The sequence below is a fragment of the Carassius carassius genome, chromosome 30 (assembly GCF_963082965.1).
Source record: "Carassius carassius chromosome 30, fCarCar2.1, whole genome shotgun sequence".
In the NCBI taxonomy this organism is placed as follows: domain Eukaryota; kingdom Metazoa; phylum Chordata; class Actinopteri; order Cypriniformes; family Cyprinidae; genus Carassius; species Carassius carassius.
Window position 1 is genome coordinate 5,276,269 of NC_081784.1, and position 275,000 is coordinate 5,551,268.

The window sequence follows — 275,000 nt, forward strand, 5'->3', positions numbered from 1 at the left end:
GATAGATAGATAGATAGATAGATAGATAGATAGATAGATAGATAGATAGAAATAAGGAGTAATTTTGATTAAGGTGCATTGCAAAGTGACATGATTGGGAGCTTACAGCATACTGTGCTTTAGTTTGGATGCTTGTCAAGGAAAATTCCCAGTTACCTCCACTTCTGTCAGCCTCAAAGTAAGGGTCCTAATGGAGTCTCCAGAGATTTTGTGCCTCTGGTTGCAAAAGTAATCATCTACAGCAGACTGTGGACAGCTGCTTGTGTGAAGGTCTGAATGTAGGTGTGAGGTTAGCCCATATGTTTGAGTGTGTGTCTATTGAAGAGTCTGATTTTAGAGGTAATGTACTGTATGTGTGATGCGGGTAGGTGGAAGACAGTGTTATAAGAGTGTTTATTATCAGCCCATCAACTTTAGCTTTACATCAGAAGTTCACAGGCGCTTTGTTCCATCTGTGCTTCAGTCATCAGGTTCTCAGAAAGAGCAAAACTCCAGCATGGATACCCATGGTCTTACTAACAAAGCCCTTGATATACACTGCAGAGTACAATAAATCTGAGGACCAGCACTTAGCAAAAAACTCTAGAAAGCAGCAGTTTGGCATATCTGTAACATCAGCTATGCCAATACTGCATTCCATTTGAACTCGGTAAGCTGTAATCTCCAGCTTAATATAAATGTGATACAACAAGTCAGACTTCCAACTTGTGCATTTCTGCATAGTTAAAACACATTAAGTGTTTTTTGTTTGTTTGTTTGTTTTTTGATATACTGGCCACAAAATGAGATGCAGTTTGAACCATTTCAGTGCCTCATTATACTGATAGCGGACATCTACCTGCGGAAATCGAGAACAGCTTACCAGTTAACACATGAAAGAAGTCAATGCTGCCGAATATCAAAATGAATAATCATCTCATTTGTTCAATTCAAATACAGACATTACTGTTAAGTTTTAAGCAACTATTTAAAGATAGAATCTTACTCCCAAGGCTTTGTTAGAACTGATTTAAAATATTTATCAGGGAGGATATTCTTATCATCTTCAGCAAGAAACTCATTACCTCTGATCCAAAGCCTACAGCAGTGAGGTGCCTTGCTGTCCACTGCCTACGTAAAAGACAGCTACATTTTAAGATTTATATTGCTATGCAACAACAATTACTGCACACACAATTTATTTATATAGAGTTTAGTGTTAACATGTTGCTAAGCTGAAGCTGCAATTATTTACATTTATGCATTTGGCAGATGCTTTTATCCAAAGTGACTTACATTCAAGGTGCTTTTTTTATCACTTTTATCTTTCCGTGGGAATCAAACCCATGACTTTGATGTTGCTAGCGTCCTGCGCTACTCTTTAAGCTACAGAAAGGTAATAAATAAGAATAGAGATTGATCAAAGCACAAATATTGATTAAAAATAGCATTTCTGTTTATTGTTTAATGACAGCCAAGGTTATACATCATTCAGAATTGAATTCCTGATTCCTGAATTTGAATTAGGTAAACAGAATTGCATTTCAAACTGGATTGTAAGGAAGTACAATAAAAACTAATTAGACAAGCAAGAAAGTCTTGTGGAAGAGTTTTGAAAAAAAGATTTAAAAAATCCTTAAATTTTGAACCAAGATAGACAGAAAAACAAATGAACAAACAACAGAATATATTATAGGAAACGACAACAATTATTGCACAGTTGATTACAGTGGCTACTGTGACAAGTGGGGCGGGGCCAAGGGATGTGGGAACACGAGCGAGGCCGGTGGAGTGATTGGGAAATCCGCGACACCTGCGACCCACCACCGGTCTCGAGTCCCACAGAGGAGATGGAAGGATATAAAACTGGAGCGACGACAGTGAAGGACGAGAGAGGACCAGGCCTGGGCTTTATTTTATGTTTTGGTTTCATTTTGTGCGCATCAGTCGTCCGTCAGGGGCTGATGCGCTGTTTTGTGTTTATTTTGTGATTATTAATGTTTCATTTTGATTGTCCGCCGGTTCCCGCCTCTTTCTTCCCGATGATTATGGAGTTTTTGTTATTATAGTTACTTTCAAAATAAAAATGCATAGCATATGCTTTAGTTCTGAATGAATCAGAAGCATATTTATAATCCCATTTCTCAGGATTCTCTGTTGTCTTGGATGAATGTGTTTTCTGAGCTCAGCGCAATTCATTCTTGGATTACTTTATTCAAGAAAGAGGGATGTAATTCTACTCAATAATTTGGCCAAAATTAGATATATAAAACAGTAATATTGCATAATTTTTCTGCCTTCTGTTAGGAGCAGTCTTTGCGTTCAAAGCACTGATGGCTTCAAATGCTGTCTATGTTCATTAGGTGTTGGAACAGAGCTAGAGAGTATAAAGATGTACAGATTTTGTGCAATTTTGATAAACAAGTACATATTTGATTTTGAAAAGACCAAGTAAATACCTTCCAAGATGTACTGCGTTTGAGACAGATAGCAAACTTTACTCCACCAATCATTACAATCATTGTGGAAATGAACTCTGTTATATTTGCATATAGTGTGAGAATAGAATTTAAATCCATTTTACCAGAGACATTTATGTAGCCAAGTATAATTTGAATGTGCATGTTAAATAGAATAGCGGTTTGATCGATCAAGATGCAAAAGATGTAAATAACCACATAAGCAGATATAAACACAGATGAAACAGACATTGTTGCTTTATTCTTTGGGTCTCTGCAGTGGAGTGGGTTTGTGATGAAGAGCTGTGATCAGTAGAAGCTGATTGAGCTGCGCTGGGTGTCTGAATTTGTTTTTCCATCACAGATCTACTATTTCTTGTATCCTTTCAGCATGTCCCCCTTGTAATAAAAGGCCTTGGGTTCAATTTGAACTGCTTTATCTACTTTCTTCTATTAATGTGTCAAACGTTAGCTTGTTTTAATATACCTGCATTGTATGTGTGTGTTGTAATATTTGCATATGTAATGTGCCAAATCAGTGATTCAGATATCAGTGCTTCGATTGATGGTTCTATACTGCATGTGGTCTGAATTAATCCAATCCTCCAAGTCTGCTTTAGAGAATATGCACAGATGATGCGACAGACTGCCATTGAGAGTCACCTGTATGGTTTTTACAGTAGCACTCCAAAATGAGAAGAAAAGGCTTGTCAAGTTTCATTTTAGAAACCAGCTTATCAACATTCATCAAAAGAGTTTTACTTTTTAATATTCTGTGTCGTCGTTTTTCAACCTTTCCTATTCCTGTCAGTATGAGTCATTCTCACAGACATGCAGTTTTCTGTCTGTATTGTGATGTTACACAAGTAAGCTCCTGCTCGTACACAAAAACCAAGGTGCATTTTGGGTTATTTTACTCCATTTAGGATGTTAAACCATATATCTTCCTCGGTGGTGGCTGCACCATTAGAACTCTGTGCAAAATCTGAGCTTTGCAGTCATGTTTGGGATCTCCTCTGTGTGTAATGGCTGAACGTGACAGCTTGACTTCACTGAGCCTCAGAAAAACCACAGCATGCCTCCAGTATCTTGAGCATTAAAAATGCATTACGTCCTGCGATTTCATGTTTCACTCATAACAAAAGTATGGCAGTTTTTATTACTAAATAAAAGCAGCAGACTAAAGGGTAGGATATATGAATTTTGCAAAAGATGCTGTCAGTGCTGTTTCTCAGCCTACAGAAAAAAAAACAGATGAACACACACATAAATAAATAAATGACTGACTTGACGAATGAATGAATGAATACACACACACACACAAAATAATTAAATAAATAATTGAAATAATTAAACTTCAACTAAAACTAAAATGAAAACAGAAAATATGAAAACAAAACTAAATTAAAATATTAAGAAAAACTATAATAGTATGTCAGTGATATCACTGAAGTGTGTATACATAAATAGAGAGAGACAGTGAGATACAGAGAGAGTAAAGAGTTTAGAGAGTTTCTGTTTTTATATTAAATTTTATTACTGTTAAAAAAAATAATAATTTAAACATCCCCCAACCACAATGCATGTAAGGAAATGTCTGACTAGTGAGGCACTGAAAGATTGCTTTGAGATCACTGACTGGGAAGTTTTTTGTGGATCACGTGGGGAAGATATTGATAATATGATTCATTGTGTTACATGATGCATTTTTGCATGAAGAACACTGTGCCTACAAAGATGGTTCAGTGTTTCCCCAATAATAAACCCTGGGTGACTTCTGAGCTCAAGACCCTGTTAAATAAAAGGAAGAGACTTTTCAGATTGGAGAATAAAAAAGAGCTGAGAATGGTGGAAAATCAACTCAGATGGGAGATAAGGAAAGAAAAAGTCAGATATAAAGAAAGGGTGGAAGAGCATTTTCAACATAATGATATAGGGAAGTCTGGAGAGGATTGAGGACAATATCTGGCCATGATCAAGATAGTGGAAGGGGTGTCATTTCTGGTCCCGTGGAAGACTTCCTGTGTTGTTTCAGTTCCAAAAATTGTAAACCACAAGGAGCCTATTTAGACCTGTAGTAGGGCTGCATGATCCATCGCATTTTTACCATCATTTTTTGTGTATGTTTTGCACAGCTTGTCAGTGAACTCTGTGTAGTAAATGCTGCTCAATGTGAAAGTGCCCAGGTGATAGTGATTTACCGCTGATTACAGAACCGGCATCATTGACAAGATGCGCATTAAATATTGCATGCAAATTATCGTGCAGCCCTAACCTGTAGCTTTAACTTCTCACCTTATTAAGACTATGGAAAAGATCATTCTGAATGGTCTGTGATCCCTAGTAGGCTCAGAGCTTGATCCCTTGCAATTCAGTCAGGCATCGGGGTGGATGATGCTATTATCTACCTATTGCATATATCCTGTTTATAGCTGGGGGATGCATGGAGGGTCATCTGGTTGCATGGATCATCAATTACCACACGGATAGACCACAGTATGTGAGGTTACAGAACTGTTTGTCTGATATGGAGGTCTGCAGTACGGGGGCCCTCCAGGGGACAGTGCTTTCTCTGTTTCTTTTCACACTGTATACTTCTGACTTCAGATAAAACACAAGCAGCTGTCACCTGCAGAAGTTTTCAGATGATACTCCTGTAGTTGGATGTAAACCAGAAGATGACGATCAGGAATATCGGAGTGGGGTGTTTTGGGGTCATTGCTAATTTTGTCAACTGGTGTGTGTATCAACTCTTTATATTAATGCCAGAAAGACAAAGGTGATGTTGATAGACTTTCGTAGGAAGGCATCAAGGATTACATCGGTGCCCATTCAAGGTCTGGATACTGATAAAAAATAAATAAATAAATATTTACTGCTAATTATCAAGCCATCATTTCACATTATCTTTTAGTTTGACTTATAGTACTAAAACAACTAAAACTGAAATAAAAATGAATAGCTATATATCAAATTGTTAGGCTTCACCACACAGTGTTTGTTTTGGTGATGCTGTTACCTTGGTTGTTTGCAGAAGCTAAACTTGAGAATATAATTATTTTGTTTTAAGCAACTGAATCCATCATGCAAATGATTGTGTATTTCAGCACTTTGGAAATCCATGATGGGTTGACAGCGTGAAAATGTAGCATTTCACGGAACATGGATGGCTCCCGTGTGCTAACAGGTACACAACAGCACCGTATTTACCTTAATAGGGATATTACACACAGCTCTATTCTCCGTCAGGTTTATGCACTCTCATCTCGCAGAGCAGATCCTGGCTCGTGTATCTGGAACAGGAGTGTGGTCCTCTCTCAGATTTGATTAAAAAGGCAGAATGGTTCTCTTGAGAGAAGCAGAGATGGGTGCCTTTATTCCACATCATCTTGACCCTTCCTCAGCTCTGCTCCTGCATATGTGCATATTCCTGCTTGTTTGTTGCTGTAAAGTTCCAGTGCTGTGGGATTCCTATACAGCTGTGTTCTAAATGACCCACAAGGCTTTGCTCTTGTTACTCTCTGAAATATCCAATTCATTACAACTGACACAACACTTTACCCAGTGCCTGGGAAGAAGAAACTGCTCATGAGAATCACTCAAATTCACATACAATTTTGTATTGTTTCAGAAAATAAATTAATAAATAAATAAATAATGCATGGTTTTTTTTTTGCTTTCAAATGTAACTCTCTAGGGTTTGAGGGGGTTTTTGGGCCCTGGAGTTAAAACTGAAAGTCGGTTAAATAAAAATTTCAATTGTATACGAAGCAACTAATTAAAAAAAAATGATTTCAAATGCATTTTATATTATTAGTACCTCTTTGCTTTCTAAAAAGTAATATACCATTTAAAATATTTTTTTGAAGATTATTGGACTATCTTTTACAAGCAAATACTATTTCCATCTTTCTACCTAAAACTTTCCCCTTTTAATTAGATGCGTTACTTGCTGCTTCTTTGAAATAATTTATGATATTCAGTGAACATTTATTTATTTATTATTGAAGTTAAACTGCATTGAGCTAAATTATGATTTATTGTATTGTTTTCTGTAGATCTGCTTCATAGCTGAATCAAATTTTTGTGTAATTGATGAATTTTGCAACATCCAAAATTTTATTAAACTAAATTAAATCAACATTTAATTGACTTGAGCTGAATAACAAGACTATTGCCTTTGGCTGAGTTGCTTATAGCTGAATTGAACTTGTTTCATAATTGATTAACTCTACACAGTTAATGTACTAAACTGAATAATGACACTGCTGTCTTTTTAGATTTGCTTTACAGCAGACTTTGATTTAATGTTTTTTCTTTTGTCTTTTTTTTACTGTAAAGTTGCTTTGAAACTATCTGTATTCTATATAGCACTGAACAAATAATGGTGACTTGACTTGATATATCCATTCTATTATGTTCTTTTGGCTTCTATTTGAGGAGGAATTCAACATACTACTTTCATGCTGGAGATGATAAAAAAGTACCAAAGGTCCAGTGAGTCAGATCATTCTAGATACAGCTCTCTTTTGGCTCAAATATGTCTAGTCTCATTGAATATATTGAATGCCTTTTCTACTCTGCAAAATCACCCTCATATCTTGTGCAAACATAATCAGTCAAATCTCTAAACCGATTTGGGGTTTCACCTGCGTCATCTCTGAGTGGCTGAGATGTGCACACTTCCTCTGATGACCCTGGGCTAATTTCATAGGCTGGCAAGTCGCGACAAAACACGTGTCCTCATTTCCACACCTCCACAGATGTGTCGTTTATGAACAGTAATGTGATGCTCAATGAAAGCCACGGTGGGACGAAGCATCTGCGCTGCTCACTAGCTTCACAGGACTTGAAGGAGATGTCTGCAACGCTCACTATTAATGAGACTTTGTTTGTAAATGCTTCATTCCCGCTAATTATTAGTACACACTCAGTGCTGCTTCTCTCTGGAGTGCTACTGAACTAGATAATGACTCTGTTTTGCTTTATGGCTTCCCAAAGCTACTTGTTAGATTAATAAGAATTCAAATTCAACAGCAACCTCTGAGAGATCTAGCAGAGGTCATGGGCAACATGAGGAAGATTCTGGAAATGAATGTGATATTCCATAGCTGATTGCAGAATTTGAATCTGCTTGTTTAACAAATAGAATCTAAATGTGCTCATTAGAGAATTCATACAGTGAGCGCGGGGTTTGCAGTGGAGCTGTGCTGATACAATAGTTCTGAGCAGGCGCACAGATTTATTTTCACAATGATTAATTTATACTCTGTGTGTTGCTATACACATGACAGTACAGCTAGTTTATTGATGAAAATAAGAAATGCCCGCTGTCATGTTTATAGTTGTACTTTTCCAGCCATGCTCTGTCAGTATCTGTTCCAAAACTTAGTGAGCTGCCTCCCTGCCTTCTGTCTACATAGACGACTTCATTCACTGGCAAAGATTCAGAGTAACAAAGCAACCAGAAGTTATTCATTTTCAATTATTGCTGACGATTTGAGGTAACATACAACAGCGAGTTTGAGAAACTTTATGCGAATGTGCAGAATGTGGCGGCTAGTAAGAGGAATGCAGTGAAGATTACGTGATTTAGATTACGTGGCTGAAAAGTCTGTTACATTTTTAGTAGATGGAACTCATTTTATTCATAGTTTTATTGAATATATTGAATATATTTAAAGTATATTTGTGATCTGCATTCCTCACATTCCTCACATTTTATATATATATATATATATAACATATACATATATAATATATTTTTATATTTAAAAATTGTGCCAGCCCATTGTCTAGAACAGTCAATGAGACTGTTGATTGAGTATGATTGAGTTCAAATCATATATGTCCAAAGCGTCCTGTTGAGAGCCTGCCACTGAGATGAATGGGAACTCTAAGGGGTTGTTCACACAGAAAATGTTTTTCCATTCCACTTTGCTACTTTTCCATTGTTTTTCTATGTAAACACATGCTAGATGGACACGTCTTACATCTTTTTCACCGTCTTACGCTTGACACGGTGTTCTAAAAACACAGTGCTGAAGTTAACAGAAAAAACTTCTTACATTTTTAAAAGCAAAAATGCATTCTTTGTGAATGGCCCCAAACAGATTATGTTGCTTTCTCCACAAGTTATAGACCTCCTTGTAGAAGGCAGGCATCTCACTAGGTTTTTGGATCAATGCTAGTGTGTTTATGGCTGAATCATATTGCAAAATGTGACTGACCATGATGAACTGCTAGGCCTGATGCCTGAATTTTATTCACTCTATAAGACACAGAATGTGATTCTATTGAGTTACTCATTCATGCCCAGAGGACTTCTGTGTTCTGCTCTGACCTCTTACGTGATGCCTTACGGCCTAAGAAAGAAGAATTATGCAGCTTTCTCTCTCTGTTCTAACCCTGTTGTATATCTAAATTTGCCCCCTAGGGGGATGTAGCAGCGTGATTAAACTTGGCTCAGCCAAAGCTAAGCACAGAGCAAGAACTCTCCCTAACACTATCATTAGTAATGTTGATGTGTGTTAACCAGGCGGGAAGGAAGTCGACCGGAAGTTGAAGTCGGCCGCGTGCCGCCATCTTGTAGCAGAACTTCACTTGCGTTAGCATCCCATTGACTCCCAATCATTTTGGCATCACTTTGACAGTGAATAACTTTACATCTGAGGCGTTTAAAGACTCCATTTGTCCATTATTTATTTCTAAAGATACGCGACAATGTATAAAGGGCTCCATTACCTTCTATGTTACATTATGGCCCCGTAGAAACAGTTTTTTTAAAAATAGGCTAACAATTGCGTCATAACCACTCGACTCTCTGTCGCACAGTAGAGAAATTACCGTACAGAGGAGAAACTCGCAGGCAATCGGGGAGACGTCAAGAGAGAAGCCCATAGATACAAGCCCTGGCGTTACATTTTAAAATACTAACACTATACAAAATAATTAATCAGAATACTTACTCCTGCTCACTCACGCCAAAGAACTCCCCGCTCAAGCTCGCCGTCTCTGCAAGATTAACGATGCCAGTTTGCACGCACAGCTACTAGAAGATTTACATCTGTCAGACAGGTTGCTGACGTCATCAAGCTTAGTTTGAGTCTGCACGTCAGAAACGGAAGTGCTAAAAATCGCTAAAAATGGGCTTCACTTGTCTCAATTGAGTTCCAATGGGGTCGCTGTGTCCATTTCTTTTACTGTCTATGGTGTTAACTCTAGAGCTTATAATGATAATCTCATATGGCTAATGTAAAGATACTGGTCACATGAAAAAAGTTAGTATTTTTTATTTCAAATTTAATCTTTCTTATTTATGACCTGAGGGAAAAGAGAACATTTTTATTGGTTGATTAAAGCCTTCTGAGTGGCATCTATATGTTGCAAAGCCATGTTGCTGCAGCTATAAATACCTAACTTGCTTATTTCTTTGAATTATGACTGGGTGTTTATTTGATAAAAAAAAATCCAGTAAAAGCAGCTATATTATATTATATACCATTTAAAATTATTTTCAATTTAATATAATTTTTAATTTTTAATATATTTTTAAAATGTTACTTATTCCTGTGATGCAAAGTAGAATTTTAGCATCATTACCCCAGTCTCCAATGTCACATGAACTTTCAGAAATCATTCTTATATGCTGATTTGGTGCTGATTTGGATCAATGATAAAAACAGTTTTGCTGCTTAATATTTCTGTAAAAATATTTATTCGAAATAGAAATTATAAATGTTTTTACTGCTTTTATTTTTTATCAATGTATTGCATCCTTTCACATATACATGTAAGAATTTTTTTTATTAGTTGTAAATAAAACAAAGATAATTTGAGTATGTTTTACTAAATAAATCTTAAAAATGTCATGTTTGATTTAATAATTAAATGTGTTACTTGCCGTTTCCTTTTAGTTATTTTTTCTTTTTTTTAGTTATTACTAGTAATTGCTTAGTGAAAATAGTGTCTCCACCATTTTCTTTACAGTGTATGTATATACAGTACAGTATACACTAATATGTTCATTTCTGGCGGTTTGTAGTGGTTCCAGCCCTGTTTTGTACTCCCACAATTGTGCAACAGTGGTACACTCTTGTCAATGCCATAAATATCAGATGAATGGACTTGGATTGATATGAAATGTCCTGAATGTCTCTGCTGCTAGCATCAGGGTTTTAAAAGATGTGTGGATGTACTGCATGCTAGCACAGATTTTGTTCTGCTTCTATATTGAGAACATTAGATCCTGAGCTTGCTGAGGCATGAGTGAGCAGCTGCAGTGTGTTTCCTGCTTGTGCGGGGGGTTTATTTTTGAGAGCAGGGCACCAATTTGCTTCATCTTACATTTCCCAAATAATCTGATTGAGGGAGAACAAGATCACTCAGAACAAGATTTTCATTTTTACGTTGTTTGCTGGCTTCAGGACATATGTAGTTTAGAACCAATTGTTTTGATCTATTTCCTTCGTCTGTTTCCAAGCTACCTGCTCATTTAGAAAGGGGTCTCATTAAAGCTGCAGCGCAGAGCCCGCTTGCAGACTGATAGCGTGGACTGCATTAGTTTGGTTACAGTGAGTATAAAAACACTTTATTTGCAGGTGAGTCTCTGTCTCAGACCGAAGAACTGCTCCAACATCCACATCTAACTTAAGTAATTGATCTGCCATGACTACAAATGACTACGTTGACCTTGAAGAGGTTTCTATCTCATACTCACACACACTCTGCTATCTGTTCTCTCTCTCACACACGTATTTTGTATTTTCAGGCCTCTGCTCAGTTCATTTAGTGATTGCCACATGGATCTCCTGGGGCTGCCTGTTGATCTACTGTGCACAGGGTGTGGATGTGCACTGTGAATTGTAGATGGTTGTAGAGAGCCTCGTGGTATGAGTAAACCACAAACAGTTACAGTATGGTAGCTATATGGATTTAAACTCAATCAAAATCATCCCCATCCGATCCTGTGTAATCCACTTAGAGAGACCTGATCCTACAGAAACTATGCAGAAACAGCTAATTGTAAAGAAGTATTCTGGGTTCAGTTCTGTTGATTATCACACAAAAAAGTATGACTCTTTAAAAAAAAAGTGTGACTGTGGTTATTAACTTATATTTCATATATATTCATATTTTTGAGTGATTTAAAAGCAGAAATGTTCATAATCTTAAAATTTCTATATTTGAATTGCATATAAAATTTCCATTCATTTGCATTCCAGTTTTAATGTGATTCATATTTGTCAAACACACATAAAAGACGAAACGTAAGAAACGGGTAAGATATTTGTGTAGGCTAATAGACTATTACAAATCATATGAATGTGCTTTAAATCGTAATAAACAATGTTTATATTTTCATCAATCACCAGAATAAATGCTTTTTGTAAATGATTATTTAAATAACATAAACTTACAATAGTTAATAATAAACTATTCAATGTTTTTTTGAGTGCAGAAATTTTACTTGTTTCATATACAGTATTTAAGACTTTGTTTGATATGTTAAAACTGAGTAATCCAAATGAATGCTAATTTTATATGCAATTTAGTTGCATAAATCTTAAATCTAGGCCTTAATTGTTTTTAAATGTATTGTTTGAGTCGTAAAGTTATTAAAATCATAACTATTCAGTTGTTTAAAGGTTTATACCACTACATTGTAAAACTGCATATTGTGATACATAGAAAATGATAGCACATTAAGTTCATGTTAGAATGCATATTGTTCATATATTAAGGCTATACTATTGGAACAGTGAGAATTTTAATGTTTATAAACTGGTCTTTTTGCTTCCATTATACAGTGCTTCACTGTAAACCTGGTTTTACTTATTTTTTTTAACAAAATGTGGGACAGGTGCAAATATTTTTTTGTGGTTTGTCAATATAATGTGACAAATGCTGTCCTTGTGGGATGTGGATCCTCTGTGTAAGTACATTTCTGCAGTGGTGGGCTGCATTCAGGTGGTGTGATGTTACAGGGGTTTTGTACGTGAGTACTGGTCCGCAGCCTCTCAGGTTACTCTGAGCTGCGTTTAAGATGTTTACTGGTTATGTTACTAGAGTAGAGCACAGCCAGCCAGTGTTTGCACGTCTCTCTGTCTCTCTCTGTCACCACCCACATTAATTTCTAAACAGGTGAAAGAAAAGACTCTTTCAGACGGTTCAGTTGCAGTGTCACAACCTGAGGCTGCATCATGTTTATGAGAAACATTTAATTTACAACTCAGTGCATTCACAGCATGCATTGTCTTATTTTGTATGCCTGAAACTGCCTGTGTGTACTTTTTATCAGCCTGAATGGATGAATCTCCATTTTAATGAGAACTTTAATGAGAAATTTACTTTAATTAAAAACATACATGGATATTATGAGTTTATTTATTTAATCGTTACATACTAATATGCATAATTACTTTTCTGTTTTAAAATTATATATGTAGCATATGTATGCATTTGAATAAAAATCTAATTACAATAAATACTAAGATGGTATATAATTATGGAAAATTTATTTATTGTATTGATTTGTTTATAAACAATGATTGCAACAAAAATAACATGATTTATAAAAAAAAATACACTCAAATAAATAAATAAATAACATGAAGTACAATTACTTTGAAATACAAATATTTTAATATGACCTGGACCTTTTTTTTTTTTTTTTTGATATCATTCAAGATTATATGAACCTGCTGGACACACATCAAGATTTACCTGCCTTCACCTTTACCAACCAGTCAAATGAGATTATTGCCTCATGAGCGAGAGAGAGAGAGAGAGAGAGAGAGAAAGAGAGAGAGAGAGGGAAGGAGGCAGAGAAGGTTGAAGGAGGGTTGTTTGAGGTGGGCTGTCATGGATCTGTCATGCTAATTTAACCGTTACTCGAGGACTATCAAACACCGTCCTGAAACTGACCTGCTCTTGGACTTTACGCGCTTAAAAAGAATCAGTAAGAAGTTAAATCACCGGGGCTCCGTCCTCGACAGAGAAAAAGACACGAATAGAGACCGATGCGGGATTCGCTGCGTGGGTCTGTCCGGTGACACTCTGCTTGGATTTTAAACCGACATGGTTGGTTAACGTTTGAGTGATACGGAGACCGTCCGGTAAATTCCTGACAGGAGGAATGAATGATTTCACGCGTAGCGCGCGTGAGTGAAAACGCTCGCGTAACTGTTGCTGTGAACAACCGTCTGCAGGAACATGAGGAGAGGAAATAACTGAAATAAACTGAGTGAGTAAGCAGTATTATGTTGGTTGGTTTGAAGAATTAATAATATGCTATTATGGTCTAAGAGCGTGTTTGAGTGTCATTAGTTGATCTTTGTTTCTCTTGAGCTCATCAAAGTCCAATTCAAACGGATTAGACGAAAGAGAGATATCTGTTAAATTAAGCAATAGCAGCGTTTAAAAAGATTCAACGGAGACCAGATTTATCTTATAATATATCACTCATCACCACTCAAAGATCTGTTTCTGTAGTTCCTTGAATTCATTTGGGAGGATGAAAGGAACACGATCGATTATTTTCTCGGTTAAGTTTTTTTTTATTTATTCAAGTCATGTCTTGTAAAATGAAGTCAAATGCGACGCGACATGATATTAATTTTTAGGATATTTGAGAGGTTTACTAGGCTATCTGATGGATTAAACTTTCCCGTTTCATACACTCCCTTCAGCCACATCATTTAACACATTTATTTCAATTTTCTCATTGCAAAGACAGCACAGAAGCTGCATCTGTAGTGGTTCACTGAGTGTTATAAAGGTCATAAACGATACTATATGAGCATTTGTGTGTGTGTACAAACCACTGCAGGTGTGCTGAAAGGCCCCACAACTCCTGCCACCATCATTTATTTGCTAAAAGCATGCATAATGTGTTCATTTTCACAATTTTTGATGCATTTAGGTTTATTTTTTTACCCATTATAGGCAATTTCTTGTTAACTGAATGATCAGCCAGTCACAGTGACATGGACATTGCCTCCTCTTATGTCATTTTTCACTTGTATTTCTCCCTATATCCATTTGTTCATTTTTAGTAGCTGGGCTTTTCCACATTATTGACTTTATTACATTCATGTTTTCCAGAATTTATCCATTAAAAGGACTGAATAATGAGTCAGTGATGTGCTGTTGGTCTAATGAATAGATCAGTGAGACAGGCGCTCAGTTGACATCTGCGTTCAGCTGATACCATTGATATAGAGAGAAAGAGTCCATGTGTCTGTGTGTGTTAGGAGAAGGACCGGCGTGATCTCATGAGTTACTATCCATATCTCAGTTTAAAGTTCTTCTTTACTTAGAGATGATGTGGTCACCCTGTGCTTTATTAAGAGATCAAGATAATTAGGGAGCTTTGAGATCAGTCAAAATATGTTTGTATTATGTTTGGCTCTTGTAATGACAAAATGCTGTGACATTGTTTCCCCTCAGGCTTGTTATGGGAAATGTATCTCTCATTCACATCTGCCAGGTGATGAGACAATTAAAGCAGGATTTTACTTTTTAACAGTAAGTTGTTTGGTATATTGTTGTTTCGATGATATTTAAATCATGTCATCCAAATACTCGATTTATTCTTACTGTTCAAAAGTTTGGGGTCAATATATTTTAAGTATCACATGCTCACCAAGCCTGCATTTATTTAATAAAAAGTAGAAATAGTAATATTGTGAAATATTATTATTACAATCTTAAATAACTATTTTTTTTATTAAAATCTATTTTAGATAATTTATTCCTGTGATGGCAAAGCTGAATTATAAGCAGTCATTAGTTCAGTCTCTATTATCAGACGCTCACAAAAAAAAAAAAAGAATATGCTGATTTGGTGCTGGATCTACATTCAGGGGGCGGAGTTGGATCTAAGTCCAGGGGGCGGAGTTGGATCTACGTTCAGGGGCGGAGTTGGATCTAAGTCCAGGGGGCGGAGTTGGATCTAAGTCCAGGGGGCGGAGTTGAATCTACGTTCAGGGGGCGGAGTTGGATCTCGTCCCACTGCATTTAGATTGGACATATGGCAGATTAACATCAGAAATATTCACGTCATACTTACTATTGTTTCCGCATTGAGTCGTAAGTAAAGTTATTCTTTTGACGGAAAAATAAACTTGCTAAGAACATTTTTCTTTAAATAACACTTTAAATGCTTAGTTACAAACACTGTAGTCGGGCGCACATAATTATGGGCAAGTACCAAATATTTTAATATTTTCATTTGGATGAACGTTTGTATTAATTTCAAAAACATTATAACTACCCAAATAAAAAATAGAATCATACATTTCACAATGCCTGAAATGCCCGTAGTTTCTTGTTACAAGTAAGAATAAAAACAAGTGTGTTTTTTGATTGGCTAAATCTTACCCTCTCAGTAGTCCACTTTGACTTCAAATTAATAAGAAGGCACATCTGCTTTTATTGGAATGGTATTAAATCAAGTGTCTACTACATATTTTCTAATCAAATAGAAAATAGGTGTGCTTTCTTGTACTGATCATAAACATTAAAACTAAATACTTCACTTTAAATACTTTGTCCAATTCTCAGAATAAATTAGTTGTGTATTAGCATGAATAATGCTGGGATATTGCCTTTTTATTATTACTTAAAAAGCACATATTAATGTTTTATTCTTCAAAACCTTATTTTAAATACTTAATCCTAACCGATTCTTAAACTACGTATTACTAAGCAATAATTAGGAGTACATTGTTGAAAAATAGTCAATAGTGAGAATTGGGGCCTAATCTAAAGTGTGAACAGAATAATTTATATAGTTACTTGAAAGAATTAAAAGAAACATTTCATGTCTATCTTTGTATAATTAACTTGTTGTTAATTAAGGTTGATATAGGATTTAGAAAGTAATTAGTAATAAGAAATTGAGTACTTTTTGGACAGAGTCATTTGTACAGTTACCTACACTAATATAATTAGTAACTAGTAATTAATTACTTTTTTTTTTTTAGAATAAGCTAACCCAACACTGGATGAGAATTAAAATTTCTAAAATGTACAATTGCTAGTGACTCAGACATTATACCACAAGAATCCCATGCTCCTTGAGACAACCATTCATGTAGTTCACTAGGTCCTTCTTGAGTCTTGAGGCTTCCCTATAACACAGTAAATGGTGTCAGAAATAAAACGAAGATAGTTAAAACTTTGGAAAGACAGCATGCTTTTGCAAATCTGGTTCTCACCTTTTATGGCTAATGCACTTTAAAATTAAGGTCAGCAGGCACTCACGAATGGACTTTCCTTATATAGTAACTGTGTTTGGCAATAACAACAGTGAAAATGTGCATGTAATCTACACTGCAAGTTGCACTTGACAATTAGGAATTCTGAAAATGAAAACAAAAATATATATATAATAATAAATAATATAATAAAGGGATAATATTTTATTAACATTGGCATAAGTTGTGGTACTGCAGGCATGATAGAACTGGTTAAATAAATTCAAAAAACAAATTAATGCATTATTTGGATTATGACATTTATTGATAAGAAAATTCTGTGTAGGACTTATGACAAAGGCTAATGAAAGATGCATGTTAAAAGAGGTCAACAATACGTCATTGTATTGTTCAAATCTTACAATACTATGAGGCTTAAATTAAACAAATTAGGCTAATGACTGAGCAACTGTTAACGTCAGTAAAATAATATTAAGAATGCCAAAAAAAAAAGAAAAAAGTAAAAAATGCCAACCTAACTTCATGCTGTACTGCCAAGGATAAGTGGTTGCAGACATGGCCACCACATGAAGTTCCATGGTGGGTTTGAACACAGGCAATGGTAATTAGAGCAACAGCATGACATCTCTGAAGGACAATATTCTCACGTCGCAACACTGTTCTGTGCATCTATGGTCAACATTAAATGTATTTCAAATGTTATTTCTTGCCAAGTTAGCATAGCCTGGCTAGCGTGTAAACTACCTTGCCAACAACAGTCCACATGTACAGTCGTGGCCAAAAGTTTTGAGAATTACATAAATATTGGAAATTGGAAAAGTTGCTGCTTAAGTTTTTATAATAGCAATTTGCATATACTCCATAATGTTATGAAGAGTGATCAGATGAATTGCATAGTCCTTCTTTGCCATGAAAATTAACTTAATCCCAAAAAAACCTTTCCACTGCATTTCATTGCTGTCATTAAAGGACCTGCTGAGATCATTTCAGTAATCGTCTTGTTAACTCAGATGAGAATGTTGACAAGCACAAGGCTGGAGATCATTATGTCAGGCTGATTGGGTTAGAATGGCAGACTTGACATGGTAAAAGGAGGGTGATGCTTGAAATCATTGTTCTTCCATTGTTAACCATGGTGACCTGCAAAGAAACGCGTGCAGCCATCATTGCATTGCATAAAAATGGCTTCACAGGCAAGGATATTGTGGCTACTAAGATTGCACCTAAATCAACAATTTATAGGATCATCAAGAACTTCAAGGAAAGAGGTTAAATTCTTGTAAAGAAGGCTTCAGGGTCTCCAAGAAAGTCCAGCAAGCGCCAGGATCTTCTCCTAAAGAGGATTCAGCTGCGGGATCGGAGTGCCACCAGTGCAGAGCTTGCTCAGGAATGGCAGCAGGCAGGTGTGAGCGCATCTGCACGCACAGTGAGGCGAAGACTTTTGGAAGATGGCCTGGTGTCAAGAAGGGCAGCAAAGAAGCCACTTCTCTCCAAAAAAAACATCAGGGACAGATTGATCTTCTGCAGAAAGTATAGTGAATGGACTGCTGAGGACTGGGGCAAAGTCATTTTCTCCGATGAAGCCCCTTTCCGATTGTTTGGGGCATCTGGAAAAAGGCTTGTCCGGAGAAGAAAAGGTGAGCGCTACCATCAGTCCTGTGTCATGCCAACAGTAAAGCATCCTGACACCATTCATGTGTGGGGTTGCTTCTCATCCAAGGGAGTGGGCTCACTCACAATTCTGCTCAAAAACACAGCCATGAATTAGGGATGTTGCGGTGACGGATTTTTTCCACCGGTTAATCGACGTGTAAAAAAACCGGTAATCCCGGTGTCACCGGGGTTGCGTGTCGGGGCTTTCGGGTGGCCGAAAATGCGGTCGTGCAGACGTGCACACATCTCAATTTACTTTCACTTTAATTAGCGGCAATTCAGTAGCATTTGTTTGAATTAATCATGGGTTAATTTATTTTATTCTTAATAAAAATACACAAAACAATAAGACACTCGCTTGTATTACACACATCTTTATTGCAAAATGAATAATAACTTAACACACCATGCAAAAACTAAACAAAAGCACTTATGAAACACCTTTAAAGTGCATTTATTAACAAAACGAACCACTGCACACATCGTGCAAGTATCAAACAAGACTCGGTAAATAATTATAAATATTCGTTAAATAAAGTGCCTGCCTTTTTCAGCAAAAAAAAACAAAAAAACACCGCACAACCATCGAATATGAAACGAACGAACATCAAAACCCGAATAATCACTGGACACTTAAGTGCAAAAAAAAACTAATATAAAAATTAAACTCACGTTAAGCTGTAAAAAAAAGAGGTAGGCATATTAACTGCATACACCGTACAAAAAAATTATTTATAGGCTAATGAGAAACAATAAACGAAAAACCTTCATTTTAAATTGTAACAGTTCGCTTTGGAACCAGATCTTCCGCCATCCTTTGCCAGTTAGCTCGCCTCACTCTCCTCAAATGATAAATGAAATCGGACACCTGCTGCTTTACTGCGGCGCTCGTTCCGCTTACGCTAAATTACGAAGGCACGTAGTCACTAACTGAATTAAGTGCTTTATTACTATAGGCTAAAACTTCAACACAATGGGGACGGTACCGGTGGTCAAGTGCTATGACCGGTAGGTGGGTTAAATACCGTGTATCACCGGTAACACCGACTATCGCAACAAGCCTACCATGAATAAAGAATGGTACCAAAACACCCTCCAACAGCAACTTCTTCCAACAATCCAACAACAGTTTGGTGAAGAACAATGCATTTTCCAGCAGGATGGAGCACCGTGCCATAAGGCAAAAGTGATAACTAAGTGGCTCGGGGACCAGAATGTTGAAATTTTGGGTCCATGGCCTGGAAACTCCCCAGATCTTAATCCCATTGAGAACTTGTGGTCAATCCTCAAGAGGCGGGTGGTCAAACAAAAACCCACTAATTCTGACAAACTCCAAGAAGTGATTATGAAAGAATGGGTTGCTATCAGTCAGGATTTGGCTCAGAAGTTGATTGAGAGCATGCCCAGTCGAATTGCAGAGGTCCTGAAAAAGAAGGGCCAACACTGCAAATACTGACTCTTTGCATAAATGTCATGTAATTGTCGATAAAAGCCTTTGAAAGGTATGAAGTGCTTGTAATTATATTTCAGTACATCACAGAAACAACTGAAACAAAGATCTAAAAGCAGTTTAGCAGCAAACCTTTTGAAAATTAATATTTATGTATTTCTCAAAACTTTTGGCCACGACTGTAGCATTACATGTGCGCGCTAGCTGTTATCTAGTTAACTGTTAGTACTTTTAAAGTTAACGCTACTTAAACATGTCTTGGCGCTATCAAATAGTATGTACACCGTCAAAACTTTGACATATATTTAACTGTGATCATTACTTACAGACATACACTACATAATGAATCTATCTCAACTAATATTAATCTAGACTTACATTGATAAGAGCAAATGTTGGTGATTACGGGCTGCAAGCCTGCAACTTCACGAACATGTAACGTTATGCAGCTTCTTCTTCTTCTTCTTTGTTTTGTTTAATGGCGGGTGGCAACCAGCATTATGGTGCATTACCGCCACCTACTATGTTGGAGTGTGGGCCAGAGTTTTCCTTCCCTTGAGTAAAAAATAAATACAGCTAATAATAGTAATAATACTAAAAATATTTCCTGCCCCTAAATTCTATTTACCAATCCAGTTTCTCTCAAATAACAGAATAACTTCCCTACTTCAATATCAAAAACATTTTTTAAACTTAATTCTTCCTGATCAAACTTTCTACTTTCCTCCCTTAATACTTCCCGCTCTCGATAGAATTTTTGACAGTGAAGAATTACATGCTCGACTGACTCCTCTATTTGGCTGTGATCACACTCCTGAAGGGTGCTTATTTATTAAGTGCAAGGTTTCATTAAGCCTAGTATGTCCTACCCTTAGCCTTGTCAAAATGTTCTTCTCTTTATTGTTTCTTCTGGTTATCCTTCCTGTACCCACATTTTGCTGTAATATATAGAGATGTCGCCCTGTGTTTCCTGTATCCCAACTGTTCTGCCACTCCTTAATGATGTATGCAGCTTCTTCCGGTAGAACACGGTTTATAAAGTGAGAGGAGTTGGATCTGGGTCCAACCTCGCCCCCTGGATTTTGTGTTCTGCAGTGAGGACCTTCTCATTATTATCAGTGTGGAATACAGTTGTGCTGCTTAATATTTTTGTGGAAACCATGATACTTACACAATTTTCTTGATGAAAAGAAAGCTAAAAACAAACATGTAACAATGTTAAAAAATGTTTGTCAATTTGATTAATTAAATGCATTCTTGCCAATAAATAAGTACTAATTTCTTTAAAAAAAAAGAAAACAACAAAAACTATATTGAAAATGTATCTTTATTTACTCATTGTCATATGACATCAGTTAGTAAACAGACTAATCTAAGTTGCGTGAACCTAAAGTATACGGTTCCTGATTAATTTAAAATCTGAACAAAAAATGACGCCTTATGATTCAGTTCTCAAACTTGAGAAGTGTATTGAAGATATTTTTATTTTTTTCTCATTAGAAAAGTTCTACATTAATGAGGAGGATATTGACAAGTGTGGTTTTGATATTTTAGGGTTTATGCACTCTTTTGGATGTTTTTCTAAGTGTGTTGCTTGACTCAGTTATTCATTGCTGAGATGATAAACTGATGAGCTTATGCTTCTCATTGAGATGCTTTGCCCAGTATTTTGGTTTAGTTGAGTTATATATGGATGTATTTATTTTAACGTGTTCCACTTTACAGAGATACATAAACATGTTTAAGTTTGAAGGGAACATTGTTTTCATTTTAACCAGTTTTCTAAAAGTTTCTGTGGTTTGTGAAACTGTCTCAAGAGGTCTGTTGCTCAGCACACTGTAAGTATTATGAGCATCAAACTGCTGTAAGCACTTATGACCAGTGAAGCGCAGCAAATTGGAGCCATACAGTGACATGATTTAAAGGGCCTTAAGGCAATTACATGGAGGTCAGAGTCATGAGACATACACCTGACCTATTTGCCTTGTGTCTGAGTTGATCTCTGACCAATTAATGCTTATAATACAGCTTCAGACGTCTTTGAACTGACCAGAAGTCTTATGACTTACTAAGTGGGGAGAAGAGGATGATGAAGGTTGTGTTGCAATTGGAATAGTGAGGATTTCATTATGTGCCTCAAGGTTGTTTGAATGGTTTCAGTATCAGACTGTGTGGTATCTGGATTTAGGCATGACTGTATTCATATGCACTGTGGACACCTTAGAGAACACATTTCAGCATTAGCCGTGGGTAGTGATGCCTGAAATGATTTCCATTCACACAGCCATGCAAACGGAGATGGAAGGAGAGAAAAGCTGCCAGGCAGACAGAAGTAGAGATAATGAGAGAGAGAGAGAGAGAGAGAGAGAGAGAGAGAGAGAACAGCTGGAGAGAGACCAAGATGGACAGATGCACTAGAAGTAAGCATCTTGGGACAGAGAGAGATATTTTAAGGAATACTTAAGCCAAAAATTAAACTTCTGTCTTAATTTACTCAGGCTTATGTTGTTACAGATTCCTATGGCTTTATTTCTTCCAGGGAACACAAAAGATGGATTGTACTGGTTTCTGTTTTCCATTCCATTAGTGCCCATGGGTACAGATGCTTTCAAGCTTCAAAAAAGAAGCAAATGCACCATAGGAATATCATAAAAGAGGTCCATACTAAATAAATTGGTAATAATTGACATAATGAAAGTGCATACAACTTTTATTTTCAACCATCGTTTCCACTAAACATCACTGCAATTCTACAGAACCCAGAACATATGACATATGGAAGCTAAAATAGAAATTGTGTCCATAAGTTAGGTAAGAATTGACCATTTATTAATTTGTGGCCATGTTTATAAGAGAGGTCATACATTATTATTATTTTTTTTTCCAGATCTCTATATTATGTTTCTGGAGTTTAGCTTATAACCCCATAAACTTTAATAAAGCTTTTGCATCACAAAAGTTCACATATTTGTAAAAAATGATCATTTTTCCATTTTTATTTTCACACTTTGTAACAAACAAATAATTTCAAGGGATGTTACATCTCTCAGAAACACAAGAGAGGTAACGGCAGAAGTCTTCTGAACACATATGATATCAACATGAGCTGTTGAACTTGAGAATTAGATTCTGGTTTGTGATTGAATCAACAACCAGTAATTCAGTGAAAAGTCTTGAATCTATGACTGAAACGATTCCTCGAGTAACTCGATTACAAAAAATGATCGAGGCAAATTCCTCTGCCTCGAAGCCTCTTTTAATTTATTTTAAATCTCACATCAGGTTCTTTTCGCAATTATTTTTTTTAATGTGACACAACGCGTTTACGTCACCCACAAAGTGGAAGGAGACACAAGCGCTGCATCCGAGTCAGCAGTGTTTTGATTTGAGGGCGCGTGCAAACATAAAGAGAACGTCGTGGCGTGTGTCCATTGCAAGATAGAGCTGGCATACCACAACTAGGGCCCTATGATTTCCGCGATGCAGAAAACGTGGAGGGAATCGCGGAATCCAGTCATAAAAACGGATTTTACAGTTTAACGCGGAATGACACGGAATTTGCCAAATTTTGAATGAATTAATCAAAAATAGGTCATTGCACTTACATCAAATCACGATATGGACTAATATCTGTAAATATTAAGCTGGAACAGTCTATTTAAATATGAATCCTGCATGTTCTGTATGTCTCTGTTAATGAATGGAGCAGAAGCTCGTTTTCCTTTATTTACACACACTGAAGCGCGTGTGACGCTCGCGGTAATTTCAGCATCTGCTGTCTCACTAAATAAGACGTGAACACATGAACAACATCTCCAGAACTGCTCTGAGAGTCACGTCATGAGCATTTGACCGTTTGATTTGAGTAAAACTAGCGTCACATAACATACACAGAACTGTAAAGGTACGTCAACCCGTCAAAATAAACGTCCTGTATTACTATTGTTCAGCGGAATGTACATAGCCTACTACTAAAAAAAAAAAAAACATTATTTTTTTTAAGGTTTAATTATTTCTTCCATGTTTTATTTTTAATAGTAAAGCCCCTTTGTTTACCAAAAAGTCAAGTTTGCTTAATTTTCAATAATTAAAAGATAAATTAAAATTAATGTTTTGTGTGTTTAATGTTTAATGTACATCTCAGAAAATGCTTTATTTAAAACCCCAACTGAATGGCACTTAAATGCACTTAATTCATCTGTCAACTTTATTGTCATTGTTCACAGTACAAGTACTGACAGAGAAACAATGGGTAATAATTAAATGTTTATTTTTGATGTATGCATTGCATTCTTTGCATTTAAAAAGTAACTTTTTTAAATGCAAAACTTAATTGTTCATTTTAAGAGACCCAGGAGTCTTATTTTCTCTTGCATAATTAATATTGCACTTTAATTAAGCAAAATACTAAAATATTCGATAGCTACAGCCCTACAGAAGACTACAGAGAACTGTTCGGACTGCTGAAAGGATTATTGGTGCTCCCCTGCCCACCCTCCAAGAACTGTACACATCCAGAGTGAGGAAAAGGACTCAGAAAATCACTCTGGATCCCTCACATCCAAGTCACCCCATCTTTGAACTTTTGCCATCTGGCCGGCGCCTCAGAGCCGCAAATACAAGAACAGCAAGGCACAAGAATAGTTTCTTCCCCCAGGCAATCTACCTAAAGAACAGTTAAATGTTTCCCACTTAAACTTATGCTTATGCCAAAATGTGCAATATCCTTATATTTATTTGTTACCCCCTCCATCCTAGAACATTCCTGCATCTCACTCAATCCTATTCCATTATCATTTATAGCACAATTGTTTATACACTTATTTATTTGCCAATTTGTAATTCTCCTGTAAAGTAGGAATTTTTTTTTTTTTTTTTTTTTTGTCTGTGTTGTTGTCTCTGTTTACTGGAAGCTTATGTCACTAAAACAAATTCCTTGTATGCGCAAGCATACTTGGCAATAAAGCTCTTTCTGATTCTGATTCTGATTCTGATTCTTCTACTTGAATCAAAATAATTATTAATAAATGGTACAATACATCTATTTCTATTTCTCTCAAACTGATTTGGTGCTCAAGAAATGTTTCTCTCAAACATCTAGCTCTTTCATTTCTCTCATGTGCCAAGGACAGCTAGGGCACATTTTCTAGTAAATATTGACTTAAAGTTTGTTTTACATAGTTATAGTGTTACATTTTGCGTTTGGAGATAATTTGATCCAAAGCAACTTACCGTACATTCCATTCAAGGTACACGATTTTTGATGTTCCTGGGAATTTGTTCTGACCTCAGAGTAGATACACTCAAATTATTTGTACTTTATTATTTGACTATGTTTTACAAGAAAAAAACTATTTCAGTCTTTTTACTTAAAAAACTCAATTGATACATTGTTTTACTTGTTGGTTCTTTCTAATTATTTGAATACATCCTACATCTACTCTTTGAGCTACATGAAGGCAGGTATGGTTTAAGACTCTTGGAATGAAGTACATGAATCATATGGACAACTTTCATGATGCTTTTATGGTGCTTTTATACCCTTTTTGAAGCTTAAAAGCCTCAGTTGTCCTTCCTTTATGTCTTTATGCACCAAAGACTAGAATATCATATGAGTTTGTACAGCACAAGAGTGATTAAATAATGAGCTATTACTTTAAAAGAAGCTGAATAGGAAAGTAGAGGGTACTGTAGGTGTTAGACATTCAGGGTTGTTTTACAGTGTGTTGGCTGCAGCACTAACTGTATGACTATAACTCCAATGATATTCTCCTCTCTTCCGTGTACATGGTCTCTGATGTGTGAAGGCCAGGCTGGATTTCTACTGCATGCATCTTTACCTCAGTCAGCCTCTCGCAGCTGTCTGATTCATCTCTAATCAGCTTCTGCCAACTGGGAGTCCCCCAGGATGACAGCAGCAGGGGAGACCGTGAAAGCCAGAGGTTTAGAGCTCAGACAGAAAGGGAGCGGTCGGAGAGGTCACAAATCCAGCCTTCGGCCCATAAAAGGGTGCTAATGTATTTGGTTGAGATGCTATAGTTTGCACTGCCAGACAGGGATTCAAAGAGCTATTTAGAAGAGAACTGAAGAGTTTGGAGGAACAAGATGAGCGTATAAGGATGTAGAAATTAGTGCTGCTGCAGAGAATGGTTGAGAGCAGACGTGAGGTCTGAGGGGGTGAGAGTGAGATTCAGACTGCTGATGTTTGGGCAGATGGGATTTTTATTTATTTAGTTATTTTTAAATAAAAAAGCACTGAGATTACGCCTTTTTTCGAACTGAATACAGATTTTTCTTTACAATTTATATTACCAGCATAACAACTTGAGCAATTTTTATGAATTTCAGAATTTACTCAGAATTTTACCCTTTTCATTTAATTACTGCATATACTTCTTCATTTCGCATAACATTTCTTTGTTTTAAAACCTAAACTTCCTGCTTATTTATAGGATAAAAAAAAATGCATGTGGTCCCAGACTTTTGGACCCCATTTTTTATGACTACATCAGTATTAGGTACTCATATGGAAAATGTACACACATTATTACCAGATTTTTTTTTTTTTTAATTGCATTTGAATAGAAAATAGCAGTTGCATAAGTATTTATTCATGAAACACAAGTAGAACATATTACATAAATTGTATGTAAAACAGCTGGGCCATTGAATAGAATATGACAATTTACATACATATTTGCAAGTCCATTTCTATGTAAATTTTTCAGAGATGTAGAAAATGTTATGAAACTTTTGAATATTGAATATGAATCATAGAATACTGAGAAAATGTAGAATATGTTAATCAGTTAGCCTACCGTTTATTTAGATAACGATACTTATGTGCATGAATACCTATGTCTTTTAATGCATATGTTTGTATTTTGTAAAAAGATCTAGTTTATCAATTAACATACTTTTCAGCATTCAGTGATATACATAGGTTCTTGTCTCGGTTTCTAGAAAACTGTGTTAAATGTCATGCCTTTTTTTTTTTTTTTTTGGTATTTTCTCATCCTCATGGTATTCCAAACCTGTATGACTTCCTTTCTTTTATGCAACGCTAAAGAAGATACTTTGAAAATGTCTCCTTTTTGTCCATACAGTGAAAGTCCAATGAAGTTTGTATAGTACAGATTTGAAACTACATGAGGGTGAGAAAATGCTGACAGAGCTGTCTTTTTTTTGTGATCTATCCCTTTAAGTATCTTTACGAACAACACAGGACCATGCTTAGAAACCAAGACCATGCTTAGATTCACTTTTCAACCAGCTCACCAACATAGCCAGCCTGGATCAGGTGAAGAATGCATGCTTCTGCTTTCAGCCATTGCAATGGTGGTTGCTCAGTTTGAAAAAGTGTACTGTGTGTGTGTGAGTGAGAAGACGAATGTCTGAGTGAGAAGATGATGTTTTTAGAAGCCTTTCAGAAGAGATGTTCTTGTGCAAGCTAACAGTCCATCTGAAGGGTCAAACATTCAAACTCTGTCAGATGTGCCAATTGCAATCACTGTTTTTCTAATGAGACAAGATGCACCATGGTGGCTTTTTTTTTTTACTATGGCAGCTCTTGCGTTTGAGAGGTTTTCTCTGTAGTGCCAGATATTCTTATTCTAGTAGAGCATCATTTCAGTTTCGTCGTGAAATGCCATGGTGTAGATAAGCAGATTTTAAGCTTTCTGTCAGCTGTCTCCATACTGCCAGCTTTTTGTGTCCCATAGCTGAAGAAAGTTGCTTGGTGATGCCTACATCATTACTTTAGCAGTCAATGTATCCGATTCGATCACTTTCATATGACAGTCAGTGCAGATTAAAATATTTCAGTCTGGTTTGAATGCAGTGTGAACAGAAAATAATATTTATTTGTTGAAGGGATAGTTAACATCAAATATGATTAATCTGTAATTATTAACTCACCCTTATGTTGTTCCAAACCTGTATGATATATATATATATATATATATATATATATATATATATATATATTTTTTTTTTTTTAAATATATTTTTATATATATATATATATATATATATATATATATATATATATATATATTTTTTTTTTTTTTTTTAATATATTTATATATATATTTATATATATATATTTATATATATATATATATATATATATATATATATATTCTAATGAGACAAATATATATATATATATATATATATATATATATATATATATATATATATATTTATTTTTTTATTTTTATTTATTATTTTCTTTGGAACAAACAAAATAAATGCTGAATATCTGCTGAAGCTTTGTGATGAACAGAGCAGAATAATCTCCTTTGTAGCTCTTGGTCACATATGGTGCGCTTTTGATGTCATAGCGTTTGGTTATGAACCAATGTTGTCGACAGCCTGTTCCTTTGATTGTAGTTTTAAGTGTTTATTGAGGGTGCTTTCACACTTGGTTCACTTGCCTGGTCCGCACCCGTGTTCGATTGCATACATACAGCTTTCTGTTTGCAGCGCGTCAGGCCATCCTTAAAAATATTTTGGTTTGCAGTAACAGTAATTTTTTTTTAAAAAAAGGGTCGGTAGGTCGGTCTATATTTTTTTTTCAAGTTTCAATGTAAAAAAAAAAAAGTAAATTTTTGTGATGGTGATGACGTCGGTATGAATTTAAACAAATTAGCATATCGTGACGTCACTGACTGGGTCTTCAACTCGTGCCTTCGGGCGCATCATTGCAAACCTAATTTTGATGCAGGCTATATAGACCACAAATAAATTGAAATCTTTGTCAAAAACATGTTTATTGCATGAATTTCAGGTGAGAAAAAAAATGAGGTACTGTTTTACTTGCATCCAACGCCAATGCAACCTACAAATGAGAGAATGTTTACTTTGCTTTCTTTGGTTGTCACTTTTGTGAAAAAAATCCTGTTTGATTTGAGTGACGAGTGTTCATTGAATAGATTGTAAAATCGATTTTGCATGTCTAAAGTTTTATACGGCAAATAACACCAAATATAGGTAAATCCACGGACAACAAGCAGGAGGAATGTAAATTTTCAATTTATTGGTAAAGACCAATATTTCTGATGATTTATTGGCGTGAAGTTACGTGCAAAATGACAAACAGGAGTGCAACATTTTCGAAAAACAATAAGCAGAGTGGACTGCCATAATGCAAAACATTTACTGCAGGCTTCAACATTTACATTTACTGCAGGCTTCAACAAAAAAATCGCATAGGCGATTTTCTTAGGTTATCAAAAAAAATATTTTTTCGAATATTCGTCGAATTTAAAATAAAAATCCACATTCGAATGCGCATATGAATTTTAGGTGTGCATTAAGGAAGCTGCCTTATGGGCCGGTACGTGTTCAATTCCATCTGGCCGCGCGCACAGCTGTGTCTACACAACTTTCAAAGGCGGACGAGCTCGACATGCAGTATCTGCTTTCTCATCTTTCTCCTCGTGTACGCGCACGAGATGCGATGACAATATATGTGTCATTGCATTATAAGGTTATGTTAGCCTATCCAGTTGAAGCCACTTAAAAAAAAAAAACCAATGTGGAGAAGATCTTGTTTACATCAAAACTGAAACCAAGCAGTTCACACAGAACGCATATTTCGCGCATCTCATGTTTTTAAATGAAAAAATGTATCCTGTGTGACTGGTTTCCGCCCTTTTTATTTATTTAACAATGCATGCATACATGATGCTGTTTTGTTTATAGTTCTTTAAGCAACTTAATTAATAATAATTGGTTCATAAACATCATTTTAAATATTATGTTTTTTTCACAGTCATGTATTCTAATGCTTTGAATAAACATGCAGTAATGTTTTGCTCGATGCGCTATCTTGAGCCTCAGAAGAGAAGCAAAAAGCTTTTCTTCACCCTAACTGAAATTATGCATTTAAAATTCCAATACAATTCGAATTTTGATCATATTTAAGTAAAAAAAAATTTCAGCTATTTTGACAGCCCTAGGCGATTCAAAATTGAATGAGACTGAATACCGGCTGAATTCACATTTCTGTTGTAAAAAGAGAAACATTGTGCAGAAGTACAACCCGAATTCCGGAAAAGTTGGGACGTTTTTTAAATTTTAATAAAATGAAAACTAAAGGAATTTCAAATCACATGAGCCAATATTTTATTCACAATAGAACATAGATAACGTAGCAAATGTTTAAACTGAGAAATTTTACACTTTTATCCACTTAATTAGCTCATTTAAAATTTAATGCCTGCTACAGGTCTCAAAAAAGTTGGCACGGGGGCAACAAATGGCTAAAAAAGCAAGCAGTTTTGAAAAGATTCAGCTGGGAGAACATCTAGTGATTAATTAAGTTAATTGATATCAGGTCTGTAACATGATTAGCTATAAAAGCTTTGTCTTAGAGAAGCAGAGTCTCTCAGAAGTAAAGATGGGCAGAGGCTCTCCAATCTGTGAAAGACTGCGTAAAAAAATTGTGGAAAACTTTAAAAACAATGTTCCTCAACGTCAAATTGCAAAGGCTTTGCAAATCTCATCATCTACAGTGCATAACATCATCAAAAGATTCAGAGAAACTGGAGAAATCTCTGTGCGTAAGGGACAAGGCCGGAGACCTTTATTGGATGCCCGTGGTCTTCGGGCTCTCAGACGACACTGCATCACTCATCGGCATGATTGTGTCAATGACATTACTAAATGGGCCCAGGAATACTTTCAGAAACCACTGTCGGTAAACACAATCCGCCGTGCCATCAGCAGATGCCAACTAAAGCTCTATCATGCAAAAAGGAAGCCATATGTGAACATGGTCCAGAAGCGCCGTCGTGTCCTGTGGGCCAAGGCTCATTTAAAATGGACTATTTCAAAGTGGAATAGTGTTTTATGGTCAGACGAGTCCAAATTTGACATTCTTGTTGGAAATCACGGACGCCGTGTCCTCCGGGCTAAAGAGGAGGGAGACCTTCCAGCATGTTATCAGCGTTCAGTTCAAAAGCCAGCATCTCTGATGGTATGGGGGTGCATAAGTGCATACGGTATGGGCAGCTTGCATGTTTTGGAAGGCTCTGTGAATGCTGAAAGGTATATAAAGGTTTTAGAGCAACATATGCTTCCCTCCAAACAACGTCTATTTCAGGGAAGGCCTTGTTTATTTCAGCAGGACAATGCAAAACCACATACTGCAGCTATAACAACAGCATGGCTTCGTCGTAGAAGAGTCCGGGTGCTAACCTGGCCTGCCTGCAGTCCAGATCTTTCACCTATAGAGAACATTTGGCGCATCATTAAACGAAAAATACGTCAAAGACGACCATGAACTCTTCAGCAGCTGGAAATCTATATAAGGCAAGAATGGGACCAAATTCCAACAGCAAAACTCCAGCAACTCATAGCCTCAATGCCCAGACGTCTTTAAACTGTTTTGAAAAGAAAAGGAGATGCTACACCATGGTAAACATGCCCCGTCCCAACTATTTTGAGACCTGTAGCAGAAATCAAAATTGAAATGAGCTCATTTTGTGCATAAAATTGTAAACTTTCTCAGTTTAAACATTTGCTATGTTATCTATGTTCTATTGTGAATAAAATATTGGCTCATGTGATTTGAAAGTCTTTTAGTTTTCATTTTATTAAAATTTAAAAAACGTCCCAACTTTTCCGGAATTCGGGTTGTATTATTTGCTGTTATGCGTGTTTGTCCGAAGCTGCTGTGTGACGCCTGTTCAAAAAAAAAAAAAAAACCTGGACGCACTCCGAGAGAAGGTCGTTAAAATCATATTCTTATTTTCGTTTTCGAAACTTGGGTTGGTTGATTCGTGCTTGATTCGTGCAATAGATTTTCGAACATAAAGTGACAGTCGACACGGTTACGGTTTTAGACTAGAGAGGAGAAGGGATGGGAAAAGATCTGGGCACAGTTTTTCCAGAACTTTGTGCCAAGTTTAAGCGGTGTCGAGCTGTTTTAATGAATTTTTTTAGATTTATTATGGTGCCCGAACCCGTATGACTTTGAACAGTGACCACGAACATTTAGTTTACTGCAGCCGCAGCCACCATTACCAAGCGCGAGCCGTTGACTCTGACAGTGAGTGAGAGTATGAGACGAAGCGAACGCACAGGCCACAGTGTGACATCCGTTAACCAATAGTGTAAACACAGATGACGTCAAGGGTTTTTTTATTTTTATTAAAGAAGATAGCCTTCATTTGTATGTAGGCCAAGGCAATTTATATATTTACAATACTTACTTAAATATAATTAATAGTATTTTATTGCGTTTGTATTAGTTATTTGAAGAGTAAAAAAAAAATTGGTCGGTCTTAACGCAAATTTACAATCGGCAAGTCGGTCGGACTAAAAGCAAAAAAAAAAAAAAATTGAGTCGGTGCTAAATTGACAGGGTCGGTCGGCTGGGGATGGCCTCAGTCATGCTTGTCAGGAAAGTGAGTGAAATGCACACAAACACACATTTTTATCAAATAATACGTCATTAATAGCAGTTCACTTACACGATTTGGTACGATTGCATTTACATCAGCAGTGAACCATACCAGAGTTCACTTGAACCATACCCCAGACCAACCTTTTTAAGCGGACTCGAGTACGGTTTGCGGGTGCGCACCCGAGTTCAGAAGGCAGCGTTCACATCATCCAAACAAACCGAACTCTGACGTCAATCGAACCCGGGTGCACACCAAAAGTGCTAGTGTGAAAGCACCCTTAGTGTGTTGGACTATATTTTTCTGGATTTGTGATCAGATGAGTTGATGCTGCCTCGTAACGCCAGGTCATATCAGCTTAAACTGGTTTCTGAAACATGGTATCTGTTTCTTGCAGAATGAAAATCGCTGGCAGTCATAGATCCAGTCTTTTTGCTCAGACGTCTGATAAAATGTCTGGTTGATAGCCAAGAAAAAAGAGCATATTAAAGAGAACATTGATTTACTTTATATATGCAATTTATCAAACAATATAATTCATGCTGAATTTTACTCTATACTAGTCAATGTTTGTACTCCATTGCATTTGCTTTGAAGCTTTATATTTGTGTTCAAAAACTCTATGAAATAGAAATGTTTTTGAGTCATATGACCTTTGAAATTCTTCCATTGCACCTTTGATTGATCCACACCTTCTGAATGAGGTTCTGCTCTGGTTTGACCTCAGCTCTGTTCACACTCGCTTTGTATAGTGTGCTGTCCCCAGTTCTCGAACCACAGCCACCCTGTCATTTACTTAATGGTTGTCGTGTGCTATGACCTTGACTCATATTACAGATATACTGTGTGTGTGTGTGTGTATATATATATATATATATATATATATATATATATATATATATATATATATAATTTTTTTTTTCTAGTGCTGTTTCCCCTGGATTGTTTGATGTTGTGACCTGGAGTGCAAATTGCTGGAAGGAGTTCTCACCAAAGAATGTATTTTTCTAAAGATATAGATCACACAGAACAGTTGTTTTATTTTCTTCTAAGTTACTCTCAGTGTGTTTATGAAATGATGTAGGTTTCATAATAAACTATAGGAACGTTGTGTGTATAAAATTGTAATGTTATAGTACCACCTTGTTATAGACTACAAATGTCTTGTTGAGCACATATGTCTTTCTTTGGCAGAACACAAAAGAAGATATTTTGAAGTTATTTTTGACAGTTTTGGTGACCATCAACTTTCAATTTATGGACAAAAAACACTGATTCTCAAAATACTGTCTTATAGATTCCACAGGAGAAAGAAAGTCATTCAGGTTTGGAACGGCAATAATTATTTCTGGAATTAGTTTTGGGCAAACTATTACTTCAATACACAAACTACAGTAATGGTGACATTAAGCAAACATAAAATATATATATACGTATAAGCATTTATTTACGCTGAATGGGAAGGTGTAAAAGTAATTTCCATGTCATAAAGTTGAATTTAGGATAATTTTTCTGTATCTCCAAATTAGTGTTGGGCGATATGGTCATTTTTCAGATCGTCGTATCGTCAGCCCGTGAGATCGACGATACACAATATTATCGAGCATGTGTGGAGCAAGAGAGAGACTCTTTGTTCTTGTCATAGCATAACTATTGGGTGTTTTAAACCGCGCAGGTGCACGCGAGAGAGCCTATGGAGTCACCAATAATCAAAAAAAAAAATACTTTCAAACATACTGACTGATTTAACTAACGTTAAATATAAAAATACTGTATTTAAAACAGCTAGTACATACATAGTCGGATGCAACTGTCATATCGCACGTCCGCATCTGCGCAGGGAAGTTATCAGTCTAAATGTTCTGCAAAATCAGTCAACGGTGAAAATCAATAGTAGATTTAATTTAAAGTCCAACAGTTTAACACTAATATTGGGCATAAATGAAAAAATTTAAATATAAAGTATTTAAAACAGGTAAGTTGATATATTTGTAGTAAAGTTGAACTGAACTGATGCATCAGTCATACAGCGCTCCGGACCGCGCGCCTCATGACGAGTCTGACGCACCGTCACAGAAACAAGAATGAGATGCATTCTAACATAACTGTGGCATTAAACTCAGTTAGTGAGGGCTCGTTTAAAATAGTGCACATACAGTATATAGGCCGTTTAGATTACTTGTTAAAGTGCAATGAAATACCTTATATCTGCAGACGATGTACGTCTGTTTGTGGATGGAGACTTTGTAACGGCCAAAACTATGTATTTTGCATGCATCACATTATAGTGCGGTGTGCATGAAAATAATAACTAGGCGGCAGATTGAACTTATTATCCATAGTGGTTCCCACGTAGTCCTTCTACGTCATCACCACATAGTGGGTTTTATAAGTTAAGTGATCAGTCTTTAAGAAAAGTAGGGCTGCAACTAACGATTATTTTGATAATCGATTAATCTGTCGATTATTTTTACGATAAATCGATTAATCGGTTTATGTACTTATATTTTAGTTTTTTCCATTTTCCCCCCAAAGTAAATTATTAATAAAGGGTCTTTATAATTCAGCATAGATTTTTAAGAGATTTTAATAATTTTGCATTGTCATATCCTCATCACAAATATACCTGGAGTTGTTTTATTATGTGTTAGTAATCCTTTGTCGAACTCTTCTGCAATCAGAACACTGACCCATACTCTAGCAAATTTCACAAGGAGATTTCAAATAATGTTTTCACCATGGCAGTCCTTAGAGCTCCTAAAGTAGTTTAACATCCCGAACAAAGCTTATTAAGGAATCTTTCAGAACATATTTTCACGAAGAATAAGGATAAAACAGAATAAGATTGCAGTGCGTTGTATTTTATTATTTACTGGGAAACAGCTTTATAGCTTATGCTGTAAAATTGTAAACAATCCTTCGAATAAAGTGCCAATGGCATGAAACCTGAATGGAACTCACAATTTAAAGTAAAATCCATCAGAAGGTTGTCCAGAAAAAACGGACACACAAAAAACCTGCTGTGTGAAAAAGAGCAGTGAATACTTAGAAAAAAAAGTGCATTTCAAATATCTTTAAACATTTACCTCTCTCATTCAGTCATAATTAGGCTGCACGACTGAATTATGAACTGGTAAACGACAAACTGATCACATAACATGTTTGTAAAGCTTTAAATGTTAACTGTTAAAAAGCAATGTTATCAGCTTTTACGACTAAACATTTGCAAACAACATTGTACTGGAGAATCTGCACAAATAAAAGGCTTAGGGGCCGTTCACATATCGCGCCTAAAAACGCGTGGAAAACGCTAGGCGCACCGCTTTCTCCTTCTTTCCAAAACGCTCGGGCAGAAGCGCCCCTGAGGCGTCTGCCTTTGCTAAGCAACCATGACGCGCTCTCTCCTAGAAGACGCGGAAATTTCAGCAAAGGATAAATGGATTTGCAGCTCAAAAAATCGATTGCAGTAGCTCTGCTACTAAATTTATTTCAAAATGGGAATCCATATACAGCTATGATCAGCTGTTCCTTCATCTTGGCTGAGCTTTTAACGTTGTTACGGGAAAGTATGAAGCTGATTATTTAGTTCTTGTCACATGACCCGCGGTGCGCTTACCGCATTCTGAAAAGTTGAAATGTTTTTAACTCGATGCGGTGCGCACGCGCCTGGAAAAACGGGTGCGTCGCGACCGCGTCGCTTCCATTATGAGCGCGCATACTGCGCGCCTGCATTGGAAATAACGAACATGAGCGCGCAAAAGACGCGATATGTGAACGGTCCCTTAAACAGTTCAGTAGTGCAGAGTTTACAGGTTAATCTTCTTTTTTGAAGGCTCAAAATAAAGTACTCCCACATCCTGCTGAATGCTGCAGACGCAGTTCGGGAAGCACGTGACATAAAACGAGGCCAGCTATTGGCTATTCGCTACTTCTCCTGTTGTACTGGCTGAGTAAATCCTCCGGTGGCTCATTACTGCCACACTTTGGTCACCGCAGATTAGGGAAATAAGCCGCTTACGGCAAATAAATTATTTAGCAACGAATCGATGACTATATTAGTTGACAACTATTTTAATAATCGATTTTAATCGATTAAATCGATTCGTTGTTTCAGCTCTAAAGAAAAGGACTACGTGAGAACCATGCACTATGGATGATAAATTCGCTCTGCCACCTTGTTAATTATTTTGTCTTTACTTTATTTCTGACACCAAGAAAGAGTTAATCTCTCATGTATGACAAGAGCGCGTTGCCGTTTACCAGCCATTAAATGTGTGGGACACCAACTCGACGTTTTCTATCTCTTTCATTTCATCGATTTAATGAATTATTCGAATCAAAGCGGTACAACTTCACCGACTACATGCTCTAATCCTCCTGCGGGTGCGAGGTGTGTGTGTGAAATGCGGGCAGTGAAATTAAGTGAAATAGCTGGGCAGTTTAAAAGCCGAATTATAATAAGCAGCCTAATAAAAATAAAATAATAGTTATTATTACTATAATCTAATACATTAATAGGAAAATGAGCCTAATATCGTCTTGACTATCGACAGAGAATTCTGCTTATGTCGATATCTCTGACGATCGTCGATACACGATACTATCGTCTATCGGCACAACCCTACTCCAAATTTCAATCATAATGTGGCTCCATTGCCCAATGCTTGAAAGATGAAGGACTAATAATTAGCACTAATATTATCTTTGCAGGTGTTTGATTTGGTTTGAAGTCTCCTAGCAACCATATTGCAGAGGATAATGGTTGGTTTGCTATGCTAGCCTTTGTTTTTCAGGTGTGCAATTATCAACAGCAGATCGTTTATGTTTTTTTTTTAAATGTTTGTCTCTATAATTAGGTTTCATTAATATATAAAATTTCTACATCTGTGTACATTTCCTCTACCTTGTTTTATGCACACTTTAGTAACACATCTATTGATTGCCATCACAGGTGCTTTAGAACATGTCTGGGTAGTTGACATGGGTTAATCACTGGAGTCATTAGTGTTTGGACCCCTGATGTCCTCTGATTACATCTCACGTTGGGTAATGAATTGCAGTGCTGTCTTTGGGAGCATTCACTCTTTTTAGTTCACCTCAGCATTCTGTAGTCATAAAAATTAAATAGAAGATGAGGGAGAGGGTTAAAGGAATAGTTCACACAAAAATGAAAATTAGCTGAAAATGTAATCACCCTCAGGCCTTCCAAGATGTAGATGAGTTTGTTTCTTCATCAGATTTGGAGAAATGGGTAGCATTACATTACTTGCTCACCAATGGATCCTTTGCAGTGAATGGGTGCCGTCAAAATGAGTGCAAACTGCTGATAAAAACATCAAATAATCAACAAGTAATCTACAAAACTACTGTAAGTTTTAATAAATCCATCATTAAGATAATGTTTTTTGTTTAATTTTTTTTTTTTTACATTGCTTCCAGCTAAAATAGTAGAGCGAAAATAGTAGATAGAGTCCTCTATCCATAATATTGCTTTCTCCAGTGATAAAGTATACACAGATCAAGCACCGTTTACAAGTGAATACAGTCCAAAACAGTTCTAAACAAATATGTGTGTGGATTTTGATTTGACAGGACAACAAAAGAAAGACCTTTTCACTGGAGGAAGCAATATTATGGATTATGGACTTGTATTTTGGCCAGAAGCTGTGGTTTAATATTAACAATGTCTTGATGATGGACATTTTTCCTACAAACACACAGGTTTATGCTTCACTAGATGTTGATTGATGGACTGTAGTCATGTGGATTACTTGTGGATTATTATGATGTTTTCATCAACTGTTTGAGCTCTCATTCTGACAGCACCCATTCACTACAGAGGATCCAATGATAAGCAGGTGATGTGATGATACATTTCTTCAGATCTGTTCCCATGAAGAAACAAACTCGGCTACATTCTAGAGGGTGAGTAAATTTTCTGCAAATTCTCATTTTAGGCCAAACTATATCCCCCCCCCCCCCCCCCAAAAAAAAAAGAAAATACATTTTTGTCATTATTTATTCATGCTCATGCTGATATTTTTACTGTGAAATTGTAAATTGTTCTTGGGAATGACATAAGTGTTTTTTTTGACAAACTATTGCTTTAAGGCAGGAGGAAGCACAGCATTTTATTTTACCTTTACTGGGAGGTTTCAGTAACGTCTTGTCAGTGTTTGGTGTCTATGACAGGTGATTCAGTGGAAATGAGGCCTGTCAGCAAACAGTTAGCCATCATGTGATCGTTCCTTGGGTGAATGAGTGGCTTTTCAGTGAAGTTTAGTCATTTTAAATTATTTAGAAATGCAAAACAGTGTCCTAGCATGACATAGCATCAAAGTGTCTTTGATGTGGGGTTTAGCTTGACAGAACATTTTATGAATAAAAGACTGTCGGACATTGACTGTAATAGGTTTTAGCGCAAGATGTCAGCAATTTCCATTGATTTCTTATTTGCCTGTGACAGTGGAAAAAGCAGGGTGTTATTAGGCAGGTGTGCTTTGCTGATATTATAGTCCACAGTAACGGCAATGGCCTTCTTACCCTTGATTGCTTTGCTGAAACGTAGTGATGCCAATCACTTTGATCCATTACCCTTCACCACACGCAAAAAGGGTGAGTCTTTACCCTTGAGTAAAGAAAGAAATGCTCTTATAGTTTAAACACCATTCATTAGAATTGCCAGCAATGCAAAAAAACAATAAAATAAGATATTTTTGACATCTCAGATGTTTTTGCCAATAGCAGTGAGATTATTTGGAGAGCAAATGGAGTCTCCTGCTTTTCAGATTGCACTTGTAATACAAAAACCCAGTCTCCGCAGTTTAAAAACAGATCTCAATAATATCTCAAATTGTGTTTTGTTATGCCAAGATAACAATCAAAAGTCATGAGATCTCAATATGACCTTAAACATTTCCACATTTATTTTATAGCTTTGTATTCTTATTGTATACCACAGCTGTCCAATTTAATTTAATTTAATTTAATTTAATTTAATTTAATTTAATTTAATTTAATTTAATTTAATTTAATTTAATTTAATTTAATTTAATTTAATTTATGGGTTGCAGGGATGCTGGAGGCTGTCCCATTGTATCAGGCTGTTAGCTGTTTTGTATTCTTACTGTATGTGAGTAGCTGTCCAAATAGTTTTTATTTTATTTTATTATCAGGGAGGTCTTTACTGAGCATGAGCAAGTGTCATCACTCTAGCTTATTTGTAATAGGGCTGGTCCGAATACCATTTTTTGAGCATTGAAGCGGTAGTAATCAACACCTAATAGCTTCGGAGGGAACATATTCTTCTGTACAGTGTGAGTCGGAAGCAACGCACTTCATGTGGGCAGGGCTTATATGCCCCGAGAACGGACACTGGACTAGTGATACAAAACACACAAGTCTGTTAAGAACAATACTTTTAATATAGACAAATTATTATTATGCTGGGCTACTTTATGTTTTTTTTTTAATGACTGCCGTGTTTGCAAGTGTTTTCCAAGCAAATGAAGTGCATGTTTCTTATCATGTGTAAAATTACTGAATAATAGAATGGATAAAAGCAGGTTTATTTTTTTTTATACACCAACAATATACTATAGGTGTACTACTTACAGAACTATGGGGATTTTCAAACTTTATGTGCTGTTGTGGTTGACCAGTTTCAAATCGCATATTTAGCATACTAGAGCCCTGCATTTCAGCCCGGGCCGACGGGCCCCGACTTTTTAATGTCCCTCGGGCCTGGCCTTTATGCCTGTTTTAGGCTTCTCCTAATTTTTATAGCCTATTTTAGACATCAATCAATTAGTGATGAAAAAATTGCCACGCTGGTGGAAACAACATAAGACCCTGCCGTCAAGAGTGGCTCTGTTTAGTGTTCTGCCAGAAGCAGCAGAGAGCGTGCATTCTGCATTCAAATGCATGCAAAAGGCTAAAGCTTGCTGCAAAACTCCAGCAAATTGTGTCAAAGGAAATAGTAAGGAGATATTTGAATTATTTACTAATAAACTAGTGTTTGGTGAGTCCGTGTCGCAAAGAAGAAGATGACGATCCTGACTCGCAATCTCTTCTTCAAATATACTATCTTTCGCCTATCTTTCTTTCATTATTTTTTCCGGTGGATCGTCTCATTCTGTTTGTGACACTGTACGCTGCAAAACCATGCCGTTTTTTTTACCACAAAGACGCAGTTTCTTTGCGTGAGTTATTCCAATAACGGACACAAACAGTTCTGTTGCTGAAGAACTGAAACGTAAACAAAGGAATTATGATCCATATTACAACGTTATTGCTTCGTTGGACTAAACGTGCTTCATGAGATGTTGTTCAGTGGACCCTTATCTTTCTAACTAAACTGGGATTTACAGCTGTGGATGTGTTTATGACTCGTTATTACGACGGATCTGGTTATGTACTGCGTTTCCATTATTCATGTTTTTATGTGTACTGCGATCTGTCGTCGATGCTTGAGGCTTAGATCTTTATAATGATATATAGTTTGTCAAGATTAAATTTGTCCTGTTTCATTTAATCTATTTATAAACACTGACACGTGTGAGTTGAGGGGCATTGAGGACGCCGGGGTGCTGGCTAACAGGTTAAATCCCAATAGAAAAATTGCTCTTTCTGTTCAGGGTCAACAAATGATAATTAAATGACCACGTTGTCATTCTGAAATCAGTTGTGTGTGTTGTGTAACAGATCAGAGGAAATCTAGATCTACGAGAGTGGGGTTTGAGGGATAACATTCTGGATGTAAAACGTTTGCTGTCGGGGTTGGTGTTTAGGAACTTCATGTCTGCTGGATGATTTTGACAGCAGGACTTTGAATCCTTGCGGAAATCCAGCAGCTTTGTACTTTGATATCAAATGTTACTGTGAAAGATGCATAGACCCTTGATAATAAAACCCTCCCCAGCCATCTGTGGTCTTCTTAAAAAACGCAGGCTGAGAATTTGAAGAGTGTTGTTGGAATAATAGAACATTACAGGCAGCACAATAAGGATGCATTTAAGTGCTGATCAAACTTGCACCGCTCTGTGTTTCTCCAGCAGCAGGACGGGCTGCAGGTTTCAATCTGCTCTCAAGATGACAGAAGATTATTCAGTCCCTGTGTTGTTTTAAATATGTAGCTAAACAGAGTGAATGCAGTCATGAGGGCTAAGTGTAGTGTAGACCAGCTGGTTAATAGAAAAAAACACTCGCTTCATGAATGAAATGTGAATGATCCATGTCTGCTAAAGAGTGCTTGACTGGCTTTGTTCGGAATGGAATACTACGTAGAGTACTGCTTACAGTATACTTCACTGTATTCACTAATTTTGAACTACTTCTGACTATTCTTTCAAACAGTATGTGAATCACTTCATACTGCTTATGAATTGATACACAACGTTTCAGACAGTAGTTTGCTACATTGTTGTCAAATGTCCTCTCTACAATTCATGAATTTCTGACAGAAACAGGATACATTAATTTCTAAGAGAAACAGGATATTAAGTAAACAAAATATAGATTAGTATCTGATTAGTGAATGAACCAAAATGTATATATATATATATATATATATATATATATATATATATATATATATATAGAGAGAGAGAGAGAGAGAGAGAGAGAGAGAGAACAGCATCTTCACTTGTAATAGCTATAATTACTTTTTGATTTATTGAGAACCTTCAGCCTTGAAGACCAACATGTTATCTAAGGCAGCATTTATGCTGTCAACCACTTCGTATTTTGTTGTTGTTGTTTTTTTCTACAGATATCTGGCACATATTGGTTGATTTTGGCATGCAAGTAAGCAAAAACACTTATGAGATCCAATTTTATATTTGGCAGTCAATTTGGATTACTTTCAAATGTGGCTCTAAATCTGATATGCATTTCATTTCTGGTCATCTGATGTTCATTTAAACAGTCATCCGTCTGTCCTCTTAATTTGGGATTTCTGGCATCAAGTGATTAATATTAATATATTTATTTAGTTGAAATTTTGACACAGAAATTGCTAGTAAATTTACAAAGAAATAGCAATTAACACATTGAATTAAACCTGAAATTTTGAAGTACAAAAACTGAAATTATATATTTTTCTGTGTAACATACTAAAACGATCTTTGTTTTTACAACATTGAAATATACTTTGAAAAGCAACATTGAAAAATGCATTTATTCAAAGTTACTTACAATACCTTCAAGTTATACATTTTATCTGTTTGTGCATTCCCTAAATGCAGCCTAAATCATTTTAATCATTTGTTTTTTTTTTTTATTAGTATTTTTTTCTCTACTAGCTCCACTACAGCATGTCTGTTTCTCGAATGGTTTCTGTGGGTTGTAATGTGTGCCATTCCATAATAATTCCATAATGAAACAGTCACCACAGTCGTTTCCCACTGCAGCTGTCCCTCCTTTTCACAGATACACATGCAAGGCATAGAAAAGTGAAGGGAATACATATAGAGGAAAGTTTGTGATATATAGACAGATTCCAGCATGTCTTAAGGGTCCTGATAGCAGCCGGGGAAAGTGGTGTCTGTTGCCATGACTGTTAATGAGGCTTAGAAAGGACTCTGAGCTTGAGACTGTGTGTATTATACTTTGATTAAAGGATAGAGATAGGGAAGGAAAAATGCATGTTGAGAGCAAATGATGAATCATTTCTCATAGAGAAGAAAGGCAGAGAGATGTCCTCCATGTCTGAACTACCTGCTTCTGAGAGTGTGCTTTCACATATGCAAAAGCTGTTTGAGATGGGTGATTGTGTCTTGGTAGCTCTCTAGAGTTTATTCTTAAAATCTCCTATTTCACTTCATGTGCAAGCAGCAAAGCATTTTAGCAGAATCATTCCAGAAGCAACAGTGTAAGTTGGGTTTTGGTGGTGAGTCTGTTTTTCTTGCTTGATCCCAAATATTCAGAAATGTACTAAGACCATTTTGTCAACACAACCTTTTACAATATAGGCTTTTGTAAAGCAAAATAAAATTTATATATATAAATTTGTACCTAACCCTAAGTCTAAAATGTGCATATGCATTTTTTTGTGTGTATCATATTTGCTACATCAGGCTTTTATTTATGATATAGTGAGAATATGAAGCCTGTGCACAATGAGAAAAAAAAGCAGCTCAATTTTATTCAGAGGCCCAAACTGAGCAAAATTTGCCATTTGATCCTGTTGCTGATATTTATATTGCCAAAAAGTAAGATGAAATGTTTATAGCTTGTAATGTAAATCAGTGAGGTCTTTATAACAGTATAGCTGACTACTTTCAGAAAATGCATATTATTATCAGTTGTCACTCTACATCTCCCAAAAATATGTTTTAATAAGATGATATTTACAGTAAATGCTTAGTTTTATTAAAACAGTAAAAGCTAGTTTAATCATTTGACACACTTTTATGCATATCAAAACATGCATATCAAATAGGTTTTATATGGTTAATTATGATTCAATGTCAATGTAGTGTAATTTACTTTAAGACTTTATGAGCAGAGGCGACGTTACATTTTTTGTTATTTGAAAGTATTAAAAGAAAATTCCAAATGCTTTCGTTTTATCAGATCCCATACAATTTGATTAAAATTGATTGCTCAGACTGCCTTGCAGCCAACCGGGATGCCCTTGCAACCATATACAGTACATAATCATACTGTCACGGTTCGTGAATGCACCGTCTCCAGCTGTAGTCATGTTATGTCATGTTGATTGGTTCATGTGGGCGTTGCCACTGATCGCCTGATCAGCGGCAGGTGCATCTCATTCCAACCGCCTATTTAACGCCCTGTCTTTCGTCTCCTGTTTGTCAGATCGTTGTTTGAGGTCCTCGTGTTGATGTCTGTTCGTGCTCCTGTGTTCCTGTCCTTGCTCAGTTTCCTGTTTCGGTCTTCATTGGATATTCACAGTCACTCACGGATTATCACCGCCGATCACCGATCTACCATCACCGCCATCGCTACCAACGCACTCAAATCACCTACCCACCTGTCCGTGCTGCCATCGGGGTTCCTGCGTCACTCACCAGCATTCATCCATCACTACTCCTGTCAATAAACTACCTTTACTTGCATCTGCCTCCTGTCCTCCATTGTTAGCATCACACATACATCTTATGTTGGTCCCATGTGAGGACCCTTGAGGATGCAGCTGTTTCACTGGCAATGGCACCACTTATTTTTTGATCAGAAAATGCACTGACATATCTAGTTATTTTTGGTATTGCAATGAAAATCTAAAGTGTCAAGGTCAGTATGAAATATTTACACATGTAAAATTCTCTCAGTTCACCCGTCATTGGCAGAAAGTTAATTTTGGACCTTGCTTACGCTCCTCAAACCTCCACATCAAAGCAAAGAACATGAAAGACAGTGTTAGCAAGTTCTTTAGCCCTTCTTGTTGTGTATTGTCACAGTTGCTGAGCATTCTGTGGAAATGTTAAAGTGGGAACTATCATTTTCACCCATCAGGCTCCAGAGACTTGCTTGCGTTCTTTTGGGAATAGAGAATCTGACTGTGGTGTCGATGTGGTATGATGTTGTATTTAGATGACTGTGTTGACGCACATCACCGTTTGGTTTTAAAGCCATTTCAGTGGCTTATACGGCTGCCACAGGCACATCGTAGAGATTGTGAGTATGAAAACAGGTGACAGATCAAATGGAGACACTTGTTTTTTAAGTTTATCTCAACATCAACCTCTGCATGTAGGCAGCAACTGTTGAGACAGCCAGCCTCACGACAGGAGACACACACACACGCACAGATGAATGCTGTAATCCCATGTGTATATTTGTACAAAGTCTGTCCTTGCGCTTCAAACCCTTACAAAGCAAAGTAGATTAAATCTGTATTTCTGAGAATGACATCATAATGAGAATTGTTTTCCAGTGCTCAGACCCAGGGTCCAAATGGTGGATGAATTGAGAAAATATATCAGCTAGATATATAGAGTTTTTATTACAATTATATTTTATTTATTTTTTCTATACATTTTTATGCAAAAACAAATGAAAGTCAAACTTTGCCTTCATCATTTATTTTAACTACTTTTGAGATTTACTGAGACTTCAGTCGTAAAATATTTCATTATTTTTATTTATGACATTTTATTTACAAGCATTTATTTATGAGATTTTATTTCTTTTTTTAATTTTTACATTTATGAAAAAAAAACCTTTTTATCTTTAACTATGACTTTGTAAACAGTGGTAAAGTAATCATAAACCATGTCAATATTTAATATGTGAAAATGATTTTACACAAATTTTGATGGTCCCTCGATTCTGACATAATTTTCACTACAATCAATTATTTTGCTCCCATACTTTTTCTCCTAAAAGTCTCGTACTCGGAGACAACAGTCATTTAAAAAGTAACCACTGTTATTAAGAAAAAGAAAGAGAGAGAGAGAGCTTGCTTCAAGTGTGCTTTAGCTTCCACTTTCGGCACAAATGATCAGATATGGGCCTAATAGCGAACATTTGTCTAGGTTAATTTCTAGATTAATATAGTGAAAATAAATGTTTATTTAATTATTTTGTTATTAACCATAGATTTTATTTTAAGCAAGTTGTGTTGATTTGAGAAGGCGGCAAAATTGATCAAACAAATGTTTCATTGTGCTTCCAGCATCTGGCCGCTTGGTCGTTCCTTTAAAAAAAAAAAAAACATAAAATGTTCCATACATGTTTCTAAATGAATAAAGAAATGAAAATAAATATGACCACTTTGCCATTAAAAAACTAAACTGAAATATTGTAATGGTTGCAACAGCAGCTGTGTATGGGGAAGAGAGAGAAAAAAGACACAGGCTCCAGTCGGACTCGGGAAAAGAATTCTGATAAGCTGTTTGTCAAGGGCTGGGCCCGTGCTCCCCCGTTTCAACAAAAAGTTGAAGTTTTAAGTGTTCTGTAATACTTTTGTTAGGCTGTCAAGTGCTACACAGTTAACAATGATATATTGGTGTTTTGGACTAGAAATAAAACCATCTCTTTGTTTTTCTGCAGGTGGGTTGGCAGTAGGCAGTAATTGAAGATGAGGAGGCGCTGGTGGCGATCGGGCTGTCTGAGGTTGGCGATTAGCTTGCTTGTTATCATCACCCAAATTTCGGCTCAAAACACAGAGGGTGAGACTCAAAGTTCTGTCCATCATTCATTTCCTGTCACTAACACAAGAGATTTTATTTACCACTTTTGGAAAATAAACCTTGCACCTTTTTTCCAGAGCATAACTTTCGATTTCATTGCTGGAGTTGAGAAATGGGATGTTACAGCCAAGCTTTTATGCTCTGAGCAAAGTCAGGGAGATAACTGTATCTCTATCTCTGTGTGGCAGCGTCCCTGCATCTCTGCGTCTTCTCTGCACACCTTCATTACCGAAGCAGCCAGATACAGCTCTCCAAACTGAGCGTCTGATGATGTATGAATTATACCGTCATATCTGCCAAAGACAAACTGACATCCGTAATAAAAATCTCAAAACCACGAGGCTGAGTGGAAGTAGAGGCAAATAAATTGTGGCTATTGTCAGACTGTTCAGATTAGTGGTTGAGGATAACAGATTGGTGGGTGTCTAGAGTTGACATTTTCAGATATCCTTGTCTGTTCAAGCAGCGTTTATTGTTATGGATTTTTGTATGATTTGAAGAGTGCAGTGAGGATGTTATGTGCAGGGCTGGGTGGTAAAAATGAGTATAACGTGTGAAAATCTGCCATACTCTTTGTACCACAGAATATCCATGATGCAATTTCTTACAACAGTCTGAAAACTGTAGCAAACGGGGTTTCCAGTGTTGCGGGCTTCATTAATTTTAATGGGAGTTTTTTAGATTTGGCGTGTTGTCTTGTGTGTCTGGTATACACATAGCAGAACTGAATGTTGTTTGTGGTTGTCAAGCAATGTCGCATCTTGTCTCATTAATATAGATGTGTACAGCTGTGCATGATATCTATTAATTGGCTTAAGATTATTTGTGATCCACCGTATTCAAATTTCAAACTTGGTTCAAAACCTGACAATCCTAGATGAACTCAAATGAAAAATCTAATTCAAGATGGCAAAATGGAATAAAAAGACATTCAATCTGATAAAAAATCTAAAAACTTTACTCTATTCATGTGAGCTATGTATTTGTTGTGTTTCTCAAAGGGATAGTTCACCCAAAAACATTTGCTGAAAAGGTACTCACCCTCTGAGTTTGTTTCTTCGTTATAACAGATTTGGAGAAATTTACATTATATCACTTGCTCACAAATGGATTCTCTGTAGTGAATGGGTGCCGCCAGAATGAGAGTCCAAAAAGCTGATGAAATGATTGAAATGAAATTGATTCCACCAAATCAGCTTATCTTTGCAAAATGGCACAGTTACTTAAATCTTAGCTTCTTAATCAGTCAATCAAGCATCATATTATGTTAAAGTGGTCATATGATGCAATTTAAATTTCTATTTTTTTTGTTTTGTTTTAAAAGCTCTAAGTTCATAAAGAAGATCTGTAAAGTTGCAAAGACTAAAGTCTCAAATACAAAGAGATATTCTTTATAAAAGTTAAGAGTCAACCACGCCACTTTTTGTGAAGTTTTTGTTTGTCGTTTCTTCGATCACAAATGCAGACATGGTTTTATGATTAAGTGGCACAATAGGCAGCGCAATTAGTAAAAAGACAGTATAAGTCATTATAATCAGTAATTATGTCCCCACTGGATGCAACAAATGCCTCGTTTGTAATGTGTTTTATTGGTTTTGTCTCCTCTTATAATAGTAATTATTATTAAAAGATAATACTATTATTACTATTACTATTACTATTACTACTATTAATTCTACTGCTATTCTAACATATACAACTCACTAAGGATTGATGAGTAGCTGGGTTCATGAATATTAATTCATGCTGTCTGCATTCGCAATAACTGATTTGCTGAAATCAAAACATGGACGGTAATAATGAGTAACAACCAATGAGATTGCCATTTGCGCATTAGTTCTGCCCATATTCTGCTTGTTCTTAAAAGCTGAATAATTCTAAATGAGCTTTGATATTTTGACAAGAAAATAAAACAAAGAATATTGTTTATGTAGCGTATCGATTCAGTGTGGTATGTAAGTCTCTCGCTCTCTCTCTCTGCATGTTGGAGAAACACAGCGCTATCAGCAAAGCGATGCAAAGCCAGTCGTCGCCTTCATACTAGAGTTTACGGTGCATCAAAAACAGCGCTGCACATCTAATTGAGCTGAATTTAAAATAGTACAGATCGCTAGATGGAGAGTGAAACTCTGACTCTGAAATGCTCAGTCAGAGTGTTCAGAGAGTGAAAATGATCTATGCTAAACTTGTAATTACCCTCTAATACACACACTGGTGAGTAAAATTTAATATTTTATTAGCCATTGGCTGACTATAGACATTATTTAGTCAACCAGAGTAATATTTAGTCACATATGCCAGGATTTATTCGCAATGTAGAGGGTTGCATTAGGATTTTTTACTTTTAGTAGCTGATCCTGGCTAAAATATGAATCCTCCATTTAACACATTCCTTTCTCTAGCAAAAAAGTGATCTTGTCTGTATCAGAAGAGAAATATGCACAGATCAAGCACCATTTACAAGCAAAAACAGTTCTAAGTAAATATGGGTGGGGATTTTGATGTGAGAGGACAACAGGGAGGAAGCATAACAAAGGATTAATGACTCATATTTTGGCCTGAAGAGATGGTTAAAATGGCCTGAAGGTACAATAAGTGATTTCTGAGAAACACTGTTAAAAATAGTCAATACCAGTGGCGGATCCTGCCAGTTCTCTCGGGGGTGGCAAATGTTTGCTCGATTAATGAGGAAAGGTCACCCATTCAATTGATAAATTAACGGCTTGTTAAAGATGTAAAGGGAACTGAACTACTATAGTATTAATTTAAAATAAACTGACATTAGGAATCAATCTCTTATTCTCCCTATGGCCATATGTCTCTCATATCTCCTTATGTTTCTATATGCGTGTTAACAGCAGCAAATGAAGACTGACGCCAGGACGTGGTTTTTCAAAAAAACAACTTTTACTTTCGATTTCAGTTTAATAAGAAATAATTCACATAATTATTGTACTTTTAAAAAGTCACAAAAAACACTGTTTACACAACTCACTTATATTACACTGCTCATCTAAAAGAAAGTCGTGACATTTTGCCAAGTATGGTAACACATACTGGGAATTGGTGCTCTGCATTTAACCCATCCAAATGCACACACACAGCAGTGAGAAGTGAACACACACCCGGAGCAGTGGGCAGCTATAGATCCTGCGCCCGGGGAGCAACTGGGGGTTCAGTGCCTTGCTCAAGGGCACTTCAGCCATGGGTATTGAGGGTGGAAGAGAGTGCTGTTCATTCATTCCCCCCACTTACAACTCCTGCCGACACCGAGACTCAAACCGGCAACCTTCGGGTAACTAGTCCAACACTCTAATCATTAGACCACAGCTGCCCCTTATATCACATTTCTCACTTACATTACACTGCTTACTTAAATTACTCACTTATATTACACTGCTCCCTACTATCCATATGAATCTTTGCTCTTTTTCGTATTTTTTCACCTTCTCTGAGAGATGATGCATGGCGGTGACACCTGTAGTTGTCCATGCGATGTCCGTCATGCTCTCGCGATTGAACAGCTACTTCCCAGCCTATTAGCCTTTTTCTCCGCTCATACCATGTGCTCGAAAATCCTCGTTTATATTACTTCCCACCCGTTGTAGATACTTGTTTGATGTTTAAATTTCGTCTTGGTTGTCCTAATTCTTTAATTACAAATTTATCCTTATTGCTATGATGAATGAATGGTATTTCTTTCAATGACACGATAGAATTAATCTGCGCTGCGGTAACGTTCGCAGTGATGTCGATCAAGTTCAGCTGACAAAGGCATAGCTGTCCCCATCTCTGTGTTTTTTTTTTTTTTTTTTTCTTGTTGTTAAAATTCAAAATAGTTTTTCAATATTATTGGATGTCACTGTTCCCACCAGTCGTTGCACAAGTTAAAGTTACGAACGATGACGAAAGCACGTTAGGGCTAGCCCTCCCTCATTGAGAACTCATGAACTCATTGAGAGTGCATTGCAGTGCCTGCAGTTCGAAAAAAAATTATCTTTGAATGGAAGTCTATGAGAGCACTCGGGGTGATTCTCAGTCTGACAGAAATCGCCCAAAAAGGGGCGGTACTACACAGAACGTGACTCGACGCTGATTGGAATATTTAGAGGCAGCACAAACAGTCTAGAATAGTGAAAGCTAGCGTACAGCTGGTTGAATGTAAAAGAGAAAAAATCCCTCCCTTTCCTTTGGTGGTGCGTCGCCCAATCACCCTAATGGAGAAACCACCACTGGTCAATACCCAAACAAACAAACAATTGCTTACTACACCTTTAATGATGGATTTGTTTCTTACAAACCCGTAGCTTTTCACTTCATAGCACATTAATTGATGGACTGAAGGCTTGTTGATTATTTGTGGATTATTGTGATGTTTTTATCAGCTTTTTGAACTCTCATTCTGATGGCACCCATTCACTGGAGAGAATCCATTGGTTAACAAGTGATGTAATGCTACATTTCTCCAAATATGTTCCTGAAGAAATAAGCTCATCTACATCTTGGATTGCCTGAGAGTGAGTACATTTTCAGCAAATGTTATTTTTTTGGAGAGCTATTCCTTTGAGGCCCTTACATTTGATTTGTAAACAGGTTTCACCACAAGTGTCATGCACCATTTTCACCTCCTTCAAAAATGCTGGAGTTCCAAGAAAGGGCAGTTTTTCTGAGAAGCAACAATGTGGGACTTGTGCACAAAAAGCCCTGCCAATTGCTCTGATGCATCATAGAAAGGAAAAAGGATCTGTCATCTTATTATTATTTATTTTTAAATCAGTGCAACATACTAATGTTGGCAATTACATGTTGCAGACAAGATACGCCTAACAAAGGTCAGATGGAAGTAAACAAAGGATGTGAAAGCATTAAAAATAAAACAAATAAGGTAAATATAGATGAATAAAAGGAAATTATGAGGCATTCAAGATTTCCTTATAAGTCTGACAGTTTTTAACTTTTTTGATTTACTGCTTTGTGCTCTAAAACACAGCATTAGTGTGGCAAAATTATGTGTCAGCCACATTTACATTTATTCATTCATTTAGTCATTTATTTAATTTTGACGTGCTGTTTGTTTGTTTGTAGTTTATAATGTACAGTAGCTAGATAATTTTTCAAAAGGGAACTTTGATAGTTGAACTACTTGATATAATGAGTAGCTTTTATTTTTGCAAGCTACGGCATCAAAGCAGACACTTTTTAGAAGGTAGATGACTTCATAGAGATTGATAGTTCAATAGAGATTGTAACGGATCCACTTTCTTTGGCTCCTGTCCATGTCGGCTGTCTTTCAGCTGTTGTGTGCCTATATTTCTTTCTTTTTGTTTATTTGTACTTTGAACATGTCTCAGAGTATGTATGTAACATTTAAAAGTAGATAGAGAAATCTGGGTCTCCATCTAAAAAGATGAGCTGGATATCAACTCCACCTATTTCATCCTGTCACTGTAATTAAACTCTGCTGGATATCTGCTGCTAGGTGAAACATTAAAGTCAGCCTGTTGGTGCACTTTGAGAGTAGAGTCAGTCTTCTCTGTCTAATTGAGAGGTAGAAGGAAATGTTTCTCAAGTCTCATGCCATCAGAATAAAACGGCGGGCTGTTATTTAAAAAATACACGGAATGTAATTACACTGAGCTGCTCCTGGAAAGGATCTATTCAATGCTGCAAGCTGCCCGCTGTATATGGCCTACTAACACTGTATCTACACCTGATGTGTATGGTGCGTTGCAGTGTGAATAAGTCCAGTACTTTACTACTGAATGACTATTCTACCCAATTCATTTTCCCCAATCGTTAGAAACATCTAAACAAAATCTGTGAATTTTATTTGCTTTTTATTCACAGTCTGATGGCAATATCAAAGCCAACTAATAAAATTAAAATATGAATAAAAGAAAAAGTTATTTTGTTAGCCTTAAGTCCATACAGAGATTTTTTTATGCCAGTGTAACAGTAACAGTCTAACAGTAAAATTACTGAAATATTATTACAATTTAAAGTAACTTTTTCATAATTGAATTTGTTTTAAAATGTAATTTATTACTGTGATGCAAGGCAAAATATTCAGCATCATTACTCCAGTCTTCAGTCAGTGTCACATGATCCTTCAGAAATCATTCTAATATGCTGATTAGCTGTTTAGGAAACATTTTATAAATATATCTATATATATATATATATATATATATATTTATATAAATGAATGCATCCTTGCTGAAGATTAGTATAAATAAAGTACAAAAAAAACTAACACCTTAAAAAAAAAGAGCATGATGGAGGCAGACAGAACGGTTTTGAAAATGAATGACAAGTGTCAGTTTATTTGGCAGATTTTGCTATTCATTCAAGCTCAACAGAAAGAAATTCATGGTTTCTTAGTCTGTTTGATATCTTCAGTAGCTAGAGCTTTCTAATATTGTGTGCCACTACAAAACAATTGCCAGTTGAATTCAGGCAAGTCAGTTCTTTGCTCTGCCAAATAACCTAAATTCTTTCTATAGAGCTCAGATACACATAATAACTCAACAGAAGCATACAAGTCTTACAGATGTGTCGGTGTGGTTGTGCTGTAAAATAAGCAGAGTAATGGTTTTCTTGGGTGTTGGAGGTGAAATTAGTTTGGTCACATTCAGTCGCTCACTAACAAAACCCTGCATGTCCTCTTATCACCACAGTGACCAGAGAGCCCTTTTCGAGGTCCAATCTCCCATCATCTGTGAAGAGAGTGTATCAAATCAGTTTTTCCCTCCTTCTGTTTGTCTCTTGTTGTGCCCATCTCCTTCTCTCTTTTACACTTGGTGTTATATTGGTGTGGTTTTATTATTATAGTCGCTCTTATCTGTTTATCACCTACGTCTCCACTTTTGTCATTCTGCTGTACCTATCTGTCTTTGATGCTGTGTCTCAATGCACGCTAGGAGCTGGGGTTGCATCGAGCTTTGTGATCTCTGGCTCTTCATTTTTACTTTGTCTGTTGATCTATTTATTTTTTATTTCTCAGAAACATCCTCTCTCTCCCTTCAGAAGTGTTGTCTGTGATTGATTTTGTCTTCTAGCTGGAGAGTATGGTGTTATGCCAAAAAAAAATCTTATTTCATGGTACAGTGTGAGTAATTTTATATCACAAATATGGTTATTTTTTGTGAAAATTCAACAAACCATTTTTATTTTATGATAAATGATATTTTATGAAGTATTATCATAAAGATATACTCTAAGTATCAAGATACTCTTATAGTTTTTTATATTTTATATGTTATTTTCATAAAGTGTTAGTAATTTTGTTTTGTGTTTTTGTCATAATGTCTGTATAGCTCTGTAACGGATTAAACCTTCATAATCTCCTCCGTGGGACTCGAGACCGGCGGGCCGTGCAGGTGTCGCTCATTTCCCAATCACTCCACCGGCCTCGCTCCTGTTCCCACGTCTCTCGGCCTCGCCCCACTCGTCACAAGCTCTTTTTCATTTTATTTGTTTTTTTAGAACTTTAAGATACACTAATTGAAATTATGACACTCTGTCTAGCTAAACAATAGCTAAATTAATATAAATTTAAGATTTTTACTGTTTTTTAATATTTTAATTTTATTTTAGTTTTGGCTTTAGTTAAAATAATAACCATGTAACAAAGGTTAATATATTAAATAACCATAAAGTAATGCCTATATTTGGATTGTCCTGTGAATTAAATAATTTGCAAATTAAATAATACTTTAAATAATAACCAACATCATATTTTTAATAAAAAATTTTCACCAGTACTTTATTTTTAGAATTGAAGGAGGCAACACAATTTAAATGTTATTCATAACAAATAACTTAAGTTCAATTGTATAGGGTTAGTTCATCCAAAAATCACCATTTTGTCATCATTTACTTACCCTCAATTTCTTCCAGACCTGTAGGAGTTTCTATCTTATGTTGAGCGCAAATGAAATTGTTTTGAAAAATATTTGTAACCAAAGAATTGGCAGAAGCCACTGACTTCCATAATATGCAACAACAATACTATAAATGTCAGTGGCTCCCAGTTTGGTTGCCAACATTTTTCAAAATACCTTCCTTTGTGTTCAACAGAAGAAAAAACTCACAGGTTTAGAACAATTTGAGGGTGAATAAATGATGACATGTTTCTCAAGAAACATAAATAGATACATTTTGTGAGGTGCTAACACTATTCAAGTTATAGTTATGAGTTATCTATCGACTCATTTGTTTTTACTTTTATTTCTCAGGGTCTAGAAGAATTTCCCTAAAGTCACTTACAGGATTAGTTTTGGGAAGCAATCATGACATTGCATGAGATCCCCCCCAAGTTATTGAGAAGCATTGATCTGTTAGATGTATACTGATAATGGCTGGAATATCCTCTTGGTCTGATTATGGGAAGTGTTGACTGACTGTAGAAGAGTTTGCAGTCCTTGCACATCTTGGGTGATGTTTTGCTCAACTGATGTTAGAGGAGCTGCAGGTTGTGTCGCCTTTTATGCCAGTGGATGCACTTGATAACTGTTTCAGGGAAATGTTCCAATTTCCTGAGTCGGTGATAAAAGGTTTCAGCTATAAAGATTTCAGAGATGGGCTCTCAGCAGATTAGGTAGAAAGGTGTATTAGAGGACACTGGGATTCCCTGGAAAAATGACCCAAGGAAAAGGAAGTTGGACACTTTCCATGGGAAATGTGTTGTGACTATTGGACTATGGCTGCTTTTGGCCATGTAAGAAAATAAACTCCTGTAAAGTTTAACCTCACACTAGTACAAGTTTGCTTAAATTGAACTATGTCTACTTGATATTATGAACTTTAATTATGGGCAATTAAAAATATTTTTGCAAACTAAAATATACATATAATTACAGTATATATAGACTGATTATTGATTACTGATGACAGCGCTGCTCAGTGAATTTGTTGGCTGCATCTCACAAGCTGTTGTTGAAAGTAAAAATAACTTCCTTGTTTACAACCCTGTTTCAAGCTCTTTCAACATAAAAGTATTTTTTCTCTTGTCACCATCTAATGATGGAACAATGCAACTAAAATCATCATCCCAAACACAAGCACACCGTTTCTCAATAATAATAAATACTATTTTGATACATTACTATTCATATAAAATATTATTTAATAAACAACAACAACAGCCATAATAAAAGTTGTTAGGCAATTCAGTGCTCAGCTCTTTGATATAGGGCTTACATTATTGAATTTCCATAAAATATAACGTGATGACATTTTGCCCTCAACAAAAACTATTTGCTATGTAACAAATAATAGATTAATGAGACCAAAGACGGCCTGTTAGAATTACCCAAAACAAATGATATCTCATGTTTAACTACTATAGCGACATCAAAGTCAGAGACAGATTCCAGAAGATCTGGCCAAGGGGAGGCTGCTCTCATCGGGTTCATAAGCCCTGACCTGCCGCTGACGCCCTGGAGCTCACAACTATGAAAATATCGAAGCAAATTTTTAGATAAACATTATCTTTGTTAACATACCATCAATGTCAATGTTTGCTACAGACAGAGACAAGGTTCTTTAGTTTCGCTGTTATTTTGTTTGAGTGAAAAGTGCTCGGTGCTTTTGTCAAGAGATCTTACTCGAACATATGTTGGTCTCGGTTTGCTGTACATTTCCTCTGTACCGCAGCCAAATTGGATATTAAGTGCACAAGAAAAAAAAAAGAGAAAAAAAGAGTGGAGAGAAAAGAGGCTTTTATGATTCAATACTTCTCACTTTTTCCTTTGCTCTTTCTCTCTGTGCTGCCTTCTCCCTCTCTCCTACTCAATGGTTTGTCTTTGTGGATTGACTTTTGAGAGCATATTCTTCAGTTATGTGGTTGTCAGTCTGCTGTGTGTGTGTGTGTGTGTGTGTGTGTGTGTGTGTGTGTGTGTGTGTGTGTGTGTGTGTGTGTGTGTGTTTGTCTGCAGAATGTCCCTGAAGTGTCACAAATTTATAATGAGCATGAGGTCACCTCTCGTCATGACGGCTCATCCTGAAGTCTGATCTAGGTGTTGTTTGTTTATCAAGTCGTTGTGTTGGAAACAAGTTGAGATCACATTATACTCACATGCCTGCCTTTAACCTCACAATTACAGGCCATGTGAATTCAGTCCTACTTAATAATTACTTTCAAAATAAAGGTAATGCCACAATTTTCTTTGCTTTAATTTGTTTTGTTTGCTTTGCTATGTTTTTGTTTGTTTTTATTTTTTTATTTATTTTTTGTTTGTTTATTTGAGCAAGGCTGAACAATTGGAGAAAGCAGGAGTTTTAATATGGACTGATAGGGTTTTGTTTTTTTTGCGATTACTTTTAAAATAAATGTAATACCAGAAGATAAAACTTTGTTTTGTTTTGTAGTTTGGCATGGCCTGTGGCACGAGTTTACTGAACAGTTGAAGAAGGGAGTTTCAAAACTTTAGTTATAATTTATGTGGTTGAGTGTGGTGCTCCCAGTGGCAAGTGTCACCTGTACTTTATAAAAAAAATAGAAGTATAAATACAATGAAAGGCATTTGAAGTACAAGGCTAGACATCAGGCAATCAGTGGAAGCAAAAATATATTTTTCTACTTATTGTTTACAGTTGTAATAAAATTATTAGCCGTCTGTGATTTTGAAAGAGTCTAATCAAGACTTCACGTCGTCCTTATAAACTGTTTGTTCTCTGAGTTCAAAAGCACAGTTAATTAGTTAGTCTTTGTGGAAAGTGCAGACAGATACAGAAAATTTTGTTCCTCCTTCCGCAGTGGATCCTTGTCTGTTGACTCGAGATGTTTGTGATTTTGATAGTTTAATGAATGTTAGGTTGCTTCAGGACTAGGGATGGGCATGATTAATCGACGATCGATAATTGATCGTTAAGAATTTCTTCGATCACATTAATTTGTTATCGATTAATCTAATGCATTTTTTTTTTAATCTAATCCATTTTGATTTAAAAAGCGAAATAGTTAACTGCAAACATTGCGATGCCGTGTATAAGTACAACACGGCCACGACTCAAATGATGTACCTGTGCATCCCGGCAACGTCAGTTCCCTCAGAGCGGGTGTTTTCGGCTGCTGGACTGACGGTCACCAGGTTGCGGTCGTGTCTGATCCCAGATCATGTCAACATGCTTATATTTCTCAACAAAAATCCGTAGACTCGTGCAGAAGTTGTATGCTAGTTACTAAAGTTAGATATTTTTCATGATGCTTTAAGTAGCATAAATTAAGTTAGTGTAATTGTTGCAATTATAAAAATTTAATAATTAATTATATTATAAAAATATTAATGATTAATCGATAGTCGATTGTTAATTCTCCCGACGATCGACTAAGAAAATTTTATCGAATGCCCATCCCTATTCAGGACAGACACGCTTTGATTAGAGTGCTGGATTTTCTGCTCAAAGGATGCTCCCAGAAATATTTAAATCAGCATTTGAATGAAACTTTTATTAGAGTTCACCTTTAAATCATTTCTGAGCCTCAATCAACGTTTAAATTCCACATGACTTTGACGGATTTTGTGACTCATTTTTTTTTACGGTGAACTATCCCTTTTAAAGAGTTCACCTAAAAATAAAAATGTTGTCATCATTTACTCCACCTGTGTGACTTACTTGCCTCTGTTGAACACAAAAGAAGATACTTTGAAGGATGTTTATATTTGGATACTGTCAACTGTTTGTTTACCAACATATCTTCAAAATATCTCCTTTTGTGCTCAGCAGCTGAAAGAAATTCATGCAGATTAAGAACAAATTGAAGATGAGTAAATGTTGACAGAATGTATAATTTTGGGTGAACTATCCCTTTAAGAATGTGGCAGAAACATTCACTCCTTTTGCCTTAGTCACAAATATACTGTATCATTACAGTATTGCAAAAGTCCAGCTGCCGCAATTACAGTATTACCTTAATTAACAAACATGCTTGTGGTCTTCTGCAAACATAAAGATATAGATAAAACATAAAGAACATAACTCTTCATATTTTTGTGAGTTGCCATGATAGCAGTAAACATGCTGCTCAGACTCTGCTCATGTCTGGATTGGACCTGTCCAGAAGTCTCCTGCATCTAGCAGATGAGCTGCTGGCTGAGTATTTAAGCACCACATGAGAGCTCTAGATATTGACACAGAGCATCAGAAAGATGCCACAGATGACCGAACCAGATGGAGATGTTTTCTGAGACAACAGGGGAGGAGAAACTCATCAGCCACCAAACAACAACACACATTGACATTGAAATCATAAATCTTTGCTTCTGGACAGTATAGGGGTTTGTTTGATTGATTGTTTGTAGAGATGCACTGAACGATCGGCCAGATATCGGAATCGGCCGATGTTCTGCATGATCGGCCCTGTTCAGTGATCGCCGATCAGTCTCACGTCTTTCCGATTTTGAGCCGATCTGTCTACTTGCTGCTGTGAGCGCGAGCGCATGCACAGTTGGGCTGGGTAAAAAATGTAGATATCTCAATATTAATTGGTTCTCTTTATATGGAATATCGATTCTTAAATCCCAAGAATCGATTAGTCTAGCCTGTTTTCAGTTAATGGACGGAACATTGAAGGGCACTTCCCATCCAATAAATCTCAATAAGCATTGTGCTTTGGTGCTTTTAATATGAAACAAAGTCTCAGGTTTCAATTTATGTCCATTGTATTGCAGTTTTCAAACAATAAATGCCCTTTTGACGCTGTTTAATAAACCTCTGCTCTGTCCTGAGACTCTAAAATGCAGGGCAGCAGAGATTTTTTTTCTTTAAGAGGGTAACTTAAAGCATTTGGGGTGTAAAAAGCTCCTAGAGTAAAAAGAGCTTACAGAAGATTAGCTGCTGTTTGATGCTGGGTGGAAGTGCGTCTGTGCCCTAGTTGCTCTGTTGAGTTTGTGTCTATCAAAGGAGCCACAGAGCCTCTTTTCTCCTCAGCAGATGGAGACACGTGCTCTAATTGCAGCAGAAGTGGGCTAGATCTTTCAGAGTTAACTCTGTAAGGAACAGGAGTGAAGAGGTCCTGCAGAGCACTTTTTCACAAAAGAGCAAAATGAGCATTGTAATGGGATGTGGTGGTCACATTAAAGTTATCTAATGTGCTTTAGAGTTGTTTTGAGTTTTATAGTTATTTATTTAATGTTAATTATGTAACCCACAGGCATTGCACAAAAGGTACTTTATAGTGTAAAAAGCTACTTTAGGATTTTAAAATGTTTTTCACACTAAGAAAATGGTTCTTTTAAGAGCTGTTCATTAAAAGGTTCTTCAAGGAACCAAAAATGGTTCTTCTATAGCATCACTGTGAAAACTTCCTTTTGGAAACTATTTTTAAGTGTACATGGCAACCTGCTGACAATCGTTTTGGATTCCTATATGGGTTTTATATTAACAAGGTTATATTTATTATTACAAGTATTTTACAATTATTTTCTTTATTATTTTCACTTATAATGTTAATGAATGTTTATTGCACCAAAAACGTAATACATTATTTTACGACCATTTTTAGCCTTTCTGGGTTTTTTTTTTGGTGCTGTGCCTTTAAGACTTGTATGGAATTGCCTATTTGCATGTGAAATTATTAACAGAGCTCACTGATTTTTCTTAGCTGTTCTAAGGTATTTATTTATTTATTTAAATACGTAGTTTTTTCCTTTTAATGTTAATGTTAAAAAATCTGCAAGCTCTAACCTATTAACATGGGAGCCGAATTAAAAACTGACACGCCACGCAGCTGAGACGCTTGTGCCACGCATCCAGTGTGTCGCCGGCCTCAGTTAAAATGATTGAGGAATGTGGGGAGCGACAGAGCGCGTGTTCCAATGACCAACAACTCCCATGAGCCTACGCTCTTTCCCGACGTCATCAAAGTACGTCTTATGTTATTATTTTGATTGAGTGACCCCTGGTGGCCAAAAATCCCTTACTGTACGTTTAAATGTTGTGTGCACTGCTGTTACAAATCCTATAGCTCCATATGAGTGAATATATTTACATGTATTTATTTCCTAGAAGCTATTTTATAAAGGGATCCACCGAAATGAAAAATAAATCTAAACAAAATGTAAATGAAAGGAAATCTAAACATTTAATAAAGTAAATAGTTTGTAGGTCGTGCAAATTTTACAAGTTCTGAGCCTTATGGTGATTTTATTTCTTTGCCTACATTGACGCTGATGCATTAAAGAGTAGGGGCTCCCCTGTTCCAAGATGGCGGCTCTATTGACGCATTCGTTCCAATGAACTGCCGTAGCCAAGGCGACATCTAATGTATATATCTATGACACTTAACGCAGACTGTCAGGAAGGGCTTTTATGCAAAAATTGAAAGGCTCGCATGAATTTGTGACATTTACAGATAAGGATATTGTCGCATGTGTCACATTGTCACATGCCTTTAAAAATATTTACAGAAATGTTACTGAGCAATTGACGAGTAACAAATTCAGTGCAGTTTTTCCTCTCACTTTGGACTTTGAACCCTGGTGCAGCAAGCTCGTGCAGCACTGTCAGAATACATGCAATTAGTGTGTGCATTAGAAAATATAACATTCTGCAGTTTATTTACTAAAAGTAATTTTGTGATTTCAATCAGCATACAGTAGCCTAAACATCAGCCACCTCTTCTCATCAAAGACTGTCTCTCGCAGTCGGTGTTTCGTGCTATTTTCAGCCGAATAATTTTGGTTGCAGAATATTCAGTGCATCCCTCATTTTACAAGGTATATATTTTGTCAGTATGTGTGTTTCACCTGAGCAGGCAGTGCAGTGAAGCCTCATGGTTTACTGAAATAGACCAACATGATACAGAATTTCACTGTCTGCCCAAATGACTGTAATGGATTCTGCATCTGCAATTTCTCTGCTTTTCCATTAATCTTGACAACATTTACCTATATTTGACTAATAGCAAGCTTGTAACCTGTTGGGTTTTATCATGATAGATTACCATATGCAGTTTAATGCAGAACTCAATTTTTTTTGGAACCTTCCTATAATTTAAGGTCAGTGTATGGAATCACTATTCTGAGTTGAAATCAAAGTCATTCTGACTGACTTTACAAAAATAGCTTTTTTATTGAATTGAAAGCTAGTGAATTCAATCGATTCGCTGTTGACTCAAATATACACACCCCTAGTTGATCAGGATAAAAGCCTGAGGTGATCAATAAATAATGGGAAGAAAATCTCCTGCTTCTCACCTGCCAGCTGGTGCAAGTTTCATAAGAAGAGTTAGGCAACATACGGTAAAGGGGGAACCTTATCTGCTGTGTGTGTGTATATCCTCTGGCATCTCTTGCCCTCCTGACTCAGTGTGTAAGGTGATTCGCTTCAGACACTTGCAGCTAATTGATGTGTGGGTGACATCTCTGATGTGTGTGTTTTTGTGTGTGAGGCTGCTGTGTCATGGTCTGTCAGTGAAAAATTACTGCTACTGTACCAAGGTTGGTAGCATTCAGAATTGCTCTCTTTCAGTTCTTAGGGTACTTAATCGAAATGACAGGAAGATGAATTTACTGAATGGCAATTCAAAGAAACTTAATGTAGTAACAGAGACCAGAGATTTTACTAGTTTGACATTTATTTATTTATTTTTTGACAAAGTAATTAATCCATATTTTCCAATATTTTAATTTTTTAATCAGCATTTTTAAATACTGTATATTTCTATTTAAATAATTTAATATTTATTAGATATATAATGTTAAAAATGACACACATTCGAATACTGCCTTTCATGCAGTGTGTACTGTGAATGTAATGAAGCTGTATGTGAATGTAAAACAACTTGCAAAGCTGTAAAGATGAAAGTGCACGATAAATAAAGATTAAATCTTCCAAAAGAAAGAATCGAGCCTGAACAGCCCTAAACGAATCATCAATCATCACACTTCTGTTACAGCTACACGTCACGAGGTAACACATTTGCATAATGCCCGTCTATGTTCTATGATGGCCGGCCGCAAACAGCTTGGGCTGTTCGACTGGGCTAAAGATTGGGACATCTGACCAATCACAGCAGAGATTAGGCTCACGGAAAGAAGGGGTTTAGAAAGACTGAATCTTAGAATTGCTTTGCACAAAATGTTTGAGAATTGTTAGAAAAATTAGATGATATTAAATGCATATTTTGAGAAAGTGTTTTTTGACCTTGCATGCATGTAAACCTTTTGAAGGAGACTTTCAAAACAATATTAGGAACCTTAAAAATGGCATAATGGGGCACTTTAAAAATGTGGAAATGCATATTTTTTTATTTCATTTTAATTCTGGTTCCTTATTTCTGCATTCTGTTTGCTCAAATTCAAGAATTGGATTGGAATTTAAAAGGAATTCTCAGTTTAATTCTGAATGGCGATCAGCCATGTACTGTTCCTCTATCTGGCTGTCTTTCTTCTCATATGTATCTTTACTTCTCTTCTTTTCTTTTCTCTTCTCACTGCTGCTGACACTAACGTCCCTCAGACTGGCACTATGAGGGTAAGACTGCTTTCGGTCCTCTACCACATCATGAGTTGCTTCTTACTTCTCTTTCTATGACTCCACTTATTCACCCAATAAAATCATTTAACACTCCTGTATTCATCATTTAGATGTAATCTCATGCGAGTCAGATATGAGTGAAGTGTTGTGATGAAGATGGTGGCAGATTTGAGTATGACTGTATTTCTCTCTCTTTATGTTTCTGACACAGAATGTAAGTTGTCACGGACGGGTCCACCTGCCACTATCGTCACCATTGATGAGGAAAGTCCAAATGGTAAGTATCTCTGGCCTCCTCTCCCCTAATGATAAATGAGACAGCATGCTGCTTCCTGTGAGCAGTCTGCTCTGCTACTGATCGAAGTTTGGCAGGTGGCTTGTTATAACGTTCATTTAATTTTCCATGGTTTAATTCAGGATTTCCGAGCTGGGGTTCACAAAGCTCTTGGGGTTCATAGAGATTGAGATAGAAATGTCAATGTCAGATCATATGGAATGAAATGAAAATGTACACAACCATTGAAAAGTTTGGGGTCGGTAAGATTTTTTTATATGACTTAGAAAAAAGTCTCTTATGCTCACAAAGGCTGCATTTATTTGACCAACAGTACAATAAAACTGTAATGTTGTGAAATATTATGATAATTTAAAACAACTGTTTTCTATTTGAATATATTTTAAAATGTAATTTATTCCTGTGATGCAAAGAATTTTCAGCATCATTACTCCAGTCTTCAGTGTCACACAGTCAACATCTACGCATTAATTATTTCAATTTAATTGTTAAATGTTATTTTGTCAGAATACACAACTACTTTTAAATGATCTTCAATATGGAAAGATACAGGGTGAAATTACAACATCTACCAGCAGGGGCTACCTATGCTGACTTGCTCAGTTAATAAAAAGGTTAGTACAATTGATCTAATGTGACTTAAAAAGTGATTTTACAGATGTTCAGTTCAGTGTCAAACTACCTTAACATCATGCTGAAAGCTCGATAGACAGTTACCTGTTGCTTTCTAGGCTGAGAATGTGTGTACATGTGTGTGTGCGTGGAGCCACAGATGGTGTTTTTGTGTTGGAGGCACACTGGGGCCACACTGGGGCACAGTATCTGCGTGCAGGTGATGCTACACCACGTCATGTGTTTCTAAAGGAGCCACTCGCCGCTGAAGTGCTCAACCGAGCGTTTGACAACACTGTCGGTTTGTTGATGTGATAGGTGTTGGCTACTCCGTGCAAGTTTACTGTCTGTTTTCTCCTTCCTTCCCTTCTCTTCCTCTCCCTCCCTTCCCTCTTCCCACTCCGTGGGTCAAACTGTTTGTTCAACATCCGTGTGTTGACTCAGGAAAGTGCATCGAGGCAGAGATCTGCTGGGAAATGTAGTTGCCGTAACATGGAGCAGTTAAATGGATATTTTGCTCTGTCTGTTTACGTGTTTAAATAATTAGTTTGTTTTTTAGTTTTTCGCTCTAGCAGACTGTGATAAAGCAAAACAGCCAAAGGGGCCCTCTGGGCCACTTAAGGAAAGCATGAACAAGTGTATCTGTTGAGTCAGTAATACAAAAAGCAAAAGAGACAGACACATTTACCTGCATGTTATTCAGGTGATAGTAATTCTGTTTAAGTGAATATTTTATTTCAGGCCTCCTTTAGTTTGACTGAAAAAAGATGTTTGCATCAGCTATGATGTCTGGCAGTATTTATTTATGCACAAAGGCTCAACATTGTCCTTCCAATGTTTTCACTGACTCAAAAAAATGTATTTAAAGGTTGTAATTTTTTGTTTTATAGCTTTTTTAAAGTTTTAAATAACAACTTATGCTTATTATTTAATATCTAATATTTATAATTATAATTATAACATATATATATATATATATATATATATATATATATATATATATATATATACACAGTACAGACCAAAAGTTTGGAAACATTACTATTTTTAATGTTTTTGAAAGAAGTTTCTTCTGCTCATCAAGCCTGCATTTATTTGATCAAAAATACAGAAAAAATGTAATATTGTGATATATTATTACAATTTAAAATAATTGTTTTTACATTTATTATACTTTAAATTATCATTTATTTCTGTGATGCAAAGCTGAATTTTTAGGATCATTATCACATGATCCTTTAGAAATCATTCTAATATGATGATTCATTATCAAAGTTGGAAACAGTTCTGCTGCTTAATATTTTTTCAGTACATGTGATACTTTTTTAGGATACTTTGATGAATAAAAAGTAAAAAAAAAAAAAAAAAAAAAAAGAAGAAGCTATGTTTTTAAAATATAATTTTTTTTTAATAACAATATACACTGCTGGTCAGTAATTTGGGGTCAGTAATTGTTTTCTTTCTTCTTTTTAAATAAAATCAATACTTTTATTCAGCAAGGATGTGTTAAATTGATAAAAAGTGATAGTAAAGAAAATATATTATTAGAATATATATTATTAGAATTTTTTTTTATTTTGAATAAATGCAGTTCTTTTTAACCTTTTATTCATCAAATGTATTAGACAGCAGAACTGTTTCCAACACTCATAATAAATCAGAATATAAGAATGATTTCTAAATGATCATGTGATAGACTGGATGTTACATGTGACACTGAAGGCTGGAGTAATGATGCTGAAAATTCAGCTTTGCATCAGAGGAATAAATTATTTTTTTAAAGTATATTCAAATAGAAAACTATTATTTTAAGTTGTAATAATATTTCACAATATTACTGTTTTTTTCTGTATTTTTGATCAAATAAATGCAGGTTTGATGAGCAGAAGAAACTTCTTTCAAAAACATTAAAAATAGTAATGTTTCCAAACTTTTGGTCTGTACTGTATATATATATATATATACCTTACCACCCAAATTTTTTTAACAATGATGTACATGTAACATAGTGTATGTGGACATTGTGCATTTGTTTGATGGTCAGCAACAATTGTAGGCATTTACGATGGTAGGCCAGGTACCCTAGAAGAGAATTTTTAAAGCAGATACATAAAAGACCGCTGCAACAAAAAGGCCTATTGCATTTGAGATGAACATTTTGTGTTGTGGTTGAGTGAAGAGTGCCAAATAGATGTCGGTTTGGCAAAAAAGACAGCCAATTTTGTGACGACAAAACCCTGGCCAAAGCTGTGCAGTGTGCGCTGAGCATAATAGAACAGAAACACAAACTGCAGTGGTGTTGTTGTCTTGTTTTGGTAGTGGTAGCTTATTTTGGAAGGAACATGGAGCTGCTAGTAAATGACTGACTATATGGGCGAGAGGAGAAATTGCTTGTGGGAGGAAAAGGAAGAGTCAGTATGAGATTATATATACACTTGACATTTTGGATCAATTCAAATGCACTGAGGATCTCCGCAGTCTGTGTTCTTCTGTATATGAGAGATACTTAAATATATCCCGTATCAGAGACGATCCTCTTCATTAAAGCCTCTGTATGTTTGGACTGATATCAGAGCACAATTTCTGTGGTAATACATTTGGCCTGAGCTTCTGGGTGTACTTTGATCCAAGTATCATAGACGTTATATCTGGTCATCAAAAGTGACCTATTTTAAATATATCTCAAGGCATCTGAAATATTAGAGCCCATGTGACCCCAGGGTCCTTCAGAGTTCTGTGTAGCAAGGATATCAGTTCGGGCTCAGCTCTTTGGAAAATATCAGAATCGTTTTACTGGCCAGTTTAAGTTCAGATCAGGGTTTGACTATTATCAGTGCAAAAGCACATAGATAATTTCCCTTCTGCTGGGGAAACACTTAAGACACAATAAAGCATGCATATAAAAAAAAAAAAAAAAGTGAAGTGACATTCAGCCAAGTATGGTGACCCATACTCAGAATTTGTGCTCTGCATTTAACCCATCCGAAATGCACACACACAGAGCAGTGAACACACACACACAACTTCAGTATATACATAACTACTGTATACGCAGTTGACTTGAGATAGTCAGCAACCACACAGCAACATGGTAAAAACCACTAGTGAGTATTAGCAATGGATTTTAAAAATGATTGAATGTTTTGTGGCATTAGTCGGTTGTCTGAGTCTAAAATATTTTATACTGTTTCACAAAACTGCTCAAATCAGTTTGATAATATCAAAAGTAATATACTGAGAGGAGTTTAATTAAAGGGCACCTATTTTGCCCCTTTTTACAAGATGTAATGTAAATCTTATGGCTCTCCTGAATGTACCTGTGAAGTTTCAGCTCAAAATAGTGAACAGATAATTTATTATAACCAGCAATCCCAAGTTACCTCCTGTGTTCATCGTGTGTGTATCTATGTGTCGTCATCCTCCAGCTTCTCAAATCCTCTACTGCCATTTGGATCTTCACTCTGCCAAAACACAAGGGAAGGTATCACTACTCTTTCACTTGACAATAAACAACCTTACCTGTGATCTTCCGTCTCCGACCAGTCTGTACTGTAACAGCTCCAACTTCCAATCCGACTCCACAACTTTCATATTGCGGACACAATCCAAACCTCTCGTTTTCTGAGCCTGGTTTGGTTTTATGAACATCATAAAAAAAGAAAAGGAAAAAGGCTGGATGAATTTGTATCATTCTAAGATGGCTGTGTACAAACAATTCCAACACATTATTCTGTCCAAACACTCAGATTTTTTTAAGAGTGCTTTGGTATTATCAGTTCATGTTAGTTGGGTGTCTCTAGGAACTTGTCTATGCTGTTAATTAACATCATGAACCACTTTCTAATGTTGTATCAATACTTAAATGTGCATATGTATATACGAGTATGATTATTTGTTTACATATATATTTAAATTAATACATGCATCCTAAATAATTACATGCAATGTACATTTGTAATTTAAATTTAAACACGTTTTGGTTTTGACCCATGAATGAGTGGTCCATAAATAGAATCCTCTTTATAAAGCCATTTTTATATAATTTTGTGATTCCAAAAAATAATCAAACAAAACTTTCTGCTTTTATAGAGTTTACAGCAGGCAGTGTTGGGTTGGTAGTTTCTGTAGAGATAATGTGAAATCGTGATGGCACATTGTCCTGGGAGGCACTTGTGTTTAATATCAGGGTTTTGTGTGCTGTGGGACTGCAGCAAAGCCACTTTCACATATGAAACCTGTTACAGTGCCACACAATCAACTTTTTCCAGTAAACAAACCACACATATGCTATTTACACAGTGTACTGCTACTACTCACAGACCTGCACCGATAGGTGAAAACTCTCAGATGTTTTTTGCTAGAAATGTCCTTTTATTAGCTGTGTCACAACTGTTATTTTGAAAGAGCACCGAGGCAAAGTTTAGTTGGAGGGGATTCCGAAGACGATGGTAATCAAATTCAGTTGCAAATGCTAGTTAAAATCACTTACAGCACCTTTAAGCCCCAAAAATTGCAACTGAATAACTGTTCTGTTTATACGTTACTTTCAAGTGAAAGGCCAGATCTTAACATCTAGTGAACTCCACTTGTTTCAATATGTGAGAGTGGGATTTGGGTAGCAGGGTCAGTGTGTTTAAGCTTAGTATCTTAAAACATGCTCCATTTGATGAATATGTTTGTTCTGGAGCTCAGCATTAGCTCTGTCTATAAATAGTGGTGAGATGATACACTAAGTAAGTCTTGCTCATCCGTATTATTTGTTTGCATTGCATCAGCAGTGTTTGTAGTCCATATTTGCGCGTGTATGTCATCATTAATGTTAGGAAAAGCATATGGACGAAAATGAAGTGCTGGAGAGTTTATATTTTGTGGTGCTTTAAGCGTGTGTTTATTCGATTCATCTGAAATGCAGCATCTTCTAGATCTATTTTTGCTGCTCTTCTGCTGTAGTTTTTATTACGCTTCCCCACTATTCCTTTGAACAGCTATAGTGTTTGATCCCTATTATGAACACTCACCAAACTTTGCATGCATGAATATTCTGTGGCTAATTGCATTTTGTGTAATTTTGGGCTGGACTGGATGTATGGTTGCCTAGCAACTAGCGGTTAAATTAGCAATATTGAAAACATCAGCTACGTTACCACGTTTGAGCCGAAAAGTTGAAAAAAATCTCACATGAGAGATCCTTTCCTCACAGACCCAGATGCTGTTCATTTCTATATCATTTTTGGAGGAAATCTAATAGAGCTGTATCTTAATGAAGACTCTGGACAGAAACGTTCATACACTATTTTTTATTTCATCAATTTCTAATGTAGCTTTGAGTTTATAGAATAAATAATTACATATTTAAAATTTTGGGGGAAAATGTTTATTAATTTTTGCATTTTAGGACATAAAATGTGATGAGGCCATGTGTCAAACATGTATTTTACTCTTTGAAACATTGCATCATATCTTATTTTGCATGCTATTCTTTATTTCAATGGAATATGCTTGTATTCCATTCCAAACACAGCCTGAATCTGTTTCTGGCTTTATGTCTGTCTCTATCAGGGCTGCTAATGGGAATTGATAGTGAATATTCGTTCAGCTTCATCTCTGTAAACTGCAGACCTGCATTAGTATCCAAAAGCTGTTCATGTTCATGTCTGGTCATGGGGACGCTGTGTGTGTCAGATAGATATTCCATGTTGTTCACTGCTTCTTACACACTCACCAGGGGATATATGTAGTTTACTTCACTTGGCAAAATTTGTTTCAAGAATCAGTACTGGAAACTCTTAGATAGTAATATTTAATATGAAAGTTAATATGATTTAGTTGAAAGTTTTGCAGTGCCATGCAAGGCTGAGCATGTACTGTAAATGAACAATAAAGTATGTGTACAAGAAATCGTAATTGATCGTAATTATGATTTTATAGTGATTCGTTGTTGCACATTATTGCAATAATAAATATGTCTTCATAATCTTAAATCAAAATATGTTAATTTGCTCCACCTCTGAGGTGACTGTCCATAACCAATAATAAAGTCATAGATAATGTTAACCAATATGGCTATTTAGGTGTTGTTTTAAAAACAAAGTCTCATTCAGTTAATCTCCATTCATATACTTTAAGTAAATGCCCACTTTTCATGATCCAGTCGATTTCAATTGATTTTGGGGGGGTGGGGTTGGGGTGTAGCATTTACATTCATTTATGTAACATTTGTAACATTTATTTAGAAATGTTACATTGGGGAATTAAATCAAAAGGGTTTAAAAAGGCCATTCATTTGACTTGCTGTGACTTGATTTGAACACATGTCAGTTGCACATTTACATTTTATCAGTTGTTGTTGTTGCCTGGAATTCAAACCCACGACTTTGATGCTGCAAGTGCCATGCTGTACTGTTTGAGGGAAGCAGGCTCTTATGGTCTGTTTGTGTGCCATTTATTTATTAATGCTTAAATTCTCTAATTTACTAGCTAACCTCTGTGTCTTGTGCATTCAGTGGGAGTTTAAGCTCATAGTGAAGTTTTAAAGCACAACACTTTTACAGCCACTTTTTTTAAGAGACAGTCTAAATCTCTCCTGTTTCCGTGTCTGTGTGTGTTTGTGTGTCTTCAGCGGCCCCTGGCAGGTCCTGGATGAAGGCCTGATTGATATCTCTTTGCTGGCAGGACAACATCTCTCTCCTCTTGCTCTGTTGTTATTTCCGTTCCTCTTTATTCTCATTTTTTGAGAGTTTATTTCAGTAGTTCTGGACTCTTGAATCTCCTCTTTATGCTACAAAAGAACCCAATCTCACTTTAAACAAATCACATCTCAATATATAAGCGACACTGTATTTACATCTATCTGTGTAGTTTTTATTAGGTATGAACAGATTTAGAAATTTTGCCCAATGCAGGTGTTATGAATCTATTAATAACTGTTTTGTTTGTTGTTCTTTATGTTCTTTAACACTAAATGTCCAATACAGAATGCAGTGCAGTGCAGTTTTAACTAAAAACAGACACTGAAAGAGTGTAATGTAATATAAAATTGAATATATATATATATATATATATATATATATATATAGAGAGAGAGAGAGAGAGAGAGAGAGAGAGAGAGAGGCTATGTGTTTGTGTGTGTGTGTGTGTGTGTGTAAGTGGAATTGTGTAATTTGTGTGATGCAAAGTATTCCATTTAGCCACATAATAAGCATTAATGCGATTTATGATATTATCAGAATTAAATATGGGCTTTATCACACAAATGCACCTATAATAATTTAAGTAATTCTTATACTGGCTGATAACAATTTAGTCATTGATATGTAATGCATTCCTCGTTGTTGAAGACAGCAATTGTTTTTTCTAGGTCTCCTCCTCAGTGAGCAGTAGATATATTGGCTTGTGCTGTAGATCTGTACTTTCATTAAAGTGTCTCGGGTCTAACTGATTCGTCCCGTCCTCTCTAATCATCCTCGAATTAGACCTGCACAACCTCCTAAAATAAAAGTGTCTTCTGAAAACAAATGAAAAACAAGCTCCACTCACTCACACTGAGATAACTCCATCCATCTGCTGATTGAGTAGCTACTTAATGGGCTTGTAAAAATAATTCCTGTTTATGGCTGTGTTCCAGAATCTAGTGAGCAGCCTATGTAGGCATGATGGCTTCCTCAACACAAATGCTGTTGCTAAAGGTAGATGGAAGTGAAGGGGTTTCATCACTTTGAGTGTCAAAAAAGCAGATACTGGAAACACAGAATTAATACCCCTGACTCTTGATGATATATTGAGGTCTTATGAAGCAAAACAATTGGTCCAAGAACATTGACTGTACAGTACATTGACATTGTTATTACCTGTAATCTATAAAATGTTTATAACATTTTAACAAGTATTTAACAAGTAAGGAAACTGACATTACTTACATTTCCAGATCATCTTTTTTTTTTTTTAGCTCAGCGTCGATCTTCTTGGAATCTGTAGAATGACAACATTAGATTTTTTTTTTTTACCAGCTGATAAGGCAAACTGTCATTGAGACATGACCTGTTAAATTATCCATAAACTACTACTTATAATTGCAGTTGTAAAGTTATCAAGCATGGTAGAAAAGACTGGGTTTTAAATGAAATGTATTCCGTAGCGAACTAATTAGCTAACACTATGTGGAGGAGAAATTGCATTTCTTTAGTAACTAACTTAGGCTAGTATTCGGCACATACACAGAATAATCCATATAATATAAGCTTGTTTGTGTAAAACATTACTCGCAAAAGTAAAGTAGAACTTCTAATAGGACCTTGAAAAGTTATAATACAACTGGATCATTTAACTTATTAAGCTTGTCCGTTAATCTTACAAGAGACAAACAATAATTTTCTCTAAGAGACAAACACGTCTCAATGAACCCATAAGAGCAAACAGCACTTATGAAACCACAAGAGATGACTCTTTCGCCTGTTTGTTTAATGAAGATCACTGACCAAATACTGATTAATTATTAAATCATGAACCACATAATCCAAATTGGTCCAAATTGGTTGCAGACTATATAAAAGACAGTGTTGAAAGGTTTGGGATTGACATACATGCAGTCTCATATTATATCTCTTGATTAGCTAACTGTTATACCTCTCATTTGTTTCAGAGCAAAAAGTAAAGAAGGTGCTTCAACTCACCAGCAAACATTGACAGAAATTCACAAGCTGTAACTGTGCAAATAGTGCCTGCATGGTGTCAGTTCAAACAGTCAACTCATCCCAATCAACAGACTCAGTTTAAAAAATTCAATAGAATGATAAAACTAATGTCAATGGTAACTCAAAAAGTTAAGTACTATGTAGATTTATTTTTATGTTTAATGTACTTACTTTGGGTTAAAAAAAATCTGGGATAACAGTATATATAGGCATTAGACAGCAAGGCAGCTCTCTAGGTTTTGGAGCAGAGCCATCATTAACTTAATATTTCTAGGCAAACTACAGTACATCGATCTATCTGGGCTTCAGAAGGCATTGTGTTTCACTGCTTTGCTTGCACTTGTTGACCATGGCCTTCGTCACAGATGCTTACCTAAATCCATCACACCAAGTCTGTTCTGCTTTTGTGATTTTTGTCTTCTCTGTGGATGGATGGTGTGACTCTGACATTTAGCTGATAATTGGAAGCAGGATGACTTTAACCAAATCATGATGTGAAAGCCACACGGAGGCTGGCACATGAGTCCACACAGCTGTTCACGGCAGCTTGGCAGCGTTTTACACTCGTGAAAACAGCCATTAACATCTTATCCACAAATCGCCCTTTTGTGTGATTCAGAAGGTGAAATCTCATCATGTTGAGTTCAAGATGTTGATGGTTGCAGTTCTGAGGAAGAAACTCTTCCAGGAGCTCCAAGACAAAGATCTGTTCCTGCGGTCCAATTATTCATACACACATTGTGTTATGGTAATGACAGTAATTAGCCTCTCTTATTAATAGGTTAGTGTGACAGCAGGGTCAGGTTTTTTTAATGTCACATGACAGAGGATGCACAACAAAGCGCCGAGATTATTTATCGTTGTTCTTTTATGTGGGTGATTTCCCTTTAACCACTTCATTTTTATGTGTGGTACAGAATTTCAGTAATTATTTTGAACTTTCTCTAGCCTCCTGCACACAGGCGGTAAGGAACCATCACTCTTGAATGAGCCCCAGGTCCTCTAGGGGTCTGAGGAGAAGCCACCATACAACTCCCAAAAGAGCTTTACACTTCAAAATAAGATTACCCTCTCCTGATCTATTTAACTCTGGGACTTCACGGAGGAAGTCACACATCATTGTGTAACAGTGGAGGAGAAGTCTTAAAGCCCAAAGTCTGCAGCTGTGTAATGACTTGCAGAATATCTCAGAGGTCTAATGGAATGATGGATTTACGGGTTAGAGGTCAGATCATCAGATCACTCATCATGACACAAAGCAACAGTTTATTGCTCATAAGTTGCTTTTTTGAGCTCTGGAGACTTAATAAGACTCGCTGTTATGCTGTATTGAAGTATCACTGTCTCAGATATTTCTTCTAAAATTCCTTATTCTAAGATTCCTTGACAAATTGGTTTGTTCTTCTTTTGTAAGTCACTTTGGAAAAACATCTGCTAAATGAATAAATGTACATAATAAATGAAAATATATACCACTGTACTAAATGCCTAGAACTATAAAATTGATGTGAATAGATTAGCACAAATAATAAGCTTAATAAGAATGTTATGATTAATATTTAAGTTTACATTGAGATGTCTGACTTTGGTATCATATTTATTTAAATATGATAGATAGATAGATAGATAGATAGATAGATAGATAGATAGATAGATAGATAGATAGATAGATAGATAGACAATAGTTTAGATTTTAATATACATTTAAAAAAATATTTATATGTTTAAAGTTGGATACTTTTGTACATAAATCATATCACAAATTCCATAATTTTGTGCATAAATCACATCACATAAATTACTTTTAATAATAACTGTCACATGACTATATTTAGTGCTCATTGGTTGCTCTTTTCTAGTTCAGTAGTGCTAATAAGGCTGTCTGTTTTTGTTTTTTGAAGTATTAAATATAAATAGTAATATTCAATATATAGATATTGAGTTTTGGACAATCTGATCTGACAAACTTTGCATATTCTGTGATACTTTTGCTTTAGCTTAACAGTGTAAACTTATACCTAATTCTTTCTAACGTCTGATTTTTGTGTTTGTAAGAAAAAAAGAAAGTGATTTTGGTTTGTAACAACAAGAGGGTGAATAAATGAGGACACATTTTGAGAATGAGGAACTGTGTCCTTAAGCTGAAGTCTCTATGAGGTCTCCCATTTAATCTCATTGCTGTCTAGAGAAACAACATGGGAATCATTTGATCTTTTTCTTTTCTCCAGGAAGTCTTCCAGTGTCACTTGAATATAATCAATTTTTTGTGTTTTATGATGGAGAGGTATCTGATTGTTTGCAGTTGTCCTGTTTGATTGAAAGTTAAAGCCAGTTACACAACCCTGTACTGTAATGATTTTGTGACAGCAGGACTCTTCTGATGATGAACAAAGATTTTCATCAATAGGGTAACGTGATGTTCTAGGATTTTCACATCAAATTCGATTTCTCTCCCAATTCTGCTAGATTTCATATCCTTCCTGCAGTTCACACACACACAGGCTTCAGGTCTCCTTTAATAGAGCTGAGCCTCATGAGGCATCTGAACATAATACAATCACACATTAGCGCACACACACACACACACACACACACACACACACACACACACACACACACACACACACACACACACAAAACAGGAGGATGACAGCTCATTTCTGCATTCAAATAAGCATCCATTTCCTTCAGTTTAAATTGGACCTGCTTTCCCTGTCAAACAACAACTGTGTCCCGTCTCGCATTTTTCCATTTTAAAACTGATTGGCACAAACTTCTTTGGCTGGTTGACAGAAGGCACATCAATTGAGCTGGCAGAGAATAATCATTTCTGAAGTAAGTGCGACTTGTTCTTGCCCCAACAAACTTATTGGTGGGTTTTCTGGAGTCTTTTTAGGCTTAAACCAGCCTAAGCTAGTTTTTAGTCTTAGCAAGTAGTGTTGTACCTTTAATCAAAATTAAACCAATATGGATAATATGAATTATCAAATCGCAAAGGCTGTGATTAATTTAAAGGGTTCACCGGATGCCCATTTTCCACAAGTTGATATGGTTCTTTAGGGTCTTAATGAAAAGTCTGTAACATAGTTTGGTTAAAATGTCTTAATGGTAGTGTAAAAGCACCTTTTTTTTACCCTGTCACAATCAGCACTTTTCAGAGTAAAAGCCATTTTGTAGCATTTTCCTTTAAATGTTAATGAGCTCTGCTGACCCCACCTCTCTCTGTATTTTCTTTACCGCATTCATTGTGCTAATTAGCACATTATAAGAAAAGCAAATTTGCAAAGGTTAATTAAAAAAAAAACCTTATACTCACTTTTTCTGTAGGTGAAGCTGGATCACGAATGATTTGCGCGAATATAGATGCATTTAGGTAGATTCTTGTCTACTTTTGCTCTGGCATCAAAACAATGGTAGACTGATGACAGTTCACTCAGGGCTGGTCTAAGTGAAGACGCCAGTCCAGTCTGTGGTTAAACGCTACTGGCAATCAAATTATCATGGGAGGGGCCTGTTTTTGTGTCATCAAACAGACGATTTGAGAAAGGGGTAAAGATTTTAGTAACCTAAAAAAAAACTGGTTGGATATTTATCATTATAGGGTAGTTTTGTACGCACACTGCCAACACACATTTCAGTTAAAAAAACTTGTAAAAGTGCATGTAGCATCCGATGACACCTTTAAATAAGAATATGTGTTATATGTTTTAGAATGAAGCGCTGCTTTGTCTTCTTTAAAATGCTAACAGCTTGTGGTTCAGTGTTTTCAGTGTTTTAGAGTGGCTTGGTTTGAGGTAAATGCTTCTCTACACCATTTGCTTTGAGTTTGGGTTGATTGTAACATGCAAATGCGAACGCAACCTTAGGACATTCACCTACAGCTGTAAATATTAGCTTTGTATCAATTGTTTTATTATTATTATTATTATTATTAAATTCTCAATTTTTAATTCTACAGTAAAAAATATTTTGTTATTAATACTCTATAGTCATTGATAAGTAATCACCCATTTTAAGGAAATCAATCAATCAATCAATCAATCAATCAATCACACAATTAATCATATAGGTATTAAATCATAATCACTTTTTCACCTGAAAAATCATGATTACATTTTGAAGACCTTAGCACCTTAACCTTTTTTTTTTTCGTCAGACTGGGCATCCAAGTGGCCAACCATCAAAGCATCAGAGACCAGTCAGACCATCTCAAACCAAAGAGCCCACTCATAAATCTTTATGAAATTCTGATCTCTAAATATTGCTTGAGTCTCTCTTTCAATATTCTGTACAGTATAAGTATTTGAGTTTTTTCTCCTGTTCTATTATGCACCACCAAAAGATGTAAGTCCAGTCACTTAAAAATGTAATAGCACATCTCTCCACAGCAAGCCACGGGATTTGAGGTATGATTCATGCCTGTAGCATAAATGGTTATGCGTTAAAGTTTGAATAATAGTGATTTTGCCTTAGCAAACACCACTAATGATGCCGTTCGCCAGGTTGTTAAGGAATAGATGTGGAAAGTCTGCACATGTGCGACGGAGCACAAGCTCACACCTGCTTATGGGTGTGAAAAGGTTTCTGAGAAGCTGTGTTGGATTTGGTGTGTGGTGTATGTGTACGTGTACTGTCGTTTCCTCGAGTCTCCGTCGTGCCTGGCGTGAGATCCCTCTTAATAGCATTTGATTTTTTCCAGTGTGCAGACATGAATCAAAGGAGCCATTTTCCTCGGAATTTCCTTACTGTTTTATCTGTGTGTTTTTTTCCAGGACAATCCAACAGAATTAAAAATAATCCAACAGAAGCCAAATGTTAATACCAATCTATATTCCTAACCACTCAAACAGCTGATATGAGCTGGTGTGGGATGGGTTTGCTGTGACAGCAGGTTTGTTGTGACCCCTCACTCGAGGTACTGAGATGCTGTTTACACAGAGATTCTCACATCTGCCCTCACTCGTGGCTGATGTATTTTTGCTCAGCTCACATGCTAAGGGGTGGTTACACTCAGGTCATGGATTCTCTTTCAGGTAATACTGGAGTCAAACATCAAGGCCTCTGAGTCTATGTCTGACGGCATCGGATGTCTGTTATGGCTTGAGTTTCTCAGGGATCTGGGCTGTAGGCTAATTCACTTAAAGCTGAAGTGTATACTTTGTGCTCCACTAGCATCACCAAATGCAATTGCAACAAGAAAGATTGTTTCCCAAAACAGTGAAAAAGTGAAATTTCACTGGTGTTTGAATTGACTGCTAAAATGATGTTATTGTGAATATTCAAATGTTGTTATTGTGAATGCTTCTGATAATATCAGTATTATGGGCAGGTAGTTGATGCTCTGTGATGTGACATTCAGCCAAGTATGGTGACCCATACTCAGAATTCATGCTCTGCATTTAACCTATCCAAAGTGCACACACACAGAATAGTGAACTCACACACACCCGGAGCAGTGGGCAGCCATTTATGCTGCAGCACCCAGGGAGCAGTTGGGGGTTCGATGCCTTGCTCAAGGGCATCTAAGTCGTGGTATTGCCGGCCCGAGATTCAAACCCACAACCATAGGGTTACGAGTCAAACTCTCTAACCACTAGGCCACGACTTCCCCCACGTGATGTAATGCTCATTTTCTCCAAATCTGCGATGAAGAAACATCATTTAAAATATCTTTCTCATTTAAATGCTTCCATATTAGCAAGCTGCAAGACATTGAAGGATCATTAAATTAGTCTAATGTTATTCTCTTTAGGAAACTTAATGGCCAAAAAAGCACATTATATTTATAATGTTGCATAACTGTGTTACAGTATTGCATATTTCTTGAATGCACTGTATTTTTCAGCACTTTTAACAGTTAATACACCCAAACAAACAAATGTTTGCTGCAATTAGGGCAAGATCTATACATGCTGGCACTTTAAGTGGGCAAGAACTTTAAGAGTTTAATGGGATGTGAAAAGTGCTCCTTGTTGAATGTACATATGAGCTTTGAGAAAATAATCTGACCAGCTTTCTGAATTCTAGTTCTGGTTGAATTGTTTGTGCCAGGGGCCATTCTTGGATCTCAGTCTTAAAGAGACTCAAGCCCTCTACGTGAATCTAAGATTTTGGGGCTCTGAGGAATAGTCTTCTTTTCAGAATGAGAAGTCACAAGGTCAAATCTTGCTTGATGGAAAATCATTTTAATAAACAAATATAACTGACATGACGATGGCAACGTTTCAGGTTTGATTCAGTATTTAATTTGCATTTTTGCAGCATTTGTTTTACAGAAGAAGTCAGTTCTCTTACGAGAGCTCTCTCGTATTGCGTCTTAGCTAAGACGCTACGGGAAAAGTCTCTTTTCACGAAATACTGAAGCAAAAAATTATCCTTAATTTTGTATTTTTGTAAAGCGCATTTGCAGCAGTACACAGCCATAGGCGAGACGGCTCGTTCGCTCATTGGCTTGTTCTGCAGCAACTGCACAGCCTATCGAGCGCAGGCTGATGCAACATCAGACCAATGAGACCTTCTTGCCACTTCCCGCCGAAACGGGTGTGGCCCAACCTATAAAAGGAGCTCGAAAAGGCTGACTCACCTAATTTTTCATCTCTTTAGCGAAGCTCACGCATCGCTGGATCACGGAGGAAGCAAGCGCCGTCTGAGAAAGCATATCAGCAGGACGAGCCATTCTAAAGCTGCTGGCATCGCCGCCTTCCACCACCGTTCCTGCTGCGCTATCCGGCGCCCATATCCTTTATATCCTTGTATCCATTTATATCCTGTGTGTGTGTTCGCCCTGCGACGCACACTCACAAAAAGAGCTGCGTCTTTTTAAAGATGCCCTCGTGCGGCTCGTGCAGAGCCCCGCTCAGCGAAGGAGATCGTCACGTCATCTGCGTCTCCTGTCTGGGTGAGGACCATGCAGCGCTCGCGCTCGCTGACGGCGGCTGCCCTCATTGCGAGCTACTGCCTATGGTGACTCTGAGGACTCGCTTGGCATCCTTCTCGAAGCCTGCATCATCCGCTGCGCCGCAGCGAGCCTCGGCCTCGAGTGGTCTGCACCAGCGCCCCCTTCACGTTCCCGGCTGGATGGTAGCTATCTTCCGGATGAGCGTTCTTCTTCAAGCTCAAAGCACGCCCCTTTTCTTCCTGAGCTTCACGAAGAAGTGGCGAAAGCTTGGGACGCTCCATTCTCGGCGAGAATCCATTCATCTGTTTCGCCAGCATTCTCCACACTGGACGGTGCTAAGAACAGAAGCTACCTGTCACTTCCGCCGGTGGAACAGGCTATAGCAGCGCACCTTTGCCCGCCCTCTGCTGGACGGCGGACTAAGGCGGCGTTGCCATCCAAAGCCTGCCGCATGACGTCATTGCTGCTCGCACGGATATTCTCTGCTGCTGGGCAGGCTGCGTCTGCGCTACACACCATGGCTACGCTGCAGATTTTCCAGGGCAATCTCCTCCGCAAGTTGGATGAGATGGGACCTGAAGCGATCTGTCTCGCGGATCTGAGGAGTGCTTCGGATCTCTCCCTCCGCGCTACTAAGTCCGCTGCACAGGCCATGGGACGGGTTATGGCTTCCGCTACGGTGGCTGAGAGGCATTTGTGGCTGACGCTTTCTGACATCAAGGAGTCTGTGCGCGCTGCGTTCCTTGACTCGCCGCTAACTCCTGCTGGCCTCTTCGGATCATCCGTCAACGAGTTTGTGGAGAGATTCGCCGAGGACCAGAAAGCTTCGCAGGCTTTCAAGCACTTCTTGCCGAAGCGCTCCAGTTCTGCAGCTAGCCGCTCTAGAACGGCCCCACAGAGCTCTCAGTCACGCCCACCGCCTCCTGCTGCGTCATCGCGACAGCGTCAACAATGCAGCTCGGGACCCCGTTCTCGCTCTTCAAGCCGTCGCCCCACGCCGCGGGAGCCGCGGCAGAGGATTGCGGTGAAGCCAGAAGCCCCGAAAGCATCCTAGCACTGCTGGGAAAGCGCCGGTGTTCGAGTTCCGCTGCGGCCGAGCTCTCACCCAAGCGCGCCGCTGTTGCAGTTCCAAGAGTTGTGACTGCCTCAGTGTCCTCTGCAATGCGCAAGCCTGCACGAGTGCCCGCTTGCCTGCACACAAAAGCCGTTATCACAGCTACCCAGATGTTTCACGAAAAGAGTGTTTTTTCTGGTGTTCCGGCCACGGCCGATGGTGCTATAAATGTAGGGACGATGCCCACTCCTCAGTGCCCATCTCCACATGTAAGCACAGCCCTGCACACAGGGCCTGTGCCCATAAATACGACTCAAGTCGGTCGCGCACACTGCATAGTAAGCATGCCCACCCCTCAGTGCCCACAATTACTATGTCACACGCGTCATGTGGTTTCTGTAAAAACGAAACCCGTGCATGCTCGTCCGGCCACGGCCGATGGTGCTATAAATGCAGTGACGATGCCCACTCCTCAGTGCCCATCTCCACATGTAAGCACAGCCCTGCACACAGGGCTAGCGCACATAAGATCGACACAGATCGGTCAAGCGCGCCGCATAGTAAACGTGCCCACTTCCCAGTGCCCACATACACTATGTCACATACGGCGCGGGGCTTCTGTAAAAACGAGGCCCGTGCACGTACATTCTGCACTGGCAGACAGCGAGTTGAAAGTGGTAAATGTGCACACATGCAGCCCACAGTTACTCGCAGATATATCGAATCCCACGGGACCCGCTCAGCCTCCCCCCAGTCGGTTAAGCGCCGGGATGGGGTCGAGGAGGAGCGATCTGCCCGCTGTGATCAGCGCGCTCCCCGCCTCAAATGCGCAGCACACCCGAGCACCGCCGTTGCCCAGTCAACAGAGCGCGCTTCGCATCCAGCCCTTAGCCATTCATGCAGATGCATGGTCAGCGCTTCCAGGGGTTTCGGATTGGGTGCTAGGCATTATAAAGAGAGGCTACTCGCTACAGTTTTCTCGTCGCCCACCGCACTTTTCAGCGCGCGTCGAAACTACGGTCAAAACAGAAGTAGCACACATACTTCGGGCCGAAATATCAAAACTGTTGAGCAAAGGGGCTGTAGAGCCTGTGTCTCAAGCTCAAAGCGAGGGGGGGCTGTACAGCAGATACTTTCTGGTGCCCAAGAGAGGCGGGGGTCTCAGGCCCATACTGGATCTAAGACAGCTGAACAAGGCATTGATGAAACGCAGTTTCAAAATGCTTACGACTAGGAAGCTCCTCGCGCAGATTCGCAGAGGGGACTGGTTCATGTCAATAGATCTGAAGGACGCCTATTTTCAAATACAGATAGCGTCAAACCACAGGCGATATTTGAGATTCGCCTTCGAGGGCCAGGCATACCAGTTTACAGTCCTGCCGTACGGCTTGTCCCTGGCTCCTCGTACGTTTACGAGGTGCATGGATGCAGCGCTCGCTCCTCTCAGACTCAGAGGCATGCGAGTGCTGAATTATTTGGATGACTGGCTGGTTCTGGCCCGATCACGAGCGGAGCCGTGATCGATCACCTTTTTACTCGATCACCTCGAGAAGCTCGGCCTCAGTGTCAATTGGGCGAAGAGTTCGCTGAACCCCAGTCAGACGAATCTGTTTCTGGGTATAGTTCTGAACTCGTGTTCCATGACGGCGCGGCTGTCACCACAGCGCATGATGGGCATTCAGCGCGCAGCGAGTTCTTTCCGCTGCGGCGCGACCGTGTCGCTCAAACACTGTCAAAAGATGCTGGGCCTCATGGCCTCAGCATCTCCGGCTCTGCAGCTGGGCCTGCTCCGCATGCGCCCCCTGCAGTTCTGGCTGAAGGCTCGGGTGCCGCGCAGAGCGTGGGCGTCTGGCCGGCTGCATTTCAAGGTCAATCAGAGCTGTGTTGCAGCTCTGGCACCTTGGACAGCGAACGGCTGGTACCGATCAGGTGTAAGCCTGGGGACTTCCCCGAATGTGAAGATGGTGTCGACGGATGCCTCCACTTCGGGATGGGGAGCGCTGCTTGAGGGCAGACCGTCCTTTGGCCTATGGTCAGAATGGGAAAAGCTCCATCATATCAACTGTCTGGAAATGCTGGCAGTGGAGAACGCGCTGACCCCATATCAAGGATCACCACTTCGTAGTCCGTTCGGACAACATGTCTGTGGTGTCCTACAAAAATCGCCAGGGCGGTCTCGGGTCTCGAAACCTGTGCAGACTGACGGAACGCCTCCTGGTTTGGGCTCAGCGCAACGTGCGTTCGCTGAGGGCAGTGCATGTGCCTGGGCTACAGAATCTGGGTCCAGACAGGCTGTCCAGAGGCAATGTTCCTACGGGCGAATGGTCTCTACACCCGCAAACAGTCCGGCTGTTGTGGGAGAGATTTGGCAGGGCGGAGGTGGACCTCTTCGCGTCCCACGAAAACGCTCACTGCCCCGCGTTCTTTTCCAAGAACGAAAGCGCGCTGTCACGGAGATGGCCGTGCTGCCCGCTTTATGCTTTCCCTCCCGTCTCCCTCCTTCCGCAGGTGATAGAATGGGTGAGAGAAACGAGATGTTCATTACTGCTTGTAGCACCTCTTTGGAAGAACCAACCATGGATCCCAGATTTGATGCAGTTAGCAGATGTCGCCCCGTGGCCGGTACCGTTGAGGAGGGACCTCCTCTCGCAGGCCAGGGGCTCGATTTGGCACCCTCAACCGGAGTTGTGGTCCTTCCATGTGTGGGCGCTCAACGGTTACCCGCTGATCTCGCAGTGGGAGTGATAAATACCATCACTCAGGCTAGAGCTCCGTCGACACGACTTCTGTATGCCTCGAAGTGGTCGGTGTTCTCCAGCTGGTGCACAGCTCGAGGTTATTCACCCCTTAGTTGTGAGGTGACGGAGGTCCTCTCCTTCCTACAGGAGCTGTTGGATAAGAGCAGAGCCCCATCCACGCTCAAAGTTTATGTGGCGGCCATCGCGGCGTTTTCTGAAACGGCGCTCGGTCAGTCAATAGGAAGGAATGATTTAGTCATCCGGTTCCCCAGAGGAGCTAGGAGGCTGAATCCTCCCAGTCCTCCGTCAGTCCCTATGTGGGACCTCGCGGCGGTTTTGGAGGCCTTGAAGGGTCCCCCTTTTGAGCCTATCCAATCGGTTAGCCTTCAGCATTCCGTCGTTCAAGACAGTATTCTTGTTGGCTCTCGCTTCGGTGAAGCGTGTGGGTGATTTGCACGTACTCTTGTGAGCCAGTCGTGCTTGGAGTTTGGGCCCAATGACTCAAGGGTCATACTCAAACCTAGGCACGGTTATGTGCCGAAATCCCTCAACACACCGTTTCGGGCTCAGGTTATTGCCCTGTCTGCCCTGCCGGTGTCAGGGGAGGATAGAGACTCGAGTCTTCTTTGCCCTGTCAGGGTTTCACTGCCCGTTGGGCGTCAGAGCACACTCCACAAGAGGCGTCGCCTCGTCGTGGGCGTGGTCTACTGGGATCTCCTTGCAGGATATATGTATGGCGGCAGGTTGGGCCTCGCCGTCTACATTTATCAGGTTCTATAACCTGGAGGTTCCCGCCTTGCAAGCAAGGCTGCTGTCGGTATGGTCGAATCAGGGCCCTGAATTCTGAGTTCACGAGCGCTATGCGCTGCCGACTGTTATATGGGCAGTATTGCGTAAGACCCGCATTGCCACATTGGTCAGGCCTTGCCTCGGCTGTGTGATGTCATATTGCCGCATCTACGGATGCTGCTAGATATGGGACGGAGGGCTTTTTCCCTTTTCTGTCCTGGACTCTCTGTGAGTCCCTCAGGTGACTGTGCACTGTAAATCCTGGGCGTTGCTTCGGGTTTATTGGTGTGTGATCCCTGCGCGCACGGCGTTTTGCATTGGGATCCCGTAGCGTCTTAGCTAAGACGCAGTACGAGAGAGCTCTCGTAAGAGAACGTACTCGGTTACTAAACGTAACCTCGGTTCTCTCTAGAAGAGCGAACGAGTACTGTGTTCTCTGCCGTGCGTACGATTCACTCTGGTTCGCTTCGGCAATGAAATAAATCAGGTGAGTCAGGCTTTTCAAGCTCCTTTTATTGGTTGGGCCGCACCCGTTTCGGCGGGAAGTGGCAAGAAGGGCGCGAAGCACCCTTATTGGTCTGATGTTGCATCAGCCTGCGCTCGATAGGCTGTGCAATTGCCTGAGAACAAGCCAATGAGCGAACGAGCCGTCTCGCCTATGGCTGTGTACTGCTGCAAATGCGCTTTACAAAAATACAAAATTAAGGATAATTTTTTGCTTCAGTATTTCGTGAAAAGAGACTTTTCCCGTAGCGTCTTAGCTAAGACGCAGTACTCGTTCGCTCTTCTAGAGAGAACCGAGGTTACTTTTAGTAACCGAGTACGTTCATTATTTTTATGCTGTACAGGTTATGTGCTTGGAGAGACTAGTTCAACAACTTTCAGGATTTCTTATTTCTTTCTTTTTGCAAGGTGCAGCTGCCAGCCTGAACATTTATAATGAATCATAGGTGATTCCAGGCTTTATTTAATGGTGCTTTATCCCAATCTTTCATATGAGTCCCCTTAGAAATCTTAGATTAAGCTGGCTATCAGGTGAATGTTTTCTATGATAATAGCTCATAAATAATCTTATCCATTCCAGTGAAAAAGCATATTTTAGGAAAATTCATTTTATTTAAAAACATGGTTGTTATGATTGTCTGGACCTTTGTTGGGAGGGAAATGTAGAGCCTGGACCTCATGGAACATTAATTGAATACCGCTGAATGGTGGTTCATGCTCTGTTAGGACTTATTATTTTGTGTTTTTCAGAAGGGACTCAAAAGGATTTGAAAAAATTTGTAACACATTGAAGCATTAAATGAAGTGTAATTATCTTGGAGTAGAGGCGAGAACTCAGCCAACCATACATTAACACATGCTGAAATGATGACCTTCACATTCTTACATAATCAGCTTCTCATACACAGATATTTATGAGCCAAGAAAGGAAGCTAATGAATCTGTACAGAATAAGGATTTACAACTATTATTTATTCATGGGGAAATCATCATTATTATTATGTATATTTATTACTTGAACTTTTCTATTACATGAGGTGGTCAATTTCCTATCATGCACCTTGAAACATAAACTTTTCTATCTTTTTCAATCTCTTTTTGCCAGGTACCGTTCTTGTGGAAAACATGCAGATCAATGGTCGCGCTCAGGATCCAGATAGAACCATCTCCTTGACGCTGCTGGACAACTATGATTACTGGGTTATCCTTGACCCTGCACTGCAGAGACTGTATCTCAACAGCACTGGACGAGTGCTGGACCGAGACGTGAGTAAACAAACAATCTGTCAAATATAACATTTTTCTGCTGTTGTCCTTTGGCTGGCACAAATATATATATATATATATTTATATACGTGGCAGTCTGCCTGAAGCCTCTAAGATTAACAAAAGCTCTACAATAAATTCTGTCCCGACTGGAAGCAAACCATCACACGTCACGGTAATGAGATCATAGCAGCCACACAGAACTCCAACATTTTCTTAATTATTATGTTACTCTTTCCAGTAAAATATTTGAACATCCTTGAATCAAGATAAATATATATACTTATGCAAAATTGCATGAGATATTTAAGGGGACTTTGGATGCCAATTTTCAACAATTTGTTATAAATGTTCAGGGTCTTCGTGAAATGTCTGCAACATCCGTTTTACCTTGTCAAAAACAGCCCTGTTCACAGTGACCCGTTTCAGTGCATGTCTCTTGAAATGCTAATTAGCTTTGCTCACCCTGCCCCTTTCTTCTGTGGAAGAGGAAAGGCTATTTTCAAATAGTCATAAAAAATATAAAGTGTGAGACTTACTTCTTCTTGAGGAGCAGCTTTATCACAAACATTTTTTACTTTTAGCGAATACCATGTAAAAGTTAATTTTGCATGACCATGACATCAAAATGGACAATTCTTAATGGAATATTGCAGTGTTTATTATAAATTATTTATTTGTGCATATCACACGTTTTTATTTTTTTATTATTTGTTTTTTGTTCATGCACCCTCATAATCTTTAATCAAAGAATGGCTTGCAACCACATCCCTTTTCTCTGACAACATGTTTACTGCCAAGAGAATATATTTTAAATAATTAGTTTGTTTGTTTTAGTATAAATAAAAATAACAACATTTAATGTGGTTTATGATTGAAAATAATTTGCCACTAATGTAAAAAAGTTTGCTTCTCAAAAGTTTGCTTTGCAATTAAATTAGATGTATCAAGCATGCAAACAAATGGCCGCTTTTATTGTGTTCGTTTTGTGATCGCGCTAGTTACAGTGATTTATTTCTTATTAGTTTTCTGATAACTTCTCTTTTTTGGTGAAATGATGGGGTTGCATGACGTTGTTATAGAGAGGCATGTAAAGGGCGGGCTTTAGTGAAGCGCCGCGGAGCGTCCCGACAGTGGAAATGCATCGCTATTTTGGCCTCGGTGCTACAAGCCTGAGGCTATTACCCCCGCCTGGCATGTTTAAAGCACTGGCCCTATGGTGGAAAAGTGGCTACTGTGTTGATGACAGGCCTTTTATGACATTATTGGATAGTGATAAGAGTCCATACCCTCCTCGTTCTCCTCCTCTTCCTCTTTACAAGGCTTTGTGGGATTCAGAGTACTTGAGGCCAAACAGATTATTTATCCAAAAGAGATATGCAGAATTTACATTAATCTTGTTTGCATTGTGTGACGAGTGGGGCGGGACCGAGAGCCGTGGGAACGGGGAGAGGCCGGTGGAGTGATTGAGAAATGAGCGACACCTGCTCGACCCACCGGTCTCGAGTCCCACGGAGGAGATGGAAGGATATAAAACAGGGGCGACGACAGTGAAGGATGAGAGAGGACCAGGCCTGGATTTTAGTTTGTGTTTTGGTTTTGTTTGTGCGCGGCAGTCGGCCGTGAGGTGCTGCCGCGCTGTTTTGTGTTTATTTTATTATTAAAGCTTTCATTTGATTGTCCACCGGTTCCCGCCTCTTTCTTCCCGATGATTATGAAGTTTTAATGCGTTACACATTGTTACACAAGTTATGTAATCTTGTGCATTCACACATCCAGGCTGATTGCCTGTATTGTTAGTACACTTTACTAATGCTGGGTACCTTAATGTTACTGTAATGGCCATAGCTTTTGAAAATATTGCAAATTGGTAGTATTACCATATATTATATATTACGTTGATGTTATAGTTTCTTTATGTTCTATAAACCGCTGTATATGTGCTTTTTTTTCCAGCCACCCAGTTCCATCACCACCATCGTGGTTCAGATTCAGTGCACCAATGAGCTTGTGGGAACAATTATTCTGCATGAAGTACGGATAGTGGTGAGGGACAGAAATGACAACACACCTCGTTTCCAGCAGCCTCGTTACTACATATCAGTTAATGAGGTGAGGCCTGATCATTTATGCATTGCCTCTTTGCTTTCTGTCTCCGTCTCTGTCAGTTCAGTTTCATTTGAATGTGCTAATTTTCTAAATTCATTTGACATAATGTGCAGTACAAAAGAGCATTGAGGTGGGCATTATATCTGACAGTGCAATGTGACGCATGAACCAGTAAGTTAGTACAAAAACATTTGGAAAGATCAAACATTTGGGGACAGTAATTTTTTTATTACTTTTTTAATTATTATTATTAATAGTATTGTTATTATTATATTATGATTATTATTTTTAAAGAAATTAATGCTTTTATTCAGCAATGTTATTATTATGTTTAAGAGTGATACGTGTTATCATAAACAAACTCTACCAATCAAAAGTTTGGGGTCAGTAGATTTATTTATTTATTTATTTTTATAAAAATTAATACTTGTATTTAACAAGGACACATTAAATTGATCCAAAGTGACAGAAAAGACATGTTTAACATTACAAGAGATTTATTTTTCTAATAAATGCTTTTCTTTTCAACTTTCTACTCATCAAAGAATTGTGGAAGTGTCAATCTGTTTTCAAAATTGAAAATATTATTACTACTACTACTACTACTAATAATAATACAAATCTTACCAATCTTCGAAGTGTAAAATATTAAAATGAAATCAGAATTTGAATGTATTCACATAGCACTGATAAGCAATATCAAGTAGCAAATCAAGGCTCATTGCTGTTGCAAACTAATTCATACTCGTTATTAAAAAATGTCATGAGCTCTGTAAGTAAATAAGCTCAAAAGGGAAATGTATATAAAAAATTACAATGAACTGCTAGTAGTAACTAGCAGAATTAAATTTCCATCAACTTATCAGTTCGTCCTTCGAACATTTAGTGCAATTACATATCAAGTCTACAAAAGGATATTTTCGTGGCCACAGAAAATACTTTCATACAGTATTAATGCATCTGAGCATGTAGCGAGGATCAAACACTTAAGGGACATTCATTTGCAAGGCTGAATCAGAAACTCATATAATTTGTGCACAAGATTAAAACACTAACTAAAAAACAAACAAAGATACAATCACTCATACAGGGGAAAGGGCAAATGAGATTTGATGGATGATACCAACAGGAAAACCAGAGAATGAAGCTATGAAAAGAGTCAGTTGAGTAAAACCAAGTGGGAGGTGGGAAACATGGGAGAGTTTTATGACCCTTTGTGTGAGGACATGGTAATTTGCATATGGAACTCGATGAGGTGTTGATGCACAAACTACTAAAGGTTCATTGAACACTCATATATTGCATAGGTATAAACATATAATATACACTCTCAATTAGATCATCAGAAGACAAATTCATAGAGACCAAACATGGTATATGTAAGGTTACATGAAAGAGTTCTATCATAAGCATACATAAAAGGTATACAATACAAAATACACTATACTAGAACAGCAGTAATATACACAATGACCTGAAGGATATGTGTGTCCATTCAAAGTAAGGTTTTCCTATGAACTAATTAGGGAAGAGTCCATTTTTATGGGCATTATGTGTCTTTCCTAAGGGTAAATTAATTGTAAGTTGTGCTTTGCCCGCATTCCCTTGGGCAATAAAAACAGTGATATCAGCATTGGTTGCCTTTCTGAGGTGTTAGATGCATTTCACGGGAAGGGTATATAGACCCTCATAGCTGGTTTGTTAAATGAGAGATGTATTTGTTAAATATAACAGAAAAAAAAACTGGACTGATTGGTCCAGACGCTACAGTTCTTTGAATGTGTCCCAACACAACTTCCTGTTTCAACAAGAAGTACATCAACACAGGGAAGAAAACTGCACTCATTAATGAAAAGAGAGTAGGGAGTGAAGCAGACACATATGAAATCATTGTATAGTCTGTTGGCGTGCTCCATCAGTTATTCAGATCTAAAAGCATCCCTTTTTTCACCGGCTCACAACTATACTTAAAATTATGCAGGCACACATAACCTTGACCCCCTCTCTCCACAAGTTCAGATATGAGGATTATTTTTAAACTTAATGGCTTTCATTTATTTGGAATATGTTTGAATATCTTTCGAGAGTGTGCACGTGTTGGGTGTGTAAAAGGTTGGCTTCTTTATGCTTGTCAATGTCTTTCCTCTCCTTGAAGTAAAATATGCTGTTATCCTTTTCTTTCTGTTTTCCTCCTCATGTACATGCAAAATGAGAAAGTGAGGGAGAGAAAGACATTGAAGTGATGAAGTCAGGAGGGTGTGAGGAGAGGAGGAAGAGTATCAGGTGGTATTTGCATTTGGGGGTAAATGCGATCATGTGAGTTGCTTTTGATTTGGCCGTGGCTTGGTTCCTGGGTTTTCCGGGTGATTTGCAGTCCCAGAGGCAGACTGATACTGTAAGAGGTTTCACGTGTGAATTTCAATCCTCGAGATGCTGACATTCACCTCAGTATTCCAAGCAAGATGAGATTAGTAGATTGTCAGGTTGTTTTCCAAAAATTTGGTTTAAAACTATTTTAGTAAGAAATATCTTATCAGTATTTTCACTTATAAATTTGAAAGTCTGAAATATGCTTTAAATCGGCCTACACACACACACACACACACACACACATATATATATTGCTAAAACTACAAACTATTTATTGTAAAATACATTTGACAAATTAAAATAATATAAAAATATAATATAAAAAGATGTATGGGTTAAAATACAATATCCTACAATTGTTTAATGAGACCTTCTATGTAATAAGAACGGGAAATTCATTAATATAGCACAGTAGGTTAAATATATTATTAATCAATTTGCTTTCCAGAAAAAAATATCAGATGGAAATGCCACCACAGCTGTGGAAAGACCCTAACCTGTTATTTTAATATCAGTCATATGTATTTGTGTGCAGGTATATGTGCTGGTTTTGCTCTCTCTCCTTCCATTTGGATTTTAGGTTTTTGTGTTCTTCTCTTTATTTTTCGTTTTATTTGTATTTTCTTTCTTCCTTTCCTGTCCCTGTCTAGTCTGTCCACTAAAGGGTTTCAGAAGGAACACACACACACATTATCTTGGTCAGATGGGTCACGTCTGAGGCCTGTCAGAGTTGCTGTGTTGTTACACAAGCATATAGCCAGTGTCTGATGTTTGTTGCATGTGTTTTTTTAATGATATCTCTCCAGCTCACTCCTGTCGGTACCACCATCTTCACTGGGTTCTCAGGAAACAACGGAGCCACTGACATCGATGATGGACCAAACGGACAGATTGAATATGCCATTCAGTACAACCCAAATGACCTGGTACTTCATCCAATCAAACAAACCTTCTGCAGCTACACTCAAGTTCTTCATTATAATTAATGATTAAAGCAATGACTTTATGGGTGAACTTTCAAACTGTTATGTTTTATTTAAAATAGTGCAATCTTCCTCTTTTTCTCTGTCTCAGGTGTCAAACAGGACTGTGCGTGTTGCTGGGACTCTGTCTGGTAATATTGTTTTGGCAGAGAGGCTGAACTATGAGGAGAGAACTCGCTATCTAATTATAGTACAGGCCAATGTAAGATATCCTTCACTATCATGCAATGTTGTTCCTTTACACTTTAATACATTTAAGAGGAGTGGCATGTTGTTGATTACCACATATAACCTTGGAAATTGTGTTTGCAATAATGCACTTACTGTACAGCACAAAAGATTGGTGATGTGTTTTGGACAAGGCCCAATGCTGAGATAAATGTTAAATAAATAAATCAGTTTTGAAAATACAGCCATAAAGCTCAAACATTATAGATGTTCATCATGAGACTAGTGTGGGAAAATCACTTAACTAACCATGTAACACCAGGTAAATGTTCTTTGGTAAAAATGTGCTTATTTATTTATTAGTTAGTTTGTTTTTTATCTGTATTTATTTATTTGTTTAGCTACAAAGAAAAATAATTTTTAATTTTTTTGAAATTTTTTAATTGTTGTCTGTTTAAGAGCACTAGTGACTTAAGTGCATTTGTGAATGTGCATTTGAGAGTTTTGGTTTGTTTGTGAGTTCGCCTTTGAGAGTATTTGGAGTGTTTTTGAGTTTGCATTTGTGAGGTTTCGAGTTTGAATTTGTACTTGCGAGTTTACCTTTGAGAGTTGTTGAGTTCACGTGTTTGAGTTTGCATTTGAGAGTTGTTGAGTTTGCAGTTAAGGGTTTATAAGTTTGAATTGTACTTCCAAGTACACATTTGAAAGTTTTTGACTTTGAATATGTGAGTGTGACGAGTGGGGCGGGGCCGAGGGACATGGGAGCGAGGCCGGTGGAGTGATTGGAGATGAACTACACCTGTTCGACCCGCCGGTCTCGAGGCCCATGGAGGAGATGGAAGGATATAAAACTGGAGCGACAACAGTGAAGGACGAGAGAGGACCAGGCCTGGGCTTTTAGTTGTGTTTTGGTTTTTATTTGCGCGCACCAGTCGTCCGTGAGGGGCTGGTGCGCTGTTTTATGTTTATTTTGCTTTATTAAAATGTTGTTTGATTGTCCGCCGGTTCCCGCCTCCTTCTTCCCGATGATTATTAGAGTTGATATCATTACAGTGGTGCCGAAGCCCGGGAGAAGGAGGGACGCGCTGCTGAAGATCCCTCGCCGCTGTGGTGAATCCGCGGTGCCAACGAGCAGGCGAGGAGTGTGCCGCCATGGACGCTCGAGGCGGTGGGCTGGAGCGAGTTGCCGGGGACGGGCGAGCTCGCTACCGGCCGCCCACGATGTGGAGAGACGGCTGCCGTCCGTGAGGGAGCGGAGGAGTCGGCGCCGTTCGCCAGGTGGCCGGAGCCTGCTGCCATCTGCCGGAACGGGGAGGAGCAGGGAACGGGGGACTCCTGCCGGCTGCCCAAAACCGGAGGAGACGTCGCCGTCCACCGGGCGGCGGAGGAGTGTCGTGCCGTCCGCCGAGGGCCGTCCAGTGCCACCGCCAGGCACCGCGGAGGAGATCACCCAGCTGGTGGAGGGCCGAGCAGCGGTGCGTCTGGGAACCGGAATTGTTTTTTTTTTCCCTCTCTCCCCTCTCTCGTCTCTGTCGCTCCTCCTTCCATCTCCTTTTCTCTCGCCTCGTCTGTCCTACCCCCAGGTTCCCGCAGGTCCCCGTGAGCGGCCCCCCCCGGAGGGGAGGGGGGGGGGGGGAGTAGAGCGCAGTCTCGGGAGTACCCCCCGGCCTGCGAGGGGCGATGGGGGTATGTGACGAGTGGGGCGGGGCCGAGGGACATGGGAGCGAGGCCGGTGGAGTGATTGGAGATGAACTACACCTGTTCGACCCGCTGGTCTCGAGGCCCATGGAGGAGATGGAAGGATATAAAACTGGAGCGACAACAGTGAAGGACGAGAGAGGACCAGGCCTGGGCTTTTAGTTGTGTTTTGGTTTTTATTTGCGCGCACCAGTCGTCCGTGAGGGGCTGGTGCGCTGTTTTGTGTTTGTTTTGTAATTAAAGTTTCATTTTGATTGTCCGCCGGTTCCCGCCTCCTTCTTCCCGATGATTATTAGAGTTGATATCGTTACAGTGAGCTTACTGGTTTGTTACTGGTTGAGTTTTTGAATTGGCATTTGTGAGTCTATGGGATTGAAGGGTTTACACTGGAAAGTTTTTGAGTCTGCGATAATCTATAGGGAGAAGGCAGAAACACACATACACATCGACGAGACCGGACAATCAAACACTGAACTGAATGCAACTTATAAAGGGAACTTTAATGAGGATAATTACATGACACTCCTGAACATAATGACACAATAAACATGGGACGTGGAACACATGGAGGGAAAACACAACATAATGAGTCCAGGGGCATGACATTAATTGGTTTGAATTTCTATTTGTAAATTTATGATTTTGAATTTATATTTGAAACTTTATGTGTGAAAGTTTTTGTGCTTACATTTGTGGGTTTTTTTAATTTGAATTTGTACTTGCAAGATTACGTTTTGCAAGTTTTTGCATTTACGAATGTGCGTTTTAGAATATTAGAGTTTGCTTTTGATGGTTTATTGTGCATAACACATACGATCACCTACCCAGAAGTACACCTAGAAACACTGCTAAAAATAAAGCTTTCAAGGTTACTATATACACAGTTTTTGATGTTGTTAAGGTTTGTATAGACCTTAACTTGTTTACAACCCACAACATTGCTTTAAAGTCAGACCAACCTTAAAATGGTCATACACTTGTGGTAGTAATTAAAGGGTTACTGATCTGATCCCTGTAAGGAGTGAGCCATGAGCTGTGAGTCACTTTGGATAAAGATGTCTGCTAAATGACTGCTTACTCTGTAACCTTTACTGTAGATTACAAAAAATAACCTTGACTTTTTGGTCAAGCAGTCTGGGCCTGTTAGGTTGCCACTTTGCACAATGCACTTTTTAAAATTCAAGGCACCTCCCTATATCTGTCACTGAATAACAAGCATCCTGATTCACTTCCAAATGCGTCCCTCCACCCTCACATGAGCTGCATACACAACTAACTCCAAACCCGTCTAGAACAGCATCACTGTGAGGGTGTCTAGACCCCAGAGGCCGTGAACATGTATTCAGAGAGCCAAATGGCTCAAATAAATGCTCTACATCAAGGCTGCAACAGCTCTCCTTGAAGAAAATTGAATCATTTCAGGAGGTGGAAAATGAGGGGATGGATTTTGTTACCGTGTTTTCTCTTTCTCTCTGAAATCTTATTGAAGTAAAATACAGAACAGCAGAGTTGGCTTTGATATGAATGATACACATTTTATTTAGACCCTGAGTGTTGGAAATCGTTAAGTCAATTATTAAAGTTTGGAGAATTACATTACACTAAATTTTATGATTCCTACCTGTTGGTTATTTAATAATAAATAAAAAAGACAAGTTGGTTAAGTTTAAATATTAAAAAATATATAAAGTCTGTATCTATGGTAACATTTTTTTTAGGACCGGGCTCCGTATCCGGGAACTCGTCGCACGGCAACCACTACTCTAACTCTGGATGTTTCGGATGGAGATGATCTGGGTCCCATGTTCCTCCCATGTGTTCTGGTCAACAACACACAGGACTGTAACCCTATCACATACCGTCTAGCCATTCCTGAGCTCACTGACCCGGTAAGACCTTGCAGAGAACCTCAGAGGTATTTAACTGCTGAATATTCACTTGATATATTTATTTTCCAACTGGATCTCCTGCTGGGGAAGAAAAAAAAACAGGTCCAAACAGGTAGCTTACAGACTTGACCAGGGTTGATCTACTAGGTTGATATATATGGTTTCTGGCTGGTCCCAGTTGGATATTTTGAAACTAGAAACCATTTAAAACCAGATGCCACTTTAAAGTTTTACCTGGATTTTCGAGTAAGGATGTTGTCAGAGCCTGTTATTCTTCACAAGCTACAACCATGATGCCGCATGCAGCATGTGGCATAGCTAGGTATAAAGGCAGGAAGATGTCTTGACTGAAACACTTCACCTGTGACCCACTGAGCCGGACACGGTGACCTGAGGCTATGCAGTGGGCAGCCATGGATAGATGCTCTCTTCGAGAAAGACTTGCGTGTTTGAGAACAAGGTATGTGCATGAGATTGTGCCTTGAAATATAAAGAAAGCAAAAAAGAAAACTATGCACTGTGTTAATAATTCAGCCACACGCAGCAAGCCTATGGACCTTTCATTGATTGTTTGCTACCGTTCAAAAGTTTAGGGGCAGTAAGATTTTTTAATGTTTTTTAAAGGTCAAATATGACCACAAAAGTTTAATTTGTTTGATTAAAAAAGTAAAAACATTTATATTGCGAAAAATATTGTAATTTAAAATAACTTTATATAATATTTTAAAATGTATCGTGATGGCAAAGCTGAATTTTCAGTCTCACATTATCTTTCAGTAATGCTAATTTTGTACTCAAGAAACATTCATATTTTTGTGCAAACTGAGCACCATTCTTTAATTTAAAATGACAGCATTTATTCAGAATTTCTTTTTTTTGTTGACATAATAGATGTCTTTCCTGTCACTATTGATCCATTAAAAATACTAATTTAATTTAATTTAATTAATTTAACTAATTTATTTAGGAAACATAAATGCTTACCTTAAAGGGTTCATGTCACGTTGCTAATAAAGAACATTATTTTGTGTATTTGGTGTAATGAAATCTGTTTATGCGATTTAAGGTAAAAAAACAACAACATTATTTTCCACATACTTTACATTATTGTTGCTCCTCTATGCCCCAGCTTTCTGCATCGATTTTTACAAAGCTCATCGTTCTGAAAAGCGAGATATGCTCTGATTGGCCAGCTATCCAGTGCATTATGATTGTCCAAATACCTCAAGCATGTGACAGAAATGTTACAGCTCTTACCATATTGTGATGCTGTGTCCAGGTGTGACAATAAAAAATAAAAAAAAACCTTATAAAAGAGGCATCTGTTGCATCCAGTGGGGACATAATTACTGATTATAATAACTTATACTGTATTTTTACGCATTGCGTTGCATTGCTCCGCATAAACATAAAACCATGTCTGCATTTGTGATCGGAGAAATGACAAACAACAAGCGCTACTCTACACTGCTCAAAACTTGTGTTTGAATCATCATTGGGAAATTCTTTAAATATGAAAACGTACTTAGAAACTGTGAGTCAGAAGCGCCATCATTGTAGGCTATTCTCCCAGGATCAGGAAACAGTTCTCCGTAAAATGCGTTGCACACACACCGATATTTGGGTTAAATGTTGTAAATACAACTTAACCACTGATTGCTAGATGTGTCCAATGTTGGAATACCAAACAAAATAGTTTCCCTTTCACAACGAAACACATCGTCTCCAAGACATGGCTTCGGCTGCAGCTGAAATACTGCAGCGAGAATCAATGTTACACCTTGTTTCTTTGCGGAACATTTGGGCGGTGTTATGTAAATCTTCCCACACAGTGATGTATACATGTGGGGATTGTTTAAACAAGGCGTTTTAGGAGGACGTGGATGAGTCTTAACTTTTATAAAGAATATCTCTTTGGGTTTGAGACTTTAGTCTTTGCAACTTTAGGAATCTGATCCATTCACAAACAGCTTGTAACACTCCAAAGAGAAAGGAAAGCTTGAAATTGCATCATATGACCCCTTTAAACTTGTGAATTGTATAAAATAAAATGATAAATGGTGAATGGTATAAAAAACTTCACATTTAACCATGTTGCTATATAAGCATGTTTGACTGAAGAATTCAGAATTCAGAGTTTTTTAGAAAGTCCGGTAATGTTTATAATGTAACATTTTGTTATCTCATGTCTTGTTTGTGGACACTAGAAGGACATTTTGATGTCTTCACTGGATGTTGTATGGAAAAGCTCAAGTTTAAAGCTCAGTAATTGTGTCATTTTGTTGTTTGTGTTTTGTTGACCCTACACCGGTTAAATGTCAGTCCTTTCATATTTCCCATCACAATCGTTGCTCTACTGACTTGTGCTTGGCTAAATATGAGATTCATACAGCAAGAGCAGGAAGGGTAAAAACGAGGGATTTAGATGAGAAAGATGTGGCTGATGAAAGTTAGCTGGTACAGATTAAATGAGATCAGGGACATGGAAGTAGAGACAAAGCGAGATGAGACCCTCAATAAAACCACAGGGTTCACCACCCATCAAAGCCAAGATGTGAAGCTTTAATGAGATCAGACCCCAGCTGAGGTGTGTTTGGGTGGGCAGACCTTTGAGGAGATGGATCATAATGGAACCAAACCACATGGAGGAAAAAAAGAGAGAGTCCAGCACATACAGCCACGGCTGATCTTTGCTCAGGGGGGACTGCCGTAATTTATGCTAAAAAAAATTTCCACTGCAAATGCTGCACTCCCAACAGCTGCCAATTTCTGCACTGAATAAATGTGCTGCAGATTTGCTTCATTTCGAGCTGTTTCGCTTTCCTTTTTGCATTCTGCCTGCTGCAATTCAGTTTCCTGTTGTTCTCTGATTATCTTAAAAATTATAAAGGATTAGTGTCTGAGGAAATCCATTTTACATTCATTCTGTTAATCTACAGTACTCTAACAGAACAGTGGATGTGTTTGGAGTTTGTGTTTTCTACAGTAGGCCTGTATAGTACGAATAATGAATATCCACATTTTCTGTGCAAACATAAAAGAAAAAATATGAAAGCAAATATTATTCTTATTTATATTATTATTATTATTAGAATTTTATTGAATCTGTCAAAAGTTAAGTTAAATTGTATTTTAAGAAAGCAAATTAAAAAATCTTCAAATTCTCATCAAGGTTGCATTTATTCGATCAACAAATGTAAATTAAAAAGTAAAAACTAAAATATTATGAAATATTATTACAATTTAAAATAACTGTTTTGCATTTTGATATATATTAAAATGTAGTTTATTCTTGTGATGCAAAGCTGAATTTTCAGCATCATTACTCCAGTCTTCAGTGTCACATGATCCTTCAGAAATCATTCTAATATGCTGATTTGCTGCTCAAGAAAGATTTCTTATTATCAATGTGGAAAACAGTTGTGCTCCTTAAAATTTATATGGAAGCTGTGAGACTTTTTTTCCGGATTCTTTGATATTCTAAAGAACTGAACAGTATTTATTTCAAATAGAAATAAATGTCCTTCAAAGATGTCCTTAATAAGAAATTATTATTAATTAATAATTATTAAGTTCTTAAAAATAATAATAATAATCATAATAATTATACTGACTAAATATCTTTATTTTTTTTTTGTTTGTTTGTTTATTCAGCTGTGGCTTTCATTTATTCTCTTATACAGTACAAACTAAAAGTTCACATACTGCACATGGTACTGCAGGAATTTCAAGAGTAATATTTTAATAAGTTATAGTAAACACATCCTGTATCAATGCATGATGCATTCTTTTTCAGATATTATTTTAAAACAATACTGGCCCGTAGTCAGTGTGTTTGCTGTGCAGTATGCAGTAAGCATTATGCTACAGTTCCATTCCCAACATAGATTCTCTTTCATTTCCTTTGGCAGGAATAGTGGTAATTAATGAGGTCACATATTTCACAATTAGAGCTGGGATATGGTTCGAGAGTCTTTTTCCTGTCTCTAGGCACAGATTAATCGGTCTAATGCCTGCAGGAGGGGGGTATTATGGGTACTTTTAAATGTCTCAGGTGGGCAAGAATTCTGATGTACTGTGCTTACATATTTAACATTGAGCTTCTGTATTTACGCTGCCATTTTAATGAAGTCCCATCCCAAAGGAGATGCTTCTTATTATCATATCTGTTAGAGGCCGTATTTGTCTGCACAAAATGCACACTCATCTGCAGAGCACAGATTAATACAATCAAGTGTCCCAAGAGCTTTGCTTTTAGCCTCAGTGGATGCTGTTTCAAAGCTTGAGACTTAATGGAGATCTCAAAATGTTTTATTTACGTGTTAGCTTTGTCCCAACAGCTGATTAAACATCACAATAATCCACAAGCAAATACATGGGGGAATACATTTTCATCAGATTTTCGGGTTAATTATTTTATTATTTATTAATACATGAACTAAATTGAACTAATTTGACCTTATTGTGAATTGTTATAGAGACAGAAAATGATAGGATAGTTCAGATTAATTGGTCTTGAATTTGATAAAATGTTTAAATTCAGACTAGGGTGAAACCACTGATATAAAAAGATACTGAAATTACACATTAAAATCATTTAGTCAACTTTGATCTCTTGTTTGCCACATAATAATTTATTCATGTCTCCTTTTTTCCAGAGTAAACTGAACCCTCTGAATGTGAGTCCTTCCATTCGAGCCATCGACCAGGACAGAAACATCCAGCCGCCCTCAGACAGACCCGGAATCCTGTACTTCCTACTGATTGGTAGGTACTTCAATTGAAGTATTATACACAATAAGCAATATAAACAACTGCACTCTTAACTAATGTTTCCATACATTTAAAAGAGAGACTCAGTTGTTTAATAAATGTGTTAATTAGGGTTTAAAAAGAATATGCTGTTATTGTCTTTAAAACAGCAGACTGTATAAGTTCAGATAGAAAATAGGAAATTCCCTTTTTATGTATTCAATAGCTTAGTATAAATAATGGCATGAATCAGATAATAGCACAAGTTTTGTGTTTCTCTCTGTACTGCGTTTCAGGTCAGCCTGCTACATACCCAGAATTCTTCTCACTCAACAGAAGCACGGCTGAGCTGCGGCTGCTGAAGCCTGTGGACAGAGAGCTGTATCAGCGCTTCGATCTTGTCATTAAGGTCATTATATCACCATCAGGTTGTCTTCTACAGATGGCTGTGAAGATAGGAGTGGTTCATCTAATGCCCTGCTCATCACCTCCAGAAGCGTTTATATTTAAGCATCAACAAGAGTGTCATAATTTTTACAAAATTGCTGGTTGAATGTTTTTTCGACCGGACAAACACCCGGAATTAACTTCAGTATATTTCTGGAAATATTCTCTTCATATTGTAGCAGTAGTTTCACCAATAACTGTCTGTATATACAAGCTATCACTATGGTTCTGTTTAAAAACCTTGTGAGCTGTCTATTTAGGAAGCATTTTAAAGCATTGTATTCGCTTGATGCAAAGGATGCTATAAAAGGTACATAGTATATTATTTTACAAATTATTGCAAGGCAGCATTGCATTTATACTTTTGTGAAAAATTTGGTTCCGCAGTGCATTTGTGACAAACTTACAAAGAAATAAGTGCTCTATCCGTTATATATAATATATATCCTTATACATATATATATAAGTTCTGTTCAAAAGTTAGATGTTTTTTTTTTTGAGAAATTAGCAAGAATGCATTAAACTGATCAAAAGTGAGAGTAAAGGCATTTATAATGTTTCAAAATATTTATATTTCAGCATTTTAGAGTGCTGTTCTTTTAAAAATGTATAATGGTTTCCACAACAATATTAACTAGCACAATTATTTGGAACATTTCAGAAAGATCATGTGACACTCATGTGATCATGTGAAAAATCCAACACACTAATAAATTACATTTAAAAACATTTTGACATAGAAAACAGCTGTTTTGAATTTTAATAATAGTTCACATTTGTACATATTTTTGATCAAATCAATGCAGCACTGGTAAGCATGAGACTTCTTTTGAAAACATCTTTCCAACCCCAAAATTTGAAGAGTAGTGTAGTTCTGTCTAATTAAAAATATACTATTTTACCCAGTTTTTGCATGTGCTATGTATTTTATGCTTTTATCACATCATTAGTTTAGCATTGAAATCAATCAGTTATTCTGGTTCCCCATGAGCTTTGTGCAAAGAGCTCTATTTGTATATCTCACAGTGTCTGCCTATGTAGAGCGTTCCATTTCAGTTAGGATGCTGCCTTTGTAGGTGGTAGACAGCGAGGCAGCTCACTAGCTTTTGGAATAGAGCTTTGTATATATAATTACATTAAACATGCTGTATCTTTTAATTGAATTGAGCTGGAAGAGAGAGAGCAGAGGGAGAAATTGAAAAAAGGAAGCGAGCGCTGGTGTGAAATTATTCTGCTCTGTCATAGATTTGGGTAGCACAACAGTGTAACAGCAGGGGTAATTTGAATGTTTCCTCTGTGAAACGATGCATGACTGTGTTTGCTGTTGTGATTTTGTCGTTTCATAATAACAAAGAACGATATGGTATTCTCAGTGCGCTTCAAGCTTGCTGAAATTCGAGACCAAATAACAATGTTTTAAATGTGTGAAGTGGCTACTGAGTTACTGAGCTGCAGTCATTCATGGATTCTTAATGATAGATGGGCTCATAACAGAAATGAAAATATTCAAGGAGATGTATGCACTCCTCTTCAATAAACAAAGACCAATTTTGAGCCATTTTAGCTCCATGAATTTTGGATAGTATTTTAACTGCTGGACTCTAATTAGAAATGAAAATCCTTTGATGAATTAGAAATAAAAACTAATTCAAACTTTTTACTTCATTAATACAATTTCTTTACACTAAATAGCTACACTGAAAAAAATATTTCTAGAATATAGAATTTTTTTTTATTAATTGCAAAGTTATATTTTATATAAATTTACGTAAATTAATAGTTAGCCCCACTAATGAGTATCTCTCTCTCTCTCTCTCTCTATTTATATACAGGGTGGCCGCGGGTCCTTAAAAAGTCTTAAAATGTCTTAAATACAGTTTTCCTTATAAAAGGCCTTAAAAAGTCTTAAAAAGACTTAAATTCAGATTCAATAGGTCTTAAATATTTTTGGTGACTTTACGACGGGGGAAAAATCTTCAGTCGGATGGACCAAATTACTTTTTACGATCATTGGACTAGACCTTTTTTCCCGTGGTAACGTAAGGTATTGCGTCATCAGAGAGACATACCAGTATGTGGCTCAATGGCTCTCTCCAGGACGTTAGGTAGCAGGTTGAACTGAAATAGCGGCAATGGGTAAATGTAAGTTCAATAACAAATGGGTCGAGAATGAAGAATTCTCATGGTGGTTGAAGCCGGTGCCTGAAAATGTATACGAGGCAAATTGCAGCATATGTTGAAGACGTTTTAAACTAAACTAAACTGTTTTAAATTAAACTTTAATCGACAATTGACAATGGGCATCAACACGGTGGAATCGCACGCGCAGAGTAGAAAGCACTTGGAGTCTGCGAGAGCCCGCGATAAGAGTTTAATTGAAGGTTTCTGTTCCACTCTTCCGACTAGCAAAGATGTCACCACGGATGTTGAGAATTCCCAGCCAACAACGCCATCATCTGACCTATGTCTATTTTCTGGCTCTACGCCAACACTAAGAGCTGAGGTAATTTGGGTGCTGAGGACTGTAACAAGCCATCACTCGTTCATGTCAAATAGCGGGATTGAGGAGGTTTTCAAAGCTATGTTTCCAGACTCTGGGCTTGTGCAGACGTTTACGTGTGGAAAAGACAAAAGCCGATATATAGCTAAGTTTGGACTGGCGCCATATAATAAAAAAAAAAAAAAAACTTATTGCCGAGGTCAATAGATGTGGTGCTTTTGTGATCATGTTTGACGAAAGCCTGAACCAGACAACTAAAAGCAAGCAAATGGACCTGCATATTGTTTAGTTTTTGGATATTGTCTGTGAAAAACTCAATGTGTATTGTAATAAAATATTGCTGTAACAAATTTTATTTATAGTTTTTTTGTGCGTGTGTTTATATGTATATGTGTGTGTTTTCATCGCAGGTTTGGTGGTCTTAATTTCCGTACAAGCCGGTATTAAAAGGGTCTTAAAAAGTCTTAAATTTAACTTGTTTAACTCTGTAGACACCCTGATATAGATAGATATATAGATAGATAGATAGATAGATAGATAGATAGATAGATAGATAGATAGATAGATAGATAGATAGATATACAGTAGATATAAGAATTCCATGTTTTCAAATCGAAAGTGTGTCAAGCTACATTCAATTATATGACAACCTTAAAGGGTTAGTTCACCCAAAAAAAAAATTATGTCATTGATGACTTACCCTCATGTCGTTCCAAACCCGTAAGACCTCCATTCAACTGTCACAGCAGTCACGCTCACAACACAAAAGTTTTTTCGATTCTTCAACAAATTCTAACTGACCCTCTGAGGTCACATGGACTACTTTGATGATGTTTTTCTTTCCTTTCTGGACATGGACAGTATACCATACACACAGCTTCAATGGAGAGACAGAAAGCTCGCCGAATAAATTTAAAATATCTTAAACTGTGTTCCGAAGATGAACGGAGGTCTTAAGGGTTTGGAATGACATGAGGGTCATTAATGATATAATTGTAATATTTGGGTGACCTAACCCTTTAAGATAGATTTGTTTCTTATTAGAGAAATTTTCAGTTTATATTGTTTGTTTGTGAACAGGCCGAGCAGGATAACGGTCACCCTCTTCCTGCATACGCTAACCTGCAGATTGAAATTCTGGATGAGAACAATCAGGCACCATATTTCCAGCGATCCGTGTACCAGGGCTTCATTAGTGAGTCTGCCTCGGTTGGCACCACCATCTCAGGGGTCGCCAACCTCACGGCCCCGCTGGGCATCATCGCACTGGACAACGACATAGAAGAGGTGAGATGTTCTCATGAAAAGTGCCTGGACATTTTCATAATGTTGCTTCACTCCTGTCTTGGGAATGCAAAGAGACATAAATCACAGATGGTTTCAGTCTCTCCATATGCTTTATATTGTAGCTGCTGCCAGGGGCCACACCAGTAGGTACCTGAGTGATGTGTACCCTTTTATTTCTTTTCTTTTCTTTTCTTTTGTATTTAAAATATAATGGTTTTATAAATGCATTTTTCTTTCATTTGATGCTGTGTTTCCTTTTAGTACAGGAAGATTGGCCATGATATATTGAATAGTTTGTCTCTTTTTAGCCAATAGGTTTTAATTTGCCACAGCTGTAAGCCATTGTTTGTTACACTTTGTTGCTAGTTAAAATAGGTGGTAATGAGGCAGACATAGCATTTGACTTCACAAAAATTTGCATGCAAAATGAGTTAACATAATATATATATATATTTTAAAATTATATGAGTTAACATTATATTTATAGATTTCTTTCAAAAGAGATATTGTAAAATGTATATACAAATGTTACTCAGTGTTATCCTGGGTTGTACATAGTGTAAATATGCAAAACATGAATTATTTTATTTTAATGAGTTTTTATTTGTATAAAACAGTGCAATTAGAACTTGTTAGTAAAATTATACTCTTGAAAAAAATGTATATGATAAACATAACAGATTTACATAAGTGTGGTATATTATAAATGTATATTAACAAATAAATAAATAAAATATATAAAATAATTTTTAATTTTATATACATGTTTTATATTCAAATCTCTCTCTGTCTATAACTGAATTAAACATAGACTTAATAGATGAGATAAACTAATGTAGGTGGTTTGCAGACAAACAGCTTGTATTGACATATGTATGTAATATGTATGAATTACATACATATGTATGTAAATGATCATAGATATGTATGATCATTTTTAATGACGCAACAGTTCTGTCAGTTTAAAATGTGCATATACTTTAATTTTCTCTCTAGATTTATACATTATATTTTGACTTTTGAATTCTCTGGACTTTCAAAACAAGCTCTTGTATTTCTGTAGACTCTTGCATGTCAGAGTGAATGAGGTGGTCGTGTTTAAGCAACCTGACTGCATGACGTTTGTGTGGATGGTGTGTCATGCTCATAATAATAGTAGTGTAGTAATGCTGCATTTGACCTCTTATCATTGTTTGTTTGTAAAGACAAAAGATCCTCAGCTAAAGATCACTCTGAATGACTACACCTCCATCTTCTCCATCACGTCTACTGGCATCACACGTTACCTTACTCTGCTGAAACCAGTGGACCGAGAGATACAGACGAACTACACCTTAACAGTACGTGGCACACATAAACATATTGTACACATACATGTACCAGTTTGAAAACCTCCTATTGACTCTTATTGGCCCTTAAATCACTCAAAAATATTGCATTTCATCCCCAAAATCAAAAGAAAAAAGTTGTATTTATTTTGTATAAAGACCGATCTGGAGTCATCTGCATTCATGTCACCCATCAGCGTTTGCACAAGTTCTCGTGTTCGCAAACGCTGGCTGGTCAGGTTTGGTGAGGCTTTCTCCAAACTGGCCAAATACAAACGAGACAGCAATAAATAAAAGATGGTAACAAGAAATATGGCAACGATTCCTATTTCAAAGAGAGCATGTGCAGATGAGGAGTTACTTAGCTTCCTTGGTGGCGGAAAAGTAAACCGGACGCAACACAACCGCGTTGCGACAGGTTTAGACTGTCTAGTGTCTATACAGGACATTTGAACCCAGTGTCAGTACCTCACAGACCGGATGGGGATTTATCATGTCGTGTTGTGCTGCATCCGGTGTAGCATCACTGATTATAATGAGTATTTTGTCGCGCTGCGTTGCTCGCGTCCGTTAGACAGAGTGTATTTAACTTTCTTATTTAGGCTACTTTCTTGTAGCCTAAATAAGCATTATTTCTTTGATATTTATTTTAGTGTTTTGCAGGCGGCGTTCACTGACAGAAGTGCTCAAATAAACACGAACTGACAAGTTAAATAGGATGTGTTAGATGAGTGAGACAGTGCTGGGCTGATTTCTAGACGTGGATATAAATATATCCTGTATATAATATATATAAAATATATTACATGCATGCACAGTTTAAGTCAGCTTTAATCACCTTTTTTGGTAATTCCATGAATTAACTGACCACGACACTGCTTGCATATAGTTTATTTTGCAGTTTGATATGAAAGGATACGCACAAAGGAAGCGCGCACCGCCTTTGAGCACAGGACCGTCCGCGCTCGCTTAACTTGCACCTGATAATAAAGTGAGGTGGAGCGCGTGTCTGAAACGTTTCCTGTTCAGTCGTTCTGCGAGTCTTCGACTGAATAAATTCACTTCTTGTCATGAGAAAAAGTGACAGAAGCAGCAGTTGTGAGTGGGTGGCCATCCCCGCCCCTACGTAAAATAATTTGAATACTTTAAACCGGAAAAAAATTATCACCTTGGTTAACGAGCAAATTTTGACACTATATATATATATATATATATATATATATATATATATTAAAAAAAAATTTTCAAACACCGCGCCACCGGCGGTTGTTGGTCCATGACTACCGCGGTGGTCAAAATCAGCCACCGTCACAGCCCTAATTAGATTATAAAAGACAACACCTGAAAGTCAACTCAAGTGGCACAGAAGGTAAAGCATAAGACATATATTTTAACATGTTGCTCCCAGGTTCGAATCCGCCTTTTGGCGAAATTTCTTCTCCCTTTTCAAATTTCAAATCACATCAGAAAAGCATTTATTTTCAGTGAAAATTAAGTAAATAATCAAAAAGTTATTAGACTCAATAAGTTTGTTTTATAATGTACTACAATATTGAGGTGCAGATAATTGCCACTATTTGCAGTAATATATATATATATATATAAATTTTTAAAGTATAAAATGTATAAATTAGGGATACTCAAACTTACCGTTTAACCCAGTGATCCTCAGATCCTTTAGCTCTAACCCTAATCAAACACAGTTAGTTTGCTAATAAATGTTTTCATGATCATTAGAAAATCACAGGTAGGCACGGATTTTGACAGAATAATACTATCAGTTAAACAGTTTAAAAGTTATTAATTTTGCTGAATTGTCAAAGAAAAATATTCTATACATATTTTTTTTTCATTCACGGGGGCTTCAATACGTGCAACCACACATGCTACAGACATGTTTTGCTGTGGAAGCACCTGCTCCACCTTCACTTAACTGAAGTAGTAAAGGCAACACAATGGCAAAAGGCAATATGTGATAAAAAGATTAGCAGAGAGGGAATCTGTGAGTCAAAGTCTGAATGGGTTATAGCCTAGAAAGTACACAAAGAGTGCTCCCCCTTATAATCATTAAAAAGCTGTCACTCATCTCAGTTGTTCGTGATCTTACAGAGTTTTGTTATATTCAGTGAAGCTCTACACTACTTCACAATTAACTGGTATTTTCCACACAGCATCAACATGTTGATTTTTTAAATTAAATACTAGACAAATTGTGCAAGGTAGGCCTGCTATTTATTTTCGGACAGGTCAATTCAACAAACCGGTTGAAGAAAACGGTTCACCGGTTCTGATTGCCCTTGATTAAAGTCTTTATGATTATAAAATGTTCATATGATTAAAACATTAGATTTCTGAAAATTGTAATTTTATTAATTAAATGTATTACATTTTTATGTATTTTATTTTACAAATTTCTATTTCCCCCAAAGTCAGATGTAACAATTAAATTAAGACAGTTTTTTAACTATACAGTATATTTGTTTAGAACACACACTGTGATTTTTATGTACAGTTCCTGTCACTCATGTCACTTCTCTCATTGAAAATGAATGACTGGTCGCTTAAGTTCAGTTTTTTCAGTCTTCTGTCCTCTTGAGATTATTTACTGCTCTTCTAAAACACTGTGTGAGTCACAACCTGTCCTGTGGGACTCCTCTGGCATGAGGAGCATCCACTTTATTAACAACAGACAATGTTCTTAATTTAAGATGAACATCAAGTCTCACCATGACAACTATTTGCTTGTGATGAACAAAATAAAGTGATTGAAACAATGCTGTTTGTTCAGTATGTGAAGTGTCTCTTCAGGACTCTGTCCATCGATTGGTTCTATTGATCTGAGATGTAGGCTCAAGTGTCTCTGATCTTTCCAGAATCCCTCATCTCCAAGGAGCAGTTAAAAAGACAGCTGGATCACAGGAGGAATATTTGAGTGCAGTGTTTTGATCATTGTTTAATATGAGAGGTGTAGTTTGTTCAATTGACTATTGACCGCTTCAGTTGAGGGATGATGTCATCAGGGATGAAAGAAATAGGCAAGATGTATTAATAATTTAATTATGTTAATTTAATTAAGTATTTATTTAAAATTAATGTGTTATGCGTATGAGAACAATGAATATATGTGTTAGGGCTGGACCAGAATATTCAGTTCCCCTTCGAGGGAACATCGAACTGCGTCGAACGACACTTTGGGGGAAGCCCCTCAGCGTAACGCCTCTGAAGTATTAATGAAACTGGGCCAATCTTGATTGGTGTTGCGTCATGACGTAATGTGTGACGGCATATGCGGAAACTATAAAAAGGACACCGGCACAGAACAGAGACAGCTTTCTGTTCTTCAGCAAGCGCTCTCTGTCTTGTTTGTCTTATTTGGTGTTGTATTGTCTACAAGCATTATTATGTCACAAGCATTATTATGGCGAGCACAAGCAGTTTCACGAGGTGTGTGTATCCCTGCCCAGGTTATATCACGGGTGGGGACACACACCGTATGTGTGTGCATTGTTTGGGAGTGCAGCATGCGCGGGCAGCTCTCGAGGGGGCTGCTTGCGAGGATTGTGAGATTGCCAAGATTGCCAATCCGTGTGCTGAGCTCCCGCCTGGCCGTTTTCAGTGGGGATGGCCAGGCTCACTTCATGGGGCTCGCGGGGATTTTGGGGATGACTCGCCACCCCGTGTCCCCACATATGAGGAGCTGGTGGAGGTTGTCTCTCATGCAGTGGCCCGTCTTAATATCAGTTGGCCACATGAGAGGCAGGAAACGCTTATTAAAAGCAAGTTGGACGAGCGTTTCCTGCAGCACAGAGAGCAACCTCATCATCGGGGTTTACCGTTCTTTCCAGATTTACACAACGAGTTGTGTAAATCGTGGAACAAACCACATTCATCTCGCGTGTCCAACTCCCTGTGTTAAATTATAATAATATCTTGGGGGGGCGAGAGAACGGTTATGGGATGATGCCTCGGGTGGAACAGCCGCTTGCCACTTATTTAGCCCCCGAGTCGGTATCATCCCTAAAAACCCCGGTGCTGCCCACTAAACCGTGCCGTGATACATCTGCGTTAGTGGGCAGGGCTTATATGGCTGTGGGTCGGGCTGGCGCTAGTCTGCATACAATGGCAGTACTGCAGGCGTACCAGGCGGACCTTCTTAAAGATATTGATGAGGGCGAGTGTCCAACTCCGGAAATTATCGCGGAGTTGAGGAAGGCTGCAGATTTGTCTCTCCAAATCACCAAGGAAACGGCCCGGTCTATCGGCCGTTCCATGGCGGCAATGGTGGTCTCGGAGAGACACTTATGGTTAAATCTGTCAGGCATCAAGGAGAAGGACAGGGCTTTCCTCCTTGATGCCCCAATTTCGCCTTTTGGCCTGTTCAGCGACTCAGTTAATGTCGTCGTCGAAAGGTTTCAGGAGGCAAAGAAACAGTCTGCAGCCTTCAAACAATACCTCTCTCGCCACTCGAGGCCTAAGAAGCCTGCCCCAAGCAGGCAGCCACAGCCTTCCGCCAGCTCCTCCGCCTACAGACAGGCGCAAAAAGAGAGCGTCGCTTCTAGAGCCTTCAGCCGAAGCCTCAGCCTAAGTCGGGCGACCTGAGGGCCGTCCTGCAGGCGAAGAAGGCTTCAATGAAGAGGTCCTAGCCAGCCTAGGCCCTCTGCGGGCGGCCCCACCAGTGGGGGAGCGATCGAGGTCGCCTCCTCCGCGGAGCCTGCAGGAAATCGATGTCGACTTCCCGCCGTTAAGTGCGCTGCCCACAGGCTCAACGCGAAAAAGAGCGTGTTGGCACCAGGCCAGAGAACCACGTTCCTGGGAGTTGTGTGGGATTCGGTCACAATGCGGGCACAATTGTCTCCTGCACGGATCGAATCCATCCTGGCCACGGTGACCAGGATAAAGCTAGGCCAGGCCATCACTGTAAAACATTTCCAGAGAGTGTTAGGTCTCATGGCAGCAGCATCCAATCTCATTCCATTCGGTCTCCTGCACATGAGGCCCTTGCAGTGGTGGTTGAAAACCAAAGGGTTCTCCCCGAGGGGAAACCAATTTCGCATGATCAGGGTTACACGCAGATGCCTTCGTTCCCTATCTATGTGGAAGAGAGCTTGGTTTCTGTCCCAAGGTACCGTGCTGGGAGCATCATGTCGCTGGAAAGCCGTCTCGACAGACGCCTCCCTCACGGGCTAGGGCGCGGTCATGGACGGCCGCTTTACGAGAGGTCTATGGCAGGACCATCATTCCTCCTGGCATATAAACTGCCTGGAAATGTTGGCAGTGTTCCGAGCTCTGAGGACCTTCCTGCCGGATCTCGAGGGTCATCACATCCTTGTGAGGACGGACAATATGTCGGTGGTGGCCTACATAAACCATCAAGGGGGTCTGAGGTCTCGCCCTCTATGCAGACTGGCACATCAGATCCTCTTGTGTTCCCAGGGGAAATTGTTGTCTCTCAGAGCAACATAGTGTACATCCCAGGGAATCAGAATCAGGGAGCAGACATCCTGTCGAGGCAGGGGCTGAGGCCCGGGAATGGAGACTCCATCCCGAGGTGGTGGAGTCAATATGTCAGAGGTTCGGCCCAGTGGAAGTGGATCTAGTCTCGTCTCGAGAGATGACTCACTGTCAACTGTGGTTCTCCCTCACACATCCAGCCCCACTGGGGTTGGATGCCATGGTGCATCGCTCTGCTCCCGGGAGTTCTAGAGAGGGTTCGTCGCAATGTCATCAGTCTATTATTGGTAGCCCCATTCTGGCGGGCCCGAGTATAGTTCTCAGACAATATTATTACTCCTGGACGGCCCTCCATGGGAGCTTCCCATCAGTAGGGACCTGCTGACACAGGCAGAGGGCTCAATACTTCACCCTCAGCCCGAACTATGGAAACTGTGGGTCTGGCCTCTGAGGGGGCACAGTACAGAGAGACCGGCCTGTCAGCAGGAGTAGTGGAGACCATACTCAGCTCTAGAGCTCCCTCCACAAGGAAATTGTACGGCCTAAAATGGAGTGATTGGAGAGCGTGAGGTGGACCCAGTTAACTGCCCAGTGGCTTCAGTGCTGGAGTTCCTCGAAGATCGCTTCTCAGCTGGTCTTACCCCAACCACTCTCAAGGTGTACGTGGCTGCCATTTCGGCTTTCCATGCTCCTCTGAGTGATGGGCCTCTGGGGAGACATCCATTGGTCATACGTTTCCTCCGTGGGGCTTGGAGGATGAGACCTGCAGCTCGTATCAGGGTTCCCACTTAGGACCTGGCGGTGGTTCTCGGAGGGTTGGTTGAGGCCCCCTTCGAACCGCTGGAGTTGGCTGAGGCCAAGAACCTTTCCCTTAACGTGGCTTTCTTGTTGGCCATTACTTCTCTGAGGAGGGTAGGAGATCTCCAGGCGCTCTTTATATCTGATGGGTGCCTGGAGTTTGCTCCAGGCGACATCAAAGCCATCCTACTTCCTAGGCCAGGCTATTTGCCCAAGGTGCCGTCTAATGTGGCACGGCCTATGGTTCTGCAGGCTTTTCATCCTCCACCTCACGTGACGGCGGATGAGGAGAGACTTCACCTGCTCTGCTCTGTCAGAGCTCTGAAAATATATATCCAGAGGTCCTCCTCATGGCGGAAGTCAGACCAGTTGTTTGTTTGTTTCAGGTCGCCCAAGAAGGGGCTTCCTGCTTCCAAACAGACCATTAGCAACTGGATTGATGGCCTACCTGGTGCGCAATTTGCCTTCACCTCTGGCCGTGAGGGCTCATTCTACTAGAGGCATGGCGTCCTCTAGAGCCCTCCTCTTAGGGGCCCCCATCCAGGAGGTCTGCAATGCAGCAGCATGGGCCACCCCTCACACTTTTATTAGATTTTACAGCCTGGACATTCCATCGACACCTGATACCATTGTGCTCTCGTCCTAAGTGTGCCTGTGCGCAGCTTCACACTAGGACAGGCAGGGCTTGTTGTGGCATAGTGGGTACTCGTTCCCCCAAAGTGTCGTTCGACGCAGTTTTTGTTCCCCTTCTTGGGGAACAAGGGTTACATTCGTAACCCGAGGAGTTATTAGTTCAGTGGGTTGGAATTTGAATTTTTAATTTTGAGATTCAAATATTCTTTTTTTTTTTAACACCTGGGATCCCCCATGGAATGTTTCTTGTTCGCTCTTTGATATAGCAGCTTTTTAATATCGGGCCGAACAGTTCTAAGAACCATCTGGTATGGTTACAGTTTGCCTGGTATGATGCATTCGGCCCAGAATTCTCAGCACAGTTAGACGAAGAAAAAAAATGTCTGAGCCACTTTGGTTTGTTGAGGAAACTTTTGCAATTATTTATAATCGTTATCAGCATCACAGTTGAAAATGAAACCGTATCCATGCTGACTGGCCCGTATCGGCATGGAATGGAACAGTTAAGCAAAGAGAACCATTCGGCCAGAAAGTGGAAAAGCGGCTTAGGAATCGTCCATGAGTGTACGTCATGAATGTCATGAATCCATTTATCTTGAAGAGAAGACAAAAATGCAGAAGACCTCAGCTGTGTGGGAGCACTTTAAATTAAGTGAGGAAAAGAAAAAGGCAGTGTGCCAAATATGCAATTTGAAACTGGCCTAACACAACAGCACATCGAGTTTGAATTTTTTTTTCTTTAAGTGGTATGCCTAGTATATTGTTGGTGTAAAATGTAAAAAAAACAAAAAAAACAAGCTGCTTTTATCTGCCATATTAATCGGTTATTTTACACATGATAAAAATGTGCACTTATTTTCCTTGGAAAATACTTGCGAATACGGCAGTCATAAAATAAACCTACAACAGCCCAGCCTAATAATAATTTGTCTATATTTAAAGGATTGTTCATAACAGACCTGTGTGTTTTGTATAACTAGTGCTGTGTATGTTCATGGACCATGTAAGTCCTGTCTGCGTGAGGAGTGCCGCTCCGTCACACACATGCACTCTTAATGTTAAGAAGCTGACAGAGATGAGCAAGAGAGCGAGCCTTTTGTAAAGTGTGTGACTGGACTCAGATGTGTGTGTAATCAGTGAGATGCATTGTTGGAATTGTAGTCCAGGGTGATTTGTGACAGTCTGTGTGGTGCAAGAGTCAATGTAAAGCACTGGCAAATTCTGGTGGAGAACGGACAGAAGACTACAAACCAGGTTTGTTACAGAGCCCCTCCCCAAAGAGCAGCTTCCAGATGCTCCCCACAGTACAGGATCCAGGAGAGCGATGGAGCTGATACGGAACCGGGGGCGGGACGGAGGGCCAGGTCCATGAGGCAACATGGTCAGCAACATGGACCTGAAGCAGGACCAGCAGAGCAGGAAACCAGGAAGAAGCCGGAGGCACAGGCGGAGCTGAAGACCACCAGATCAGAGCAGATGACTCCGAAGACCCCCACGGCGGAGCTGAAGATCACTAGATCAGAGCAGATGAGTCTGAAGACCCCCATAGCGGAGCAGACGGAGCAGTTAGAGATGATAACCATGACCAGGATGACAGAGGAGCTGAAACAAAGAAAACTGACAGAGCGTGAATGTACACACAGATGTGTGTGTAAAAAAAGAATCACCCCCTTTAAAATAATCAAATTTTGTTACTCTGCTGCCTCAAATGAAGATGGACAACATTTTGTTTTATCCATCTGTACTCATCTGTAACATCCAAGTGAAAGATATAACACCAACATGTAAGATTAAAATAAAAAAATAAAAGAAGACTCAATGAGCTGGAAAAAGGATCACCCCCTGGGGTCAGTATTTTACTGAACCACCTTTTGCTTTAATTACAGCCTTTAGTCTTTTGGGATTTGTCTCTTTCTCTACTAACTTTGCACATCTAGACTTTGCAATATTTGCCCACTCTTCTTTGCAGAACTGCTCCAGTTCAGTTAAATTTGATGGTGAGATTTGTGGACTGCAGTCTTCAAGTCATTCCACAGATTTTCAGTGGAGTTGAACTCATTCACCATTTTTTTTCCTTCAACCACTGTGTGCTCAGTTTCGCTGTGTGCTTTGGGTCATTGCTATGTTGGAAGGTAACCCTTCTTTCCATTGACAATTTTCTGGCAGAGGGCAGCAGATTTTCCTAAAGAATTTGATGTTTTTTGTCCCATCCATTTTTTTTAGTAGATTTAGAGTTGACAAAATCTAAAAGTCCAACCAAGTTTAAAACCGGTTCAGTGGGTTCACATCACATCCTCTGTATAGACTGAAATATATATGAATTTTAATAAAAACAAAACACTTCTGCTTCCAGAAAAGTTTAAGAAGGCAGAAAGACATCGGACAAAATTAATGATTTGAATAAATGAACTGAATTGATTTAGTAATTCGGTTCACAAAGAGCATAGAAATTTTAAATACTTTATGTTTTCTAAAGCTTCTCTCTCTGTGTGTGTGTGTGTGTGTGTGTGTGTGTGTGTGTGTTTCTGTGTGTGCGTAAATAATTAGTTTGTTTTAAAAATGTATGGTACCCTGTGAACTACCTTAATTTGGATCAAGAGAATCGGGGAATGGCTTTATAGCATTACATATTTATCACATCATGACATAGGCCACTGGCTTTGGCCAATCATATTTTACAATTTTGGGATGGCCAAACAAATCATACTCACCCGGACACGCCCCTGCTCACCGTGAGATCGTGGCGATTATTGTTCTGACAATAAGCGTTAATCCACTTGAAAGGCTTAACAATAGTCTGCTTATCAGCACAAAACAGAGACCCAATTTCTTTTACAAAGAATAAAACAGGTTGAAACAAATACATGAAAGGAAACTAGCTGTAGAGTTATTAGGCCTGGAAAGAGACCAACACAATCAAATTCAACTTCCCTGCAGTGTTTTTAATGCTAAAGTTCAAAAGTCTCTTTTATTTATTCACCTCACATTGTTAAAAAAAACCTGTATGACTTTATTCTGTGTACTCTTAAAAAAGTGTTATTTCATAATGATGTCATAGAAGAACCATTTTTCATTCCCCAAAGAACCTTTCAGTTAACTGTTCTTAAAAGAACCATTTTTTCTTAGCGTGAAGAACATTTTATAATTAAAATAATCTTTTTCCACTGTAAAGCACATTTTGAGCAATGGAATCATTATATGGATGTTAAATATTCTTCACGGAATAGGTGCAAATGAAGAAGAGTGTAGAACCCAAAATAATATGTTTAGAAGAAAGTTTGAGCTGCTTACTTCCATAAACTGATGGTGACTGGGGCTCTAAAGCTCCAAAAAGTGGAAGTTTTGGGCTGAACTATTCTTTTTAAAAGTCTATTTTTAAAGTAAAGGTGGACAGTTGATCCTCTGACAGGCCAAAGTTTGAATTCCCGTCACGATTCTCCTGCCTCCCTTTAACTGACAAACACCTTTTCCTCTTCCCCTTATCCTCTGATCCTCCCTCTTTCATTCAGCAACACCAGCTAAAAATAAAAATGTAAACTTAAATCTCTTTTGTTTATTCTTGACATTAAAACTGGACACTGATGTCTCCTGCTTGTCAGTAATCTTACATGTTTCTCCTTTAAAGTTTCAAAGGAGAGCTTAAATTAAACACAAGTGAGACTTTATTGAATTTTCCAGAGCTATGAAAGAGCAACTTCCTCTGGGAGCTTCTAATACGTGGGTTTTTCTGAGCGAATGTTTTTTAGTCTTGTTTTTTGTTTATTCAATTTCTTACTTTCATTGCCTATTTAAAATCCATTAGAGCCAGACACATAGAGGGGAAACTGGGTAAAATGCTCTTTAAATGACATAAATGGGGCTGAAATTCTCTGAGTCAGACACTGAGATGTTTCTCACTCTCTGAGTTTTGTGGTGGAAGTTATTGTAAGGAAAATGGTGAGTTTTTGATCACTGAGAGATCAGATGACACTGTCTTACATGCTGTCTTGGACTTGCACTTTATTCTGTCTCTTCAATTTCTCTTTTTATTGCTGTACCATAATATCCCTTTTGATCGTGTTTGATTGAATACGTGCAGCTCTGTGACAATACTAATCTGAGCTACTCTCACATCATTTTCAAAGGCATTCTGGAACAGATGGACAGCTGAAGAGTTTATTGTAAAGCTGAATCTTACCAGGGGTGTTATAGTCAACTAAAACTAAAATCATAAAAATATAGAGATGCACAGATATAAAAATGTCTCAGCCAATAGCGATAGCACATAATTCAGAATTCTATCTGCCAATACCAGTAGTTTGGCTTTCTTAAGAAAAAATAGATAAAAAATCTCCGCCAACTAATGCTGTGAACTATACAGGGAACGCTCTCATTTGGTACATTAGAGGTTAAAATGAACAACAACACTACTAGATTCAATGCTATTTATTTTTAGATACTTAACTGCCCATAAGGTAGTTTTCATAAAAACTGTCTCAGGTTACGTATGTAACCATAGTTCCCTGAGTAGGGAACGAGACACTGTGTCCTCTATGGACGCAAATAACGCAGACACGGATGTACACATCGTCTAAACGCTTGCTAGTTGTCGCCATGATAAACAGAGAAAGATCGCCCTTACCGGTTCTTTCAGATGCACGCTTCAAACAAAACAGTGAGTGAAGATGAAGAAGATAGTGACGTGCTCTCCAGGTGCTGATTTATAGTCGCGCCGGTAGTGACTTTGGAGGCTGTCGCCGGCCAACAAGTTGGTGTTTTTTCAATGTATGCTTCAGACACGGGTCACGACGAGGTGTTCCCCCCATAGCGGCCCCTAGAGGACGCAGTTCGAAGTTCCCTCGAAAGGGAACTTGTCTTCAATACTTTTCAATACTTTTGTTTTTAAAACTTAATTCTTACTAGGGTTTCATTTAAAAAAAAAAAAAAAAAGGAATCGTGAGAAATTTCTAAGTTTCGGTTCTGAAAACAGTTCTGGTGTGACACGTGACCAAGCACTTTGTTTCAACTGACGTGCACTCCACAGACTCTTTAACTGCTGGACACATGTTTCCTACATCTGTACACGCACTCACACCTTTGATAACTGTACACGTAGTTTTGTCTGGCTGTACATGTACTGGCAGCGCACAGCACCTGCCGCCTCAAAATTACATAATATTTGTCCCATATTGTCATTAATATTAGTGATGCACCGAAATGAAAATTCTGCGCCGAAACCGAAAATTTAGGATGCACTTGGCCAAAAACCGAAACTGAAGCCGAAAATGGCTTCTTTTAAAAACTTATATATATATTGCTTGGATTTAATGGATCTGAATTGAAAAATCACAATATAATAATCAAACTTTTATTAACAGTTACATAACAAAACATAAAATATTTTTAACAATAAATATAAATAATAATTATTCTTCAAGTTTTATGTTCCATCAAATAAAATAGTTTTTTAAAAATTGTGCAAAAGAAATCCACAATTTTGGAGATTTTTGCAGAACAAATGCTACATATTGCAACTTTGGTGTCCTCTCGTATAGGGCTGTCACATTTGTGAAAAAAAAATCCTGTTCGATTTTTGAGACATAGGCAAAGTGTTCATTGAATCTTTAGTAAATTGCCTATATTTGGCGTTGATCCGTTTTTCAACACCAAATATAGGCAAATCCACCGACAACTAAACAGGCATTAGGGCGAACGTAAAGAGGGCGCTTGAGACGCGCACAAGTCAGCAATGTGGACTGCCATAACATCAATGAAAAACATTACTGAAGGCTACATTGATATTATGCACTAATAGGCTGTGTGTGTGTGTGTGTCAGAACCTGCAGTTGCTGTGTGACGCGCGTTCGCTGCGAGCGTATAGTGGCGAGCTGGATGCGCTCCGAGAGAAGGCTGTTAAAATCGATTCCCTACTTTCGTTTTCAAAACTTGTGTTGGTTGGTCCGATCGATTGTGCAGCTTTTGTGACAAGCTTTTTTTGATTGTGACAGCCCCTTGACGTGCTTAATCTTTGATAGGCAGACGTGTGATAACAGCTCGACCGTGAGTGAAACCTAAGCGCTTGCGCACGGATGGGAGGGGCGGGTGACATTCATTTTTGGTTTAGGTTTTCGGCTGTTCCCTTTCAAAAGCTACTCTCGATGCTGCGCTCAATAGCGCTAATGAGAACATTCTTTGTTCGACCGGTTGTGAAGCACGTGTGTCAAACACGCCAAGAATTGGCTTACATAACCTCGGCAGGTGACGTCACTGATAACGTGCACCTGCAGGTTATAAATAGACGTGAAACGGAAACATCCTCAGGTTTCTTTGTCTTCAGAGACCGCATTGTGTGTGTGTGTGTCACGCTGATGAAAGTATTAGTTTAAAAGAAAGTATTTTGAGAGTTATAAAAAGAAAAAAGGGAGAAAGAAAGTTCTAACTATTCTTGCTGATTCCATATGAGATGTGTGCCTCGCTCTCCATGGCCGATCTCTGAAGAGAAATCGCATGTTTATTGTTTAAAAAAAAAAAAAAGGCTGCTTTTGCGTTCTAGAGTGGCAGTTGTAAGCACCGCGGTTCACTTCCTATCCGCGCTATGCTCTTTGCTCTCACGAGGAACGAGCTGCTTCCCACTCATTAAGATCGCGCTCCGATCTGGAGGATCAGACGGTTCTCGCGCCCACCTCCGAAGCGTGCCCAAGCACTTCTTCGGATTGGGCAGAGGCTGCTGTAGCTCTAGCTTCTGTTGAAATGGACATTGAGAGTGCTCTCTCCTAGCGCTCCTCTCGCGATTATAAGGACATGAGGAGTTACTAGGTAGTGACTCGTGCAGTGACCAGATTAAAGCCTTAAAATTAGATTTTGTATATTATGATTTCAAAGGTGAGAGAGACGCTAGCTGCTATCTCTCCCCTATTGGAGCAACATCATTTAAATAAAAATATAAATAAATGATGATGAAAATGATGATGATTATGATGATGAAAAATATATATATAAAAAATATATATATATGAAAGGACAGCAATTGTTTCCTGCCAAGCCACGTACTGCAGCAGCATCTGCACTTGGATGGAACACATTTCATGCTGTGGGTCAGACTAGTACTGCCCTGCACACCATAGGTTCTGCAGGCGTATCAGGCTGATTAAAATAAATAAAGAAATAAGTCTGAGTGCCAGGAGGAGACCTTTAATATGTTTCTCACTCACTGTGCTCAAGTGTCGGGGCTGTCAAGAAATAAATAAATAAACAGTCCCGACTCGATCCAGCTCCTCTGGGGTAGGAGGTTCACAGAGAGTGTGGCGAGTTGTGCGCCCCCTCATAAGACTGGGGAGCAGCTTGTAGCACTTGGCAGCCGCAGATGGAGCTGGACTAAAGTACAGTCATTACGACCAAAGCAAGGGCCTTAAGCTGTGCCCAGGACAAAGGGTGTGTCCCCTCAGGGAGGGCCCTGGAAAATTCTATCAGAAGTATAAGGCTCCTCCATGGCACCCTTAGGGGATCACTGAACAACCTCCGCCACCACCGGTGTTTCGGGGGGCAGTGGCCTCCAGTAAAGTGATACATGCTCTGTTGCTTCCTGCCACGTTTCAGGACACCAGATATCTTAACCCCCCCCCCCCCCCCCCCCCCCACACACAACAAACAAAGTGTCACAATTAAGTGCTCTTTTTGGAGAGGCTGGCAGCGTGGAAGCTACTGCCAAATATCTCCCCATGAGTCAAACGAACTGGAGTGAAGGCTACGGGATTCAGTTTGCACATCGTCTTCTGCGTTTCAACAGCATGGTCTCCACCTCTGTGAAACCGGCACTTGCATATCTGTTGACACAGGAATCACAGACTCTGCTGGTCAAAGGGGCCATAGAATGTGTTCCCCTGCCAGACAGAGAGTCAGGCTACTACAGTCTGTATTTCTTGATTCCCAAGAAAGACGGGGGGCTGCTTCCAATCACAGATCTATGGACGTGTATTTTCATTTTGAAATATTGCCACAACTTAGGAGGTTCCTGAGGTTCGCTTTCGGGGGCAAAGCTTACCAGTCTCAGGTTCTTCCATTCGGCCTAGCTTTGTTATCCCGCACTTATACGAAATTCATGGATGCAGCTCTGGCTCCTCTACTACTCCAGGGCATCCACATTTAAAATGTATATAAACGACTGGCTGAATCTGACCCAGTCTCAAGGGCTTGCGCTTCGACATCAGCATGTCGTCCTAGCTCATCTCGAATCTCTGGGGTTGAGACTCAACGGCAAGAAAAGCGTTCTCTCTCCGGCTCAGAGGACAACGTATTTGGGTGTGGTATGGGATTTGATCATAATGCAGGCACAGCTGTCTCCTGCATGCATCAAATCCATTCTAAACACCCTAAAGAACATCAAGCTAGGCCAGAAAGTCACTGTTCATCACTTTCAGAAGGTTTTAGGTCTCATGGCAGCTGCATCCACGGTAATACCTTTGGGCCTCCTGCACATGAGACCGTTTCAGTTGTGGCTCAGAGCCAGGGGATTTCATCCAAGGGCCAATCCCCAGTGGCAATTAAGGGTTACGCGCCAGGGGCTTCGTACCCTATCTATGTGGTTCAGACCCCGGTCTCTGACTTTGGGTCCCACTCTAGGTCCGTGTTGTCATCGCAAGATGCTAATGACAGACGCTTCCCTCATGGGCTGGGGAGCGGCCTTAGTTGGCTGTCCAGCCCAAGGGATCTGGAGAGGTCATCTTCTCGAATTGGCACATCAATTGCCTCGAAATGAAGACTGTATTTCTGGCCCTGAAATACTTCCTCCAGCAGTTGAGAGGCTACCATGTCCTAGTGCGGGTGGACAACACATCTGTAGACTCTTAAATAAATCGCCAGAGCAGACTGCAGTCGCGCCGCTCGAATGAGTTAGCGCACCAGGTTCTGCTTTGGGCACAGGACAAGTTCCTGTCCCTCAGGGCGATTTACATTCCTGGGCATATGAATGTCGGAGTAGACTTGCTGTCCAGACAAGCTGTGAAACACGGGAAATGGAAACTCCACCCCTAAGTAGTCAAATCTGGGAAAGATTCAAGTAGCAGAAGTGGACCTCTGTGCTTCACAGGAGATGGCACAATGTCCCCTCTACATCTATTTGACTCATCCAGCTCCCCTGGGTCTGGACGCTATGGCCCATGCGTGGCCAAGACTGCGTCTTTACGCCTTTTCTCCGATTGCTCTGCTCCCGGGAGTCCTGGCCAAGGTCCGTCGTCAGGGGTCTCGCCTCTTACTGATAGCGTCCCGTTGGCCGACCGGAGTTTGGTTCCCAGATCTAATATCCCTCCTCGATGGCTCGCCTTGGGCGATTCCAGTCAGGAGAGATCTTCTCTCTCAGGCACAGGGGACAGTATTTCATCCCCGGCCTGAGCTCTGGAACCTTCACGTCTGGCCCCTGAGGGGACCAACCACAGATGCTGGCCTTCCAGCCACAGTAATAGAGACTATTCTAAGTGCTAGGACTCCCTCCACTAAAAGAACTTATGCCCTCATATGGAGTGTTTTTGAGGGCTGGTGCATGACACACCATGCAGACCCAGCTCACTGCCAAATTGTTTCAGTACTGGAATTTCTGCAAGAGAAATTGTCCTCAGGCACAGGCTCTAGTACTCTCAGAACCTATGTGGCCGCTATTTCGGCTTGCCACATTCTGATTGATGGGGTTTCTGTTGGAAAGCACCCTCTAGTCGCCCGCTTCATTCGTGGGGCTAAGCGGTTGAGGCCACCCACTAGAGCTACGGTCCCTTCATGGGATTTAGCCATAGTGCTCGAAGGGTTGGCTGGCCCCCCATTCTAACCATTAGAATCAGCGCCTGCCAGGCTTCTGACTCTAAAGATTGTTTTTCTTATGGGCGTTACATCTCTAAGGAGAATTCGGGATTTACAGGCTTTGTCAGTCCTGCCATCCTGTTCCGATTTTGCCCCTAGGTGAGTCAAAGCTATTTTGCATCCTCACCCTAACTATCTTCCAAAAGTTCCTTTCTCGACCATACATCCGGTCATTCTCGAAGCTTTCTGTCCTCCGCCATTCACGACACCGGAGCAGCAAAGACTTCACTTACTGTGTCCAGTACGTGCTCTTCAGACTTACGTCCACCGCACTAGCCAGTGGCATAAGTCAGAGCAACGTTTCATATGCCATGGGGGCCGCAACCGGGGGGGGGGGGGGGGGCTGCCTCCAGGCAAACAGTTTCACATTGGGTGAGGGATGTTCCTGCTCAAGTGTGTGATGCGGCAGGTTGGTCCTCTCCGCACACATTTGTCAGGTTCTATAGTTTGGATGTCCATCCTACTAATTTCCAAAGTCTTCTGACCTCCGCCATTTACAACACCGGAGCAGAAGAGACTTCACTTACTGTGTCCAGTATGTGCTCTTCAGATTTACTTCCACCGCACTAGCCAGTGGCGTAAGTCAGAGCAGCTTTTCATATGCCGTGGGGGCCGCAGTCAGGGGTGCGGCTGCCACCAGGCAAACAGTTTCACATTGGGTGAGGGTTGCTATTGCCCTAGCCTACGAGGCGCGTGGTCAAACTTCGCCTCTAGGAGTTAGTGCCCATTCAACCAGTTGGGTTGCATCTTCAATGGCTTGAGCAAGAGGTGCGCCCTTGCAGCAAGTGTGTGATGCGGCAGGTTGGTCCTTTCCGCAGACATTTGTCAGATTCTATAGTTTGGATGTCGATGCTACTCCGGGCTCCCATGCCCTTGAGTCCACATCCCAGAGTCATGTCTGAGACCTCTTCGATGTTTGTGCACACATACTACACAGCCTTGGGGGTCCAGACACTTACAGTGTGGCGGCGTTGGTATTCTCGTTCCCATTAGCGCTATTGAGCGCAGCATCGAGAGTAGCTTTTGAAAGGGAACGTCTCGGGTTACTTGACTGTAACCCTGTTCCCTGAAAAAGCGGGAACGAGATGCTGCGCCTCAATGCCACACTGTCGACGTGTCAGGACGTCTCTTCAGACAAAGGGGTAACCTGAGGATGTTTCCGTTTCACGTCTATTTATAACCTGCAGGTGCACGTTATCAGTGACGTCACCTGCCGAGGTTATGTAAGCCAATTCTTGGCGTGTTTGACACACGTGCTTCACAACCGGTCGAACAAAGAATGTTCTCATTAGCGCTATTGAGCGCAGCATCTCGTTCCCGCTTTTTCAGGGAACAGGGTTACAGTCAAGTAACCCGAGACGTTTTTTTTATTTCGGCCCGAAACCGATAATGCCATTTCGGCCAAAAATTTTCGGCGGCCGAAATTTCGGTGCACCCCTAATTAATATACATACTGACTTCAGTATGTATACTTCAACTTGAAGCACTAAAACAATAGAATGCTATTGTTATGTAAGTGTGAGGGTTAGATTATTTAGTGTACAGGTCATTTCAAGAGTGATAAACAAAGTGATAAACAAAGTGATGCATTTTAAATGCAGGTTAAAAATGTGGAAACCACTTATTGCACCACACCATCTACTGACTGCATTATTATTCGTAAAATAGGGGCTTTATGGAGTGTGTGTATACATGGTTATAAGTATAAAAGTTTATATTTCATTAATTTAGAGAAATGAACAAGTGTCTTAACCCTCGGGGGACTATTTGGCCAACCAGCTTATTCCTGTTGGTAAGCAAAACGTTATTGAAAGTGTAAAAAACATCAATTTTGAAACACATGCTGATTGATAGACTAGCATTACTCAACATTACTTACTACCTTCCAGCAACACTACATTCAGTGAAGGTAAAATAATAAAAAAACATAATAATAGTTAATTTAAATAGACCCGGAAAATTTGTATACTGTAATATATGTTGAATTTTGACATTGCCAACCTTTAAATTAAGTTTACAATAAGTAATAAACAGTGTTGAGCATTGAGTAGTTGAGTACTGTGCATTTTTCCTTACCACTATTTTTTTAATAGTTGTTTAATGATTTAAATGGAACTGGAATCAGAACCGGAACCATTAGGTGGAAACGGAACCGGAACCAGAGAATTTCTACCGATTCCCAACCTTAATTTTTACTGTAATCTAATGCTAATCCAAAACAAAAGTCCACCATATCTGTCTGCCTGTCCTAAAAATGCATTTCTTGACTATATAAGATACGCCAAGCCGCTGAAAGATCTCCAAGAATCAGCAGCCAAACACTCCTTAAGGTCAAACCCAGCAAGTGTCTAATAACAGCACAATCGAGTAGTCAGCTTGGCTAGGGCCAATGCAAGAACTCCACCTGGATACAGAACAAACCAATCTGGAGATCTCGCTGGCCTGGAGCTGTTCTCCAGTGTAATGTTTACATATGCAAAGCTCTCCTCTCCTGGTCAAGCTGAGGAACTGCTGGGCTTTGATCCACATTTACTGCCACTATTCTCTGGGGGAAAAGCTCATGGAAATGCAAGCCGAGGAACAACGGAGTAACCTACGGCTGCTAGCTCAGCACTTTGAGCGTCTTTGAAAGGAGCGCAGTGGGAGACGTTGGACAAATGTTAGCTGTGGCAATTTTAGCCGATTTGTAAGCTGTCCCATAATACTGAGAATTTGTTGTATGAAGTGCCCACATGCTGTGCTATACATCAGATACATATCAAATCAAATCTAAAGAAGAAAAGAAAAAGTCTTGGTTTGCAAGTAAAATTGTAAAAGATATATAAGAATAAAGCATGTTACTGTATAAATAATTTTATATTATAATGTCAAATGATATAATTATATTAATTATATAATATTTTTTTATATTTTAAGCATAAACTGCCTTTTGGTAAATAAATACATTTAGTAGGTTTTATGCTGAAATTAAACCAACAAGATAGGCATTAATAAATCATGAATTAAGATAAATTGTAATTTTATAATTTATAAGTAATGTCCAAATATAATTTAATTAATTAAGCATAACCTCATTTTTTTATGTTTTTATATAATGTTATACAACTACACACACACACACACATACAGTATATATATATATATATATATATATATATATATATATATATATACATTTTCTATATATTTTCTACAATATTTATACAGCAGACATATACATATATATATATATATATATATATATATATATATATATTAAGCCAATGAGTGAACTGACATTTTCAGAAAAGAAAAGATCCAAAATTAGCTGTGAAATGCTGTTGAATTTATTTATTTATTTGTTTATTTCCCCCCAAAGTTGGTGGCTTCTGATGGCGTTCAACAGAGCAGACCCGTGACGGTGGACATTCTGGTCATCGATGCGAATGACAACACTCCCACTTTCAGTCAGGTGTCCTACAGCGTGGAGATCTTCAATAATATGCTGCCCGGAGAGACTGTCCTGCAGGTGAGGACACAGCACTACAGCTCAGAAACCTTCACTTTGCTTATGAAAAGTCATGTATGAATCATTTATTCACAATGGAGTGTTTGTTGAGAACTTCAAATGTGATTTGGAGTGTGAAATGAACTCGGCACTATGTTTGTTTCATTAATAACTTAAGACTGTATGCAAATTATTTAATGTGACTGGATGGATTTTATTTATTTATTTATTTTCTGAAGAAATAAAAAATGCATTGAAAAATGAAGCAAACAGTCATTTAGCTAAATTAACATAAAGAATAGCAGGCAATAAAGCAACTTTTTAAAGAGGAACCAGATCATATGCACTGAAGCTAATGAACTGCAGTGAGTCATACTGTCTGTTTACATCTTTAACCAGACTTACTGAATCCCATTCATATGCCTAAAAATAGTTTTTCTCCCCAGGTTGCCTTGTGAATAATTTATACGTATTTTTATGTTAACTTTTCAGTAGATTTTTTCCAGTGTTGATGTATAACTAAAAATGGCAAAGTTTCTAACTTTACTGCGTGTTGTTGTGTCACAATGCTTTGAATAATGCAGCCTTTCACAGTAACAAACAGCTTTTTCAAAACAGTAGCATGGGAAAACCATTGCGAGATTCATTCAGTTTGTTTTATTTCATTCTTTGAATAAGTTTTTCACTGTGAAATAGTTTTATTTCCGCTCTCCATCAATATGTTTCAGTATTTTTTTTTTTTAAATTAGGGTAAATATGAGGTTGATTGCACTCAGATGATCAGATGACATGTCCATCTGTCGCTCTCATTCTGTCTCTTTCTTTTGCCACATTTTGTAAGTGACAAATACATCTGAGTTCATCAGTGCATTGAATTTCAGTTTAGCAACCTGTTTAGTTTGATCTGTGAACACAATGCAGATTAATCAGCAATATTTAGGTTGTGTATTTGGTCGTAAAGTGCAGTTGACACTTCTGTAAATAACCAAACTCTGTGTATAGACCAGCATTAAGCACTCAGAAGACAAATGACAACTGTTCTCATCTGAATTGTGAAAGTGGCTTATGTAGACATGGTGGGCTGACAAAAAGCAGGGCAAAATGATATAAAAGTGAACATAATGTGTGCTTTTCTTTCCCTCAGGCTATGGCATATTCACTCTCTCTCTCAGTAACGATTCTCTCAGCTTTATTTTGGTACTCTGCTCATGTTCTGCTCCGCCTGTGTTTGTCTCATTCCGACACGGCTGGGTCACGATTCAAAGGAAAATCAGTCACATAAAGGCCTGTAGTTTCTCTTGAAATAACAAGCTGCCCAGATCCTCCTGAAATGAGGTCACAGTTCACAGCTAGGTCAACTGGGCCTCTTGGATGTGTTTTATAAGCCATATTTGCTGCCCTTGAGTGTGTGCGCACGCGCGTGTGAATTTTTTCCATACGTCAGCACTCCAAGCTGCTAAAGACTCGGCGGTATGGATCAGTGCTTCTGGAGAGTTTTCTCAATAATGAGAGCTGTAGATGGAGGTGGTGCTTTCTTATTAGAAGGACTCTGAATTAATTACTCTCAGGGTGTATTTATTGCCCCAGTGCTTTTAAAGATGATAACATTCAGGGTTAAGAGTTTACATCTAAATGATGTCTTTGAACCTAATCAAAAGTTTTTTAGTCTTTGATCTGTACCTTTTGTGTTTGAGAATTTATCCTGAAAAATCATATTATGCTTCTTTTAAACCTCATTAACACTGAGAGTCTAATCTGCATTTTAATAAGAATGGAATCGTGGATTTTCTGTTATGGTTGATTTAAAGTAATGAGTGTTGAGTTTAGAGAAAGAAAAAGTTCAGCAAGTAGAACTAAGACCTCATCTGTAAATATTATGAGAAAAAATAGCATCTAAATATTATATAAAAAAAGTACTAGGCTTGTGTGCATGGTGCCGTGGTACCTCCTTGGTTTTTAAACCATGCATTATAGGAGTACCATGATGTTCAATAAAGTATACTACCAGTTAAACATTTAGATGTGTTTCATCATCCGTTCAAAATGAAAAACAATTTGTTAGAAAGACAAATGCCTGAAAAATAAATAAATAAATGGACATGATATTTTCAGTCCCATTGAAAATCATATGGCAATATATTGTAATATTTCTATATTTAATTTTAGTTATACAATTTATTTTAATATATAATTATTAATTGTAGTTAGTTTTTATAAGTTCTTATACGTTGCACAGCTTGATAAAACAATAACTGTCCATCTTCATTTCAGGCTGCAATGCAACAAAATATGATTATTGATATTTTAATATATTTAATTATATGTAATATGTATTTAATATAATATTTCATGTAATATAATATAGTTTTTAGTCATTGTTTGTAGTTTTATTTTCTAGAATTTTTTTATTGTTGTTCTAAACAATTTAATTGATTTGAAATTGCTCTTTGTGTGTACATTCTCTTTAAAATCAGTTAACACAAAGCTATTAAATACCAAAATATAGTCAAATCTGAGTACATTACCATATCACTTATTGGAAGAGCAATATCAAACTGTTGTGACACACAGATAAAGAAGATCAGTGTGAACTAGAAGAATGTGGCTTAAAATAATAATGTCTCTGTTTCTTCTGTCAGCTGACGGCTCAGGACGCTGATGCTGGTTTAAACGGCCTCATCACATACGTCATCCTGGCTGGAGATCAAGGTGATTTCATCATCAACAACCGCACAGGACGAATCACGTTAGCACCAGGGGTCACACTGAGAGTCGGTCGTTCCTACGCACTGACTGTCAGAGCGTCAGACAATGCTCCCGACCCCGAGAGGAGGTCAGATGTGACTGCATTACATCAGTTACATCTCTCAGTTTTGTCGGCTTGTATCTTTGGTCTTTTATTTTCTTTGTTACTTTGCATATAGGAGCTCCATAACTACAGTCTATATAGAGGTTCTGCCACCCAACAATCAGAGTCCACCACGATTCCCCCTACAGACATACAACCTGGAGATCAGCGAGGCCATGAGGATAGGAGCCATATTGCTGAATCTGCAGGTATACACATAGATTTTACTTGGAATGAAATATTAGCCTACTGTTTACTGCACACTAGGGCTGCACGATATTGGGAAAAAATGACATTGCGATATTTTATTTTTCTGCGATATATATTGCGATATTAAATCTAATCAAATTTTTTCTTACAAACAAAAATGGGGTGAGCACACTTACATTCTCATTTTAAATTATTTAAACATCAGAGTATTATTTAAATTAGAGTAAATTATTTGTTTATAACTTTAGGATATGGTTTGAATTGTTAACATATTAACTAACATGAACTTACCACGAGCAATACTTTTGTTACTATATTTATTATTCTTTGTTTATCTTAGTTTATAAAAACACAGCTGTTCATTTTTTGGTAATGTTACTTCACAGTGCATTAACTGTTAACAAATACTGTACAACTTTTGATTTCAACAATGAAGGCTATAGCCTAAATGTTGAAATTAACAGTGTTGTAGAAGTGCAGTTTAGTAATAGTAAATGTTAAATAATATAGTTAAATAGTTTAATAAATAGAACATTATTGTAAAGTGTTACAGATTTTTTAATACACCAATTCAGACGTCTCGTGAGTTCACTGTTGGACAGGTCAGTTGTTTAAACCATTCATTAAATTGAATCGGTTCAAAGGAATCATTAGTTCGCGAATCAGACGTTTACGGCACACGTTGTGTAATTATCTCTGCAGTTTAGGATATCGCACAAGATTTGACAACACAGAAAACATTTCAAAAGTTGATAGTTTTTTTTTTGTTTTTTTTTTGACACCATCGTGTCAATTGATTTTGATTAATATGCGTGAGGGAGAGAGAGCAAGACAGCGCTCATGTTGTTTGAAGACGGTGAAGGTGAGCTTGCGCGTGCGGCCGGGACGCTCTCGCTCTCGCTCTCTCTCTCTCTCTCTCTCTGCTCGTTCTTATATGCGCCCTGTTAAACTGAAAGGACTTAAAAACACATGCAAATGATAAACTTTCACTCTATGATGGTTAAGATTCGTCAAGGGCCGGGGAGCAGCTGGCTCGTACGGTGAATGAATAACGGCTCAACTACGACAGCCTACATCGCACATCCTGCGATGTGACTATTGTGAATTCGTACATTGTGATATCGATGCTTAAACGACACATCGTGCAGCCCTACTGCACACTGCACAGTATAAACTAACAACTACCTACTATCTAAACAATATATATGTATATATATATATTGTAATAATAAAAACCTTCCTAATCATCGGGAAGAAGGAGGCGGGAAGAAGGAGGCGGGAACCGGCGGACAATCAAAATGAAACTTTAATAATCAACATAAACACAAAATAGCCCCTCACGGACGACTGATGCGCACAAATAAAAACATAAAATAAAGCCCAGGCCTGGTCCTCTCTCGTCCTTCACTGTCGTCGCTCCAGTTTTATATCCTTCCATCCCCTCCGTGGGACTCGAGACCGGTGGGTTGAACAGGTGTCGTTCATTTCCCAATCAATCCACCGGCCTCGCTCGTTCCCACGTCCCTCGGCCCCGCCCCACTCGTCCCACACACACACATATATATATATATATATATATATATATATATATATATATATATATATATATATATATAATGTTAATATATTAAAATATGAATATGTTTTATAAATATATTTAATAAAAAATTATAAATTGTGATTTTTTTTAATCATATATTTAATATATTATATATTTTTAGCCATGCTTTCTAGTTTTTGTTTGTTTCTAGGTTTTTTTTTTAATCATTATTATTGTTTTAAATTTGATTGACTTTTCATTTTTTGTGCAATATCTATAAAATGAGTTGTAGAAATTATTATCTAGTAACCACAAATGACTGAAAAAGTCTTGAAACTTCATGGGTCAAAAGGTTTTGGAAGCCTGGTCTTAAGCCTTCGCAGTCCGATCAAATTATGAGCCAAAAAAAGATGTTGGCAGATACACTGGAAATATAAGGTCAAGCTGAATGCATTGCATTGTGGGATGCAGTATCCCATGCAGTATGACCTTTTGTATACTGCACGTTTTGATAAATGTAGTAGGTCATCTGGGTATTCTGTGCATGTGGAAAATTAGCATACTACTGAATGCCCAGGAAAGATATTGCTGAAGTAGTATGTTGTAAGCCATTCCAGCATGATGTCATGAGAAATCACATTCATTTACCATGGATTTACTGTGGTAACACTAACTGCACCATGGTATTGTGACTTAAATGTGGAATATTCATATTGAATTGTGTTATATTATTAATGTAACCATGTTTTAAAAGAGTATTTTTTTGTGATTAAGTGGTAGCATTTATGCATTTATACTAAATGTATTTAGACTAATGTTTTTTATACAAATACTTAGAATTTAATTTTAATAAAACTCAAACAGTCCGAATAATTACATTTGACCATACAAAAAAAGTTTTTTTTTAATAAATTTTTTTTTTTTTACAGATGTTACTGTTTTTGTTTTTGTTAATGAAAATACATTTACATCTGCATCCTATCACAAGTTACTACTGTCAACTCAAGCTACTGTCAAATGTGCATTTCTAAGAGACAAAAAACCATAATATTTATACTGCAAACTGTGCTGAGGATATGCATCAAAATAAGGAATACAAACCTGTTTCATAATTTGAAACAATACCACTTAATTATAATTTTGTAATTAAAATAATATATGATATTAGACAACTCAGGTGTAAAAACAGACTGAGCTGTCTAACTTTAAAAACAGCATAATCGATAACAGCAGATATCCTGGAAAATCTACCAAAGGTGTAGGGTTATACATAAATATGTGTTGTAAAATGTCACTGATTCTACATTTGTTCATTATGCCCTTCAATCAAACGTGGCATTTTCATTTAAGTGCATTGTTATCCTGCAATTGATTTTGTTACATTGATTTTATGTTTCACCAGTCAGTACTTGTCTGAACTACTAGTGTAAATGAAGTGTGAATTGGTGTATTTTCACAGGCTACAGACCGTGAGCTGGATCCGATCACCTATCAGATAGCAAGTGGTGACCCACAGCAGGTCTTCAACCTTTCACGAACGTAAGTTTTCATTAATAAATAAAATTCATCAATTAAGAATGTACAGATCCTATAAAACTACATTTCCCCTAAAAGTGTAACACACTGACTCTTGTATTACATTCAGGATATTTGAACTTTTTTGCACATTCTAACAAGCCCAACACAGAACACTGACTCATCCAATTGCGTGAGTTTAGGGATGGGAATATCTAGTACATATATAGCATATTGTTTATACAGCACATAGATTTGCATCTCTCTGCATGAGAGTCCCTCATTGGAGGCATGAAGACAAGATAAAAGCACAACCAAGCTTGCAGTGTGAAATCTTCTGTCAGTGGGAGAGATTGTGTGTGAAATTGAAAGGCTTTATTTAATTGTAACCTCATATAGTTGGTTTATTTATGACACTTAAGACTGTTGTTGGTAGTTACAATAGAGAATCCAGAGAGCAGAAGAGCAGTGCTAGTGCTGTATACATCTCTTGCCTCATTTTCATGGTCCACTTAATCTCTTCTTTTGTTTTGTCTTTTTTTGTTATCTCACCTTACCTAGTCTGTTCTCAGTTTTGTCTCTTCTCCTCATCTTGCTTTGCTGGGCCTTGCCTTGTCTAATATCATCGTTTCTGTTCTTATCTCTTTATTGTGTCTATTCTAATCAATTATCTTGTCATCATGTCACCTTGATTTGCCTCTTTATGCTTCACCGTGTCTTTATCACTTCATTTACTCTTACCTTATCTCTTCTCTTCTCTTCTCTTCTCTTCTCTTCTCTTCTCGTCTCTTCTCTTCTCTTCTCTTCTCTTCTCTTCTCTTCAAAATTCAGTAAAAGAGACAGATTATTAATATCATCAGTAATATCATTGGTAAAAAGTCAGTGAAGGTGTTTTTTTGAGGTGACTGCTGAAATAAAATACTTCTTTATTGATTTGTCGTACAACGGATTTTATTTAATTTTTTTTTCTGTTGAAGAAACAGCAAAGACTGTTGAAGAGTCATTAAAGAGGGATGTTAAAATGTAAAGACTTTGCCTTGAATGCTGAGTGGCTGGCAGAAGGTTTTGTGAAGCCGAAAGAAAAGAGAATCTCATTCACTGAAGTGTTTTATATGGCCGTTTCATAGGCTTCAGAGGACATGTTCAATATCACTTTTGTAGGGGTCATCTGAAGAGGAATATAATTGTACACACACACACTCACACACAAACGTGCAAGCAGCGCAGCAGCCTGCTTCTTGTGCTGTGTGTGACTGCAATGTTAACAGAAACTTGTCTGTCCATCTCCCCCATCTTTGGTGTGTTCTGATTTGGTTATGAAACCCAATGACTTTTGACATCACTGATGTGATTCATCTTGGAGCACCATATTAAATATATGCATAGTGTATGTTTCACCATTCACATACATTTTATGAAAAAATATTCACATAAAATCTCCCTATGTGTTTGAAGAAAAGAATCATTGAGCTTGGAAATGAAAAAGAGGAGTGAATGACAGAATTTGGGAAAAGTTTGGATAAAATGCTCATTTAATTTAGTTGACTCACTCTCCTCAACATAAAATAGACATTTATAAAGGCATAGTGAAGAAAAAACAATACTATAATATTATGTACAATTATGGTCTTTGGCAGTAGTAGGTTTATAAGAGTATGGAGCCAAAAAATTAATTTCATTCTTTCTTTTTTTTTGTCTCTCTATGTCTCTTCCCAGTTTGTCTCTGTGTACTTTTTTAAATGGCATAAAATAAAGAAAAAAAAAAATAATAATAATAATAATGAGATGAAAATATTCGGACGGAGACATAAAATTAAATAGAAAATTAAATGAACGTGTTTTGTGTCTGTTCAGTATAGGTCTTCTGCTACTAGCCAAACCTCTGGACAGAGAGACCATCGACCAGTATCGCCTCATCGTCACAGCATCTGACGGCAACCCAGGAGGGGTGAGACTGCACCCATCCCACAGTATCAGCACTGACTGATTCAAATATCTGATCTCCTCACATCCTCTTTTCATACTTTTCATATAATAGGTTTTATGCCACATATTCATGTTGCTTTAAACACACACAGTCTCTACACAAAAGCAATCGCAAACAAAGCGGAAAACTGTGTATTTCTATATAATTTGGTATTCATGAGTTTATTAGTTTTGCATAGTCATTACTGTCAAAAACTGCTCAGGGATGTTCTATAATGAGACTCAATGCACATTCTGTTTAATCACATTCACCTTTTTTAAAAGAACATTTACTTGTATTATCAACATAGCTTCTCTAATGAGAGAACAGAAAACAGAAATGCTGGAGTGCTAAATGACTGCATGAAGCTCATTTATCAAACTCAGGCTGATATCTGTAGAGCTGATGAGGAGGGAGTTTTCAAGAAAGACAGGCATGTAAAAAAGAGACAGAAGACATTTTGAGAAAGAAGGACATGCCTTAATTTTTCCCTGCGCAACATGACTGGGCAAAATGACTTTAAGCTGGTCAAACAATCCATTAAATAATATCCATTCCATATCATTGTCATGAAAAGTGCAAAGCATTTAATTAATCAATGTAATTTACCTGACCTTCACCTCTTAAAACATGATAATGATATCTAAAGAAATTTTCAGAGCAGCTCTCGTTTTTGAGATCAAACAGGCTGCAGGGGAGTTCAGCACATTTGTTTCACGCTTGTCATTCAGTCAGTTTTTAAGTGTGTGTATTTGATGGTATTGGTGCCTCCTGACTAAAACTTGTCAGTTTTTGCCGAACAACAGCTCCATCTATGAATATATAATTCATTTTCAAGAAGATTTTTTTTTTCCACCAATTTTTTTTTTTTTTTTTTGGTGAATTAATTTTTCATGCACATCCCACTGTGATCTAAACTCTACATGCTGATCTTGACTGATCATTTGAATTTATATTCATCACTGTGTGCTATTAAATTTTTAAGCCTCAGGAACTCAATTGCTTTTGATTTAATTAGATATCTGTAAATGTGTTTCTGGAATCTGGAATGGTGTCAGAAACTAAATGGTGACATTTTTTTTTTTTTCTGTAGAAGTCATTTTCAATATGAAAAAAAAGACTGACAGACAGCAGCAGGCTGAATGTCAGTGTGCACGCTGTGAAAGGTTCAGGGTTTGACAGTAAGTGCACACTGAACTCCATGGTTCAGATCTGTCAGGACTGTTCTTTTTGTAAGTTTATAGGCACAAACAAACTAACAATTCCTCCCTAAATTTTCTGCAAAGACCTTCATAATTACAGATTTATAAGGTAGCAAAATCATTTTGTTTCAAGACCAACAAGGTAATTTGCCATTCTTATATACACTGAACAAAATTATGAATGCAACACTTTTGTTTTTCCCCCACTTTTTCTATTTACACAAAAGGCCTATTCCTCTCAAATATTCTTCACAAATCTGTCTAAATCTGTTTTAGTGAGCACTTCTCCTTTGCCTAGATAATCCATGATTATTCCACAGGCGTGCCTTAGGCTGGCCACAATAAAAGGCCACTCTAAAATGTGCAGTTTTACTGTATTGGGGGGTCCGCTGGGTCCGAAAACCAGTCAGTATCTGGTGTGCTCACCATTTGCCTAACTCAGTACAACACATCTCCTTCACATAGAGTTGATCAGGTTGTTGATTGTGGCCTGTGGAATGTTAGTCCACTCCTCTTCAATGGCTGTGCAAAGTTGATGGATATTGGCAGGAACTGGAAACGCTGTCGTGTACGCAGATCCAGAGCCTCCCAAACATGCTCAATGGGTGACATGTCCTGTGAGTATGCTGGCCATGTAAGAACTGGGATGTTTTCAGCTTCCAGGAATTGTGTACAGATCCTTGCATCATGTGGCTGTGCATTATCATGATGCAACATGAGGTGATGGTGGTGCATGAATGGCACAACAATGGGCCTCAACAAAAATGCCATCAATAAAATGCACCTGTGTTCGTTGTCCATAACATACACCTGCCCATACCATAACCATACCGCCACTATGGGCCACTCGATCCATAACGTTGACATTCACAAACCGCTCACTCACACGACGCCATACACGCTGTCTGCCATATGCCCTGTACAGTGAAAACCAGGATTCATCTGTGAAGAGAGCACCTCTCCAAAGTACCAGACGCCATTGAATGTGAGCATTTGCCCAGTCAAGTCAGTTATGATGACGAACTGCAGTCAGGTCAAGACCCCGATGAGGACGATGAGCATGCTGTCAATAAACAGTGGTTCTGAGGCACTCACAAGGAATATAAGTTTAAAAGCCTTTATTTAAACATGGCTATCCATTAAAAACATGCCAACATGTTTCGGCCTCTGTGGCCTTCTTCAGGGCAAATTCTCTGAAACACCTCTGGAGACTGCTTATGGTAGAGAAATTAACATTCAGTTCATGGGAAACAGCTCTGGTGGACATTCCTGCAGTCAGCATGCCAATTGCATGCTCCCTCAAAACTTGAGACATCTGTGGCATTGTGCTGTGTGATAAAACTGCACATTTTAGAGTGGCCTTTTATTATGGCCTGCCTAAAGCACACCTGTGCAGTAATCATACTAATCAGCATCTTGATATGCCACACCTGTGAGGTGGATGGATTATCTCGGCAAAGGAGAAGTGCTCACTAACACAGATTTAGACAGATTTGTGAACAATATTTGAGAGAAATATGCCTTTTGTGTTCCGTTGATATTGAATTAATTTGCTATATTTGTAGATTTCCACGGCCACTGTCAGCATTGTCATCACGGATGTTAATGACAATGACCCCACCTTCGACCTCACTCTACCCAGGAATCTGACTGTGAGGGAGGAAGAGGCCAATGTGTTCGTGGGTCAAGTCAGGGTAAGTTCCATGACAAATTAAATAAAGTATCTTTAGGTGTGGTGTGATTTTTAGCTTCTGAGGTTACCTTGAGGTTTACTCCTGCCACCCCTTTAACTGTCATGCTGCACAGATCTTCAGATATCACTTCTATTGTTCCCTAATTAAGTCATGGTTAATTAGAGTCATTAGTCACCTTACAGTCAGTCCCTGATGACGGCTTCTGTTCCGCCCTGCCAAGCGGTTAGATTTTTAATTAGCGTGTTTTAATAATCATGCTTTGGTTGGTAAGAAAGATAATCAATGAAAGATGTGTTAAGATTTCATTCACAATGTTGTGTTGTCATTATGCAGCTTTTTACCGTTCAATTGTTGTTCTGTGATGTCTTGATCACTGAGTTTAGTGCCAATGTGATTGACAGGAGTGAGGTGACCCAACGATGTCTTCGTGCTTGAATAAAAATGTGATTGAAATCATTTAGTGCATATTGACCTCATATGACATGAGATTGTTTTCATGAAGTAACTAGTAAATAACAAAAAAATAAAATTATTGGACATTGCTCAAGACGAATCCCTCCCTATGATCTGATCTCTCTCTTTCCATCATCTTTCTTTTTATTTCATCATCCTCTCATGTTCTGTGTAGTCTGCCATGTTCACAACAAGCAGGTGCTCAACAAACTTTGAGGCATTGCTCTGAAATTCACACACAGATCCCTGTGGAGATCAAAACCACCTGGATCTTTATTCTGCTGTGCAACAACAAACAAGCATACACATAAAAACACTTACTTTACACATCACAAATGCATATCAGTGTGTTTCCACTCTACAGACACTTACAGCCATGTTGTTTGCCACAGGCTAACGTGTCCAAAAGCCTTAAGATACTGTTCACACTGAGAGCTTCAAACAAGGCTTCAATAAAACAATTAGCTTTGAAGACATTCACTCTGGGGACAATTTTCTTTTGCCAACAAACCAATGGTTTTGTTTCACACACACACACCCACACACACACACACACACACACACATATATATATATATATATTAATATCTATATATCTATCTAAATATATATCTATCTATCTATAGAGAGAGAGAGGGTTTTTTAGATTAATACAAAAATAAATAATAAATAAATGCTGTAAAAATAAATGCATTTTTAAATAAATGCTGTTCTTTGAAGTTTATATCAAAGTTTATATACATTATTACATCAAATAATTATTGAAAAACGGTTTTAACAAAAATAATAAACAGCAAAATTATATTTTGGTTTGCATCCATGAAGTCATGTTGCAAATGAATTATTCTCACTGAATCAGCTTCTCTGTAGTATGTAATGTTGTATAAGGAATGAATGAACAAAGTCATTCAACAAAAAAAAAATATTTTATTTAACTGCATTAAACTGATCAGAATTTACACATTTATACATCATTTGGAAACTGAATAAATAAGTCTATCATTTTTTATGATAGGAAAATATTTGGTCGAGATACAACTATTTGAATATCTGGAATCTGAAGGTGCCAAATAAATAAATAAATAAAAATACTGAGAAAATTACCTTTAAAGTTGTCCAAATGAAGTTCTTAGCAATGCAAATTAGTAATAAAATAGGTTTTGATATATTTACATTAGGAAATGTACAAAATATCTTCATGGAACATGATCTTTACTTAATATCCTAATGATTTTTGGCATAAAAGAATGATTTTGACCCATTTCTTTTTATGTATTTATTTATTTATTTTGGCTATTGCTAAAAATATACACCAGTGACTTAAGACTGGTTTTGTGGTTCAGGGTCAGACTCACACACACACACACACACACACACACACACACACACACACACATACACACACACACACATATGCTATATTCCACCTAATATTTTAGCATTTTGTACTTTTAAAAATGATCTAGTGAAGGTAAAAAAAAAGGTTATAAAAACAATGGTGAAATGTTTCCTATACTGAATAGTCAACAGTGACATTAGGAAACAGGTTTTTAGTTATGTATTGTGTAGTGTTGTTTGTTTATTTATCGCTCGGTTTACATATTCATTCAATTAGTTACTTATTGAAACAAGCAGATGCCATGCAAGTGTGCTGTCAGGGCATTTGATGAGTGCTTCTGGTGAGAGGGCCACAGGCAGCACTTTCATTTCTCAGCACTTGGATGTGCCTGTAATTTCTCAAGGCTAAGACATGCTTTTTTCCTTCCACTTATTTCCATTCACCCACATTTGGATTTTGGCCATTCATCCCCCTCATCTTCCCGTCCCTCCTCTCATCTCTCCCCATCTCTTCTCCTGGAGTCTAATAATACCCCAGTTATTGTTCCCATCCGCATCTGTAATTACTACAGGAAGGAATTATATCAGGCACCTCTGAAGCCATTACATGGCCGAGCGCTCATAGGTGTAGTTTGCGGGTGGGACTTTTTTTTTTTTTTTGAAAAACATCTTGCAGAAGGTATATATTAAAGAGAAAACAGTATCAACAAATCATTCTTCATAATCTAATTTGTGTGATTAAAAAAAATCACTCCTTTTTGACTCCTTACGCATACATAACTCATGCAATGCAATAACGACGTGATTTGCAGCTGTCGCACTTTTCATAATGTCATTATACTGTAGCATTTTATTCTAAAAATGGAGCACTTCTTTGTGCTAAGTTGGCCTGCCCTCTACTAAAGATTTTTCTAGTCAACTAGTCACACGTTATATTAAATTGATTAATATAATAATATATTAACTATATACTTTTATATATAGGTAAGCGTATTAGGCTAGAGCCTGTTCTGCGCTCAAGCTCGGGCATGAGGCAATTGCCTCAAAGCACCGGCAAAGTGATTATGAATGTGTCAGGGGGAAAAGAAGACATTTTGATTGCTTATTAATAAACTAGTACTTTCTGAGTGCAGACATGAGGTTGCCGAATGCTGACGCTGACTCGCCGTTTTCACATGGACGTGCCTTTAATAGAAATGCACCTTTTAATACGGACTACAGAATTAAAGAATAAAATTGAGTGGGCAAGATTTATAAAAAAAAGTGGCAGACACTCTTAGCCAAAGCGACTTTCAGGCTATACATTTTTATTTATTTTTTATCAGTATGTGTTCCCTGGGAATTGAACCCACAACCTTTAGCGCTGCTAACACAATTCTCTACCACTGAGCCACAGGAACACTTTTGTAAGCTAGTTTGTCATCAAATCTTACTGTTTTATTGTTGTTGTGCATTTGAATTTAAAATAACAATGAATCCATCTTTTTAAAAGGTGAAAGGTGCAAAGTTTCTTAGCTGTTGTTTGGCAACTCGAATTTTCTGCTCCCTCCACAGATTTTTTTCAGAATTGAGGTCTGGAGACTGGCTAGGCCACTTCATAACTTTAATGTGCTTCTTCTTGAGCCATTGCTTTGTTGCCTTGGCGGGTATTTTTCGAGACATTGTCATGCTGGAAGACCAATCCATGACATCTACAGTGTTCTAACTGAGGGAAGGAGGTTCTTGTCCAAGATTTTACAGTACATGGCCCCATCCATTTGCCCCTCCTGTACCTGTACCCTCGTTTTTATCATGATCATCATTACCCTATGAGGCGAGATCTTGCATTGAGCTCCAGACCAGGACCGACTGATGGTTGTTTTGTATTTTTTCCATTTCCAATAATTGCACCAACAGTTGTCTCCTAACCAAGCTTCTTGCTGATGGTCTTGTAGCCCATTCCAGCCTTGTGCAGATCTACAATCTTGTCTCTGACATCCTCTGACAGCTCTTTGGTTTTGCCCATGGTGGTGGGAGAGGTTGGAATGGAAGATACAGATCATGTGGACAGGTGTCTTATACATTACGAAATAAGAAGCAACTGTTTAAAGTGGCTGGACTAATAAATCTGTGTTCTATATTGCCACATAACTAATTTGTGGGAGCCAGAATTCTTGCCTGTTGGTATTGGATCAAATACTTAATCTCTAACCTTTATATAATGTGTGTTTTTTTTTTTGATCAGTATTCTGTCTCTATCCAACTTACAAAATCAGCAAGGGGATCAAATAAATATTTTCCCCCAAAAAATCATGATCATGAGTGCTTGTCTATGTTTTCAGGCCACCGATCCTGATGCCGGGCTCAACGGTCAGATCCAATACCGTTTGCTCTCCTTTTTGTCTCTGTTCACCATAAACGCAACGGGCAGCATCTTCACTGCGGTTCCGTTGGACCGAGAGACACGGAGCCGGTACGATCTGATCGTGGAGGCGTCAGATGGAGCGGTGGACCCCCGCAGGACCACCATTACACTGCTGGTGGAAGTGACAGACATCAATGACAACAGCCCTGTGTTTTCCCAACCCATCTACACCGTCAACGTCCCAGAAAATACCCCGGCTGGAACTGTCATCCTGAGACTCAGTGTGAGTGCTTGAATCATCCATAGCTCAGCGTTCTTGTTGTGTAGTTCTCTCATATCTGAATATTTCACAATTTGATGTTGCTGAGTGGCATAAGCTGTAGAGAAAGTTCAAACTTCTGCCTGAATTTCTGTGGGTGGGTGGGTGTGTTTTTTTATCCATCTGTTGTGTCTGCTGGCCTGACAGTAACTGGCTGATTATGTGTGTTTAGTTTCCCTTGAGAGTGTGGGGGAAAACGTCTTTGCATTCCCCTGTTTATTCCTGACGGGCTGCATATTTAACTAGATAAATATTGACAATCTTGACAGACCCAGTGTGAAATGCAGGAGATGCTGCCTTGTGGTAAATGTGCCTCTAAACGATCACACTCTTGGGAGTTTTAGCAAAACGCCAATGTAACAACACAATCACTAATGAATTTTAGATAAATTAGACAAATTTGAGCAAAAAGTTGGAGAGTCAAACACACTAAACTTTTACGCCACTGTGCAGTCCAACTTTAAGGGATAGTATAACCAAACATGAAAATACAGTCATTTACTCAGCCTCATGACATTCCAAATCTGTAAATATTAATGGGGTACAGTTTTGCATGGATTTCAGTATATGGTCAGGGTTAGTCTTTATATTTTTGTTTGTGGTGTGAAAAGGTCAAAAGGTTAATAGTAAATAAATGTCTGGTTTCTAAAATTAATTAGCAGAATATAAATTAAGTAAATATTTGAGGGACTCAAATATGTGTGTTGCATCAAACCGGTGGCCTTGGAAAGCTTGGAATAATTAAGATCTTTTCTGTATTTATTTGTTCAAAAATACAGGGGAAAAGACTGTAATATTGTTAAATATTATTAAAATAATTAATTATTATTTAAATATTTTAAATAACGGGTTTCTATTTTATATATTTTAAATGTAATTTATTTCTGTGTTTAAAAAAGCTGAATTTTCAGCATCATTACTCCAGTCTTCAGTATAAAATGATCCTTCAAAAATCTTTCTAATATGCCGATTTGATGCTTAAAAGACGTTTTAAAAATTATCAGTGTTGAAAACAGTTTTTGCTCCTATTTTATTTAATTTTTATTTTTTAGAAACATGATACACTGGCATACAAAATTATGGGTTAAGTAAAATGTTAATAAATAAATAAATGCTGTTCTCTACCTTTTTTTTCCATCACAAAATAAAAAAATAATAATAATACATACATGAATACATATATAATGGTTTCCACAATAATTATTATGTGGTTTTCAAAATTGAAAATAATATTAATACCAATAATAATTAAGCATCAAATGAAGCATATCAGCTTTTGACTGGTAATATGTTTATGTATATATTGAACACATATTGTTTTAAAGCCATATGTGTGTAGATGTTGCCAGGTGCCACATATTGGTATACATGTTTAATCTTCCCTAAAACATTATGTGTACAACACAACATTATCATCAGGCACAATTGGAAAAAAAAGAAAATTTCCCTTTTGGATTCAGACTGAAGGAAAAATAAGGTTGAGTATGTGTGTGTGGTTGGTGGATGAGGGGCAAATGAGTGACACTGTTTGAAGACAGTGATCTTGCTGCATTATTTTTATCTCAGTGTGTCTGACACTTTCGGGTCCCTGCAGCACTGGCTGGTGTCAGAGCGCCCGTGGGTCCTGGTGACAGGATCTGGTCCGGGGCTGATCAACTAATCAGATTCCCTGTGCTGCTTCTCTCTGGGGGTCCCGAGCTTTATTTATATACTTCTAAAACCTCCGAGATCAGTGAGGAATTTAATTCCTTGTGCCTCCTACATCAAAGGAAGACACCTGAAAGGTTCCCACACCCACAGAGACACAGAGCTGTTCAGAGCGCCTTTCCTCTGCTGTGCTGTCTGTTAGCTTTCACTCCTAATCAGCTTTAGATATACATGCATGTGGAATGCAACTATGAATCTATGTGTGCCCCAAAATCGCCAAATAATAAAACTTTACAGAGGCATTCATTCAGTGTTGATTTAATGAGAATGAAACAATGTAGCCAGCAGAAGAACAAACTATTAAACACATTTTTTTTTTAAGTGAACAGATTCGCCAATTCCGAGTCACTACCATGGATCAAAAATCCCACCACTAGTAGCAGTAATGGGCTCCCCATATTTCTGGGATTGATCCATTTATAATCTTAAAAATAAAGATTACAAAAGAACAGTTCCTTAAGAACCAGAACTTAAAATAATATTGATGTATCTATTGGTGAGTTACATTGAGTTACAATGGATAAACATTGGAAAAAGAATATTAATGGCACACAGACTGTTCTGTACTATTGTTTTGATAGAAGGAAACAAGATATGCGTCTAGTTTCAACATAATTTGCTTTTCATACATTACTTTTAAGAAAAAGTATCAGCTGAATGTAAAGTGACCCACAAGATATCTGTAATATTGCTTGAGTTACAGGCCTGCAAACTTTGGAGAAAAACAATTGTAAAGTGCTTTTTCCCATTTTTTTATGGTCACCATTAGAATACAATGCAACAAAGATGGCTAAAGTCAAAAGATTTTACTGATAGATTTACCAATCTCTGTAAAAAATTACATAATCAGGGTGTCTGCGAGTCTTAAAAAATATTAAAAGTTGATAAATCAATTTAGAGAAAATTAAACCCCTAAAAAGTCTCAAAGTTTAACATTTTGTATCATCTTTTCATCATGTATATTTGTCCTATTAGTGGGGATCTATGTAGTTCATTTATGGAATCCCGCAAGATTGATATTTCTTGTTTTTGTTTTCATCTAGTCTTGCCAATAAAACATAAAAAAGTATAATTTAATATGATTATGACAGTTAATTGTATTACCTGCCTCAAACGTGGTATTGAACAGCAACATTTCACAATCCAGACAGTTCCCAAGTCAAGCTATTCATTTTCACTCAAAAATACATCTTGTTACGGAAGTAAAAATTAAACAGTATTTCATGTCCATGAGGACGTTTAAGATGTCCCCAATCTTGGTCCAATCAATTGCAATGGATAAAATCAATGGTTTTACTGTCCCTTAAGGAACTTTTTAGGCAGCTTTATTCCTGGCAAAGTGTGGGTTCATTAATTTCTTTTTTAACATTTATTTTATCTGCTCTCTTTCCTCTGTGTCTCTCAGGCGGTGGATGCCGATCTCATCTCTAACGTGACCTACAGAATAAAAACAGAGGCTGCTCTGCAGCTCTTCACCGTGAACCGTCTGACCGGTGCCGTATCAGTCCTGCAGGCGCTAGACTTTGAGGACTTGGCAGCAGGCAACAGCACCTACACATTTGAAGTGCAGGCATTAGATCACGGAGGAGTCCTCCCTCCTGGCATGGCCACAGTCATCGTCAGAATCACGGTAAGGCCGCTAAGAGCACACGATGCACACAACAGCTTTAAAAAAAAAGCTTTTATCACACCAGTCTCAATGGTAACACGAGAAACTCTCTCCTGGAAGCACACCAGGTTCCAGTTGGGAATAGTTTGAACTTGGAGGAAGGAAGCAAATTGTCATCAGGTCTAGTGCCGGTGATTGGATTAGATCTTTCAAAGCTTGTCCATAGTGTCTACGTGCTAACGCTTCTCGCAGAAGCCCCACTGACTCTGTTCCAGTAATGCCAACAAAAGATTTGATCTCTGAATTCAATTAGTCTTGAAAGAGAAACCTCTATGTGGGCGTTGTTTACTGGATCCTTGCCTGAATTTGCCTGCTTTCCCATTGTGATATTTCTGGTTGATGGTGACAGGAGTGACAGACAAAGCTAGGTTCTCATGCTAGCCTGGCACAGCTATTCCAGGCCTGAATGACTCATTAGCTTTGTGACTGCAATTATGTGAGGATTTTAACGTGAGCACTCTCCATCGCCTCCGAAGATTAGCCAGCGGATCAGAACAGAAGGATTAGCCTCCTCCAGTTTAGAGCAGCTGGAGTGTCTGTCTGTGTGAGTGTGTGTTTGATGAAAAATGAACTTGTACTTCATGTAAAAAGTTCCATTTTTAATTATGTAAATCTGATTGAAATGTTGTGGTTTTCAGTGAGGGTGTATGCATTAACAGTAGTGAACAATAGCTAACACAAAATAAAAAATTAACACACTCTGAAAAAAAGAACAAAAGCTGTCGCTGGGCTCGTACCCTTTTAAAAGATACATCTTTGTTCCTTATTTACCCCTAAAGGGTGTGTATTATAGAATCTTAAAGCAACATAGTAGTAGCACCTAAAATGCGTGTTAGTTCCTTTCGAAAGGGTACTGCCCCAGTGATAGCTTTTGTACCATTTTATAATTCTGTAAATGTACAGAATGTAATAAATTTGGAAGTAAACATTAAGTTAACATTGTGAGCAGACAATGTTATATTTATAATTAAACCAGTCCTAGTGAAGAATAAATCTACTAAGAGGTATTTGAAATACATTAATTTCATGTTAAGTATACTACAAATGTATTAACATATTTATGTACTTAATAAAAATACCCTGCAATTAATAAACTGATATACTTAAACTAGGGATGCACCGAATATTCGGCCACCGAAAATTTTCGGCCGAAAATGGCCAAAAAGTGCATTTTCGGTTTTCGGCCGAAACACTTTTATTACCGAAACAACACGGCCGAAATGTTATGATGACGCAAACAGAAACCGCGACCTGCACGTGCACCTGCATAGCGCAGACCACGAGCTCCCCGCGTCATTCACTTCACACCAGTGGGTCTTAATAGAGAACATTCTCTCTATTCTTATTCCTTTATTCGCAGCACTAAAGCGTCTCCTAACAAAGAGATTGAGACGGACCACGAAGTGAAAACAAAGAAAAGTACAGTCTTATAGAGTCTGTTAGCACACGTCTCACTGAGATCTTTTCGGATCCTCCGCACTTCATCGCGAATGTGCTTGATCCGCGTTATAAAGACCATTACTTGGACGCGGAAATATGGCAGAGCACACGAGAAATGCTCCAGGCCGCGCTGGATGCGGAGAACCCGCGTGGAGACGGAGAAGCGCCAAGCGCAGGAGACTGAGATCAGAGCGCAAAAAAAAAAGACTCGTCTCTGCATATATAATACACACACATATACATATACATGCATAATATCAGATTGTAGCCATATTTCTGCTAGATTTTTTGCTAGATTTCTGCTTTAATTTGATAAAAATGTTTATTTATGCCCTGGCCCTATTTAAATACACTCTCTCAAATATTTCTCAAATGTCAGGCAGATGACAAGCTCAACTGCTCAACAGCTAGATGGTTATCTGTCTGAAGTCCCCATCCCCAGAAGTGATAACAGTCTTGCCTACTGGAGAAGTAATGCACTTTCTAGTACTACAGAGAAAAATTTCAAATGATCTTCACCTAAATGCACTTTTTATGAGAGAACAGTTAATTTTAAAACCTTTCTGCAGGCCAGTAGGCCTGTACATTATTATTTAATATACAGATGAGTGGGATTAAATTTTAGTTTGAATTTTATTTTATACTGTGCATTGTTGCAATGTGCTTAATAAATATTTGCATAATTTGTAATTATGCATTTTTATGTTTTTTTATAATTTATGTAATTGTAATTATCTTTGAAACTTTAATATTAATTTATGCAATTGCAATGTTTTAATTTTAGTAAAGTTAGTACACGGTCATAGCAATAAATGCAATGGTACTAATAATTGGGATAATTTCTTTCGGTGTTTCGGTTTCGGTTTTCGGCCTTGGTTTTCTCTTTTTCGGTTTTCGGTTTCGGCCAAGAATTTTCATTTCGGTGCATCCCTAACTTAAACCCTGCTAAATTATAACAACTAATGTTGTACTTAATGCACTTAAACTGTGCAAAAGTAGTGCTGAAATTCAACTAAAGATATACTGAAGTATATTAAGTATATACAAGGGGAACTATTGCAAGTATACTTTAGGTACACTTTAAATATATTGTATTTAAAGAATTATATTATTCAAACATCAAACAATCCTCATTAATAGGGACATAAAAAATTGACAAACATTGATTTAGGCTTAAAGGTCCCATGACATGGATTATTTCCTTTTTTTTATAAATGCTTTTTTAATGTTTCCTTAGGTGTACTTATATTGTTAGTATGATTTTTACATTTAAAATTTAGAAATAAAAAGCATTTTTATATCCTGATATTAGCCCTCTGGCTTGAATGCTCTGTTTGAAGGAGTGTGTCTGCTGTGAGACTCCGCGTAAACGACAACTGTTGTGATTGGCTGACATCTTTGCATTCGAAATGCGTATTACATGTGGAACCCCTCTCAAATATATATATATATATATATATATATATATATATTTTACTATTACAGCTGTCCAGATTAACGAATCATGGAAGTGTTGATTATATAATTATTTTTTCGATGTTTTCACATCATATGAAAGGCTGCAGTGATGAGCATTGAGTAAACAGAGTCTGTGTATCACATGAATGCAGTGACCTCATCATTATTGCAACACGTTTTCTCTCACAAAATGCTTTCACAACAACTAACAGCAAACACATGAATACACCACATGAATACAGTAAGAGCTTTGTTGTGCAGCATAACAGCGTCAATCATTGTAATGGCAGTTTTGGCAAGTGTGCAGATATACTTTAAAAAAAGGGAGTGTTCTTTGATCGCTCTCTGTAGTTAAATCACAATTTAAATAACAAATTTGTTTCATGCTACTAAGAGAAACAACGTGAAGTTGATCGTTTAGTCACTGGCTTGATTCACTGATGAATAAACAGTATTAAACGATTTAGAAAGAAAGTCTGTGTGAACTTGAATAATTAGCTACACATCAGAAATCACTGATCACAGATCAGGCATTAATGAACATTGTTACTCACTGTTTGTGGCGGTGCTGTCGAATCCATATCTTAAAAGTCTGTTTGTAACGCCTGTGCTGACATTGCGACTGAATTGTATGTAAATGTTTGGGCAGGCAAAGCAGAGAAAGGGGAGGTAAAATTTCTCCTTATAACGTCACAAGGAGGAGATTCAAGATCAGCCGTTTGAGCTTCCATTTTCTCAAAGGCAGAGAAAGATAGCAAAATCTCGATTTGCACCGATTAAAATTTCTAGAAACTTGGGGACCACATACAGGCTAGGGGAACTCATATTAATGTTAAAAAACCTCAGAAAGTGAAAATTTCATGTCATGGGACCTTTAATGTTTTGGCCAGAGAGTGCGACTGACCCAAATGAGATTATTTCACACAAGTCCTATGAGCAGCCACCAGTGGCTCATTAAATCAGTTTTGCTTCCTTTGATCACTCCAATATGTACTTGCTGAACTGTGGAAAGTCCAGAGCAAATACATGCAAATGAGTGTTGACCCACCTCACCGCAGGGTCACTTGCATTTATCAGAATAATCTGTGGCTCTCAAGTTTAAGTTCAAAAGATGTAATTTAATAAAATTAAGATGTGCTTCCTTTGTATTGATTGTACATTAATTTAGGGGTTCAGTGTGAAAATATTTATGATTACAATTTATTTTTAGAAGCAATTAATTATTAAATTTACATTTAGTTTTTCATAATCAGTGTTATTTTAGTATTATTTATTTGCTATTATAGTTTTTTTTTGTTATGTTTTTATATTTTCAGTTTCATTCAAGTAGAATTTTTAGTGTTTTTGTCTTTTTTTTAATAGCGTTATTTTAGGTTTAATTTATTTCTATTTTAGCTTTAGTTCATTTTAATTGTTATTCCTTACCAGTTAGTCATTTTGGTGCTTTCTATTTTTTTCTTTTATCTAATATTTCTATTTTATTTCCTTAAAGTTTTATTTACATTTTAAATGTTTTTATTTATTTGTATTTTTTTATTTGCATTGTTTATTTATTTATTTATTTTTAGTGGTTCAAGTCTCAGCATTTAAGTAAATAACAATTCTGTTATTGTTCATGATAACAGATTAAATAATTTTAAAGCTGCTTATAAAAATTGTAAGTTGTTGGGTTACTCAAAAATACAACTTTTTAAATTTTTTCAGAAATAGTGCTTAAATTATAAATAATTTTGACATTTTAAATCTGATTGACTGATCTGCATGGCCTCATGTGGCTTATTTAATTTTTATTTTCTATCATTAGACCATTTTAGTGATCAAGTAATAAGCTTTTTTTTTTTTGCCTAATAATTAATGGAAGTGATCGACAGCATGTGGCGCAGACTTTTAAGTTAAACAAATTGGCTAGAACTTTTTTTTTTCTTATCAAAGTGTGTGTTTATAGACCACTGTGACTTATTTATTATGAGATGAAATTAAACCCCCAGAGATTTCCATGATCTTTACAGCAAATGTTTTGTTATGATGTGAAAAACAAAGTGGTGAATTGTGGTTGTACTGCTGCTCTCTTCAGATGTGCCTTGAATCTTGAGTTTCTTTGCGTGTGTGATCCTTACTTTGCGCAGTGATCTTTACCTTCAACTTAGCCAAGTTTGCACCCTGTTAGTTTTGCTGCAATGGAGATGGTGTAACAAATTGTAATGATGCTTGAGCTGAGGTGAAGGCAATATTATTAATGTCAGGGTAGAGTCATCATAGCTGAGCTTATGGGAGATTTCGAAGGTCTTGCAGGGAAAGATGCTTTTCTCCTGACTGTCAGGCAAAGTGTGGCTGTGTGTGTGTGGGCATAAATAGAACATAAAATGCAGAAAAAATGCTTGGAGATGATGAAATTACTTAGTTTGTCCAGCAGAGTGTGCTCCATTGTTTGCTACTGGCAACCTGGATAAAATACTTTAAAGCTTAAGTGTATTGATTACTATTGAAACTTTGAACGGGCACATCCCTATAATGGCACGGCCGGATCTGCATCAAATTCAGGGGATCCCTTCAGCTCGAGGAACCCTCTCGAACACTAAATCGAGTGTACATCTCGATACCCTGTTTCGAATGAGACCACCCCCGCATCAATAGCCCCCAGAGTCCGGGAGTAAATTCGCAATGCTCGGAGGGTGGCAATCGAGAGGGCTCCACGAGCTGGAGGGATCCCCCAAATTTAGTGAAGATCCGCCGGTGCGTTTGCAAGATAGTGACACCAGCCAACACTTTCACTTCAGTAAGTACTGTAGGTCTGTTCTTCAGGCAGCAGCATTCAAGCGTTGTCTTATTTTAACGTAAGTACCCTGTAAAGTGGACTTCACATGATATTCCGCCATGATTCAAAGGGCATTAAAGTGAGCGAGATGTGAATTTAAATTGTATTTATTTACATAGGTATATTATCTCACACTTTACACTTCTCGTTTCGTCTGTGTGTGAAGACAGTAGCAAAAGTTAAATAAAAGTTATTAGATGTTAAATAAAATTCAACCGATAAAGTTGAATAGAATAAAGTGGAATATAAATGAATTGAAGTAAAGCTGAATAAACTTCAAATTTTCTGTTTAGTGCACCGATGTCAGACTCATTTTGGATAATCAAGTTTATTGTTAAATTGTTAAATGCCCTGCCTCCATTACATATCTTTGTTACATCATTATAAGTGTTTGATCACCACATTTGAGTGATCAATGCAAAAAAACATGTTTATGTATATATATTCTGTTTATGTACTGTATATACTATATTCTGTTTATAGTACCAGTCAAAAGTTTGAACACTTGCCCATTTGTGTGTCAAAACTTTTGTCTGGTACTATAAACAGAATATAGTATATACAGTACATAAACAGAATATATATACATAAAGATGTTTTTTGCATTGATACTATAATATACACAGAGAATATCAGCCATTTTTTCTCCTAGTATCGGTTTCGGCCCTCAAAAAACCCATTCAGTTGGGCTCTAACACTATGTTCACTGTGTGTGTGTGTGTATGTGTGTGTGTGTGTATATATATATATATATAGGTTTATATATATATTAATATATATAAACCTATGTAAGCTCAGTGAATTTATGTCATTTTGAACATAGTTGTGTTAAAAGTACTATTTTTTTGTGTAAAAAATGTAAATACTATAAGTATATTACAACGCTTTTGCAGCCTATTTCACATTACGTGCAGAGTAAGACGTGGTGTTTAATGAAGTTATATTTTGATTTTATGTTGACTTTAATATGTAAAGTGCTCTTTGATAGTGGTAGTGGACAGCAGTGAAAGACAGCAGCGTCCATAAGCTGATTAATACTCTTCAGCATTATATAACTCCTCACTAAAGGGAAGAATACAGATGGAACAGAATCACTTTGCCAGCGGGCCCTACTAACCTCGGTAGTGTTTTAATGAGTGTTATTAATACACATTTCATCTATGTTTCTGTCTCTGTGTTCTTTTCAGGATATGAATGATTTCACCCCGGTCTTCAGACAGGCACTTTATAAAGGGCTGGTGGCTCCAAATGCAGAGAAGGGGACAGTAATCACAACTGTGCTTGCAGACGATCAAGACCCTCCAGTAAGTACTCAAAACCCAAATGTAATACACTTCTGTGTTCTCTGACTCATGCTCATGTTTATATGATTTTAAAATAAATAGTAAAAGCACAGAGTTATAGTGAGGATTTGTAATGGTAAGGTATTGAGAATATTTATGGATTAATTAGAGTTAGATATTTGAAATATGTCTTAAAATGTGGGAACAGTACTGGATGTTCAAGGTCAAGTCAGCGCTGTACAGCTTTGAGATGAACAACTCAATTCAATATTGTTTGGGGTCAGTACAATTAAAAAATATATATATATTTTTAACATTTATAACCTTATCAAATATTTTCAAGATTTCAAATAAATTCTGTTCTTTTGAACTTTCTTTTCATCAAAGAATCCTGATAAGCAAAACAACACTGATGATAATAATAACAAATGTTTCTTGAGCATCAAAACGGCATATTGGAATGATTTCTCAATATTACGGTTTTACTGTATGTTTAGTTAAATACATGCAGCTTTTAGTGAGCATAAGAGCATTCTTTCAAAAACATTTAAAACAAAAACTAAATAAAAAAAAGAATAAAATATATTTTTAAATATATTAGAAAACACTGAAAACAGTTATTTTTAAATTGTAATAATATTTCACAATATTACAGTTTTTACTGTATTTTGACGAAATAAATGCAGCGGTGGTGGTCATAACCGACTTCTTTAAAAACCATACTGACCCCAAACATTTGTACAGTATATACAATAATGAATGTTTAAAAAGGAAAATATGTATTAATAATTATTATAATAAATTTTATATATCTTTCTAAATTTTATTATAAATGTGTTTTATTTATATTAATTATCATTTATTATTTTCTTAAATACTAAAGAATTAATATATATATATATAGAATCAGAATCAGCTTTATTAACAGGTATGTTCACACATACGAGGAATTTGTTTTCGTGACAGAAGCTCCGCAGTGCAACATAATGACAGTGACAGAACAAAAAACACAAAATGGAATAAAAAATTAAAAAAAATACAAATAGGTAGATAAGGAACGAAAATATACAAATTGACAATGTATGGCAGGTATATTACAATGAGCATTATGTATGTACAGGTATATTATGTGCAAAAAATTTAAGTGTACGCTAAGTATGTGTGTTAGGTAAATAAGTGTATGTATATAAAAATATAAATAGTGTAGTGTGTTCCACAGTTTTTATCAATTATTCATTAGATGGATTGCCTGAGGGAAGTAACTTTTCCTGTGTCTGGTCGTTCTGGTGCTCAGTGCTCTGTAGCGTCGACCAGATGGCAACAGTTCAAAGAGGGAGTGTGCTGGATGTGAGGGGTCCAGAGTGATTTTGCCAGCCCTTTTGCTCACTCTGGATAAGTACAGTTCTTGAATAGATGGGAGGGTTGTACCGATAATTCGCTCAGCAGTCCGGACTACCCTCTGTAGTCTTCTGAGGTCCGATTTAGAAGCTGAGCTGAACCAGACAGTTACTGAAGTGCAGAGGATGGATTCGATGATGGTGGAGTAGAACTGTTTCAGCAGATCCTGTGGCAGGTTAAACTTCCTCAGCTGGCGAAGGAAGTACAACCTCTGCTGGGCCTTTTTCACAATGGAGTCAATGTGAATGTCCCACTTCAGGTATATATATATACTATTAATGAATATTAATAAGTACGTTTATTTAAAAGTTTAAAATAAAAAGTACCTATGTAGGTTATGTTACATTTAGATTTTATTGTAATGTAAAATCAAATTCCTTTACATGGACATTCCATTGTAAGCACTAGCAAATCATGGCCCTGGCAAGGATAGGTGTTACATATGACTAAAAGTTTGGCAGCGTTAGCTTAAGGTTAGCTAGAGTTAAGACTAGTTAGTCGTAGTACATTCTTTCGTTTGAATGCATTATTTCATCCCTGGTCTCTTTTGAATTTCTTCATCTGAAGTTTGTATATACAGTAGTGTGTATTACTGCGTATGACAGTTTACTCTCCCGCGAGTGTTCCTGTTTACATGTCCCTCCATTAATATGTTAGTCTGCTGTTGTGGATAAACGGTTTGTTCTGCACTGTCACTCTCTCTCTGCATCTTTATTTGATTGATATGACAGAGCCTTTTTATGTTTACCATCTGGAGACCAGCATCTCTCTCTCTCTCTCCCTCTTTCTCTATCACTAACTTGCTAGAAGACACTGAAATGAAATTACACACAACGACACAGAAATTTTGACACTGTGGTGAATCTGGAAATGATTTTTTTGTGCTTTCATCAGAGAAATGATGCAGCCCAGCACTCTTCTGCAACTTTTACAGCTGGAGGGAAACGCGAGGCCATTACAGTATAGCAAAGGCACACATCTCTTATTACCTTATAAATTACATAAACAAGGTTATTCGCTGCTTGAGGTTTGGTTTATCCAGAGTGGCAGCGCATGCCAGGGGCTGGATATGCGCTGAATGCCTGTAAATGTTTATCATCCACAGACTGTAAAACAGAAAGATGTTTTGTGGGATTCTAGGTCTCTATATGCAGTGTGGATGTGTTGTTAACAGACTTTATTGGTTGTCAGTAACTCTGGACCACAGTCACAAAAGTTTCAAAGACGCCTGAATGTAATTAGTGTTTAAAAGTAGTTTTAAACCGTGTTAATTTGTCTTTTACAACTGCCAAACTTCAAACTTCACAAACAGCTTTACAGCCTCAGTTTTTTTCTGCCATGGACAATTTTGTTCCGTCACTTTCCTCTAAAGGCAACAAAGCTCGCAGCAGGGGTTTGTTATACATTACATTAGTGGGTGGTCAAATGAACAGCAGTGCTGGTGTTCTTTTAATGTTTCGCTGTATGGTCGCTACAGTTATCACAGATTTATGAGCTTTAGGTGCTGCTGGTAATGGTACATTCAAAGGAACAGCAGGGGTGCTGGAACCACTTTTTAGCCCATGTCTCATTCAGTTGAATATAGAGTGATTTTAAAATATGTGCCATAATTATGTCCCACACTGGAGCAGTTGGTAGCCATTTTTGCTGCAGCACCGATCGCATATATTTCACAAAGGAATGGCTTATTTATCCACTACTGTTTAGAAAATTTCGGGGTTCAGTAAGATTTACAGATGTTTTTGAAAGAAGTCTGTTATGCTCACTAAGGCTGCACTTATTTACTCAAATGAAAATATCAATAATTATCAATAATAAATATTATTTTTTATTTTTAAATATATATTTAAAAAGTAATTTATTCCTTCGGCAAAGCAGATTATTAATATTATTATTATAATTGTTATTATTCATATTAATATTATTATCATTGTTATTGTTGTTATTATTATTTATTATATAAGTGTTGAAAGTTGTACTGCTCAATGTATTTGTGGAAAGTGTGATGTTTCTTTCTGTATTTTTTGATAAAACTCAAAAGAACAGCATTTATTTGAGACAAATCTTTTGTAGCTTTATAAATGTATTTATTTATCAGCAGAGGCGGACAGAGTACACAGCTTTATTACTTGAGTAAAAGTACAGATACCCCTTGCTAAATTTTACTCAAGTACAAGTAAAAGTACTACAGTCAGATGTCTACTTAAGTAAAAGCACTGAAGTACTTGTTTTTAAAAGAACTTGAGTATCAAGAGTACAAGAGTACATTTTCTAAATATTGCATTGAAACGTCCTGCATGGAGTTATGAAAAATGTTAATGTTAATACCTTGGAGAATGTAAAAGGAATTGAAAGTAAAATAAATTTAAAATCACATTTTCATCTTTTTACTATGTTTCATTATTTAAAATTTCTCACTTGCCCACAAGGCAATATCACAATGGCAATGCTCTGACAAACCTCTGTTAGAGTTTTAATGGATAAATATTTTTTTTAGAGTAAGACAGTCTATGTCGTACTTAAGGTCCTTTCACACTGGACGCGATTTTGACCCGCGAATAATTCGCGCGATGGTTTTATTTTTTGATCAGCTGTTTGTGTAATGAGTGCTTTCACACCGAACGCGAATGTGCTGAGGCGAAAAAACGACTTTTATTTTTTTGGCTTCGATGTCGATTTTTTTTTAACTTTTGAGGCGACAAAAAGGCTTCAGCCAATCACATACAAGGAAACAAAGGTGACGTCACAGCAAAAATGACGGATCTTCTGATTACTTGTGTGTGTGTTCTATGGGCTGATGTTTTTAAGAGGACAGCTCACCTTAAGCAGACTGCCAGACGCTGCTCCGGATCAATTGGTTCCCTGAAGTTTGTGGTTTGTCTCGTCAGATGCGGTGCCATTATCTGAAGGAGCTCCTCGAATTGTCCCACAGACATCCGAAAGTAAGTGCGGAACCGGCCATGATAAAGTTTTAACTCCTGTACAAGATTGGCATACTCCCCTTCAGACTCTCTGTTCTTTAGGACTGGGTGCACCCAAAACCTTCTTTTCTGTCTTTTAAAGAAAATGAAAAGCTCGTCTTCACTGGATGATGATGTTGAAGTGTCCATTTTCTCAACTGTCGGCGCGAAAGTTTTGGAATGTTGAAGCTCTCTGAACGTCACAGACATCGCAAATTCGCATCGCGGCTGATGTGAATGGTTTTGACGCGAACTATTCGCACGCGAACTATTCGCTTTTTCGTTTCGCTTTTTCTTTACGCATCCGGTGTGAAAGGGCCTTAAGAGTTAAAAAAGGACATACAAATATATTTATATTAAATTATATTATATATATAAATTATATATATAATATATATAATTGTGGTAGCCCAATAACCCAAACGACGTAGCAGGCAACGCCCCTGACACCCCCGAATAAGAAAAAAACACCAACTTATATGTTTATGTTAGGCTACTCAGTCAGGCGCTCGCTCACTCAGTACAGTTCAGACTCAGAAGATCCTCCAATAACCAACAGGTCTGGTGTTTGGGTGCACTTTGGATTCCCTGTAAGCTATAATGGTGATGGCAAGAGAGTGGTGGATAAAAAAAACAACGATATGTCGCGTCTAGGGTACACAAGCTGGAATACAAAAAAAAAAAAAAACACCAGCGGGAATACTTTAAACATGTCAACTCATTTACGCCGACATTACCTTAGTGTGTCAGTATCTGGGAAAAGACGCATTTAGACAGACATTTCCAACGGATTCAAACAGGGCAAAAGACGTCACCACGGCGATTGGTAGGCTACATTTACAACCCGAATTCCGGAAAAGTTGGGACGTTTTTTAAATTTTAATAAAATGAAAACTAAAAGACTTTCAAATCACATGAGCCAATATTTTATTCACAATAGAACATAGATAACATAGCAAATGTTTAAACTGAGAAAGTTTACAATTTTATGCACAAAATGAGCTCATTTCAATTTTGATTTCTGCTACAGGTCTCAAAATAGTTGGGACGGGGCATGTTTACCATGGTGTAGCATCTCCTTTTCTTTTCAAAACAGTTTGAAGACGTCTGGGCATTGAGGCTATGAGTTGCTGGAGTTTTTCTGTTGGAATTTGGTCCCATTCTTGCCTTATATAGATTTCCAGCTGCTGAAGAGTTCGTGGTTGTCTTTGACGTATTTTTCGTTTAATGATGCGCCAAATGTTCTCTATAGGTGAAAGATCTGGACTGCAGGCAGGCTAGGTTAGCACCCGGACTCTTCTACGACGAAGCCATGCTGTTGTTATAGCTGCAGTATGTGGTTTTGCATTGTCCTGCTGAAATAAACAAGGCCTTCCCTGAAATAGACGTTGTTTGGAGGGAAGCATATGTTGCTCTAAAACCTTTATATACCTTTCAGCATTCACAGAGCCTTCCAAAACATGCAAGCTGCCCATACCGTTATGCACTTATGCACCCCCATACCATCAGAGATGCTGGCTTTTGAACTGAACACTGATAACATGCTGGAAGGTCTCCCTCCTCTTTAGCCCGGAGGACACCGTGATTTCCAACAAGAATGTCAAATTTGGACTCGTCTGACCATAAAACACTATTCCACTTTGAAATAGTCCATTTTAAATGAGCCTTGGCCCACAGGACACGACGGCGCTTCTGGACCATGTTCACATATGGCTTCCTTTTTGCATGATAGAGCTTTAGTTGGCATCTGCTGATGGCATGGCGGATTGTGTTTACCGACAGTGGTTTCTGAAAGTATTCCTGGGCCCATTTAGTAATGTCATTGACACAATCATGCCGATGAGTGATGCAGTGTCGTCTGAGAGCCCGAAGACCACGGGCATCCAATAAAGGTCTCCGGCCTTGTCCCTTACGCACAGAGATTTCTCCAGTTTCTCTAAATCTTTTGATGATGTTATGCACTGTAGATGATGAGATTTGCAAAGCCTTTGCAATTTGACGTTGAGGAACATTGTTTTTAAAGTTTTCCACAATTTTTTTACGCAGTCTTTCACAGATTGGAGAGCCTCTGCCCATCTTTACTTCTGAGAGACTCTGCTTCTCTAAGACAAAGCTTTTATAGCTAATCATGTTACAGACCTGATATCAATTAACTTAAGTAATCACTAGATGTTCTCCCAGCTGAATCTTTTCAAAACTGCTTGCTTTTTTAGCCATTTGTTGCCCCCGTGCCAACTTTTTTGAGACCTGTAGCAGGAATTAAATTTTAAATGAGCTAATTAAGTGGATAAAAGTGTAAAATTTCTCAGTTTAAACATTTGCTACGTTATCTATGTTCTATTGTGAATAAAATATTGGCTCATGTGATTTGAAATTCCTTTAGTTTTCATTTTATTAAAATTTAAAAAACGTCCCAACTTTTCCGGAATTCGGGTTGTACGTTATAGCCGCGGATATGAGACCTTACTATTTACCATTCATTCTATCATCACCATTATAGCTTACAGGGAATCCAAAGTGCACCCAAACACCAGACCTGTTGGTTATTGGAGGATCTTCTATTTCTGGTCTGTTAAACGCATTAGCCATTTTGCAACGAGCCTTCAGCGCGTACTGAGTGAGCGAGCGCCTAGGTTTTAAGAACATGCTTAATGTAATTGAGCCCCGTTACAATATTCCTTCACGAGCCCATTTCAGACAGACCGTAATTCCTGCTTTGTTCCAAAAAACATAAGCCCTATAGAGAACCAATTGAGTAAAAACACACTCAATATAAAGAGTTATAGAGTTCCATATAAAAAGTTACATCTTTGTATTTGTTCATAACTAATATAACATTTTCATTTTTTTTTATAAGGAGCTGTTTTTGTTTTATACAGTATGCTGCTAAGAAAACACCATAGAAGATGGGTAAAGAAAAGCTCCATCATTGTTCAATGTAAAAAACAAACAAACATACTTTGTTAGTTTTAATAAAACATTTTTTAAAAATCAAGGAAATTTATCTGCCAATTTTTTCTTTTTGCTGTATCTAAAACGTACCGAACCGAATATATATATATGTGTATTTATATATATTTGATAGCAGTGAATAAACAAAAACGAATGTTTTCAAGCCTCAAAATAAACACAAAAGCACAGAATGGAACAGAATCTCTGCTAGCCCTGGCTCATATGATGACTTGACTGATATTCTTATTGTTCGCCCAGAGCGTGCTTATATTTTATACTAGCAAGGTAACACATCTGCAGATCGCAGCAAAGGTTTGCGAAAAAATTATAATAGGTTGGCCTCATTATTATGAGTGGCTTGTGTTTGTGAATTTCTTGAGGCTGTTTTGTGCATGTGTGTGTGTGTTTGTGCATTTTTGTTTTGATGTCTGGGACATCCATTGTTTTTGGTGACCCTGGAAGCTTCACTGAAATTCCAGATTCATCATTCCGGTTGTGTTGTGAATCACTACGGAGACATGGAGCAGCTCAATCTCTCAGGCAGGACTGGAATTAAAGTCAGATAAAACCCACTTCTCGGAAGCAGTCTTTAAAGGAAAAGTGTGCTGCAGAACAAGGACAGGAAGTAACCGTCCTCATTAGGGTGCCGCTCAAACATAGATGATTACAGTATGAGCAGCACTGCTTTTCCAGCCCACGCCAGCAAATGAGATAATGACACTGTATTTATATGCACGGCTGCAAAGGTCACTGGGTAATGAAAGCGCCTCCTTTGCCTTTATGCTGGTTGAACCTCATGTCCTGAGCATTGACTTCCTTTTATTTGAAAAGATTTAAAGGGATGAGTAATGGACTTCCATCCTTGAAGTGTCACTACAGAGCAGAACAACCAGCAGCCATTAATCATAACTCCAGAGCATGAATTCAATCACCAGAAAGAAACATAATGTGTCCTGCTAATGTGACTGACCCACATTTGAGTGTTGACATTGACACCCATTGAAAATGACTCATGAATGTCAGACATTAAACAGTTAACTGATATTATCCCATATTAACAGGAGCGAGGCCTGTCTAATTTGATGGCTTAAGAGGGGATGCTTCCTTTTCATTTTTTAAGGATAACTACTATTTAGGGCTTAGTTTATACAATATATTTAAATGTTATCTTTCTTTAAACATATATCAATTAATTAAGATTGTTTTAATGTATTTTTAACAGTGTCGTGCTAGTTACTAAGAAATAGTAACTAGTTACAGTTACTAGTTACTTAATTCAAAAAGTAACTCAATTACTTTGTTGATTACTTATTATTAAATATATATATATATATATATATATATATATATATATATATATATATATATATATATATATATATATATATATATATATATATAAGTATAATCAATAATAAGTAATGTATATGTACATATACAATATATATATGCTGTTTAAAAATGAAATCTGTGTTATCATGCTAAGGAGCCGACTGAAAGCCGGCGACTCCACAGTAGAGACAGGCTGCATGTTTTCAACAGATTCACCTGTATGAGAAAAACATACAGAGAATCACTTAAGACACTTTGCTGTAGACCCATTCCACATAATAATATTCATTAAAACTGTAAGTTAACACATAGGAGCTTGCTGCATGAATCCGTGAGTAGGCTACAGTTTACAAATCCATAGGAACGGATTGCGAAAGTATGCACGCAGATTATGAATTTGTGGGTACAGATTCAAAAACCGAGGGTACGGTTTACAAAATCTGAGTGCATGGAATTGGAAATTCGTGGGCTAGGATAGGCCATTCGAACCAGAAAGACAGCTTACATTACATAAAACATAAAAGGTTTTTGTCTTTATGCTCAACTAAAGTGAAATAATGAGAATATTTCCACTTTGAGAATCTCGTGTTGCTCTCGCCTTGACTCGCCATGACTGCCGCACATACTTGAATAAACGGAAACACGCCCACAGTGCATCTTCATGTTGGCATCCACCAATCCTACAATGCGTCACTGCTGCAAACAGGTTAGGCTGCACTTCAGTCAAAATTAATTAATTTTTTAAAAAAGAATCATTTTTGATTCAAATGATCCGCGAAGCCGCTCCGAACTCCCAAATTGACTCAAATGATTCGCGATCCCCAAACTGACTCATATGATTCGCGAACCCCAAACTGACTCAAATGATTCGCGAACCTGCTCCAAACTTCCAAACTGACTCAAATGATTCGCGAACCCGCTCCGAACTCCCGAACTGACTCAAATGATTCATGCTCCGATCTCCCAAGCTGACTCAAATGATTCGCGAACCCACTCCGAACTCCCGAACTGATTCAAATGATTCACGCTCCGAACTCCCAAACTGACTCAAATGATTTGCGAACCCGCTTTAAACTCCCAAACTGATTCAAATGATTCGCGAACCCGCTCCGAACTCCCGAACTGATTCAAATGATTCGCGATCCCCAAACTGACTCAAATGATTCGTGAACCCGCTCCGAAATCCCGAACTGACTCAAATGATTCGCGATCCCGATCCAAACTCCCAAACTGACTCAAATGATTCGCGATCCCGCTCCGAGCTCCCGAACTGATTAAAATGATTCATGCTCCGAACTCCCAAACTGACTCAAATGATTCGCGATCCCCAAACTGACTCAAATGATTCGCGCTCCGAAACTCCCGAACTGACTCAAATGATTCATGCTCGAACTCAGAACTGACTAAAATGATTTCGCAAACCCACTTTGAACTCCAGAACTGACTTAAATGATTCGCGAATCGCTCCGAGCTCCCGAACTGACTCAAATGATTCGCGAACCCGCTACGAACTCCAGAACTGACTTAAATGATTCGCGAACCACAAACTGACTAAAATGATTCGCCAACCTGCTCCAAACTTCCAAATTAACTCCAATAATTCACGAACCAGCTACGAACTTCCGAACTGACTCAAATGATTCATGCTCCGAACTCCCAAACTGACTCAAATGATTCGCGAACCCACTTTGAACTCCCAAATTGACTCAAATGATTCGCGAACCCGCTCCAAACTCCCGAACTGATTCAAATGATTCGCGAACCCGCTCCGAACTCCTGAACTGATTCAAATGATTCGCGATCCCCAAACTGACTCAAATGATTCGCGAACTCGCTCCGAAATCCCGAACTGACTCAAATGATTCTTTATTGTTCTGGGCAAGTGGGTCTCAAAAAAGAAACATTTTCAATCTCCAAGTGTTGTGTTAGTTACTAAGAAATATGCATTACTGTTAAAAGTAACTTTTTAGTTATTTTTTTTAAAGAACTTTATTTAATGTTCCCATTAGTGCTTTTTTATGCATTATGGTCTATACAAACACAAAGTAAAACAGAATGTAATTTTTAAACACTATTTTGATTAAGTCAGACCAGCACAAACTGAATATTGTATATCACAAGGATTTCTGAAATAAATAACAAAACACCTGAATAATATATTCAGAATCAAAAACTAAAGTGGCTTCTGCATCATAAAAGCTGTTGTGTTGAGCCCTTAAAAATGGTCCTTTCACAGCTTAAGTATGAAAACTATCAACAATGGACAACATAACACAAAACATTTTGAAATAAATAAATGAAAGCAATCTGAATTATTCAGAATCAATTTCGAGAAACATACACACACATTATATATATATATATATATATATATGCTGTTTAAAAATGAAATCTATGTTATCATGCTAAGGAGCTGACTGAAAGCCCGGCGACTCCACAGTAGAGACAGGCTGCATGTTTTCAACAATGTTTCACCTGTATGAGAAAAACATACAGAGAATCACTTAAGACACTTTGCTGTAGACCCATTCCACATAATAATATTCATTAAGTTAACACGTAGGAGCTTGCTGCATGAATCCGTGAGTAGGCTACAGTTTACAAATCCATGGGAATGAATTGTGAAAGTGTGCGCGCGGATTATGAATTTGCGAGTACAGATTCAAAAACCGAGGATACGGTTTACAAAATCTGAGCGCACGGATTGGAAATTCGTCGGCTAGGATAGTACATTCGAACCAGAAAGACACAGCTTACATTACATAAAACATAAAAGGTTTTTGTCTTTATGCTTAACTAAAGTGAAATAATGAGCATATTTACACTTTGAGAAACTCATGTTTACTTGAATAAACGGAAACACGCCCACAGTGCGTCTTCGTTTTTACAGTGGTTGGCATCCACCAATCCTACAATGCGTCGCTGCTGCAAACAGGTTAGGCTGCACTTCAGTCAAAGTTAATTAATTAAAAAAAAGTAATGGACAATGCACCATATGGTAATGGTAATGGAGTTAATTTATTTAAAAAGTAATGCGTTACAGTATTAGTTACTGTCAAATGGAACTGCGTTACAGTAAGGCGTTACTAATAACGCATTACTGCCCAACACTGATTTTTAAAGTCATGCTCAAGGTTGCAATTTAAAATGACTATTCTATTTTAATACACTTTGAAATGTTTTAATATCTTTGTTATTTTTTTATTTCAAATCTTGCACCAAATTTTGAAAGATGCATCACAAAAGTTCATCATTGATAATAATAAGAAATATTTCAAATCAGCATATTTGAATTTAAAATTTAAATATAACTTACTGTATATTTTAATGATATTTCACAATATTACTGTGTATTCTATTTTTTAATGTGGCTGAAAGGGTTGTCATGGCCTTTAGCTGTGATTGTTTTCACAATACAGCATACCTTAATAGTGCTTTTAATGATTATTTTCATCATAATACTGCATCAGGGCTACTGTATCTTTTTGTACTAAAAGATAATATTATGACTCTTAGCATAAAATCAGATTATCTGTGCTTCAAATGCTTGTTAAAATTTTTTAAAGATTTCTTTGCGGTTTTGTATTTCAATGACTTAGAATCAGATAATGCTACTGTGTGAGCGTTTAACTTGTCTAGTACATTCATTCTAGCAGAACTTGCCTGCATTTGTTGTTCTTATTTGAAAAATAAAGTGATGCGACATACAGCCAAGTATGGTGATCAATACTGGGAATTCGTGCTCTGCATTTAACCCATCCAAAGTGTACACACACAGTAGTGAACACACATCATGAACACACACCCGGAGCATTTTGCATCATGACTGGATTTTACACATGAGAACCAAGACAGCAGCTAGTTATACAGTAATGTCAGGTCATTGGATTTAAATTTACTTTCCCTAAACGTAGTGGTGTGATCGTCTTAACATAGATTATCGTGGTCAAGTGAGGTAAATCTGTCTGTTTTTACTTTTCCTGTTCATGCCGTCTGTTGTCAAACAGACTACAGTGCTGTTTATTTTAATGGCCTGCCACAGAAGCTGTTAAATTGTGCATTTCTTCTTTAAATAATGCTTTGAAAACATGGGGGATCTGAAAGAAATATGACAAATAATAAGCCATAGAATATTTTTGACGGACTGGGAAAAAAAAGCTAGAAACTAATTTCTTGGCTGTCAGAGATGTAAATGTGATGTTGTTTCTGTCTCTTTCTACTGCAGTATAAATTACTTTGTATGTTTACCGCAGCACAAAGCATCAAACATTTATGACACAGCCAGACGGAAGAGCTGTAAAGTATCAGTAGAATGAGGTGCAGCAGACTGAGCTCTCTGTAGCTCTACAAAACTAACACGATGCCCAAGAGACCTTTAAGGAAGTTCAAACCCAGTATTCAAAGAAGAGTCAATCCTTTAAAGGAATAGTTCACTCAAAAATAAAACTTCTGTCATCATCGATTCACCCTTATGCCTTCTAAGCCTGTATGATTCACACAAATGGAGATGTTTTGCAGAATGTCCAAGCTATTCTATTCCATACAACATATTTTCAACCGTGGGATGTCAAGCTCCAAAAAACCAGAAACATAGAAACATATTAAAACTATAAACATAGTGTGCAAATAACATGCAAATTTTGAGCAACACTGTTTGAGGTTGTTAAATGGTTTTAAGCAAGGTCTGTTTTGCTCGCCAAGGCTGCATATGTTTAATATTGTGAAATAATATTACAAATTGAAATAACAGTTTTCTGTTTTAAAATGTAATTTATTACTGTGATCCAAAGCTGAATTTTCAGCAGCCTTTACTTCAGTGTCACATGATCCATCAGAAATCCTTCTAATATGCTGATTTGCTGCTCAACAAAACATTTTTTAAAGTATATCAATGTTCAGAACAGTTGTGCTGCTTAGTATTTTTGTTACATATTTTTTCAGGATTGTTTGATGAATAGGTTTTACTGTCACTTTTGATTAATTTAATGTGTCCTTGCTAAATTAAAAATATTTTATTCCTCCAAAAAAGAAATAGTTTGAATGGTAGTGTACATTTCAGTGCCATTTGATGCCATTAATGTAAAACTTTCAGTGTGTTCTTCACACAATATGTGACCCTGGACCACAAAACCAGTCTTAAGTGTCAATTTTTCGAATTTGAGATTTATACATCATCTGAAAGCTGAATAAATAAGCTGATAATTTTGACCCATACAGTGTTTTTTTGGATATTCCTAAAAATATACCCCAGCGACCAAGACTTGGTTTTGTGGTCCAGGGTCACATATATTGAAATACTTATATACTTAGAGGCAAATAAGGGCTTTTACTTGCCTTTTTGGAGCTTGAGAGAAATAATATATAATGAAACCTCTTTGGAAGCAGTGATAACAATAGAAGTCTGTAATTATCTAATAATGTGATGCATAGAATTAAATATGATAATACACTTGCTTTGGCCATTGATGTGCTCTTGGGATTTGTTGATACTAAATGTGTCCCTCCCTCAGGGTATGCCTGCTAGTAAAGTGCGCTACAGAGTGGATCAGGATCTGTCACTGTACAGTGGAAGTATCTTTGATGTGGAGATGGACACAGGACGAGTTATCACCAAAGTCAACCTGAATGAGCAGCCTAACGCCGTCTTCAGGGTGAGTCTGAGCCGACAGGCCGTCCTTCTGCTGTTGTGTGAAGTTGAGCGGTGGGGCTAATATGCACACAAAATGAGTTGGAATCCAGGACAGTGAGTTTAAAATTAAAGCTTTGTTTTAATTCAAAAGAGTTTGTAAAAATCAGGATGGAGAACAAAATGGCTTGGATATATCTGATTTTCGGACATACTAATTTGACTAACAAGTCAACCTAGACTTTCATGGTAACACTTCTTCAAGGTTTATTTCATTATGCTATTGTATTAGATATCAAGAACTAAAAATGACCACTAGCCTATTTACTTTTACATATACTAATATATATATATATATATATATATATATATATATATATATATATATATATATATATTACAATTTAACAATATAATATTGTTCATTGTTAATTCATGTTCATTCATAATACATTAAATAATGTTAATTTTATACATTCAAGGATAAATTAACATAAATGAATGTATTATGACCAACCATAAATTAACAATGAACAAAAGTATATCCTTAAAATTATATTAACCCCAATTAATAAAGGTTGTGAAAGTATTGTTCATTAGTTTACAAAAAACTTTTTGTGAAGTGTACTGTATTCATGTTGATATTTAAATCCAGCATCAAGCAAAAGTTAAGTCAGGTTAGAAATTCTATTTCTGTTTTTAAAGGCCAATTCACACTGCACTGACAGATGCAGACAAATGGCAACAGACAGGCTCATAGGGTTTTGTCGGATCATTGTGTTGTCCCTGTCGGCATCTGTTGCCATTGGTCTGCACTTGTTTTCACCAATTAGACATGTTGAATTGGTGTTTGTCAGGTCTTGGAATGTCTGAGAAGTGATGTACTGTAATCTGTGTTGTCTGTGTATGTCGGTGCAGTTTGAATTGGCCTTAAAATGAGATCAGAAATGGAAATGTTTCGTCAGATGGCCACCAATAATATACCAGCATGTAACTTATGTAATGTGCCCAATAACGCACATGCATGCCATGTAGGCAACAGATGTAGCTATTGGTGTCATAGGCCTACTGTTCTATTAATAATTCAAAGAAGTATATTGTTGATAAGCAAGACAGAATTGTGCTACTACTTGAAAGAAAAGCACAAAACACACTTTAAAATATTTATTTATAGCAGTCAAATTAAAGCTAAAACTATCAGGACACGTGATAATCAGTAACTGATTAAAGGGAGGGGAGAGTCATTGGATTTAAATGGTAACAACAGCGTAAGTGTATATCCGTCATGACATCTCTTTGAGAGTTTAGCATGGTAATATACATGGCAGAATTACTGTGTTTGGTCTTGGTGGAATAGTTCTGCTATGCTTCCGCTGCAGGAGAGCAAGTAGCAAGACTTGCAACTGCCAATACATCCACTGACATGCTGCTGTGAGCATGTATGAAATACAGCTGCTGTGCATATAACATACTGTATATGAAATAACCCCCATATATAACATATTTGAAATTACCCCATAGCAGATCTATACAGGTGCACTTTTTTAAAGTGCACTGCAACTTCTACAGCAACCACTAGCCAAGTGTTTGGCTGTTGATAAGAAAAGAAACCAATCAGCTATGATTATATCAGATTGAGTTAGGACCTATCGGTCTGTGCTATCTAGAGTTTCATGACAAAACTTTATGTTTCTACAGCATACTCATAATAATCCTGAGTACACTTTAGTTGCTGTATCCTTTACTATGACCTGAATCGATATATAAATTAATTAGCCTAACATTAAGTGAGCTCGAATCAATTTACCTTCAGCAAATGTTGATGTAGATGATTTCTGTGATAGAATGACTTTGTTTGGGAATGAGGGCTGACACAACATTTAATCAATAGCATTTACTTCTCAGGATTTATTTTGAAGACATAGAAAAGAATAAATGCAACATGCATCATTTATGTATACTTTGTGCCACTATAAAGTACCTGATCAAAAATTAGATATTCTGTCTGGTTGTTAAATTATAGAGTTGACAGCAAAGTTTTTGTAATTTTTTCATGTTCATATTTCCAATAAAAAAACTGGTTCAATGATAGATAATAATGTTATAGATTGTGAAAAAGAGAAATCCTTAAAGTGGTCCTATTATGCTCTCTTACAAAGTCTTGATTTTGTTTTAGGGGTGTACTAGAACATGCTCTCATTGTTTCAGCTTGGTCGTTCGAAAAACGCATACATTTTTATATAATTTACCTTATTACAATACCTTAAAATATTTTTTTAAAAACGTATATATTAATCTCCCTTTGGAGTGCTCTTTGAGATTTGTAACTTTGTAGATCTTTTTTTATGTCCAAACATACACTTTACACACTGACTAAAATTCAAAAAGAAAGCATAATTGGAAGCCTTTAAATAAAATAGAGTTGCACCAATTAATTTAGTATTCATGTTGGTTTCAAACATTTCTTTTTAAATGAATGTAGCTTTTTCGAGAATTGAAATGGATTAAAGGGATACTCCACCCCAAAATGAAACTTTTTTCATTAATCATTTACCCCCACGTCATTCCAAACCCGTAAAACCTTAGTTCATCTTCTGAACACAATTTAAGATGTTTTGGATGAAAACCAAGAGACTTGTAACTGTCCCATAGACTGCCAATTAAAATAGTCTGTCCAGGTTTGAAAAGCATCGTCAGAATAGTCCATCTGCCTTTAGTGGTTCAACTGTAACGTTATGAAGCCACAAGAATACTTTTTGTACATGAAGAAAACAAAAATAACTTTATTTAACAGTTTGTCTCCTCTGTTTCTCTCATCACCACAGCGCCATTTTGGAGAATTTGAGCTGAATGCAGTCAGCTTACGTTCTTCTGTGTCAGCCATGCCATAAGGATACGTTTTCTACATGCATTTACGCTTTGATTTGAAAGAAAACAGCGCATCCTTATGGCATGGCTGACACAGAAGAGCGTAAACTGCCTGCGTTCAGCTCATGTTCTCCAAAATGGCGGTAATCGAGAGAAACAAATTGTTGAAGAAAGTCCTTAAATGTACTTTAGAAATGTCCAGTGGTTTGACCATCAAGTGAAAACCAATGACATATTTTCCTTTTACCTACAAATGAGTGTGTCCAACTTTTTCAAACAAATTTTCAAATAAACGTTTTTAAAATGCCATGGAATTTTAAATGAGTATTAGCAAGTTTTCTTGCATTTACATAAAAAAAAAAAAACTGACCTAACCATGCCATGAAAAATGACAAAATATGTGACAAAAGAAAAAAAAAGACTAGCCAGTAGGGGGGCAGACAAAAGTTTTTCAGTTATTGTATTTTAGTACAAAGCTCCACTACATCTTGTTCCTTTTATTAAATATTAAAATTTTTGGAATTTTTTAAAAATTGGAATTTTTATTCAGACACAGTTCACTGTCTATATGAGCTGCATTTTAATGTATTTTACATGACTTCTTCTCGTAGCTGGTGGTCATCGCCTATGACGACGGAGAGCCGGTGAAAATGAACCGAACTACAGTGGAAATCACTGTGCTTCAGCCCTCCAGGATTCCCATCTTCACAGAGGAAGAGTACAGGTGGGTCCTGTTGTCTATAGAGAGCGAGAGAAAATACATTTACTTATTTATGACATGTTCTCTTTAAGCTCTGTGAGTCAGATTTAGTTTAGCACATTCCCTGCAGGCTGATTCAGAATCTCTGCATGAGTAATGAGTGTTATCTGTTAATATGTGACTAGCAGCACTGGGATGTTAACTCGAGCTGCCCTACCATACTCAAACGCTGCTGTTTCCAAAAAGGCACATCTGCATAAAGTAGGGTTTGCATAAACTAGTCGAGTAGTCGAATGATCGACTACTTCAACAACTAGTCGGAACTGTCGGAAACAACTGACTACTTGAGCATGCATTTACCATAATGCATGCACAGAATTTGCAAGTATGACGTGAATTTTAGGATTACATTATTGCATGTAGCTGTTACTTTCTATGACTTTATCTATGTTGCATGTAAAATAAAAAAATGCAATGTAATAATTAGGAAGCAGAATACCTTATTCGGAATGGCATGGAAAACGAATAACGGACAAGGAATAATTCTGCCTGAAAACTCGGCTGAGGCTGGCACAGTCTGGTGTTTGCTAGTTAACAGTTGATCCAGGGGATCAGCACAATATTATACAAAGACCTCTAAAGTCACGCATTAGAGTGTGACGTGAATGATGGTAAACTTTATGAATGAAAAGAGCGCAAATCAAACACCCTCTCTATGCATCTCTCAGAAATCAGAGCTTGGCAAGAGTAATATCACCTAAAATAATACAAATCAAATTAATCATCATATTACAAAGTAGTAGTTCAGAAGTGATGTTATTACTGCGCCAAGGTCGAAGTGCTGCGAAGTGCTCTTCCGCCATACATTTTAGTTATATTTTTTTTTCCGCTTAGGAAATCACCACTGTTTATTTTGTGTCACCATACTTACTTGTTTAACTACTCATGTAAACGCCTTTAAATAGGGAAAATATGGAAGTGTTTGGTAGCTTCTAAATTCATCCCTGTTTGGATCCTAAGGACTGAGTGCACACACAGAGACTGGAGAGGTACGTATCAACTTGTCTAAGTTGAGGGAAGAACATAGTGGAATATGGAAAAAAAGGTTGCATTTTCCTTTAACTGCAGTAAACAAAGCAGCGCAGCACCTTTGAAACTTGCAGTGCTCAAATTGAATCAATTAAACCATAGCCTTTTGAAGTGTAAGCTATATCTCAATTTACATGTATATTTAGTTTTTTTTTTTTTTACTGGAACACCAACTGAGTCTTCTCCCATTTCTACCAATGATCATTGTTTCCTTCCCGCGGGACTCTCTGTGCAGAAATCAATAGCATCACTGGGCTGTAGGTTGCCAAGTTGAGGGGACAAATAGGTTGAATTTGTATGCGTTGATTCTGTGAGAAAGATGCGCTTCATATAAGATCTGGGGACTAGACAACCTTGGAATTTGTTTTCGTTATTATTCATAATGAAGTTATTTTGCCCATACAAATTACGTGAGTTTTACCAGAAGTGAATGTAGCAAACATATAAAATACGGTAAAAACGGGAGGGTTGACAGGTAAGATGTGTGTGTGTGTGTGTGTGTGTGTGTTAAATAATTTTATTTGTTTAATTTAAATGATTACAGATGAAAAATCTAAATAATTATGATAATACTAAAAATTTAAATAAATAAATATAAATTATTAAAAAATATATTATTTTAAATACTATTAAAAATTGACAATTCACTGAATAGAAAACATTGTGTTTGGTGTACTGTGCCTGGGACAGCAAGATCAGTTCCTCTGTCTGCATATTTCCACTATAAGCTTAAGCAGCATATGTAGAAGATAGTCCTGGTCTTTCCCTGTTGTTCCCTTTTCATACCTTTCATTCCTTTATTCCATTTCTCTCACCGTCAATGTTTTAATGTTAGTGAAGAAGCTGTAAATTATTCCCTACAGAAAGCAGGTTGTTTCATTTTCAAGATGGTGTAAAACATCCAATGTCTTCAGAAAGTATTTAGACCCCTAAAATGGGCCTTTTGTATGCATTCAGACTTTTCATGCAGTACACTGTAGCAGTGACTTTGGCAGCGATTGCAGTATTGAGTTGTCGGTTTCTTCCAGCAGACGGTCTGCAGGGATTCGAGCTGTTTCCCTTTCTGATTAAATGTGGACTGTCTGTCATTATTGATGGTGTCTAGCTTAAAGCCATAGCAGGACCATTCAAGTACAGTCAGGAATCTTTCCTGAAGCACTGCAGTGGCTGTTTGCACCTGTACATCACTGATTCTTCAGTATGGTCTTCGGGGCTTCTTGAAGGTAGTGGCATTGACAATAATGGAGGTCGCTGTGCTTCTGGAGGTCTTTTTCTTGCAACCCCACAAAGATTAGTCTGTCATATTTAAAATGTGAATACATAAGTAGGTTTTGTACACTACCATTTAAAAGTCTGAGATCATATTAAGCAACTGTTTCAACATTGATAATAATAAGAAATTACCAAATCAGCATATTAGAATGATTTCTGAAGGATCATGTGACACTGAAGACTTGGAATAATGATGGTGAAAATTCAGCTTGGTGTCACATTACATTTAAATATTTAAATATTGTAGTTACTTTAAACTGTACTAATATTTAACCATTCTACTGTTTTGCTGTATTTTTATTCAAATAACAGTTTGAGCATAAGGGATTTATTTTGAAAACATCTGACTGACCCCAAATTGGTCTTGTGCCAGCCTAGTAACTTTCATTGAGATGAACAAGAAATGTATGGATAGCTTTTTTTTTATAGACCCTCTCACTTGTCACTAGTATAATAGGTAGTCTAAAGTAGACTTTTTTATAAATTGTAAAATTTTAAGTTGAAAATTCAAGTAGGAGTGACCTTCAAATTATCATAATAATAATTTTACTTCTTATGAATTGTATTTAAGTGTTAAGCGTTAAGTGTCAAGAAAAATAGACCCCAATAATGCTACATGCCTTTTTATTTGATTTTTGTGCTATACTAGATAACATACTAAGCAAGGCTATATTCCCATATTAATTTAAAAATTACATGATGAAAGAGACATACTGAGTTAATTCCCATGTTCATAATCTTTACAGAAGTTCTTTAGCTCCATGTCTTCCTTGTAGACCTGTCATTCACTGTGAGTTGTGGGATTTTTTTTTATCAGTGTGTCTACTGAAGCATGTCCAATCAAGAGAATTTGTAGTGAAGGTCTGGCGCTGATCAGATGTAGCAGGAAGCAACTGAACTCAATTTGTGTCATAATCAGGGGTCTGCAAACTTCATTTAAAGAGCATGTGATTGAGAGTTTGATCCATTATTTCAAAAGCGTATTTAAATCAACCGAGTTATCATCAGTCTCTAAGATAAAAGACTAAATTTGGGGTGGAATTGAGTAGTTTAGCTTGTTATCTTACAGTAGGTGATGTGTTCCTGGATTACAGTCATTGCTTATAGGTTAGCAAACTTCACTTCCATGTTGTGGTATGTTTGTTTCTGAGGACATGATCTCTCTGAAGCATTGCCTTAATTTCAGAGTCTTACTGATGTATCTCACAGCAGCAGTTTCCATAGCAATCATGGATAAAAAGTCAGTCTATTTTAGGCTTGAGCGATTGACCATTCATCGGTAAGATTGATATATCACAGCTGGCTCCTGAAATGAGCTAAACTCTTGTGCTCGATTGGAGCAGTGTGCTAGTCTCATTAGCAAAGCTGGATATACAGCCAAATTACTTTTAACTGTTCATTTGTCTGTGTAAATTAATATTAATATTAATTTATTGCAGCATTTGATGTTTAAAATAAGCATATTTTAGCTGAATAAGAGAACAGCATGTTGCACGTGCAACAGATGAACAAAGAAATAAATACCTCAGAGTTATTTTTGAAGAGTTCTTTCTTGATAAAGTATCTCAGTTTTCACAAAAATATTACGCTGCACAAATGTTTTCAACCTTGAAAAAAATAAAATGTCCCTTGAGCACCAAATCAGCATATTAGAATGATTTCTGAAGGATTGTGTAAAAAAATTCAGATTAGCCATCACAGGAATATAAAAAAATGAAATTTTTATACTTTAACTTTTTAAATATGATATTAAAACAGAAATAAAGATACTGTGAATAATACTAATTCACAGTATTTATTTATTTCTCCTGTATTTTTGTTTAAATAATTGCACTCCAAGTGCGCATACGATAATCAAACCGAAAAATTGCATAAAAAAACTGAAAAATAAAAAACGACTAATTATAATCTTACCCATGGTTTTCTGCACCATTATTTAATTTGTATTCATTTTTGTGTAATAATGATAATAATAATAATAATTTAGTTTTAAATTGCCTTTTTTGCTCCTGTTCTTTTAAAACTTGAAATCTCTCTATATCTGTACTTCCTCAAAAGTTGATGTTCAAGGTAATTTAGCAAACCAAGTTTCTAGACACAAATGTGATTCAATGGCTGTGATTTAATGACAATCAGTTTTTAAAGCTTAATAATTGGTCTTTTTGGATTTTAAAAGCATTAGATATTTTTGGGAGTGAAACATTTCTTGTTTTCTGCTTAGTGGTATTTTCTGTTTGTCTAGTGTTCTTGAGGTTTTATAAGAAATGTGATGCTGAGAAGATAATAAAGTTGTGTTCTGTCTGTTTCCAGCGGTGGGATTTGAGTTTTTCACCCCATTCAACTGTAATGTTATGCAGTCTTAAGTCTGTTCTGAGAGGCCTTGGTGTTTAAAGGCAGCCGTGTGTTTGAGTAAAGCAGTGGGCCAGAGAGAACAGTTCACAGGAAGCATTAATGGAGTGAGTTATAGACAGCATGCAGCGTTTCTCTGTAGACCTCATTAGGCTGTGGACTGTGGCTGGAACACTCTGGAGATCTGATTAAAGCACACCAGATCAAAACGGGTTAAATGAAGACCTGTGAATCTGTCATACATGAAGTATTTTTTTTACGATGAGAGAAAAAGTATTTTATTTTGGATGCCTGTAGCTCTATCGTGTATTGTTTGTCAAATTGAGTCTTTTGACTGTGTGTTGTTTATCCATAGAAAGATTTGATCATTACTGTGGAAATATTCACACTAATTTTTTTTCATCACGGTAGGCTCAGATCCATCAGGAATATGATTTGCAAAACAAGATGTATTGCGGAATGAATATTTAGACATGTAAACCATTTTTAAAGGATTTATGTCCTTCTTTATGTAAGATCTCTGAGGACAAGTTCATACATTCTGAAGGTCTTGTTTACCAAGAAGTGATATGCACATACAAGTGCATACTGCAGGGAAGTTGTCTTCTGTTGTCACGTCTTGTCATCATCATTGTGTGCTTTGCCCAGGGCCTCTGTCGCATTGACACTTCTTACACTTTCAAATACAATAGATGAGTCTCGCAAAATCTGTCAAGAACATGTATGGGTCATATTTCACCCCAAAACAAATGGTTTTGCATTTTTTTTTTTTTTGACAATTAAATGCATCCTTCTCGTATTCTCAAATCGATTGTGAAGAATTCACATGGTTTCATCATGTCATCATGATTGTAAATGTTGTGATGCTTTTAATATATGCTGATTTGTATTATTATTATATATTTTTTACTTTAATACATAATAAATACTTTACTACATTCAAGAGAAAGTAATAAGTGTTATCAAGGATAACGAGAACCACAAAAAAAAAAAAACTGTAAACTTGACATCATCATGATGTTGATGTCAAAATGCAACAAACAAAAAGGTTTTCTTTATGCAAAATATGTTGTGAATATTATCCTTATTTGCTTTTGATCTGGGGGTGAAAAATGACCTGGACATTTTTTTTTCTTTTTTTGTGAGATTCACCTAACTGAATTATTTATGCTTGAGTTTGTGTATTTGCATGTCTGTGGGTGTGTGAGAGGAAGGGAACAAGAACAAAAATATTTAAACACCTTAAAAAAGCAACAAAGAAAGAAATAAAAGTCTGTGTATGTTTCTAATTTTCTCTTTTACTCTTTTTATTGCTACAGACCAAATTTAACTTTTGTTCAAATTAATATAATTAATGTACATTTTTCTAGAGACCAATTTAACCATGTATCAAATGAGTTCATGTAAAAAAAAAAAAAAAAAAAAAAAAAAAGAAATAAATTATATGCATGTGTGTTCACATTCCCAATTATCAAATTTACCATTTGGTATTTTATTTCATTTTTTATTTTTGAGATGTTGTTTTATGGCTCCGTTTTATAGACACTTCCTTCTATTTTCAGTTGTTAGCAGATAGTATCATGGGATATAATAACGTGTATTAGTTTTACCTCATTTCTTTTCTGACCTATAAAGTCAAGTAAGAAGCATTACAGCTTATCCCTATTTAAATATGTTTGCATGGTTTGAAGGCCACATTTTCATTTGGTATCACCTGGTCTAGTGTTTCTGAATGTCCATTATGAGCCGCTTGAAGATAAGAACTGTTATAACTTTTATTATGTGCGCAGCTCTCTGGAATAATTGATTGTGATTAGACAACCTCCTCATTCTGCTTCGCTCTGTGTCTGGGTCTGATCTCCCCGTCGGGTTTATTTTGCAGTAATGACCAGCTGATTGTACATTATCTCTTACATAATTAACACAATTCATGAGATGAACTGCTTATGATACCAGACGTAAAACTGCACTGGATGTCTAAAGTCTAAATTAGCATTCCTCAGGGTGGACGAGAGTACATTCTACGTACACTTTTTTTAATCTGGTCATTACAACGATGATATGTTGTGTAAGCACTTTCTGAAAAAAAAAAAAGAGAGGTTTCTAACAGTTCACAGAGGACACTTTTAGGGAGATCGCAGCAAACCTTGAGCTTGAATTGTCAAATACTCTAATAAATGGACTTTCATAGTCAAATTGAAGAATGTAGAAATTACTGAAGCTGGAGATCTTCATCTGTAAGTGTGTCATTGATTACTGATGCTGAGTTAATGCTGCTTTAATTCACCGTTAATAAACTCTGATGAACGGTTTTCCGGTTTGTGACGTTTTTTTTCATACATAATCAGGTGTACAAGGCATTTTCTCGGCTGGTTGATATTCCAAGACGTGCTTGCGGCTATGGTGCTGGAGCAAATTGCTCGTGTTGCCGAGACAATTTTAGCCCGACAGCACCTGCATAAAATTTATATTATATATGCATAATCTGCCTGCAGTGCATATGCAGTTCGCAGCACGGACTCATTGTGCTTTCACACAGGACGTGTTTGCAGTCTGCTACTGATCCTTGTCTGTTTAGTCCACAAACACAACATTTGTTCATTGTTTTGATTTCATATCAAGGAAAAAAAAAAAAAAATTCAGCATCGTAAGTCTTTTATCACAGAACAGTAACAATCTTTCATATAGACATTAGTTTAAACTCAATAAATATAAACAACGCATTATTCATGCATTTTACTTCTATGTTTGTTTAATAAGCTGATCAAGCAAGCGGCAAAACACAATAATTAGCCTACTTTTCTTGTTAAAATATTTAAAATTAAAACACCACAGACAGAAACAGTCTCGTGCATTTTGCATTTAAATCTTTATCACAAGCAATCCCATGGGTCTTAATGAACTTTGTTTTTCTGCTTCCATAAAAGTGAACATATATATTGTTTTCCTTGTTTATCTAAAAGTGCCCTTTTTCTTGTTTTAAACCTAGCCAAAAACCCATGTGACTGAGTTTCCCTGTCAATCCATGTTCATTTTTCCCGCGAACAATGCGCTTTCACTTTAATTCAGTGCCTGCAGCACAGCAAAAATAGACTCAGTACGTTAACAATCACTGCACTTGCTGCAGAGCACCGCTCCTTGACACCTCGTGCAGCTGGAATCCTCACCACGCCTCGCAGTCGCTGCTTAGAAGTGCAACATTGTAAAGGGTCCATTTGAAACAGTGTCTCGTGGCCGCGGCCCAGCATAACGTTCGTTCCGAACGTTGAGTAATTAAATACACCGGTATGCGGTATATTCAAAATTAACATTGTAATGAAAATATACACCCGTTTTCGGTATGAACCGGTTTACCGCCCAGTACTACTGTTCATACATACATTGATTTTATCACTAGAGGGCGAAAAGTGGTTATATTGTGGGTGTTTCTACTGTTGGCTGCCTTAGTGCTATTGGTGGCATAATCTGATTTCATTTGTGTTGTGATCCAATCTAAAGCAATAAGCAGTTGTGTAGTCCATTAATAACACATTACTTTTGATTTGATCACAACACAAAATGGTTTGTTTTGCCGGTAGCAATACCATGCAGTTCTAATTTGACACATAATCTATTTTCTTGCTGCTAAAAATTAACATTCAGGAGGCAAAAGTGTTTGTTTATGAATTGTAGTAGGGAACAATGCATCATAACATGAACAAGATGAACAATTATCCATGCATGAATCATACTCACTGGGAATGTGACAGTTTTATCACTGTTTTCTATGCATCATTTTTTTCATGTCAGTTCATGTGGTGTCACTGCTAATTTGTATAAAATGTAACTTATCGATTATGCTGGAAAGCTGTCTAACAGCTAAAACACAGCACGGTGTCAGCATGCTTATTATTGCACCAATGACAAAATATGTATTAAAATACACACGCACACATTCACATATATGCAAATTACCTTTATAGCTTTATAGCTAACTTTTGAAATTTATTTAATAAAATTAAATCAGAAATTAATGTTTTTATCAGAAAATATGTATTAAATGTAATTAAAATAAACATTATAATATTTCAAAATGTTCTCTTTCAAATAAATTATTTAAACCTTCTATTCATCAAAGAATCTTTATGAAAAAAATTCACAAAATATGAAGCAGCAAAAAAAAAAACGTTTTTAACTAATAATAAGAACAATTATTAATAAATGAACACCAATAATAATTGAGAAGCAAATCAGCATATTAGATATGCTTACATAATACATATTATATCATGTTACACTGGAGTCCAGAGTAATGGCTTTTTTTTTTTACAGTTCTGACTCATCACTTCCACTGTTAATGTTCAAGTTATTATGCATTAACAAATGTCACTCTACAAACATATGCAGTAGAGCTAAATGTGTGATTGTCTGGCTGTACAAATGCAGCGAGAGTATGAAAATGAGACGATTACAGATGTGCTGATGAAGATTGTCATGAGTTATTGTGTGGGAGTGTGCAGCAACTCATTTCCATTAAAAAGATGCTCCACTTTTTTTGTTTCCTCACTTGCCACTGAGCTTCTGGCTATTTCTGTCCTCTGTGATTCCCATGGTAACCAGAGTGAGGCTGAGCTTCGCTGAGATTTCAGCTGACCTCGGCTTCTCGCTGTCAGTGTAGCAGTTGACTGCGGCAGCGCCCTATTGTCTCAGAGACCGAGCGAAGCACTTCACCCTGTTTATGGTGCAGAGAAACCCCGGCAGTCAGTAGCTCTTTGTCGAGATCTCAGGATGATGGCTGTATTTTGACTGGTGGACAATAGAGACGAGTGTCATGCCTATCCACTTCTGATGGCTGGCGTGTGGTCCTTTCCTGTTCGAGAGAAAGCACAGAGGTGTTCACAACATCAGTTAATGCAGATAGACTATCTGATTTTTTTGGCAGTAATTAAGTATAATTTAACAAATTAAACAAGAATGTACATCAGTTTGACATATTTATGTTCAGACTTTTTCACATCAACAACATAAGAAATAGAAAGTGTTTTTTCATCCCCTTTAAAAGTAGATTTTAAAGTGTAGTTTCTGAAGTGTAGTTTTTAGCATTTTATTATTTGCATTAAGATTTGTTTTCATTAGAAAAGACTTCTGACCATTCATTTGAGAATCGCTGGCCTCAGTTTGTCATTTTCTCTGGTTTATTTCTGCAGGTTTAGTCCGGTGAGTGAGAACGCTCCTGTCAGGACGCCTGTGGGAATGATTCTGGCCACAGCCGTCAACACCACTGTCTTTTACTCAATAGTGAGTGGAAGTGAAGGAGGTGAGTTTTTACTCTGAAGGGAATTCACTAAATCAACTGGAACCAACCAGTGCATTGTTTTCCTGGTTATGTTTTACTGCAGATGATTTGTGAATAAGATGCAACCGTGGATTTCTAGTGATTCATCATTAGCGTTGAAGGCGTTGTGAACTGTTCTCTGATCAGTTTGTGTTTGTAGGTGAGTTCATAGTCAATAACCGCACTGGGATCATCTACACAAATAAACTTCTGGACTACGAGAGCGTGACCAGTTATGTGCTGCGCGTGCAGGCCGATTCCCTCGCTGTCATCCTCGCCAACCTACGTGTTCCCTCCAAAAGTAAGAAGAACACCGAAACACACTTCATCTTTTCCAAGGATTTTATCTGGGAATCTTTTTTTTTTTTTTTTTTTTTTTACATTTAAAACATAATTTATTAATGTTTATTATTAATCTTTTATTTATTTTATTACATTTGCCACCATTTTATCAAACCAACAAAAATATGTTTTTTCTAAAATGATAACAACAGCAGTATGATAAAGAACAGCAGTATGATACATTTTGAGAATGTCACTGTAGATCGCCACCTCTCTGGTGCTTTAATGTTTGCTGAATCTCAGTTAGAGCAGGAGTTATTGGAGATGTCATAATTGTAGAACTCATGCAGTTTATTGAGGTTGAATGATAGACAGGACAGGTAGAGCAGAGCAGAGCACATCTCCTTCTTCCTGTGGGAGGTCTGATCTTCCTCCAGCTTCATTAAAACTGCATAGATGTGTGCTGAAGGATGAGAGCAGAATACAGCTCAGACCACTTTAAGATGGACACAGAAATAAACATGATGAATTACAAAGCAATGCTAATGAATTGCATTCAATATAGATGAGTGGCTTTTTGTGCATAAGATCATAAAATCAACATTGTGCTTGTTTTACACACATTTGTGGTCTTACATTTAGCGATTTGTCAGTGCATGCTCAAAAGTTGATGTTCCGTCAAAATCTAATAATTTGCTCCACCTCTGAAACAACTTTCTATTATAGACAATGTTGACTTTTAATTTCAGCCCTGATTTGATTGTGATTTCAGGTGTCTATAAAAGTGTAGTATTCTCAGTCCTGTTTAAAGGGGTAATTCCCTGCTGTATGGCAAGGTCGGTTTTAATAAAATTTAATAAAATTATAATGTCCATTGGGATATTTTGTCAGTAAAGAGGCCTCCAAAAAATGTGTGTTTCAGGCAATTAATAGGAGTTTTCCACATCCAGTTGCAAACTCACAGTCAGGCCCATTTCTCAAGATTCAATCAAATCCCAATGGATGTTCAGTGTTTCTCATTGAATTTACACTCAGAAATAAGCCACATTACCAGAATAAAATTGGTTGCAACTCCATTTCATGTCAAGTTCATTGAGCACATCACGAGCCTTTGATAGGAAAACTGTACAAATCACAAACACGAGAGAGCGTGTGTGTGTGTGTGTGTGTGTGTGTTTATGTGTGTGTGTGTGTGTGTGTGTGTGTGTGTGTGTGTGTGCATTTGTCCTGCCATGTGTCTTGCATTAACTTTGATGTATATTTTGTCGTACATAACAGGACTGGCACATCTTCTCTCTCTCGCCTCCCCACCTGTTTTTCCTTTTTCCTTTATTTTTCTATATTATGCTATACAGCTCTTCATCTGTGCTTTCCCCTGTATGTGCTTAGATCTACACCAGATGATATTTTATATTTAGTGTGCAGCAGAAGACAAATGTTTTCTGACAGAGCATATTTCTCACGTCTGCCACAGTGTGGAGAGGGTTGCAGCAGCTGTGTGTGTTTACATTAACCCAGGCTTTTTTATTCTAACTGTGACGAATAGGGCTTATATTTCCATAAACTAAGGTCTGTTTCTTCTGTGTGTGTTTAAATATAACCAGCGAACACGGCGAAGGTGTTTATTGATGTGCAGGATGAGAATGATCATCCTCCGGTCTTCACAAGGTCTCTTTACATCGGAGGAGTGACTGAAGACACTAAGACCTTCACCACAGTATTGAAAGTTGTGGTGAGTATGTTATGTGTTATTTATTCTTAGGCAGCAGAGTAGGACGATCTGGAATGTCATGAGGGCACATTATAAACCTTAGGCTGGACTCGTGAATATTAATTATGTGACATAACGCTGACCCAGTAGTCCTAACTGATTTGTTGAAGGCAGACAAGTGGCAACATTTTATATATATATATACTTAAGCTAATGTCAGCCATTCTAAAGAGCGCAAAAAGAGAAATTCACTGAAGACTGTTCACATGTTTTGCAATGGCAGTTCTTAGGGACCAAAAAAGGATAACAACACTATAAAAGTAGTTAAATATGCTATATTCTAGGCTCTTTAAAGATTTTTATTCAGTCATAATCGAAAGATTTAATATAATATGAATTTGTATTCAGCCTCCAAAATATAAAAAAAAAATTTATATAGAAATGTTCTTTCTTTGTTCCACAGTGAAATCTGACTTATGGATGAATAATGATAGAAGATTCATTTTCATTTAAAATTCATTGAAATCTTTCTAAATGAATCTTATGCTTACCAAGTCTGCATTTATTTGATTAAAAATAAACTAAAAACAGTAACAATATTGTAAAATGTTATTAACATTTAATAATATTAAATTAGTTTTCTGTGTTAATATATTTTAAAATGTAGTTTAGCAAATCTGAATTTTGATCTTATTTAATTCAGTCTTTAGTCTCACATCATCCTGCTGAGTTGTGCTGCTGGATACTTTTGTGAACTGTGATACTTTTTTCAGGATTCTTAGATGAATAGGAAGAACAGCATTTATTTGAATTTAATAATATTTTTTAGTCCTTTATACTAAAATATTATTTACAAAAAAATGAATAAATAAAATAAATCCTGATCCCAAAGTTTAAATCTATATATTTTCCAAATTAGTTGTATCTTCCCTATAAATTTGACATTGCACTAACTGCAGAATCATAATAAATTAATAAAATGCAGAATCATTAAATATGATTTGCTGTGTTTTTACATTTAGAGTGGTAGTGTTGTTAAGCACAATACCAGCAGAATACATCGAAACAATGGTGATCAATTCATGGGGTTTGAAATGTTCTGCAGGTGTTGGTTTTTGCAGTACATTATATTTCATTTTTATAGCGAAGAACTTGCTGTTCACATCTTGACACACCTGTCAACACTAGAGTACAATCTCTCTCTCGCTGTTCAAATCTGCTCGCTTCCCCCACATCTTAGTAACTGTACTTAGACAGCTTCTCTCTCCATTCTGACAATGTGGAAGACAAGGGATGGACACCTGTAAAATTCCCACCGGGATCTGTGTGTTAGGCTACCGCAAGGTGACCGTTATCTCATAAATTGATACTTTTAACATCTATAAAATGCATTAAGGCATACAATCTGATGATATATGGGGATTATTACACTTCTAGATCATTGCTGAAGTGAAGGCTATCTATCAGAATATGTATTTATATAGCTACCTTGTATAATGTCTGTTCAGTGCTTTCCTCATCTAACACAAAAATGATTTTGGGGGATAATTTTTCTGCCAAAATTAATGCGTGATTAATTTGCAATTAATTGGACATCATGTAATTAGTTAACTTAAAAATTGTAATTGACAGACCTAATAACCAGATAATGAGAATTTCTTAAAATCATATTTGTTTCCATGGACGTTTCTGCATATAACTTCATGTGTATCAGGCTACAGATGTCGACACGGGAAACTACAGTAAGATGGCCTACAGACTGATCATCCCTCCTGCGCCCGAGGGGCAGGACAGTTTCGTCATTGAGCCGTACACTGGCTTCATCAAGAGCGCCATCATGTTCCGAAACATGCGCCGGTCCTACTTCAAGTTTCAGGTCATCGCCACAGACAACTACGGGCAGGGATTGAGCAGCAGGGCTGATGTGGTGGTGAGTGCATGTGACCTTTGACCTGTATGTTTGTTCATGCACCTCATGCAAAATGATGATTTGAACACAACAGAAAGTTGTTGCTGGAAGATACCACTAAAAACCCATCACTTTGAGAAATGACATTTTCTCTCTTCCCTCTGGTTATGCAAAATGAATGTTTGGGGTTCAGCTGAATAATAAAAAAAGTCTTAATTGCATAACAATAATCAGCACTGTTATTAAGGGAAAATATCTCTTCAGAGTGTCTATTTGGTTTGGTAAATACACCATGTTTGAATAAATGTTTGCATGCAGGAGTGCATATGGTATTTATGCACTACTTAATGCAGTAATGAATATAAGCAGTAAATAAACTGTTTTTGTGTCAGTTGAATTATTTATGCTGCTGTAACTCCTGAAGTGTTGCAGCCAGTGACTTGTGCTAATTATTTGGCTAATGAAAGTCAAATAAAATAAGTGGGATTTTGGAACTGATGTGTGCATCAGGGTTTTAAACATCATGTCATTAATATTTGTGTCATTTTCACTAGCAGTAGAATTTTCTTCTGGTGTAGAAAGTGATTCTAAAAGCATTAATCGGGACGCTACACCCTTACTGACCAACAGAATGCAAATAGCACTTGAGCTGGATGATATACAGTGGGGTTTAACTCACAAAGTGGGAAATTTGTTCTAATGTAATCAATTTTCATTGCAAATTACACTACCACTGGAAAGTCTGTGGGCAGTAAGGCTTTCTCTTATTTCTTATAAGTCTCTTATGCTCAACACTGCTGTAAAACTGTAATATTATGAAATACAGTTACAATACAGTTACAATTTAAAATAACTGTTTCCTATGTCAGTATATTTTAAAATGTAATTTATTTATGTGATGGAAAAACTGAACTTTCAGCATCATTACTTTAGTCTAAATTAGAAATAATATGCTGATTTTGTGCTCATCTTTTTTTCTTATTATTATCTTAGATAAAAACTGTTCTGCTGCTTAATATTTCTTGTGCAAACCAGGATGCTTTTTTTTCAGTATTCTATGATTGAAAGAAAGACAGAAAGTTAAAAAGAGCAGCATTTATTTGACATAGAAATTTTACCTTTATAAATGCATTAGTCTTTGTTGTCCTTAACGCATCCTTGCTGAATAAAATTAATAATTTCTTTTTTTTTTTCAAGAGACTCCAAGCTCTTGAGTAGTAGTGTATATTGTGAACATAATTTCAGTGAAAAGGTGTGTTGAAAAATCCATATGTCTTAATATATGGACAGTTAAAACAAGTTTATTTAAAACCAGATGATCATCTTGTACGTCAATGGAAGCAAGACCACCTGGCTGTCTGTACCAAGCTCACATAGTCAATGTAATACATTTATGCAATAAAGTTTTTCAGGTTTAAATTAGATTTTGATGTTTTTTTTTATTATTATTATTATTTTGAGTTTTATTTGTGATGCTTTAAACAACAACAGTGGCAAAGTAGAAAAAATCTTTATGAATCTGCCTGGAAACAGTAAATTTTTCCTTGAAATGAACATTAATCTAATAAATAAAACACTCTTTTAAGACATTTCAGAGCAAATATATCATAATCATGCTGGAGAAAATCATGATCTGATTATTTTAACTCTGTCAACCTGCCCTGTATCACCTGTGCATATAAAATACAACACACAAACCAAATCCTCAGGTTTTTTTTTTTTCGTTATCTGTGTGGGTTGTAGGTGTCCGTTGTCAATGCCTTGGACATGCAGGTTGTGGTTTCTAATGTGCCGCCCACTGTGGTGGAGGAGAACAAAGAGCAGCTGATTAGGTGAGAATTCCTTCCTTGGTGTATTTCTCTGCACTGCTGCATTCCTTGAGTGGCATTTAAGTGTTTCCTCCACTGTCAGCAGCCTTTGTTTTCCCACTTGCTTTGATTTAAAAGGCCATCTCAATTGTTAAAATGCTGAATTGAGCTCAAATGGCTCCAATAAGCAAAATAGAACCACTTCACTCAGTAGTTTGCAGAATAATCATAATAAAAGAGAAAATGATTGTTTTTTTAATGCTAGTCAGGTGTACATATTGCAAACTGAAGACAGTAAAATGTAATTTATTCATTATAGTACCTGTTCTGCATGCTTTACGCATGAGTTATAGGAAGAATCTCACAGTTATATTTCAAAATTACCCTATCTGTCATGGTTAAGGACCTGTCTGTGTTTATTTTTGCTCCCTCTGACCAAGTTTTTGTCTCCCATTGATTGTGTTAATTTGATCCCAGGTGTGTCTCATTCTTCCCCAGTTATTCTGTCTTTAAAAGCCCTAGTCCAATCAGTTCTTAATTGTCGGGTCTACTTGTTGCTATGTGTGTTCCTTGTATTTGATAAACCCTGTTCCTGGACTCTATTAAAGATCGTTTTGTGTATTACGTGTCTCCTCGTTCCTCTCTACACAGAGTGTGACACTATCACCCTAATACAAAAAATAAGACACATTATTTAAATATTTGAGCATTTATTAATTATTGTAATAACTGTTATAATTATTAAACAGGACCATTCTCATGTTCGTTAATGTAAAATAATCAGTGAATATAATTGAAAAATACACACAACTTATATACAGTATGCACAAAATGTCTTTCTTTTCATTTTTGGATGTTTTGTGAGATTCACCCTTCATGTTTAGCAAAAAATAGATTGTTTTCAGTGTTTTGTAGAAGTATTAGAAATTAAGTGGAATTTGCATTTTAATGTTTTAGTTAGATAAAGTAATTTCGCCATGCTTTTGTTTTTGTTTTGTCAGTATTTTGGAGCGCTATGTGCAAGATCAGATCCCTGGTGCTAAAGTGATAGTGGAATCGATTGGTCCCCGGCGACACGGAGAAGGTTATGAACTTGAGGACTACACCAAATCAGACCTGCAGGTGTATGCAATCGATCCTCTCACCAACAGAGCCATCTCCAGACAAGAGCTCTTCAAGTAAGCCGAACACACAGCCGCTCCTGACACCTTTAACAAAGTTTGTTACCAACATTTGGAAAAAGCCCCTTCCCTCCTCATCTCACCACCACTGCTTGATCTTTCTCTTCTTTACAAAACAACATATTTTCAAAACCATCTAAACAGCTTATCAACTGATCCCTTGTAATTAGGCTATTCTACCTAATCTGACCAATTTTCTGTGATGCGTTTTCAGAAGGCCTGTAAGTAGTCCCTTATGCTCACCAAAGCTGCATTTGTTTGAACAAAAATACAGCAAAAACAGTGACATTGTGAAATGTAATTACAGTTTAAAATAACTCTTTTCTATTTTTAGCATATATTAAATTGAAATGTATTTCTGTGATGGCAAAGCATTACTCCATTCTTGATTTGGTGCTCAGAAAACATTATCATTGTTGAAAACAGTTGTTTATTTTAAATTTTTAAAAAAATTTAAACTCTTTGGCCATCATGACATGTATCTAGTCTACATAGTAGTAGAAAAAGAAAAGAAAAAACAGGATAAGGAAAGGAGAAAAAGGAAATTAACTGTGTTTATGAACAGCTGTTCTACAGGAAGCACCTGTCCTCCTCAGTCGAGAGGAGAAAAGCCCCCTGAAGTCCAGACACACAGCAATATGCTCATTTAAACTCTGCTGTGCCCCGTGACTCAGCAGGGGGACGCGTCTGTCACTGGGATCTAACACAAGTCATCAGGATTCTGTTCAAATATGTGTTTACGGAGTCAACACGCACATCACATTCATATTCACAAGCACAGGAGATTACAGACCACCTGTCTCATTCTGCCTTTCTAGACACACTTCTTAGTCTTATAATACATGTTTTATTTTGTTCACTGTTAGATGTGTTCTGCTCGTGTTTGTATAGCTACCAAAGTAGAGCAGCTGCCCGGATGAAAGTTTTATGCCCTAGAGGTTACTGGTAACATTTCTTCAGAGATATGAAGACATAAATGAAACAGCCGTTGACATACTACACAGTGAGAGATAATTAGGAAGAATTTGATGATAAATGTTTGAGCTCATAGTAAAATGCTCATGAACACACAGAGAGCATCCTTGCCTCGGCCAGTTCTTCTGGAATTTGCCGCTGGCTCTGATGTCTCTACTGTATAGGTTAAACATGAGCTATAATTTGTTTTGGGTGAATTTAACAGTCAATCTTTGGTCTATTATTGATTGATCTATTATTTGTTCCAGAAGAAATAGGCTGAGGTCAAAGTCTCATAACTTTGTACTTTTATAAAACTTTAATGATGTATATCAGAGCGCTGCCTTTGCACTTTTGACTGAATTGCCCAGCAACTTTTATGATGGCTGTTGTTGTTGTTTATTAAATATTATTATTCAATAGATAATATTTTACATAAATAAAAGTAATATTTAATAATAGTATTTAGTATTGAGAAACGGTCTGTGTGTTCGTGATGGTGAGTTTAGTTAATTATTTCACCTTTAGATGGCGTCAAGAGTTTTTGTGAGTGATTTAAATGACAGTATTTATTTAACAGTAAAGACTTTTATGTTGAAAGAGGCTGAAACAGGGTTGTTAAAAAGGAAATTAGTTTTACTTTCAACAACACCTTTTAAGATGTAGTCAACAAACACACTGAGCAGTGCTGTCATCAGAAATCACCCTCAAAGGTGCAATAGGTGATTGTCTTCAGAAACATTTTTTGTCATGCTGGTTGAAAGTCTCTTCACATCCTGATAGCAATCATTAAGTTAAGTGGTCTAAATGTATTTAATATAATATAACGTTATCAGCGCGTTCACGCATGAGAAAAACATCAACAACACAATCTTCCTTCCTGGTATTGTTGTACTTTTAAAGTTTTCTCACCAGTGAATGACACATGATGTAACCCAGCGGTTCCCAATTCCAATCCCGCTCTGCATATTTTTTATATCTTGCTTAACACACCTGATTCAGAAAATTAGCTTGTTAGAAGTGAGCTAGGTGCATGAACTGTGTTCTGATGGCGTCCACTTGAGCATTCACAAAAGTTCCCCTAATGAAACTAGTTTATTTTTCCGGAATCCATCTGGTAACCCTCAGTGGTGTTTTGTATGGATAAATTCAGTCATCCTGCTGGTTAGAAGCCTTTTGACTCGATATGATAAAACCAGGCAGCCATGGTTGAGCCCGTTCATACTGCGTGTCTGTAACAGTGTGAGTTAATGCTGTTTCTCTTCCTCCACAACAGGGACATGATTCAAAGAGATGAAGGACTTGTGGGTAAAATCAGGGGTTAAACCTGGATCTAATGATCTAAAATGATGTTCCATCATCTGATTTAGAAAAGAAACAAAATATTGGCAGTTTGTTCGTCACTCCTTTCTGGTTCCCATGTGATTCAGTCCACCTTGGTTTGATCCATTCCTTTTACATTTAGTGAAACAGCAGATACTATACTGAAATTGTATTTTATTCTGTTAGAGTGTGAGTCTAGTAATCAGCTTGATTGTTAATAAATTTGTAGATAAAAACTTGTTGAATTATGGCAGACTGACTGAAAAAAATGAAATAGTCAACATTTATTCACCTACTCTATTTCTTCTGCAAAACACAGAAGGTGAAGAATATGTCAACTATGGGACAAAAAATGATAAGTCATCTTCTTCTGTGTTCCATGGAGTCATACAGGCTCATCAACTGGATGGATCTGATGGAATGTGGAGAATAAAAATACAGGAGTAAATGGGGTGTACATTCAGAATAGCAATAAAGTTACTTAGTTCACCTTGAAAATCAAAGTCTATTCATTCTCATTTCTTAAAAGCTGAAAGAAAACTCTTGAGATGTTGTGAAGCACATACATGTGTTTTTGCGGGTCTGTTTGACCACTTGGGTCAAATAAACGCAGTCTTTCATCAGTCTTTAAACCTGGTTAATCAAACAGTCCTGTTTACTAGGTGCTTCTGTTGAAGTGTTCTGCTGCAGCAGGTCTAATTGGTCTGCCGTGGATACTTATGAAGTACTTAACATGGAGGTCTATTTAAACATTATTGATCAACAAAGTGTCAACAAAACCAAGTCTGAGGAGAAAAGTACTCTTGCTCTGCTTTGAAGTGGCACTGGTAATCAGCCTCTATATCAATATATTAAATAATAATACTTGATATAAGCACAGTCAAGCCATTAACACATGCAGGGGAGAATAAAGATTTCCATATCATGTTGCCTAGTAACTCTTTATGGCGAACTGGAAAAGGTTCAATACAGCTGAATGGATGCTGTCCTCATTAGCAGGATTTTTGGCTTCTCTTCTCTGCTGAAGATGCTTTAGATTGACACTGAATGTTATCAACATATAACTGTCAATCATCTCAAGGCTGTCATAGTTACTACAGTATAAAAATGATGTAAATGTGACCAGAAATGTACAGAAATGTGGTTACTGTAAGGAACCTTACTGTGCAAGGAACCGATGGAAATTATAATTACACTATATATAATCACAGATGAGTTTTTACAATGTTAATATTATTATTATTAATATTATAATTATTTGTATTTTGATCACATTTTTTATATATATATTTCAGCCTGAACAGCTTGAAAGTGTACATAACTTTATTTGCATTATTATTTATATTATTTTTTTATTTATTTTTTATTATTATAAATATGTTTTTCAGTTCATTTCAGTTGCATCAGTACAGTTGTATTATTATTTTCACATAATAAATCCATACTTTGAGGGGTTTCTATATGAATTTGTATCTTCGTATTTGTACTATAGTACTACATATATGTGTAAGGAAAAGATCAAAATTAGAATTTTCTAATATGTCTGCTAAATCTGTGTTTGACAGGTTTCTGGATGGCAAGATTCTGGACATCAATAAAGAATTCCAGCCGTACCTGGGCGAGGGCGGGCGGATTCTGGAGATCCGTTCTCCTGACATCGTGGCGAGTGTGAAGAAGGCTGCGCAGGCGGTGGGCTACACAGAGGGGGCGCTGCTGGCACTGGCCATCATCATCATTCTGTGCTGCATCCCAGCTATTCTCATCGTCATGGTGACATACAAACAGTGAGTAGAAGTTTTTTACAGCTGTAATTGACACTGCTTTTTGAATTGTCTACTGTCAGTCCCCAATGATAATCAGCCTCATAAGTTGCATATTTCAGCTTTCAGCTCAATTAAGGGTTCCGGGGGTCCTTAAATGTCTTTAAAAAAAAATTTAGTTGTATCGAGTTTAAGGCCATAAAAAGTCTTAAATGGTACAAGACGTAATTATGTCCTAATAATGACTTCAAGAGGTCTTAAATATGGGAATGACAAGAATTGCCATATGGCTTAATGTGATGATTAAACTTCAAAAGACTGTGATTTCATTAATTAAATATGAGCGCTGCATGATTCAAAGTCAGGGGCTGCTCTGCTTTGTGCACTGCTGTTACCAGGGAAAACGCAATATTTCTGCCGTACCAAATGCTCCACCTACTGGCATAGAAAGAATGTGCTTTTTCCCATTTTGAATGGGATCATGTCGCTTTGTCCCAAAAAAAAAAAGTTTGTTTGGTTGTTTGTTATGCTGGTTGAAAGTCTCTTCACATCCTGATAGCAATCACCAAGTTAAGTGGTCTAAATGTATTTAATGTAATCAGCGCATTCCATTATGCTAATGCAGACCGAGTGAGAATGGAAATTATTATTCTAATATCATGTGCTTGTACTGTAATATTTTCTCACCGGTGAATGAGACATGAGGTCGTTAGCCTCTGGTTTGCCTGTGCGCGTTCATGTGTTTTGGAGGAGGCGAGGCTTTGGAGATTGATTTGCAGGGAGGGTGGAATCTTATGCTTTCAAAGTTAGCTTTCCATTGCTAGCCTCTCCGAAATCGCCTACCCTAATTTTAATGACAATTAACCACAATTGCAAATGGCTATTCATGTACCTAAAATAGTTTGTTTTGTTTTGTTTTGTTTTTTTGAAAATCTGTGGTTAGAAAATCCCTTAGTAAGGAATTTACATACAAGTAAAAGGATATAATAAATAAATGTAACATTTTTTGATCATTTATTTTATATAAATAAATCACATATTTTATATAAATTGTTAACAGTTTTCTTATAGTTTCATATGAAGTATGTTATATTATCAATAATTTTTTTATTATTAGCCAATATATTACTGTCCATTTTCTAAACCACTTGTCCCCTTTTGTCTGTGGGTAAATATTATATTATATTATATTATATTATATTATATTATATTATATTATATTATATTATATTATATTATATTATATTATATTATATTATATTATATTATATTATTTTATATTATATTAGTAAATAAAAGTCTTTCTTTTAATAATCATTAATTGTGTTTTTGTTTCATTATTCCTGTGCCTAATTATCTAACAACTCTTCTTTCCTCTTCCTCTTTCTCTGCTCTTCCTGTCGCTGCATTTGGACCCTGCGCTCAGATTCAAAGAGTAAGTTCAAATTCTTTTTTGATGAATTATTTGTCAGAGACTGTGTGCCTCCGTACCCTCCTTATTCTGTTCATTCCTTTAAAATGGGAACATATGAGTAGAATGCATGAATTGAGATGAGAAGCGAAGGACATACTTACTCCAGCACAATAGCGATGCCTTTGAAAATGAACAGAAATTACTGGTTTGATGACCTCGTAGAGTAAAAGTGAGCTCGGTTCAGGTCCCTCCTAATAAAACACCTCATCTTAGTGTGAAAGGTGCTGAATAACCCATGATATTTTGCATTGCATGAATAAAAAGTGCTGGAACAGATCAAATGAGAGTTGCTGGAGCTCCAGACCTCATATCCTCCAATAATAGAGCTGAAATGAGCCTTTTAAAAAGAATGAAACTCACTCTTTGGGGATGCTTTACAGGAGACAGGCCGAGTGTGCCAAAACCGCCCGTATCCAGATGGCTCTTCCTGTCAGCAAATCAACAGGAGGTGGCGCTCCAACCAATCACTACGAGGAGCTGGGAGACAGAGGCATGTAAGTTACCTGTCCTATATAATACCTTCAACCTGACAACCAGACAGCAGAGAGATTGTTCAAAATATTTGTGTGTGTATCTGCAGGAAAATCAAGAATAGTTCACCTAAAAATTTAAATTCTCAAATAAATTTATCTCAGAAGTTTCGGTTGTCATTCAAAACCTGTGTGACTTTCTTTCTTTGAACACCACAAAAATATTATGTACCAAAACAAGGACTAAAACAGCACCATAAAAGTAGTCCATAGTACATTGTAAGTTGTGAATAAAACAAAGATTATTGAAGTATGTTTACAAGAAATTTGTATTTCAGTCTACTTTTAAAAATTCACATTTAATTTAATGTATACCATTGCTTTGTAATTATTTTTGAAATGTATAACAAAACTGCTGCAAAGTGTATGGTTTTTGCCACTCACTATAGTTTGTGTGGACAAAAGCACCATGAACATTTTGCTAAATATCTTATTTCATAACTCATGGAGGAAAAAGAAAGTCTTTCATGTTTGGAATGTCATGTGAGTGCAAATAATAGAATGACAGAATAGAAATGTTTAGGTGAACTACCTCTTTACTGCCCTAATCTGGTTATTAATATAACAAAAATAAAAGCTTTTCCTTATACAATCTTGCCATTCTCCAAAGTGAGCAGTGTTCCTTTTTTTGATTGACAATTGACATCCCAAAGGTAATTGTGTCTTTGGTAAATTAGCTGTGTTTTTGACTTACTAAGTCCATCCACAGAGATGTGTTCACTGGACGTGTGGGTTTGGTGCAGCAGGAGTCCATTTCCAAGCTAAAGGCTGTTTTAATGGAATGAAATGTTAATAGATTAAAAGATTATAACCGCATCACAGCATCTGTGTCCCTCGGGTAAAGCTTTTTAAAATGCTTTTGATGCAATGCAATCAAAACCAATGCAGCTGCTAACACAAAAAGACAGTGGAAAAGACATGGATTTGTATTGAATCCATTAGAATAGAGGCTGAGATTGATGGACTGTGTTCCTGATCAGCTGTTTAATACCATCAGCAGAAAGAAACATCAGGATTTGTTTGCTCGTTGTGTTCTTTTATTGGATATTAATAATAACAATAGTATGTCAGAAACCTTAAAAACAGTATTTAAGGACCCTCATATCATGTTTTTTTACATATAATTAACAGAAATTGCACCCCAAAAACAAAAGTTATTTATATATATATATATATATATCAAAAATTACAAGATTTCTTTTTATATGTTGAAAAAGTTTTCATTTTTCTTCTTTTTTTCCCCCCAGTTATTTTAGTACAAGTAATGCTGAGGTCACACTGCACGATTTTCAGACTCGTCGGACTGAGTTGTTTTCACACTGCGTGACTATCTGGGGTATATATATAGCCTATAAAAGCCTGCAAATTGTCTGTGAGCTGATTTCCAGCTACAAGAAGAAAAAAAGAACATATTATGCAGGAGGGAGATGCAGGGAACTAAACATTAGGTGTCTGCAATGTGTCTGCAATTCCCTCAGATCACGTCTTTGTTGATTCACACTGCGTGATTGTCACTCACGTGAACGAGTACCGATTTGCCCCGATTTCAGGCATTTCTCGGCGATTTCGCAAAACCCGCTGGCGAGTGAAAAATCGGGCTAAAATCAAGCTGTGTGAGCTCGGCATTAAACTAAATGAAAATGACATGTTCACAACTTGCTGAAATTTCACGGTTTTAAGATACATTTTATTTGTTATTTTAAGAAACAATTTTGTTCTTCTCAATTTTAAACACATTATGATAATAATGAAATGTTGTGCAAATAACACTTAATGGACCTAAAATTTATTTTCTTCATGTTATGTTATTTTTCAGTTGATTTTGGCGTGAAAAGTTACCCAGATATATTTTCATGACATTCATGCAGTTTGTGTTGCATGTATCACAATGCACATTTCTTTCACATGTGTAATGAATGATTATACAGACGAGTGGTTACTTTTCCTCTCTATTTACCTTTTACATGTATCTCTTAGGCCCATTTACATCTGATGTTAACATGCATTTCATATCCAGAGTTTCCGGATATTATTTAGCTGGATTGCATTTATTCCTTGTACTCCAGTGCTTTTCCATTGCTATTTGAATAGAGATCTATCCACAGAAACTGCCATTTATAAATTACTTGCTTAGTTGTACTTTATGTGATTAAAAAGATGGTTGTGTGTGCATTTATATCTGGCTTGTATTGTGGTTAAGTTTCTATTTTTGATTCTGTCACTGAAAAAAACATGTTAATACCAAATGTGAAGAGGGTCTGTGTTAAATTGTCATCATATCCATCTGTCTATATGTATTTTCCTCTCTTCTTTCATTCATTCTTTGCATTTATCAGGCAGTGAGTAACATAAAATATGCCACATTTCCCTGCAGTGCTCTTTCTTACATGCTTCTATCAATGTATTTTAAAATCCTTCTTGGCTTACATTTGTGGTTTGTAGTTTTTTGTAGTCACATTTTCTGTCAAATTGGATATTTAAAGGAACATTTTGATACTATTTACTTTTTTAAAAAAATACACATAAAATTCACAGATACATGTGTGTAGCTCTTTAGTGGATTGAAGCTTTAGTAGTTTTTCACTAGATAAGCCCTCGTTTCCTGGCTCTAGTTCCTCGCAGTTCTCTCCTCAAAGCAAACAAACACGCTTCTCACATCCTTCACTTTGACACTCGCCGTTGTCACAGATCATCATGATTGATGTTTGAACAAAGATTAACTGAACAGATAGGGATTTCAGACTGATTTTTGAGTGCTAGTGTATGATCTTTATGCTTCACAGCTGAAAATACACAATTTTGATGCCTGCTTGCATTCATTGTGTTATTACTGTATTCCATGCAAAGTTGGATGTAGGGTATTCCTAATTAATATCTCAGACTGTCACATTATTCAAGGCTCAGATAACAGTACAGTATATAAAGAAACATGGAAGTGCTAGCCTTTGTTTTGTGGGTAGGGTACAGTGGGGCTAAAGGCACATCTTAAGGAAACATGTATGAATGCAGAAAAAAATATATATTTTTTTGACTATATATATATATATATTTTTTTACTGAACATTGATAGAGCAGCCCATTTTGTGGGAAAAGCTTCATAAAAGTAGTTTTTGTTTAAAAATCATATAAATGTATGAGGTGGTGAGGAGGTTTAGTATTTGTTTCAACACAATCACTTTTTGTTTGTACCACATTTTGTTTATTTTGATAAAATAATTTACTGGACCTTTATTATTTATTATTATTTATTTTTTCAAAATAAATTCAAATGAAATATTAAAAGAAACAGAGAGCTTCATGTAGTGCTTGAATCAGATCCCATAATAATATGATATGTATATTTTATTATTAATTACACTTTTAAAAATTGTTTGGTTTTTAAATATGGTGATTTATCTCTGAGTTAGACACTCAAAAAACGCAGATGTAGTTTAGAAGATGTGTCTTGACACAGGCCCAATGTACCCTATGATTATCAAATAAAAAGCTAATTACCCGTGTTTTACAGTTTTTCTTGATTGCTTAAACACATTTTTTGAAACTATGCCTCGTATTCTCAAAACAGTAAACATGAATCCATAACTTCTAACTCAATTCCCCAAACTTCCTATATTCAGTTCAAAATGAAACTCTCCACTCAAAACAACTCAATCTTGTTGAAAAAAAAACTTTGCTCTCAGATATGACACACAAACAGTCAAAAACACACACACTTCAACACAGCTTTACACACTGGTGAGATAAATTCAAAACAATACTATAAAATCCGGTAATAAGTGTGGTACTCCCCAAATGTTTTATTTATTAATTTAATGTACTGTAGAGTACAGTGCAATACAGCAAACTACAACAAATATAATTATTCTGCCCCAGTATCCCATTTTTGGTCTGGAACAGGCCAAAAAACCTCTTCAACATCACAGGCTATCCTTGCCTTGGACTGGCAGCAGGGGTAAAATCCTCTTGCATGCCTGATGTCCTTGTGTCATTGTTCACAAACAAGATAAGCAAATTTTGCAAGCAAAATGCATAGTCATGTTGTCAATATAACACTGCACTCTGTTGGTATTACCTGATGTAATCTATGACAACAGTTTGGATGACAGTTACTGTATTGAAATGCAGAAGGCTGCACTTCTTATGTATGCCATATATCCATTTCAAAAGTACAAATGTACACATGTGTGTGGAATACTGATTGAAAACTTAGTATGATGTGCACAAGTGACTAAATAAAGTTAAAGAGGTTGAAAAAGTAGTTTTGAGAATTTAATTTCTGATTAGAGAAATGCACCAAAGCCACTGATAAAAACTGTAAGCTGACATTGGCCCTTTATCCATCGAAGGTTCTGATTGGTGTGTGATACAGTACATTTTGACTGCTAGTGTTTCCACTTTTTTAGTGGAATTGTGTGCTAATTGAGCTCAAACTGTGCAGACTTGAGTAAACAATATTGAATGCTAGTGCTTTCTAAACGACCACATGGTGTAAGCACTGAGAAATGTAGGGATTTGTTTGTAGAGTTTTGCAATTCACCAAATTTGACTCATATGTTAAAGAAGGGGAATAGTGTTTATAGTTCAGCAAAATGGGTGTGCTTTTATCAAAAATGGCGTTATGGTTTTGAAATTTTTTCAAAACCTTATCGTATTTTAGCAATCGAGAAAAACTGTAAACATCTTTTTCTTGAAACTTAATTTTTATGATTAAAATTGTGTAATTATTGTATTATACACAAAAATAGGAACTTGGAAATTCAACTTTCTGAATCGAATGCAGCATTAGGTTTTCTGAAGTATTATTAAGACTATTTTAAGACTATTTTTCTCAGAAGTACTGACTGAGAGTATTTGCTTTAGCGTCTTTAAAGCTAAATATAAAATTTTGCGCAAATTTGTTTGGCCGAGCTCTTTCAAAGTCCATTAAAGTGAAGGACGTTTGTGTAGTGGGTCATTAGCGCTCTGTCCTCCCATGGCTGTTATCTTCCCTCATTTCCTCCCTGTCTCTTTCCACACATGCTCAAGTCTTCTCTCATCTCATTTAATTTTTCTCTCATGGGCTGAAGGCACCGAAAGTCTGTAATCGAGAGGCAGATCGACAGAGTCTCATAAGAGCCTTCGCCTCTCGTGCTATTGCTGCTAACAAACTATGTGGCGGAAATGGAAAGTTGCTCGACAAGTTGCCCAAGTCAGAAAGCAACATCACCTTCCTCTCAGATGAATGGCCGCTCACCACACAAAATCCACTTTACCAGGATGGAGTATTCAGTAGTCCGGAGCCCAACTTGGAGGTGCAAAGGGTCTGTGAGTTTCTAGACAGTGACATCCCATCTCCGATGAGCCCCATTAGCCAGATGACTTCTTGGTCATTGCCATCCCGTATTTGAGGACGAGGGCTCTACGATGCTCTGCACCGGCAGGCACTCTGGGACCCTGCTGAATATGAGGAGCAAGAGCTGAAGGCGGGACTTAAGGACAGTAGGGAAGAACTTGATGCTGAAGTAGATCAAAGTGGTAAAAGCACAGAAACAAAGCTGTCCGTCCGAGAACAAGCCATACAGTTTGAGCAGCAAGCTTTAGCCGAACGGACACCCGGACAGGGACTCTTACGCATCTCTGGATCAGGATGACCCACTGCTAAGTGCCTTCATGTTCTCATCCAGTCCAATTTCTGTTGGCAAGGACATCCCACCCTGCATTATCATCACCGGGGGTGACGGCGAGACTCCTCCCCCACCCATGGCTCAGCAGCCGACTCCACCCATCCTGAGGAAGTTCAGCTCCAGTATATCCAATTACATGGCGTTGGAGCCTTGTGAGATCACATTGGAATTCATATCGGACTCTCCAGAAGGTCCACCACCCCCTCATCCTGTCCCATCCCACTCTTTTCTTTCTCCTCCACCTCTGCAACAGGACTTCACCCCAACTCCTGTTCAGTCTCTAACTCCTACACCTATTCTAAGAGGGATCCTCATCACGCCCAGATCTGCTGACAGCCATGATGTGAAAGATGACAGCAGCTGCAAAGGAGGAAGACTGTAGTGCTAAAAGAGCCAGAGTCTAAACCAGGTGAAACAGACGGCAGCTAATCAGAATCAAACTCTTATGCTCAGCCCTCAAACCAACCAATCGCAGTGGAATGAGAGATTCCCCCCACCTCAGCCCTTTATTTCTGATTGAACTCTGGAACTCTTTTAATACCTTCTTTGCTACACCTCCTCGATTTCATTACTTACTTTTTCATCTATTATTTCAAGGGCACTTTACTTTGAGAGCACTGTATAGTACATTTCAAAGAAGGTCAAAAGCGTAGTGTTTCATGTGGCCAGCTTCAATGTGACTAAGAGGTGTTATGCTGTTATTATGTTATAAGCGAGTGTTTAGCCCTCAAGTACGTTCACAGAATGGTGACTTGTGCAAGTGTGTCAGTCATATACAACCCGAATTCCGGAAAAGTTGGGACGTTTTTTAAATTTTAATAAAATGAAAACTAAAAGACTTTCAAATCAAATGAGCCACTATTTTATTCACAATAGAACATAGATAACATAGCAAATGTTTAAACTGAGAAAGTTTACAATTTTATGCACAAAATGAGCTCATTTCAATTTTGATTTCTGCTACAGGTCTCAAAATAGTTGGGACGGGGCATGTTTACCATGGTGTAGCATCTCCTTTTCTTTTCAAAACAGTTTGAAGAAGTCTGGGCATTGAGGCTATGAGTTGCTGGAGTTTTGCTGTTGGAATTTGGTCCCATTCTTGCCTTATATAGATTTCCAGCTGCTGAAGAGTTCGTGGTCGTCTTTGACGTATTTTTCGTTTAATGATGCGCCAAATGTTCTCTATAGGTGAAAGATCTGGACTGCAGGCAGGTCAGGTTAGCACCCGGACTCTTCTACGACGAAGCCATGCTGTTGTTATAGCTGCAGTATGTGGTTTTGCATTGTCCTGCTGAAATAAACAAGGCCTTCCCTGAAATAGACGTTGTTTGGAGGGAAGCATATGTTGCTCTAAAACCTTTATATACCTTTCAGCATTCACAGAGCCTTCCAAAACATGCAAGCTGCCCATACCGTATGCACATATGCACCCCCATACCATCAGAGATGCTGGCTTTTGAACTGAACGCTGATAACATGCTGGAAGGTCTCCCTCCTCTTTAGCCCGGAGGACACGGCGTCCGTGATTTCCAACAAGAATGTCAAATTTGGACTCGTCTGACCATAAAACACTATTCCACTTTGAAATAGTCCATTTTAAATGAGCCTTGGCCCACAGGACATGACGGCGCTTCTGGACCATGTTCACATATGGCTTCCTTTTTGCATGATAGAGCTTTAGTTGGCATCTGCTGATGGCACGGAGGATTGTGTTTACCGACAGTGGTTTCTGAAAGTGTTCCTGGGGCCATTTAGTAATGTCATTGACACAATCATGCCGATGAGTGATGCAGTGTCGTCTGAGAGCCCGAAGACCACGGGCATCCAATAAAGGTCTCTGGCCTTGTCCCTTACGCACAGAGATTTCTCCAGTTTCTCTGAATCTTTTGATGATGTTATGCACTGTAGATGATGAGATTTGCAAAGCCTTTGCAATTTGACGTTGAGGAACATTGTTTTTAAAGTTTTCCACAATTTTTTTACGCAGTCTTTCACAGATTGGAGAGCCTCTGCCCATCTTTACTTCTGAGAGACTCTTCTTCTCTAAGACAAAGCTTTTATAGCTAATCATTTTACAGACCTGATATCAATTAACTTAATTAATCACTAGATGTTCTCCCAGCTGAATCTTTTCGAAACTGCTTGCTTTTTTAGCCATTTGTTGCCCCCGTGCCAACTTTTTTGAGTAAAGGGGTGAAGACATTTGATTTAAAATGTTTGTTATGATATAATTATTATTTTTGGAAAATGAAATTTTACAAGTATAAGCAAATATTTTGTAATAACATCTCTTAAGGGATTATAATAAACAATTATTTTAAATGTACAGGAAAAGGAATTTGCAGTAATGTTAATATGATCAGAGGAACGTGTGTTCATGTAGAACATTCTACATCTAAACAGTTATTCTTATTATTTTCATTTAAGTGATGTAAAATGTTCTGCTGATTTTGCAGACAATTTTTATTTATTTTTTCTCGTCTGTTTTTTTTTTTCTTTTTCTTTTTTTGCTAATTTTGAAAAGCTATATGCAGTTCAACACTACTGTTCCAAAGATTAAGGTCAGTAAGATTTTTAAGATAAATGTATCCTTATATTCAGCAAAAAGACTGGAGTTATGATGCTGAGAATTCAGCTTTAATATCACAAGAATAAACTACATTTTTAAATATATTAAAATAGAAACAGATATTTTAAATTGTAATAGTATTTCACAACATTCCTGTTTTTACTATATTTCTGTTCAAATAAATGCAGCTTTGGTTAGAATAAGAACATCTTAGTGACCTACAACTTTTGAATATTAGTGTATATTTTTCTACTTTTATTTAAATTATATATTTAGCTATATTAAATAAATAAGTCACTGTTTAGGAATATTTAGTGTTAAACTGGTGACACATGTTTCCTAGCAGGCAGATGTTGGTGTGAAGAGCTGTCATCAAGTTCGATGAGGATGGGCCTTATAATTAAAGATCAGATTTTTAATCAAAAAAAAAAGAAAAGAAAAAGGATGAACCGAATCATATCATTCAGTAGCCTGTACAGCCTAAGTAATGTCAATGGAAAAGGAGGGTCATTTCAGAGGAAGAGCAGGTTATTAAATTTTGATTAAAGGTTCGGAAAATACATTTTTATTTTTAATAATGAACACTGGTAAATAATTTACAATAAGGAATATGCATTAAGAAAGTAAACAGGGTTGGTTTTGAAGGTTAAAAACAGGTCATTCTTTATATCTTTCTCATTTATTCACCTCTATCTCTCTTCCCTGTTCTTTCACTCTCACTAACCCTTTTTAAAAGCTGTCTAGAGTGCCAGACCTCCTGAAGCTCTCCTGTCTTGGTTAGGTCCTGCAGATGTGTTTGCCCTTTCAGAAACTCAAGCAGACAAGAATCACATAGAGATTAAACAAAACAGCTAATCGTTTATGTGGCACATGGCAGGGGGATGACTTCTATGCCGTTCCCCACTGAATTCACCCCATCAGGCACGCAGTCAGTGTCTCTCCATTCAGACAAACTGCTCCTACAATATCTTAGCAGGGATGTGCAGATGGCATCTCCCTCATCTGTATCGAAAAATCTGTTTGAAATCTGTCATCATCCCATAAGCAAATGCACTCCGATTTGCTAATGTCTCATCTTCGGTTATGAAGTGTGAAGGCATTTTTGAAGTACACACACACACAAAAATAAATCAGTTAATTAAGAAGTTATAGTAATGAGTACATAGAAATTAAATTAAATTACAGTTGTTTATGGAAGCCATGTTTCTGCCATCAATACAACAAAATATTGCAAAGGTAATTGCAACTTTTTATCTCACAATTCTCACTTTGTCGCTTGCAATTCTGAGAAAAAAGAATAATTTGTGAAATATAAACATTAATATACAGACAGACATGCATTCTTGTGAAGACCGTGATGTCTTGAATGAATGGTTTTGGAAGAACATGAGGACAGATGCATCTTCACGAAAATTGCAATGTGCTGTGATCTATGAGACACAATTTTTATTCATTTTTTTATTTTTTTATAAAGTATCAAATTAACTATTCATTTGCTATTAAAAAATGACAAATAAAACACCATAATAAGATCTATTTTAAAAGATGAAGTGCTGAGATGAAGTACTTTCATTTTCTAGAGCAGGAGAGATTAGTTTTATTTTGTGTGGTGAAGCAGGTAATATGAAAGGAGATGTGGTATGTGCCCCCCTGTCCTTCTGAGATCCTTCATTCAAAGTAGTCTCACACAATAGTCTCCACAAGACTGCAAGTCCATTTTTTGTATTCATAGAACTGAGAACCAGCCTTTTTTGTTTCTGAAGGACACCTAGAGAGACGTCACTTTCCTCCTACACACACACACACACACACACACACACACACACACACACACACACACACACACTCATGCACACACATATCCCATATCACTCATCTGCCATTCTCATTCAGTATGTGTGGGAAAGATGTGTTTGTGTGTGTTTGACGGGTATTTTTTCACTTATTCATGTGAAACAGAGCATACACCCTCTATTGCCATTCTGTGCATCTTTATTTATGGGGTTTATTAATCATGTTAAGAACATGTCCAGTGGTATGTTTTCTTCTTATTATTATTATTATTTTATGTAAGATTCACCCTGTGAATAGTTTTGAGGACGCTTCTTCAGATGTAGTTCATTTTGTGGGACAATTTTGTTGCAAACTATGGCCAGGTACACACACACACACACACACACACACTGGTTTCAATGCCTTATTTGGTCATTCCATGCGTGTCATGGTTTTTATACTGTACAAACTGTATTTGCTATCCCCTTACCCTAACACTACACCTAAACCTACCCCTCACAAGAAAACTTTCAGCATTTTTAGATTTTCATTTTAAGATTTAGATTTAATAATAATAATAATTATAATTCTGTATGATTTATAAGCTTGTTTCCTCATGGAAATTTTTTTTTTTACTGGTATTACTAAACGTGTGGGGACATTTGCTTCCCATAATGTAGGGAATACCAGGTACTCACACACACACACACTTGGAACAACATGCTGCTCATCTGTCACAGTGCATTAAGTGGGTTTCATTCTTGGCCCTTGAGAGATCTCTCAAATGTAACTTTCCTGGAAATTTTGTTAGTGTATGATTTTAAAGCTACTGCATTAAAAATAGGTTGTGCATGAGTGTATGTGTGCATATGTTGGTTTACCATTCGTCAGAAAATGACTTATTTGGAAAAAACTGATTAACATGCTTTTGAAGTCATTGTTGTAGGTAAAACTGCTTGTGTCAGGACTATCTGTGCCATTTCCCCAAGTGCATTTTTATCTTTGAAATGCTTTCCCATTTAAATGTGGTGTTTTCATTCTGGTCCAATGATAAGAGATGACAGCAAGTGTTGAAATGCTTTCTATATGATAAAAGTGAGTCAGACTTTACAAGAACAAGTCTAAAAATCACATAGCTAGTCAATAGATGTTCTTTACAAAAAATATTTCTGTCTCTTTCAGCAGGCGTGGCTTTGGCAGAGAGGTGAGTCTTTTTTGTTTTTTTACATTTCCTTTGATCTGATCGCTATTTCTGTCACTCATACACTGAAACTGCATGGATATGAATAATACCTCATGGCATCATGATTATTACTTTTAGAACTAGATTTGACTAAAAATCCAGTTCTGTGTAGTTGGTTTAAAGGGATAGTTCACCCAAAAAAGAAAACTCGTTAACTACTCACCCTCATCTTCGGAATACAAATGAAGATATTTTTGATTAAATCCGAGAGCAGTTACTCCACACATATTGGGAGCAACACAACTACCACATTCAAGAAAATGCTCTCGGATTTAATCAAACAATTTATATTAATTTGTGTTCTAAGATGAGGGTGAGTAAATAACGACAGAATTTTCATTTTTGGGTGAAACTATCCCTTTAATATATAGGCCTTTAATAAGTCGAAGGTAAGACTGCCCTGTTCGCTTGTCATTTCAGGCTGCCATTAGTGCCTTGTGAGAGGCTTACATTGGAATCTCAATGAGATGAAAGGAGCAAAAGAAACTTTGCCATTAAACTTACATTTGCACCCCACTAAGGAGTGTAAATTGAAGAGTCATGTCTTTTCTCAGTTCAGCCCGCACACATAATTTTGCAGCGAGAACATGTCACTTCAGTGTCTAAGTTGCAAAGTTAATGCATATAGGTTGCATATGCATGCTGTCAAACACAACCTTTTCTGACCTTTCAAGCACTTTAGCTCTTAAAGTTGGGTCTGTTTCTTTAGATGGAACATTTTCCTTCATCTGCATTTCTGTCATTATCTTCCTCACCAGGACCTTGCCCCCCCTCTCCTGTTTTTAATGCACATCTTTTTGCCGTCATAGTCTCTGTCTGATCATTTATTTTAAATGCAGCAACATCTTTTCTTGCTGTTCTCTGTCTTTGCCTTTTATTCTGTGCTGCCTCTCATGTATTCTCTCTTAGTGTCAAATCTTTTTTCTCCTCTCCGTCTTCTCTTTGTGACTCTGCCAGCAGCAGCAGCTGTTGAGACCCTCTCTGCTCCGGCCTGAGGTAGCATCTGTTTTTTTGTATGCTTTTCCTTAGTTTTCCTTCTCGTGTATTGACAAATCTTCATAATGTTACTGATGTCCAAATGTTTCTTTTTAAAGATCCGATGACAAACATTGAAGTTTTGGTAGTTTAAGTTGTTTCGCTTTAAGGTCACACAAAATCTGTTTCAGTGGGATATACGTCAAAGGAGACAAAACTGCACTCGTCAGGCAAATTCATGGGGGCTTTAATCGCTAAATAATACAATTTACCCAAAAAACCTTTCATCATTTATTCACACTCATGTCCACTCAGTCCATGATACTTTAACTTTGTTCTTTTGAACTTTATATTAATCAAAGAATCTTGAAAAATGATTTCAACAAAAATTTTAAACAGCACAACAAAAACGTAATTTTCACCATTGATAATAATAACAACAACAACAATAATGTTTCTTGAGCATCAAATAAGCATATTAGAAGGATTTCTAAAGGATCGTGACTGCATACTGGAGTAAAAATTACATTTTTAAATATTTAAGTCATTTTGAAATAACAATATTATGTAATTTAAATTTTTTTATCAAATAAATATCAGCTTTGGTGAGAATAAGAGACCACCAAAAAAAAAATTACTTTGTACGGTAGTCTAGATGTTGATTTATATTTTCAGTTTAAATTAAGTTACAGTAATGAGTGAACAAGCACACAGTGTGCTGGAAATGTTATTGACTGTATCAATTGTGCACCAAACCCTGACTTTTTAGTATCCTGTGTGAAGCTGAAGTCTGACATCTGTCTTTACGTTTGCATTTTAGCAATCGGGTATCGACCCTGGTCAGGATTACTATCCCCAAGACTACTATAGCTATGATCAAGGGTGAGTTTCAGTGTATATACAAGGCTAGTGCATCTTTGTTTCAGACTGAGTTTGTGTATTTCAAATGTTTTTGAATCCTCTCTTGAAGGTGAAATATGTTATTTCTGCCCCCTTAGCTCTCTTTTTCTGTCTCTCTTCCATGTCTTTTGAATTTCAATCATCTTATCCTTGCTCACTTCTTCAGTATTTTCAGGTTTCAGGTTTAACGTCAGTCCATCTAAGGAAATGCTGGAAGCTTTGATGAGATGAATGTGCCCTCACCTCCACACAGCCATCTTTAGCTAAGCTCAGTGGATTCATTTAGACGTGAACCGCATGTTTGATAGTGGGACTTTCAGAGATCAGACTCAAGTGTAATGGCATCCTCTATTATGTTCGGTAGTCATTCAATTTTTGTTGCAAGAGGAGCAGCAGATGGTCTTAAAAGCCTCCGTAGTGCTCTGAACATCAGCTGTGTGAGCACCACAGAACAGATGATGTGCCTTAACAAGATCTCTGATGATAGACTTCTTAAGGTCTTATTTAACATTTTAAAATGGATGCACATCGTCTATTCAGAATTCCAGTCATGCTAAAGTACATAATATAAAAAAATATATAATTATTATTAAGAATTATTTTCTTGAGAATCCCCCTCAAACTTTTATCTAATTCCTTTGAATGTCAAGGTTTCTTTGTCCATAGTCAAATCCATTGAGAAAGAAGGATGGCTTTGATTCCACAGACATCAGGTGAGAGAGTGGGAAAGATAAATGTTGCACTTCTGTCAGGCTAAACTGCACCTGCTATCAGAGAGACCCAGCCTGCTGAAGTTCCAGGGCTATTTAGAGAGCTTAGGAATCTTTAAATGGGTTTTAGCCTTTAATCCCTGGATCACAGGGGTTGTTTGTCCTGCATGGGTGGATCTACACATGGGCTGATGTTGATTGCAAGTGTAAGGAGGCATCTGTTTTAGCTTTCCCATCTTCAACAAGCGCACCTATTTTTAAACCTGTTGGAGGTGTTACCCCGAAAATACTCAGAACTCCAGGTGCATTTGATTTGAATTGAGGTATCACAAAGGATGCAGAATTGCTATTCAAATTTGAATGTTGGGAAGCAGAATTAAATTAAATTTAAGTTCAAATAAACTTGTATAGCTTCATTTAAAAATAAAAGAGAAAAGCAACATGTCAGGACAAACTTTTTAATGGTTGGCAAAACTTAGCTTTACCTAGCACACGGTAAGTTTTAAGGTATGTTCACATGTTGTAATATTTCCATTCCTACCTCCAGGTATGATCCCTATCCACCCTACGGCAGCCGCAGGAGGCTGATTACACCCATGTATGATGAGTATGGAGAGGCCATCATGGAAGATGAAGGATATGACTATGGTGGGCCAGAGGTAATCCTACACATTCATTCACAGGCTGCATGAAGGAAATGGCGCAGCTATGTTTTCTTTTTCTTCATAATCTTGTCCTCACCAATAGAAAATTATTTTTGTTTCATTTATCATTTAATATCAGGTTTGACCATTTCATTAAGTAACCTGTGATTAATAAGATTTTTTAAAGGAAATAATGTCACAACAGGGTCGGGCAAGAGGGCGAGGTGGGCGAGGGAGAGGTCGTGGGCGTGGAAAGCAAGTGGGATTCCAGGATTTCCCACCAGAGGATGAGATTGAACAGGTAGAGCCAGAGGTTCCTGCTGAGGAGCCAGCAGAGGCTGAAGCTGGAGAATCCAAAGCTGCAAAGAAGTTGAAGTCTGTCATGAAGCTCAGCAAGTTGCTTGCTGCTGGGAAGAAAACTGAACCTACCTCCCCATGGAAGAAGGCCAAGATCTTCCCGATGATGTTTGGGAAAGGGAAGAAAGACAAAGATTATGCCAAGCTGACATCTGCACGTCGTATTGATAGTCAAGAGAGCTTGACTGGTGGGGCGAGCCCAGTCCCTTCCATTGATGGCACATCCTCTGCCAGGAGTCGTCTTGGGAAAGTTCTGAAACGCATTAATCTGGCAAACAAGCTGCAACTTAGAAGAAAATCACAGAGCACCATCAGTCGTAGTTCTGCAAGTGAGAAGGACGAGTCTGCAGCTGAGTCAGAGAGAGAAGAGAAGAAATCAAAAGTGTCTATCAGTGTCAGTGAGCCAGAGGCCAGCGGGAGTGGATCAGAGGCAGAGAGCCGAAAGAAAGCCTCGGATGAGGAGGAATCATCTGAGAGGAGCAGTGTAGCAGGATCCACTGATGATAAGGATTATTTGAAAGTGGATCTGGATAGAGATGATGCCAATGAGAGCACGGTTGATTCTGAATCAGAGCCAGAAGAACCAGATGAATCTGATGAAGAGAGTAAATCCAAATCTGAGACTGAGAAGTCAGGAACCGAAAAGGATTCGGAGGCAGAGACAACATCTGAGAAAGAATCCAAAACCGAGAAAGGGTCAGGTTCAGAGGAGGAGGAATCTGGCTCGCAGGAAGAGTCAGGGTCTGGAAAGACCTCAGGAACTGAAATGGCGTCTGGATCTGGGACTGAAAAATCAGGAACTGAGGAAGAGTCCAGTGCTGAGAAGAGTTCTGCCACAGAAAAGGAGTCAGAGGAAGAATCTGAAGAAGATGAAGAGTCTAAAGGGACCGAAGAGTCAGGATCAGGATCAGAGCCATCTTCTGCTCGCTCTTCAATGAAATCATCCCGTACTAAGGGTTCCTCAGAAGGTTCAAGTGCAGGAACACGAAGCAGCAGAAGTGGGAGTGTTTCTGGAAGTGCAAGTGGTACTCTGAGTGGCACCGAATCAGGTGGCATCTCTAAGGGGTCTTCAGTAAGGTCTTCACAGGCATCAGTATCTGGTGAGGAAAGTAGTGGTGAGATAGGGTCAGCAAGTGGCTCTGCATCATCCGCGACAGAAAAGAGTGGATCTGCTGCATCAGATGACACAGAATCAGATGCTGTTTCCATGTCCGGCAGTGAGAGAAGCTCCACAAGCTCCAGATCAGCAGGAGGAAGCCGTCGCTCTCGCAAAAGCATCATGACCCGATCCTCCCAGGACACCATTGATGAGGAAAGTGAGGAGGAAGAAGAGGCATCTGAAGAAGAAGACGCCGAAGTTGAGGATGAAGCAGCAGAGAGCAGAGAGTCAGCTAGTGAGATGAGTGAGGGGTCAATATCACGGAGGTCAAGTGTGATCTCAGCAGCAGAAAGTGGAGGTACACCATATGCCACAGAAAGCAGCATTCAGAGTTCAGATGAGACGTTTGGAGGCCTCTCGCCAATCACAGAAGTGGATGAGGATGCCATAACTTCTGGCAGTGGCTCAGGATCTGAGAGAGGATCTAGGCGTCGCTCACAGCAGTCGGGAACCGAAGGGACCACAGAAGTAACAGATGCAGATTCTGTCTCAGGAGATTCCACAGCTTTCTAAACAGGGACCAAGTAAGACCTATCTGACTTCTGCCATGGAGTGAAGTGATTCCCACTTGATACCTGTCTTTTCTCTAATACTGGTGTGTTTTGGAACAAAACCAACTGCATGGAAGTGCTGAAATGGCATGCCATTTATTTTTTATTTTTTTGGTGTGCTTCTCAAATTTCTTCTCTTGCGTGAACCTACATTGCTAACTCTAAACTGTGTCTTCAAAACATTTATTTGTATTAATCTCATGTTTCTGTTTCCAAAAACAGTATCCCTACTGTGAATGTTTTAATATAATATTGAACCACATGTGTAAGACGTCAGTTTGCTTCTCTACTAGGGGTGCACGCAACCTTTAGGTTGATTATGATTCCAATTTCACACGAATGGGGTCATATTCACAAAAAAATCTTAAGGCTAATAAATGTTAAGAAACTCATTGTTAGGACCCCTACTGATAAAATTAAATTGTTTATGAATATGGCCCCTGGTCTCTACCATTCCCAATTAGTGGAGGTTTTTTTTTTCTTTGATAGCTGATTTATATTAATAATTCTTCTCTCTGATCTCCAGGCTGGCAAAAAGCGAATCAAGCTAGTGTTGGACCGAGAACATGACACGACTTCAACAGGAGAAGACAGTGGACCATCGGACGTACAACGCAATCGCATACTCAACATCAGCAGCCACAGTAACATCAACGGATCGGTATACCTTGCCCAAAATGGTACCATAATCCGAACACGAAGGCCCCCTTACCCCAACAACTTAAAACTGGGCTCACCAACACGGTTAGGCAAGCAATTTAAAAAACTGGACAAGCTAGGTGTCACACATGAAGAGCATTTTCCTTTGAATGGAACAGAAGACAATGGGCCTACTATCAGCACCACTATTGCCCATTCCTATACTACCGATCACAACCTTAACTCCAAAGAGTGCAGTGTAATGGGCCTTAACAGCATAGGGCCCAAATCCAACATCGATAAAGCCCTTTTGAAGCAGGATAAGGGGTGCTTTGAGCAGGAGTCCTCAGTGGACAACGGGAAGATTAAAGAGCTGGTAGAATCTCCATGTGAGCAAACGCTGTCTGATGAAGAGGAGCTCTGGATGGGTCCCTGGAACAACTTATACATACCAATGACAAAACTCTGATTTCTAGTTTTGCTATTTCCGATGGTACGGTTTCTATTTAGTTTCCTTTCTAGTCTTTTCTATGTTTTATTTGGGTTCTGTAAAGAGTTTATCTCGATTCTGTTGCACACATCAGACACCGACAAAGAAATGTGATTTTCTTATAAAGAGTTTTATTTCATTTTAATTTTTTTTCATGCAGATGACTATTTCACTTCTTATTGTAGTGATCGATAAATTGTTGTGGAAGACAGGGCTATTCTGTACAAATTTCTTTGCCTCAATTTAACGTTTCCAAAATGTATAGACTGTATAATTTAAGTTATTAGTTATCAGATTTGATCTCACCAACAGACGATACAAAAAAATAGCAGATTCAAACAGTTTAGAAAGTGTGTGCATTACAGCTTTGATTGAAGAGTATTTTTTTATAAATTAGCCCACAAACTGTTCACAAAAAAATCCCTTAAAATCAGTATAAACAGTGTTGGCTGCTACACTCAATTATTATTAAGATTTTTTTTTAATGGATGTATTTTTTACATATAAAGAATATATGGTTGTAATAGCCCTAATGTTTTGAAAAGATTATTTACATAGATCTATAAATGTATACTTAAGTATAAAAAAAAAACAGTCTATGTTTTTTTGATAACTTCAGCCATTTTCTTTGTCACTCCTTTTTTCATCAAAATATAATTTATCTTGGGTTTCCTTAACTTTTGAGTTTTGTTTTTTACATTGGTCAGATAGTTTGAAGCTTTGATTTATAATTATGAAATTTTTCATTTTAATCAGTCTTCATACATTTTACATTTACATTTATGCATTTGGCAGACGCTTTTATCAAAAGTGACTAATAGTACAATCAGGCTATACAATATTTTTTTTTATTTTTTTTTTTAATCAATATGTGTGTTCCCTGGGAACTGAACCCATGGTTTGAGCCACATGAACATCATACAACAGAATGTCACTCCAGTAAAGGTCTCCATAAAGTGCGTTTCATATTTGTATATACTGACCTGCTGTGCTTTCCAGGTCAGATATAGAAGTATAATAGGCTTTCTCAGATAACAAAAAAAGTACACAGAGGTTTTCTCAAAAGAATCACTGAGCACAAGCTGATTATGAGTTTTTTTCCAACAATCTTTCTTCTGTCCATCAAAGGCTGTCAACTCTGTCAGATATGAATAATTGTCCATCCAGTTTATTACAGCTGCCTGGGCAGAGAGGAAACTGTCTTTCAAGACTGAGAGTCTTAGAATGTTTATTGATTCCTATTACGTGACGTTATCTTTACAACAATTAAATACAACTATATTAACGGTCACTTCTGGTCTTCTACTTTGCCTGGCGAACCCTTGTTTTGATGTTCTTTTTATTCTTAAAACGCTATTATTTTCTGACTGCAGAGTACCGGAAACATCTGTTTGTGATTACTTAACTGGTTAAACTGTTACATTTGACCTCTTGTTTACTTCTTGTTTTATCAAGTAAAGAAAACATTAATTTTTAAGTGATTACAGCCTGCTTGTTTGGTTAAAGCTTTTTTCATTTCACCTGCCATGTGGCGGCATTTTCCACCATTTTTCACACTTGAATTTTGATGATTTGCATAATGTTTTATACACATTGTACATGTTTGTGTAACCTCATGCACATACAGGTAACTGTGACTGTTAACTGCACAATTTATTGTTCACCAGCAGAGGGAGACACACTATTTACCCATTCTCTCTTCTAAGAGCTCTCTGATGGTCATTACTTGCTAGTCTTCCCAATCCGAATCACAGAAGACCTTGCATGTGATGTACTATACAGAATATAGATTTCAAATGGAGGAAAATGACGCCTTCTGCCGTATGAAGTTTGTTTTGCTTTCTGAATTGAAATCGCACTTTGAATACCTTAAGAGGAACTTCATTCTCATTTAGGTTCTCAAGGGTGAACTGTGATTTTTAATTTATTTTTAATGTTAAAATTCTGTATTCTGTGCAGAGACAACGTAATATGTCAAATTCCATAAGAATATGTAAAAATGTGTGGGTTTAAAACTGGCTGTTTTCAGAATTGAATTCTGGCTTACTTTTTATTGAATACAGTGCAGTATACACTTTTTAAATTTTATTTTTAAGTATGTGAATTTCATAACAATAATAATATGCCGTTGTTGTCACATGACCTAATTACCTGTTTAGTTATCGTTTTGAAAAAAGTCCACTTTTGAAAAATCAATATTAAAAATCTTATCTCTTCATCACACTGCAAATGTAATGTCATAACTGCAACACAATTTTCATATTTTGTATGCTGAGATGTGTTACTGTATTCATTTATACATCCTGTTCACCTTTAAACCCTTAAGTACCTTAAACGTGTCTTGAACTTTTTGATCATGCAATATCTGCTGTCTGATTATAGTCAGGTATAGTGCAATATGTCGACCCACCTGTCCTCTAATTTCCCTCCTGCACATGTGCTGCAGTGAGCTGTGTTTGAGTCAAATGGGCTCTGACTGTGAGCTGCCTCCTCTCCTCTGGCTCTTGCTCAGCTGTTGATGCTTCAGCGTGTGTGTGGGCAGATTTAGGTTGTAAGCATTAGTGATGCGCGGGTCGTCTCATAACCCGAGGGTGACCCGCGGGTCGGGTTGGGGCGGGTTAAGAAATTGGCACTTTATTGCGGGGCGGGTCACTTTTTAAAAATCCATTTTTTGTTCCATGGAATTTAGTGGTGGAAATTTTGATTCTTTCAAGAGATTCGTTGATTTTCAGTTCGTTCACCAAAATGATTCATTCACTGATTCGTTCAATGCTCATTTCTTCAGATTACACAAATACGCCAGCAGTTGGCGAAAAAAGAGTGTCTTATGTGTTATGTCTTAAGTCAACGAACGTATTTACTTGTGACAAAAACCGATTTGGCTTTATTAAAGTGTGTGCATGATCGCATTAAATAAATGGTCTAAATAAATTGTTCAGATTAACAAAGCACGAGGTTTTATCGGGGATTAAACGTGGAGTTATGTTCTGTATTCCAAATATGAAAATAAGCGTATGCGCACCAATAACTGCGCTTTGTATCTGCTGATCGCATATAGAGATTTACATGCTTGGCCGACTGACCCTGTATACTCTCATTCAATTCATTCACAAATGAGATGTATCAGTTCATTCAACTCTTTCACCTACAAGAAGATCGTATTCGTTCCCTACATTCAACAAGCCACATGCTCCGTCACATCTTGAGTAACTCTTTTTGACAGAATGAAACAGTTCACAGAGCTGTTCACGAGCTGCGCATGCGCTGCTAATAGCGCCGCGCTCGCGCGCTGCTGTGGGAAGTACTTCATTGAACGAGAAATGAGTCTTTTACTCTCTATGGTCAGTGGATTACGTAAACGAGAACGATTCGTTCACCTAAAGGAACCATCCTTTAGAACGAACCATCATAGTGCAATTACCTATAGCCTATATTGATACGAAGGTCTAAGTAGCAACGTAACTATAAAGGTAAATCAGTAGCAAAACTCGGTGAATGTCATTCTAAACATTTGTGACTATTAATCTACAACTTCCAATTCAAAACACGGGTGTTTTGATCATTATCTGTGTGTGCAAATTGAAAGATTCAACTTTTCACATCAGAGCTGTGAGTGTAAATTTTAACTTACAAATACAAATATTATTAAAGCTGCAAGCAGCGATGAACGGGCCCTCGCACCCGGGCTCACCGGCAGCGAGTGGCTTTAGTAAATAGGCGAACGGTGAGAAATATGCATTTAAACTCATAAATATAAGTGGAATATATCAATGTTTATTCCATATAGCCTATGTGCCAATCTTTCTGTTGCCAGCAGGTGGCGCTATCATTATAATGGAATATTGGCCTTCAGATGTGTTCAGGCGAGGACTCTTATCGAACATGCGGAGTCTGGGGAAGATTGAACATTTTATGCCTGAGTTACAACAACTTCTCTTGCTGTGGCGAGACATCAAATTTTGTCATGGCGCCATGGACACGCCCTTTAACAAAAACTGAAGATCTCCACAATTTAACATTGCACAGGCCTTTAGATTAGACTGACCACAAAAAATACATTAATGTCAAAAGATTTCTAGGAGTAGTTTGTAGCAGCGTAAAACATTTCACTTCCTGTTGCCAGCAGGTGGCGCTATCATTATAATGGAATATTGGCCTTCAGATGTGTTCAGGCGAGGACTCTTATCGAACATGCGTAGTCTGGGGAAGATTGAACATTTTATGCCTGAGTTACAACAACTTCTCTTGCTGTGGCGAGACATCAAATTTTGTCATTTTTGCCATGGACACGCCCTTTAACAAAAACTGAAGATCTCCACAATTTAACATTGCACAGGCCTTTAGATTAGACTGACCACAAAAAATACATTAATGTCAAAAGATTTCTAGGAGTAGTTTGTAGCAGCGTAAAACATTTCACTTCCTGTTGCCAGCAGGTGGCGCTATGACTATAATTGAATATGGGCATGTGGATATGTTAAGGGCAGAAGTCTTATCTAACATGTGAAGTTTGGGGCAGATTGGACATTGTATGTCTGAGTTACAGCAACTTCCTTTTTCATGGCGAAACATCGAAATAGGCCGCCATGGACACGCCCTTTAATGAAATCTCAAGATCTTCCCAATTTAACTTCGCAAAGGCCTTTAGATTTAACTGACCAAGTTTGATGTTGATCTGAATAAATCTCTAGGAGGAGTTCGTTAAAGTACAACCCCTGAAAATGCCAAAAACAACACCAATTTTGCAGAGAACATTCTAAATAACTGACTTCCTGTTTGTATTCGGATTTCGTACAAAGAGACTTTTTTGTAGGTATTGGTGTGTTACATGTGTATACCGATTTTTGTACATGTACGTGAAACATAGCTCGAGGCGCACTCCGTTGAAAGTGTATAGGTGGCGCTATCGAGCCATTTTGCCACACCCAATGGAATATTGGCCTTCAGATCTGTTCAGGCCAGGACTTTTATCACACATGTGAATTTTGGGGAAGATCGGACATTTTATGCCTGAGTTATAACATCTTTTATTCCCATGGCGAGACTTTGAATTTTGTCATGGCGCCATGGACACGCCCCTTAACGAAAACTCAAGATCTTCACAATTTAACATTGCACAGGCCTTTAGATTATACTGACCATAAAAAAGACATTGATGTCAAAAAGTTTCTAGGAGTAGTCTGTCGAAGTGTAAAATATGTCACTTCCTGTTGCCTATAGGTGGCGCTATGACTATAACTGAATATGGGCATGTAAATATGTTCAGGTCAGGAGTCTTATTAAACATGTGAAGTTTTGGGCACATTGGACATTGTATGTCTGAGTTATAGCAACTTCATTTTTCATGGCGAATCATCGAAATTCGCCAGGCCGCCACAGACACGCCCTTTAACGAAAACTCAAAATCTTCGCAATTTAACATCGCAAAGGCCTTTAGATTAGGCATACCAAATTTGGTGTTGATCTGAATAAGTTTCTAGGAGGAGTTCGTTAAAATACAACTCATGGAAATGGCAAAAATTACACAAAATTTGCTCGTAATATTAAAAATAACTGACTTCCTGTTGGGTTTAGTATTTTGCTCTAAGAGACTTTTTTGTAGGTATTGGAGAGTTACATGTGTGTACCGATTTTCATACATGTACGTGAAACATAGCTCGAGGCGCACACCGTTGAACATGTATAGGGGGTGCTGTCGAGCCATTTTTCCACACCCACTTCTGAAACCCATATCAGATGTACATTTTCGCCGGTTCTGAGGTGTGTGCAAAGTTTCATGACTTTTTGAGTATGTTTAGGCCCTCAAAAATGCGATTCATCCTGGAGAATAATAATAATAATAATAATAATAATAATAATAATAATAATAATAAACGGAGCAATTCCAAGAGGGTCCTCACACCATCGGTGCTCGGGCCCTAAATATGACAAGTTCTCACATTCATATCTTCACCTCTCGAGTTTAGCTACTGATTTACCTCCATACGTAACTTCCGTGATGTCCCCGATGCGCGGGGCGGGTCAAGAAATGTTACTTTATTTGCGGGGCGGGCTGGGGCGGGCCAAATAATTTCATAAAAGCGGGACCCGCGGGTTGGAAAAAGCCCCGACCCGCGCATCACTAGTAAGAATGCATGAGGCGTGAGAGTGTGTGTACATTCATGACCGGCTTGTTTTTGTCATGCAGGAAGAATTAACATCACATTGCATAGAGTCTGAAGATCACCGCCCGGTGTTGGAAAGGATTGATATGTTCAGAATCGCATACTTACATACTGCTCTTACTGTCTCAGTAGAGTGCAGTAGTAGCCTATGCAAAATATGCAATACTTGGATGATGTACTATATTGCAACGTGCAACATTTTTTTTTTTTTTGGAGTATATAATAGGTATGGCGTGCACGATATTCAAATTGTCTGTGTATGGGATTTCCGGATGATGTAGCCTACTACACTGCATGCAAGGATGTCGTTAGGCCTATTTTAGGGGGGGCTGAAGCTACCCCAAAATGTTCCTAAACCCCCTTAAATGATTATAAGAACAACAATAACAATTTGATTTATCAACAACCATATTCTCATTCATATTTAGACACAACAAATGATATATATCCAGCTACAAAAAATAGCCGAAAAGTCAGAAGTTGGACAGAAGTACAAAGAGTCGTTGTGCTATCAAGATGATGCACCGCACCGTCGCGTTGCATTGGTGTGAACTGGCAGCTTTCAGAGCATTGCAGACTAGGGCTGTGTATTGCCAAGATATGTATCACGGTACAGGGGTTGCAATGCGATACTGTGAGCAAGGCGATATATTGGGATATTTCTAATTTTAGAAATAGAATATATTGTAAGGAAAGCTGTCACTAAGAACACCACCATAAGCAAACCTATGCATAAATAAATAAATAAATATATTTTTTTTAACCAGAACACAGTGGGATCTGCATTTGCAATAATCAGTTCCTGTAACATTCAATGTTTTTGAACCACTTTGTGTGCAGTATGAGTAAAGGGGATAAATTAAAGTGCTTGCAGGATCCTTTAATAAAATAAAACAATATAAAAACAATTAAACCATAATCTAAAAAACCAAGTCTTGTGCGTTATAAAGAATATAATAGTTTGTTTGATACCTTTATCTCAAACAGTGTCAGTTTAATTAATTTAAGTGGGTACAGTATATAAAACAGGTGAAAAATATGGATTGAATAATGTTTATAAAAACAATAAAGGCATAATCTGAAAAACTATGCCTTGTGCATTATACTGAATAATATTCGGTATATTTTACAGTTGGTTTGATATGTTTAGATCAAATGGTGTTGTCGTTTAATGGATTTATATTAATGCATACATTAAAAGTTGTAAAATGATTATAAAACACATAAAACGTTAATTAAAAAAACTTAGTGCAATAACAGGGATTTTTTTCTGAACATTTGAGTATTGGTTTTATATTATAATGTCAAGTAGTTAAACCTGTCAGCCAGCACAATTTTAATTTTGTTTGCCAATTACAGAAAATCCTGGGATTGCTAGAAATGCAGCATTTACATTGAATTACGATGCAAATAAGTGCTAATGGCCACTTATACAAATGGTAATAACACAAATGTGCCATAAAGTAAATAATCCACTCTCTCTATTCATAACGATTCATGATTTGGGCTGATTTGCACTCAAACAGATGATAATCATGCAGATACATTAACATTCAACATAAAACACACTCTCACATATTTAAAAACTGTTGAAAAATAAAACAAAGAAAAAGGTCCGCCTCCATCAGCTGACAGGTGCGTCAGAGCGCGTCACGAGGGAGCGCCAGAATTCAAATATATTATCTTTCGCCTATCTTTCATTCATTCTTTTTTTCTGGTGGAACATCTCATTCTGTTTGTGACACTGTACGATGCAAAACCATGCTTTTTTTACTACAAAGACGCAGTTTCTGACCGTGAGTTATTCCATAATGGACACAAACAGTTATGTTGCTGAAGAACTGAAATGTAAACAAATGATTTATGATCCATATTACAACGTTATTGCTTCGTTGGACCAAACGTGCTCCATTAGATGTCGTTCAGTGGACCCTTACCTTTCTAACTAAACCTGTACCTTTTCTAACTAAAGCTGTAAATCCCAGCTGTGGATGTGTTTATGACTCCTTATTACGACGGGTCTGGTATGTACTGCGTTTCCATTATTCATGTTTTTATGTGTACTGCTTACACAAATGTAGCAAATACAGTCTTTATAAGCTTTCCATTGAAAAACAGCGATCTGTCGTCGATGCTTGAGGCTTAGATCTTTATAATGATACATAGTTTGTCAAGTTTGTCGGGGTGCTGGCTAAGAGGTTTTAAATTGTTTAATTAATTTAAATGGTTAATTGTTAATTCCCCCCCCCTCCCCATTCCCCATAGAAATTAAGCCTTGTGCAACGTAAGAGTTAGTTTGGTCTCAAAACATAACCGCCTTAAAGAGTTTAATTGGCAAAAATAAAAAGAATGTCTAATGAATGTCAAACTATCTTTATCGCCATCAAAAACCGCAAGGCGTCGGCGAGTACGCACCAACTGCATAAAACGCTGCCATCTAGCGGTTAGGAAATTAACTCGAAACGAAACAACTGCCATGAATCTTGTATGGTTTTATTTATTTTTTTTAATATCGATATTACGTTTTTGAGAATCGATACAGTATCGCCAAACAAAATATTGCGATACTCACGTGTATCGATATTTTCTTACACCTCTATTGCAGACCGGAGCGCTGCAAGTAACTGGAGGATTCATCTCGTCGTTACCAGAGACAAGGACTTTGTCGTTACTCTAGTTTGGTCTGAACTCGCTATGCACCCTCCCGCCCACACACCGATACATACGCTAATGGTAAAGGGAAGATTGGTTAGTGTCGTGATACAGAGTGAAATTGTACGTTGTTTTTAGTTACCTGCTTACATTTAGCTACGTTTTCTTGAGGTAAAGGAAAGGGGATATTTTGGTTTGCTATGGAAAACTGTAGTCTAGCTAGAGTGAACAAGCAAAATACAAGAAATGGTTAACTTAGCAAGCTAATCACAGTTATTTATTCTTTGCCAATAATATAACACATCTCTATAATAGGCATATTCTAAAAGAATATCGATTCCCATAGAATGTTGTTTTCACTGAAAACTAAATGTCATAGGGTCCCTCTTAATGCTATTACCGTCCTTCAATTTATTGAGCAGATGAGATGGATATTCTAAGATATTTTAGCAAAGAGAAAGAGAAGCAGCTGCAGGAGATTGGCATTGGCGTATCCTTATAACAATAAGCATTTTTGGCAGGTCTAGGCACTATGCATAGCCTAAATTATTTTGCTATATTTACTATATATGCTAGCTATATTCTAACTAGGGCTGAGACGATTATAATCGTGATTAATCGCATCCAAAATAAAAGTTTGTATTTAAATTATAAATGTGTGTGTACTCTCACTGTATATAATTATTTTTTATATATAAATACACACACATGCTTGTATGTGAGTGCAGGGACGTGCACAGGGGGGTTGCTCAGGTTGCCCTTCTCGACTCACGTTGCCCTTCTGAGGTGAATTTTTTTTCAAAATTTCACGTAGGCCTAGATGAAAAAAATAAATATTGCAAAGACTCATTCACTTCCATATTCGGGCACCGAAAGTGAAAGCAGGTGAAAGTCAGTAGGGGAAGGCCAAACTCTGTTTGCGTGGCTGCAGCGCTGCACGCGACCGGTGTTGAGCCTGCATGAGTGGCCCTAGAAGGAGATTGTCGTGGATGTCGGGTGAGACGACTCAACGTTGTCGGAAAAGGTGAGTTTGTGATATATAACAAACGAACGATCATCATCAAGTTTTATGAAATTAATTTAAAATCTTAATAAATCCAGGCTGAGTTTGCCACGTTTAGCCTAAATACTCAGACAGATAGCTTGCAGACAAGCAGTCCAGTCTAAGAAGAATGAATGATGGAAATAATGAATCACATTAATTATTAAGGTTAAATGCCTAAAAAGGTTAAATGCCTAAATCCTGTCACTATTTTTGGGTATTGTTCAAGCCAAGATGCACACTGAAAAGAGGAGTGCAACTGCCCCTCAAAATTCCTGTGCACGTCCCTGTGTGAGGGCAAATATTTCACACTGTCTTCCAATCCTAGTGATGTCCCTGACTGCATGGAAGACTGTATCCCACATTCCAGTGCACTCAATTTGACCTTCCATTTATCATAAGAGATTTCTATTCAGTATTCAATCTAGCTGACATGTTTTTACACAAAATTGAATGCAAAAGTGTTAAATATATTTATACTATATCCCAAAATGCAATGACTTCATCTTCCATTTGCACATTTGCAGTGTGACGCATGAACTAGAAAAAAAAAACAAATTATACATTCCATTCATAGGAAAGGCTACTGTTTTACTTACATTTTTAATAGTAAAATAGTAGGCCTCGTAGTAAGTTCTATATATAAAATAAAAAATTCAATAAGAAAGCTAGTCCATTCCCAACATCTTCTCTGCCACACACACATGCTGCGATCTCTAGATCAAAACATTCCAATAAAACATATTTTCTGTGTGACTAACACGCAAACAGAGAGCCGGGCTGCAGAGCTCACAGGCACATGTGATGATAGGGCTTCCAGGAAGCATGTGTGTTCACAGCCAGCACTATGTGTGAGGTTTGGGCTCAGGTGCTGTAGTACAAGGCCGAGGCTGTTATCTCTCTCCTCTCAGATGAGCTTCTATTGAATGTTTCAGAGCTGCTATTACAGTTCTGACTTATGATTTTAATTACCCAGATTATATAATTAGCTAGTCAATGTCTGCATCCTGCAGGGGTGAAACGCACACGCAGATGTTTATGAAAGTACGCGGGGTTGCGTGTGCTTTAAGAGAAATGATCGTCTTTTGGTAAAGGCCCATGACAGACTTGTGAGGTGGTTGAGGGGTAATTGTGTGGTTTGATGCTGCAAACAAATTTTCACAAGAGAAAAACCACACTGCTGAAAAGAAGCAACAGTTTGAGCGTCAGACAGAAGCCCTGTAGCCCCGGGACAGACAAGAGCTGTCGTAGCCTATGATTCTTATCTGTCCTGTTTTGTTCATATATCAAGTAGTTTTTCTACTTTCAGACTGAGGTTACAAGCTTTCGCACTGTAAAAATGCAAGATTATATTTATAAATCCAGTCTTTTCAAGATTTTTGCAAATGTATGAACAATTATCTTAATATGATCTAGATATCTCTTAATTGTTCCATTATTAAAATGAATGAATGACTGAATGAATGACTGACTGAATGAACAACTGACTGAATGACTGACTGACTGACTGACTGAATGAATGAATGAACGACCGACCGACCGAATGAATGAATGAATGAATGAACGAACGACCGACCAATCGAATGACTGACCGACCGAATGACTGAATGAATGACTGACTGACTGAATGACTGATACCTTGTGTGTAATTCCGTGATGCTATTAAGTGCTAATACCAGATATAATTGTTATAGCTGAATTCTGCAGAATTCGGGATACTGTATGCTACTACACTCACTATTTCTGTCATACAAACAAATGATAAAAACGACAGCATACTATTCTAAATTTAGCCAATACTTTATTCCTGCAATACTGGAGGTATTCTAGGACTGCATTTCTAGGACCCTAATTTTTGTGGCAACTCCAGCCAATTCTATTTCAACAGAGGAGACCTGAAAGTTGATCTTAAATTTTGTATAAAGTTGAAGGATTCTAAACTTTGAAACGTAGCTGGACATGCCCCATCTGGTCTCCAGCTATCGCTCTCACTCGTATTGCTTTAAATTGTCAGATCTCAATTGAAATTGCACGATGTTACTAAAAAGAACATTATTTTGTGTATTTGGTATAATGCAATGTTTATGCAGTTTAAGGTGTATATATATATATATAAACTTTTCCACATAATGTACATTGTTCCTCCCTTTGACCCACCTTTCTGAAACGCGTCGTTTTTTTACAAAGCTCATCGGTCTGAAAAGGGAGTTGTTCTCTGATTGGCCAGTTATCCAGTGCGTTGTGATTGGCTGAATGCCTCAAACATGTGACTGAAATGTTACGCCCCTCACCATACTGTGATGCGTGTCCCAGTCAAAACACCAGAGCTACAAAACAATAACAATAAAACCCAATACAAACGAGCCAATTGTAGCATTCAGTTGGGGACATAATTACGTATTATAATGACTAATACTGTGTTTTTACCCATGGCGTTGCAGTGCTGCGTAAACATAAAACCATGTCTCCATTTTTGATCAGAGAAATGACAAACAACAAGCTCTATTCTTCACCAGCGGTTCTCAAGTCCAGTCCTCACACCCCCTAGCTCTGTATTTTGCATGTCTCTCTTTGTTAACACACCTGATTCAGATAATCAACTCGTTAGAAGTGAGCTCCGTGCATGAACTGTGTTCCGATGGACACGGTCCCTACACAGTGTTCATAACTCCCTACTCCCTGAGCAGGAGAAATCTTTTGAAGTTTACTTCACTTCAGAACATTCATTCACGGATTTGCGCTGTGCAACATCTACACACACAGACAGGTGAGACAACATATATGTCTTCAAATAAATACAATTTAAATTCATATCTCGCACACTTCAATACACTTTGAATGGACCATATATGTTCGCTTTGAACTTGAACCATGGTGGAATATTCTGTGATGTCCACTTTTCAGGACACTGTTCTGGAACAGTGTTGTAAATACAACTAAACCACTGATTACTAGTTGTGTCCTCTTTTGGAAGACCAAACAATGTAGTTTTGCTTTCACAATGAAACAGCATCTCTACAACATGGTGGAACATTTGGGCAGTGTTATGCAAAACTTCCCACACAGTGACACGTGGGGGCATGTTTAAATGAGGTTTTTTAGGAGGGCATGGACAAATCTTAAGTTTTATAAAGAATATCTCTTTGGATTTGATACTTTAGTCTTTGCAACTTTACAGATCTTCTTTATGCACTAAGAGCTTGTAACACTCCAAAGAGAAAGGAAAACTCGAAATCGCATCATATGACCCCTTTAAGACAGAAAGATAATAAATAAATAAATAAATAAATAAATAGTTGCCATGGAGCTAGTCCAGGGATCCTCAAATCTGGACCACAAGATTCACTTTCCTGCAGAGTTTAGCTCTTAACTCTAATCAAACACACCTGAGCATGCTAATGATGTCTTTGGTATCATCAGAAAATCACAGGCAGGTGACTTTGATCAGGGTTGGAGCTAAACTCTGCAGCACATTGACCCTCCAGGACAAGATTTGCATCTGTCTGTTTGATGTTTGAATCGGGCCTCCCTTAAAAATAATAATACAAATACAGAACAGAATAGCAATATTCATTTGAAGCTTATGTGTTATATTGCTTGCATATACCATATTACCATATTTATTTACCATGGCCAACGTGTACTCAAAAAAAAAAAAAAAAAAAAAAAATATATATATATATATATATAAAAAAAAAAAAAATATATATATATATATATATATATATATATATATATATATATATATATATATATATATATATATAACTTAGATTTGTTTGCAGTTCACTTAAATAGGCCAGTGTTTACCTATTTTTAAAATACAAATATTCATACAATTACAAATGTTCATAATAGCATGTACCAAGCTTCTGAAATGTTTAAATATTTCTGTTTGAAGTGTATGATATGATATTGCTAGCACTTCTGGACATGTGATGTTTAGAGCCCGACCGATATGGATTTTTGGGGGCCGATGCCGATATTAACTCGAAAAGAGCCGATTTATAAGCCGATATTTTGATTTTAAAAATAATCTGGATATTAGACCCATTTCCTATAAACTGCATTTACACAACATTCAATAGCAAAATATCTGCCTGTTCTATGTATGTGGGCTGTATAAATCATTTTCCAGAATGGACTATGTTAAAAAAAAAAGCCTTAGATTACAGTCTCAATGACTAAGCAATTGCACATCAAAAGTATATATTTTTTAATGATCAAAAAACAGTCTGGTTTTAAACATTTAACACTTTTACTTTCTTCCAGTTGAAGCTGGTTTTAACAGTCTGTGTGTTTACTGTAAATTATAATACTAAAGTTAAAGTATTTGCAGAAGTAGTCCCACACTTTGCTGCTACAGCATTCACCTTTTTCAGCCATCTGTAGGCAGAAAGAGAGACGGAGAAATAATAAGCATGTGTATTAATAATATCACCATGTATCATTACTCATGTCATCATTAGAATTATAATAATAATAAACTGGGATCTCCTACATAGGCAAAAATGAGAAATATATATATTTTTTTTATTTGTCAAGCAATAGGTATTACCTACTTATATTTAACAATATTATTTCAACATTTTCCTGTTATGTCTGTAAAGCTGCTTTGAAACAATATGTAAAAAAAAAAAAGCGCTTGTTCAGCTCACATTTATTTACATGTCCCCTCTGGTTTAATCATTTCTGACGCACCTACTGTAGTTACTGTAACTACACTATATTTGCTCTCACAGACACATTCACAACAGACCCGTATATCTTCTGCTCTTCTCTTTGTGCAGTCTGAATCAAAACATCGTCTTGCCTACTATTACCGGAAGATTACGGAATCAATTCGAAGTTGAATGGTTAACGTTAGTGTCATGAACACACCGCTGTCAATTTTGAGAAGAACCACCTTCAAACAAGTTAATAGCAAGCATTTAAGGGGCCTGTTAAAAAGGAAGCTATTAGCGTTAGAGTAACGTAACCAGCCTGAATTCACCAAATTGTTCTCTGGACCTGAGGGTAGCCTCTTCTTCCTTGCTTCTCTCTTAATTCTCATCAGCAGGACTAGCGCTATCGCTCGCTTCTTACAACGGGACAGATACATGTTTGCTGCTGACCGAAAGGAGGAGGAACAGACTATGAAAGAGATCCCGCTAAACGTTTTTAAAACTCCGCCTATGCCATAGCGCAGCGCAAATCGCGTTGTATCTGAAGGGCAATGCTGAGCCCAGCGGCAAGCGCCGTGCATACCGCGTCCTGTGTGAAAGGCCCAATTACGCGGTCATTATGTGGGAAACACACCACAATAGAATAAGAATAAGTTAAACGCTAACGTTATAGTTTGACCTCCTATTAACGTTCGCGCTCTTCCACTGATAAACATGGTATTAGCTTTGTGGCTAATCTAATATAGCAATGCATTAGCGGCTGTAAGTGATGTTACAGAATATTTAGAAGTAATAATGATAGGACCGTTAGCTAGAACTACCACACAGTTTTTATATACAGGGTATGAACTAAATCTACAATCATTTCACATGACGAACGACAGACTCACCGTCAAAACAGTTGATCGCTTTCTTCTGTAGTGGACTTCTGGCGCTGTTGTTAACTCTGGAGCTGCAGAGCTCCCTCTGGTGGGTACACTATGCAACACTCATAACATGAGTGAAGCATGAGACTCTGTTTCTCATGTTTCATCGGCATATTTAAATGCAATTAGCTTATATATCGGTCGGGCTCTAGTGATGTTATACCAGATCATTTGTACTTTCTATTAATTCTAATGTGCTGTATTGACTATTTTAATGCTAATGCAGTACTTTTCTCTCTCTCTCTTTTCCTTGCCTGGTGTCATCTGCAGATTGAGATGGTGCTGTCAAACGTGGCTGGTCTGGCATTATCTGAAAATTAGTTTGAGGGAACAGCAAGATGCCACTCATTTAACCAGGTTTTGTAGGAAAGGAATCATGACTGATCTGCTGGCCCCTGCTGACCAGTCACTGCCCCAACCAACCATGAACACTGCTCTCAGTATTAGCTCAAAACATTTTCCTTTTGTGTCCAATCGTAGACCCATCATTCATTGCAGAGATGGTTTTCAGCAGGCGAAAGTGTGCATAACTTAAATGCTGGACATCTGGCCTTTCAGTAGTTTAAGACATTAATTTCTAAATACTTCATGTTTGTTTTGACATTTGTGTACCTCTAATATCCTCTGGGTTTATTTTTGAGCACCATTTGAAGTTTTTATTTTTCAAGGCAATTTTAAGAAACCATTTTTGGCAGCCCTAAGTATATATTGTTCGTTTTGGGCACTTATAATTTCTGTTTTGTACATAGTTATTTTTAAGATGTACTAGTGCCCAAATTACATTTAAACTGACAGACAATCTCACTCGCAGACACACGCAGAAAGAGTCGCAGTAATGTGCAGGAGCTATTCATGGGTTGCATCCCACCCGAAATGTTTTATTATTTCTGAAATGCTGGGTGTGTTGAAAAATAGATAGTTCACAGTCTAGCACTTTTAATGAGTAGGTGCTGCACTCTTGGGTTTCTGCTGTGTATTAGTGTATGAATGGCTCTCAGCTATACCACAAAACTATGAGACGACACTCTCTGTCTTGCTTTGATGCTTTTATGCTGCATTTGTCTGCGTTTGGCTGCTATGACCAAGATTGAAATATTGCAGACACTTGTTCAGTGTTTTCCTCCCCAGCAGACATGCTCGGTCATTGCTGTTATGCAGTGCAATTTCAAGTACAAAATGCATTTGCTTTGATGTGAATTTGAAGATTTATTGCCAAAAAAACTCTTTTCACTGTATTATACTTTTATTATTTACGCGTTGGCAGCAGGATGACAATAAAAACGTTAGCGTGGTCATTGCTCAGTGAGAGATTGAGAGTTAGCTTACTTGAGAGTGATATGAGAGTCATGGTTTAAGCAGGTCTTAAAAAGTGAATTAGTGAAAAAGTGACTTCCACAAATTAAGGTCTTAAACTGGAGCAGAAAGTCTTAAATTCATAACGTCATTACATGTTCCATGTAAATGAATGTCTCAAATGATTGAGATGCAAAATGAAGATAGCTGAAGAAGTATTTTCTCAGAAATTAAACAAAATAGTGTTTTAAAAAAGATAGTGCTTAAAACAAGAAGAAATGACTGTCAAAGAGGTAAGAAAGCTTGTTTTCCCTCTGAATAAGTTGATTTTTTTTTCCTTTTTTTGAAGCCATTGATGGATATTTGTTCTTTTTTATCTTTAAATTATTTTGATCACTTTTTTTCAGAAAATAAGACATATCCTATGTCATTTTGCTTTAACCAAATGTATCTTGATTTAAGCCATTTGCACTGGTGTAAAAAAAAAAAAAAAAAAAATATATATATATATATATATATATATATATATATATATATATATATATATACATATATATATATATGAAAAAAAATTACTTTTTACAGTGTGAACAGAAGTTTCAATAAAAGTATGTATTTATTTGTAATTAATTCAAAAGTTATGGAGATTTTTTTGATGTTCCCATTTCAAACTCTGAAGTGTTGCTTATTTTCTGCTCCCTGGACATTTACAAAACATTGATGTATTTTCTCTTTTTAATTAATTGCTTAAATTGACTTTAATTAGTCTTAAATTTGCCTTCATAAAGCCCACAGAAAACCTGTTATATTAAACTGGATGGAATGTTTTATTGACTAATTGCACAAAACATCACAGAATTGATAAAATTCATTGCCAATACTGAATGATATTTGTGCAGTCATCCTCCTTTCAAAACAATGTCAATTCCTGGATAATGTCATTAGACTGTCCAAAAGACTAAAAGGTTGAAAAGTTGAGTGCATTGGAACCTATAAAACATACTAATTACCAAAAAAAAAACTATTTTCCCAAGAAAACATGATTGAAATGCTTTGGTAAAAGAATAAAAATACAAAATGCCTGGAATCTATTTTCTTGATAAACTGGCAATGTTTCATATTTTAAGGTGCAGCACCCAGAATATGGTAATATCCAATCAAACCAAAGTTGTGACATTATTTAAAATTGTGAAAAATTGAGTTGTATTTGCATCTTTAATAATTTTGAGTTCAATATGTTATTCAGCACAGTAAGACCTAAGTGATGGGGAGATGAAAATACTGCATAACAAGAGTGACCCGACTGATTTTGGGTGATCCTGGGTGCCACAGAGTTTAATGTGAGCGGTGCACGTGTGTGTCTGGACGGAGTGTGGCAGCGTCTGTGACATCTGTGGAAAGGTCTACGATGATGTGTGTGCAAGTGCTATTTCAGGCCGATGTGTGTTTGTCTCTCAGAAAGCCAGACGGGTTCTGTTGCTGCTCACTTTACACTCTCTGTGTGTGAGTTTGCACACTGACTCGACTGCTCTGATGTGGTTTGACGCCTGTGTGGTCCCAAGAGGAGAGGGGGGTCACACTAGCACTTAAAGCATTACACATTATTAAAAGACAGTCAGAGTCAGAGGAAAGTTTCAAAGAAATAGCGATCTTTAACGCTACTGTTCATCCAATCTACTGTTATTCCAGTGAAGAGAAAAAATGAGGGACTGATTTCCAGACTCACATTTTCCAAACAGCCACTTTTTCAGCCAAGAGCTAGAGAAAGACCAGAGATGGAGTTATAGAGCAGAGAGAGGCAGGGAAACCAACCACAGATGAGTACAAACACACGTTTCATGTCTCTTTTACTTTGCTTCTCTGCCTGAAGGTTGAAGGAGTAGTTCAACCTTCTGAGAAATGAAAACTTTGCTCATTTATTCACCCTCATGTCATCCCAAACCCATATGACTTTCTTCCTTCTAAGGAAGCCAAATGGAGATTAGTTAGGTTTGAGGCTTTTAAATTCCAAAATAGTACAAAATAGCACCAAAAATTAGTAAAAGTTGATCAAATATGATAGTTCTGTGTTTTGTTTTATGTAAAAATCTCTGCTCATCGCTTAAGCATTATTGGTTCTTGTACCTCTTGTGATGTTTTGTTTTAAATACACCCATATGAGATGAGACCTCATGCATTAAATTTAAGGACAAATATGTCACATTACAAATATAATGCACAAAATATGTTGACTACTTTTATGATGTTTTAGCATCTATATCGTCGCAGCTTAGACATTTTGCTTATGACCTTTGTGTTCCACAGAAGAAATGATGTCATACGTGTTCAGAGTGACGTGGGTGAGTAAATGATGAGAGAATTTTATTTTGGGATAATTTGTTGCTCAAACAAGACTACAGTTGACAGAGAGTTAAGAGCTAAAATGTTTTGCCTGTCAGCTGTTTCATAATCATTTTCCTAAAACAAAAGTTTTTTTTTAATTTTGTTTTTTTCTTGTGCTCTGAAAATGTCACTTGTAAGCGGTAGAGCCGACCGTACACTAACTCTAAGCTTTTACCCACTGTGTCCAGAAGCCCTTCCATTTTCTATAAAATCTTTATAAATACATTAAGCCTTATCCAACCTGCAGGTTCACTTACTTCCTACTACTATTAAACCTTCAAGAAAAGCCATAATATCCTGAGACCCAGTAAGTATCAAAGTATCAGTAAGTTTTTACAAGAAATTCATTTTATAGCTTTGATCACTTCATTATGGCTTGATTTCTATTCAGGCCGTCTCTGTTTAAAACGTTTTCCAGTGCTGACTCACAGTTACTGTGCAACTTTGATGTGATGTTGTTTGAGTCAACAAATGTCCTCCTTCAGATATGATGCCTAAGTGGTTTGCACTTCGTTAACCATGCAGTGTTGGCCAATAATGTATGTTGTGTGGGGTAAACTTGTTTTCTCTGAGTGAATGTTTAATTGCAGTGGAGGAAGCCCACACAGTGAGAGCGGCAGATATAACTGCTGCTTTTATAAAACCTGCCATTTTAATGCAATGTGCATTTGCTGCTCTATTACACATTATTGATTTGATGTTTCTGGAGCCTGTCGAGTCAAGACAGAGAATCAGAAGGCAACTAAACTGACATGTCGTTCACACTCTGTTATTTACATATGCTTTATATATGTACACACATTTTAATATGCACAAGAGATTTCGTAGTTTCAGTGTGATGTATGTGTGTGTGTGTGTGTTGGGGGGGGGCTTGTGCAGTGAGGTAATGAACAGATGAATAATGAAAGTCCACCTGCTACTGTTTACTGACTGTTGAATCGTCAACGTGTTTAATTAGTCTCAAGTGGATGATGATTATTGTGAACCGTGTAATGACATGCTAAATATGACAAACATTAAAAACCCTCATTAGTTGAGGGAGAAGGACAGTGATGACTGAGGCCTGTCATTCAGTTCTTTCATTTGCATACATTTAAATAGCCTTCAGTAATATTTATGGCTTAAAACAATAGATAACGTCATCTTGTGCCACCTACTTCATTTACCAAACTGCATAGTGTTTTTTTTTTTTTGTCACACACTGCTCCCGGTGTGTGTTCACTGTGTGTGTGTGTGTGTGTGTGTGTGTGTGTGTGTGTGTTCACTGCTCTGTGTGTGTGCACTTTGGATGGGTTAAATGCAGAGCACGAATTCTGAGTATGGGTCACTATACTTGGCTGAATGTCAATTTCACTTCACTATTTAGAAAGTGCATATCATATGCAGTTGCCTGTGATTGAGGGATGTTTTTGCGAGTCAAAGTACAATTTGTACATACCAGAAACAAATGTATCCAGGTCTAAAATTACATGTACTGTATTTTACATGTTGTTGATTTTATAGTGCAAAAAACTTTAAACAGAATCATGTACTGCCCCTGTTTGTCCACTAGAGGGGGGAAAGGGCCTTTAGTGCCTATGGGTAATGTTTACCAAACTTTATTTACTACCATGATTAAGAATTGTAGAAGATAGATGTGTTTGTGGATTAATATCTGCTTTGGGTAATAATTTTAAAATAAAGACGTGCACACACAAAAACATGCAAATTTATCAGCATGTGCTCTCTGCCTGAAAAATGGAAATTACAAATTGGATTGCAAAGTGTGCTTGCCTCATCACTGATGATCAACTTAAGAGTCTTTAAAGTTAGTTATTTCTCAGAGGATGCTTTGAAGCTGTAGGGCATGCTTGAGAGATACTGAGGTCTTACAGGAAAATACAGTTTGCCATGCAGTTATGAAGGAAAATATTTTGTACATTGCTGTTCAAAGTTTAGGCTGGTAATAGTCTCTTCAAGTCTGCATTTATTTAATGTCCAATATTATTATAATTTATAATAACGGTTTAATGTTGTATTAAAATCTAATTTATTCCTGTGACGCAAAGTTGAATATTTAGCAGTCAATTCTCTAGTCTTCACACAAACCTTCAGAAATCATTTTGATATGCTGATTTGGTGCTCTAGAAGCATATCTTATTATTATCAATGATGAAAACAGTTGTGCTTCTTATTGTTTTTGTGGAAACCATGAATCTTTTTTCAGGATTCTTTGATGATTAGAAAGTGTATCTGAAAAAGTTTTTTTAACATTATAAATGTCTCTACTGTCCTTTTTAATCAACAATGTGCCTTTGCAACCTGACACCAAGCTTTTGAATGATAGTGTAGATTCAGTTTAAACCGATCTCATTCTCATTTTCTTTTCTTGTGAATGTGTACTTGACTGTAAAATCTATTATGTGGAATTTATATCAGGAAATTTAGATGAATTGCAAAATACTATGCACTTAAAAAAATTGTTATATAGCTTAAGTATGCATGCATGTATTTAATTTATGTATTTACTTGCATGATGATAATTATAAGTAAACAAACAATATTCTTTTTATTGACGGCTATCTTTCAATAGGTTAAAAAAATCATGATTAACAGTTTTTTTAAGCAAAGAAAAGATTGTCAAGTGTAAATTGTCAGTTGGAGTAAATAAATTCCATCACACAAAAATACAAATGACATCACTTGTTAAATTCCCCATGTGGATTTGATTTATAAATAACTGAGAAGTATCTCTTTGATTGCCCACAAAACTGTCACCAGGGAGGCTGCTCAGTGAGTTTGTTTTTCTCCCACAGTACCTGTGATATCATAATAAAGAACATTTTTATAAAATTAATGGTAATTTTAAAGGATATCCCATGTAAAATGAGTTTGTTGTTGATTAAAAGTGTACTTGAGCTATACTGATGGGTCCGTGGAGATACTTGAGACATAAAAGGATGGAAAGCACCAGAAGTCTTCCTGCTCTCTGTCTTTTCAGTCAGATTGTGTCCAGTGATTCATGTACAGGATGTGTGTGCTGTAAGTATGTGTAATAATTATTACACAGCTGCTGTCCACATGATACAATGACAAAATGGCTTCATTTGAGACTCTTATCCTGTCAGCATCTCTCTTTCTTTCTCTGCTAATATCTCTCAGAGGTTCGTGACCCTGTCAGTCTGTTCCTCCGTCTTGTCTCTCCCTGCCGTGTTCCGGCTCAGAACCATGTGGCTCATGTCTGGGTGTGGGACGAGTGTCACGGCGTCCCACACAGCCATGTTTTTTTTATCTAGAACGTTGTCTCTGATAGCTGGAATTCTTCTGTGATGCTGGAATGTTTTTTCTCTGTGTCTAACAGTCGTATCTTCCCTTTGAACTTTCTAATGATAGCTTTCACTTACAATCCTCAAGCCCTCGCATTGGTAACATCAGTGTTAAACGCAATGTTAGTCGCAAGCCATTTTATTACATTTTATGACATATGTTAGATACAGTGTTGTTTTAGTATTTTTTATATACTATTATTATAGTAGGCTATTAATTAATATTTTGAATGAGCTTTTATTTTTAGGTTTACAAGATTTCCATGTAAGTTTGTTTTCATCATGTTGTGCTTTTTTATTACTTTTTTAATTGCTATTTACGAAGAAAAAAGTGTAGGATTTTCTTTGAAATCATTTTTACTCAGAAATTGCTAGTGAATTTCACAAATAATTACTGAGAAACGGCTAGTAATTTACATTGAATTAAAGGTGAAGTTTGAAGTAGAAAGACTGAAATAGTATTTTCTTTTAAAACATACTCCAATAATCTTTTAAGTTTTCTCATCTAACCTTTATCATGGAAGCTTTCAAAAACTGAACCCATGCCCACTAATTAATTGGATCATTATTAAATGGTTACTTATTTATGATGCAGTGACTATGGCTATTTTCCATACTGACACTTTCCACAACTTGCAGAGCAAGGAAAGATCTGGTTTTGATTATTTAAACGGAGCCGCTAAATCTCCTCGCAGTGTGAGGCCAATTTGTGGTGGGTGAAAAGTGGAGCCTTTTTTATAGAGTTGTAGACTCGACAGGTCCTATTATCACTCATACAGGGAAAGGGGGTGGTCTTTTTGGACACTCTAAGGCTTTTTTATGTTGGTGCTCTTTATTAATTGTATTTTCATGAACAAAAGTATTTATGTATAACTGATTTAAAACAATATTTAAGATCTTCAGATATTATTTCTCCCATTAAAAGTAAAGAAACCTTTGACCAAAATCTCTGAGGAATGTTTCCAACACCTTGTTGAATCTATGCCATGAAGAATTAAGGCAGTTCTGAGGACAATGTGTGCGTTTGCATGTGTGTATATATATATATATATATATATATGTATATATGTATATGTAATTATTATTTTTAAGAAACAACACCCATATATATATATATATATATATATATATATATATATATATATATATATATATATATATATACACATGATATCAAAAGGACAGGCTCTTCATTATGTCCCACTTAAAATCTGTTTGTCAGACCATTTCAAATTCTGAGGGTTTTTGTGTGTTTTATTTTTCTCTCTTTTTTATGTATTTTTTTGTTACACTTTTTACCACAGCTAGGTTGCACCACATTCTTGTTCATCCAAGTGATGACACATGCTGTTTAACAGCAACGATTGTCAAATTAAAGGACTGCAGCTAAGTATTTAGAAGTGCATTTAGGTGAATCTACGTATCATTTTCAGAACAAATAATGTGTGCGTGTGTGTGCTTTTTGCCCCTGCATGTTGTTCTGCAGCGCTGCGAGGAGTCTCGGGTTGCGGCCGCTCTGTGGCGTCACAGGGAATGAAGCTGTAATTTCACAGTCTTTGATGTGCTGTGTAGCATTACCTGTGTAGACTGCAGTCGTCTCTCGTTCTGTTCATTTATCTGTCTCTTCTCTTCTTCCTGTCATTCTTTCCAGCTCCTTCTTCCTCTGCAGATGCGAGTCTTTGATGTCCTCTGTGGCATGACCTGTAAACCATTGTAGTTCTTTGCTCTATCCATCTCTTTCCTGCTCTTTCTGTTTTCTCTTTTCTCATTTCTCATGGCTTTGATGTTTTGTGTCATTACCTGCAGTTGTTTTCATTCACGTCCTTTCTGTCTGTCTGCTCCATACCACCTAAAAGATGTAAAATGATGTGTAATTACTCTGTTTTGTAGGGCATAGTGCAGACTATGTGTGTTAGATGGAGAGAAACAAAAGTGCCCCGGGGAAAATGTTAGCACTCAGAGTTTGCTTGTTTATCGCTCAGAATACTCAGTTTTCCAGTTTTCTTTCCTGTCCTAGTGTATTTTCTATTGTAATGGAAGCTGAGGTGGGACATATCTATTTTATAAATAGACAGAGAGCATTTAATTGGACAAAAGATTTGTACACTCTTGAGAGCATAAGTTAATTTAGTAAAACTGTAACATCTCAGATAGAAAACGTTTGATTGCATACTTCAATATTTTGGCAGATCTAAGCACAGTTAACAAAAAAATCCTTTGACAGCCATCATCTTTTGGATCCATCCTCTCTGACGTGACCTTTATTCTGACCTCTAACCTCTAAGCACCACAGAACAAGTTCCGCCGATGACCTCAGCCCAAGTTCAAACATCCACACAAGACAAACAAACAGCAGACTGCTAATTTCCGTGGCTCCATTATCACTGCGAGATGAGGTCACCTGTTTCCGTACCACAAACAAGTTCCTGATTATGTCATATGACTTTCGTCCGGCCCCTCTTCCAGTCATACAATATTATGGTCGACTCTTAAAGAGTGTTTAATAATATTTAAATCAGAGAGTTTGTTTGTACATGTTGAGTAACGTGCTCATCCATTCCAGACATAGCTCAGACGTTAATGCTCCTGACTTCCTCTGAGTCACCTAAATATTTCAGACATCTGAGAAGGGGAGAGCACAGGAAATGACAGAGTGAAGGGAATATTAATGTGGAGAAAGGTCTGTGTTACTGTCTCGCTGTCTATCAGCCTGTCATCCACAAGGGTTGTGACATCTCTGAATTTCTGAGAGTAATTTTCAGGCCACAATCTGAAAAGCTTCTTCTTACACAATCATGTGTTTTGGAACAGTGTGATAACCAAGACACTAAACATTTGTTGAGATCACATTCATGACATGTAAATCATAATAAAGTGAATAATGATTTTAAAAGTGCATTTTGTTCCAGTACCATTTGATGCTTATTTTAACAGAAAGCGACCGACAAAACTTCTCTTCGTGAGAGTCTGTTTAGTGTACTCTGGCTAACTCATAACTTTTTTGGTTTAGGTCGCCGTGATTTTATCCAAGACATGTTCCTGGATCAACATCTTTTGATGATCCTGGATCAACATTACTGTCCAGAAATACAGACTTAACCCAATCCCTACCCCTAAACCTAATCCTACCCATAATTTATTCCTAAAATCAGTGGGAAATGATATCTGATTAACAAGTCTGTAGAAGCACCGAATCCTGCCTAAAACTGACATTTCCTGAAAAGTTATTCCTCAATTCTGATTGGTTGATTGGAATGATGTTCCAAGGATGTTGATCCAGGAACATGTTTTACTTGGTGAAATCACACTCACCTTTGTGGTTACTAAAATGTAAAAAAAAAAAAAAAACATGCAATTGAAACTTATGATAGATAGATACAGAAATATAGTTGGGTGAGTGTGAGTGCACACTGAAATTCTGGGATTCTAAATTTGATTTAAACATGAAAATTACCACATTTCTAGGAGTTTGAATGGTTTACAATTTCAATTTGGTGTCATTTTTAGTTCCATATTATTATTTTTTCCACACTATGGACATCAGTGGCTACAGGCAACAGAGATTTTTTGTTGTTGTTGTTGTCATGTTTGAATTAAATTTTATAAGATGTTTAAATGTTTAAAATGTTTGAATTTTATTTTTTGGGGGATGAAATATCCCTTTAATATTGTAAAATTCCTCAATTTTACAATAAAATCAAATTCAATTTCAGCTCTCAAGCAGCTCTACAGAAGATACTAGTGTTATGCAACTTGCGTTAATTCAATGTTGATTCAGTTTAGTTCAGTAACAGTGTTGATGTTGCAAAGGTTGTGTTATTATCCAGCTCAGTTCAGTTGTTCACTTTTGATGGTGCCAATGCAGTTAAATAAATAATATTAAACTTTTCGCATGAACTTGTCATATTAAATAAAATAAAAAATGCAAAATAGAAGCACCTTCAAAAGTGTTCGGAGTTTTGATACCACTATACTTGCAGTATATTTAAAAGAACGCATAATTTTGAATGCCTTTAGTGGGGTTGAACCTTAACTGGTCAGTCAGACTCCCCCAAACTCTCCATAATTTGCATCCTGTGCATCGGTCTCTCTCTCGTGTGTATGTGTGTGTGTGTTATGGTAAACCTCTCCATCCCTCTCTGTCACGTTCATCTTCATATTCCTCCCTCTCTCTGTCTGTCCATCTCTCTGATGCTGATGGTGCCGGAGGGTCTGTCTGCAGGCTTTGTGATGCCACACAGACCGAGGGGAGAGTTTCCCCTGTGGCGTTTGTGCTCTGAATCTGTAGGAAAGCTGTCTCTGCTCTTGTCTTTACGACTACAGTTAAATGTCTACTAAATGATCTCTCAGCCAGTAAAAATAGCTTATGAAAATGTGTCTTGAGAAAGGCTTAGGCTTTTTAATACTGCATTTTTGAGTGCCTGTCATTGCATGCATCATTTGGTTATTGATGAATTATGTTTACTGGTGTCAATGAGTTTATTTCTTTTTTCTTATTCTTTATTTTTTATTTTTTGCATGTTTTGACTAATTTTAGGCCAGAAATGTATGCAAGCGTGCAATACTAATATGTAGTCTCAATCAAACTATCAACCTTCAATTACTTAAATACTGAAGAAGTATATTATGGTAAACTATACTGTAGTAGTATGCTGTACATACTGCATAGTATGTGCTTTCCTGTATGCATTGATTACCCAGATGGTTATAAATTTGACTAAATATGGATAAAACAGTATCACACAGCATTGCATTTGAGCTTCCATTTTCCTGTGTGATTAAAGGAAAACCCCACCATTTTTGAATATTCCATATGTTCTTCCCTCAACTTAGACGAGTTGATACGTACCTCTCCTTAGTGTGTGCATTAAATCACTGTAGCAGACGTCACCACTATGCTAGCTTTTAGCTTAGCACCAGTTTTCAGGAGTGATGATATTACTGCGAAAAATGGTTGAATCGGAATACCATTGATATTTTTTGCATTATTATTTGATTGGATTTAACTTAAGATTTTATGCAACATTATGCAAAGGCCACCCCCCCCACCCCCAGAAAAAAAGTGAGGTCATGTGAAAACAATATTGTTTGCAGTTTTGACAAAAATATATGTATGCCCTTGTGAACAAGATGAGTCACCTGTATTTTAATCCAAATTTTTCTAAAAGAAGACTGTATATTTCAAATTAGTTTAATTTGGTAATTTAAAAGACTTACAATTTTGTAGCATTTCAAGTTCAGCAAGTTAACATAAGCTAATTCATCATGAATGAACATTAACACGCAAGTTGAAGCAGGTGAGGTCATTTGAAAACAGTGTGGCTTACTACTGTTCGAAACATTTCAAACCATTTCACACATTACTATAAAATACTAGGCAGGATAAAGTATACTGTGTATTGTGTGAACTGTAGACTATTTTGTGTTTATAACCTATTTTTATAGTTTCTATGCACTACAATAGTGTTAAGAAGTCTAGTGTATATCCCATAAGACAGGGTTTTTTTATTAGTACTTATACTAACAATTGTACATTTATATTGTTTTTTTGTTTGTTTGTTTGTTTGTTTTCTTACTACTTTGACACAGTTAATAATTCCCTGCCATTGGTCTCAATTAGACAAGGCTGATAAAACAACAACAAGTTAGCTGCATGCAGCTTAACACAGAGAGAGCGAGGCATGTGAAATTCATTATCATGAGCGCACTTTGGTTTGTCCTGTGACGAGTCTGGCTGCTCTCTCTTCCATTATCACTATGATGAAACAACTTTCCCAGATCCCAAATCACTCATGTCGCCTTCCTTCTCAGTTTCTTTCCCCTTCTCTTTTCTCTTCCCTAATTGTGAGGTTTCCTCAAATCCTTCTGCTTTCATTGAGTTTCTCTTCAGGGATCAATGAAACATTTGTACTCTATTATTGCGTGAATTGCATATCGTGGCTTATTCAAACACATCTCAGAGCTTAATTCAACAGTTCTGCTTCATCTGAAAATGAAATCACACACAACACAGCTGCAAATTGGCCATAATTAGATATAAACAACAACAAAAAATATATATATAGGTGCAAACTGAGGTGCTGGTTGCTAGGGTTGTTTTGGGTGATTGATAGGTATAATTCTGGAAAGTAAAAAAATTAACCGAAGACTTTTCCTCAACAAAACGCACAAAACGTCATTCATGTCTGAGTCACATGCCAAAATTTAGCGCTTAAGGTTAGTTGTTTCTTCAGATCCCAGCTTCGAAGTACGAGCAAAAGTTATATTGACGTAAGCAAAGCACCACTAAAACAAATTCAGGCATGATGATAATGCTCAGATCTCCTGTTGAAAATATAACACAAAGATCAGGTTGTTCACTCGACACACCACGGACAACACTGATGCTGCTTTGTGTGCAGAGTTAAGCATCAGTCAGTTGTTTGCCAATGGTCACGGCAGGCCGCTTTCAACACACGCTGGTGAGGGGACGAGTGCGTGACAGGAAATGGTCAAAGAGAAAGTTAGAGCCACACTACACAGAGATGAAAGGAGGGACGCTCATATGGATGCAGGTGATTCCTACTTTTTCATGATGAGTGTTTTTTGAAGATTTGTGGGAAAGTCTCTAATATCAAAGGAAAGAATTGTTTTTTTACCTGTTGAATGTGAATGTATCTGCATGATTACCATCTGTTTGAGTGCAAATCAGCGCCAAAAATTCCAACAATTTGAATTTTTTTTTGTTACATTTGAAAGCAAAGAAATGATATTGTCCATTCTCAAGTAAAGTGATGAATGAAGTACCACTCACACAGAAGCAGCTTTCTGTTGGTTAAAGCAGCAAATTTGGTTGAACTTGATGCTAAATATGTTTGCCGAATCACGATCACATTTTCTTATGTCTGTTTTTATTTCTCTGTGAATTTCAGGAGAAACATTTGAGGCTTGCATGAACTTATAAAATGTATATCTTTAATATAATGTAAGTGGCTATGAATAAAGTGTCTGCCAAATACATAAATGTGAATGCAAGCACAACTGAAAGAGCGACTTCTAAGCAATAAAACATTCCCATGGGTTCAAGTGAACAATGGTGTTGTTGATGTGATTGCGGTTTGTTGAACAGGTTACGATAAAGATCGACTGTGTTTTCCCCTGTGTGTTGTGAATTGCAGCATTGTTCTCCAGTAATGTAATCCACTGATGTAAAAGCTATAGTCTTGTAAATGGCACTCGAGCATAATGAGCTGTTATCAAATTCTCTATAAAGTGTAAATGCTGTGTTTTTTTTATAATGATGTGTTAACTGGAAAGGGTGTTGATGATTAAAATGAGAACCACATGCTGTTGATGTGGTGGATGCAGCATGTTACATAAAAGTGTGTTATATATTGCTCTTAACTGGTTTGATGGTTTTTAGTTTAGTATTTTAGTAGCAACCGGGTCTCCAATGTCTCTCCTAAAATTCTCCATGTAATCTCATGTTGTCTAAAAAGAAACAATTGAGAACTCTTTCCTAAGGGCAGTCTGCTGATAGATCTGTCCACAATAAATTGGTGTAAATTAGCCTTTTTGATTCAATCTGGATCAGCGGACCTGTCATTGTTGTTGATTAGGTTGGCAGAAAAGTATGATGGGACGAGGTAAACTTGGCTTCCCTCAGGCTGTCAGTTCCACTGGCTGACTGGAGCATGTGTGATCCTGCAGAGTCAAAAGGGCAAGATTTAAATGAAAACTTTAAATAACTGCCAGGCTCTGTCATTACAAAGTATTACTGGCCATGTGCGAGCGGGGCCTGAGCCACAGTAATGACTGCATCTCCTCCATGTGCCTCTGCCTCAGAGGAGACAGCACTGGCCTTTAATAGAACTTGTGTAATTACACTGCACATGGAGAATGATGTCGTGCTAACAGTCGCATCCTCCAGAGATACATGGACATCATCCTGTGTCCGTGTAAGTGTGTTTCTCCAAAACTGAACATTTTACCAGTTTTCTTTGATTAGGGCTGCTCATTTCTGAAAATGTAGAATCCGAATCCAATTCCTGGTTCTGTAATCAACTCTGGAATCAATTCATTACTCTTAATTAAATAAATAAATAAATAATAAGCATCTGGTTGCTCCTCATGTAGTCTGGAGCAGTGCTCAAAACGTTATTGCGGATAACAGAACAAGCCAGTTTCACTCTTTAAGCTAAATCATGGAGTTTTATTTGCTTTAGACACCTAAAGCAAATCCACGTTTGTGCATCAGTGTCTGTATTATGTGTTTTAGGTGCAAACCTTAATGAAATCGTGTCCAAGAAGTAGGCTTAAAAGACACAGAATCCGCCACGCTTCTGGGACGCTTCAGACACGCGACGCTCGCGCCACGCAGCCAGTGTGTCACCGGCCTAATCAGTATTTGTTGTATGCCATTCGACATGCAGGATCAAGGAAATGAAAATGTGTCATCAAACCTCAATAATCAGCAGTATGTGTTCACACATATGCCTTTATTTGAATGTTGAAGTCTATTTCAAACGATATATATAAATAAATCGTCCAGAAGAACTGATTTACGGGAATGAATCAGACTTTCAAGGGACAGAGAGGCAAATTAATTAATTGCAATCTTTGAACTTTGTTTGATTCCCAACACCACAGAATCAAGGATTGGAATGTTTTTTTATTTTTTATTTTTTTTTTACTACCAATACTGAAACTTTTCAGTCGTCTTGTTTACAATAAAAATCTTTGAAATTTCATTCTATAGTTACTTTTTAAATGACTCAATTATTTTTAAAATTAAATTTGTTTTTATAACAGCAATTTTAAAAAGTATTTTTTTAGTACCGTAAAATATATTTTCCTGTTTTATAATTATATGCAAAGATAAATATAGGTACGATTTGTTTCACTAAAATGTTTAAACTTGAGGGAGGTCAAGTAAAGTTTCATTTGTGTAAAGTGTTTCACAATGTATATTGTTTCAAAGCAGCTTAAGAAAATGCCTTAATGCCTATTGATCCAGCCAAAGAGGATTGTCAGGAGAAAAAACCTTGTTGAAAAGCATGAGTCAGTCCATCCTTTTCTGTTAAAAGGCACACATTACAATAAATGCATGTATATATGACAAACATATCTAATATTGTTACATAATATGCATGTAGCTTTTGATTAGTGTATTTATATTAGCCATATTATCAAGTGACAGATGAGTTTGTTTTTTTGATGATTTTAAAATATCATTAGACACATGCCTGTGACGTCAAAAACTAACAAGGGAATTGTTCTCTCATCTCTTGTAAAAGCTGATAAGCCTTTTTTGTTTTGTTTTGTTTGCATAAGTATGCACGATTAAATGGTTAGTTGCATTTTATTATTCACTGCTGTCCACAACCCTTTCAGAACAGATCTGGGACACATTTTTGGGTCACAACCCGGCAGCTGAGAACAAATCGAGTAGTTGGAATAGAGCACAGAGGGAGCCATAAGTGCCGCTCTGAGACATAACGACAGTGGATTAAAGAACACCTAAGCCAAAGAAGCATTTGAGCCAAAGTCTCTCGCATGTTTCGCAGCACTTTGGTCGTCCCGCAGAGCCATCCAGACCCACTTCACATTAGCATGAGTGACTCATGCGTTCAGTTTTCTGACACAATGGCAGTGGTTATTTCTCAGGCATGTGGTTTGTTGAGTTGCGAGATTGTTTTAGCTGTTGTCGGTATGGGTTTAACTCAAGTATTTATGATGTGGGAAGTTCATTATGTCAAATCCTTGATATATTTGAGTTTGGCAAACAACTGATCTGTGCTGTTTGTTGCTTGACAGCAAGATGGGCAGACATTAGTCATGGCTTGGGGCAGAAATGCCACTGAAAGTAGCGCATAATGTTATGTGGTGTCAGGCATTTATTTAGAGGGTATTATAGCAGTTTTTGTGTTACAACATCTTGTGCATTGCCATGGTTTTTAGATTTGATTTCATAATTATCATCCCTAATTGTTCAAATTTGGAATGTGTATCAGGTAATTGATTCAATTGAACCGTTTCAATTAAATAGACATGGTGTGTTTTTATGTTGTTGGAATGCTACATTTTCCTCATAAAGATTCAAATGCTTCTGAAAATCAGTTCCAGGTGGCAAATTGGAGGTAAAAAGAGGTTCTGACAGTGCACTCAATTCCCAGTGAAGGAAGCTATTTCTCTAAATGAGTGCAACTCACTGCTGTTACATATCTTCTCATAAGGAGAAAAACAAAAGGGCCTTTTTTATTAACAGCATTATGTACTCCGCCTCAGATAACATACACTAGAGCGTCACAGTGCAAGTGTATTTCTGCTACCTCATTCAAACACAGAGAAAAATACAGAAATGACACATACAGTACATCCACTTTATCTTCATTACTACAAAATATGTTTCTAGTACAGTAAAAAAATACAGTATTTTTAAGTGTACCTAGGACAAAAGCTTTTTTAAATTTAAGGGGTGGTCACATGGAATGTTAGCTTGATTTAGTTAATAGAAGTTAATTGATAAATAAAATCTATATATGACATTTATATTTGAAAGTATCCTCACTTTACATTTTTACACAAGTGATTGCACAGACACTATCGGAAGAAAGCTGAACTGGATGATGTCATCACTGAATCATCAATGAATTGACCTTAGCTGGAAAAATGACTCTTTGTTATTGTCATCTTGTATTATTGACAAATAATTTTCCTGTTTGACTCTGTAAAGCTGCTTTGACACAATCAGCATTGTATAAAGCGCTATACAATAAAGGTGTCTTGATTTGACAAGTGCCTAAAACATTTCAGAATACTGTAGCTTTGCAGGTAGGGTTCTTCAAGCTGAGACATTGCCACAGTTCTTCTGGATTTAGAGTCTCAGTTTTTTCTGATTCTTAAAGTCATTCAAGACCAGTGTTGGGCAGTAACGCATTATTTAGTAATGCGTTACTGTAATTTGATTACAAATTACTGTAATTTGATTTTTTTTAGTAACGGAGTAATCTAATGCATTATAATTTTCAAAATAGTAATTACAGTATAGTTACAAGCCGAGGTCTTTATACTGCCATGTTACATTTCTGACAGAATGCAGTGTTTTATAATATAGAGATTGTAAAAAGGATGTAGCAAGTGCCCGTGGATTAGAGACCTTCTCCCGCGAGACCCGACGCAACAGAGTGCAGCACGTGGGACGAGACTTGATTCGGGAGAATAAAAGGATTCACAGGACTCCAGTAAAATAGAAATTTCTAAACATAAAATATCTAAAACAAATTGTTATTCATCTATTGCTCAAAAGCAACATGAACTAATATAAAATATAAACGATTAGCAGGCGCAAGTGTATGCAGTTTCTATTTAGGCTATAACACATGTTTGCAGCATTGAGCAATGCAGTGCTGAAATTTACATGCTCACGTTTCCTCTCATTATAACACACAAATTGTAGACATTATGAATATTAATTATGCATATATTTATTATTGTGTTATAACAGAGATTTGTGAGATTGCGATGAACTGAGAGTCTTTTAGAGATTATAAATGCATCGCTCTATGCTTGCATTCTGCTAAACCATGCACACAGCAGCCGCTTGCTTTAGTTAGAAATAACAGTGTTCTGTGAAAGTTGATGCTTTAATAACAAATATTTATTGGAAGCGTGTATGCTGGGATTTCATAAATTTCATAGAAAAAAAGTAATGTAACTAATCACTAATTACTTTTGAAATAAAGTAATCAGAACAGTAATGTGATTACTTTTAATAGAGTAATCAGTAATTTGATTACATTTTCAGAGTAACTTGCCAAACACTGTTCCAAACAGACTGGATGATGGTGAGATCAAATCTCTGTTTGGAGCAATGGCTGTTGGCCCCTTGTTCATAGAAATATCTCACTGGATTATTACAATTAATGGCAAAAGCAATGTTTTGAAATGATATTTCTTACTGACACACGGCAGTAAAATATAAAACTAACTGGCTTAAAACCTTTTTTTTGTAGGTGAAAATACTAATGTCCTAAGACTTTTGCACTGTCCGTGTGTATTTTATATATATATATATATACGCGCGCGCACACACACACACACACACACACATACAATGAACTATTTACTTTAAATTAAAGAAAAAAAAACTTAGAATTTTGTGATGTTTGCCTTCTAGGTGATAGTATTATAAACCCTGGTATGATGTTTTTTATTATTTTTTATTATTATAATTTTAATTATTTTACATTTTTGAAAGCGTAATTATATTCCAACATATATTTAAAATAATTTGGCTTGAAGTGGTAATTTACTGCCACTGATTTTCTTTGTCTAATTCATGTTTAAATCTTGCTAAATGTCCTGCATAAATTATCCTATGAAACTGGAAAAGATGCCTATTTCGTAGCTTGATTCAGTTCATCACAAATTTTCTGTTAATTTCTTCTGCTCAGCATCACACTGTAAAATTATAAATACATAGTATGTCAGATAAATGCTTTGCTGTGTTACCACATTTGTAAATGCGTTCCAGAGTGCGGTTCTGGGAAAGGTCCACATCACACCGGTATGCTCAAAATGATCCTGGTAATTGGTGTGTGAAAATGAGAGGGGAGAAAACGAGTGAGGGCAGGTCACATTCTGATTTCCAGAAACGCTGATTTGAAGCCCAGAGTGAAAACATTGACTTAGCAGTTTTCATAATGTCAGTTTATGCAACACACACACACACACGTTTGTGCTGCATAAACAGACATGGGGTCGAGGTAACAAATTTTAAATGCATAAACTTGACTGTAAATCACATGCCGAGAAAAGAAACACAATGCCGGAGCGCTGGCATTCACCATCATTTTAGAAAGCTGCTCTGTGGCTTTCGTGGATAACTAACAACTAAGTGTTGAGTAAAAAATTACTGCCCTGGGATTCAGACCCAAACAATTAGTGTTGAACTGAGGCAGCTATAGTGGTCTGGATTTATCCCAAACACGACTGCTGGAGAAATGTTTGCTCCTCTTGGAAAGGGTAAAGGTTGTGTAAACATGTTTTTGTGAACATGTGACACCTGTAAATAGGCAACGAGTGCAAAGAAAAGTTTTTTTTTTTTTTAATAGCGTACATACTTCATGCATTATTTCCATAGTTTACATGCTTCATATTATGAGATTTGTAAATATAATATGTGATAACAGCCACTTGTGATAAATTGCCCTCCTAATCCTCTGCTAGCTCAATAGAGCAGCATTATTATTCATAAACCCCCCAAAATGAACTATACTGTTCTCATATATATGGTTTCCATTAAAATGTCGAGAATGCTTGTGATGCACAAATAAGAAACTGAAAACCACTTAGCAGAGCAAAACAAATCCAACATTTCTACCCAGACAGAGTTACTGGCAGAGTTGCAGGGGCCATCAGTGGCATATTTGTAATTACTCTCCAACAGAACGGACGACATCGGGCGACCACACATCAGAATTCTGTTCGCTCAGCTGTCGGATGATTATAGGAGAAAACCGCAACTTTCACACCTCTGAAAACTTTATGGTGTTTCACAGTGGCCCCATAAAAAAACTTAGGCCACTCTTAAATTTATATAACAGTCCCAGTCATAGTTATTAATATTCTGCATTGTAGTTTGACCTGCTCACGCTGTGCGCTGAAGAGATATCACCGTAGTACTACAATGAAGTGCTTGACTCAAAACCAAATGCATCTTATATCAGCTAAATAATATATCCACGATATATATATACACCAGCTGAAATGTTTTGAAATCACTTGTACCCTACCTGTTCGAAAAAATCCAGTCTCTGCCTGTGTCAGTTTGAGTCTTGGTAAAGTTTTAAGACCCTGGCGCCCAGATGCTCCTCTGTCGTTCACGGATTATGGAAAGTAAAACATAAATCTATAGGGGAGGTTGGATTTATTCACACACTTTAAAATATTAATTTGAAGCTACTTTCTTTTCAGATTCTTACAGCTTTATCATAATAGGCTGTATATTAACTTATTGGGAGAAAACCAGTAGTTCTATGTGAAATCAGATATTTGAGCTCCCCCATATAGTCAAAATGGCATAATCAATAACACCCGGCGAATATTAGACTGTTAGATTAGTAGTTGAATCAGGCTCCTCGAATCAAAGCATCGATTCATCGACTATTTGGGGTCACCCCTAAATATTTCAGAATATTGCAGTTTTTACTTTATTTTTCTGGCTGTTGATGTCCACTTTCAGTTTAGCTCCAGCCTTGATCACACTGCCTGTAACCTTCTAGTAAGTTCTCGTTTCTAGTAATCCTTGATCAATTTGACCAGGTGTGTTTGATTAGGAAATCTCAGTTCTGCAAAGAAGAGTGGGCAAATATTGTAGTCTAAAGTAAAGTAAAGTCTAGATGTGCAAATCACAAACATGCAATGCAACACCAGAAACTTTCCCTGTGTTGCATAGCAAGTTTGTGAATTTGGGAGCAGAGCTATCAAGAGGTGTGATCCTTTGTGATCCATTTGTTATGGTCATTTAAAATATCAATAGTGTTTCTCAGAAAACACTTACTGCACCTTTAACTAATCAGTCAAATGGTGATTTGTAGTGTACACTATGTATGAAGTCACTTGCTCTATGCCGTAGGTATAGTTTGTAATATTAATATAAACAACATTTAAATGCACTTTGTAGTTCTCTGAAGCCACGCAGTAGCTCCTCTACAAACTGATCACAAATGTCAAGATGTGTCAGCCGTGACACCAAATGCTTTGGTTCTTGTGTGCCTCTATGCTCTATTGGAGCCATATTTGATTTGTAACTACAGAGACGTTTTCACTTTAAATGTCTGTCTGTTCTAAACACAAAGCTATCAAATAGCTTTATAAGGCTTGGAAAAAAAGTGTTTGCAAATGAAGATCAGCGCAGACAAAGGCTGCAGACAGCACACCTTGTTTGTTATCTTTATTTTATAAGTGCACAAAGTTTTGTTGTTATTATGTCTGTATACAAAAAAAGTAGACCCTTTACAGATTCGATTGATGTATTGCTCTTATCTGTACGATCAAAACTGAAAGTGTAATTTAAGTTCTTTTTGGGGTTATCAGGAGAAAATGACTCATAACACGTATACGTGTTAATCAACTCCAGAGGGTTAACCTATTGTAGCACGATAAGTAGCATGGGTATAGTTGTTGCAATAGTCAAAAATACATTGTATGGGTCAAAATTGTACATTTTTCTTTAATGCCAAAAATCATTGATATTAAGTAAAGATAATATTCCTATTTTGTTAGATTTCTACTGCAAATATATAAAAAATGTAGGTAACACTTTAGAATAAGTAACACCTATTAGTTGCTTATTAGCATGCATATTACTAGATTATTAGCCATGTATTAGTGCTAATTAAGAACATATTAATGCCTTATTCTACTAGACCTTATTCTACATTCCTAATCCTTCCCAATACCCACACCTAACAACTACCTTACTATTAATAAGCAGCAAATTAAGAATGTATTGAGAGAAATGTCATAGTTAATAGTTTACAAGTGTTACCTATTCTAAAGTGTTACCAAAATGTATTATCATTAGTAATATATATTGTTAAGGACTTCATTTAGACAATTTTAATGGCAATTCCAGATTTTCAAATAGTTGTATCTCAGCCAAATATTGTCCTATTCCAACAAATTACACAATCAATTTACAATCAATTTTTTTTTTTTGATGTCTTTTAAAAAAATGACCCTTATGACTGGTTTTGTGGTCCAGGGTCACTTATATGAAGAAGAGTGTGGAATAAGGGTAAGTACAACATTTGATTGTGAGTTATTCTTTAAAGTCTGCATGAACAGGAAGTTGTCAGTACTGTCATTGGAATATGGAACAGAGGGCCGTTATTTATTGTAGCACTCCTCTCTGCCTTTTTTTGTTCACAGCAAACAAACGATCAGAGGGGAGTGATTTAAGAATCCCATGGGCTTTGTTTTATCCAGCTGTATATTGGACTTCTTCCCAAGTCGTCAAACTGATATCTTCAGATAAGTTATTTTTTAGATTTTGATTAAAGTTTACCAAATTATTAAAGTAATAATTTTTTTCTGTGGATTAGCTTTCATGGATTAATTGTTGGGCTTCAGTCTTCAAGTTATTCCACAGATTTTCAATGGGGTTTAAAGGATTAGTTCACTTCCAGAATAAACAGTTCCTCATATTTCACTGGGCTTTGACTAGGCCATTTTTCTCCTTCAATCACTGTGTGTTCAGTTTTGCTGTGTGCTTTGAGTCATTGTCATGTTGGAAGGGAAACCTTCTTCCCATTGACAGCTTTCTGGCAGCAGATTTTCCACAAGGATTTGACGGCATTAAGCCCCATCATTTTTCCTTCTATCCTGACAAGTGCTCCAGTTCCTGCTGCAGAGAAACACCCCTATAACAGAATTTACCACCTCGATGCTTTACTGGAGGAATGCTGTCATTTGATAAGGCTGTATTAGAGCTATATTAGAGCTGTATTAGATTTCCACCAGACATATCGATTGGTGTTGAGGCCAAATAATTAATCTGCCTCAGAATCTTCAAATTTAGTTTTGGCAAAGCTCAGTCGTGACTGCATGTGGTCTTTCTTGAGGGGTGGCTTATTTCTTGCAAACCTCCAATACAAGCAACATTTGTGGAGAATTTGTGATATTGTTGTGATATTGCTGGCTCTTTCATCCAGTTTGGAGCGATCGTCTTGATCCAGGGAGGGTCTGTGTTGTCAGCCTGATCTCACAATCAAAACGTACATATTTAGACGTAAATTAAAACTGTCCAATACGTATGTGCTTTTACGTATTTACAGTGTCGTTTACGTATTATCTGGACGTAATTACAGATCCCTAAACCCCACCCGAACCTTAACCTACCCATTTTATAAAGAATGTTAAAAGAATAAAACATAATAAAACACAATTTTAGCAAACATATAACGATAAAACGTTATTTTGAGCCACTAACGTTAATCCTACACCTAAACCTACCCGTAACCATTTCTTAAAACTACATAACGTTACTGTAATAAATACACATATAACAGACAAGCAAATGTAACGTTAATCTTTTATTTTTTGCGAAAATATCAAAAGTGGTACCAAAAGTAGTTCAAATGATTATGAGCTCCAGTCGCAGTCCTTTCTGGAGGTAAGTTTTTATAGGGTACAGAGCAGAATTTAATTTATTAATCCGTGAAATTATGTATCTGTCCTCTCTCCGTGAAGGCGCGCTGGCTTTCAAATGTCTATCAACTGAAACACGGCATGTCACAATCTGTGACGAATTAGGTTAGAACCAATGAGATTTCGATATCTGTGCCGTAAACCATGTCGTAACGTTTCTCGAGGGTGACGCACTGGCGCTATTTTCAAATTCGAATAACAAGCGCGGGCTTTGACTGTGACGGTCGCTGTTGCTGAGAATGAAGATGAAGATCGATTGATAAAGAGCTGAATTTGGATATGTTCCTTGCAAACATCTGGATTCTAAAGATATGGAGTACAGCAAACAAATAAAATGGATGTGATGTTTTATGCTGTGCTTTTGTGTATCTATGGTTGTATTGTCAGTCATTGGATAGGAGAAAACATTATGTAATCCCCCGAAAGGAGTTTGCAGCATTAAGTAGATGAGTAAACTGCTTTCAATAAATTCAATAAAAGCATGTATTGATATGACCATTAAATACAACAGATTTAAATCATTAAAGCCACGATTTTAATATTAATACATGGGAATTCATATACATTCACACTTTACGTTAGATTATTTACGTTTTTTAGCTGCTAACACGTAAGTATTTGTACGTTTTACTGCTATAAATAAGTCAAAGTTGTACGTTTTTTATGTTCATGAAAACGTAAGGAAATGTACGTATGGTAGAATCACTTTTAACGTAAAAATACACACGTATTCTCATGAGATCACGTTGGTGTTGTAGTAAATACCTTCCGCTTCTTAATAATAGACTTCACTGTGATTCTAGGCATTGATAAAGCCCTTGAAATGTTTATAATAACTAAGATGAAAAATTATTTAAATATTACCCTGACTTGGGAGTTTATGTAAACTTTAAAGTTTCATCTTGATTTTTATCTTCATTCAAGTCTTGTACCTGACAGAATTATGGTCAGAAGTTACATGTCAGCAGAAAAGTATTTTTTCATTTTTATTTAAAAGTGGTATTTTTATTAAAGCCAGGCTGGAAAACCAGATCAAACCAGCACACCAGTCTGGTTTAAGATCTTTCTTCAGCAAGGGTGTGTACTGTTATTTTATATTATTTTGTTTAAATCGTCTTCTCTTTTCTTATCGTAATAATGCTCTATTCTGGACATGTACAGATCAGTCATGTCTAATGCTCTAGGGAAGAACAAAAAACTGAACCAATCTGTCTGGCAAGTGTTTCCATATGGACACTGAGAGGGGCGCATTCCTGTGGAAATGAAGGCAGTTCCTTTCATCACAAAGACATGAGCGATTCATGATAAGGGCGCCAGGAGCACTACAAAGTGAGGCAAGAGAGAAAGAGGGTGAGAGATAAAGAAATAGAGGAAGGGAGGGATGAGAAACGATAAAAAATGGGGGCTTGAAGTATGTAGACAGAGGAACAGTGAGAGAGAATAAGTGGAGGATTGAGGAGATACTTGAGGGAAGGATGCAGTGAGCGAGAGAACAGGAAGAGAGAAATCGGCAGTGTAAAGAGAGGGCACACAGATGTGAATTAAAACATTATGCAGCAAGTTTCCCTCTAATCAGGAGATGCCATCAGGCCCTGAGGTCACTTCCTTTGAGGCCAGCTTCTCGCTGTCCAGTGATCATCACTTTATCAGGAAGGAATGCAAATTGCAGTAAAGATCTACAATGGCACTGCTGTGGTATGGTAATCACGGACAGCAGCATGTCATGATCGTTCCTCTGGATCAAGAGATCTTTTCACGACAACTACAAACACCACAGCCTCGCTGGTGGAAATGAGTCAATTCGTGGATGAATAAACTTTATTAGTTTGTTTTTTTTTTGTTTTTTTTTTTTACATTTTTTTTAATGAAAAATGGCACAAATGGCAAATTCTTTTAAACGTGTATTTAGTCCCAGTAGCATATTTTCTTTATATAAATGTGTGTGTACTGTACGTCCACTATTGTTCAAAAGTTTGGGGTCTGTAAGATTTTTCAAAAAGTTTTTTAAAAGAAGTCTCTTTATAAAGGCTGTATTTATTTGATAAAAATACAGTATAATTAGTAATATTGTAAAATAATTGTAGTTTTCTTTTTTTAATGTATTTTAAATTTAAATTTATTCCTGTGATGACTAAAGTGAATTTTCAGCAGCCAATATTCGAGTCCTCTATTATTATTATTATCAATGTTGAAAACATTTATACATTATTTTTTGGGGGAAAAATATTTTTTTTCCCCATGTTAAAATTTTTATTTTATTAAACATCAAGATATTAGGTTAAAATGTACATACGTGATCAAGGAATCGTGCCTTTACTAGTTCAATTTGGATCCAAAAGTAATCCAATCGGCTCCTCACGGTGATAAAACTGGCTTATGCCTGTCATTCTCCATGCTGCTCAGAAAGAGCAGAGTGTTATGATGTCATGAAGAGAATACATGTGATGACTGATGAGAGAGTAAAATGTTCATAATTAAACTTCATCAGTTGACATGGCAGATGATAGAAAATATATTTCTTACTCTTTTCCGAAGATGAACATTTGTTTCGTCATCAGAGCAGATATGGAGAAATTAAGCCTTCATAATCTTTAATCAAATACGTTAACTCTTCTCATTTTACTAATTTAGTTCAATTTGAAATAGTTTGGCAGTGTGACAAGTTATAATGTAATCTCTTTATGTTAGGTCATAAAAACTGCACATGCTAACAATTATGCAGTATAATATAGTATAAAATGTAGTTTTGTTGATTTATAGCATGTCACGTTGCAGTAAAATGGTACCTGAAACAGACTGAAAATTCATGTTCATAATTCTAAGATGCTAAATTATTTAACTATCACTGCTGGGAATGGGATTTTATATATACATGAAACATTCATCTTGTTTTTCATTTGCAGTGCTGTTCCTGAAGTGCTGCTCCTGACGGTGAAAAAGGTACGACAGCAGAATTTTTTTTTTTTTCACTGTCAAACATGATGAAAAATTAGCATGCTAATGTACATAGACAGTTTTTTCACTTTTGTGTAATGGAAAGCTTTTTTTCATGAAACCATGAATGTCAATAAAGAACCTTTATTTTTAGGAGTGTAAAGAGTGAGATTTAGACCATATGACATTATGAAGGGAGAAATTTCATTAATCTGTACAGCACCTAAATTGGGGCCAAACGTCTCTAGCCCACTCTGATTTGTGTGTTGTAGCTCTGTAAATGTATGGGCCACACTTAAAGTGTCATGGGAGATATATAATTCAGCCACCCAGGGTGACAGAACACACACAGGCAACAAAACCTCAACACGGAGGGACACACACAGACCTCCGCCTCAACCGCCACATAGCATTAGACATCTACCCATCACATCCAGTTAGAAGACACAGTCAGACAACAGCTGGTGCCCCTGGATCTCTGGGAATTTTCTCAAAGGATGTTCAGCCACATTTCTGCATTATTTACTGGGTCCCATCTTGAGGCCAGTTCTGGGAATAAACATCCAATTGTACTTTCTGGGAAGTCATATTTCTGTGTTTTCTTGGTCAGATACCTCAGTGTTTGTCTCCAAAACAGGAAGCTTTCCTTTTCAATGGGCTTTTCTTACTGTCTGACCCACATTTAATGACTTCTAGCTTTGACTGAAGTGAAATGCCTTCTTGCTGTTGAACATGTCTCTAGACTCATGAACTTGTGGTGCCTCTAACAGTCTCTGATTACACCTGACAAGGGCTAGTAGCCAGGTATTTCTAAAGCAGGTGTGAATGAGCAAATGTTTTTACAGCATGATGAGATGGCGATGGCCTCTCAGCAGATAAACGCTTTTGATTTAACCTCTCGCTTCACCCTGTGGATGAGCGAAAGTAATCCAATCGGCTCCTCACGGTGATAAAAACTGGCTTATACCTGTCATTCTGTCAGAGTGTTATGATGTCATGAAGAGAATAAATGTGATGACCGATGAGAGAGTGAAATGTTCATAATTAAACTTCATCAGTTGACATGGCAGGTGATAGAAAAATATATATTTTTTACTCTTTTCCGAAGAAGAACATTTGTTTCGTCATCAGAGCAGATATGGAAAAAATTTAGCATTACATCACTTGCTCACCACTGGATCCTCTGCATTGAATAGCTGTCCTTAAAGTCACCATAAAATCATATGTAATATAGTAGTGTTTATTATAAATGATTTATCTGTGCATTTCATTATTTTTGAAAAATGTATGTGCCTTCATAGTCTTTAATCAAATACGTTAACTCTTCCCATTTTCCTAATTTCCATAATCTATAATAACACTTCCTCCAGTGAGAAAGTCCATCCTCTGTTCTCTCAAATCAAAATCCACAGACATATTTGTTTAGAACTGTTTTGGACTGTTTTGTTTGCAAACAGTACTTGGTCTATGCATATTTCTCTCCTGTTTCAGATGAGACCATGTTTTCATTGGAGAAAGTAATATTATGGATAGAGGACTATTTAGACAGAACCAACAGCTTATTACAAACACACAGCTTTTTGCTTCAGAAAATGTAATTTGATGGACTGGATTCATGTGGATTATTTTGATGTTTTTATCATCTGTTTGTACTCTCATTCTGATGGCACCCATTCACTGCAGTGGATCTACTGATAAGCATGTGATGTGAAGCTAAATTTTCCAAATCTGCTCCAGTGAAGAAACAAAACCATCGACACCTTGATTAGCCAGAGGTGAGTTTTTTAAGCAATTTTTCATTTTTGGATGCATCAGTGCTTTTTTTTCTGACATCCTTTGCACAAAGTATGTAGCAATTTAAAAATACCATAGCAAACGCACTGATAAACAAACCCTTATAAAAATACACAGCAAATTGTTTCTTTTGAATTGTTATGGATGAATTTTGCTGCTCTTATCTATTTACTAGAAAAAAAAAAAAAAAAAAAAAAAAAATATATATATATATATATATATATATATATATATATATAAATAATTCTGCTGGAACATATCAATATATATCACTGAAGACACATGGAATTTGAGGACAGATGAATTATATAATCATCCATCTAACATTCCTTGCTCAGTTAAATGCCTGGATGAAGTTTTGGATGGTTTTGGAAGTTTTTGAATTTTTCACATTTTCATAAAAGTTCAAATGATGCATATTTAAAGATCCTAGGCTTTTGTGCTCTGATGGACTGCACCCCAGCACAGTCGGAGCATAAACTCCTGTCAAACAACATCTCGAGGATGCTACGTTCCATATTACTAGTAAGCCAATTCTCAAATAATTGCTATGATGGCTTTTTTTCTACCCTCTTAAATGATAGAAGTACTTGCACTGTTCCCCGAATAGTGAGGTCAAAATATAAATTTAATGTAGGATCTAGAAAACAATCTGGATTAAACCAGAAAAATGTCAAATAAAATGAACAAAACAATTTTTAAAGTTTGGGCTCATAGACATTAGATCACTCAAAGCAGCTATTGTAAATGAAATGATCACAGATAATAGTTTTGATGTACTCTGCTTGACTGAAACCTGGGTAAAACCAAATTAATATATTGGTTTAAATGAGTTTACTCCACCAATCTACTGTTATAAGCATGAGCCCCGTCAGACTGGTCGTGCAACAATATATAGTGATATTCTCAATGCTACCCAGAAAGCAGGATACAGGTTTAACTCATTTTAAATACGTCTGCTTAATATTACACTGTCAGACATGCAAAAGAAATCTACTGTGTCACTTGCTCTGGCTACTGTGTATAGACCACCAGGGCCGTATACAGAATTCCTAAATGAATTTGCAGATTTCCTCTCAGACCTATTGGTTACCATTGATAAAGTGCTATTTGTCGTGGAAAAACAGTATGTCCAGCTATAGACAGGCTCTAAAAACTGCCCGGGCGAAGCATATCCACAAACTCATTGAAAATAACCAAAACAATCCAAGGCTATTATTTATATCAGTGGCTAGATTAACAAATAACCGGATGCCACCTGATTCAAATATTCCATCAACGTTTAATAGTAATGACTTTATGAATTTCTTCACTGATAAAATAGATAACATCAGAAAAACAATAACAAATGTAGATTCTACAGCGTCTAACACTTCAGTTTCATCCAACGCACTGAAAGATAAACTGCAGTGGTTTACAAATATAGGACAGGAAGAGCTAAATAAACTTATCACTGTATCTAAACCAACAACATGTTTATTAGATCCTGTACCCACTAAATTACTGAAAGAGTTGTTACCTGTAGCAGAAGAACTGCTTCTCAATATCATTAACTCGTCGTTATCTTTAGGTCACGTCCCAAAACCATTCAAGCTGGCGGTTATTAAGCCTCTTATTAAGAAACCAAAACTAGATCATAGTGAACTGGCAAATTACAGACCCATTTCAAATCTTCCATTTATGTCTAAAATTCTAGCAAAAGTTGTGTCTGTTCAATTGTGAATCTTTCTGCACAAAAAAAAAAAGGTGTGTTTGATTGGTATTGGAGCTGAACTTTGCAGGACAGTTGATCACCAGGAGCAGGGTTGGGCGCTCCGCCATAGATCATGACATACTCATAGATTGATTACTAAACTAAACAGGTATTCAAGGGCAGGCTTTAAGATGGTTTTCCAATCACTACCACTTTGTTTATTTACAGATAAACTTGAATTGAATCAAAGATGCACATACACCAACAGCATCATCCAGTTGTAGATTTATGTAAAGTTTTATGCCAAAATTGGAGAAGACAGGGCTGTGGAGCAGCAGGAATGCCTTGTAATTTAAATCAGTCCAAAACATTGTGAGCCATCTACCTATATACATTGCATGTTTCTACACTGCAGGTAAAGTAATCTCACAATGCATTGCAACTAGAATAGTAAAACCATCCACGACAAGTCAAAATAAATGCTGGTCCTATTTGCTGGTTGACTAGTAGATACCATGTTCCAAAAACCAGCTTCACTGTCTTAGCTGGTTTGTTGCTTCTCCGAGATTGTTATAATATTTATTAATATTTTGCTTTATTTATTTGTTCTTTTATTTCCAGATATATTATATTTTTTTTTTATATTTCTGTTAAACATTTTCAGTTTTAGTAATTGTAACTTATTTTAATTAGTTCCCAAGGTAAAATTTCATGAATTTATCTCATCAAAATTGGCACATCCGTTCTTGTACTATTGTGACATTGAAGTAAATTGTGGTAAGGAAACCCAATCGTTCTTTAAATCATTAAATTCCAATCAAGATATTTCAAAATATACAGTCTATGAAACTTGAAACCAACTAAAAACAATTATCTCAATGAGGATGGTTTCCTGTCAAACATTTGTATGTATATTCGCATCACGACATTTCTCTTCATTACTTCTGCATAGCATCACACCTCAGACAGCATCTACGGCAGGCCTGTGTAGGCAGCAGACAACAAAGCAGCTCACTAGGGTTTGGAACAGAGCTGTTGTATGAAATTAAGCTGAATTTTTATTTTATTTTTAAAGCTGGGGTGGGTTTTTAAAACACTAAATGCTGCCCTGCTCTCGGCCAAGCCAAAACAAATGTGAAAGCGTGCTAATTCACAAGAGGCCTGGCATCAGCGGACCCCGGGAGTTCTTCATTTGTTCTGTTTAGTCTGGCAGCCACTCCAGACACAGAAAATTGTTTTATTATTTCTGTAAACAATGGGCAGATTGTTGCAGGGAATAAAGAGGCCAACACAACCGTAGGCCATGCACCAGACTCACCTGAGGACAGCAGGTGGGTCAGCGGGTGTGTTAGAGCCCTGGGGATAAATCCAGGATGGATGCAGCTGCTCAAGAAAGTATTTGAGCACTCAAGACACACTGAATTGTTCAAATGTTATTGCATTGGATAATAAAATATCAAACGTTTAACCAACTGATCCCAAAATGGTTTTAAGAACTTTCCAGGAAAAACATATTTGTTAGGCTTTAAATTATAAAATACTTGATATATTTTATTAAAAATGTATTCTATTCAAAGTATTTGGAAACTTGCATACAAACCCCCACTGAACAAAATTATAAATGCAACACTTTTGTTTTTGCCCCCATTTTTCATGAGCTGAACTCAAAGTTCTAAGACTTTTTCTATGTACACAAAAGGCCTATTTCTCTCAAATATTGTTCACAAATCTGTCTAAATCTGTGTCAGCGAGCACTTCTCCTTTGCCGAGATAATCCATCCACCTCACAGGTGTGGCATATCAAGATGTTGATTAGTATGATTACTGCACAGGTGTGCTTTAGGCTGGCCACAATAAAAGGCCACTCTAAAATGTGCAGTTTTATCACACAGCACAATGCCAAAGATGTCTCAAATTGTGAGGGAGCGTGCAATTGGCATGCTGACTGCAGAATGTCCACTAAAGATGTTGGTGTGTGTGTGTGTGTGTGTGTGTGTGTATATATATATATATATATATATATATATATATATATATATATATATATATATATATATATATATAATAAAATAAAAAAATATATAATAAAAATGTCACTATCCTACACCATTGGGATACAAAATCACAAATGAATGTTAATCAATTAATGCACAAATTTGTTAATATCACAATTGTTAGCAGTGAGATTAAAAGGTTTTTCAAAGTATGAGAACTCAAACATTTTTCATCAAATTCTTCCAGGACCATATAAAAATAAAATAATAAAGTGTGTGTGTGTGCTCTTGTTTTTGTGACATATCAGAACACAACTCTGTATAATGACATGGGTATGACACAGGTATTACAAGGAGAGGGTGACTTATGAGAACATAACCCATGTCCCCATTTTTTAAAATGCTTATAAATCATACAGAATGAGTTTTTTTTTTTTTTTGAGAAAGTAAAAATGCACAAAGTTTCCTGTGAGGGTTAGGGTTAGGTGTAGGGTTGGTGAAGGGTGATAGAATATACAGTTTGTACAGTATAAAAACCATTACGCCTATGGGATGTCCCCACTTTTCACAAAAACAAACGTGTGTGTGTGTGTGTGTGTGTGTGTGTGTGTGTGTGTGTGTGTGTGTGAATGCATCAGACAGGGACACCAGCATGGATCAAACCAGCAGTCGGCTGTCGTCCCAACGAGAGGTCTAGTGTCTGTCTGTCTGCCTCCTGGATGCCACATGAGGTTCTCATATCGCAGACGCCCCTCCAGACTGACATTCCACCATGACGACTACGGTGAGTTGCAAGGGATGATGGGTAATCATGCACTCACACCATTAGGATAGAGAACGTCACAAATGACATCTATTGCAGTTGTATGCAATGACATGGAGTGCGAATGAAAAAACCAGACACTTTTCAGATGTTTCTCTTGGAAAGTAAACCCCAGTATTACAGTAAAGTCTTCAACTTTGCTAAGATCTGCAAGAATACTGCCATCAAAAGTCAAAGTCAAACTTTTCCATCCACATTAATTATACTTTATATCCTTATTTTCTGTAAAATATCCTGTTAAATTAATGATAAATCTGGCAGCTGTGATCGCTAGAAATTCACTGTGAAAAACACTGTGACAGTATTTACCTTATTACTGGATGGCATATTAGTGCTCATATATTGCAATTTATAACTTAATCATATTACATTGAGTGATATTGTCATCAGGTACTCACCCTCATGTTGTTTCAAACCCGTAATCTTCAAAACTTAAATTAAGAGTAAAATGCATCTACATGAATCAAGCAATTTAATCCAAATCTTATGAAGAAATAAGATTTAATTTACACTGTTATTTACATCTAAATAATGATCGATACACATACGGAAAACTAGGGGTGTGTGATGATGAATAAAAATTCTATGTCGACAATTTCTGAAATTTTTGTAGATAATTATAATTAGACATTTTTTTGCTGAGGGTGTTATTGTGCTGGTACTTTGACCAGTTTAGGACTGCCATGGACATCTGACTCCCAAAGCGTTTGATATTCTTCATATTCTGTGCAGTGGTTCATTTGCAGCAGTAACATAAATTAACTTTTCCAATAAGTTTAAATTGATTTTAACCTTTCATTGGGATTTTTACATTTATAAAGCCAATTTGTTTTCTAATCTAATTAAATGTATGCCTTATCTTTTGTGTCAGATTCTTAAATGTAATCAATATATTCAAATAGCAAGACACTATAGGGCTATTGCCAATCAAAATAAATCTGTATTAACGAAAATTGAGCTTGCAATGCAGAGGTGGAACAGAATCAGCATCTGAAGTGGCATTTAGATGGTTTTACACAGACTGATTAATGCAGGACATGAATGCATTTAACCTGCAGTTACAAACTCATAATTAACGTTTTGATGTTTAAAAAAAAATCATTAATTCAGATTTGTTCAAACGGCTGATTGATTCAGTAATGAGACTCTGTTTTGTGTTGCTCAGAGATGCAAAACCGTTCTGCTGTGGCTTTATTTGGAACTATTTTCATTGTCGAATTACAGAAAAAAACAAGAACTGTTGTGTCTAAAATGTAAGTCTCTTAGTGTTAACTTCTTGTTTATTGAGCTGTTAATCAAATCAATATTGTGCTGATATTTGGAGAAAAATGTCACTCTTTGTGTCAGGCATAAGGGGCATTACCTTGAATTTTGTGGGAATTCCAAATTTTAATAGAATAGAAATGTGAGTTTAATAGACTAAATCACACAGTCAATGAGTGAACTCTAAATGCACTTGCGCAGTAGTCTAACCTACATGTAGTGTATGTGTGCACTCTCTGGGTGTGCTTTTTTTTATTTTTTTTATATTCTCGATAATGTCAAATTGCATGTCATTTAAAACATCAATTACAATATTTTAATAGAGGATATATATCGTACACCCTTACGGTAAGCACAGTGATTCACACTCTAGAACAAACCTTACTGGTTTCAAAAACCTAAGAATAATTTCAAAGATCAACTTAAGTCTAAAGGATTTCTTAAAATATGAGGGCGAGTAAATGATCACAGAATTTAAGTCTATGTGTCAACTATCACTTAACTGAAATAACCCAGTAATACACACTTTCTCAGGTCACTCATTAGTATACCTGAGGCTCTGAGCCGTTTACTAATCACTCAGAACAAAAGTCTTTTGAATTGTTTGTTTTGATAGATTAGCTCAGCTAGCTGCAGAATGAAATTCCAGTTCTCTCTTTGCGCAACCACTTTCCTCTGACTGTCACCGAGACGGCGGCACAAAGATCAATGGAGCATATTGTTTAAGAGTTTTGTGCTGCAACCAATAACACTGAATGGCTGTGCACCTGTGCCAAAGTCAAACATGAATCAATTATTCAGAGATGAGATGTGAGAAGTGTGTTGCAACATTAGCTCTGAAATCAATCAACATTTTTGTAATTTCGGCAGCACTGTCTGGAGATGACAAAAACAACCCACCCATGCATGTTTCGCGGTCAGAGGTGATGCAATTCCTTTTTGCACTCCAACGCTTGCGAAAAACATGCGCTGCATAGATGAATGAGATAATTGTCGTCGTGCAGCCGTTGAGTATGATGCTGCTGGCAGTCGAATCTCATCTCAGTTTTGGTGGGCTGGAGTTTAATTGGCATATTTGTGAGCAGATCCCTCCCCCCTACGCCATCACCACACACACACGGCCAGCAGAGGTTTGTGGTCAGCCCAATAACGAGTGGTTCAGCGTAAACACAGTTTCTAGACTGCCCCAAACCCACAAACCTCTGCTGCTGAAATATTACTCACAAAGCTGTCACCGTCTTTGTGTGTGCATGTGTGTTTGTGTTCATACAAAGTACTAGGCTTGCTAAATGACATGAAAATATTTTAAATGCACAGCGCTGAGGAAAAGCTGATTTCTTCAAATGCCAGTTTTGTTTGTGAAAAAAACAGGCTTGACTCAGCTGTTGTGTGTTGGATTTATTTGTTTGTTGTAGAACTTTGTTGAAAGCTGTGTGAGGTCATCAGAGAACGTACTCGGTTACTAAACTTAACCTCGGTTCTCTCTAGAAGAGCGAACGAGTACTGCGTCTTAGCTAAGACGCTACGGGAAAAGTCTCTTTTCACGAAATACTGAAGCAAAAAATTATCCTTAATTTTGTATTTTTGTAAAGCGCATTTGCAGCAGTACACAGCCATAGGCGAGACGGCTCGTTCGCTCATTGGCTTGTTCTGCGGCAACTGCACAGCCTATCGAGCGCGGGCTGATGCAACATCAGACCAATAATGGTGGTCTGAACGCTTCGCGCCCTTCTTGCCACTTCCCGCCGAAACGGGTGTGGCCCAACCTATAAAAGGAGCTCGAAAAGGCTGACTCACCTGATTTATTTCATCGCCGAAGCGAACCAGAGTGAATCGTACGCACGGCAGAGAACGCAGTACTCGTTCGCTCTTCTAGAGAGAACCGAGGTTACGTTTAGTAACCGAGTACGTTCTCTTACGAGAGCTCTCTCGTACTGCGTCTTAGCTAAGACGCTACGGGAACCCGATGTAAAACGCCGTGCGCGCAGGGATCACACACCGATAAACCTGAAGCAACGCCCAGGATTTACAGTGCACAGTCACCTGAGGGACTCACAGAGAGTCCGGGACAGAAAAAAGGGGGAAAAACCCTCCGTCCCATATCTAGCAGCATCCGTAGATGCGGCAATATGACATCACACAGCCGAGGCAAGGCCTGACCAATGTGGCAATGCGGGTCTTACGCAATACTGCCCATATAACAGTCGGCAGCGCCTAGCGCTCATGAATTCAGAATTCCCCTCAGGGCCCTGATTCTTCTATACCGACAGCAGCCTTGCTTGCAAGGCGGGAACCTCCAGGTTATAGAACCTGATAAATGTAGACGGCGAGGCCCAACCCGCCGCCATACATATATCAGGTTATAGAACCTGATAAATGTAGACGGCGAGGCCCAACCCGCCGCCATACATATATCCTGCAAGGAGATCCCAGTAGACCACGCCCACGACGAGGCGACGCCTCTTGTGGAGTGTGCTCTGACGCCCAACGGGCACTGAAGGCCCCTGGAAGCGTAAGCTAACGCTATGGCGTCAACTATCCATCTGGATAGAGTCTGTCTCGAAACAGCCATTCCTTTGGAACGTCCACCGAACGAGACAAATAGCTGCTCCGTCTGCCGAGAGGCAGCAGAGCGAGACACATAAGCTCTTAAAACCCTGACAGGGCAAAGAAGACTCGAGTCTCCATCCTCCCCTGACACCGGCAGGGCAGACAGGGCAATAACCTGAGCCCGAAACGGTGTGTTGAGGGATTTCGGCACATAACCGTGCCTAGGTTTGAGTATGACCCTTGAGTCATTGGGCCCAAACTCCAAGCACGACTGGCTCACCGAGAGCGCGTGCAAATCACCCACACGCTTCACAGAAGCGAGAGCCAACAAGAATACTGTCTTGAACGACAGATGCTGAAGGCTAACCGATTGGATAGGCTCAAAAGGGGGACCCTTCAAGGCCTCCAAAACCGCCGCGAGGTCCCACATAGGGACTGACGGATGTCTGGGAGGATTCAGCCTCCTAACTCCTCTGAGGAACCGGATGACTAAATCGTTCCTTCCTATTGACTGACCGGACGCCGTTTCAGAAAACGCCGCGATGGCCGCCACATAAACTTTGAGCGTGGATGGGGCTCTGCCCTTATCCAACAGCTCCTGTAGGAAGGAGAGGACCTCCGTCACCTCACAACTAAGGGGTGAATAACCTCGAGCTGTGCACCAGCTGGAGAACACCGACCACTTCGAGGCATACAGACGTCGTGTCGACGGAGCTCTAGCCTGAGTGATGGTATTTAGCACTCCCCCTGCGAGATCAGCGGGTAACCGTTGAGTGCCCATACATGGAGGGACCACAACTCCGGTCGAGGGTGCCAAATCGAGCCCCTGGCCTGCGAGAGGAGATCTCTCCTCAACGGTACCGGCCATGGGGCGACATCTGCTAATTGCATCAAATCTGGGAACCATGGATGGTTCTTCCAAAGAGGTGCCACAAGCAGTATTGAACATCTCGTTTCTCTCACCCGTTCTATCACCTGCGGAAGGAGGGAGACGGGAGGGAACGCATAAAGCGGGCAGCACGGCCATTTCCGTGACAGCGCGCTTTCGTTCTTGGAAAAGAATGTGGGGCAGTGAGCGTTTCCGTGGGACGCAAAGAGGTCCACCTCCGCCATGCCAAATCTCTCCCACAACAGCCGAACTGTTTGCGGGTGTAGAGACCATTCTCCCGTAGGGACATTGCCTCTGGACAGCCTGTCTGGACCCAGATTCTGCAGTCCAGGCACATGCACCGCTCTCAGCGAGCGCACGTTGCGTTGAGCCCAAATCAGGAGGCGTTCCGTCAGCCTGTACAGGTTTCGGGACCCGAGACCGCCCTGGCGATTTAGGTAGGACACCACGGACATGTTGTCCGAACGGACTACGACGTGGTGATCCTTGATATGGGGACAAAAGCGCGTCAGCGCATTCTCCACTGCCAGCATTTCCAGGCAGTTGATATGATGGAGCTTTTCCCGTTCTGACCATAGGCCAAAGGACGGTCTGCCTTCGAGCAGCGCTCCCCATCCCGAAGTGGAGGCGTCCGTCGACACCATTTTCACACTCGGGGAAGTCCCCAGGCTTACACCTGATCGGTACCAGCCATTCGCTGTCCAAGGTGCTAGAGCCGCAACACAGCTCTGATCGACCTTGAAATGCAGCCGGCCAGACGCCCACGCTCTGCGCGGCACCCGAGCCTTCAGCCAGAACTGCAGGGGGCGCATGCGGAGCAGGCCCAGCCGCAGAACCGGAGATGCTGAGGCCATGAAACCCAGCATCTTTTGACAGTGTTTGAGCGACACAGTCGCGCCACAGCGGAAAGAACTCGCTGCACGCTGAATGCCCATCGCGCGCTGTGGTGACAGCCGCGCCGTCATGGAACACGAGTTCAGAACTATACCCAGAAACAGGATCGTCTGACTGGGGTTCAGCGAACTCTTCACCCAATTGACACTGAGGCCGAGCTTCTCGAGGTGATCGAGTAAAACGGCTCTGTGGTCCATGAGCTCCGCTCATGATCGGGCCAGAACCAGCCAGTCGTCCAAATAATTCAGCACTCGTGTGCCTCTGAGTCTAAGAGGAGCGAGCGCTGCATCCATGCACCTCGTAAGCGTACGAGGAGCTACGGACAAGCCGAATGGCAGGACTGCAAACTGGTATGCCTGGCCCTCGAAGGCGAATCTCAAATATCGCCTGTGGTTTGACGCTATCTGTATTTGAAAATACGCATCCTTCAGATCTATTGACATGAACCAGTCCCCTCTGCGAATCTGCGCGAGGAGCTTCCTGGTCGTGAACATTTTGAAACTGTGTTTCATCAATGCCTGTTCAGCTGTCTTAGATCCAGTATGGGCCGGAGACCCCCGTCTCTCTTGGGCACCAGAAAGTATCTGCTGTACAGCCCCCCCTCGCTTTGAGACACAGGTTCTACAGCCCCTTTGCTCAACAGTTTTGATATTTCGGCCCGAAGTATGTGTGCTACTTCTGTTTTGACCGTAGTTTCGACGCGCGCTGAAAAGCACGGTGGGCGTCGAGAAAACTGTAGCGAGTAGCCTCTCTTTATAATGCCTAGCACCCAATCCGAAACCCCTGGAAGCACTGACCATGCATCTGCATGAATGGCTAAGGGCTGGATGCGAAACGCGCTCTGTTGACTGGGCAACGGCGGCGCTCGAGTGTGCTGCGCATCTGAGGCGGGGAGCGCGCTGATCACAGCGGGCAGATCGCTCTTCCTCGACCCCGTTCCGGCGTTTAACCGACTGGAGGGAGGCTGAGCGGGTCCCGTGGGACTCGATATATCTGCGAGTAACCGTGGGCTGCATGTGTGCACTTTTACCACTTTCAACTCGCTGTCTGCCTGTGCAGAATGTACGTGCACGGGTCTCATTTTTACAGAAGCCCCGCGCCGTATGTGACATAGTGTATGTGGGCACTGGGAAGTGGGCACGTTTACTATGCGGCGCGCTCGACCGATCTGTGTCGATCTTATGTGCGCTAGCCCTGTGTGCAGGGCTGTGCTTACATGTGGAGATGGGCACTGGGTAGTGGGCATCGTCACTGCATTTATAGCACCATCGGCCGTGGCCGGACGAGCATGCACGGGTTTCGTTTTTACAGAAACCACATGACGTGTGTGACATAGTAATTGTGGGCACTGAGGGGTGGGCACGTTTACTATGCAGTGTGCGCGACCGACTTGAGTCGACATTATGGGCGCAGGCCCTGTGTGCAGGGCTATGCTTACATGTGGAGATGGGCACTGAGGAGTGGGCATCGTCACTACATTTATAGCACCATCGGCCGTGGCCGGACGAACGTGCACGGGTTTCGTTTTTACAGAAACCACATGACGCGTGCGACATAGTGATTGTGGGCACTGAGGAGTGGGCACGTCTACTATGTAGTGCGCGTGATCGACTTGAGTCGCTTTTATAGGCGCGAGCCCTGTGTGAAGGGCTGTGCTTATATGCGGAGATGGGCACTGAGCAGTGGGCATCGTCACTACATTTATAGCACCATCGGCCGTGGCCGGGACACCAGAAATTACACCTTTTTCGGGAAATATCTGGGTAGCCGTGATAACGGTTTTCGTGTGCAGGCAAGCGGGCAACCGTACAGGCTTGCGCATTGCAAACAACGCTGAAACAGTCACAATCTCTGGAAACTGAAACAGCGGCGCGCTTCGGTGACAGCCCGGCCGCAGCGGAACTCGTACACCGGCGCTTCGATGAAGCAGCCATCGTGTGTAGTGCCGACGCAGCGTCATGCAGCATGCGTAGATGGCTTTCCCAGGATGGCTTCGGGGCTCCCGGCCTCACCGTAATCCTCTGCCGCGGTCCCCGCGGCGCGGGGAGACGGCCAGTAGAGCGAGAACGGGGGTCTCGAGCTGCGTTGCTGAAGCTGTTGTGATAACGGCTTTTGTGTGCAGGCAAGCGGGCAACTGTGCAGGCTTGCGCATTGCAGAAAACGCTGAGACAGTCACAATTCCTGGAACTGAAACAGCGGCGCGCTTGGGTGAGAGCTCAGCCACAGCGGAACTCGTACACCTGCGCTTCGATGAAGCAGCCATCGTTAGTAGTGCCGACGCAGCGTCACACAGGAGGCTTTAGATGGCAACACCGCTTTTGCCGCCGTCCAGCAGAGGGCGGACAAAGGTGCGTCGCTATCGCCTGTTCCACCGGCGGAAGTGAGTGGTAGTTCCTGTTTTTAGCATCATCAGTGTGGAGAATGCTAGTGAGACAGACGAACGAGTTCGTGCTGAATATGGAGCGTTCCAAGCCTTCGCCACCTCTTCGTGAAGCTCAGGAAGAAATGAGGCGGGCTTTGAGAAGTACGCTCATCCGAAAGGGAAATACCATCCAGCCGGGAACGAGAGGGGGGGGCGCTGGTGCAAACCACTCGCGGCCGAGACACATCGCGGCCAACACGAGCATTCGCCCCGGCTCCTTCTCGATGTCAGCTCGTCTGCTGGGCTTCTGAGCAGAAGGCGCGAGATCCTCGGAGCTCGCCCAGCCATCACTGCCCGAAGCCAGCAGAGAGCGCGTGTCCTCTTCCCCCGACGCGGCCCTGAGATCGACTTCCTCGGACGACGCGCCGGCAAACAGCGGGCGCTGCCCACCGGGAAGCGATGCAGGGGGGGGCCGGTGAAGCAGGGCGAACCGGCGAGCTCGGTTGAGCTGAAGACGGTTCCGGAATCCGCTGGAAGCGATGCTTTTACGGCGCCTCAGCGCAGCGGAGAATGCAGGCTCAGAGAAAAAGGCCAGGCGAGTCCTCAGAGTCACCATGGCAACAGCTCGCAGTGGGGGCATCCGCCGTCAGCGAGCGAGCGCTGCATGATCTTCACCCAGGCAGGAGACACAGATGACGTACCGGTCTCCCTCGCTGAGTGGGGCTCTGACGAGCCGCAGGAAGGCATCTTAAAAAAGACGCGAGCTCTTTTTACGAGTGTGTGTCGCAGGGCGAACACACACACACACATAAAGAACAGCTTGTATATAACAGGATTGAAAGGATATAGGCGCCGGATAGCGCAGCAGGAACGGCAATGGAAGGCGGCGATGCCAGCAGCTTCAGAATGGCTCGTCCTGCTGATGTGCTTTCTCAGACGGCGCTTGCTTCCTCCGTGATCCAGCGATGCGTGAGCTTCGCTGAAGAGATGAAAAATCAGGTGAGTCAGCCTTTTCGAGCTCCTTTTATAGGTTGGGCCACACCCGTTTCGGCGGGAAGTGGCAAGAAGGGCGCGAAGCGCCCTTATTGGTCTGATGTTGCATCAGCCCGCGCTCGATAGGCTGTGCAGTTGCCGCAGAACAAGCCAATGAGCGAACGAGCCGTCTCGCCTATGGCTGTGTACTGCTGCAAATGCGCTTTACAAAAATACAAAATTAAGGATAATTTTTTGCTTCAGTATTTCGTGAAAAGAGACTTTTCCCGTAGCGTCTTAGCAAAGACGCAGTACGAGAGAGCTCTCGTAAGAGAACTGTAATTTTATACAATTGCTTACTCTACTTGCATGGCTAATTGTTGCTTTATTAATGCATAAAATAAATGAATAAAAAATAAGTGTGTGTGTGTGTGTGTGTATATGTATATGTATATATATATGTGTGTGTGTGTGTGTGTGTGTGTGTATATATATATACAGACCAAAAGTTTGGACACACCTTCTCATTCAAAGAGTTTTCTTTATTTTCATGACTATGAAAATTGTAGAGTCACACTGAAGGCATCAAGGGCTATTTGACCAAGAAGGAGAGTGATGGGGTGCTGCGCCAGATGACCTGGCCTCCACAGTCACCGGACCTGAACCCAATCGAGATGGTTTAGGGGTGAGCTGGACCGCAGACAGAAGGCAAAAGGGCCAACAAGTGCTAAGCATCTCTCAGGGAACTCCTTCAAGACTGTTGGAAGACCATTTCAGGTGACTACCTCTTGAAGCTCATCAAGAGAATGCCAAGAGTGTGCAAAGCAGTAATCAAAGCAAAAAGTGGCTACTTTGAAGAACCTAGAATATGACATATTTTCAGTTGATTCACACTTTTCTGTTATGTATATAATTCCATATATAATTCCACACGTGTTAATTCATAGTTTTGATGCCTTCAGTGTGACTCTACAATTCTCATAGTCATGAAAATAAAGAAAACTCTTTGAATGAGAAGGTGTGTCCAAACTTTTGGTCTGTACTGTATATATATATATATGTGTGTGTGTGTGTGTGTGTGTGTGTGTGTGTGTGTGTGTGAGTGTGAGTGTGTGTGTGTGTGAATATGTATGTATATAGAATATTATTATGAATATTATAAATAACATGGAAAAAAATATAAAAAACTAAAAATGTATATATTATATAAAAATAATTTTAAAATGAATTATATATATTATACACATTACATATCAATTTTATATAGCAATTTTAATTATATAATATAATGATATATTTCAATTATATAATATATGACAATTGTATTTATTATATTTTTTCTTTGTGATATTTATTTATAATATTGTATTATTTTATGTTGAAATGAAACTGCTCTGCATGGCTGGAATAAATAAATGTATGAATGTTACTGAACAATCTACATTCTTCTGTGTTTTATTGAAAAAGAAAGTAATTGAAATAAAAATAAAGCAGTGGGTATGGAACAATGTGATGGCAAATAAACAATAGATTAATAATTCTTGTTGGAGCTCCCCTTTTAAAAAGAGCATATACAAAGTAAAAATATATATTGCAAATGCACACACATAGTTGGCAAGCTGCTGTACTGCAGTGTAACTGAATGCTCTTCTGCGGTTTTCTTTGGACTTGTTTCTGAGTAATTTGTTCATTTAGCTGAGATAGGAGGTGAGTAACTTTGACAGTAACTCAGAAGAACAGCTCGGAAAACCAAAACTACAGATTGTGAGAGTGGACATGATTTGTGTGTGTGTAGGCCGTCTCCTCCTCTAGTCTCCATGTGAACAGTTAAAATACTGTAGTCAGTTTTTGTGAGCCCTCGTTTATGTGACTCCTGACATCATTAAACGGATCTGCTTGTCTGTAATTTTCAGCCACAGTGTCTGTCACCAGAGAGAGAGCGACAGACTGAAGAAGAGAGACAGCAGGGTCAAGGGGCAGAGAGAAAGGTTGCATTTAACCGTAAAAGCATGAAGGAGTGGAAATTACACTCTTTTATGGTTCTGCTAATAAAGAGTCTTGTTCTGGAATTTGCCAGCTTCTGTTGAGATGTGAACAACATCTATTGATTCGTGAAAAGTGGCCCAAAAATGACATTTACAATATGCCAAACTTAAAAATGAATGAATGTTGTTGTATTATATTATAAAATTTTTAATTTTTGCATTTGCAAACAAATTATGCTAGTTCTCTCTCTCTCTCTCTCTCTCTCTCTTTCTCAGAATTTTAGTTTTATTTTTTGTAGTTAAAAGTTGCCTCAAAAATTATTCTGTCACCCTCATAGCTTTTTTTTTCTGCCAGTGAAAGCAAAAGAAGAACTTTGGAGGAATGTTGTTTGTTGCTCTTTTCTTTTGCACTTTTCTTTCTTTGCTTTTTCTTTTACACCGAAGGACAACTAAAAATGGACATTTAATCGCAATCTTTCCTTGAAGCCACGTTTCTAGCATTTGTAAAACTGCATTTTTCCATCTCAAAAATATATCTAAATTACGACCTATGCTCTCAATGTCAAATGCAGAAATGTTAATCCCTGCATTTATGACCTCAAGGTTAGATTATTGTAATGCTTTATTGGGTGGTTGTTCTGCACGCTTAGTAAACAAACTACAGCTAGTCCCAAATGCAGCAGCAAGAGTTCTTACTAGAACCAGGAAGTATGACCATATTAGCCCGGTCCTGTCAACACTGCACTGGCTCCCTATCAAACATCGTATAGATTTTAAAATATTGCTTATTACTTATAAAGCCCTGAATGGTTTAGCACCTCAGTATTTGAATTAGCTCCTTTTACATTATAATCCTCTACGTCCGCTACGTTCTCAAAACTCAGGCAATTTGATAATACCTAGAATATCACTTACTGGCTTACACATAACATACTAATATGCTTTAATATCCAAATCCGTTAAAGGATTTTTAGGCTGCATTAATTAGGTAAACCGGAACCGGGAACACTTCCCATAACACCCTATGTACTTACTAAATTATTAGAAGAATGGCATCTACGCTAATATTTGTCTGTTTCTCTCTTATTCCGAGGTCACCGTAGCCACCAGATCCAGTCTGTGTCCAGATCAGAGGGTCACTGCAGTCACCCGGATCCAGTACGTATCCAGACCAGATGGTGGATCAGCACCTAGAAAGGACCTCTACATCCCTGAAAGAAAGCGGAGACCAGGACAACTAGAGCCCCAGATACAGATCCACTGTAAAGACCTTGTCTCAGAGGAGCACCAGGACAAGACCACAGGAAACAGATGATTCTTCTGCACAATCTGACTTTGCTGCAGCCTGGAATTGAACTACTGGTTTCGTCTGGTCAGAGGAGAACTGGCCCCCCAACTGAGCCTGGTTTCTCCCAAGGTTTTTTTCTCCATTCTGTCACCGATGGAGTTTCGGTTCCTTGCTGCTGTTGCCTCTGGCTTGCTTAGTTGGGGTCACTTCATCTACAGCGATATCGTTGACTTGATTGCAAATAAATGCACAGACACTATTTAACTGAACAGAGATGACATCACTGAATTCAATGATGAACTGCCTTTAACTATCATTTTGCATTATTGACACACTGTTTTCCTAATATATGTTGTTCAGTTGTTTTGATGCAATGTATTTTGTTTAAAGCGCTATAGAAATAAAGGTGACTTGACATAAAAGTACTCCATAAAACCTGTGCACTTCTGAAGACATATCCTTGTGTGAGGAACAGACTGAACTTTTAGTTATTTACTAATCTTGTCATCCGTTCTAGCTCTCTTGCAGGTTTCAAGAGCATTTATGAGAGAATTAGCAATGTCTGATTCATGATTCAATGTCTGATTCATGGCAACAAATTGTCATTTTGAGAATTATTCTTTTTAGTAAATCGTTTTACATTTACATTTATTCATTTAGCTGACGCTTTTATCCAAAGCAACTTACAATTGCTATATATGTCAGAGGTCGCACGCCTCTGGAGCAACTAGGGGTTGAGTGTCTCGCTCAGCGACACATTTGTCTCTCACAGTGGATTCGAACCTGGGTCTCTCACACCAAAGGCATGTGTCTTATCCACTGCGACAACACCACCCTGGATGGACTGAATGGTCTGACTGATTCATTCATGAATCTGACTCTCAAGATCAACTCACTGACTCAATGCTGTTGCAAAGGTTAGCAGCTCACTGTGACAATGATTTACATTTCAGTCTGTTCTTTGCACAAAGTTGTTGTATGACCAAGGAGAACTTACAATATAGTTTATACATTAATTATTTTAGAATAGCTTTTATGGTGCTTCTATGTTATCCAGAACATATCCATTTTAAATGCATGGAAAAGAGCTTGCACATTATTCACAATTTCTCCTTTTGTGTTCTGCAATATAATAAGAAAGACAGTTTGGAATGACATAAGGGTGCAGTAAATATAGACAGAAAGGTTATATTCTGTTGAACTATCCCTTTAGGTGAACACATATATACAGGTGCACATATATTGTGGTGTTCAGTGTATTTCAGACATTCAGACAATCTTTTCAACATGTCTTCAGTCGTGAATATACCTCCCTGAATAGCTTCAGGTCCATCAACTATATTGATCAAATGCAAAACATTAATGCCATCAACTACAGACTGCACTATTAAAGTTGCTATCTTACTGAACCCAGAACTCTCTCTATACTGCTCTATACATGCTGTGTGCGTGCCAAACAGGCTACATAATAAAGTAATTAAAGGGTCAGATATCTCTATGATTAACCTGCAATTCAGGCCTGACTGCAGGACTAATTAGAAGTTAGCCAGACACACCAAAGGTTGTTGCTGCTGATACTCTTGTACTTCCTTGGGATTCTTCTCGTTTGATATCCTCCTGTTGGCTTTGTACTTCCCATCTGTTTGGGCCCATTCAGGCTTTCATGTGGTCAGGTGTTTTTCTGCAGACAGGGATATGGCTAGCAAGAGGATTATGGCTCTTCAGCAGAGCTTGGAGCTTGTTTATTTGCCATAATTCTGCTAGAGGTACACATATGCACTCAAATGTAAGAAATTGCAGTGCACGCCTATGCAGAAAGTGTGTAATGGTTGCCTCAATACTTTAATTTCAAGTGCACCTCTTGTTTTTGTTTGTTTTTACAAACTGGAATGCAAGATGAAATAAAAAATGCATTGAAATTTATGAAGTTGCAGTGGAACCCTATGCAGAAAGTGTGCATAGGTCATCCAAAGACTTCTATTTTAAGTGCACTACTTCTTGTTTATTTTTACAAACTAGAATACAAGTTAAAAATGAGCAACCATAGTTTTGCATTGTTTTCAACCTGAGCTCTGTACAATGAATTAGGACAATTCTTCACATTACCGTTTAGATTTATTATTTTGGCAAACGTTTTTATCCAAAGCAACTTTGCTACACATAATATATTTTTTCTCAATGCAAAGTTCTACATGATGCTGGAAGCATAACCCGCTGAATAAAGCAAACAGTGCATGTCATTTGACTATAAAAACCTTCCTAAGTGGTTTCTTTCGATTGCCGTTGTGGCAGTACAAATCGTAAAAAGTCCATTAATTGTTATTATCATATCATTTATATATTTTAATCACACAAATATCTTTACAGTTTGCTTGAATTAAAAATAGAGTACTGATAACCATCTAAATCACATGGCTTGCATGTTTGCAATATTGATGTGTTGAATCATAAAATGCTACTTTTACAGGATCCATATGCTCAGTGTTAAGTGCAATTTCTGACTACGTATTTACAATACAGTAATTTACTGCAAGAACAATAAGAAGTTCCTTATAAAGGGAAACAAAAGCAATCTGCCTTTTGTGATGACCCAGGGAATAAAGTCTTAAATAGCAGAATGTACAATAAAAAAAACATCCCTACGGTGCAGTTTATCTGTTATGTTATCGTTATGATACGATCAGTCCTTTTATTGGCACATCCTTCCTTGGAATCAGTTTTCCTTTTCCGCCACTGCATGTGTGTCTGCATGTGTGCATGTGGTGTGTGTGGAGCACAGAGCAGTTTTGCGGGGTCAGCGCTGTTGGCAGGTGTGGAGGTTTCGGCTTTCTGCTCCGGGTTTCTCTCTCTGGCCTCGGCAGGTCAGGCCGGAGCCGCAGTCGCAGCGCTGGAAGATCTCCAGACTGTGAGCTCCTTTCCGCCGGTGACGTGTACACACCTGCCCCTCCGTCAGCACGGGCTTACAGATTCGTGACCAGAAGTGTCGGGCGCAGCAGAGCCCTTTCAAACAGTCCAATGACCTGAGACATGTCTCTCCCTCGCCACCTGACAGAGACGAGAAAGATTATAAATCAGATCAGCATCCTCCAGATTTGTGCAATATCAAGACTTGAGCAGATCAATTAGGGATCTTATTTCAGAAAAGAGGTGAGAAGAGACCAGAACAGAGGATGAGAGGGGAAAACAGGAGACTAAAAAGAGATGAGATGAAACGAGAAAAAGTGAGCTTAGATGAAAAAAAATGAAAAGACAAAGGAAAGAAAGATGAGATAAGACAATTTTAAAAGTCCTTTATAAGGCAGCTCAATAGATGAGACGAATAATGGGCAAAACGGAGGAGATGAGAAAAGATGAGACACGAAGACAGGAGCAGAGGCATCTTTCAAGGAAAGATGAGGGGGAAAAGAAGAAAAGAGAAGAGAACAGAAGAAGAAAGTAGATGAGCTTGGAATATATGATGAGAGGAGACATGATGAGAACAAGAAAGGAGAAGAGGCTAGTGGAGACAACAAAACAAGTACAAGAAAGGAGAAGAAACAAGAGAAAAGACTAGAAGGATGGAGATAAGATGAGAGAAGAAAAGAAGAGGAGGTGAGATGAAGCACAAGAGAGGAGAACAAGAACAAAAATACAGATTTGACACCTTTGAGTGGCTGCTGTGCTTTCGATAGGCTGGGAGTTCTTTTAGGATGTGTTAAGTTCTGCCCACGTGTTACAGTCACACTAGGCTCATCAGTGTTGTCAGCCGGTTGAGCGGCATCTACCGTGCCGACAGCATCTGCAGGTTGACACACACCTGAGAGAGACACGAATGAGAAAATGAATCTTCACACAAACTATAACTGAACGCACTAGTGAAAACATAAGAGGATCTCTGGTTTGTACCATTGATGCATCGGTTTCCAGCGCAGCACATGTCATCACGAGCGCAGCGCTTCCTCCGCTTGCGGCACGAGAGACAAACTCCGCGAGAGCCGTTACAGAACTCACCGAGCCTGCACTCATCATCAGCGGCGCAGTGCGGCGACTGTGGAAGAGGAAATAATCATGGGAAACTTTATTTAAATGGCTCCTTTTAAAAGCAATATTAAAAATAAATAAGTTTTATGTAATGAAAACCCTTAAAAATAATCTCAAACGGAGTCCTTTTTTTAATCCTCTGTGCGTTTAAGCATCCCGTGAGCACGTACCGCCGGAGCGTGGCTGTCTGCGGCGCCGGTCACGCGCGGGCTCGCGCTCACTGCGTCACTCGGACTGGATGCTGCGGGCAGATGCCGGATGGAGTTC

The 275,000-nt window shown here is 37.7% G+C and overlaps 2 protein-coding genes across 2 annotated transcripts in view; one reads left to right on the plus strand and one right to left on the minus strand.

The window, feature by feature from the left end:
* Positions 1 to 13,282: 13,282 nt before the first annotated feature.
* On the plus strand, positions 13,283 to 210,495 carry LOC132110460 (protocadherin-15-like). The gene is made up of 38 exons (XM_059517084.1): positions 13,283 to 13,683; positions 46,193 to 46,311; positions 62,797 to 62,811; positions 63,026 to 63,091; positions 85,500 to 85,660; positions 87,617 to 87,772; positions 90,946 to 91,065; positions 91,214 to 91,324; positions 94,707 to 94,877; positions 99,536 to 99,644; positions 99,926 to 100,038; positions 103,657 to 103,863; positions 105,069 to 105,203; positions 125,257 to 125,406; positions 128,025 to 128,218; positions 128,310 to 128,442; positions 131,443 to 131,522; positions 133,353 to 133,446; positions 136,232 to 136,360; positions 140,473 to 140,778; positions 143,927 to 144,151; positions 151,091 to 151,207; positions 165,339 to 165,479; positions 168,934 to 169,046; positions 178,919 to 179,028; positions 179,207 to 179,347; positions 180,933 to 181,060; positions 182,754 to 182,969; positions 184,692 to 184,780; positions 185,758 to 185,934; positions 189,780 to 189,998; positions 191,401 to 191,409; positions 191,829 to 191,942; positions 203,166 to 203,187; positions 204,187 to 204,231; positions 205,022 to 205,083; positions 206,359 to 206,470; positions 209,049 to 210,495. The coding sequence occupies exons 2-38, from the start codon at positions 46,221 to 46,223 to the stop codon at positions 209,628 to 209,630; spliced, it is 5,163 nt and encodes a 1,720-aa protein (XP_059373067.1). The 5' UTR covers positions 13,283 to 13,683; positions 46,193 to 46,220; the 3' UTR covers positions 209,631 to 210,495.
* Positions 210,496 to 272,815: 62,320 nt separating this feature from the next.
* LOC132111094 (dickkopf-related protein 1-like) overlaps positions 272,816 to 275,000 on the minus strand; it is a 2,512-nt gene continuing 327 nt past the window's right edge. Inside the window, exons 1-4 of the mRNA XM_059518262.1 lie at positions 274,904 to 275,000; positions 274,599 to 274,740; positions 274,357 to 274,509; positions 272,816 to 273,758 (exon numbers count right to left, since the gene is read on the minus strand). The exon at positions 274,904 to 275,000 is cut by the window's right edge and continues 327 nt beyond it. Of these exons, the coding sequence (XP_059374245.1) occupies positions 273,508 to 273,758; positions 274,357 to 274,509; positions 274,599 to 274,740; positions 274,904 to 275,000 (643 nt within the window). The 3' untranslated portion in view covers positions 272,816 to 273,507. The remainder of the gene's footprint in view (positions 273,759 to 274,356; positions 274,510 to 274,598; positions 274,741 to 274,903) is intronic.

Coding starts and splice junctions, on each gene's coding strand:
- LOC132110460 (XM_059517084.1), top strand. CDS start 46,221: ATGAGGAGGCGCTGGTGGCGATCGGGCTGTCTGAGGTTGGCGATTAGC. Junction 91,066..91,213: donor AGTACAACCCAAATGACCTG/GTACTTCATCCA, acceptor TCTCTGTCTCAG/GTGTCAAACAGGACTGTGCG. Junction 91,325..94,706: donor TAATTATAGTACAGGCCAAT/GTAAGATATCCT, acceptor CATTTTTTTTAG/GACCGGGCTCCGTATCCGGG.